General features: G+C 38.5%; 12 protein-coding genes across 22 annotated transcripts; 6 read left to right on the forward strand and 6 right to left on the reverse strand.

Moving 5' to 3' along the window:
* Positions 1–8,343: 8,343 nt before the first annotated feature.
* LOC148875402 (1-acyl-sn-glycerol-3-phosphate acyltransferase-like) lies at positions 8,344–15,798 on the forward strand. Its single transcript, XM_088964647.1, has 5 exons — positions 8,344–9,123; positions 12,915–13,064; positions 13,629–13,727; positions 13,814–13,906; positions 15,245–15,798. Exons 1-5 carry the CDS (start codon positions 8,803–8,805, stop codon positions 15,482–15,484), a joined length of 903 nt encoding a protein of 300 aa, XP_088820773.1. The 5' UTR covers positions 8,344–8,802; the 3' UTR covers positions 15,485–15,798.
* Positions 15,799–17,101: 1,303 nt separating this feature from the next.
* On the reverse strand, positions 17,102–35,708 carry ABCI8 (ATP binding cassette protein 1). The gene is made up of 2 exons (XM_088964644.1): positions 33,992–35,708; positions 17,102–17,624 (listed from the first exon to the last, which is right to left on the reverse strand). Exons 1-2 carry the CDS (start codon positions 35,435–35,437, stop codon positions 17,406–17,408), a joined length of 1,665 nt encoding a protein of 554 aa, XP_088820770.1. The 5' UTR covers positions 35,438–35,708; the 3' UTR covers positions 17,102–17,405.
* A 4,526-nt stretch (positions 35,709–40,234) lies between these two features.
* LOC148875404 (polyadenylate-binding protein RBP45-like) lies at positions 40,235–48,654 on the reverse strand. Of its 2 annotated transcripts, none has more exons than XM_088964646.1 (7): positions 47,881–48,654; positions 46,259–46,733; positions 42,850–42,905; positions 42,641–42,771; positions 42,010–42,106; positions 41,779–41,922; positions 40,235–40,523 (listed from the first exon to the last, which is right to left on the reverse strand). In XM_088964646.1, the coding sequence occupies exons 1-7, from the start codon at positions 48,244–48,246 to the stop codon at positions 40,521–40,523; spliced, it is 1,272 nt and encodes a 423-aa protein (XP_088820772.1). In that variant the 5' UTR covers positions 48,247–48,654; the 3' UTR covers positions 40,235–40,520. The 2 variants fall into 2 exon arrangements, with proteins under 2 accessions (XP_088820772.1, XP_088820771.1); XM_088964645.1 differs by having other exon boundaries at positions 41,779–41,943; positions 47,881–48,638.
* A 9,400-nt stretch (positions 48,655–58,054) lies between these two features.
* On the reverse strand, positions 58,055–66,479 carry LOC148875405 (polyadenylate-binding protein RBP45-like). Of its 2 annotated transcripts, none has more exons than XM_088964650.1 (7): positions 65,698–66,479; positions 64,067–64,541; positions 60,666–60,721; positions 60,457–60,587; positions 59,832–59,928; positions 59,601–59,765; positions 58,055–58,347 (listed from the first exon to the last, which is right to left on the reverse strand). In XM_088964650.1, exons 1-7 carry the CDS (start codon positions 66,064–66,066, stop codon positions 58,345–58,347), a joined length of 1,296 nt encoding a protein of 431 aa, XP_088820776.1. In that variant the 5' UTR covers positions 66,067–66,479; the 3' UTR covers positions 58,055–58,344. The 2 variants fall into 2 exon arrangements, with proteins under 2 accessions (XP_088820776.1, XP_088820777.1); XM_088964651.1 differs by having other exon boundaries at positions 59,601–59,744; positions 65,698–66,469.
* Positions 66,480–86,286: 19,807 nt separating this feature from the next.
* Positions 86,287–87,575, reverse strand: LOC148875406 (15.4 kDa class V heat shock protein-like). Its single transcript, XM_088964794.1, has 2 exons — positions 86,869–87,575; positions 86,287–86,754 (listed from the first exon to the last, which is right to left on the reverse strand). The coding sequence occupies exons 1-2, from the start codon at positions 87,008–87,010 to the stop codon at positions 86,495–86,497; spliced, it is 402 nt and encodes a 133-aa protein (XP_088820920.1). The 5' UTR covers positions 87,011–87,575; the 3' UTR covers positions 86,287–86,494.
* Positions 87,576–88,825: 1,250 nt separating this feature from the next.
* On the reverse strand, positions 88,826–165,819 carry EMB2788 (ribosome 60S biogenesis amino-terminal protein). Of its 3 annotated transcripts, XM_088964792.1 has the most exons (15): positions 165,489–165,819; positions 164,099–165,218; positions 163,266–164,007; positions 161,568–162,063; positions 160,438–160,589; positions 156,911–160,354; positions 156,568–156,783; positions 144,198–144,401; positions 143,788–143,991; positions 140,723–140,881; positions 118,486–118,839; positions 97,966–98,398; positions 91,159–91,252; positions 89,636–89,821; positions 88,826–89,132 (listed from the first exon to the last, which is right to left on the reverse strand). In XM_088964792.1, exons 1-14 carry the CDS (start codon positions 165,628–165,630, stop codon positions 89,644–89,646), a joined length of 7,938 nt encoding a protein of 2,645 aa, XP_088820918.1. In that variant the 5' UTR covers positions 165,631–165,819; the 3' UTR covers positions 88,826–89,132; positions 89,636–89,643. The 3 variants fall into 3 exon arrangements, with proteins under 3 accessions (XP_088820918.1, XP_088820919.1, XP_088820917.1); XM_088964793.1 differs by lacking the exon at positions 88,826–89,132 and having other exon boundaries at positions 89,349–89,821; positions 164,099–165,212; XM_088964791.1 differs by lacking the exon at positions 88,826–89,132 and having other exon boundaries at positions 89,349–89,821.
* Positions 165,820–185,778: 19,959 nt separating this feature from the next.
* On the forward strand, positions 185,779–190,172 carry LOC148875408 (purple acid phosphatase 18-like). Its single transcript, XM_088964653.1, has 5 exons — positions 185,779–186,218; positions 187,044–187,712; positions 188,213–188,401; positions 188,486–188,574; positions 189,772–190,172. The coding sequence occupies exons 1-5, from the start codon at positions 186,039–186,041 to the stop codon at positions 189,989–189,991; spliced, it is 1,347 nt and encodes a 448-aa protein (XP_088820779.1). The 5' UTR covers positions 185,779–186,038; the 3' UTR covers positions 189,992–190,172.
* Positions 190,173–192,960: 2,788 nt separating this feature from the next.
* LOC148875409 (rRNA biogenesis protein RRP5-like) lies at positions 192,961–215,978 on the forward strand. Of its 7 annotated transcripts, none has more exons than XM_088964656.1 (5): positions 193,111–193,538; positions 206,199–206,283; positions 206,369–206,453; positions 215,297–215,371; positions 215,813–215,978. In XM_088964656.1, exons 1-5 carry the CDS (start codon positions 193,525–193,527, stop codon positions 215,872–215,874), a joined length of 321 nt encoding a protein of 106 aa, XP_088820782.1. In that variant the 5' UTR covers positions 193,111–193,524; the 3' UTR covers positions 215,875–215,978. The 7 variants fall into 7 exon arrangements, 4 of the variants coding, with proteins under 4 accessions (XP_088820782.1, XP_088820780.1, XP_088820781.1 ...); XM_088964654.1 differs by having other exon boundaries at positions 193,119–193,639; XM_088964655.1 differs by having other exon boundaries at positions 193,119–193,639; positions 206,372–206,453.
* A 2,131-nt stretch (positions 215,979–218,109) lies between these two features.
* LOC148875410 (protein FATTY ACID EXPORT 5-like) lies at positions 218,110–231,153 on the forward strand. Its single transcript, XM_088964664.1, has 3 exons — positions 218,110–218,594; positions 221,294–221,381; positions 230,852–231,153. The coding sequence occupies exons 1-3, from the start codon at positions 218,396–218,398 to the stop codon at positions 230,922–230,924; spliced, it is 360 nt and encodes a 119-aa protein (XP_088820790.1). The 5' UTR covers positions 218,110–218,395; the 3' UTR covers positions 230,925–231,153.
* A 1,984-nt stretch (positions 231,154–233,137) lies between these two features.
* On the reverse strand, positions 233,138–242,518 carry LOC148875411 (uncharacterized). Its single transcript, XM_088964665.1, has 7 exons — positions 241,762–242,518; positions 240,413–240,553; positions 239,944–240,309; positions 238,565–238,810; positions 237,270–237,362; positions 233,918–234,118; positions 233,138–233,499 (listed from the first exon to the last, which is right to left on the reverse strand). Exons 1-7 carry the CDS (start codon positions 242,185–242,187, stop codon positions 233,284–233,286), a joined length of 1,689 nt encoding a protein of 562 aa, XP_088820791.1. The 5' UTR covers positions 242,188–242,518; the 3' UTR covers positions 233,138–233,283.
* Positions 242,519–271,961: 29,443 nt separating this feature from the next.
* LOC148875412 (caffeic acid 3-O-methyltransferase 1-like) lies at positions 271,962–275,506 on the forward strand. Its single transcript, XM_088964666.1, has 4 exons — positions 271,962–272,397; positions 273,288–273,598; positions 274,893–274,957; positions 275,070–275,506. Exons 1-4 carry the CDS (start codon positions 271,982–271,984, stop codon positions 275,370–275,372), a joined length of 1,095 nt encoding a protein of 364 aa, XP_088820792.1. The 5' UTR covers positions 271,962–271,981; the 3' UTR covers positions 275,373–275,506.
* A 1,665-nt stretch (positions 275,507–277,171) lies between these two features.
* On the forward strand, positions 277,172–278,867 carry LOC148875413 (high mobility group B protein 3-like). The gene is made up of 7 exons (XM_088964667.1): positions 277,172–277,295; positions 277,399–277,515; positions 277,623–277,680; positions 277,797–277,841; positions 278,057–278,137; positions 278,228–278,305; positions 278,645–278,867. The coding sequence occupies exons 1-6, from the start codon at positions 277,246–277,248 to the stop codon at positions 278,291–278,293; spliced, it is 417 nt and encodes a 138-aa protein (XP_088820793.1). The 5' UTR covers positions 277,172–277,245; the 3' UTR covers positions 278,294–278,305; positions 278,645–278,867.
* The last annotated feature ends 9,491 nt before the right edge of the window (positions 278,868–288,358 follow it).

The following is a 288,358-nucleotide window of genomic DNA, read 5'->3' on the forward strand; positions in this document are numbered from 1 at the left end:
CTCTATATAAAGCTTCTACAAGTAAAAATAATAGCTCCAAATATATTTTCTAATAAAAATGTATCTAAGCAGTTAGATGTCAATGGGTCGGGTTAAATGATAAGTTCGGATTGACCCAACTCTATAGGATCGGGTTAGGGTCAATACATTTGGTTTTAGGGTTGGTTAGGGTTTTGATTCTTTAACCCGAGTCAGGTTTGATACGGGTTCGGGTTATGATTGACCCGCCCCGCCAGGTCATGATACTTTGCATATATACAAAGTATTCTTGTAACTTTTGACTTTTAAATCTATAGCTTTGAAGTTTAATATTTATTTACATGTTGGTTTTGATTTTTTATCTTTATTTTTAAATGGAAAATGACATCTTAGATTCTATAAAAACAATTTTCTAACTTAAATTAATGGATTTTAGGCCTTTAAAACGTGTTAAAAAATACAATTTAAATGCTACAGGTCAGGTTGGGTCAGTTTTGGGTTAGACCTATAGGGTTGGGTAGGGTTTGAAAATTACACATTTTTAAGGTGGGTCGGGTCGGATCAGGTTGAGACACTACAGGGTTGTATTAGGATTAATGCAAACCCATGCCAAACCCGACCCATTGACATCACTATAAGTGGTCACACACACTGACACAAGGTTTTCATTCTAGATAAGCTCTCAAGAATTTCTATTTTAAATAGATTCTATGGTTTCAAATTGTAGTACGGAAAAATGGTGTTACAAGGATTTTTTGACGTAAATTAGTGGGTTCATTAGATTGGTCGGTGTTGACAATTTATAAAACGAGTTAGAGTTAGGGTTTGTGTATTGTTCTCCACTTCTGCTTTTTGCATTTTGGGGTTTCCAAGATTAGAAATGAAATTGGAAAATGGCAGGTTTGTTTATACTATTTGCCAGAATTAAAAGGAAAGTAAAAAGAGATTTTTTGATTGGCATTAAAGAAGGAAGAACGAAAAAATCCAAAGTTGTTCTGATGTTTGAAACATGTCGTCATTGAAATCCAAAGTTGTTCTATGCAGTTCGAACACCATCGATGAAGGTTTGTTGCCGCTAATGGTTGGGGGAACAAGTTTAAGTCTGAGGGTCTATTTGTTTCCTATTAATTGTTATCTCTTAAGAGGAATCTTATAATTTTTAGAGAAAAATGGATGTTCATTTCTTCTTATCTCTTAAGAAAGAATTTTACAACTTTTTGTTTTTCAATGATACTCCCAAAATACAAACAAAAAATTCTCATATATGAAGTTAAAATGGATATTTGACAATTTTCAGAATTTAGAATTCATAACAATATATTCTCTACGGTCAGAGTTTAAAGGAAAGAAAAGTTATCAATACCAATATACCTTTTAATGTAAATATTGCACTTTCGAACTTCAGACATCAGAGCAAATGAGCAGGCCCTGAGAATATAAGAGTTTAGAATTTTTTGTCAGTATTTAATTGATTTTTGTTTACAAAGGGTTGATATCCTATCAATTTTTTATTTAAAAACATTTTTTCGCATCATAACTAGCACTAAAGCTTCAACTGATTGTAGGTGATGGCCGACCGAGTACCAAATGAAGTGTCAAAATTTTAGTGGACTCAAAGAGAAAATCCCTTCAAGTCCAAACACACTTGATTTGGAGTGGCAAATACTGACATGAAAAGACTTTTATATTGATTGATGAGGTATATTAACACCTTACCAAATGCCTACAAAATCGAACCGCGGTATAAAGTTTGGCTTATTTCTCATTTACACCTAAAACAAATGCAGCCTAACGAAAAAAATAAAAAATAAATAAATAAATAAATAAAAACCCTCACTATTGGGGTGGATACCCACCAAATAGGGTAAAAATTGCCATCCCTACTCTTATTATTATTCTGTTAGTTGGGCTCAGTGATAAAATACTGGGGCCCGAGATGATGATTAATTGTGGGGCCCATATATTTTATAACTGTTGTGGAATGTTATTATTGGTTCCATACCATAGTGAACAGATAAAGCCTTCAGCTAATAATCCTTTATCTTCCTGCCACCCCCTCCCCCAAATTGAGAAAACATTTCCTGTGATCATGTGGCATGTAATCCCAAATGACATTTGAACACGCTATCAAGTGATTGAAAAAAAAAAAAAAATCCATTGATGTTATGCCTTCAATTTATTGCAAATGCCAACTAGAAGTTGAGCTCAAACTAGAAGAATTTATTGCAAAAATGTCCCTCTCATTAAAATGTTAAGGTCCCACCCACTTAATGTCCCATTCTATAGCACCCCTCCACTTTACAAAAATTAAAATGTTTGTTTGCTTTTATTTGAAAGAAAAAAAAATACCTTTTGTTCAAACCCTCTTCTCCTCTCTCTCCAAACCATAGCTTCTACTCCCTAGCTTATCTCCTTATTGTTGTAAAAAAAACATCTCGTGGAAAAACGAAAACACCCTCGTAAAACAGTCAGTGAACGCTTTCCCATCTTCTCTCTCTCTTTGATTTTGTTATTACAACTTTTTCATTACCATAAAAGGAGGAATGGAAGAGTGATATTAAAACTTATATGAGAGAGAGAATACTGGATATTTACTTGTACATGTGCACTGAAGCATTTTTTTTTTACTGTACTGAAGTATTTATAAATAACCTAAATTTCAGTTGTTGCATTTCTGTTCTGTATATACAAATACAAATACATACAATGCAAATATAAAGGTTTAAAAATACCGTGCGTATATACAAGGATTTGCATTGAGCATACTTGTATTTGCACTGAGCATATTTGATAAGAGTTGAAAAGCTTATTGCTTTGTCTTTTAAAGAATAAGATTTTAAGGAGGATGAAACCAAAGTTGGGTAAACTAGAAAACTTCATAATTGAATTACTTTAACAACTAAAAAGACAAAGCAATAAGTCTTTCAATTCACCAAGTTCAGCTGTTGTCAAATGGCCGGCGTTTTGTAAATAACCAAATTTTCAGTTTTTGAAAACCTTTGACAATATGTTAGAGTAATTAAAGGCATGGTTTTCAAAACCGGACTGGACTGGAAGGTCAAACCAGGAAAATTGGAAATCGGTCAGGTCAGGTGACCAGTTCCAGTTTTCCCCCAAACTGGATTTTTACCAAAAAAACGGTGATTTGGTCAACAAACCACTGACACAGACGGTTGAATCGTTCAAATCGTTCAATGGTTTTGACCATTTTTTATTTTTTTGTCAGAATGGGACATCCATTCAGTTCGAGCAGTCGGACCGTTCGACCTGAGAACCAGACCCCTGACTAGTTCGTTGTCCGAATTGGTTTTAAAAACCTTGATTAAAAGTGTAAGTAATTTCCTTTACATTGTGTTCAGTTTGAAGGAAAAAGTAGGAAAAGGAAGAGAGAGGTAGGGAAAACCTTGTATGGGTTTTCCTACGCCTCCCTTCTTTTCCCTACCTTTTCCTTCAAACCAAACATAGCCTTAGTAGACAATTTGGAAAAAAGAAGCTCAATATTGCCAACGTCTCGTTATCAATTATCATTATATTTGAACAATGAACAAGTGGGCAGCCAAAGGTTAGCGAAGCTCTTTGATCAAAAGAGAGATTTGAGTTCCAATAGGGTACATAGGCGCCTATAGTTAATCATATTTAGGGTTCAATAGGACAGCATTCCAATTCCAATTCTACGCACCTATTCCTACTATTTTTCAATTACTTAAACTCATTAACAACACCACCTCTTCTACTCCAGAATTCATGAGATCAGACAATTCTAATGTTTTTGGTTGAATTGAATCAGCCAAATAAGAAGTGATTAATGAAAATATATATATATATATATATATATATATATATATATATATATATTAAAATTGGTCTGTTCATGTCATCATGTCTTTCCTTTGAGAGAAGCTATTTATATATTTTCTCCATTTTTTATATTTTTTCTTATTTTCTTTTGTTTTAAAAATACAAAACAATAATCATTGCGCTTGTCTTGATTAGATTAATAAAGTTGCACACTATTAGAGAGAGATCTTTGGGTTTTCCAAGGCCTCTTATTTGAATGCATGTTATTATTAAAGACATTTAAGGGAAAGAGACATTTGGTTTTTCCAAGCCTCTTATTTTAGTGCATGTTATTATTACATTTAAGAGAGAATAGTAACTAAACAATCAAAAAATTATTAATTTAAAAATCAACTAAACTTTCATTAAAACTAAATATTAACAAAACTTAGTAAATATTAAAAATGTGTTTCAATTCCAATTAAAATTTAAACTTCATAAATGCTAATAAAATAATAAATTTAAATATAAAAATATTAATTGATAGTTTTAATAATATTATTAAACCCATTTTATTAACAATATTTTATTACAAAAATTACTAAATAATAACGAAAAATACCAACAATTAATTAAAAATAAGAAGTTTAAATGTAAAAATATTAATTGATAATTTTAAAAATATTATTAAATAACTTTGTATTAATGCATTTTTATGAGTTGAGACCTTTATTGTGCATAATGAACTCATTAAAAATGATAAAAGTTAATGAAATTTTAAAATGCAGAACCTATTTTATTAATAGTGTTTTATTGCAAAAACATTATAAAAATTACTAAATAATAATGAAATATATATATATATATACATATATTAAAATTGGTCTGTCCATGTCAGCATGTCTCTCTTTTAAAAGAAGCTATATATTTATATTCTCCATTTTTTACATTTTTCTTATTTTCTATTGTTTTAAAAATATAACACAATAATCATTGCTTATCTTGATTAGATTAATAAAATTGCACACTATAAGAGAGAGACCTTTGGGTTTTCCAAGGCCTCTTATTTTAATGCATGTTATTATTAAAGACATTTAAGAGAGAGTGACCTTTGGGTTTTCCAAACCCCTTATTTTAGTGCATGTTAATATTACATTTAAGAGAGAGAGAGAGAGAGAGAGAGAGAGAATAGTAATTAAACGATCAAAAAATTATTAATTTAAAAATCAATTAAACTTTCACTAAAAATAAATATTAACAAAACTTAGTAAATATTAAAAATGTGTCAATTCACCTTAAAAATCAAACTTAATAAACACTAATAAAGATAAGAAATTTAAATATAAAAATATTAATTGATAATTTTAATAATATTATTAGATAATTTATGAGTTAAGACCTTTATTGTGCATAAGGATCTCATAAAATTTATAAAAATTAATGAAAATTTAAACTGCAAAACCCATTTTATTAACAATATGTTATTACAAAAATTACTAAATAATAATGAAAAATACCAATAATTAATTAAAAATAAGAAGTTTAAATATAAAAAAACTAATTGATAATTTTAAAAATATTATTAGATAACTTTGTATTAATGCTTTTTTAATTAATTAATAATTTTTATGAGTTGAGACCTTTATTGTTCATAATGAACTCATTAAAAATGATAAAAATTAATGAAAAATTAAAATGTAGAACCTATTTTATTAATAGTATTTTATTGCAAAAATATTGAAAAAATACTAAATAATAATGAAAATTACCAAAAATAAATTAAAAATAATTAAAAAATATTGAAATTTAACAATAATTTATATTAATAAGGTTATTAACTGAAAATAATTAGTTGTATTTTTTATTAACTATGATATTTATTTAGTTATTTAATTTATTTTTATTGAAAGAAAATGCAAATTAATTTTGTAGTGACTAATATGCAAAAATAAATGCTGAAAATACTGAAAATTATTAAAAAAAATATTCATAAGCAAAATTTACTGAATAATAATAAAATCACCAAAAATTAGTTAAAAATCCAAAAATTCTGAAAAACTTAAAGCTTAATTAAAATACAAAATAATTAAAAATTAAATTAATTGTATTTTATTGAAAAAATACTGAATAATAATGAAAAAATGTATTTTAATTATTAATAGTAATATAATTAGCAATAATTATTTTTAAATTGTAATTAATAGTAATTATAATTTAAAAATTACATTTAATTACCAAAAGTTATATTTAATTACCAAAAATTTACATTTAATTAGTTTGAGCCAAGAATTTTGCAATATTTTTGAAAATATGATAATTTCCAAAAATTACTATATTTTAAATAAATACAGTAATTTAATAATTACAATATTTTAATAGCTAACAATATTTTAATAATTAATAATAAAAAGGAACAAATCATTTATAACTTAACCTAACCTGATTATATCTATAAATTTGCAGGCTCAAGCAATTATTATTATTTTTTTTGAATTAGGTCTAGGTGAGGTATGCACTATGCCTATACATTATCGGGGATAATCAAATTCAAAGTCTAATTGGGTATCAAACTTTAGGAGTCCAATGATGGCTTTAGCGAATAGGGCCCAAGTTAAACAACCCCTAATAGGCTCAACTTGGAAGTTATATGCATATATGGTAAATATTATTATATAATATTTAAATAACAATTTTTATATTAATATATTTATAAATGTTATATATTTTTTATATTAGACTAGAATTAGTTTATAAAAAATCATAGTTTTATAGAAATGTGCAAGCCCGACCATCGGCACGGGCCCGCATGGGTTCGGGTCGTGGGCTATGTCGAACCAACCCCCAAATTATCCTAGGGGAGGGAGGCACGACCCGAGACACCCCATGGGCCAACATGGCATAGCCTGCACTTTGTGCGGGCCATATGCGAGTTGTGTCGTGCCACCCCAACACAATCCGATTTACACCTCTACTTGAACCCACCCAATACTGGGGATGGAGTAGGGAAATTCGAAGATTCCCCATTGATGAGGAATGGGGTGCCTTGCCCCTGAACTCACCCAACATTGAGGAGTGGTTGCCTTGCCCTGAACCCACCTGACACTAGGGACGGGGCAGGGATAGGGTAGAGTGTATTGACTATGGAATAGGGACAAGGAAGGGGTGCCCCGCCCTGAACCCACCCCATTGTCATTCCTATATAATTGTTCTTTATTAGTGGAATTAATAAAAATATTAGTTTTTATAATTAGTTTTATTTATTGAAAGTTAATCAAAATTTCATTTAAAAATAATAACAATTATTAAAATTATTACAGATTATTAATAAAATAAATTTATTAAAAAATATATATTTATATTAAATTAACAATTATTATTTTCTATAAATCCACATTAAATAAAAATATAATTATTAAAATTTTAGATATTAATAATAATAACATTAAATAATTTTAGTTAACTAACAAAAAATTGATTACTAATTTAATATTAATTAATAATAAATAAAATTATTAAATCTTTAGATTTTTTTCGTGCATCGTACGGACCCCCTGATAATAATAATAATAATAAAAGTTGAGCAGTGAGAAATTGGTCTAACATCATGTATGGCCTCCATTTTCTGTTTGGAATTTTTGGTAGCTTTTATACTTTTCCAAGTGTAATGTGTTAAATTATGATCCATGTTTTAATGCCTAACAAACACGTGTCTTACCAAAAAAAATTAAAAAAGAAAAAACAACAATTAAAAGAAACAATAAGTCAATAACTACTTCTCACTAAAATAATAAGATATCAGGTGGAGGTGGAACTAACTAACAGATGAGACCGGATCTCACCCCTGGCGCCTCACGCACATCCGGAGCATCTTCCGTATTTATTTATTATGGTTCACGGAAGATATTCCCAATGCACGGCGGATGTGCATGTGAGGCGGCCATTCGTGAGGAGCAGATCCCGTCACCTAACAGATGGGCTTCGTTCATCCACCAAATTCCTCCTACGTAATAAATGCACTTCCTCCTCTTTCTCTCAGCAGATTTCCCTTGTACAGTCGGATCTGCTTGACAATTACAATTGGGGGTTGGGTTAAAATCTTCTGCTATCCTTCTCGATAGGATTGGATAAGGCCTTACTACATCCGGTCCACAAGACGAGAAAATATTCCAGTTTCATGGTGCTTCTGGACTCTAAAACTCCACCCCCTTATGAACACGGTGACGGTGGCTGTGCTGTCTCTTCTCATTGTCGTCGGTCTTTCTTCCACAAATGCTTTCTTGTTCGTTTCTGCATTCGTATCCAACACGCGACGACTCCACTGCCCCCACCACGGTCCACGGACCACCGTTTTTGTTCGACAATTAAACTCTTCAAAACTAAACTTAACAAAAAATCATCACTCAATATTCACCATGGCCAGGGTCTGTGGTAGGTTGGTGGTGCCGGCTACGCACCGTTCGATATTCGTGCCGTGGACAAAACAAGCAGACAAAAGTGGCAACATCGATGTTCGTGCTATAAACGAAGGGTAAAACGGACAACTAACCTATTACTGGTAGAGATATGCTAGTCGTAGCGGTTGAAAACGGAAATTAAACGTACATTATGTTCCAACTCCCAAATTGTCTGATTGTCTCTCTACTCCCTTCCCTGCTGCATCTACTTCCTCTACAAACTTATTTATATTTTTCTCCTTCTTTCGAGGAGATTGTTTCTGCTTTAACTATTTAATTTACCTTCTTCGTCAATACTACCTCTTTTCTTATCTTCTAATGGAGATTTCTCTTGGTTTCCACGATTTCTACCTTTAAAAGGAGGTTTCAGTCAATTCTAGTTTCTCACCTGTTCTACTAAGCATTTATTGCAAGTGAATTTTGTCCTTCTTATTCATATCGTCGGTTACTGACACTCTCCTACGAGTTTCTTTGTTTGCTTTAATCTCTGATTCGAGCTGCACGGGTTCTGATAGCTTCGTTGAACCAAGAATCGGCAGAAAACCTTTGGATTTAACGATCCTTGAAGCTGAGGAGTTACCAAGTTCTTCCAATGGAGAATTCTGGAGTTACTCAATTTCTGCGGAATCGAAGGTTGGAGAGCTGCTTTAGTGCGGCCTCCCTTTCTTCTATTGGAGAATCCTCAAATATTGGGTTGAAACCAGCAGTGGAACAGAGGTCCTACCCCGATGCTTTTGCTGATGACAACAGCTGGAGTGCTGTATTGATATCGTGCCTAAGGATTGTAACCTGTTTCGTGACGATGATGTTCACTACTTTCTTGTGGGCTTTAATCATGCTTGTGCTGCTACCGTGGCCTTATGCCAGGATTAAGCAGGGAAACGTGTATGGTCATGTCACTGGAAGGTTACTGGTAAGCCACCTTCCTCGCCGCAATCTCACTCATTTATCGTGTGATTGAAGTTTCTTCAGGTTTTTTAAACATCAGTCGTACTAACTTTATCTGTCTTCCAACAAAAATTTTCGCTTTCCTTCCAATACCATCGTTGACTTTCTCTGTCGAGGAGGGAAATTACTGAATTCTATGGTTCTTCCTTTCCTTTGTAGGATTTGTTCTACACGCTCTTGTTTTCTTCCCACCCCCACCCCCCTTCCCGACCCAACTCATTAATACTAATCATATCATACTCTAATTAGAGTTAGAACAATGTTTCTAGTTTCTTTTTCATCATCATCTTTTGTAATTTTGGAGGAGAAGCTAGGCGTGTCTTTAGAATGCTATTTACCCCCATTCAGTTTTGCTAAGTTTGCTGTTGGGTTACAGACAAATAGCGAGAATCTGCAACCAGCAAAGTTAAAGAATCTCTGAATAAACTTTTTAGGAGACTGTAAGATCGGATTGAAAAGAGAGAGAGAGAGTAGATTTCGAAAATGTGTGTTTTTGAAGTCTTATTCGTGCTCTTTATTTCCTTAAATAGTTTATGAAGAAGTATGAAGGTAGGTGCCAGTTAAGAGAAGGCACCTTCAATTGTGTCTCTTGATCACACCCGATCGAATCGTACTCATCAACAGTGATCAACGGTCAGCATCGTGCCTCTAAAGCGCCTCCTTGCGCCACACACACACGCAAACACGTATGCGTGCATTGCGCGGTATCAAACCCCCATACTCTCCCCTACTGTTTCTAAAAGTCTAAATAAGTTCCTATTAAAATACTGAAAACAAAGTTTATAATTTTCCAATGTCAAACAAGTTCAAAACTGAGTTTTGTAAGAGAAAAACTAATTTTTCAATCAAATATGCAAGTGCAATTTCTCATGTAATTGACAAATTAAATCCATTAGATTTAATCTCTTATGAGATTAAAATACAACACCTTTTAGAAGAGATGTATTGATAATATGCCTTCATGAATGTAAATATCTTGAATATAGAACCTATTGTCTCCATTCGAAATTTACTCCTTAAGGGAAATCTTGACATGAATAATTGTTAGCTATCACCGCTCTTCCTTGCATGATCTGCCGTGCAATACTTTGCATTAACAGTAACATTGATCAATTGATGGATTAGATTCTGAGCCCACAATGAGCATTGATTGGAGGGAAAGCTCCCAGACACAAATATAGTTAACGCTTGCCTTACATTCAAAGATCACTTATATTGGAAGACCTGGTCAACATCAGCCCCCTACATAACCAACCTGGATTATTCCTCTGTTCCGTAGATATCTTGTATTCTAAGGGATGTACTGTACACTTAGGTGCTGCAAGCAACATGCAGACCCTCCCCCATAGGAGGGTTACAGGTGGGCAAGCAGCCAATCACTCCCCCAGGGGTTGAACTAGAAGAGAAATGTGTCTATACAAGGGTATTGGGGTCGATTTAGTATTATATGATGAGTCATTGTATTCTTCAAGAACTAGCGGGAAAATAAGGGCTGTAATGCAGTTGAGAATATAATGAAATTTCACATGGTTTCATCCATGTACATAGGCACACATCGTCAAACCACATAAAATCTTGTCTTCTGTTCTTCTGTGTTTATTTATTTGCCTATTTTGCTTTTGTAGTTCTGGCTTTTTTTTTTTCTTTTTTTCTTTCACATCCTCAACCAAATAAGATCCATTAAATTTTTATGGACCTTAATTTCTTAGTCCTCAACATTTTATCTACCACGAGGTTTACTTTTTTCTGCAGTCTCTTTGAATTAATTTTGGAGAGTGCAATCGATTTTGAATTGAGTTCACCCACTAAACTAAGGTAAGATGATGCTTAAATTTTCACAAGCTAAAAAGCAATCTCATTTCACTTCTTAGACAATTGAAATAAGTTTAGCTAATGTGATTCAATGGAGCAAAGAATTACCTAGGGTCTGTAGAGATTCCTTCACTACTTCATTGAATAAAGGGAAATTTGAGCATCTGTGTTGGTTAAAATCCTGTGGATGTGCAAAAAATAAACTCAGTAGAAGATGTTTTAGTTAGACTTGGTGTAGGAAGTTCCTTTCTATTTAGCAGCATCATTATGCCTATTTACGCACTTTGGAGTGGTAAAACCACAGGATGACAAGCATGAGGAGCATGGGGTTCCATATCCAGTCTAGACCTCCCAAGACCCAGGATAGTAGGGACAATCTGGATAATGGCCCTCTGTACACCTTAGAATCCAGTATTCTCCCTGTCCTACAAATAACAACAACAAAATAGAAAAACCAACCTGGAGATGCAAGTGAACAGCTAGGAAAGAAGTATGATTTTCTTGATATTTAAACACAATAAGGCATCAAATATTTGTCTAGCTCCAAATTTAAAAATTAGTCTTAACATAGGGAAAATATACAAGCCAATTTAGTTAATGAAGAGTAGCAAATCAATTATAAAAATAAGTATAATTGCTGTTTTTGATATATGAAAGTATTGTTTCTGCTCTAAATATGCTTTGAGTGTTCTTTAACTGTAGAACTATATATATTTAGAGATTAATAAAGATTCAGACCAGATGGTGGTAATTAAGTGAACCTTTGTGTTAAACGAACTTAGGAATTCACAGATGATGTGCAATGAAGATTTTACAAGTTATTGGTTGTATAGAAAATATGCTTAGAGGTGCTGGAGTAAGCAACAAGGCTTGAGATAATAAAGTAAGCAATGAAGATTTTACCCTGAATTTCTGCAGCTTACTCTTAATTAGACTAGCAAGATCAATCTCATATGATCCAAAAGGTATAAGCTCATCTAATTTGATATCATATAAATTCAATTCCTTCATTTGTTACTCATGTAATATTGTAATTTCTTTATCTCACTCTAAAACATATATAGTTTGTCTTAAATACAACCTACAGGAGCAGAATGTTGGAATTTCCAATTTACTACAGATAGCATGATAGCTTGTGCATTGCTTCTAGAATGACTAGATCTGGTGAGGAGGCTTGTTCAAGTTAAAGAAGCAAAAACTGCAGATCTATAATAGGTGTGGCATCAAGAAGGAATTCAGTTATGACAGAAAGAAGAAGTATAGATGAGATTGAAGATCAATACAATGATACACTGATACAGTGAAGAGGAAAGGGGTTTCTAGAGATATGATCATGCTTATAGTGAACATGCAGGGGAATTCCAGAAAGTTGGAGAAGTGGAAAAGAATTTTCGAAGGTTTATGACAAAAGAGGTGAACAGCCTTCATGCTTACAGAAAGAGTGACATTAAATGCCAAGAAATGTAAATAGGGTGAGCAAAATAGATGATAACAGGAGAAAATATTGTAATTTCACAGAACTACAAATATTGTAATTTCACAAGTTATCTTTAACTCATCTATAATGACTTGTTCTGTGCATTTTCAGATGAACCTGCATGGTACAAAAAATGATGAAGCTGTATAATTTCATAATAGAGAAAGATTTTATATCTATAATTTAAACTATAGGAGGGACTATAAATGAGGTCTGCACTATCAACCCCCCCCCCCTACACACACGCACACAATAATATATCCTGGTACAGTATGCAGTTTATCTGGCCTTTTATAAAATTAAACATGGTATGCCTATCATCTGATAGCTTAAGTGCTGGCTTTATATACTGTTATTCTTCATTCCATTATCTCTGTTCCATATCATCATTGTCCTGTATTACACTAGAAACCTTCCTTTGTGCATTTATAGGTATGAAAATTTTACCAGAATGGTGGTGATTGCAGATGTGGATTTTGGGAAATCCTATAAAGATAGAAGGTGCTGAATTCTCCAAAACAAAAGCAATTTACATCAGTAATCACGCCTCTCCTATAGACATTTTTCTAATAATGTGGTTGACTCCCACTGGAACTGTTGGCATTGCAAAGAAGGAGGTAGGAGTGCACACCTTTAGTTAATCCATGCAAGGATTTTATATCATATCATATTATTTTTTTTGCTAAAGATATTATATTATTTGAGATGATTCTATGAATAATCAAGGTTGGTAAACTATCAAAAAAAGAATCCAGGTCGGTTCTGCCTTTATCCTTGTATACAGCAATGCAGAATGTTCAATTGATGGGGGAACCTCAAGGGTGGTAGAAATTAGAAACTTTCACCCCGTCAGATATTTTACCAAGTTTTATTTCTTGGTGTTCTTGAACTATGATGTTTGGTCTGTCATATTAAGTAGCCCACTGATTGAATGACTCCAACCAATGCAAATGTAGGCTATACCTATAATTGTAAAGGCACTATCAATCTCTAAGTTCTTGTTACCAATAAGTATCCTCTCTTTGTGCACGAATCAATTTTGCTTCTAATTTAAATAGGCAACTGAAAGGTCTAAACCCTGGAACTATCATCCATTTTTAAGACATAGGGGAATTTAGTAAATACTCAAATATATATACTGAAATGCTCAAGCTCTATTGAGACATATCTTCTTTTCCCAGATCATCTGGTACCCACTATTTGGGCAGCTTTATGTATTGGCAAGCCATCTCCGCATTGACCGTTCAAACCCAACTTCAGCAATTGAATCAATAAAAGAGGTGATTTTTCTCTTTTCGTGAGAACATTTTGTGTGACTTTTGTTTTGGCTATATTTCTAAATCTTTGTGATATTTGACAAGCTTAGGCTGCCCGTGCAATTGTCAAGAACAAACTTTCATTAATCATTTTTCCCGAGGGAACCCGTTCCAGAACTGGAAGATTGCTCCCATTTAAGAAGGTAATTAAGTTATGGGGCATTTGCTTTTCCATATGTTTACTTAATAATGTTTATCAATCAGATAGAATAAATAAAATATGTGGATAATTCAGATACAGTGAATTGTATATTGGGATTTGTGCAGGTGCCAAATAGTTGGGAATTGGAATCAATGTTTCAAAATAACCAAATTTTGGCATTCCAATAGTTACTTAAAATTTGCCCAAACGAATATATAACTAAGCACGTACATGCATGATATGCATATAATTAAAATATATGATGTCTTGAAATTTGAAACTTGTTGAAATCCCTGATATCTTCTTGAAGTTTCTCACTAGAACATAGCTGTTTCAATTTTACTCACTAAACTGAAATCTCTAAACTTGGCCAGGATTTCTTCAAACTGAAATGCAGATATTTTAGTTTAATTGACCACAAATGAATCCAAAATTTGGGTGAAACTAAAGCTTTGCTTGTAACCTAACCTGCAAGGAATACTTTTTCATTCAATTGGAAAGCCCAATCTAGGTGATCTCCCAGGCAGAAGCTGATTATCATAACCATCTAAGAAATTGACCTTTTCAACAGGGTTGTGTTATCAGATACTTCCAAATATGTCTACTTATTGGATGATTATGGTCAAGGATGGATTTAGTTCTGGGCCTCTGGTGCTTCCAGCAAAGTGTGCTGTTGAAGTGCTGTTAATGGGCCCAAGCAGCATCTGCATGAAATTTTGATCGTTGCATTTGTTATGATGCTTCAGCAGAAAAAATAGTGTTGAAGTACTGTAATTAGTCCACGCAGCATCTATGTGGCATTTTGGCCATTGCAGAAGTAAGCAAACATCTGTAAGGGGGCTCCAGCAGTATTTTACTGCTGAAGCTTCAGCAGAAGATCCTCTCTTATTGTGGCCATGCAATTATGACCAGATTATGGTCTACCCAAGAGGGGGAGCACCACTTCAATCATCTCAAAACCTGCACATAGGACATAGGAGAAATAAAGAAGGGATTTCTGCATGCTACGAAATTACTGCAGGTTTCCCACTAATATCTGATCATCATGTATGTTGTGTACGGACCATAAATATCTTGATCATTTGGGCATGGGATGTTCATAACCATTTAATCTGATTTATCCTGAAAGGCAGATGTTTGTGTCACAACTTGATGGTTTCTATAGAGCTGATAATTGGAGTTGCAACATTCTTTTTTTTTTTTTTTTCGGAATATGGATCTCCTAGCATAGACCCATGGAGTAGTGGTTTCCAAATCACTAGCAGCCTACCACCATCTTTATTCCCTTGATATTGCCCATCTCCTTCCTCAACTTTAATCACAAGTTCATGTTTTGCAGGGTTTTGTTCACATAGCATTGCAATCACGGCTTCCAATAGTTCCAATTGTTATGACTGGTACACATTTAGCATGGAGGAAGGACAGTTTACGTGTCCGACCAGCACCGATAAATGTGAAGTTTCTTCCTCCAATAAGGACCGAAAATTGGACACCAGACAAGATTGAAGACTATGTAAAAATGGTACATGACACATATGTCAAACACCTCCCAGATTCCCAAAGACCATTGGAGTCTTAACGGAAGTTCCAGAAGGAGTTTGGAACTCATAGTAGAGGTACCTTCTCTGTGTATACCATTTTTGGTTCAAGAAGCCATACTCCTGTATTCCCCCTCATCAACGGCTGAGAATAAACATCAGGGAAAGACACTACTTGTTCATTACTCAACCAGAGCTCTTACTGCTTTCTAGTTTAAGTTATCGTACTACTAGTTTTCTCTTGCTGGCTCCATCACCATATTTTCTGTATCACTTGATTCTGGACATGCAAACCAAAAGGTTTCTGGCACTGGTCTATAATTTATAACTAAAAATTGTACCTTTGGCCATCAAAGGGTTTCCAGCATTGGCATAAAAGGGGACAGGAAACAAAATTTTGGCTATAAAAAGAGGTGAAGGAATGGTGTTTCTCGGATTGACATTTTTTTCACCTATTTTATAAGAGTTTTATTGCAAAGAGCGTTTGTGCAAAAACTCTTCACTGAATCACTTTGGACTACGAAGTGGAAAGGAACGATCTCAAAGCCAAAGGAGACAATTATACAGCAACCAGCATCCATACGAAGAATCCTGATTAACTCCACAACCCTCATTATTTTCAATTCCATTAACATCGGATCCACCTCGGGTGTTGTCAATTGAGCCCACCTAAAATCTAGCCCGAGTGGGTTAAGAGCTCTTGCACTAATGACGCTTTGGACAGCTGCAATTATATTACAGAGCTATCTCCATGATTTTTTTTTTTTCAATAACGCACAGGAGTTTAAGCATGTATTTCGAGTCCGGATCTCCTGTCCACAAGAACTTTGCCCACGTTAATCGCAACCACATATGGAGAACATGATGTTCCCAATTCATAGGGGGTAGTGTATTGTGGGTAGGCGTGGGCAGAGTTCTCATGGGCAGGAGATCCCGGAGTCATGTATTTCTTCTCTTTTTCTTCATATTTTTGTTTCTTTTTTCCTTTTATTCTAGTACTGCAATCCATCCCTCGCCTTGTTTCGCTCTCTCTTCCACCCAAACTATTTTTTCTTTAAGGCTGTGTTTGCTTTGAAGGAAAAGGTAGGGAACCTCTACAAGCTGTGTTTGGTTTGTACAGATTTCCCTACCTTTTCCTTCAAACCAAACATAGCCTAAAATTCACTCTCATCTTTCCTCCCACTTCCTCTCTTCTTGAAACCCCTCTCTTATATGGGTTTTTTTTTCTTTTTTATTTGTGTTTTTCTGCTACTCTGCTCTGCATCTAAGCAAGCATGGACTTTCCTGCTAGAGTTCTGTTATGGCACAGGAATTATATTGGTCTATCTTCATTGGGAAAATATGTGCTCCCTCTTGATTAACATCTTAGTAATCTTGTATAGTCGAATCCTGTAAACTCTACATTTTACATTGTTTGAAATTTGAATGGCTTTGTCACAACTCAACTCACAACAAACCAATTCAAGAAACCCACTTGAACTCACAATACAAGAAGGCTCTGCTACAACCAGCCAGACTTTAAAAAAAAAAAGCCAGCTGGCATCGGCCACACATACCATCATGACCTCCCTTTGACCAACATCGGCCACACAAAGCAGCTACCAACATGCGCCAGATATTGTACCAGCTTTCATAGTCCATACCGTGGTCCAGTTACATGAATAAAGAACCGTTTCTATAAAAGAGTATCCGAGGCAAATTGTTTTTGTTATCATAAAAATACAGAAAAATCATAACAACAACAATTAAAAAAAACAGCTTATTTTAGCTTATTTTAGCCGCTCAATCTACAGAATGCTACATATAGAAACAACTCATATCCCATACTTACAGATGACCACAACAAGAGATCTTTTTATCAGTAACTAGTACAATAATGAAGTATAATTTTCTGTGAAAGGTAAAGTGAGATCTGATTTGAGTATAACAAGTGTTAACTGTGAATGATACATAACTGATGGCTCAACCAACAGATCCCTCAAGCTTCAAGCTCATAAGCTGATTCACTTCAGCACCAAACTCATCAGGGAGCTTGTCAAACACATCCTTGCAGAAACCAGAAATCATTGCTCTCATCGCTCTTTCGTGATCAATGCCCCTCTGTTGAAAGTAGAATAGTTGATCTTCACCAATTTTAGAGGTGCTAGCCTCATGTTCAATGCGAGCAGTGGGATTCTTTGCCTGCTCAATATAATAAATTCAATCAGTAAGGAAAACTATAGATGATCATTTCCCACAAATACTTGAGCATAAAATTAAGTTACCTAAGCGTAGACATAAGGACTATAAAGAAGCACATGCATAAGATGTCTAATTTCCACCAAAACCTATTTCCTGTGTTTTAAGTTTCCTTCCAATAGACAAATGGACTCACTTCGGAAGAACACTCTTCTGGGCAGTAAAATAAAAGATAAACCAGATAATCCAGAAAGAAATATAAAACGTTGACTATTAAAATCAAATGACCAATAAAAAGATGATATGATCAATTTCATTTTTCTACCAAGTGCATCTCTTAGATGAGCCCCAACACAACACGAGAATCGTAAGTGCAACATAAATATCCCCACATGGTTGGAACGGGTTTTCTTTTTGAGGCAAAAAATGGTAACAGGTGCATCCCATGGATGTGCAACATAAATTTCTCCATAATTAGAAGACGTAATTTTTGTCCTACTTTATAGCATCAATGCCTGCAAGCAAACCTCCCTCTCTAGTCGAGGCCAAAAGGGTGTAAACCAATTTGCAACAGGTCAACATTGACTAATGGGCTTGTCAATGCAAAAGGCCAAGGCAATAATTAACAGGAGCTTGTCAGCCAAACCCAGTCCACTTGACTTCTGAGAAAGTAGCTTTAAAGGTTTTTTTCTAGTGTATTTCTCTCATAGAATTCAAGACAAATGAACGTCCACTCTTCAGAAAATTAGAAGATCCTGATATTTTTCCAATGTGGTTGCTAGGTGCAGAATGGAACTCCCTTGATATAATAGCACAAGCAACAAAATAAATTTAAGAAAAAAAGGCAATTACCCAAAGCTAGTTGAAGGTTTAAGAAAAAAGGCACCCCTATAATCATAGTTTTCAAGGCACTAAGGCGAGGCTAGGCGACAGGGGGGCACCTTGTCACCTAGTTGCCTAGGCGTCGCCTAGGTGGTGGATTTTTTTAAGTGAAAAAACATATATCCTAAGGTAGTTCCCTAGGTTCCATAACCATATTTCCTTAATAATTATCCATAATTTTCGTAAGTATAAACTTCATATTAAAGTATAGAAAATCAACATACTAATGAGAAGAAAAAGAAGAAAGAAAAGAAATTTCAGAAAAATATAGGGGCTGAACTCCTATTTTTGTTATAGGAAAAGAAAAGAAAAGGTGGAATGTCTGTGTTGATTAAACCCTAGCAAATAAGAAAACAATAAAAAGAAATTAGTATATAAATACACAAAATGAATGTTTTAGTTTAATAATGTCTATTTTGTAATTATAATCTCAAAAAATTAAGAATATAAAAGTATTTTATAACACCAAGGGCACCTTGTCACCTCGACAACTCTCCTATTTTTGTTATAGGAGAAGAAAAGAAAAGGTGGAATGTCTGTGTTGATTAAACCCTAGCAAATAAGAAAACAATAAAAAGAAATTAGTATATAAATACACAAAATGAATGTTTTAGTTTAATAATGTCTATTTTGTAATTATAATCTCAAAAAATTAAGAATATAAAAGTATTTTATAACACCAAGGGCACCTTGTCACCTCGACAACTATGCCTATAATTCGCAACACCTTTTTTTTTTTTTGAGAAAAGGTAAAGTATTTCATTAAAAGGAATTAATTTGCAACATCTCCACCATGTAGTCAAAGACATATACAAGTAATTAATTGGTACAGAGAGCAAACAATCCAATAAAACTCTCTTCTTCTCTCTCTTCAGTAAATTCATTACTCATGCCTCAAAGAAGGGAAGATGCAAATATCCAGATCCTAGGCACAAACAAAATGAACACAAAAACAAGGTAGACAGGTCAAGAATGTCATACACTACAAACCACCTTCAATAGAAACTTTTCTTTTATTTATTTATTTATTTTTGTAAAAGGTTAAGTATAACTACTCACAAATCAAAAACTTTCACCACCCCATCTCAGGATTTACAAATTTCTTTTGACAAAATAAAAGTATAATGAGATTACATTTAAAACACCCTATGCAAACCCACCTAAAAATAATTCTGGTCTCCAATTTAGCTAATATTCCATTTTGAGACTCGTACTTGTTTTCAAAAATCCTTGAATTCCTCACGATCAAGATGGTCCAAAAATACTGCAAGCATAACAATACAGTCTTGCTTTCTTTGCTGAGACCCCAGAGTGTCCAGCACTTGATAAAGTCTTCCACTGGTTCTAGGTTACAACCAACACCCCAAAGATATCTTCCACTCCTCACCAGAGGGTTTCAGAAATCTTACAGTGGATGAATAGATGGTTTGTAATCTGATATTGCTGTATTACATATGGGAAGAATCTCCCCACTCAACCTCATTCCCCTGCTACTCAAATTTTCTTTGGTTAAGCAGGAATTAAGGGCAGCTGTCCACACCAGAGAGGAAACTTCTGATGAAACAGGAGAGTGCCAAATCAAATCCGCTGGAAAGGATCCAGCTTCCCACCTTTCAATCTGAGAGTAGAAAGACTTGACTGTAAACATCCTTGACTTTTCCCATCTCCGAATTCCCTTGTCTCCTTGAGATGTATCAATATCAATCCTTAACTTTTGAAGGAGATCCACCATTAATGGAAGCTCCCAGTCATTCAGACACCTTCTAAAAAGATACCTCCTGATGAAGGGTGATTTCACCCGACCCCCTAACTAGGTGACACGTGGACATTTCCTTAAAGACTGGTAACAACTCACCAAGTATCAGCTCGCCAAAAAGCGAGCTCGAGTGCGTCGGCGTTCCGAGCTGCACTCCGAGCTAAGCTCACCTCAGTCCGCGAACTAGTTCACTCCAGGCCCAAGCAAGTGGGTCGTCCCGAAGACAACTTGCCTCAAGCAGAATCACTTCGGCACGTCACCGGTAGCTCGCTACGGGGTAGCTCGCTGCAGGGTAACACGGCGCCCAGCGAGAAGCTTCCTATCTGACAGGACCGTACCCGCCGCATTGCTCCCGCGTCTGGCGGCGCAGCACCTGCAGATTCAAAGAACTGCGCCCACGTCTCTCGACAGGCGACACAGCGCTTGCCGATTCAGAAGGCCGTACCCACGTCTCTCAACAGCTGGAGTCGCGACCTGCGGGTTGTCTCCTAATTGGCGGGGCCGTACCAAGCAACAGTCACTGTAGCCCGCCTGCCTTCAGTCCTAACAATAACGGTCAGCCACCTCGAGACGCTGCCTGACAAGCATATCCCACCACAGCAGGGATACGTGGCCGACTCAGCCAAACTTGTCAGAGCATCGGTATATAGACACTTCAACTCCCCTGGGACCAAGGTATCGCATATTCACCACTCTAGCTTTCTCATATTCTTGCAAACTTATTCTCTCTCAACCCGCTACTGAGTTCTAACTTAAGCATCGGAGAGTCCCCGTCGGGTATTCAACCCCGGATCCCTTCGTCCTTCTTGCAGGCATCTCTTGCCCGTCGCCAACTAAAAGCCTCGTCACTTCCAGCTAGGAGTGGCCGGATTGCACATCATCAATTGGTGTCGTCTGTGGGAAACGTTTCAAAAGGCTTCTCTACCAAACTTTCACTAGTATCAATGGCGTCTTCTAGCAATGTCGGGCTTAACAACGGAACAAACACCTCTGGGGAGCACCTCCAAGCTCCCACTGTACGTATTGGACAGTTTATTGTACCCCTCAACACCTCCGGAGTTCCCACGCTAGACCTACCCAGGTCACCGAAGCTGTGAACTCCCCACTCCCTTCTGCGGTGAACACCACCTTCGCTGAACCCGCCGTGGTCCCCCCCGCGGTGGGGCAGAGCCAGCTTGGTGACTTAGTGCAGTGCGTACGAGTCATGCAGGCCCAAATGCAGCAAGTCCAGCAACTTCAGCATTACCAACAACAAGTTTGGTGTCACTTCTACCAACAACAGTTCCCAGCGTTGCAACAGAACCAGCAGTCAACCCAACCGCAGTGCCCTGTAACACCGCTGAACCAACAGTCGTTCGATCGCCACCGAAGTAGTCAACCTCCCCGCAGGGAGGAGACCTCCCAGGCCTCGTCCCAATAGAAGAGGACCAACAGCCCCCGCCACCTCGCAGCAACAAGGCAGGTCAGGGAGCGCTCACCCCGCCAAGGCCGATCCGTCCCAGCATGTGCAGCCGGAAGCCTCGCTGGCGGGCAATCGGTTCGAAGTCCTGGCAACAAACTCTGGGCAAAGTCCTTCAGCTCGCGAAAGCCAATTCCAGTCAGACTCACCAGACCAAGGCCTGACCTAGCAGCACCGAAACAACCAGCACTAGCGCGAACTCAGCCAAGAGGCAGCGAAGGCGGCGTCCCAAAGCCCGCCGTGCACTGATCCCTGGACAGCTCGCGGAGCTCGACCAGCCCGAAGGCAAGGCAGGAGCGGGCCCAGGAGTCACAAAGGCCGCGCCCCTCCTTTCGGTGCCATCTCCCCTCTCTCCTGACCTCCTAGCAGATCCCGTGCCAAAAGGCTTTAAAATTCCCCCTCTGGACAAGTACGATGGGTCGTTCGATTCGAATGACCATGTGGACTCCTTTCAGTCCCAGATGCACCTCGCCGAAGCTAGCGAAGCCTACATGTGCGTCGCCTTCTCCACGACCTTCAAAGGAGTGGTGAGCACATGGTATAGAAATCTCCCATTCGGGACAGTCCGGAATTGAGCGCAGTTCGTGCAAGAGTTCACCTCACACTTCATCACTAGCAAGAAGTGTCCGAGGTCGTAAGAAAGCCTTCTCAGCACCACCCAAAAAGAGGGAGAGTCCATCCGGAACTACATCAAGCGCTTCAACAACACATGCCTCTCAATCCCGAACTTGGACCCTGCAGTGAGACTCGTCACAACCAAGAGAGGGATCAGTCACCGAAAGTTCAAGTGGCATGTGGTAGCGAACAAGCCTAAGGACATCACTGCTTTCCTCAGGCTCGCCGACCAGTTCATCGAGACTGAAGAGGAAATGAACCAAAAGGCCGGAGCCCCAGCGGAGAAGAGGAGAGACGACGACAAGGCACACCACGGAAACAGTAAGAGGAAGAAGAACAAGTTCCCGGCCAGGGGAGACAAGTGAGGTTGGCACCCCCGAGCTCCTCCAGTTGACAGAACAAGCTACACCCCTCTCAACGCGAGGCGAGGGGAAATCTTAATGACAATTAAAGATGCACCATTTGTAAGGTGACCACCCCGGATGAAGGGGGACCTCGCCACCAGGAGTAAGAATGTATCTTGCCATTTCCATAAAGACCACGGTCATTGTACCGAAAATTGCAAAAGTCTCCATGACTAGATTGAGGAACTCATCCGTCTCGAGTACTTAAAGAATTTTGTACAGAAAAATAATAAAACCCAGGTAGATCGGCAGGGGGAACAGAGGAGAGACGCCCCCAAGCCCAGTAACAGGCGACCCGCGCAACAAGAACCACCCGAAGAAAGACCAGTCCGCGGGGTGATAAACACAATCACAGGTGGATCCATCATCGCGGGCTGCACCTCGGCAGCAAAAAGGACCTCGATCTACGAACTGGAACATGAAGAGCGGAACCCGTTGAAGCGCCCGCGGCCTACAGACCCCATCTCTTCCACCGAGGACGATGCGCGAGGAGTCAGTGACTTCGAGGTCAGAGGTGTCTTGGTGGATTCAGGAAGCTCAGCCGACATCCTGTTCAAAAGCACCTTTGACAAGTTACAGCTCCAGGAGGATGACCTCTTGCCCGCGAGCACCCCTCTAGTGGGTTTCGGTGGACAAGAAGTTAGGCCCCTCGGTCAAATTTCATTGCCTGTGGAGATCGGGACGTGGCCCTGCATCGTAAGATTCAAGCACACCTTCCTAGTGGTAGCCACGCCCTCCCCGTACAACGCCCTTATAGGAAGGCCCATCACCCACGCGCTTCGTGCCGTGGTGTCCACCTACTACCTGACGATGAAGTTCCCCACGGACTTCGGCATAGGAGTAGCCAGAGGTGATCAGCTCGAGTCTCGAAGATGTTACGTAGCGGCCCTAAAGGGGAAAGTCAAGCTGACGGAAGGTGTTGAGCTCGAGCGGCCCATGGAATACCCTGAAGAACGAGCCACACTGATCGAGGAAACGGTCTCCATCCCAACTTCAAAGGAAGACCCGACCAGGATCCTCCAGATCGGAGCAACAATAGAAGAACCCCTCCGAACCCAGCTGGTAAGTTTCCTACTCCAAAATTTAGACATATTTGCATGGTCCATGACAGAAATGCCCGGTATAGACTTGAAAATAATTACTCACAAGCTAAATACCGATCCCCTAGTCAGGCCCATTAGACAAAAGAAACGCAACCTCGCCCCAAAACGCTGGAGGATAGTCGACGAGGAGGTCGGGAAACTTCTTGCGGTCGACTTCATCAGGGAGGTCCATTACCCGAGCTGGGTGGCTAACCCCGTCCTGGTAAAGAAGGCCAACGGTAAATGGCGCATGTGCGTCGACTATACCGACCTGAATCAGGCCTGCCCGAAGGACTGTTTTCCACTCCCCTAGATTGATCGTCGAGTGGACTAAGGAATGTCAATCGGCCTTTGACGAACTAAAAAGTTACCTGACTAGCATCCCGGTTTTGACCCGGCCCAAGGAGGGCAACGTTTTAAAGTTGTACCTCTCCGCAAGCGACAAGGTAATCAGCTCGGTACTGATAAAAGAAGTAGACAGCAAAGTTTTGCAGGATGCTGAAACTAGGTATCCAAAGATCGAGAAACTGGCATATGCACTAATAACAGCAACTCGGAAATTTCGACCGTACTTCCAAGCTCACACAATCGTCATCTTTACCAATCAGCCTCTAAGGCAGGTACTACTCAAGCCCAAAGTGTCTGGGAGGCTGACGAAGTGGGCTATAGAGCTCAGCGAGTACGACATTCGGTACGAACCTCGAACGGCAATCAAGGCCCAAGCCCTAGCCGACTTCATGGCGAAATGTACTTTCAGCACCACCACGCCCGAACTGATGGAGATCAAGTACGCGGAAGAAGCCTCCACCAATGCGGAACCAGCCCCAATTAGAACGAAGTCAACCTGGAATGAGGAGCCTTAGATCCTCCACGTAGACGGTTCGTCGAACCAACAAGGAAGCGGAGCCGGAGTCATCTTATACGGTCCAGGCGGAGTGAAGGTGAAGTATAAACTCCGCTTCGAGTTCGTGGCATCCGACATAGAAGCAGAATACGAAGCACTGATAGCCTGACTCATGCTTGCAAACGAAGTACAAGCGAAGCACCTCGTCATTTGCAGCAACTCACAACTCGTGGTTAACCAGGTAACCGACGATTACGAAGCTCGCGATCCCACGATGGCCGCCTACCTTGCCAAGGCCAGGGAAGTTCTACACGACTTCCAATCGTACTACATCAAGCAAATTCCATGATCTGAAAACGCCGAGACCGATGCCTTATCCCAACTAGCCAACACAAGCAACAACTCCATGAGGATCATGTTTATAGAGAACCTGCCTCGGCCCATCATTCACGGGGGGCAGAGGAGGTAGCTCCTGTTACGCAAGCAGAGCCGAGCTGGATTGACCCACTTGCGAGCTACCTGCTGCACGGGACCCTCCCTGCAGATCGTAATACAGCCAGAAGGGTAGAGCGACAGGCAACCAAATACGTCATTATAGACGGGTGGCTGTATAGAAGATCTTACACGCTCCCCTACTTGCGCTACTTACGACCCTCAGAGGCCGAGCTCGTTCTCTACGACACTCATGAAGGGTTGTGCGACGAACACTTGGGGGGCAGGGCCCTCGCTCAGAAAGCATTGCGACAAGGATACTACTAGCCAACGATGAAAGCGGATGCACTCGAGCTTGTCAAGAAATGTGATAAATGCCAAACGGACGCCAATATCCATCATCAACCCGCTGTCGACCTGAAGTACCTCACCAGCCCATGGCCCTTCGCATAGTGGGGAATCGACATTCTTGGACCATTCCCGCCAGCGACAGGACAAGAAATACCTGGTGGTAGCAGTGGATTACTTCACAAAATGGGTAGAGGCGGAACCCCTAGCAACAATCACAGCTCGAACGATACAAAACTTTTTCTGGAAAATCGTGGTATGCCACTTCGGTCTACCTCGAGTGCTCATCTCAGATAATGGCAAGCAGTTCGAGGATATCAACTTTCAAGATTGGTGCGCCGAGATGGAGATACAACAGAACTTTACCTCAATAGCGCACCCCCAAGCGAACGGGCAAGCAGAAGTCACAAACAGGGCTATACTCCGTGGACTGAAGGCCCGCCTGGCCCAAGCCAAAGGGTTATGGGTGGACGAACTGCCCAGTGTACTATGGGCCTATCGAACCACCGTCAAGACCGCCACAAGCGAAACCCCCTTCAACCTTACCTACGGCACAAAAGCAGTAATCCCGACTGAAATCGAGGTGTCTACGCTACGATTAGAAGCATACGACAAAGAGGCCAACGATGACGAGCTTCGCACCAACCTCGACCTGATAGAAGAGGTACGGGACCTCGCATATATTCGGACCGCAGCGTACCGACAAAAGGTGGCTCGGTACTATAACAACCGGGTTAGGAAGCGGCACTTTCGTGTAGGCAACCTGGTCCTCCAGAAAGTAATGGTACCTGAACCCGGAGCGGGTAAGCTGGGGCCGAACTGGGAAGGTCCCTACCGGGTAAAGCGAATACTCGGGGAAGGTACGTACGAGCTCGAAACGTTGGAAGGAAAACAGGTACCCCGAGCCTGGAACAGTAGCAACCTAAGGCTATGACATGGGCGAACTAAGTCCCAGTCGCCTCTATGGCATGGGCGAACTAAGCCCCAAACGCCTCTATGGCATGGGCGAGCTAAGTCCCAGCGCCTCTATGGCATGGGCGAGCTAAGTCCCAGTCGCCTCTATGGCATGGGTGAACTAAGTCCCAGTCACCTCTATGGCATGGGCGAACTAAGTCCCAGTCACCTCTATGGCATGGGCGAACTAAGTCCCAATCGCCTCTATGGCATGGGCGAGCTAAGTCCCAGTCACCTCTATGGCATGGGCGAACTAATTCCCAGTCGCCTCCACGGCATGGGCAAAGATTAGGAGTGGACTCCGAGTCGCTCCCCGAGCCTAAGGGCTACGAAACCAAACTAACGGTGGCTTCAAGCAAAGTGTAAGACCTCACCGCCTTGCCCGCTAAAGTAAAAAATGAAAACAACTCGCGGCAAGAAACTTAGGAAAATCTTACTAAGGTTACTCTTACTACCAAGACCGGCAGAACTGATAGTTCGGGGTAACTCACGTAATTCGAAATGACTCCCACTTTGGTTACCCTTGTTTGTTGCCAGCTCGGCAGCTCGACAGCTCGGGTAACCTATATACGTATGACTTGGATCAGAAAGGAACCATTCTAAGCAAAAAACAATATTTTGTCAAATACTGAGGTTCTTCATAAAAAAACAGGCCTAACGGCCTAGGAAAGTACATCAAAAAGAGAAAGAAAAAAAAAGGAGAAAATCGGGTTCAACTACCCGGGACCATTCATCCAGAGATCAGAAAAGAAAGAGAGAAGAATCAAGAAACACCCCAACATCAAGGATCAAGCACCTCCACGTTCTCATCGGTCTCCTCCAGGGAATCGGGCTCTTCCTCCTCCGCCACATCTGTCGTCTCAGGGGCTAGACCCTTCATGGTAATGTCGTCAAGACTAATGTCAAAAAACTTCTTCCGGACCAGATACTGACAGAGCTTGAACCTCGAGCAGTAGGAGTTCGTACTATACTCGACCTGGAGGTCGCGAAACTCCAGGGACTCTTTGAAGCGGTCCACGGCCTTGACTCGTTCTCCTCCATGGCAGCGTCAAAGGTTCGAGCTCATTCATGGAGGGTGGCCTCTAGACTTCGAACCTCCTGACAAAGGCGCTCCCTGTCCTCAACCGTCCTTGAGCTCTCCTCTCTGTAACAGGCATTCTCCTCCATCAACCCGAGCCCGTTTCAGCTCGTGGTTGAGCCTCCGCACTTCCGTCCTCTGAACGGTGGCATCCCTGGAGTGAACGGCCGTCTAACAGGCCATGGCATGGAGGGCAGAGTTCAATTGCCAATAGAGAGCCGAGGTAAGCAAAAAAAAAAAAAAGAAGGGGGGAGAAGGGAAGGTAATTACCACCATACAGTGAGTCGAGGCCAGCCCCAGAAGCCGCCTAGGGTGTATCCTCGACCACTCCGCTATCTCCTCGTGGAAGATCGAGTCTCGGCTTCTCCGCATGGCCAGGACGGGGTTGGTGATGCTCTCATCACGCCCCTCGGTGGGGAACGCTGGCATGGCAGAGGGGTAGGTCGATGCAGGGGCCTCTCCTTCACAGCCTTCCGTGGCTACCTCCTCGGGAAACGTGGGTGGGACCTCCGATGGTGGAACGAAAGATGGGTCCACGGCCTCGAACTCAATGGCCCTGGAAGAAGACGCTTCATCCTAGCGAAACCTCTTCGCCCTACGATGGCCCCTCTAGGAGTTCGACAAGAGGCGGCGCGCGTCCACGTCTGACAATGCAGTTGCAAAAGCAAAGAGGTGTTAGCCCAATTCGTGAAAAAAAAAATAGAGGTAACCTACCGGGGCTCAGGCCGACTTACACGAGCTTGTCCTCGGCCAAGTAGTCCGTGCAGAGGAAGCCGATCTCGGCCCAGGACTGTAGCGTTTCCCGCACCCTTGGATCCAAGCTAGCACCCGGATCCTGGATGGCAACCCTCCAATGGGTCGAGAAGGGCCACCCCTCGGAATTACAAACTACAAAGTAGCCCCGCTTCCAGGCCAGGATCTTGTTGGGCAACCCATGGATGAGTTTGAAGCTAGGACGAGGGGAAAAATAGTATGAGCGCCTATTTGCGGGGACTCCGGGGGAAGCGTTCTTGATCGACAAGATAGAGGCAAAAATATCGAGAGAGAGAGAGAGAGAGAGAGAAAAAAAAGAAAGAAAGGAAGACAGTACTCGAAGAACAAAGAAATGGTTCCAACTAAGTTCCGAACAGAATTCGGGTGCAACTGGTCTATGGTGACATTGAAGTGAGTGAGAACTTCTACTATCAAAGGGTGCAGGGGAAGGCGAAGACCAGCCACGAGCTGTTCCTCGAATATCACAATTTCGTCGTGACCGTGCTCCCAAGGATAATTACCGGTTGGAAGGCTTTAGATAAGCTCCCTAGGGAGGTCGTATTGAAAGACCAGGGCATGAAGTCTCTCCATAGACATAGAAGGACCGAAACTGTCCGGCTCCCGATTTCGGGAAGTGGAAGCCAAGTTACCAGAAGCTTCCCGAGCCTCCGAAGACTGCCCCTCGGGAAGTTTCCGAGCTCCCCTTGAGCTCGAGGGGGCTTCGCCCCGACTGCCAACCAGAGAACAGACACCATCATACGAATACCCAAACATAATTGAGTAAGGCAGGAGGGACTCACCGAAGAAGACGGGCTGAAAAGAGCGACACAGACGGAAGGAACTCGAGCAAGCAAGGCGAAGACACGACCTTAGAGCCGAAAGCAAGGATGGTTGGTACGAAAAAATGAGATCGGGGGCCCTCCTATTTATAGCCACTGTGCCCAAAAAGCAACGGCCCCGATTAAAATGATCCAACGGCCCACAACAAAACCGACAGCACGTTCTCCAAGATCGAAAACAGTTTAGCGCGCTTTTTGGCGCCCACAGGATCTATAATCACGTGTCGTCCGCACGTACACCTCACGCGGTCTGACAAGACAGTTTTGAACTACAGGTCAAATCCGCCTGTCACTTCATGAACTCTCCGTGCCAGAGCAAAACCCCTCGCTCAAGGAGTGGGGGGCAATTGATGAAGGGTGATTTGACCCGACCCCCTAATTAGGTGACACATGGACATTTCCTTAATGACTGGTAACAACTCACCAAGTATCAGCTCGCCACAAAGCGAGCTCGAGTGCGCCGGCGTCCCGAGCTGCACTCCAAGCTAAGCTCACCTCAGTCCGCGAACTAGTTCACTCCAAGACCAAGCAAGTGGGTCGTCCCGAAGACAACTTGCCTCAAGCAGAATCACTTCGACATGTCACCAGTAGCTCACTACGAAGTAACCCTCTATAGAGTAGCTCGCTGCAGGGTAACGCGGCGCCCAGTGAGAAGCTTCCTATCTAACAAGACCGTACCCACCGCACTGCTCCCGTGTCCTTTGTCTAGCAATGCAACACATGCAGATTCAGAGAACTGCACCCACGTCTCTCAACAGGCGGCGCAGCGCCTGCCGATTCAGAAGGTTGTACCCTTGTCTCTCAACAGCTGGCGTCGCGACTTGCGGGTTGTCTCCTGATTGGCGGGACCGTACCAAGCAACGGTCACTGTAGCCCGCCTGCCTTCAGTCCTGACAATAACGGTCAGCCACCTCGAGACGCTGCCTGACAAGCATATCCCGCCACAGCAGGGATACGTGGCCGACTCAACCAAACTCGTCAGAGCATCGATATATAGACCCCTCAACTCCCCAGGGACCAAGGTATCGCATATTCACCACTCTCTAGCTTTCTCATATTCTTGCAAACTTATTCTCTCTTAGCCCGCTACCGAGTTCTAACTTAAGCATCGGAGAGTCCCCGTCGGGTATTCAACCCCGGATCCCTTCGTCCTTCTTGCAAGTATCTCTTGCCCGTCGCCAGCTAGAAGCCTCATCACTTCCAGCTAGGAGTGGCCAGATTACGCATCATCACCTCCAAAGTGAACTTTTTTTATTATTCCATAATTATCTTTGATAAGCCCATTTACCTTCAAAAGAAGCATTCTTCAAACATTTATCTTCATAAAACTCAGCTCTGCAAGGCATGGTCAGAACCCATGTAATAACGTAGAGGTTGACCAGTAGTCAAATTAAATAATTCTGAGGATCCCCTAGTTCTCAACAAATTCAACCTTAGCCAACCTATCAAAACAGAGGCATGGCTCAGTCGAAAGTTTAACAAATTTCTTCAACCACATTCTAACCATGGGGACATATGAAGAACAAAACTTTTAATATTCCAACTCCAATGACCATTCCAAGCTTCCCTTTGCAAATACCCTAGTCAAATTTAATTAATTTCCTACCAGCAACAGAAGTATACCAGTTGGAAAGAGTATCAATAACAGTATGTCATTCATTTAGAAGGAAATTACAGAATAGAGGATAGGTATTTCTTACCTTTCCTAACCAAAAATAAAAGTACATTACAGATTACAACTGTGCCCAAAACATTTGATTTCTTCCCACCCCTTGCTTTTCTAGTACATCAGCAAAAGCTTAGCAGATCTTTTAACCCAATTGAATCTCACCTCCATATTTTGTGTCAACCACTAGAATTTCTTCCTCTCACTATTGAATATCCAGAAGATACTTCCTCCCTTTTTCAGCCAATCCATACCAGCTTGGAATCACCTTCTACAATCAGTTTGCTCACATTCATATCTTTTGCCTTTTGCACACCTTCTAGAACAGCCAGAACCTCAGCTCTTAATGAATCTCCCACACCAATTGGACCTGAGAATAGCCTGATAACCCTGCCATCCTTATTCCTAAATACACCACCAATACCAGTAAGACCTTGATTACCAGCACTGCTCCCATCAACATTTAGCTTGATATAATCAATATCTGGTGGGGTCCAAAAAGGTCTTACCTCAACCTGGTGAACATCAGAACTAGCCACTTCTTTCCATTTATTCATAATATCAACTAAAAGAGATATCAGCAAAAAGCTCCAAAGTCTTCACCCAATGAACCACTCTAATCAGGATGGTCTCAATAATTCCCTCTTTGCCTCTTTCCTTAATCCTTATCTAAGAAAATTCTGGTATTCTGTTCTTTCCAAATGGTCCAGCTCACTGCAGCCCTTGCACATCTCCACAACACTCTTCCTCTTTTCTTAGGCCACCTAAAAAGAGAATAGGTAAACATGCTCTACACATTAGGTGGGGTAGTCCACCTACACCCAAACAAAGAGAAAAACCATTCCAAACAAATTTAACATTGTGGCAGGAGATTAATAAGTGAAAGCAAGTTTCTCCATTAGCCTTACAGAGAACACACCAATGTGGGGATAAGCACCACTTAGGTCTCTTTGTTTGGATTAGATCACAATAATTTACTCCTTACAGGAAGGCATCCAAACAAAAGCCTCCAATTCTTGGAGGAATAGGTTTACATCAAACCTCCTTAACAAGAAAGGGACAGGCCGGACAGCCCAAACTATTAAGGTTAAGTTAGAGCCTTAAAGAAGGAAGCACAAGAGAAAACACCAGAGGAGGACAGGGTCCAGACACGACTATTAGGGCTAAAGGGATTAAAAAAAAACTCTATAAGAACTTGGAGCAAATCCAAAACATCATTTAGCTATGAATCCCTTACACCCCTTCTCAAACCCAAATCCCAGTGAAAAACGTTTCTTGAAATTGAGGGAACCAAGAAAGTAGAAATAGGCACATCTTTATACCTCGAGAGGGCAAACAAAGACGGAAATCTATCTTTCAAAGAAAGGTTTCACACCCAAACTTGTTTCCAGAATTTTAACTCAATTCCAAAGCAAAGATCAAAAAGGCATGAACACTGGCCGAAAAGCGTGGATAGCCTTCCAAGGAGAGGCACAAGTAGCCCTAATATGTAAACCAGCATCCCAACCATTAGTTGAAAGCCCTTTAATGCTTACCACCACTTTGGCCCAAAGTTTATCTTTATCCACAAGTAATCTCCACAACCATTTACCCAAATAGAGCCATATTCCTTTGCAATAAGTTACCCATCCCTAGACCACCAAATTCCTTACTCCTACAAGCCACTTCCCAGCTAACTCTATGATCTCTTTTCTCCTTCCTTGGTTCCCATAAGAAGTCCCTCATCAACTTTTCCAATTTTCTCCCAGCACTCACTGGCACCTTGAACATTAACATGTAGTAAACAAGCAAGTGATCCTTCCTCCCAAAGAAAAATAGCTCTTCTTCCAAGAAGCAAGGTTTTTTCAAATCTTTCAACAATAGGGTCCCAAAAATTGCTCTTTCTTAGATTTTCCATCAGCAGCAAGCCCAAATAATTCAATGGCCATTGACATATCTCACAACCTACTCTCTTTCACATTAATACCCAAAATACAACTTTTCTTAAAATTCACTTTGAGATTTGAGATTTGTTCAAAAAGTTGTAAAGCCAGCTTGAGATTCCTAATCCACCTTGACTTTATATTCCCCACCTTCACAAAACAATATTGTATCATCAACAAATTGCAAATGAGTGATTGTACCTCATGCTAGCCTATTTTCCAATCCCTTACTAATCCTTGTGAATCCTCCTTAAAAAGTAGTTTCCCCAAGACCTCAACTATAAGAGTAAAGAAAAAGGAAGAGATAGAATCTCTTTGCCTAATTCCTCTTACAACTAGAAAAAAAAAATCCACCACTGTTCCGTTCACCAACAAAGAGTAATGACAGGATATAATACAACCCATTATCCACTTGCACCATCTTTCCTCAAACCCAAAATTTCTAAAAACTTCCAACAAGAAAGACCAATCCACCATATCATAAACTTTTTCCAAGTTCAGCTTGCAGACTAATCCTTTCTTACCTACTCTCTTCATTTCCTCCACACTTACATTAACAATTAATATTTGATCAGTGATTTTCCTATTGAGGCTCCTTTTTTGGGTGAAATGATTGATGGGAGGACTATTCTAATCATTAGAGATAGAACCTTGGCAATTATTTTGTACAAGCTAGTAACCAAGTTGATTGGCCTGAAATCACGAGGATGGGCTGCATTACCCTTCTTGGGCACCAGAGCAATGAAAGTTGAATTCAAACTTGGGTTTATAATATCTCTCCCAAAAAAATCATGAAACACTTCCTGCAAGCCATCTTTCAAGATGTCCTAGCAATCCATTGTAAACCCATCCAGCCCCGGAGATCTAAACCTAAGCATGAATATCATCTCAACCACTCTTCTCATATGCTAATAAAATTAACCAAACTCCTTGTAGCAACTTTCTCATAATAAACTACATATTATATTATCCCACTACAATTTATTGCAACTTTGATATACCCAATTAAGTGGTTAATTCAAACACCAGGCATCACCAACTCTATTAAAAATCTCATCCTACCACATGAGCACCCTTCCCAACAAACTCTCTTGTACTTATCCAGCCTTCCCCCATTTGCTTCCCTTTTACAAGGAAATTTGTTATTACTAATCTATGTTTGCATCTTTTCAGGTATAAGCAGCTTCAATTATGACCTAGTCTTAATTATCCAATAAAAAATGCAACACAAGTAGAGAAATTGTTAGTGACAAAAACTAAGACCAAGAGTAGTCAATTAGCATATATAAGGCAAAAGGAAGAAAACAAAATGTGCCACACAATCAAAGGGAAATACCTGGATGTAAGGATAAGTGTTAGCGGCGGCATTATCTCCAATAAGCATGGAATCGCACTGTGAAGAGTTTCGAGCATTCTCTGCCTTCGACATCACCTGAACAAGCCCCCTATAACAATTCTGTGAATTACCTGCTGATATACCCTTTGAGACGATCCTACTTCTTGTGTTCTTCCCCTTGTGTATCATCTTGGTCCCGGTGTCTGCTTGCTGATAATTATTTGTCAACGCTACGGAGTAGAACTCCCCCACTGTATCATCTCCCTCCAAAACAACACTTGGGTACTTCCAAGTAATGGCAGACCCCGTCTCCACCTGGGTCCATGATATCTTCGAGCGAGCTCCAGCACAGAGGCCCCGTTTCGTAACAAAATTATAAATCCCACCAATCCCTTCCTCGTCACCTGCATACCAGTTTTGGACTGTGGAGTACTTTATCTCTGCATCGTTCATGCAGTATAGCTCGACAACAGCAGCATGAAGTTGATTTCTATCATAAGAAGGCGCAGTACAGCCCTCCAAATACTCTACGAAGCTCCCCTCATCGGCAACTATAAGCGTCCTCTCAAACTGCCCAGTCTCCAATGCGTTTATCCGGAAGTAGGTCGAGACCGGCATGGGGCACCTAGTGTTCTTGGGGATATAACAGAATGACCCATCACTAAATACCGCAGAATTCAAGGCAGCGTAGTAGTTGTCACCAGAAGGGACAACATTGCCTAAATACTTTCTAACCAAATCCGGGTACTCCCTAATTGCCTCCGATATAGAACAGAAGATCACACCAGCGGCCGCTAACGTCTCCCGGTGGGTCGTGGCAATGGAGACACTGTCGAGGACTGCATCAACGGCGACGTTAGCCAGTCGATTCCGTTCATTCAGTGGGATACCCAATTTATCGAAATACCTGAGAAGCTCCGGATCAGCCTCCTCGAGGCTGTTCAGCGATGGCTTCTTCTTCGGCTCCGAGTAGTAACAGATGTCCTGGAAATCGATAGGAGGGTATCGATTGTCCGACCACTTGGGCTCATCCATTTTAAGGAACTTCTCGAATGCACTCAACCTATATTCAAGCATCCACTCCGGTTCATTTTTCCTCGCAGAAATCAACCGAATTGTCTCTTCAGAGAGACCTTTTGGGATGGCAGACGATTCGATATTGGAAACGAAACCCCATTTGTAATCCCTTTTAAGGAATTTCTGTATTGGATCATCGGAAACGGGACGGGAGGGCTTACCCGGTGATGGATTTTGATCGGGGGCGATGGTTTTAGATTCGTAACCGACATCCGCCCTGACCTTCAAGAACTTGGAACCAGTGCTTCTCCTGGGCTTTAAGGTTTTCAAAGCATCGAATTTAGGAGAAAATCCTTTCAGGGCTTTCGTTGTTTCAGGAGGAGACTGAGGGGAGAAGTGTGAAACACCGTTGGCTAGAACAGACGCCATGGATGTGGCTACCGTTCATCCGTAGAGAGAGAATCTGCGTTGTGTAGAAGTTGGAAATTGGAAATTTGGAATGAAATCAATAAATAGAAATCGAAAAACTTCAGGGATTATTTATATTTATTTTACTTTTATTTTTATCGATATTTATCTAGGGCTTTTGTTGTCCAGAGAAATGGTATGCGGTATGCCTTGTGTGTGTGGCACGTTCCTCCCATGTTGTCTTCTAGCGACTTTCCAGACTACTCTCGCGCCACGTCTCGTTCAAGCATTCAAGCTCAATGAGATAAATACTTCGATTAATTAAATCAAATGGCAAAAAGTTATCCCAGACTGACAGACTCCCAGTCGTTGATTAAAGATGGGACGATGATTGATGAGGGAAGAAACATTTGAGAATTGGGACTAAGATCAAAGACTATACAACTTAAAACTCCATAAGAAGACTGAGTTGAAGGTCATTCGAGTTTCAGGTATATGTATTTTCTCTCTCTTCTTTTTCCTTCATTCATTTTTTCATGTTCTTTGTCCGTCCTTCGAGCTTCCATCGTTTGAAGGTATACCTTGGACATGACTGAGATGTTAATGAAAAACTAAAAATTCTGATAGTGGTATAACATGATTACAAGGTTCGTCTGAACATTCTCGGGGAGCTCATGAGAGGTAGAATGCAAGGTTAATGGCAACTAGCTTCAAGTGGTTTACTGGTTGGGAGAAGCTTGCGGCGAATGTTAGTGATAGATTCGACAAAAAATAGTACAAATGGAGGAGGTCATTATTGAAGAGAGGGCCTTCCCTTTGAGAGGGGAAGGATATGTTTTGCTTCCTTGTTTCCAAAATCTGGTTTTTATACATGTTCATGGGCCGGGCCAAGTCAGGCTCGAGTTCAAGCCCGGCCCGACCATTGGGCTATTCCCTCAAATAGGGGAATACCATTTGATAAGAGCGGATTTGACTCTCTAATGAAATTGTGATACCTGGCATCTCATGCAAACCAAGTGCAGCCTCTTGACAATTGGGCAATTCGAGCAGCTCTGCATAGCTCGCCACAGGCAACTCAGCAGAGCTCGCCACAGGCAACTCAGCAGAGCTCGCCACAAGCAGCTCGGCATAGCTCCCTCCCAGGCAACTTACCATTGGCACCTCGCCACTTCCAGGGTAGCTCGGTATAGAAGAACAGTTCGGCATATCACAGGAAGATCTCTTGCTTGACAACTGTACCTGACAGATTTGGTGGCAACGCCCACATCTCTTGCCAGGCGGCGTCATGCCTTCCGTCTCTAGAAAGCATGGCACGCCTGATGAGTCTGTACCCTGCAACAGCAGCCTGCACCTGCCACCTCAGTCCTAGTAGTAATGGTTAGGGCAGTGGCGGTTACACCTGATGTGATTGGGCACCGCTATATAAGGACTCCGACCCCCAAATCCAAGGGGGAGAAGAAAAATAGAGGTAATCCCTGCTCCCAAGCTCTCTCATTTCCCTAATATCATCTTCAAGCTCTTTACAATCAGAGTGCTAACTTAAGCGTCGAAGAGTCCCCGTCGGGTAAATACCCCCAGGTCCCCTGTTTTAGTTCTCGCAGGTCCCTCAGCTCCCACCGCCTACAAAGAGGAGGAAAAAATGGAGTTCTCGTATGTCTCTCAGCTCCCGTCGCCTACAAAGAGAAGAAAAAGATGGAGTTCTCGCTGGTCCCTCAACTCCCACCACCTACAAAGGAGAGAAGATCACCTCATGCAGAGGGCAGTCGGGTTGCGCTACACCAGGGAGCTCCACCATCCTCTGAGTTACAAGCCACCTAGGAGCAGGTCAAATGACGAATCCACCAAGGTAGCTCACCACCAGGGAGCTCAGGCAGCTCAGCATATCTCTCCCCCAAGCAGTTCGCCACCAGGAAGCTCCACCATCCTCTCCTGAGAGCAGGTCAAATGATGAGGTACTTAGTCAAAAAAAATTGATACATCACAAAAAATTGGTATGTGACCAGAAACGGTTACATCAATTGGCGTCGTTTGTGGGAACACGCTACAAAATACTAAGTTCTCATCCTACAAAAGCTAAGTTCTCATCCTCTTCTCCCAGAAAACTAAGTCCTCACTTTTTAGAAATTGAAGCTCTCGCCCTATAGTTTACATTTTTTATAAACTCAAAGACTATGCAGGGAACTAACAGACTAAGTAACTTTACTTTCAATTCGGATAAAGCATCATCAATCATCTTCGTAAGGTCCCTCCAACAAAGATGAGCCATTCATGGCTTCCGCGGGAGTTGGCGACCAAATGACTACTAGGCGCCCTTACTGGTCAAACCTTCCAAGGCTCCCGTGTGAGCTGGCGACCTAAAGTTAATAGTGCTGCCCTCGAAGGTCGAGCTCCTAATAGCTTCTTGTAGGAGTGGGTGACTGGCATTACGAAGCTGATGCAACACAATCATAGCTCGAGGCACCCACTTGGTAAGCTCGGCACCTCACAGGTAGCTCGGCACCCGGTCAGCCCGACACCTCATTGGTAGCTCGGCACCTCACTGGTAGCTCGACAACTGACCAACTCGGTACCTCGCAGGCAACTCAGCACCTGGTCAGTCCGGCACCTCACAAGCAAAGTCATAAAGACCTAGTCGCCACTTCGGCACAGGCAAAGTCAAAAAAGAGTGGACTACGAGTCACTCCCAAAGCCTATGGGCCACATTACTGCTTAAACACCCAATCTCCTCTTCGGCACAGGCAAAGTCAAAGAAGAGTGGACTACGAATCGCTCTCAAAGCCTACGGGCCACATTACTGCTTAAGACCCAGTCGCCTCTCTAGCATGGGCAAAGTTAATAAAAATGGACTGAGTCGCTACGGGCCACATTATTGCTAAAAACCCAGTCGCTTCCTCAGCATGGGCAAAATCGACAAAAGTGAACTATAAGTTGCCCTTAGAGCCTAAGGGCTATACTACTGAACTGACGGAGACCTCCTCACCTTATAGGCAGCTCGCCTCATATAGGCAGCTCCCAAAGCTTAAGGAATTGGATCAACACTTACTAGTTCGTCGACTTACAGGCCAAAAGAAGAAATCTACTCCCTTCGCTGAATTACTCTCAGCTCGGGAATCGGGGGCAAATGATGACGGCGGATTAGGCCCTCTAGTGAAATTGTGGCACCTAGCACCTCATGGAAACCAAGTGCAGCCTCTTAACAACTGGGCAGCTCGGGTAGCTCGGCATAGCTCGCCACAAGCAGTTCGACAGAGCCTGCCATAGCTCGCCACAGGCAGCTCGACATAGATCACCACAAGCAGTTCGACATAGCCTGCCATAGCTCGACAAAACTCCCCCCCAAGCAGCTCGCCACTTGCAGGGTAACTCGGTATAGAACAGCAGTTCGACATATCACAGGAAGATCTCCTACCTAACAACCGTACTTGACAGATCTGGTGGCAGCGCCCACATCTCTTGCTAGGCGACGTTGTGCCTACCGTCTCTGAAAAGCATGGCACGCCTGACGAGTCTGTTCCCTACAGTAGCAGCCTACACCTGCCATCTCAATCCTGGCAATAATAGATAGGACAGTGGCAGTTACGCCAGATGTGACTGGGCACCGCTATATAAGGACTCCGACCTCCAAAGCCAATGGGGAGAAGAAAAATGGAGGTAATCCCTACTCCCAAGCTCTCTCATTTCTCTAATATCATCTTCAAGCTATCTACAATCAGAGTGCTAACTTAAGCGTCGGAGAATCCCCGCCAGATAAATACCCCTGGGTCCCATATTTCAGTTCTCGCAGGTCCCTCATATCCCACCACTTACAAAAAAGAAAAAAATATGAAATTCTCACAGGTCCCTCAACTCTTGCCACCTACAAAGAAAATAATATCACCTCATGGAAAGGGCAATCGGTTTGCGCTACAGGCCTACAACAAAGAACTCCAACATCCTCTAAATTACATGCCACCTAGGAGCCAATCAATTGATGAATACACCAAGATAGCTCACCACTAAGGAGCTTAACAGAACTTGGGCAGCTCAGCATAACTCTCCCCCTAGCAGTTCGCCACCAAAGAGCACCACCATCCTCTCCTGAGAGCAGGCCAAATAACGAGGTACATAACCAAAAAAAAATTAATACATCACAAAAAATTGATACATGACCAACAATTACATCACAATTCCAACAGAAATGGGAATGGAGTGAACTCCAATTCTACCCAATCAAATAGCTGGAATTCTATTCTGAATTCCATACCACAATTAATGGCCATTAACAAAGTCCGTGCTAGCTATCAGGGGTTGAAATTGGACTGAATAATGACATGTTAATTCTCAAACTAGAACCTTGCATTCTCAAATTCGCCAAACCAATTAATCATAGCCCAGCCCCTTTGAACCTTAACATTTAATCATATTTGGATTGCCTTGATCAAAATTCAAATACAAATGTATTACTACAAAATGCAAGCAAAATGACGTTTAAAGTCAACTGGATTCAATTCAAGACACCCACCCATATACTCTTCCAACAATTATCAACCATGAGAAAATGATGGTATAAATTGGAGCATTTTTTTTTGTTAGGAGATTCAGTCTCCTAAAGAACCATTGCTGGATGTTAAATCAAAATTTCAATCACAAAATATTCAAAATGCAAGGCACTTGATTTCTAAATTAGCTCCACCGAGTAGAACCAACTCGTTCGTACAACCTTTCCTGACTCACGAATCACGGAGCATAAGCAGAGTCATGACCAACTTTTTAATTATCATGTAAACCAAAAAAAAACGTTAAGACGATTAAACAATACACGAAAATCACAAAACAAGCGCAGTGTAATCGTTTCTAAGCATATATAAGAACTAGTTAAAAATAAGTTAATTCTCAATCATCCATGCTCATATTTGGGTCTTAAGAGTCGGGGAAAGAAGAAAGAAAAAAAGAGAACAAGCATGACATGTCCGCAGCTTTCTAATTGTCGAACAGCTTCCAACAATAACACAACATCAAGAGACAGAGAAGCAGAACAGCATATTAGAGTTACAAATAATTATCTCCAAATACGCCAAATTATACGTCTCCGCATTCCGAATACTAGTTCACAATAACCAGCAAATCACTGCACAAAAGAAAAGTTTTCAAAAACTCTGATAAATGATAAATATGGATAATTGTCAGAAACAGAATCTGTACCAAGCAGATTATCTTGAGACTAGATCTTCACAATGTAAAACAAAACATTTCGGATCTGTTGAGTTCCAGTAAGATACAAGAACTTGGTTTTACTCGCGCTTCGCAACTTATGAGCTACAAAGGTTTGTCAATAACCAGATAGCAGCTGGCCAAAAAAACCAATAATTCATGGGCAAACTCACTTTGGGGGTGATTGTGAATCAAAACAAGTCCACAATTTGACTTGCAAAATACAGGTCAGACTCAGCTAGTCAGCAGAAGTGCGGGTGTATAATTTACCAAAAGGTCTGCTGCTGCATCAGCTCTAGAATTTATATTTCCCAATTTACATATCTCATAATCAGTTGTTTACTGAATCTTTTCCAATTAACAATGAAACTAGGAAACAATTAAAAACTAGCATCCATGTGACAAATAAGCAAAGGCTGTGAGTTTCACCTGTCAGTTGTAAAGTGTAATTTAAGTTGCTATATGGTTACATAAATTTTAAGAATAACATAAAAAATCATGATAATTATTATTTATTTAAATATCATTTATGTGATATTATAAAGAAATATTATTTAAGTGAGGCATGTCAGATTCCAACTCTACCACCTCATCCAAACAAAGAAATGATGGGTGAATCTATAATGTAATACAATTTTGTACAATTATCAATTTGGACATGTTTTACATTAAATAAAGTGTATATTAAACTTATTCCTGTTGTGTGTTCCTCCCTTCTGTGATGTAGTTTTTTAGGCAGCATTTGTTTTCAGTTTAAATATTTGTCAATATAAAAGTACATAGATGGACTTCCAACACCGATCAGTTTAAATGAGTGAACAGTTATAAAATGAAAGGCATGGTTACCGATGTAAATACTAACAACGATTTTATCGATGCTGTCTTTACATCAATTATCGGTGTAAAACTCTACCATGAGTGGAGTTTACATCGATTTTCGATGTAAAACTACATTAAAAACAAATACAGACCGGGAGTGGAGTTTTACACCCGTCCGTATTTACACCGAAAACAAACGCTACCTTAATATCTTTATTGTTTATCAGAAGTCTAACAAAACTAGTAGTTGAGAGAAACCCATTCTAGATTTTTCAACAAGGAAAAACACAGGCCTTGTACTGGCATCATTATTGTCATAAAGTAGCTTATTCTAAAACGAACACAAGATTCACCTGTTGTTGGTAATTCCCATATCCAGGATAAGCTCCATAGGCATACATATTTGGATCTTGAGGAGGTGGAGCATATCCATAGGCCTCATATCCTTGTCCATAGCCATAATATCCTCCATTCCACTGATTTGGATCTGGTTGTGGCTGTTCCCATCCAACAGAGTCCTGTAAATTTGTCAGAATCATAGAACTATGTAAATATGAATTCAACAACGCAAGTGATATTCAAACCTGTTTACTGGAAGGACTGCGTCCCCATGAAAGCCGAATATTTTGCCCCCCCAACTGGGTTCCATTCAACATCAGCAATGCCTCCTCTGCACAAGCTCTGGTCACAATGAACAAACAATAAAGGAATTGGTCAGATGTACTGAAATTTTAACTCTGCCAGTATGAGCTTGCCTAACACTAATGGTCCAACTCCCAAGCCCAGATAAAGAAGGGTTGTCTCGGGCTGGCAGACAGTATTTAAAACTCTTATGGTCATGGATGACAATCAGATGTGCTGTTATTTCGACACAGTAATGAATATAATAATCAGACTTACCAATCTGTTTGTTTTTATCATGTTATTCAGGACCAGTTGGGTACTCGATTGCGGCAATTCTCTAAAAGCTAATGTTTCAATACATGGCATGAGGTATATGTGGTTAGAGAGGTGGAAACAACATACAAGTGGAAGAAGACAGACAGGTTTATCATTAAATGGCTGGTTTCAACAAAAGAGGTGCTATCCTTGTTCGGATTTATGGTTAGAGAAACCAAGGCTCTAGCATCCAACCTGAACTGTTTATTAGGGTAAAGAGCTTTTCACATATACAAAATAAAAAGTCACTCGTTAAAAAAAAAAAAAAGTAGCAACCTGTTGACAAATTGAACAAAACCACATCGTTTGCCTACAGGTATCTTCACATGAACCAACTCCCCAAATTGGCTGAAGACTTGTCTCAAATGATCATCAGTAACATTAGAATCCAACCCACCAACGAATATCTGCAGTCACAATTTTGGTAAGCCAGACATGCAGCATAAAAGATCATGTCTACATCTGAAACAGAACAAAGTACCCACAGTTGTATTATTTGGATCATTCTCGTTCTGTGTTCCTTGAGTGTTCTGGTAAGGAGCTGCAAATAACAAATACAGGTGAAAAGAAGGGAAAGAGAGTAACTAAGCAGCATATGGTGCCTAATCAGGATAAATATAATTGGGGATAGAACACCAGACCACAATAACCTATTGCGACTGTAAGTTTTCCTGATAATGGCATTTATGAACAATTCTATAGAAAAGGAAAGGAAATGTCCATAAAAATGGCCTACAAGTAGTAGAATTTCCCTACTGCTGGGGAATTTTGTAATGCCACTATACTATTGATTATGTGAATGAAAAAATAAGCGCATAAACAAACCAAGCATAGCGATGTCCATGCTCAGAATCTTGAATTTTACCGTCACCTTGGTAGAAAACAAAATAATACAGAACCAAAAAAGAATGGTACATCACCTAAATGCTTTAGTCTCCACCTTCTACTGCAAAACATTGTCACCTTCGCTATAATTTTTTTATTGCTGGTGTGCATATGTAGAATCCTTCTCACAGGTCATGCATGCTTAACTACATCTGGGGATGCCTCTCCAGAATTATGTATCAATTTCCAGGCTATGTAAATCACCATAACATTTTTAATCCGTGAAAGCATAAACTTGAGTGTAACAGTCAATGTAGAAGTGCTCCATCCTCCCAGGTTGTGGTCATCAGAGAACAGGAAAAAGCTTGCATGAAGTGCCCTTCATGCCAATAGTAAAACATCATATCTCAATTGGCTAACAAAGCCACTACATCTATTTTTTCCCATAAACAGATCCATATGTTTTATAATCTTATCCACATATTTATAGTAAGTAATAAAACCATTCTATATAAAAGCTTCAGTACTCTTCACTTTTAACCACCCTGATTCTTAACAGTGAGAAGCAATTCCCAGTGACAGAGGTAGAAGACTACTCTATCCTACTACTCTAAAGTGTTAAAAAATTCCTAGAGATGCAGCTCTAAACTTAACCTACCTAGGTGCTCACAGACCTACAGATTAGAGACAGAAAAATAAGGTTAAAAGACCTTACATCAGAATCACAGGTTCATGGCATCATGGAGATGCAGTACTGTGTTGGCAGACACTTGCAAGTCATATTAATAATAGAAACCCAGCACCTGTAGCCTCTTCAAAGGCTTGTACATGAAGATAGAAGGTTAAAGGTAATGAAGCATTTCAGCTGGAAAATAATCAAAACTAAAATATTAGTTCCAGTTCGCCTACCCTCCAATATATTAGTTACAGTCCGCCTACCCTAAGTAACTCTACTCCAGTGTGTTGGCAGACACTTGTAAGTCATAATAATAATAATAGAAACCCAACACCTGTGACTTCAAAGGCTTGTAGATGAAGATAGAAGGTTAAGGGCAATGATGCATTGCCAGCTGGAAAATAATCAAAACTAAAAAAGACCAAACTAACTTGCACTACATAATACATAAACAAAACTTAATCCTTCCTTTTTCCCATATTATAAATGGTATCATTTCCATAAGAAGAAAATGGACCAAAGTGCTACCAGTTCCGACCCAACTGTCTATGACCTCCAAAGTCTAAGGGGAAGAACAAACATCCAGAAAATGTAAAAAAGAGAATAAATGTAAATGGTAAAATAACTGAGATAACAGAAACATAATCTAAAAGTATGGTTACAGATACTTGTACAAGATGGCATGGCTATAACAAATGCAGCTTAAGATTTAGACTGCATATGGTTTCTGAGAAAATTGAAAAAAAAAAAGGGAAAAGAAAGCTGTGGGGAAATATTTATTTTACAAAATCCCTTCTTAAGAAATTCCAAACAACATTCTTTTTCTAATCACAGCCTTAACGGATCACCATCCAGAATATGAACCAATGATGGTTATCATACCAACCTTGCAGCCCACCGGCTTCCAATGTCCTATGTACTCGAATGTTCCAGGCATTAAAAAAAACTCCAACAACCAAGCATGTATAAATGGTGCATAAATTCCAATAGACAATTTTTATACGACGCATAGCTGACCAACTTATATTAGCATATACTGCCTCATTTTTACCCATTTAGTTCCAGATTCAAAAAAAAATGGGCATTCTGGCAAACAGGGTACTAGATTGCAAGCAGGGAAAGAGAGAGACTTAGAGATCATGTGTTTATAATTTGACGACAGAAACTGCAGATTGGAGTAGGGATTCAAACAGATCTGCAGCTACATTGACATCCACGTTCATATTGGATAGTTATCTACTTAAACTAACCTAATCCCAAAGTGCCCAAATGCAGTTGGATATCACCATAACACTTGACAGTCCAGCAAGGTAAACAAGCTAGAACTAATAATCATATGTCACGTTTCCATCCTAACTGGAAATGTCTTTGTAAAATTAACAATTGAAAAAGAAATGGGGAAGGCAACCTAATGTAAAAAGGATAACAATGAGTTGCAAATGACACAAGATGTCCTAGGCATGGGAAGAGCTAAAGAAATACCATGGCAACATTAAAACAACTTAAAGAGTGGCAGACCGCTAAATACAGCTCCATACATCAGGAGTTGAAAGCACCAATAGTTGCTATTTCAAATTAAAGAAATGTACAGTTTTGTCCTCCTATGGAATGAAAATTTGGAAATGTGAATCAGAACTGAGCATGGGGTAACAAAGAAAAGAAACCAACTTCAACAATTATACCATAATGGTGTAAAAGGATCTGATTCACAAGGAACTAAAGTATTGATTCTACTGAGTGAATGCAACAAAAAAGCAAAAAAAAAGGAACTACCAAAACAATAAAACTTTGGAACAGCGGACGAAATGTAAACTGGCTGACAGGCCTTTAAATATAAGGTAACTGGTAAAAGTAAATTGAGAATGTAGCAAAGTGCCACATAAATGTGAAATTAAGGACAAAATTGATGACATAAACAGAAAAAAACTGACCTAGACGAGGCCACGCACTAAAGGGGAATCATTTCGGCTGAAATCAGTTCCAGGCCCCTACATGAGAGAGCCTCTCGGCATCCTGCTTTGAGACAACATGAGTTTTATAAGTGTTTGCAAGTTTCAATTGCATTAAATGTGCCCAATTGTACAAAGGAAAGAACTGGAAGGAAATGACTTGTAAGCTTCTGTTTATCTTCAAGTTCATAACTGAAGGAGAAACAAACTTAAGAACAGCATGTCATAATAATGCCTCAAGAAAGGTTAAAGCATACATTCCATGCTTGAGAGAAATGCTAACACAAAACAAAAGGATACAAAATAAACAACATTTGTTTTTACAACAATAGTTTTCATAAGAAATAAGCATCTACCCTATAATAATTTTACATTTTAGTACTAAATAGAAGACAATGAAAAAAAAGGATAACAAGAGTAACAGTATAAAAGTCAAGTGCATACCTTTCGAATATTGCTGACCACCTACATTCTTCTTTGTAGTAGCAGGACCAATGCGCATGGGCCGTGTTGAACAGAAAATTCCATTCATTTCAGTCATAGCACGTATCTGTTCACTTTCATCCCCAAATCTAACAAACCCGTATCCCTTTGAACGTCCAGTAGTTCTATCAGTTACAACCTTCGCACCCTTCACAGAAGGATAGTGACTCCTGAATGTCTCTTGTAACATATAGTCTGTGACATCAGAAGCTAGATCACCAACAAAAATTGTAAAGTCAGCGCTGTCATCCGGACGTCTCTCACCCAAACCAAAAGAAGCCCAGTTCAGCCTAAAGTTCTGCTCAGCATTGGGCATTAGTGTGCCATTGTAAGTTTGTAAGATCCTTTCAGCTGCAGCACGAGTTACAAACTCAATGAAACCATAACCCTCTGATTGACCGGTTTGTTTATTGCGGATCACTTTGACAGAAGCAACCTATAAACAGAAACAAATACAACCATCAAACTGAGAGTAGCTGAGAAACAAATAACAACTTAATAAATCAGAAAAGCAAACAATTATAATTTAATACACAAGGAATGCACATAAAAAATAATAATACAGACTAGCATAACTGCTCGATCCTTCCTGAGTTCTGATAAAGGCAGCAGAGCACCAAAAAATACAAAGTGCATAAATATCTTATTGGAACCAAAGGCACTTTCAAGAATTATTCACAGTCACAATGCATTTATGACTATGAATAAAGGGTAAATCTATGATGCCAGAAAGATATGATTGGTTAGAACTTTTATCAGACTGATCAATTGGTTATAAGCATTTTAAATATCATGCCTTTCTAGCATTGTAGTTGGACACTTGAACCCATTGGTACAAAATAATGTGTTTATAACCCAGTTCCATTAAGAAAACATTCAGAACCCAGTTCCAATAAAACAGCAGTGCAGAGGAGAAGCAAATAAGTGTAACGAATATTAACAACAAAAAAACAGTGCACAATGAAGGCCAGAAAAAATCTCAATGTCCCACAATATCGGCCAAATACCTCAAGTAGTTGACCATGGCCGGGATAATGTAGCCAATATTTCATTCATAAAACACTTTCCCCTTCCCAATGAACCCCTGAACCTTTACGGCCTTGCTGTCCACTCATCCTGAAGAAATAGAAGTTACTCTATGAGCAATGAAGTATACCGTGCCCTTGGGGTGTTTTGGTATTCCATACAAGTAAAGACATGATAACTCTACCACACACACACACACAGGAGAGAGTGGGGGGATTGTGGTATTTTTTATTGTTGATGGGCGAATAACTGATAAGACAATTAATACAACTATATCATCGTTTTCTGCCACGAAATCATCAACTATACAAGACGAGGTTGCTCAAAATCCTGTTCGTAGCAAACCCAAGTGAATTTTTTATGTTGTTGTGCCTATGTATTAAAGGAAAGAAAACACTGCTTAAGATCAAACGAATAGCTCGTGACATATGAAGCACCTGAATGATCCCAATTCCCGAACTAAATGCAACTTTTAGAACTTAATCGTGCAAGAAAATATATCAACAAATAAAGAAAACAACGTATAACGGGAAGAGCATTGAAAAACAGCTTGTTACCTCGCCCGTGTGAGCGAAACAGCTGTGGATATAGCTCTCCTCCATCCAGTACTGCAAGTCTCCGATCCAAAGCGTGCGGACCTCGTCTGCGCATGTGGGCTGTGTAGGTGGATACTGATGCTGTGGCTGCGGCTGCGGCTGCTGCGCTTGGGGCTGAGGTTGCTGGGGTGGCACTTGCGGCTGTTGCACTTGAGGGGGCTGCTGGTTCCACACTGGAGGGGGTTGAGGCTGATGAGGCTGCTGTGGTGGCATCATCATCCACTGCTGTTGCGGCGGTGGTTGTTGCTGCGGATGTTGCTGGTGCTGTTGATCCATTTGTTGAGGAACCATCGGTGGTGGAACAACGCCTGTTGCAGGTTGCATCATCTTCGGAAAAACCCTAAGCGATGATAGATATCGAAAAGAACCCTAACCCTAACCCACTGCCAGATATAGAAATCCGAGCACTAGATAGAGCCCTACCAGTCCAAAAACCTCTACAGACTGTAGTGATAACTGGATTGAAATGTAATCTTGATAAAAAGAAGTGGAAAGAAAAACGACGGAGTATAAGAACCAACCCTGTAAAGAAAAACAACGACGATAAACAATAGGTAAGGTTGTACCCCTTACCCTACAACAGGAGACTAATGAGAGACGATGGATTGGGATTAGAGAAACCCTAACCCTAGAAAGGTTTTCTGAGAGAAGGTCCTTTGAGAAGTGATACTGGTTTTAAATGTACAGGCAGACCGACAGGGGGGAATGGAGATTACGATAGAGTTGGACTATGATGCCGAAAAAACTTGTAACCAATCAGTCGGTATCATACAAGTGGTAACCAATCATATTATCGTTTATCAAATTTGTAAGGGTTTTGATTGGTCAAACTGTCAAAGCCTTTACACGGTATCATATCTTTCCGGCAGCATTCAAAAGAAATAGTTGTACTCATGACCCTGTGAGGCTGTGACCCGTGACTCGTTAGGTATACGATCGGATCCGGGTCGAATCCGGGTCAGGTCAATATTTCGGTTCGAATCGTCCTTTTTGAGTTGGGTTGGCAAAGCTTTGCTCTAACTTTTAACCCTATATTTCTTTTTTGTTTTAAGAAACTTCTAACCCTAAATTTAGGTTAGGGTTGATTGACCGGACAGATGCAAATGCTTCAATCGCTTAGGTCAATGGCCTTTGACCAAAACAACATTTTTTAATCAATAAGACGGGTTGGTTCAAATGGTTTGAATGATTTAACCACCTACATCAACACCAATTTAAAAATAAAAAAATAAAATAAAAAATCTGAAAAATGGGTGACCCCAACTTGACCCAACCCAATTTCTTTTCGGGTTCGATCAGGTTGTGTCATACGCCTTAGACCCTTGTCCACTTTTTTCAAGTTGGGTCAACCTCCGCTAAAATTTCTAACAACTGCTTTAACGCCCCTCCATATTTCCAATAAAATTATACAAGTTGACCCTTAACAAAAAAAATTGTATTTGTAAATATAATAAAATTTTGATTTTGTTAAGGATAATATTGAAATATTCATTGAATGAGAAATAATAACAATTAGAGAACATCTCTTCAAAATAAAACCTCTTTTTTCTCCTCTCCACCCTTCCTCTCGCCAATGCGTTGCTGTTGTATATGAAGATGTGATGTCTAAATAGAGATATAAGAATTAGGGGTGCTCAACAAAAATTGAGAAATCCAATCGAAAAAAAATATGATTAATTAAGGCAGTGTTTGGAAGTGTGGTAAAACCATGATATATTGGGTTTCAAATCACGCCACACCTTATTCAATCGTTCGGTTGTGGTGTGGCATTGTTTAAACCCCATCATATCGTGGTGTGGTGTTTATCGTGCCTAAAATATTGGCCACAGGTTTTTCTCATGGCCTCAGCCACGCCATGGGTATTATAACCCCAACACTGGCTACGGTGCTTCACAAGCTCATTTTTAATATTTTAAATTAAATTTATTTTATTATTAGTTATTATTTTATTAGTTCTTTTATATATGTATTTTATATTTTTATATTACTTATAATTTTTTATCAATAGTAGTTTTTCAATTTATTATTAGTATTATTGGTTTTTTAATTACTATTTTATTATTTTTTTATTATTAATGTTTTAAATTTTTAATCAAAACCAATTTGTAGTGTTTTTGATCCACCATTAGCCCGGCCAGTTGAACCACTCGACCCATCACCCAATCACGAATATGTATCCGATTTTAGTAAAACTCAGTGGATGGTTATAACTATTGACTTGGTCAAAACTGTCCAACCTAGACAGATGGACCATTGACCCATTTGACCTAGTGACCAATTGGATCATGGGTTGCACACTAACTATGTCTACAAACTTTGAGAGGCCATAACTTTAAATTCCGATGCATGATTGAGATGATTTTTTTATTTTTGGAAACTTTTTGAGATCTATGTGTCCCAAGAGGCCATAAGCGCATAGCCCTGTTATTTTTGCCAAAAAAAACTTTTAGGCCTCAATTTACAATTTTTAATATTTTTTACAAATAAAAAAATTAAAAACAAAAATCAAATATAAAGTAATGCATATATTGCACATAGAACATAATTATACATTGTTTATTAATAAAATACATGTTTATACATATCCATACACACACATACATACATATATATATATATATATATGGATTAATGTATTGTTGGTGTGGCATGGTTTAGCTCGTTTGACCCAAACGGTTGAACCAATGACTTGTGACCCAAAGGCAAACACAGTTTGGCCTTTGGGTTGGTTTTTAAAACATTGTTATTTTTTTTTATTTTTTATCACATGTTAAATTAATTCATACTATTCATTTGCATTTAACTTAAAAACACAAAAAAAGTAGGGAAATTTATAGTTTGAATGGCTCAACATTTAAAATTAGGTTATAGGTTGGTTTAGAAACCAACAAAACTCTAGCAGCCGGCTCTATATTTCAAATTATAAAAACTCCCCCCCCCCCCCACCACCATGTCATCGGAGACTTATGTGGCTATTGCCATCATGGGATTCTTAAACCATGTTGGACACAACAAAAGGCCTATATTGAAATTGCCATGAATATTGTGTTGTTTAAAAATAAAAAGGGTTTTTAGTTTCTCTCCACTCCCTCTATCTTTCAATCTCCCTCCCACTCTCCCACTCTCATAGTCGTCTCTCTCTGCTCAACGATTGTATGATTTAAAAATAAACAAAAATGGTTTTTGGTTTCTGATGAGGGCGAATTTGGCCCTCCAACGACATTGTGACACGTGGCATCTCGAAACAAATAGGTGACATCCAAAACCACTTAGGCAAAAACTTGCCAAGATGATGGTGTCCCAGTTGTCAACCTGGCACAGGCGCCAAACTGGTAGCCTGGCATAGGCGCCGACCTGTCAACCTAACACAGGCGTCAGGTTAGACAGTGTATGCCCTTAGCTCCAATCAAAATGATGTACACTATGACATTTAATAAAGTACATATTTGATTCATGTTATTATGGTATGTTTCTGTGTAAATACCCTTAAACTGGACACATATGAGACTCGTGTTAGTTTAAAATCTTCACAGTCGTTGGATAGATCTGGGAAGATTTATTCTGCCAAGACAGACACTGATGTGCTGCCAAGTTGGTTGGGGTGGCTTGTCTCAACTACCAGGGTGAGGCTCTGAACCAGACCAGATTTCCAGTATTGCCCTGGACCTTGGAGATTGATGGGCAAAACTGGAATGTTACACCTGACCCCTAGACTCGATTATGATACTGCACGAGGTGTTAGACTGGGCAGTCTTTGATATGCCAATTAGTGAGATCCTTAGAGGGGTCAAAACCTGGGTATGTTGGGACAGTCCGAGAATTCATCTAAGTGGGTGATCATAGTGACAGGATCAGTCCCTTTATCGGACAAAGGTAATGATCGGGGATGCACTCTCTCTGATGGAAACCAAAGCTGCCGGCAGTCGATTTCAATCGTTGAAATTTATTTTTTGCAAATATATATATATATATATATATATATATATATATACGGTTTCAAAATGTTTACAAAAGGTTTTAATTCCTGAGAGCCATGTGAGTAGAGAGTGCAGCACTGTTCCTTGCAGCCGAGGGAGAGATCCTCTCTTGTCAGGCAATGTTTGAACATTACGGGCTGAGAGGTTAAGTATAAGACCATTGAGGGTAATACATGATGGGCAATCTTGCATCTGCCCACAGTCCTTGGGTTTTTATAAGGTGGCTTGACCCAGAGACCACTCAATGTAAGTGTTGGGCCCATTAAGAGCCCATGGTGATGGGCTCATGAGTTCACTGTCCATAACAGTGAATTTGGCTAGGCCATGTAACAAAGGCTAGGCTGAACCCATGTGCCTGATGTGTAGATCAATGTTTTGGTCACACACCATACAAGAAAATCCAACTGGGTAGTAGTTTAGAAGGTTAGTGAGCACATGGACTTAATGGGCCTAAAGCCCAATTCGAACTGGTTTAATTAGATTAATTAAAGAGGGGCAGATCTGGGATTTGGATAAGCAGATAGGATAAGGGATTATCCTGATCCACTCAGAGAGTCCTAATCCAAATACAAAATTGGATTTGGAAACTCCTAATAAGTTTAGGAGGGTTGATCTAATTTGCAGATAAGATAAGGGCTTATCCTTATCTCTTAAAGAATGTTCAGATTCAAATAAGGATTTGAATTAAGAAACTCCTAATGAGATTAGGAGTTTATCTCTTTAAGGCCATAAAAAGAGGAGGGGGGGAATCGTTCAAAAACAACATTAAGATCTCAGATCCAAGAGAGAAGACAGCAACAGTAAGGCTGTACCATCTTTTGCTCTTGCGCCCTCCTCCTGCTGCCGCCATTGCCAGTTTGTTCTCCACTATAGGAGTAATCAAGAAGGGTTCTTGATATCAGTTTTTGGAGAAAAATTGATCTGAAGTCGTGCTCACAAACCCTCCATTGAATTCTTGCTGAAGGATTTGGTTCTTGTGAAGAACCATCTACTAATTCTGCTCCACTCTACGCTGTGTCATCTTCAATGGGAGCAGTCTTTGGAGTTTTCCTTGGGTGTGAACACATTCGTTGGGAATTAATGTTACTCCGTATCAGGTATATCCCTCTCCTACCTTTTGGTTTCAGATTTGGTTCGGTTTAGGTTCAAGATTGATCATTGATAATGCAAATTTTCTAAAACATGGAATGTGATTCCCACATGGGAGAGAGAGAAATTTTTTAAATTTCTCCCTACCTTCCTGTAGGGTTCGACTATCCATATGATGGATCTCTCATCCCTTCACACCAAACTGGTAGCCTGGCACAGGCATCGACCTGGCGACCTGGCACAGGTGCTGAACTGGCAACCTGGCACAGGCGCCGACCTAGCGACCTGACATAGGTGCCGACCTGGTGACCTGCGAGACGTGCTCGCCGACAAATTCGGCATGCATATCCCAACACTTTCACGATCCTTGGAAGTTGCCCATGTATCGAATGATCCAGAGGGTGGTCAACGTGCATGGCGGTTGCCTCCGAGAATCTCGGACCACTTAGGCGACCTCTCGAAAAACTTGGATACGGTGCATGAAGCTTACACCAGACAATGCCTATATAATGCACCAACCCCAATGGAATGGAGGGGGGCAAGTAAGCATATTCTAGCTCTCATACTTTATGAATTTTTGCTTGCAGTTTACTATAAGAGTACTGACTTAATCATCAGAGCGACTTCACCGGGTTACCCACCCCGGGTCCTCTGACATTGATTCTTTGTAGGTCTTTAAAGAACTACGAAGCTCACACAATCAATCCAGCTCGCTACCAGTCAGCTTGACACCTAATAGGCAGCTCAACACTCTGCTTAGGTTGGCACCTAATAGGCAGCTCGACCCTCTGGCCAACTCGACACCTAATAGGCAGCTCGACACTCTGGTCAGCTCGGCACCTAATAGGCAGCTCGGTACTCTGGTCAGCTCAACACTTGATAGGTAGCTCGACACTCTGGTCAGTTCAGCACCTAACCTGCCCAGCTTAGCCCAGTCAGTTCGACACCTAACATGCCCAACTCAGCCCAGTCATTTTGGCACCTAGCCTGCCCAGCTCGGCCTAGTCAGTTCGACACCTAACCTGCCCAGCTTGGCCCAATCAGTTCAACACCTAACCTACCCAGCTCGGCCCAATTAGTTCGGCACATAACTTGTCCAGCTCAGCTCAGTCAGTTCGGCACCTAATCTGCCCCCAGCTTAGCCTGGTCAACCCGACATCCAGGTCCTCATCTAGCAAAAGTTCTCCACTTCAGCCTCTAAATCACCAGCCACCTGGAAGCAAACCAAATGGAGAGGTACTTAGCCAAAAATTGATTCATCAGTTTCTATACTTAGTATTCTTTGTCAATCTCTCTCTCTCTCTCTCTCTCTCTCTCTCTCTCTCTCTTTCCTTCTCCCTCAATCTTTATCGTTCTCTCTTAGTCTCTCTCCTTGCTCCTTCTCTCATTTTTTTTAAATTTTCTTACACACTTATACAGTTTTAATCAAACCCTATAAAAGAACATAAGACCAATCACTTGTACAATCAAGTTATAAACTTCTATCAAGTTGGTTTGAACTTTATAGACAAGAGTTTCTTGTGAGTTTTTATCAAGTTAAGCTAAGGAAGTTAGAACCATACCAAGTTGGTCTTATGTTTAATGCAGTATGGTTAATACCATATAAGTGTGTAAGAAAAATTAAAAAAAAAAGAATGAGAAAGGGAACATGAGAGAAACTGAGGGAGAACGATAGAGATTGAGGGAGAATGACAGATAAACCAGATGAGAAAACGAAGGAGAAGAAGAGAATAATTGAGAAACATAATGAGATAGATCGAGGGAGAACAATAGATTGACAAAGAGGGAGAGATTGATAGAGAGATTGTAAAACCTTTTTTTCAAATCACAATCATTGAGTAGAGAGATGACTATGAGAATGAGAGAGTGGGAGGGAGATTGAAAGACAAAGGAAGAAACTGAAAACCCTTTTTTATTTTCAAATAACACAGCATTAAGGGCAATTTAATATAGGCATTTTGTTGTGTCCAACATGGATTAAGAGTTCCATGTTGGCAACAACCACAAATTTTCAATGACATGGTAGAGGCTTTTATAATTTGAAACATATAGCCACATAAACCAGCTTGCAGCATCATTTTAAATGTTAATTTGGCTCAAACTATAATTCTACCAAAAAATATTACTCTTGATCGACGGTGTAGATCACCTCATGTTGTGTTTATGAGATACACATAATCAAAATACAAGGTGTGGCTTGAACCACACAACACCTTGTAGAACACCTATACAAGTGTGGTGTGGTTCAAACTACCAAATTTTAACCATAGTATAGAATGCTTATTTTGCTATAGCATGGTATGGTTGAGAATACACCTCCTAATTTCTCGACCACACTACAAAACACCTTGTAAATCGAATGGCTCAGTATCAGTTCAGTATTTTTCAAAAAGCTGATGGTATCAATTCAGCTTTAGTTGTCCTAAAAGAAAAACCAATAGTTAACCAAACCAATTAGTATAATTTATGTGTTATATATACTAACGGAGATCCGTGTGATGCATGAGATGTTTTTTAAAAACAAAATATATTATTAAGAGAAAAATGAAGTAACATTGATTCACCAAAGTTTTTATATATTTATAGTTCTTTACATATAGAAAAATACTATTCTTTTCCTTTTTAGTTATTGAGCTTCAAACTCATTCCTTTTTACATAGCCAAAGAATGTGTTTAACATGAGATCAATAATCAATTTAAAAAGCAATTTCAAGTTTGAACTGACGAAGATAACCAAAGGCTCATGTTAAGTGATTTTTATTATTGAACAAGAGAAATCCATGAAACAAATATACATCAAATTAAAAAAAGAATAGCGAAAAACCTAATAACCCATGGAAAGGAAAATGGTTTATTTAGACTTTTATATAAGAAGAAAGTTGGTTCACCTCATGTATTGGTGGGCAAATTTGGGCCAAAAATAGGGTTCATATTTAGGTTGACCCCTAAGTTAACCTAATCCATCTAGTTAACACCCCTGCATTATTACATAGAGCCAAGAGGGATTAAAGAGATTTAGGAGGAAGAGGGATTTAATGGGAAGGGTAAATGTTACAAACATTGACTATTAAAGCGAGAGAGAGAGGAGGGGGGGGGGGGAGAGAGAGTAATGGTGTTATTGTAGAGTAAATATGGAATTTATGATAGGTGATGAAGACCCATTAGGGTTTTAATTTTTCCTTATTATATTTTTAATGATTTCATTTAAAAATAAATATGTACATGTGCAAGAAATGAGAGTAGAAGGAGGCACATATGAGCTCTAGGGGTGATTCGTGCAATGTATAGGGTGCTGTATTTCTACTTATTTATCTGTAGAATAATAGAAATGATTGTTGCCAAAGCAAAATTTCAGCAAGACTTGATCATGTTGTTGCCAAATTAAATGAATTGACAACAAGGGTTACTTAACTGTTGCTCATTGAATATCAAACTTTTACCAAAGCAATGAACTGGAAACAAAGGGTATCACTCATTGCTACTTGTATCTCCATCTGTTACTAAATCAATGTATTGATAACAAAGGTTAATCAATTATTGGTAATTACATCTTTGATTGTTGTTAATTTCATTGAACCTTTGGCAACAATCATAGAAAATCATAGTTATAGACACATTTAACACATTAATAAATAGATTAAAGAACAAGAGTTTACTTTAATGGATAAGATTTAACACTCAAGTCCATGATAGCCCAAAAAAAGTGCCTCAAAAAAACATATTTTATATTATGGGTGAAGTTTGGTAAATTTTGGCTTAATCCAAACTTGACAAGGTCGACTATATCAAATTTGATTTGACTAGCTAACTCTGTTTTTGCTACTACCAGAACAGGAATTGAAACAAGTCCAGGAGTTATTTAACCAAGCAGCGGACAACTGTCTGAACTTGAAGAAACCTGATTGAAGATTAAGGAAGGCAGTTTGGATCCCATGAGTTTAATTCTGGCAATTTAATCGGTTCCCCAAATTCTGGATTTCACTGCAGAATAAAATGAGTAAATGACAAATTATAATTCAAGCATTTCGTAGATGTAATGTATGTCTCTTTTCTTGCTGATTTTGAGAGTAATTCAACTATTTTTCTTGCTGAGGTTACACCATCATTGTGGCAAAAGAATTGTTTTTCACGATCTCAACTCAACCTAGGGACTAGGGGATCCTTCTTGCAAAATTCATGCATAGAAGGCTAGAACTAGTGAAGATAGACGTGAATTTGGCCAAACACGGGAAGATTGGAACCAAAAGATTTGATTCCGCCAAACAACCCAACCTGGTCGGTTGGCTTCTTGTGGCCCCGGTGGCAATAATAAGGACAATGTCTCAGAGAGAACGACAGAGATGGTCAAAGAAATTTTTTTTTGCCGACGCATACTTTTTTATTATAAAAATGGGTCCTGATCTGATTGAGCACAATCTATGAATAGACAAAAAAGACGGTTGTTAACAATGACAGTGTGCATACACACAAAAAGGACCATTGTGGTAGTCACAAGGGATGCATCATTGATATAATGCTGCAAATGAATGGGATTGAATTGGGCTGGGAATCAGATAGCAATAGAAATGGAGGAGATTTAGAATAAGCAAGAATGAGATTTCATTCTCAAAGAGAGGGGCAGGGAATCGCCATTCCCTCTAATAGGGGAATACCATTCCAACAAAAATGGGAATGGGCTGGATTCCAATTCTACCCAATCAAACAGCTGGAATTCCATTCCGAATTCCAGACCACTATTCATGTGAACCAATTCTACCGATGCATATATTATTTTATTAACGGGCAATTAACAAGGTATGACCTAGCTATCTGGGGTTGAAATTGGACTGAATAATACATGTTAATTCTCAAACTAGAACCTTGCATTCTCAGATTCGCCAAACCAATTAATCATAGCCAAGCCCCTTTGAACCTTAACAATTAATAACATTTGGATTGCCTTGATCAAAATTCAAATACAAATGTATTACTACGAAAGGCAGAGTCATGACCAACATTTTAATTATCGTGTAAACCAAAAAAAAAATCGCTAAGACGATTAAACAATACAGGAAAATCACAAAAGAAGCGCAGTGTAATCGTTTCTAAGCATATATAAGAACTAGTTAAAAAATAAGTTAATTTTCAATCATCCATGCTCATATTTGGGTCTTAAGTAAGAGTCGGGGAAAGAAGAAAGCAAACAAGAGAACACGCATGACATGTCTGCAGCTTTCTAATTGTCGAACAGCTTCCAACAATAACACAACATCAAGAGCCAGACAAGCAGAACAGCATATTAGAGTTACAAAGATTCTCTCCAGATACGCAAAATGATACGTCTCCGCATTCCGAATACTAGTTCACAATAACCAGCAAATCACTGCACAAAAGAAAAGTTTTCAAAAACTCTGATAAGTGATAAATATGGACAATTGCGCTTCGCAACTTATGAGTTACAAAGGTATGTCTATAACCAGATAGCACCTGGCCGAAAAAAACAATATTTCATGAGCAAACCCACTTTGGGGGTGATTGTGAATCAAAGCATGTCCACAAATTGACTTGCAAAATACAGGTCAGACTCAGCTAGTCAGCAAAAGTGCGGGTGTATAATTTACCAAAAGGTCTGCTGCTGCATCTGCTCCAAAATTATGAACCCTCACTCTATGTAATAGAGGTCCAATTATTTAAACTGTCCAATAGGGGACCCGTAGAATTTATATTTCCCAATTTACATATCTCATAATCAGTTGTTTACTGAATCTTTTCCAATTAACAATGAAACTAGGAAACAATTAAAAACTAGCATCCATGTGGCAAATAAGCAAAGGCTGTGAGTTTCACCTGTCAGTTGTAAAGTGTAATTTATGTTGCTATATGGTTACATGAATTTTAAGAATAATATAAAAATCATGATAATTAATATCTATTTAAATATTATTTATGTGATATTATAAAGAAATATTAATTATGTGAGGCATGCCAGATTCCAACTCTACCACCTCATCCAAACAAAGAAATGATGGGTGAATCTATAATGTAATACAATTTTGTACAATTATCAATTGGGACATGTTTTACATTCAATAAAGTGTATATTAAACTTATTCCTGTTGCGTGTTCCTCCATTTTGTGATAGGTTACCTGTTCTTCTGTTCTAACTCTTGCAAAGAAAGACCTTAGGATGTATTATTTTAGGCAGCATTTGTTTTCAGTTCAAGTATTTGTCAATATAAAACTACATAGATAGACTTCCAACACTGATCAGTTTAAATGAGTGAATGGTTATAAAATGAAAGGCATGGTTACCGATGTAAATACCTACAATGATTTTATCGATGCTGTCTTTACATCAATTATCGGTGTAAAGCTCTACCATGAGTGGAGTTTACATCGATTTTCGATGTAAAACTACATTAAAAACAAATACGGACCGGGAGTGGAGTTTTACACCCATCTGTATTAAACCGAAAACAAACGCTGCCTTAATATCTTTATTGTTTATCAGAAGTCTAACAAAACTAGTAGTTGAGAGAAACCCATTCTAGATTTTTGAAAAGGAAAAACACAGGCCTTGTACTGGCATCATTATTGCCATGAAGTAGTTTATTCTAGAAAGAACACAAGATTCACCTGTTGTTGGTAATTCCCATATCCAGGATAAGCTCCATAGGCATACATATTTGGATCTTGAGGAGGTGGAGCATATCCATAGGCCTCATATCCTTGTCCATAGCCATAATATCCTCCATTCCACTGATTTGGATCTGGTTGTGGCTGTTCCCATCCAACAGAGTCCTGTAAATTTGTCAGATTCAGGGGATTATGTAAATATGAATTCAACAACGCAAGTGATATTCAAACCTGTTTACTGGAAGGACTGCGTCCCCATGAAAGCCGAATATTTTGCCCCCCCAACTGGGTTCCATTCAACATCAGCAATGCCTCCTCTGCACAAGCTCTGGTCACAATGAACAAACAATAAAGGAATTGGTCAGATGTACTGAAATTTTAACTCTGCCAGTATGAGCTTGCCTAACACTAATGGTCCAACTCCCAAGCCCAGATAAAGAAGGGTTGTCTCGGGCTGGCAGACAGTATTTAAAACTCTTATGGTCATGGATGGCAATCAGATGTGCTGTTATTTCGACACAGTAATGAATATAATAATCAGGCTTACCAATCTGTTTGTTTTTATCATGTTATTCAGGACCAGTTGGTTACTCGATTGCGGCAATTCTCTAAAAGCTAATGTTTCAATGCGTGGCCTGAGGTATGTGTGGTTAGAGAGGTGGGAACAACATACAAGTGGAAGAAGACAGACAGGTTTATCATTAAATGGCTGGTTTCAACAAAAGAGGTGCTATCCTTGTTTGGATTTATGGTTAGAGAAACCAAGGCTCTAGCATCAAACCTGAACTGTTTATTAGGGTAAAGATCTTTTCACATATACAAAATAAAAAATTACTCGTTAAAAAAAAATAGCAACCTGTTGACAAATTGAACAAAACCACAACGTTTGCCTACAGGTATCTTCACATGAACCAACTCCCCAAATTGGCTGAAGACTTGTCTCAAATGTTCATCAGTAACATTAGAATCCAACCCACCAACGAATATCTGCAGTCACAATTTTGGTAAGCCAGGCATGCAGCATAAAAGATCATGTCGACATCTAAAACAGAACAAAGTACCCACAGTTGTATTATTTGGATCATTCTCGTTCTGTGTTCCTTGAGTGTTCTGGTAGGGAGCTGCAAATAACAAATACAGGTGAAAAGAAGGTAGAGTAACTAAGCAGCATATGGTGCCTAATCAGGATAAATATAATTGGGGATAGAACACCAGACCACAATAACCTATTGTGACTGTAAGTTTTCCTGATGATGTCATTTATGAACAATTCTATAGAAAAGGAAAGAAAATGTCCATGAAGATGGCCTACAAGTAGTAGAATTTCCCTACTGCTGTAGAGTTTTCTAATGCCACTATACAATTGATTATGTGAATGAAAAAATAAGCGCATAAACAAACCAAGCATTGCGACGTGCATGCTCAGAATCTTGAATTTTACCGTCACCTCAGTAGAAAACAAAATAATACAGAACCAATAAAGAATGGTACATCACCTAAATGCTTTAGTCTCCGCCTACTGCAAAACATTGTCACCTTCGCTATAATTTTTTTATTGCTGGTGTGCATATGTAGAATCCTTCTCACGGGTCACGCATGCTTAACTACATCTGGGGATGCCTCTCCAGAATTATGTATCAATTTCCACGCTATGTAAATTACCATAACATTTTTAATCCGTGAAAGCATAAACTTGAGTGTAACATTCAATGTAGAAGTGCTCCATCCTCCCAGGTTGTGGTCATCAGAGAACAGGAAAAAGCTTGCATGAAGTGCCCTTCATGCCAATAGTAAAACATCATATCTTCACTTGGCTAACAAAGCCACTAAATCTATTTTTTTCCCATAAACAGATCCATATGTTTTATAATCTTATCCACATTTATAGTAAGTAATAAAACCATTCTATATAAAAGCTTCAGTACACTTCACTTTTAACCACCCTGATTCTTAACAGTGAGAAGCAATTCCCAGTGACAGAGGTAGAAGACTACTCTATCCTACTACTCTAAAGTGTTAAACAATTCCTAGAGATGCAGCTCTAAACTTAACCTACCCAGGTGCTCACAGGCCTACAGATTATAGACTGAAAAATAAGGTTAAAAGACCTTACTTCAGAATCACAGGTTCATGGCATCATGGAGATGCAGTACTGTGTTGGCAGACACTTGCAAGTCATATTAATAATAGAAACCCAGCACCAGCAGCCTCTTCAAAGGCTTGTACATGAAGATAGAAGGTTAAGGGTAATGAAGCATTTCAGCTGGAAAATAATCAAAACTTAAAATATTAGTTCCAGTTCGCCTACCCTCTAATATATTAGTTACAGTCTGCCTACCCTAAGGTAACTCTACTCCAGTGTGTTGGCAGACACTTGTAAGTCATAATAATAATAATAGAAACCCAACACCTGTGACTTCAAAGGCATGTAGATGAAGATAGAAGGTTAAGGGTAATGAAGCATTGCCAGCTGGAAAATAACCAAAACTAAAAATAGATCAAACTAACTAGCATTACATAATACATATAACAAAACTTAATCTTTCCTTTTTCCCATATTATAAATGGTATCATTTCCATAGGAAAAAATGAACCAAAGTGCAACCAGTTCCTACCCAACTGTCTATGAAATCCAAAATCTAAAGAGAAGAACAAACAACCAGAAAATGTAAAAAGAGAATAAAAGTGAAGTGATAAAATAACTGAGATAACAGGAACATATTCTCAAAGTATGGTTACAGATACTTGTACTAGATGGCATGGCTATAACAAATGCAGCTTAAGATTTAGACTGCATATGGTTTCTGAGAAAATTGAAAAAAAAGGGAAACCAAAGCTGTGGGGAAATATTTATTTTACAAAATCCCTTCTTAAGAAATTCCAAACAACATTCTTTTTCTAACCACAGCCTTAATGGATCACCATCCAGAATATGAACCAATGATGGTTATCATACCAATCTTGCAGCCCACTGGCTTCCAATGTCCTATGCACTCGAATGTTCCAGGCATTAAAAAAACTCCAACAACCAAGCATGTATAATTGGTGCATAAATTCCAATAGACAATTTTTATATGAGGCATAGCTGACCAACTTATATTAGCATATACTGCCTCATTTTTACCCATTTAATTCCAAATTCAAGAAAAAATGGACATTCTGGCAAACAGGGTACTAGATTGCAAGCAGGGAAAGAGAGAGACTTAGAGATCATGTGTTTATAATTTGATGACAGAAACTGCAGATTGGAGTAGGGATCCAAACAGATCTGCAGCTACATTGACATCCCCGTTCATATTGGATAGTTATCTACTTAAACTAACCTAATCCCAAAGTGCCCAAATGCAGTTGGATATCACCATAACACTTGACAGTCCAGCAAGGTAAACAAGCTAGAACTAATAATCATATGTCACGTTTCCATCCTAACTTGAAATGTCTTTGTAAAATTAACAACTGAAAAAGAAATAGGGAAGGCAACCTAATGTAAAAAGGAAAACAATGAGTTGCAAATGACACAAGATGTCCTAGGCATGGGAGGAGCTAAAGAATACCAATGGCAACATTAAAACAACTTAAAGAGTGGCAGACTGCTAAACACAGCTCTATACATCAGGAGTTGAAAGCACCAATAATTGCTATTTCAAATTAAAGAAATGTACAGTTTTGTCCTCCTATGGAATGAAAATTTGGAAATATGAATCAGAACTGAGCATGGGGTAACAAAGAAAAGAAACCAACTTCAACAATTATACCATAATGGCGTAAAAGGATCTGATTCAAGGAACTAAAGTACTGATTCTACTGAGTGAATGTACCAAAAAAGCAAAAAAAAGGAAGTACCAAAACGATAAAATTTTGGAACAGTGGACGAAATGTAAACTGGCTGACAGGCCTTTAAATATAAGGTAACTGGTAAAAGTAAATTGAGAATGTAGCAAAGTGCCACATAAATGTGAAATTAAGGACAAAATTGATGACATAAACAGAAAAAAAAAACTGACCTAGACGAGGCCACGCACTAAAGGGGAATCATTTCGGCTGAAATCAGTTCCAGGCCCCTACATGAGAGAGCCTCTCGGCATCCTGCTTTGAGACAACATGAGTTTTATAAGTGTTTGCAAGTTTCAATTGCATTAAATGTGCCCAATTGTACAAAGGAAAGAACTGGAAGGAAATGACTTGTAAGCTTCTGTTTATCTTCAAGTTCATAACTGAAGGAGAAACAAACTTAAGAACAGCATGTCATAACAATGCCTCAAGAAAGGTTAAAGCATACATCCCATGCTTGAGAGAAATGCTAACACAAAACAAAAGGATACAAAATAAACAACAGTTGTTTTTAGAACATTAGTTTTCATAAGAAATTAGCATCTACCCTATAATGATTTTACATTTTAGTACCAAAAAGCAGACCATGAAAAATAAGGATAACAAGAGTAACAGTATAAAAGTCAAGTGCATACCTTTCGAATATTGCTGACCACCTACATTCTTCTTTGTAGTAGCAGGACCAATGCGCATGGGCCGTGTTGAACAGAAAATTCCATTCATTTCAGTCATAGCACGTATCTGTTCACTTTCATCCCCAAATCTAACAAACCCGTATCCCTTTGAACGTCCAGTAGTTCTATCAGTTACAACCTTCGCACCCTTCACAGAAGGATAGTGACTCCTGAATGTCTCTTGTAACATGTAGTCTGTGACATCAGAAGCTAGATCTCCAACAAAAATTGTAAAGTCAGCGCTGTCATCCGGACGTCTCTCACCCAATCCAAAAGAAGCCCAGTTCAGCCTAAAGTTCTGCTCAGCATTGGGCATTAGTGTGCCATTGTAAGTTTGTAAGATCCTTTCAGCTGCAGCACGAGTTACAAACTCAATGAAACCATAACCCTCTGATTGACCGGTTTGTTTATTGCGGATCACTTTCACAGAAGCAACCTATAAACGGAAACAAATATAACCATCAAACTGAGAGTGTCTGAGAAACAAATAACAACTTAATAAATCAGAAAAGCAAACAATTATAATTTAATACACAAGGAATGCACATAAAAAATAATATTACAGACTAGCATAACTGCTCGATCCTTCCTGAGTTCTGATAAAGGCAGCAGAGCACCAAAAAATACAAAGTGCATAAATATCTTATTAGAACCAAAGGCACTTTCAAGAATTATTCACAGTCACAATGCATGTATGACTATCAATAAAGGGTAAATCTATGACGCCAGAAAGATATGATTGGTTAGAACTTTTATCAGACTGATCAATTGGTTATAAACATTTTAAATATCATGCCTTTCTGTCATTGTAGTTGGACACTTGGACCCATTGGTACAAAATAATGTGTTTATAACCCAGTTCCATTAAGAAAACATTCAGAATAGACATTAAATGAGAACCCCATTCCTCTTCAGTTATTCCAATAAAACAACAGTGCAGAGGAGAAGCAAATAAATGTAACAAATATCAACAACAAAATAACAGTGCACAATGAAGGCCAGAAAAAATCTCAATGTCCCACAATATCGGCCAAATACCTCAAGTAGTTGACCATGGCCGGGATAATGTAGCCAATATTTCATTCATAAAACACTTTCCCCTTCCCAATGAACCCCTGAACCTTTACGGCCTTGCTGTCCACTCATCCTGAAGAAATGGAAGTTACTCTATGAGCAATGAAGCTTACCTTGCCCTTGTGGTGTTTTGGTATTCCATACAAGTAAAGACATAATAACTCCACCACACAGACACACACAGGAGAGAGTGGGGGGATTGTGGTATTTGTTATTGTTGATGGGCGAATAACTGTAAGACAATTAATACAACAATATCATCGTTTTCTGCCACGAAATCATCAACTATACCTGTTCGTAGCAAACCCAAGTGAATGTTTTATGTTTTTGTGCCTATGTATTAAAGGAAAGAAAACACTGCTTAAGATCAAACGAATAGCTCGTGACATATGAAGCACCTGAATGATCCCAATTCCCAAACTAAATGCAACTTTTAGAACTTAATCGTGCAAGAAAATATATCAACAAATAAAGAAAACAACGTATAACGGGAAGAGCATTGAAAAACAGCTTGTTACCTCGCCCGTGTGAGCGAGACAGCTGTGGATATAGCTCTCCTCCATCCAGTACTGCAAGTCTCCGATCCAAAGCGTGCGGACCTCGTCTGCGCTTGTAGGTTGTGTAGGTGGATATTGATGCTGTGGCTGCGGCTGCGGCTGCGGCTGCTGCGGCTGCGGCTGAGGTTGCTGGGGTGGCACTTGCGGCTGTTGCACTTGAGGGGGCTGCTGGTTCCACAATGGAGGGGGTTGAGGCTGAAGAGGCTGCTGTGGTGGCATCATCCACTGCTGTTGCGGCGGTGGTTGTTGCTGCGGATGCTGCTGGTGCTGTTGATCCATTTGTGGAGGAACCATCGGTGGTGGAACAACGCCTGTTGCAGGTTGCATCATCTTCGGAAAAACCCTAAGCGATGATAGATATCGAAAAGAACCCTAACCCTAACCCACTGCCAGATATAGAAATCCGAGCACTAGATAGAGCCCTATCAGTCCAAAAACCTCTACAGAAGTTGAAAGATGTAATGATAACTGGATTGAAATATGTAATCTTGATAAAAAGAAGTTGAAAGAAAAACGACGGAGTATAAGAACCAACCCTGTAAAGAAAAACAACGACGATAAACAATAGGTAAGGTTGTACCCCTTACCCTACAACAGGAGACTAATGAGAGACGATGGATTGGGATCAGAGAAACCCTAACCATAGAAAGGTTTTCTGAGAGAAGGTCCTTTGAGAAGTGATACTGGTTTTAAATGTACAGCCAGGCCGACAGGGGGGAATGGAGATTACGATAGAGTTGGACTATGATGCCGAAAAAACTTGTAACCAATCTGCCGGTATCGTACATGTGGTAACCAATCATATGATCGTTTATCAAATTGATAAGGGTTTTGATTGGTCAAACTGTCAAAGCCTTTACACGGTATCATATCTTTCCGGCAGCATTCAAAAGAAATAGTTGTACTTGTGACTCTGTGAGGCTGTGACCCGTGACTCGTTAGGAATACGATCGGAACCGGGTCGGATTCGAATCGGGCCAATATTTCGGTTCGAATCGTCCTTTTTGGGTTGGGTTGGCAAAGCTTTGCTCTAACTTTTAACCCTATATTTCCTTTTTGTTTTAAGAAACTTCTAACCCTAAAGTTAGGTTAGGGTTGATTGACCGGACAGATGCAAATGCTTCAATCGCTTAGGTCAATGGCCTTTGACCAAAACAACATTTTTTAATCAATAAGACGGATTTAATTGTCTGATTCAAATGGTTTGAATGGTTTAACCACCTACATCAACACCAATTTAAAAAAAAAAAAAAATCTGAAAAATTGGTGACCCCAACTTGACCCAACCCAATTTCTTTTCGGGTTCGATCAGGTTGTGTCATACCGCCTTAGACCCATGTCCACTTTTTTTCAAGTTGGGTCAACCTCCGCTAAAATTTCTAACAACTGCTTTAACGCCCCTCCATATTTCCAATAAAATTATACAAGTTGACCCCTTAACAAAAAAAATTGTATTTGTAAATATAATAAAATTTTGATTTTGTTAAGGATAATATTGAAATATTCATTGAATGAGAAATAAAAACAATTAGAGAACATCTCTTCAAAATAAAACCGCTTTTTTCTCCTCTCCACCCTTCCTCACGCCGATGCGTTGTTGTTAAGGCAGTGTTCTAAAGCGTGGTAAAATCATGATATATTGGGTTTCAAATCACATGACACCGTATTCAATCGTTTCGGCTGTGTTGTGGCATTTTTTGAACCGCGTTAATTAAGGCGGTCTCTCTTCTTGCTCCTCTCATTCTTTTTTTTATTTTTCTTATACACTTATACAATAATACAATATTAATCAGACTGTATAAAAGAACATAAGACAATTCAATTGTATAATCAAGTTGGTGTGAATTATATAGACAAGAGTTTTTTGTAAGTTTTTATCAAATTGAGCTAAGGATGTTAGAACTATACCAAGTTGGTTTTATGTTTAATATGGTCTGGTTAATACCATATAAGTGCATAAGAAAAAAAAAACAACGAGAAAGGGAACAGGAGAGAAACTAAGGGAGAACGATAGAGATTGAGGGAGAATGATAGATCAACCGAATGAGAAAATGAAGGAGAAAAAGATATTAATTGAAAAACAAAATGAAATAGATTGAGGGAGGATAGTAGATTGACAAAGAGGGAGAGATTGATAGAGAGATTGTAAAACATTTTTTCAAATCACATAGTCAATGAGTAGAGAGACGACTATGAAAGTGAGAGAGTGGGAGGGAGATTGAAAGACAGAGGAAGAAACTGAAAAACCTTTTTTATTTTCAAATAACCCAGCATTAAGGGCAATTTCAATATAGGCATTTTGTTGTTTCCAACATGAATTAAGAGTTCCATGTTGGCAACAACCACATAAACCTCCAATGACATGGCGGAGGTTTTTATAATTTGAAACGTATAGCCACATAAACCAGCTTGCAACATCATTTTAAGTGTTGATTTGGCTCAAACTATAATTTCCCAAAAAATATTACTCTTGATCGACGACGTAGATCACCTCACATTGTGTATATGAGATAAACAAAATCAAAATACAGGGTTTGATTTGAACCATACAATACCTTGTAGAACACCCATATAAGTGTGGTGTGGTTGAGACTACCAAATTTTAACCATAGTATAGAATGCTTATTTTGCTATAGCATGGTGTAGTTGAGAATACACCTCCTAATTTCACGACCACACTACAAAACACCTTGTAAATCAAATGGCTCAGTATCACTTCATTATTTTTTCAAAAAACTAATGGTATCAATTCAACTTTAGTTATCCTAAAAGAAAAACCAATAGTTAACCAAACCAGTCAGTATACGTACATACATACATATATGCATACATAAATTTATACGTGTTATATATACTAACGGAGAGCCGTGTGATGCACGAGATGTTTTTTAAAAATAAAATATATTATTAAGAAAAAAATGAAGTAACATTGATTCACCAAAGTTTTTATATATTTATAGTTTTTTATATATAGAAAAATAATATTCTTTTCCTTTTTAGTTATTGAGCTTCAAACTTATTCCTTTTTACATAGCCAAAGAATGCGCTTAACATGAGACCAATAACCAATTTAAAAAACAATTTCAAGTTTGAATTGACGAAGATAACCAAAGGTTCATATTAAGTGATTTGTATTGTTGAACAAGAAAAATCCATGAAACAGATATACATCAAATTAATAAAAGAATAGTGAAAAACCTAATAACCCATGGAAAGGAAAAATGGTTTCTTTAGACTTTTATATAAGAAGAAGGTTGGTTCACCTCATGTATTTTGGGCCAAAAATAGGGTTTTTATTTAGGTTGGCCCTCAACTTAACATAATCCATATAGTTAACACCCCTACATTATTAGATAGAGTCAAGAGGGATTAAAGAGATTTAGGAGTAAAAGAGGGATTTAGGAGTAAAAGAGGGGGGGGGGTGAGAAAGAGTAGTGGTGTTATTATAGAGTAAATATGGAATTTATGGTAGATGATGAAGAACCATTAGGGTTTTAGTTTTGCCTTATTATATTTTTAATGATTTCATTTAAATATATATATATATATATATATAATATATACATGTGCGAGAAAGGAGAGTAGGAGGAGGCACATATGAGCTCTAGCAGTGATTCGTGCAATGTATAGGGTGTTGTATTTCTACTTTTTTAACTGTAGATTAGTAGAAAAAAAATTCTTTTGTTTTTAGTTACTGAGCTTTAAACTTTCATTTTCACATACCTTATATATTATGAGGAGCACATAAACCAACTAACCATGGCATATTAACTACAAAAAATCCTGCCTTTAGCAACAGTAACTTGTTACAGTTACAAATGGTTATTGCCAAAGCAAAATTTTAGCAAGACTTGATCAATATTGTTGCCAAATTAAATGAATCTACAACAAGGGTTACTCAACTGTTGCTCATTGAATACCCAACTGTTACTAAAGCAATGAATTGAAAACACAAGGTATCACTCGTTGCTACTTCTATCTCCAACTGTTATTAAATCAATGTATTGATAACAAAGGTTAATCAATTGTTGGTAATTACATTTCAATTGTTGTTAATTTCGTTGAACCTTTGGCAACAATCATAGAAAATCATAATTATAGACACATTTAACACATTAATAAATAGATTAAATAACAGAAGTTTACTTTAATGGATAAGGTTTAACACCCAAGTCCATGATAGCCCCAAAAAAATGCCTCAAAAAAACATATTTTATATTATGGGTCAAGTTTGTTAAATTTTGGCTTAATCCAAACTTGACAAGGTCGACTATATCAAATATGATTTGACTATGGAGTAATTAATCAAAATAGGGCCATCCTATAACATCATAATTAAGAACAGAATACGAAAACTAAAGAAAACTATGTAAAAGTTATTATTAAATATTTAAAGTGATAGAGATGTTTGAAAATATATAAAAATACTAATGAAAAGAATAAAACATGGTGTTTTCAGTTTTAGCTTTTTATGACATAAATGTAATTTCTTCTTTTTAGTGGTTGATTATGATACCAGAAAAAATTGCAACAATTAACCAGTATAAATTCTTTCCGCATTACAAAAGAATTGACTTTTGTCAACAATAATGTTTTAAAATCATCTTGGAGCTGAATCATTTTTGCCTCCAAGTTACGGGTCACTAGTTTGATCATCCGAGTCGAACGGGTCAATTTGTTACACATCATCATATGTATATATGTATGTATGTATGTATAAACATGTACTATGTCAATAAAATAATGTAATCATCTTCTATGTATGTCTAATTTACATTTTTATTTCAGTTATTAATTTTTTTATTTTTAAAAAGGTTAAAATTTGGGATTTGATTGCAAAAAATGGGTTTTTTTTAATGAAAAAATAGTGGGGCAAGGTGCCTTTAGCCCTTTGAACACATAGATCTCAAAAAGTTACCCAAAATTAATATAAAGATCAACTTAATTAGACGTTCGAGTACAAAGTTATGGCCTCTAAAAATTTGTATATATATTTAAAAGAAATGGACTTAGATCATGGATGTGTGATGGTTTGAATGGTTCAACCATTCAAGTCGGTGGTTGGTTGAAAACATGGATAATTGTTGCTTGACCACAACTATAAGCAGTTATTGCCAAAAAAATAATAATTGTCAAAAATTGAACAAAACTATTACTAAACCAATGAATTGGGCTAAACCTAGCAAAATGTTGACCTAAATTGAAAAAAGCAAGTTAGAGTCTCCCTAACAAATGTGGGTTAGGCTCCCTTATGCAATGTCCCGAACAAGAAGTCAATGTGACTAGACCTAACCTTAAAAGAATTTGGGTTAGTTTGGGCCAAACCATGGGCCACCTATTTTTCGTACCAACATTTTCAAATTGATATTAACTTGGATGGTTGAACCATTCAAATCATTTAAATTAAATGATTAAACCTGTATTTTTTGTAAAAGTAATAATTTGGTCAAACACTAGCTGAATCGAGTGGTTGAACCATTGACCTATTTGACCCATGGGTCAACCCTAAACTAAATATTAGGGTGATGGTCCAACATTTATTGACTTAACCCCAACAACCAACCCGGCCCAAAAATGCACTAACCCGATTCAAACCGGCCTGACCTGGTTTTAGGTCATAAGAAAAACCGATGCTATATCTTTAGTTTTTTTGTTGTCATATTAGGGCTGTACTAAGATCGGATGCAGCAAAATCCGCATCTGATTTGATTATTGATAGCATACATTCGAATCTTATCGGATTTAATGACTCAGATTCGAATTTGAATCCTAATGGACTTGGATCTGATTCGGATTTAATCTGACTCTTCTACAAATTTTCTAAAATATCGGAAATGTTGAACTTTATTTATTTTTTAACCTTTATATATAATAAATTAATATAAATCTAACACATTAAATTTATTATATACATAAATTCACATATGATATAATATATAGAATATATTTTTTATAATTTTAAATATAATTATATAAAACTTATATATTAAAATTAATAAATATTATATTATAATCGAATTCAGGTTTTAATCAAATAAGATGGGTCAAATCCGAATCCGGTCCAATTATATATATACATAGTCCGATCCGAATGTCAGATTAGATCTCGGGTTTTCGAGTAGTACCATTGATAGCCCTATGTCAGATGCTATATCTTAGTTTGATATTTTAGGAATTAGGTATTACTTTTAAAAAGAAAATTCAAAATTCTATTTAGATGGTTCAAATTAATTTAATTTAATCTCAACTTAAAAACAACATTGAGAGGGAAGGAACCCGCGCGCGCAAAATGAGTTTCCGCCCGGACCCTCCCCCCAAATTCATTTTTCTTGGATTTCCCTTATTCAAATTAAACAATTTTGTTTTCTTCTCAATATTGATTGTCTACTTCGAGCAACCAGGTAGGGCTTCCAATCTTTTCTCAATTATTTCTATTTTCTCTGCTCTTTTGATTTGGGTTTAACATATACAATTGTGGGATTCTTGTTCTTCTTGTTCTTCTCTCTCTCTCTTTTTTTTTTTTCACTCAAGCAACACTTAGCTCAGATACTCTCCCAAACTCAATTGCCAATATCACATCATTGTTTTTGCTCAACTTAATGGAAAAGGCTCCTCAATCTTGATTAGTACTCACTTTTCTTGATTTTGTCATACCATTCAATGTTGGTGCTTAGAGGAAGTAAGTAGACAAGCTTTTCAATATTTCATTATTTTTTTTTCATCTCTTTAATTTTGATGCTGCGGGATCTGGCTGCTCCTAGCTAGAGATGCCTCGACTTTCAGTAGACGACGGACTAAACAGATCTGTACAGAGAGAATCAGAGAACCCGGGGGTGCTTACTCGATGAGGTCGCTCTGATGCTTAAGTCAGTAACTTTCGAGCTGGAGGTAATTTAGAAAGCTAGAGAGCTAGTGAGCAGTGATTATGCATACCTTTGCCCCCAAAGGGTTGGGGTCTTTATATACTGGAGTCCTCGCGGGTTTTTCGGAGTGGTTCCGGGATTCTTGCCGTGATGAGGTCCGTTATCGAATTAATAGGAGATAACGTTGCCAACCGATAAGGCATATCACTGTCGTCCGAAACAGTCGGAGGAGATAAGGCCAACTATTACGAGGCATGATCCCGTAAAATGTGGAATCCGGTGATGAGATCTTCGGGGTTATCATGTTGGAGGTCAGTCAATATTACCCGAACTAATGCCACCTAGGTCCGACCTGCTACGGATGCTGATGTGCCTGGTAACCGAAGTGATCTTAATGCAATCGTGCCCCGAAGTGAACTTGTTCCGAGGTGGGCCTGCCCTGAGGTGGTTCGGTTATTCGAGCTTGGTCTACCGTAGACGGGTATGTTGGAATGAGTTATCGTTCTGCCAGCTAGGTTGTGTCCACGTGTCCCTCTATTATTAGGTTGGACCAAATCACCCTACATCAATTGCCCCCCATTCCCCAGGCCAGGGGTCCTGACTTGGTGCGAGGATTTCATGACGAGCCAAGTGGATTTGGTCTGAGGACCGGGCAGCTAGTTAGATGACTCATGGGTTAAACTTGTTCGGCCACCCGACTCAACCAAGAAAATGCAGGTCGCGTCTGGTTTATGCGTGGACGTCACACGAATTATAAACTCCGTGGACGTCAAAAAATGCACTAAACCGAATTTACTCTTGGGGGTTGCACAACCGGTTTTCCTAGGATCCGTAGGATTGCTTCAATCTCGACCGTTAGTTCTCGAACATAGCGGCTATAAATAGGAGGGTTCATGACTCATTCCTCGCCACAAATTCTGCGATTGAGCTTTCCCGAGGTCGCGTCAGAGTCTTCCAGCTCGGTTTTCTTTCCACTTCCCACTTTGTTCTTTGTTTTCAGTGAGTCTCCCTTCTTTAGCTTTTTCCCTGTTTTCCAATTATGTCGAGCTCTAGCATAGACAGACTTGTAGATAGTGTTAGCGAGGAGGGCGTCGTTGTTCTTGTTGGGGAAATCAACCCATGGCAGGGTGCCTCCCCTCACCGGTCTGCAGAGGGAACCTCTAACCCCGAAGTTGGGCCATCTCGGCTCGGGGAGACCGAAGCCCAAGAAGAGGGTTTGTCCTCTAGGTCAGGGGCCCCGACTTCTTCTCGAGGTCGAAAGCCTGATGACTTCGGGCCTTCCAAACTGTCTTCAGATAGGTTGCTATACTTAGCGTCTCGCTATCGTTTTCCTGATAACCTGGTCTTCAGTCTTCCATTAGGTCAGTACCCTTGGGATCACGACCATAGCGAGCTCACTATTTTTGAGGAGCAGCTCACAGCAGGGTTGCACTTCCCTCTTCACCCTTTCCTGATAGAAGTAGTTAGGTTTTACAACATCACCATTGACCAGCCTCATCCAATCCCTATTTGAAACCTAGTTGGTACTATTTCTTTGTTCCACGCCTATAACTGACCTTTATCCCTTGATGTCTTTAGCTCGATCTATGCAATCAAGCGAAACTCAACTTGTCTGTGTGGGGACATACGACAGAGCTATTACATCTCCCCCATGCTTGGATTCAAAATCCTGTCTGGCTGCCCAAACAAGGTTCCGGCCTGGAAAAGACGATACCTCATCGTTTGTAACCCAGAAGGGTGGTCTTTTCCAACCCACTGGAGGGTGGCTACTCAGGACCCTAGGGTGATCTTGGATGCAGAGACCAGGGCAGTGATTAACTCTTGGAGGGACCTCGACCTCGAGATGAAGAGCTTCTTGGCCGAGGAGGCGCTGGTGCGAGCTGGTTTGAGCCCTCCTGGTAGGTTTCCTTTCAGATACTTGCTCAAAGCACCCTTTAAGCTTTTTGACTAACTGTTTGTTTTTTGCAGCTACGATGCTAAAGGTTGATGCAGGAAACCTTCTGATGAGCTCTCGGAAGGGGAAGAAGCGAAAGGCTGCGAAGAGACTTCATCGGGAAGAAGAGCCTTCGACTTCAGGAGCAATCAGGGCCCAGGCCGTGAAGCCGATCTCCACCGAACTCCCAAGGGAGGAGGCCCGATCTGTAGACCCTGAAGTTGTTGCGATGGAGGGCCGCGAGGAGGAAATTCATCCTCAGGAGGCATCAGCTTCTGAGGAGCCTGCTACCGAGCTAGAGCTCGCCCCTGCTAGCGAGGAAGAGACTATTACGAACCACGTGCTCGCAATGCGCAAGAGCCGGGATGCTGTCTTTTTGAGCGAGGTAGCGCGATGGCCTGACATGCTCCCAAAACGGCTCTTGGGACTAGCTTCTAGTCACTGCATGGTGGTAAGCATTCTACCTTTGACTTCTCCCTCTCTTCCTCTCTTTTTTTTACCTCGATTTTCTTTTGACAGGTCAATTCTGCCCTTCATGCACTGGCTTGTCAGTCTACAATCCACTCAAAGCAGGCTCGGGATGCCAAGGTGGAGACACAAAAGCTCCATCGCGAGTTGGACTTAGCCCGGGGTGAGGTACTTCGAGCAAAAAAGGGAGCTGAGTGCCAGAAGCAGTTGATTTTGGACCAGGAGGGGCGGATCTCCTCACTGACCGAGGAGAATGCCAAGCACAAGGAGCAGATTTCTGTGATGGCTGCAAAGGAAGAGGAGCTGATCACGAAAATGACCGAGGAGAGGACGCGACTTCAATGAGAGATCGAAAATCTCAAAGCAATGGTCCAAGAGCGAACTCAAATCTTCGAGACCGCTATCGAGGAGGCACGGTTAGAAGAGAGGACTAAGGCCATTGAACGCTTCAAGAAGTCCTCGGAATTCCATGCTCTTCAGGTCGAATACGGTTCAACCTCCTACCATTTCGGGTTCAAGCTGTGCAGATATCTAGTCCGACAAAAGTTCCCTAATCTTGACCTCAGCGCCATCACAACGGCGGGCTTAGCTTCGGAAGTGGCTATGGTAGCGAACGAGGAGCCTGATTAGTCAGAGGAGGAGAGTGGTGACGAGGTCAAAGTAGTGGACCCCTCAGACGTAGCTAGCAGTCCTCTTGCTTGAGTGTTTTCTCTTCTTTTTGTTTCATTTTGAATGTACACCCCGAAGCCATTAAGCTCGGGTCACAATGAAGTCTTCTGTACTTACAATTACTTTGTCAATGAAATACATCTTTTTGAATAATATCTGCGTAAAAATATTCTAAGTGTGAGTGACTTCCGATCTGGGCAGCAAATGTATAGGCTACCCGAATTGTCGAGCTACCGAGTTGGACAATAAGTAAAGATAACCAACCATGAAAATTTTCTAAGTGGAGATTACTCCGAACTGTTTGCCCAGACTACTAGTAGGAGTAACTTCATGTAATGTACCCCAAGGTGAGCGGCGTTATAGGGTATATACCCGACTTGTCCATGCATGGACTACACATTTAAATGTCGGTTGTCCCTAACGGGTCCAACCTATTGTTATATGCCGAAGTGGGCTAGACATCGTAGGGTGTACACCCGAGCTGTCTATGACTTAGGGATTTAGAGGTATTTTTCCTCTGTCGAAGAGGCTACTAGGACTTATATGCCCATGCCTAAGAGGTGACTGGGTCTTAGTTGCCCATGCCGAGGAGGCGACTGGGACTTATATTGTGATGAGACCGTCTATTCGGTACCTTAGCCCTTAGGCCTTAGGGGCGACTTATTGTCCACCCTTCTTGATTCTGCCCATGCCAAATAGGCGACTGGGGCTTATACAATGTTGATGTCTTTTACCAACTTGACACTTTTAGTCCTTAGACTTTTGGGAGTGACTTACAGTCCGCTCTCCAGTTAGACGATTACAGATAGTACCGCCTTAGGTTGCTGACATTCCATGCCCGAGTCACCTGTTTCCCTTCTAAGGTTTTGTGCTCGTACGTACCTTCCCCGGGCACCCGCTTTACTCTATAGGGTCCTTCCCAATTCGGTCCGAGCTTACCAACACCGGGCTCAGGTACCATGATTTAACGAAGCACCAGGTCTCTAACACAGAAGTTCTACTTCTTGACTCTGGCGTTATAGTACCGAGCCACTCTCTGCTGGTAGGCCATAGTCCGGATGTACGCGAGGTCTCGTACCTCTTCAACTAGGTCGAGGTTGGTACACAACTTGTCATCATTTGCCTCTTCGTCGTATGCCTCCAGGCGTAGCGTAGGCACCTCGATCTCGGCTGGGATCATTGCCTTTGTGCCGTAGGTGAGGTTGAAGGGGGTTTCACCCGTGGTGGTCTTCACGATGGTTCGATAAGCCCATAGTACACTGGGAAGCTTGTCTACCCATAGTCCTTTAACTCGGGTTAGACGTGCTTTCAGTCCACGGAGGATGGCCCTATTCGTGACTTCAACTTGACCATTTTCCTGGGGGTGTGCCACCAAGGTGAAATTCTGCTATATCTCCATTTGGCTGCACCATTTCTGAAACTTGATGTCTTTGAATTGTTTGTCGTTTTCAGAGATAAGCATTCGGGGTAATCTGAAGCGGCACACTATGCTCCTCCAGAAGAAGTTTTGCACTCGTCGTGTTGTGATCGTCGCAAGAGGTTCGACCTCCACCCACTCTGTGAAATAGTCCACTGCTACCACTAAGAATCTCCTCTGTCCTGTCGCTGGCGAGAATGGTCCAAGGATGTCGATTTCCCACTGTGCGAAGGGCCATGGTCTAGTGAGATACTTTAGATCGACAACAGGCTGGTGGTGGACGTTGGCATGCCTCTGACACCTGTCACATCTTTTGACGAGTTCAAGCGCATCTGCCTTCATCATTGGCAAGTAGTAACCCTGCCGTAGTGCTTTCTGGGCAAGAGCCTTGCCCCCCAAGTGTCTGCCACACAGACCTTCATGAGTGTCATGGAGAACGAGCTCGACTTTTGAGGGTCACAAGCAGTGCAGGTAGAGGAGCGTGTAGGATCTTTGGTACAACCGTCCGTCTATTATGACTACTTGGCCACCTGTCTCTCTACCCTTCTAGCTGCGTTACAATATGCAGGGAGGTTCCCATGAAGTAGGTAGCTCGTGAGTGGATCGATCCAGCCCGACTCTACTTGGGCAACAGGAGCAACCTCTTCTGCCCCCCCGAGAATGCTAGGCCAAGGCAGGTTCTCTATGTACACAATCGTCATAGTGTTGTCGCTTATGCTGGCTAACTGGGACAAGGCATCGACCTCAACGTTCTTGAATCTCGGGATCTGACTGATGAAGTACGACTAGAAATTGTGCAGACCCTCTCTGACTTTGGCTAAGTAGGCGACCATGGTTGGCTCGCGAGCTTCGTACTTGCCAGTGACCTGGTTGACCATGAGTTGGGAGTCGTTGCAGATAATGATATGCTTGGCTCTTACTTTGTTTGCTAAGGCAAGCCCGACTATCAATGCCTCGTACTCCACTTCATTATTAGACACGATGAACTCGAAGCGAAGCACATACTCCAGTTTTACCCCACTTGGCCCGTACAGAATGATACCAACTCCTCTACCTTGTTGATTTGATGAGCCATCCACATGGAGGATCCAGGGCTCCTCCTCCCAGGTTGGCGCTGCTCTGACCGGGGGAGGTGCTACACTGGTTGAAGCTTCTCATCTATGTGTGTATGTGCGTGTGTGTGTAACTAAGCCACCATCAAGGAGAGTTTTAAAGAAAAAAAGGAAAAAGAACTATGACAGGATAACCTTGTTAAGGTGTGTCATGAGATGGACACTGAAGAGATGGAAGGTCACTTACCTAGTACACTGAATTCCAATACCGAATATAAATAGATAAAAAAATAAAAAGTTATTACAACAAACCCATAATTGTAGATGCTATGTGCATGATGCATATGCCTCTAGCGTATTGTTTAAATCCCGCTAAATCTAAAATGGTTCATCACTTGGGATTCTAAATTGCTCTCACTATTTTTAAAACTGGAGTAGACCAAATGATCAAACCATTTGACTTGGGAACCAGTCATGCTTTTGAATCCGGTTTTGGACTAGACTGCATATTTGAAAAAAATGTTGAATTGGCCAAAGAACTATTGACCTAGACAGTCAAACCACTAAACCGTTAGACTCGAGTAGCAGTTTATAGTTTAATAAAAAATATTTTATTTTTTGACATTATTAATAATGAAAAAAAGGAGATTGAGAGATGGGGGAGGAACTGAGACAAGATATCAAATATGAGATCGTTAAGATCTAAAGAGAGAGAGAGAGAGAGAGAGAGAGAGAGAGAGAGAAGCAACATATTAGAAGTTAGATCTGAGATCAGAGAAAGAAAGAGCCATCACCATCATCATCACCGTTTAACGTCGCCGCCTCCTCTTCCCCTCCTTTATTTCCTTTTCTCATAAAAGAATATATATATATATATATATATATATATATACCCTAATATTCCAATCTAAGGGCCAAATGTTTGAACTGTTCAACCCAGATGGTTGAATCACTGACCCAAACACCGGTGATCAAAGTAATTCCGTTTCTGGGTCAGTTTTTAAAACATTATTTTCTCTAATTTATAAATTTCAGCTAATAAGCTCTTGAGACCAATTTCCAACATTTATAACTCATTTTCTAAGGACAAAACTTATGAATTTATCCTTCAAATATAGACTCCCCACGACTTGCTATGAGATAAAAACAAATTTGACCAAAAAATATTACAAAATAGCTGCTTTCTGGCCACCCAAATTTGATTGACGAACTAGATTCATCATGATCAAAGCCTGACTTTGCAACTTCCAGTTTGGTTATTCATTTGAGATTAACAAAAATCTCGTGACATACTATCAATTAGGCACAAATTTTAATCATTTCTATCACCCTATGGGCCATTTTTGGTGATCCAAAGTCGGCTAATCATCATTATTTTTTGGATTTCTTGTTTGGATTGCAAACTTCCCAAGACCATAACCTTTCACCCAGAAGTCCAAATTAGGAGTTCTACCTACCGTTTTGAAGAGCTCATGAAAAACTAGGGTTTGAAATCAAAATATAGCCAAAAACATCGTTAGAGGGCCAATTTCCGATGGCCTAAATTTGGTTGATGTCGAGTATGTTATAATCTAAAATTTAACATTATTCATAATCTATAAATTTAAATTCTACAAGATTGGATTTGTTGGAATCCAAATGGAATGGGGTTCTAATTAGAATCATTTTCCTTGCCGGAAAGTGGTTGAAAAATGGACATCTCGCGAAAAACCTAATTCTTGATTTAAAACTATTTTTAAAATGCAAGAGGAAGAAAAAACTTGGTGATTTAAAGAAGAAAATAACTTACCTAGATTGATTGGATCTCAATTTGAATCAGCCTCTTTGAGTCTCCAATACTTGACTTCCTCCTTTCTTAAGTTTGAAGGAAGAAAGAAAGGAAAAAGGTTTCCTATGTTCAAGACTTTACTAAAAAGTCCCTCCAAGGTGGGAAAATTGTAGGGTAGCCCCCCAGGCCCAGACCCTAATTAATTAATTAAATCTTTTGGCATTTTAATTATTACCTAAAATTTTGCCTCCTTCCGCTAATTGTGCCCTTTCTACAACTGATCATTGGTCAAACTTGTCCACCATTGGAGCATGTTGGCATTCGTTCTAATAGTCAATGCCTGCTGGTTTGCAACCTGAGTGGTTGTAGTTCAAGATGAAAGGACTCTGTTACCTCTCGTAGGCCCATCACTCGTTGTCATCCATATACCGAAGGAGTAACATTTTTCCAAGTTTCATCTTAACATCTTCGTCTTCTTTCTTGCTCTTTGATTGTTTCTTCTGTGCCCGCCTTGTCCTATTTGTGGTGTTGAGGTTGAATCTCTTGACAATTGTTCACAGAAATGACAATTAATGTAAGAACATATATATTTGAAGGAAAAGAGACCTTTCCATGGAATACCATTGCAATGTTTAAATTGTTGAACTAATTGCACATATCTAAACAACAATCTCCCACTCCAATGCCTTTCCTATCCTCACCATTGCAATAAAATAATTACTCAATGGAGCCTTCATACTGGTGACATCCTAAAAGTAAATATTGATGATGCAACTTCTTTTAGTAAAGTAAATATTGCTAAGCTTGAACTTGGGAGTGACAGGAAATCTCTTAACAGAACCCATCATCACTTTGTCTTTTAGAAATTTTAATGACATAGTCTCTATGTATTGAGGGTGAAGACATGTGAAGCTCTACTCCTCCAATATATTGAAAAAGACATGGCATAGGATGCAATGTGAAGGCTAAAAGCTAAGTATGCCATAAACTAAGAAATGCAATCTCGATGGAACTGGTTGACATAATTGCTTAAATATTTTTTTCCCTCAAAATCTATGGGACTTCTCTACTAGGCAAAGGATTGTATTTATCAAACTTCTCTTTCTCTTTGATTTTCTAGAAGACTAAGGTGGCATTTGATAAATGTGAAAATTCAGATCTGAAAAGTTAAAAAGATATTAAAAGTGTCTGAAAATCTGAAAAGAGAAATAGATGTTTTTTTTTTTATACTTTTTAGAGAATCTAAATCCATAAGTTTGTTTGTGTTGGATCAACCCTTTACCATCTGAAATTTACTGATTTTACTATTTTACCATAAAACATACTATTTGGAAATATTGAGTTCAATTTGCATTATCTCATAAAAAATAAATTTCAATCTCAAAATAATATTGAAACAATACAAATAAAAAATAATAATTTAATAACTACTCATCAATAAATGAAGTGATTAAAATTAAAAAAATTAATGACTATAAAAATATTAAAATAATTAATAACTTATACAAATAAAAATTAAAATCATTCTTAAAAATTAGTAAAATAATTAAAAATTACTAGTTAATAAAAATAATTAATAATTAATAAATAACATAAATAAATTTAATAAAAAATAATTAACATTTCATAAAAATATTAAAATAATTAATAATTAATAAAAATATTATTATTATTCATTGAACCACCATTGTTGCATGTTGTAGCGATGGTGGGAAGATAGGGGAGGGAGAGAGCGAGAGCGAGCGAGCAAGAGAGAGAGAGATGCTACAAGTTGTAAAAGCGATGGCGAGAAGACATGGCAGAGAGACAAAGCGAGAGCGAGAGAGAACTGGGAAGACAGGGTGGAGAGAGAGAGCAAAGAGAGAGAGAGAGAGAGAGAGAGAGAGAGAGAGAAACGATCTGAGTGTCTGAGAAGACAGGGGTAGCGCGCATCATTTTCAAAATATTTTAAGGGCAGTTTCAACCTTGCACCGGCTTTGAAACACGTTTGAGCGTGTTAAGAGCCGACCCAAGGTCTATTATTTTTAGATCTGAAAATAAGATTCATATCAAGTTTAAGGGGTAAAACCAAACAAGTGTGAGGATCTGAAAAACAACATTTTCAAATTCAGACCTCTAAAAAGTGCAATCAAACGACCCCTAAGAAGAAAATATTTGTGAAAGAAGATAAAATGAAGGATAAAACATTTTTGAGAACAAAAAGAAAAAAGAAAAGAAAAGAGGAATATGATCACCAAAGGACAAAAGTTTTGAGAACTCAAAAATAGAAGCAACACACTTGAGACTGCCCCATGGTTTCTAGTGATTTGAAACGAAAGAAGCATTATGTATGAGAAAAAAAAGGTAAAATAAAACACAACCTACCTTACAATATAGGTTTTGCAAAAAGAAAAAAAAAAGAAAAAAAATACATACTCATCCATCCTATTCATCACATAAAATCAAATTCTCTCTTGCTCTAATATGTGCTTTCCTTTGGTTGTGCACTTTTCTATATTGCACTTAAACAGAGGTAACACATTTGGAGAGGTGTTAAAAAATATCACATAGCCAAGAAAAAACGAAAAAAAGGAAAGCAAGGAAACAAAATTATAAGAGAATCTAACTATTTGATAGGAGAGAAACTTCCAGAAACAAAAATATAGGAGAAGCCAAGGGATGACTCTATATCCAATGGGAAGGGAGTGGAATGGAGAGAGAGATTGATGACTTGGCAGATTTGGAGTGGTGGAAAGGGGGAACGAGGAAGGAGAGAGCAAGAAGGGGGGTTTGGAGAAATGAGATGCCATGTGATGCGGACTGCTTTGCTTTATATATAGTAAGTAGACCTGTTCATGGGCCAGGCCGGGCCGGGCCGAGTTCGGGCCAGGCTTTGACTCTTTATTAACAGAAAAATGTTAGGCCCGAGCTCGAGCCTGGCCTGACCAATGGGCCTACAACTTGGGCCCGAGCCCGACCCTGATAAAAAGCCCGAAGCCTGACCTAATAAAAGAAATTCGAAATTTTCCCTATTCAAATAAACATTATCTATTTTAATTTAGATGTTTTTCCCCTATTTAAATGAATAATGGGCCTACAAGTGAATCAACAACCTTCTCAAATCAAAAAATTTATTCAAATGGACATCACATAGGGTTTTTACTTAGGTTTAACTATAGGTCGGGTTGGGCCGGGCTCGAGCCGGGCTATTTTGGCAAAGCTCGAGCCCGGCTCGAATTTTATGCGGGTTGGGATTTTTGGCCCGAGGTTAAGCCCACGGGCCAAAAAGCCTGTTCAAGTCCATCCGGGGGTCAGGCCGGGCCAGGCCGGCCCATCGGGGCACCCGACCCATGAACAGGTCTAATAGTAAGTATAAATATATACAAATGATAGGGAGTTTAATATGGTAAAAAGTATAGTTCAAATGCTCTGAGAATTAAATGAGATTCAATTCAAAGATAGGGATATTTTAGTTTATGACGATTTTCACATTATTCATAATTTTAATAGTAGTAGTATGGTAATAGAAGATATGAGAATTAATAATGGATTTATATGTATAATTTCCCTAGAATGAAAGCAAGAAATCTGGATAAGTTAGTATAATAAAGGTTAAAGCATCTCTTGGAAGATAAATTAGATGTTTAAGTAATTTACCCTAAGGAGGTGTTCTTTTTCTAGATTTTGAGAGGGGGGAAAATCCCATTGACCAAGAATCCCATGCTCTTTTTTCAGATTTATGTAGGGACCAAGCAAAGTTTATTTTCCTGGGTATCACTTACCGACTCTTAAGTAGGTAAATAACTTTCCCACTTTGGGGAGAAGTTGCTAACACTTGAATGAGATAAAAATGCCCTTTTTAATAACAGATATTTATGATTAAAATGGTCATTGCCTTATTTACATGGAAAATAGAAAAACATGAATAAATACATTTATTCGGATAAGTCTTTCTTAGAAAACATTTACACGGGTAAATAACTTACTGAAATGTGAACAGGGCCTATAAAAAAGCTACAAACTTGGATCGTCAATTAATAAGTGGCAGGCATCACTAATCTAAGAAACTCCTATCAATAATAGCTATTATTGATAGGCATCACTAATCTAAGAAACCTAGTCATTATTGACTCCTCTTATATACATGATGATGCTTGATGAATGAAATCAGTTTTGTTTTTTCTCAGAAAAAAACAGACAAAATACAACAATTTGGCCTTATAAATGCAATAAAATAATAGCTTAATATAAAATATATTTGGTAAGTAAACGATTCTTTAAGCAAAAGCAGAACTCGAAAATAGATCAGCCTGCAGGACCTCAAAACACAACTTACAAATCCAATGGAGGCAGCAAAAACAAAGCCAAACACCCCCCAAATCACTCAGCCCTCTCTTTTGTTTTTGCCAGTAAACGAGAAACCTTATTAAAACCATACACGAAGGAAACCAAATTCATTGGACCGACAAGGCGATCAAGTCTTCTGTTTGTGTACGCTACACCCTACAAACAAGTTGTGATTAATTTATTAGTAAGAATCAATGTATCTAACCAACCATTCGGCAGACCCAACTTGCCTTTCCGTTTCTCGCTTTAATCCTTCCTTTCTGTCAGCCTTAGCGCGGTTCAATAAAGTGCCCCTCCTCTTCTCCTCAGTAATGTCCCTGCTGGATTCACATAGGAGGTGTTTGGGGTAGATTTCTCCTATACATAATTGATTGTTTGGTATCATTGCTTTCATATAATTTGATTTCTTAGAAATCAGCTATGAATTTGATTGCTATTGATTATTGGCATTGATTTCTTTTATGGAAATTATCTACCTATTCATGTTAGATGCCGAGCCATTCAAAAGAAAATCAATTTAATTTTAATAATAGATTTCTGATTGATTTACTGATTTCTTAGAAATCAGCCAACCAAACAACAAAATAATCAACAATTTTTTTTTTGGAAATGGTCAAAAACTCACCATAAGTTTTCATCATTTCTCTTAAACTCACCACAAATTTTCAAAACGTCTAAAACTCACCATGTCATTAACTTGATGTTAAAGAGACTAACGGCTGTTAATATATTACCATTTTGACCTTCGTAGAAAAATATAAAATATATACATATGTTTTAATATTTAGACATGAAAAAAGAAAAAAATTCAAAAAATATTTTCAAATATAAAATATATAAAAATACAGAAATTACAAAAAGTATAAAAAATAATAGAAATTGCACACAAAATAAAAAAATATTTTCAAATTATAGAAAATATAGAAATTGAAAAACAAAATCAGAAAATAAAATTTGTAAAAAAAACACCAATAATTATAGAAAAACACAGAAATTGCAAATAAATACAAAAAAAGGAAATTTTATAGATGGTAGAAAATAGAAAAATGTAAAAAAAACAGAAATTATAAAAAACATTAGAAATTATAACAAAACACTAAAAATGTAAAAAAAAAAATTGAAAAATGAAAAAGACCCTTTTCGTCTAACTTGCCATTCAAGGGTGATTTGGTTATAAAATCGTTATTTATGCTGATGTGGACACCTCTGTTAAGAAACATTAACTGTGCACTAATAGAAGGTGAGTTTTGGAAAATAAAAACTTATTGACATGGTGAGTTTTAGACATTTTGAAAAGTTGTGATGAGTTTAGAGAAATGCTGAAAACTCATGGTGAGTTTTTGACAATTTCCCTTTTTTTTTTTAAATCACTCATGTAGCTATGATATGGGGCTAGTTTCTGAAAAATTGGCATTGCTCCACAAATTTTGAATCACTGAAAAATCAGTGTTGGTCCAAACACCACCATAGCCACATGGAATTCCATGTCAGCATAATGGTGCTGACTAGATGCTAATCTAACGACAGAAAAAAGGTTACCCTCACATGGGAAGGGGGGCCCTCATTGATGCGGCTGTGCGGCACCACTCCACCATTGAAGTCGACATTTGAAATTGTAATAATTACATTAAGAAATATATTGGTATTGGTGAATTTTTGAACTCTGAATGCAAAGAATGTTGTTGTGAACTATCAATTTTAAAAATTATCAAATATCTATTTTAACCTAATAAATTTGTCTTTATGGGAGTATCATTAAAAAAAATTATATAAAACTAAGAGATAAGAAAAAACCAACAATCATTTTTCTAAGTTAAAAAATTCTTCGAGATAAGAGTTAAGGGCCCTTTAGATTCAGATTCCTCATTCTCTTTCTCCCAACTCCCCAAACGGGAAAAAACAAAAAAAGAATGAACGACCAATCAATCTTCAACTCTGGAACTGGGGGTTAGTTGATCACAGCGTCCGATCTCTTCTGTTCTGGGTAGAGGGTCTGTTGATTCCGCGATTTCGAGTAATCCTACGATCATGACCATGACAAATATGGCTTCAAATTGAAAGCTAACAATTACAATGCTTCATTGAATTCGTTCATTCATTCTTATACGTACAAATTTCCTAACAAATAGGCTTTAATTTTAGCACCCACTACGTCTAATCAGTATTCCAAATCTTCCTTGGATTAAAAAAAAAAACAGTGGAACTATTGATGAAGAAATAATAACTTAGTTGAAGGCCGGAAGCTAAAATCATAAAGAGGAGTCAAGCCGCCGGAGCAAGAATTTCGCGCCGCTCCGGCAAGTCAGCAGGATCGATCCTGAAGCGGCTTCTTCGTGGAACCGTAACCCTCAGGACCCCATCTTCATATCCAGCAGAAATCCTATCCACATTGACCAGAGCTGGGAGCCGGAATTTCCTCGTGAAACTCCTGCTGGGTTCTGTTACCTCAACGATCCCCTGTGTTCGGATTATGAGGTACCGCGAATCCTCGACTTCCACTCTAATTTCCTCCTTTCTGACGCCTGTCAAAACAGAAGCAAAACATTAGCAGGAAGGAGACGAGACGATAGATACTTGAACTTGAACTTTAGGGGCCGACACCGAGCGTGAAGAATCTGTGATGAGAGGAAGATTACCTGGCAAGTCGGCTGTATAAATATGAGACTCCGGAGTTTCAGTCCAGTGGACATAGTTTTCAGGGATGATGTAAGATGGGAAGAGAAATGGAGAGGTGAAGAAGAAAGGCCATGGAGAAGGTTGGAACGCTTGGAATTCCATTTCTGATTTCTCCAACTTTTTGGTGATGGGTTTGGTTTTCTTGAGAGTGGGAAGGAGACTGGGGAAACAGATTTGCTTTCTCACTCTTTATAAACGAGGTTTCAGGCTAGCCTTAGAATAGAATTGGAAAACATTTGGCCCCTTGCTTTGCTGGGTGAGCAGAGGAGAAGATGATTGGCCCAAAGAACACTCAAGTTTTTTTTTTGGTAGATTGAAGTCATGAACCCTCAAGTTAGGAGCCCCAGTTCTTCTTGTTTGCTGTTTCTTCAAATGATGTAAACTAAATGGTTTGTTTTTTAATACCACTGGAATTGGGTAGCCGACAATGGAGCCCGATACGCATTTTGCAATTTGCAGAAGGGGATGGCTGACAGTCAAAAGAAAAGAAAGATGCGTCTGGGCAACTGACGGTCAGAGGCCCACTACCAACTTTTCAGGCTATTGCTGCCGATCTGAGACTATATAAGTAATAACCAACATCCAAAGAATATATTATATAGCTTCTTTTCTATCTTCTCTGTCTCTGGAATTACATGACAAGCTCCCACATATCAGAGTTCATTCCAGAGTTTTACCCGCCATTCATTTATATAAATCCGCAATAGAAGCGGGTTTTCACTACAAGTTCCTTTCGGTGATCGATAGATTAACTTGACTGGCAGAATTACAAAACAATAAAAAGACTATCGTAATAGTATCATCAATCATTCGGCAGAAGTAGAAACGTTGTTGATTAAAAAAGCAAAAGCACAAATCCATCTCTAAGGGCTCTTGATTCTTTTAATCGGGATTTTTTCTGCAAGCAAAAGCTAAAGGTGGTCACGAGCGAACTTCTTATGAGTCATTCAATTTGGTTTAAACCGAGTTTTGAGTCAAACTTGAGTTCAATGACTCGGCTTGTGAGCCTAATCGAGCCTAAAATGATAAATAAATAAATTTTTATTATATACATATACATATACATATATAAAAATATTTAGAATAAACAAAAATTATTATATATATAATATTTTTATTTTTTATGTATAATAGTAAATCATTTTTATAATTCTTATTTTTTATATGTAAAATAAAAACAATTTTTATATGTATATTTTTTATTTTATAGTATAATAATAAATAATTTTTATAATTCTTAATTTTTTGTACATAAAATAAAAAAAATATTTTTATATTTATAATTTTTATTTAAAAAAAAACTTAACTTGTAGTCAAGCTTGAGTGGAACCGAGTTCGAACTTGTGAGCTTTGAACCAAGCCGAGCTCGAGCTCAAATCTCTAGCTCAAATTGAACTCGAGCCTAACACAATTTCAACAAGCCAAGCTTGAATGTCCAAATATTCAGCTCGACTCAAATCCACCCCTAGCAAAAACTCTACACACACCATAGAAACATGAAAACCCAACCACATTGAAAATAAAAATATATTCCCACAAATTTAATGCACATGTACGGAAGCCCAAAAGTCAGTTTTCTTGATCAATGCAATTTATCCCATTCTATTTGATTATTTCCGAGTAATTCTAACTACAACAAGGTTTGCCTGCGAAATGTTTTCAAGTTTATGACAAGAAAAAGCATATTATACTGCACTTATTTTCAGTTTATGAAACGAGGAAGCTTAAAACTCATTACATACTTGGTATAAGAAAGAGCTAGACAGTTTAGTTCACAAGGGGAGATAACTGGCAGACACAGACATTCATTTTGAGAAATCCCACTTGAATGTCTTCTATAGGCCCAGTCAAGCAGGCTGGACGAACGATCATGGCTCCTTTTTAATTTATTTTTTGGTTGCAAAAAACAGAACTTCATTTGAAATAACAAATAAAGATAAAGATCACAACGAAAGTACATACCCGTGTAGTTTGGCAAAACAAGCATAAGTTGCTAGCCTGTGAGCCATCTGGTTTGAGTTCTAACCTTCTAGGCATATACATAAAAAGATCAAAACCTTTAAGCATTTCTATCTGCATCCATTGTGATCGACTTACATCCTTCGTATGCTGACAATACCTAGATGAAACAATCTTTGATTTCCGGCATGAGTTCGTACCTGTTCACAACTGACAATACATTTGTAGCCATCTGATGTGGTCAGCAGATCCGAACTCTTCTCATCTGGCATCCCATATAGGTATCAAAGTTTCAGATGGAAATTATGGCATTGGGGTATTTTTAGGAGAATGACAATTATTAAGAGATATGAGGGGAAACAATGAGGCTTATGTGAAAAATGGATTGAATCGTTTAATGAGCAATTTTTCACGAGCCCATTTGCAAGAGCCATGTGGATGCAGGCCGCAGGCCCAGTTGTACCATCGCGGTCACTTCATCTCACAAGCACAAATAAAATAAGTATTCATGGAGGATGAATCATGACTACAATATTGTACAAAGACGCACCATTCCACACCCATAGAAATGCGGTGGGTAAATGTGTGAAAACTTACAGACATGGAAAAGGAAAACAAAATAATGCATCAACATAATGTACAGATACAATCAATACATTTACAAATGCATTGAAAAGATCAAGGACCTCGAGATTAAGAATGATAATACAAAATAAAGAAAAAAAGGAAAAAACTGAGCTACCAAATGTTTAGAACCATCTATTTCACCTGGAAAATCATCCTCCCCATGTAAATAAACCAGAATTCTCTATATTTTGATCTGGTAACGCTAGTCGCTTCCCTTCCAGGGCATTTGCAAATATGACTAGTAGTTTTTGACAAGCAACCCGTTCATCCATCTTCTGTAAATCGGTCAAATCTAATGAAAGGTCTCTCCATGGCTGATAAAATGACCTGTCCAATATGGGAAACTTAACCATAAATAACATGATAAAAATGCTGTTATTTTATGACAAGCCATTTTTTGTACCCTACAAGTGAAAGGCCGCAGCTTAAGTGCCCAGGTAGAACATGAGTTCAGATCTGCTGACCACAACACATTGCTCGTCATGTTCATCCAGCCGTACATTGGGAACATCGGTTGTACTTTACATCACTGATATTTCTGATGTGTGGCTGGATGAATATGGCCAGCAATGTGTGGCTGGATGAGACTTTCTGATGGTTCCCACCTTAAGATTTCCAAAATGAATAACCGTGACCATTACGTCTGTACCTGAGGTATTACCTGCATTTTGTTGAACCATTAAAAAATGGTAGATCCAGTGTTCTGGACCCCTAAGGGTGCAACTTGGAGGGCCCAACCCACCCTCCTATTTTACAAGGGCTGGACTTGGGCCCAAAAGTTCAGGCTTTTTACTTTTGAAGTTGGACCTAGGCCTAGCCCTTACGTAGCCTGAACCCAGCCTCACTATATATATGTATGTATATATAGACACATTTGCATGCATAAATACATATATACATACTTTGTTTTTGATAAGCCATACATTATCCATACATATACACATACATTTATATCAAATTTAGTGTGAGATGATTTACTGACCTGAGCCCAAGCCCAACCTGAGTGCATCAAATGCCAGTGTGGGCTGGGTCCAGATTGAACAGATCGGGCTTAACATCAGGCTTGGTCCATGCTCAGGCCTTAGGTCCAATTCTTTGGATTGGGCCTGGGTTGAGCTTAGACCCAGCCCAATCCACTCGACTTGCTCCCAATGGAACCCTGACTGTAGACCTGCTGAGGCTGGGAGGTCACAGGTCAATGGATGTCACTATCTAGGCTGACCACTTTGATCCACTCAGGAAAAAAAAAAAACAAACAAAATCATGAGAAGAAAGCTAAAAGGTGTAACTCAAATTTGACAGTTTAAAACCTATTTTATGTCAATACAAGCCTAAAACAATTATCGTATAAACTATGAAATCCTGAACCAGTCAGTGGTCCAGAGAACTGATCATTTCAAAACCTATGAGACTGGGTCACCGGTCAAATGCTACAACATCCTGATTGGGCTAGGTCTCAGAACACTTTATGGAACAGATTGTTAGGTTTGCTACACTAGATATGGATAAGCCTGCTGCTGGAGTTTTACCAACAATTTACCAAGCCTTATTTTCTTTCCTTGTTATACTTTTCCATTTTCCTTTCTCCCTTTGGGTTAACAAGAAACAAGGAATGGAATGGGAGGATGATTAGATGAAACAACGAATACAAAAGACATGCTTACCATCTCCAGGCAGGATTAGCTTCAGCAGGGCAGCGTATCTTTGAACATAATGATGCCACAAGACTGCCATGATTGCAAAGCAATAGTTCAGATCCTGAACAAAAGAAAACGAATAATGTTAATTATGATACAGTACACAACTGCTATTTTAATTTTTTTTTGATGAATCAAGTGCTATTTTCATTTTCATTCATAAAATAACAAAACTTTAGTAGATAAAAAGAGAATTGAACAGGAAAAAGAGAGAAACACAATTAAGGTTGTAATTACAAGCGTACAGAAGGAATCAACAGGGCCACTTTATCAATTCCATCCTTGGCTAATACCCCCATATGGTCAATCTGGGGACTAGGGAGAATATAACTTAGCAGCAGTTGGCTCTTGAACTTGAAAATGAGGGGTTGATGGTAGACTTCAAGACACTTTCCTATGTCAAGGGGCAAAGGCAGTCAGCTCCTGAACCCCCTGATGCACTATATGTTTTATATCATAATTTTATTGCAGATTTGCAGTTTTGGTTAACTTGCATGCAAAATTGCATCATTTTCTTAAATTTAAACATTTCTTTTTTTGTGGTTAATGTTAAAAGACTGTCCTAAGTTCAGCTTTAGTGTCATAGGGGCAATATTGTACTTTTACTTTATTTTTTGGTTGCCCTAATATAAATACTAATGCTGGTGCAACCAGCATGACTTTTTGGCTCTCACCTCTCCTCTCTTCTCCTCTTTTACAACTTTCTTCATTGTTCTTTGTTTAATATGGTATCAGAGCAGGTCTATTAGCTCTGAAAGCAAGATCGATCAAATATTTCTTATTCTCTTTGCTGGGTTTCTTTTTGAAGAAGTCAGAGAAAAGCATCGGACTGATCTGAGAGGTGTTTTTTTTCAGAATTTTTTTTTTCTTTTTATCTTGGCCGTGTACCAAGATAAAAACCTGTAACAGGTTCATGTGACTGATGTGAGGTGATTAGAACCTGTTTTTAGTTTTTTTTTTCCTGTGGATCCTATGATCCCTGTGGTGTGTTAGTAGGTCGGTGATGACTTGTATTTGATGTAAAGTAAAGTGAAACCCTGGTGATTGCAGGGCCTTGTTAGGTCTGAGTGTTGATTGTTCCACAGTTCTTTAATGCAGTATATGTTTTTCCCAGTAGCAGTATGTTGTGTGAAAGGGAGAAAAGTAACCTTCTTTTGTGTGGGACTGTATGTGGACTTAAAAAATCAACCTTTGTCGGTGCTAGACCTGGACTGTAATGCACCATTGTTTCTGTGGCTGATTAGTTGTGACCTGAAGCAGTTACCATGAGTTTTGAAGAGACTGCTACCTTTGGTATCTCCTCAATGCAAAATGGGATGAGTCAGGGGATAGATTTGACCTTCCCTATGGCTGTCATTCCACTAGATGCGCTCAATTACCTAGAGTGGCCGAAGGGGATCAAACTGTACACCACCGCAAGGGGGAAGATAGGATATATCAATGGAAAAATTAAAGAACCTAAGTCTGGGAGTGCAGAGTATGGCAGGTGGAATCAGGGAAACAACATGGTGATGTCATGGCTTCTAGTATCTATGCAGCCTCTGTGAAGATATATCTTGATGTACATTATTAGTATAGCCCTTGTTGTACAGTAATCTTATTATTTTATTTGTTCTTTTTATCTTTCAGCCCTATAAGGGCATTCTTGTAACTGTACATATCTTTTAATATAAAAGGAGCTCTTTGGGGTGGGGGTCAACTATTCTTGACACCCCTGAATCTGCTCTCTCTCTTGTTCTCAGTTTGGTTCACATGGTATCAGAGCAGGCTGCTCCCTGATCCATTTCTCTTTTTTCTTGATCAGTTTGAGAACTACCAATATTGCCGATTGGTTCTGGACTGTTTTGATCTTTCCAGGAACCATTTCTCTCTGTATTCTATGCATCTAGTAAGAGAGATTTCATTAGATCTCTCTCGTTTGACATCAATTTGCAGTAAGATTTGAAAGGAAGTGTCGCCTAGCCCTCATCATATTCTGAATTTTTCATTGAGATCCATGAAGTTTTGAGAGAGATCTATACATCTCTTCTGGACAGCTGCGTCCAGACTTTCCTTTCTTGGACTGTGTCTGGTTTTCTTCTATTGCTGGATCTTGGACAATCTCTGGTGACAGTAAGAGGTTTCTTTTCTCAGTTTTTGACTCTCTTGGATTTGATTACTGCTCATCTTGCTTGCTTCGATCAGTTTTTACTTTGTATTCTTGGGCAAAGTAGATTGTTGTTCAGACTAGTTTTTTGGACTATTGTCGAACCCTCTTTTTTGCTGTTTTATGCTGTAATGGCTTCAGATAGAGGGGATATTATTCTTGTGAAGATGAATGGACAAACTTATGGGATGTGGAAATTCCACTTTGATTTTTATGTTGAAGAGAAAAGTTTGGAAGGACACCTGAATTGGACTGTCACTAAACCAACTGAGACTGAGATCAAAGCCTTACAACAATGAAAACTAGATAACAACAAGCTTGTTTCTTGGATTCTTAGTTGTATTGATTATCATATTTTTGTACCTATGAGAAAAATGAAAACAACCTACGAAATGTATTCATATCTGAAGAAAGTTTATCAACAGTACAATATACCTAAACAATATCAAATAGAATAAGAGATATTTGCCTATAGTCAAGGAGATAGAAGGATACAAAAATATTATTCAGGTTTTATTAATTTGTGGGCTGAATACGAAATTGTCCATATTGATCCCTCAGACTCAACAGAATGTGTGAAATATCTCCAGAAACATTTTGAGAAGAGGAAGTTAACTCAGTTTTTTATGAGGCTTAGACCTGAATATGAGATAATCGGGTCCAATATTTTGAGTAGGGGAACACTTCCAGATCTGGAATCTGTTTTAGGGGAGCTACTGGGGGAAGAGACTAGGCTTCTCACTGCAGCCGGTTTTGATGGAAAGATGACTGAAATAGGGGCTGAAACAACTTTTGTTGCTCATGGAGGTAAAGAAGTCAACCTCCAAGGACTTCTCCAAAACCCAGTGTTATGAGTGCAAGGGTTTTGGACATATTACCTATCACTGTAAGAAGAAGAATATGTGCACCCATTACAAGCAACATGGTCACATCATTCCAGATTGTCCAATCCAACCAATTAAGGGCTCTCAGAAAAAGACTCAACCTTGGGCCTATCAAGTAATAGATGGACATGCAATTGACACTGTGTCCACTAAGGGTGATTCTTTAGTGAAAAGTGATTCCACTGGATCTATGGATTAAGAAAAGGTTTGACAATTGGTATCCTTTGCTATTTCCTCTACTTTCTCTACTATTGGCTTGCCTGGTAAGTTCTCTGCATATTGTTCTTCCCCCTCACATGCTTGGATTATAGATTTAGGTGCCACCAATCATATGACAGGAACCTACCTCAATCAACCAAATCCGTTTACCGAGACTCACCATAAACACATTGTTACTGCCAATGGTGAAAAGTTAGACATTATTGGTAGTAATGACTTATCCCTTAAACTGCCACCCACTATGTCCTTCCCTCTCTCAAAAACCCTCTTAGTACCTAACCTTACTACTAATCTGATTTTTGTTGGTCAACTTGTTGATGAAGCAAAATGTTCTCACCTTTTCTCATGATGGTTGCTTGATACAGGACCGGTACACTGGGAAGGTGAAAGGGAAGGGGCATAGGTTGGGCTGTCTGTTTGTGCTGGAGTTTGAGAAGTCTCAATTAGGAGCATCATCGGCTTATCTTAGTTCTTCTATGTCTAATTCTCTGTTGAGTTATAGAAATGGTGTTTGGGATTTATGGCATAAACGATTGGGTCATCCATATTCTCAAAAATTGAAGTTTTTGTTTGATTCTGATTTAATTAAGAAAAAAATCCTCCTGTTCATACTTTTGATGTTTCTTGCATTGCTTGTTGTTTGAGTAAAAGTCATGTTTTACCTTTTCTACACACTTCTGACAATGTCACTAAACCTTTTGAGATAATACATAGTGATGTTTGGACTGCTTCTATTACTTCACGATTGGGATACAAATACTTTGTATTGTTTATAGATGATTGTACCAGATACACTTGGATTTATTTTTTATGGCACAAATCAGAGGTCTTTGCAACATTTAAATTATTCCATACTATGGTGCAAACTCGCTTCAAGTGCAATGTGAGTATCCTTCGTTCAGATTCAGGGGGAGAATATAGAGATGGAGACTTTTAGGCCTACTTGAGGAGTTATGGAATTCAATCTCAACACAGCTGTCCAGACTCTCCTCAACAAAATGGTGTAGCTGAATGGAAAAATGGACATATCTTTGGTGTTGTGCGGACATTACTACAAGAATCCCACGTTCCGACTTCATTTTGGGTAGAAGCAGCTAGCACAACTGCGTATTTGATCAACTATCGTCCTTCCTCTGTTCTTGGCAACACTTCACCCTTCCAAAAACTTTTTGGTCATCCCCAGATTTCTCCAGTCTTCATGTTTTTTGTTGTCTTTGTTCTGTACATCTTCCTGTTCGTGAACGTTCTAAATTAACTGCTCAATCTGCTATGTGTGCCTTTGTGGGATATAGTCCTAACCACAAAGGATTCTTGTGTTATGACCTTGCTATTCGTCGTATTTGGATTTCACAGAATTTGTGTTTCTTGAACATATTTCCTTCTTTGCTGGAATTGCTAGATTATCTGCTCCTTCTATCTTTGTTTTGCAGGACTGACTCAGATAACACTCCTACTTCCTCTACTAAGAGAGATCTTCTCATCTTCACCCGCAAGCAGCCACGTGTCGCAGATCCTGTGCCTACAAACCTCCTTCCACCCGGTCCAGAGCATCCTCCTTCTGCACCTCCTGTAAGTGACATTTCGCCCCAAGATCCTCCTATTTTAGATGGTAGTTCTTCTATTCTACTTCGTCGTTCTACTCGTATTTCTCGACCTTAGCTCCTTTTTTGTTGTACTTTCTTCCATAGATATTCCTAGTTCTTATAAGCAAGCCATTAGAAGTCCTCATTGGAAAGAAGCCATGGATGCTAAAATTCAAGCCCTCCATGAGAATGATACTTGGGATCTTGTGCCTACTCCTCCAAATGCTTCTATTGTTGTCGTTGGATCTATAAGATCAAACTGAAATCAGATGGTTCATTTGATTGATATAAGGCTCAGTTAGTTGCCCAAGGATACACTCAGGAATATGGGATTGGTTATGGAGAAACTTTTGCCCCAGTTGCTAAGATCACCACAGTTCAGGCTCTTCTAGCCGTTTCTGTTGTTCATTCCTGGACTATCTACCAATTAGACGTGAAGAATGCTTTTCTTCATGGTCAACTAAAGGAGACAATCTACAAGAAGCCTCCACCTGGATATTGCAGTGATTCTTCACATGTTTGTCGCCTAAAGAAATCCCTATATGGTCTGAAGTAGGCACCTAGGGCTTGGTTTGAGTGCTTTCGAGATGTTATTGCAGCCGAGTATAGCCAGAGTTCCTCTGATTACTCTCTTTTTGTTAAGAGAAGGCCACAGGGTAGCAGTCGAAGGTATTTCATTTGTCAGCAAAAAAATGCCTCTGATCTCGTCAAGCTAGCTGGAATTACTGATGAGAAACACATTGATACCCCTCTGGAGCTGAATGTCAAGTTGTCTAAATATGAAGGCCTAGTTCTTCCCGATGCTACTTTGTACCATCAGCTTGTTGGCTCTCTAATCTATCTCACTATGACTCGGCCTGATATTTCACATGTTGTTCAGGCCGTTAGTCAATTTGTTTCTGCCCCTCGTCAACCTCATATGATTGTTGTTCGCAGCATCATCCGTTATGTTAGAGACACAACTTCTCAGGGACTGTTTTTCTCTTCCTCATCATCCATATAGTTGAGAGTTTATGTTGATGCAGATTGGGCTGGTTGTCCTGACACTCGCCGATCCACTACTGGGTGGTGCATCTTCATGGGTGACTCTCTCATCTCTTGGAAGTGAAAGAAACAACAAACTGTCTCTAAGTCTTCTATTGAAGCCAAGCATAGAGCCATGTCTTCTGCTTGTAGTGAGATTGTTTGGTTGAAGTCTCTTTTCATGGATCTTGGTACTCAACTTCCTACTCCTATACCTCTATATGCCGACAGCACAAGTGCTATAAAGATTGCATCTAATCCTGTCTTCCATGAAAGGACTAAGCATATCTAGGTGGACTGTCACTTTATTAGAGACCTTTTCATTGTTGGCTCTATATCTCTTCCTCATGTAGCCTCTCACATGCAGATTGCCGACATCTTCACCAAGGCCATGACTAAGAGTCGACACCTTGTTCTTATGGGCAAACTGATGCTGATGTCTACGCATCAGTTTGTGGGGGAGTGTGAAGATATATCTTGATGTACATTATTAGTATAGCCCTTGTTGTACAATTTTCTTATTATTTTATTTGTTCTTTTTATCTTTCAACCCTAGAAGGTCATTCTTATAACTGCAAATATCTTTTAATATGAAAGGGGCTCTTTGGGGTGGGGGTCGACTATTTTTGTACAATAATATATGTATTTCCACATATATTAGTAGATGTAGTGATATAGATTATACTATAATAAGGTTCTCACCTTTTATTTTTGTCACCTAGGTAGGTGCCCAGTTTCCTAGACTAGCACATTGTTGCTACATGTCAAGGTATTCAGGTGAGGAACCCAACCAGGGGTGCCTAGTCACATAGGCAATGCCTTGACAACTACGTGAAAATATCATTGATAGAATTCAAGTTAGAATAGCCAACAAAGTTTTGAATTGTTGTGTTATTAAATAGGCATTAAATATATGTACCTGTAGAATTAGAGGCATTAGAAAGGAGTAAGAGGCAAATTGCAGAAACAACTGATGGGAGCACTTCACCATTCAGTCCAAGAAGCTGTTGAAGGTATAAAATTGTAGCAACTAATGCCTTCTTATTGCCAAAATTGTTTTCCCTTCTCTCACCATATCCATTCTTAATGCATTCCAATAGGGATTGTAAGGTTTTTATTCCTGGAGAAGTAGAGGTGTTTATTTTATAAACTTTCAGTGAAATCTTTCCAACAATCACCGAAGCTGTTATCCATCGTAAAATCTTTGAAACAAGAGATTCTTCATATTGTTCCTCCTCTGACAAAACTGTGAAATGAAAATCAGTTTTTTTCAGAAGAGAGGGCTGCATAGAGTATGACTGCAAAGCAGTAGAGACCATCCACATAATCAGCTTCGATACCTTTTCTCTGTCCTGTCAAATCAACAAGGAAAGCATGTTAAGAAATTACAAATTTGTCCCAAGTCAAATTTGGTAAAATAGAAACATACATGAAGAGAAAGAAACTGCAACCAAGAAAAAACATACAAACTCAATCATGCCCAACAAGGATAATATGACAAATTAATATTAATAAGCTAGTACAGTGGCAAAATAACCACTGAACCACTGATTATTTTTGTTCTGTGTGTTGTATCAATTGCTGGGACATCAGGAAAGCATTCGGTACATCAAATTGGAGTTACTAATGTTTTCTTGAATGAACAAACCCTGGTCCTCGACCTAATTAGGTCATGTATCATTGGTGTCACATGAGTCCTTATACTCAGAACTTACAAAGGCAATGGCCCATGAGTTATGAATCCCAATCAAATCTGTGTTCTCTATCTCTATTATCCACACCATTTATCAAGCAGGTTTTTGTAAGTAAGAGATATCTGCATATGGTAAATAATTGACCTAGTAAATGTTCACAAAAAAGGCATAGAAGAATTAAGGCAGAATTTGCCCCTATCCATGATGTCCTTAATTATTTTGCATAAAAATTCATGAGGCAACTTTTCATACCTATGAAGGCTTTGTTTCCATAACCAAGCAAATAGTTGTACTTGTCCAGAAAAAAGCCATGCTTATATGTTGCATGCATTAACAGTAAGAACGATACAGTATACACATGCATAATTAACCTCACCATAGATCCAAATAATAATTTTTACTTGAGGGTTGTGCTTTACTAGTTTGTTTTGCATACCTTGTACATCCTCTCAGATACCTTCTTGGGATAATTTTTTTTTTTATAAGGGATAAATTTTATGACTATTATAATCATTGAAAACAAGAACAGTAATTTTAGCCAAAAATTTAGAATGAGGTTTTTTAATTAGTAAAACATTTAAACTGATTGGGTTTTCTACTCAATCATGTCTTTAGAAGTTCTGTTACTTCCATAACATTAAGAGGATTTTTTTCAAGGGATGGCAATGGATAGCAGGTTCCTCATTGACTAGGGTAGGCTACTTCTCAACAATGGTGACAACCTTGTTTAAATCAGATCAAATTAAACTTCGACGACAGTGGTCTGGACAATCAAGGTACATGTGGAATATGCTGAATCTTAGGGATTGTGCTGCTTCAATAATTTCCTTATTCTCATGAACTTGTATTTTCAGCAACAGAAAACAGGTAAAATCAAAAGAAACAAGAAAGAATTCAGTTGTTAAGTAGAAGAGAATAGAAGAAGGAAAGAACAGCAAGGGGGAGAGAATTGGAGAAACAAATGGTGGATCTCAATTAGAGTGGCACTAGTATTTATGTTAAGCATAAATAAAGTTACATATATGACCTCCATAGGGACAGCTAGACACACTAATGAAAAGAAATAGAAAAACAGGTCCATAACAAAAACGAAAACAAGAAATAGAACAAAACAACTCAAAACCCAATATAGCCAAACACTTATCTCTTTGTTTTTATTTATTTATTTATTTTTGGATCAGCCAAACACTTATCTCTTCAACACATCACCTATAAGGTATGGGGATTCAACCAGGGCTGAACTGACAAAAGCATTTCAAGGCCTAAGACTAGCAAGAACTCTGAATCTTAGAAACCTGATTGTTGAAGGCGAATATAGAGTGGTAGTGTACTGGTTAAGGGAAGAAACAATGCAGGAAGGTGATGACTCTTCTGAAGATGAGAGGTTAAATGATTCAACTGAGGAAGTTTATTTGGATGAAACACATTACATCAACAAGACCATTGACTTAAATATGGTGGTTGATAAGGCAGTGGAAGTAGGTAAAACCCCGGGTTTGCTTGAGTTGGGAGGCAAACCTTTCACGATGAAGATGTTTAAAGAGCTAGAGGAACGGTATGAGATGCCTGTAAGGGAGAATGATGGAGATCTTCAAGCACATCCACCACTGACTGAAGAGAGTAATAATGACTTGAGTACAATTAGACCAGAAGAAGCTGATAATGAAAGAACTACAGCATAGGTTGATGCTCAATTTTTTGAGAAGAACATGGTCCTGGAGCTGGAAAGGATTAATGAGAAATCTTCTTGCTCGTTGGAGTCCTTGAAGATTGTTGCAGCAAATAGAAGACTTGAAAAACAAAGAAAAGGGAATCTCTTTGTGAGTTGGTTTTGGCTTCGGTTTATCTCGAGTTTAGATGTGGGTTTGTGGGGTTTTTGAATGGTTCTTGTCCTTGTTGGCTTTGAGTTTTGAGTTCGTCTTTGGGCTGTTTTTGGGATCCTTTTATGTTGAGGAGCTTTTGTCTTCTGGTGATTATGTGAGTTCTTCTTTCCTTTTAATGAATTTTTATTTTATTACCAAAAAAAAAAAGAGTAGAGTCTCTGACTCTTAGGCAGTACCCGAATATTTTGAAGTAAATAAAGGAGCTGGGTAAGGAAAGAATTGTCTATATCCAATGTGTGCATAGGTCAGTTAACTGGGTGGCTGATGCCTTATCAAAACAAGGTGTGAATAGAACTCGGTTGTTTTGGGACAGCTAAGGGACCTTGTAATGTAACCAAAATGCTAAACTTGTGGACCTGGGGTAGGTGAGTTGACCAGTCTTTAGTTTGGATGCTTGGCATCTTGTTTGTAATTCATTCTTTTATTCTTTGATTAATTAAGGAGCCATTGCTTGGTTTGATTGTAAAAACTTGGTCTGACAAGTCTGAGAATGCAGGTTTGAGTCTGAGAGCAGCTACATTGAGCATAAAATTCCAGGCTAGTGACATATCCAATCTACCCCTCCCAAGAACCCAGATAGATGGGACCTATATTGGGTAATGTCCTTTTTAATCTTTGATCAAACATTAAGAGTGCAAAAAAGAAAGGAAAAGAAGAACAAGGCAATCTAAGAGGTGAAGGCATGAGGTGTGGTGTTAGTGTTACAATACCTTAATGTGTGAAGAGCTAAGAGCTAGCCCCATGGCAGCATGGACTATTGTTTTTCTTACATGAAAAATGAATGAAGTTGGGAAAAATTGGTAGAAACACCATAAGTTAAAACCAATATCATGGTTGTCTAGGCAGGTGCCTAGGCAACAAGGCACCTATGGAGGGCTGCATTGTCCAAGTGTGTCTATGCATGTATATTATTTTGTCAGATTTACAAAATATATTACTAAAATAAATTATTTATTTTGTAGGCTTATAAAATTATCACAATAGATATACTAATATCTTATACTTTTATTAATTTCTTAGTTGTTAGGGTTCAACCAACACATATCGATGGCCACGATCTTGAACCTTTTCAGACTTCAAAACCTGAACTGATGAGGAAAACTCTTAAGATTTTATCTGATCAACTGATGGGTTACTGCCCACCGCTGGGGATCTTCGAGGGTTTCTACCTCCTGAACAAGAAAGAAAAGGGAAAAAGTGAAAGAATGGTAGGATCCATCGTATGGACGCCAAAAAGGTTGCGGAATGGGTGGGCAAATTTCAAAAATTTTCTACCTTCTTCCAACTGGGAATCATATTCCCTAAATTTAGAATACAATATTCAAGGATCCTACTTGAACCATAATCAAACCAGATCTGAACCAAAAGAGAAGGGAGGAAATATACCTGATCTAGAAAAGCAGTATCTCCCAAAGTTGGTGTTCACGCCCAAAGAGGACACCAAGATCCACTCCTACTGAAGATGACACAGCAATATGTGGAACGGAACCAGCAGAGTGCGTCCTACACACTGAATCCTTCGCAAGAATCCTTTGGAAACTCTGAGCTCCAAATCTTTTCAGTTCTTTATGAAAAACTGATATCAAGAACTAATTTCTTGATTTCTTTCCTTCGAAGACCCAATCTTTCCAGAGAATGGCGGTGGCTGGAGGAGAATTCTTGAGATGAAGATGGCGAATATTACTTCTCTTCTCTCTGGAGAGTTATGAGATCCTATCTCAATTCGCTACAAGTTTTCTTGCACCAAAAACCCTAGGTTCGAATTCTGTTGTATCTCTCTTAGGGTTTCTCCTCTTTTCTTCTTGATTAAGAAACCTCCTAATGAGGAGTTATCCCAATCCAAACCAGTATCTAGATAGGGGAAGATCTTAATCCTATCTGCAGATTAGGTTAGCTTACTCCTGATCTTATCAGGAGGTTACCAAATCCCTAGAGTGGATTAGGTTAAAGGCCCAATCATTTTGCTAACTTTAATCCCAGATCCGTCCCATAAGTGGGTGGTCATATCTGCCCAATTCGAAATGGGCTTTTGGCCCATTAATTGTTCAGTGCTTAACTAGTTTCCAATCTGCTGCCCAGTTGGGCTTCTTTGTATGGCGTGGGACCCAAGCATTGATCTTCACACCAGCCACATGGGTTCGGCCTAGCCTTCATTACAAGGCCTAGCCGAATTCACTGAGAAGCCCAGTGAACCCCTGAGCCCATCACATGGACCCTATGGGCCCAACACTTACATTAAGTGGTTCCTAGGCCAAGCCATCTTATAAAAACCCAGGGACTGTGGGTAGGTGCAAGATTAGCCCATCAGGTATTATCCTAAATGGCCTTACACTTAACCTCTCAGCCCATAATGATCAAGCACTGCCCGACAAGAGAATACCTCTCCCTCGGCTGCAAGGAACAATGCTGCACTCTCCACTCACATGGATCCCGGGAATTAAAACCATTTGCAAACGTTTTGAAACCATACAAAAATAAAATAAAATTAATATATATATATAATATAATATATATATATATATATATATTATAAATTTTGCAAAACAAAATTCCAATGATTGAAATCAACTGTCGGCAGTTTGGTTTCCATTAGAGAGTGCATTCGCGATCATTACCTTTGTCCGACAAAGGGGCTGATCCTGTCACTATGATCATCCACTCAGATGAATTCTCAGACTGCCCCAACATGCCTAGGTTTTGACCCTCACTAAGGATCTCACTGATTGGCATATCAAAGACAACCCGATCCGACACCTAGTGAAGTGCCATAATCGAGTCTAAGGGTCAGGTGTACCTTTCCGGTTTTGCCCATCTGTCTCCAAGGTCCAGGGCAATACTGGAAATCTGGTCCGATTCAAGGATTCGAATAATCCCATACTGCATGTGCCTTGGTTCTTACCCTGGTGGCCGAGACAGGTCATCCCAACACTTGGCGGCACACCAGTATCAGCCTTGGCAGGATAAATCTCCCCAAACTTATCCAATGGCTGTGAACATTTAAAACTAACATGAGTCTCAATAAGTGTCCAGTTTTAGGGTCTTACACAGAATTATACCAAACAACATGAATCAAACATGCACTTTATTTATTTACACTAAATATCAAAAGTGCATCAAATCATATTGAAGCTAAGGGCATACAAAATTGTCCAACAAAAAGATCTTAACAGAAATGGTGATATATGTCCTTCAGGTGCTATTCTCTCCATATACAGTAGCTTTACAAATTTTATTCACGTATGGTGCATGATCTCAAGGCTGGTAGGCCACGTGCCTTCCTCCCGTATACATATTTGATTGGAGGGCCTGGACTTATCAATGTAGGGTGAGACCCGTCCGTCTCCTTGAGTCCTCTGTTGTCTTTCCTGGATTGGTGGGCTTGGGATCCTATCAGCTCACCCCTCCTTGGAATCAACCTTGTCCTCAGTCCTTAAGGTTGAGGTTAGGAAATTGCTACTTCAGAGTGTAGTTATCCTCCCAGGTTGCTTCTTCCTTTGGCATGTTGGTTCAGGTCACCTTTGCCTGCTTAATGAAGTGATTTTGCACCTTGACCCAATGCCAGTCAGTTACTTCCCAAGGTTCAGCCCTTAGTTCTCCTTCCTCATTGAACTCAGGTAAGAGTGGTCTAGTAGGAGCAGCTAGGTTCAGATTCTGCTTCAACAAATTGACATGAAAGACGGGGTACAACTAGGTAGTGGCTGGTTGGTCCAATCCGTAAGCAACAACTCCAATGTGCTCAAGGATATATAAGGCTTGCAGAACCAAGGGGCCAACTTCTGCCAAGCCCTTTGGGCAACTCAGATTTGTCTATATGGCTGAAGTTTGAGGTGTTTCTTGTCATGCCTGGCCTTCATCAATTGCTCCTTGAGAGACTGAATGATCTTGTCCTCATTAATTAACTGCTCTTCAACCTCAGCTACAGGGGTAGACCCCTCTCATAAGGCAGCAATAAAAGTAGATCTCTCCCATACAACACCTTGAAGAGGCTTATGCCCATAGAGATTATACCAGTATTCGGCCCAGGGTAACCACCTGACCCATTGTTGAGGCCTTACTCCAACAAAACACCGTAAATAAGTCTCCAAACAGCGGTTAACCACCTCAGATTGCCCGTTGATCTGAGGGTGGTAAATGATTGTGTAGAGAAGATGGGCCGAATAGCGCATAGGCTGTTTGTCCTTTTTATCCTTTTATGTTCTTTGCTGTAATGGGCCTTAATCTGGGCCCTTATTTTTCTTATGTTACGTTTTTAATTTTCTGCCCAACCAGGGGCCTCTCTGTAAATTACCAAAGTTTAAGTTAATGAAATAGGATTAGGGGTGTAAGAGGAGATTATGTTCGAAAATCTCTCTCTGAACCCTAGTTGTCGCCACCTTCTTCTTCCTCCTCTCTCTTCTTGAAAAGTGATTTATGTTACTTTCTATCGATTCTCTGCAATATTTTAAACAGTCATTTCATTTCAAAATGCTGTTTTTCTTCTTGGTATCAGAGCTGAATCGGATGAATAGTTAAAGAAACATGTTTCAGTCAAGTTAATGGTTTTTGGAGAGAAGGGGACTGGTTTTGTCATCCTCTTGACAGTTTCAAGTGTGTTGCCCAGAACCCTAATTTTCTGAAGAAATCTGATTGCGGGCCCCACAGGGAGTTTGACATGGGGCGCTTAGTGACTGAAAGTTTTCTTATCCTTCATCTTGAAGACCAATTCATGTGGCTTGGTGTTCTGTGAAGTCTACAAGGTGCGGCTGAGATTTCTCTGTTTCTCCCGGGTTCCAAGTGAGACGTAGGTAGCAGGTACGGCTGCATAGAGGTTGACTCACAACACTGTTTTTCTTCTGTCTTAATTGATTGTTATTCGAAGTTGTTGGAAGTTATTTTTGAAGTATATTAAGAAGATGATCCCTTCAGAAGTTGAAAACAAGCATATTGCTGAATCCGAACAGGTTCCAGGAGCCTCTGTTGACTCTCTACCGGTTGTGACCACAGTCAAGCTAGATGGAACTAATTATCTGGCTTGGTCACAATCAGTTAAAATTCACATCTGCAATAGAGGCAAATGGGGTTTTATCTCTGGAAGCAAAAGGGCTCCCTAGGAAGATGACCCATCATATGAAAAATAGATGCAAGAAAATTATACTGTTGTTGGATGGCTTGTGAACTCAATGCAACATCAGATTAGTCAACACTATTTGTGGATGAATTCAGCAAAGGAAATTTGGGATAGTGTTGTTGAAACTTATTCTCAGAAATTAAATGTAGTCAGGGCTTACAAGCTGAAGAGTGATGTGAAGAATTTGAGACAGGGGGAGAAACCTTTAGCTATTTATTTCTCAATATTGAAGTCCCTATGCCAAGAAATTGATTTGATAGAAGTTGTAGCTTGGGAAACCACTAATGATACTGAGACGTATAGGAAACTTGTTGAGAGAAACAGGGTGTTTGAGTTTTTGATAGGGCTGAATCCAGAATATGACATCACAAAGCAGAATATCTTATCCAAGGGTAGTGTTTCACTGTCTCAAGCCTATGCCTTGGTAAGTAGTGAAGAAAGCAGGAGACTAGTCGAGTTCAAGGGGCTGGTCTAAATGATCATTTTGCTAATATGGGAGTGAAACCTAAGGGAGTTAAAGGAACAGTTGGCTCAGGGAAGAAAGAAATTATTTGTGAGTATTGTAAGAAACCAAAACACACTAAAGACAAGTGTTGGAAATTGCATCCTGAGCTTCTTCCTCTTTAGTTTCAAAAGAAGTCTAATAATATGAAGGCAAGGAGTGCCAATATTGTTGCTGGTCCAGATAGTGACAGATGTCTAACTGAAGAGAAGACTGCTAGTGAGCAATTAGCAGCTATGAAGGCAGAGTATGAGAAGTTTGGAAGGATGATCAGTCACCTAGAGGGTGTGGTCGCTTCTTCCAACCCTCCAGGAAATTCAACATCTTCTGCATTTGCTCATTTAGGTATACGAGCTTCTGCCAATCATGCAACTATTTCAGGTAATTGTAGGATCCCTTGGATTATTGATTCTGGTGCTTTTGATCATATGACCAACCTTTCCACTTTGTTTGTTTCTTACGATTTACTCCCTGGCCGTGACAAAATCACCCTAGCCGATGGCTCTCTTGCCCCTATCTCCGGTAAGGGAACCATCAAGGCTACACATTCCTTTGTACCTCCTTCTACTCTTCATGTACCCAAGCTAAATACAAATGTGTTATCTGTAAGCAGCCTAACTAAGTCTTTGAACTGTTGTGTAACATTTTTTCCTCCCTACTGTGTTTTTCAGGACCTGGAGTCTCAGAAAGTGATTGGGAGTGGCCATGAGGCGAATGGAATATATCTACTAGACACTCCTAGGCAGAGCCATGGACAACCTGGAAAAGTTGCTTTTGGATCTGCATTTTCAGAGTCTATCAGCCGAGTCACGTTATGTCATTTTCGTTTGGGTCATCTTTCTTTTTCAGCGTTAAGTCATTTATTCCCAGAACTATTTAAGGGAATTAGTCTGTCCAGTCTTAATTGTGAGTCTTGTGAGTTGTCAAAAACATTGTAGAAGCAGTTATCCTTTGAGTAATAAAAGATCTTCTCCATTTCATATTGTGCGCTCTGATGTGTGAGGGCCTTACCACTTACCTTCTATGGGTGGCTACAAATATTTATCTTGTTCATTGATGATTTTTCATGGTTCACTTGGATAATTTTTATGAAGTCCCATGATGAAGTTCCTAGACTTGTGAGGCAATTCCATGAATTTGTTCTAACTCAGTTTGATACCAGAATTACAATTTTCAGATCCGACAATGCAAAAGAATATTTTGAGAAAAAACTAACTTGCTATCTCACTAATTTTGGGGTTATTCACCAAAGCTCCTATGTTAGGACCCCAGAACAAAATGGAATTGCTAAAAGAAAAAAATCGACATATTGTTGAAGTTGCAAGAAGTATCCTATTTGCCTCACATGTCCCTACAAAATTTGGGGGTGATGTTCTTCTCATTGCAACCTACCTAATCAACCGTATGCCATCTAGGGTTTTGGGGTTTAAGTCTCCCTTTAGTCTTCTTCATCTGGGCAAGGACCTTTTTCCTATTCCACTCCGTGTCTTTGGCTGCACTTGTTATGTACATATCCCAAGTGTCTAAAGACATAAATCCGAACCAAAAGCCCACAAGTGTATTTTCCTTGGTTATTTCCCCACACAAAAGGGTTATTGTTGTTTTGGTCCGAAGACTAGAACTCAGTATGCCTCAATGGATGTCACCTTTGATGAGCTCTCTTCCTTTTATGATTCCTCTCAGGAAAGGCATTGTCCAAAGGGGGAGAATTTGTCGCAGTTGTTTGCTCTCCCCTTCCTGTCCCAGTTGAGTCTTCTTTTGAGACTCTTCCTCCTTCAAATGAGTCAAGGGAGGATCAGTCATCTCATTCTCATTCCAGTGTTCCTAGCCCTCCTCCTTTGCCTCCTCATCCTCTTTTTATTCCCAGGTTGTACCAACGGCAGAGAACTAGAAGTGAGTAGATTGTTTCCCTTACACCACAAGAGCTTCCTGCACTTCCAGTCACAGAAGAGACAGCAGGAACTGATACAACCCCTTTGGAGTCATCCTTTCCAGACCTTGATATCCCTATTGCTATTAGGAAAGGAAAAAGGAAGTGTACTACACATTGCATTTCCAAACACCTTTCTTATAGTTTGCTCTCTCCTTCATATTTTGGCTATCTTTCCTCTGTTGCTTCTAACCCAATTCCCAAGTCTGTATTAGAAGCTCTTACTATTCCAGAATGGAGGGATGCTATGAGAACAGAAATTGATGCCCTGCACAAGAATGACACTTGGGAACTGGTTAATTTACCTGAAGAGAAGGATCCAGTAGGCTATAAGTGGGAATTTACCATCAAATATCATGTTGATGGCACCAATGAAAGGTACAAGGCTAGGCTGGTTGCAAAAGGTTATACACAGACATATGGGATTGACTATTTGGAGACCTTTGCTCCTGTTGCCAAGATGACTTCTGTGAGAGTTCTGTTGGCTCTGGTTGCATACTCATACTAGCCACTTTACCAGCTGAATGTAAAGAATGCATTTCTGAATGGAGAGTTACATGAAGAGGTCTATATGTCTCTTCCTCCAAGGATGTATGAAACAAATATGAAAGGGAAAGTCTGCAAGCTGAAAAAATCTCTTTATGGACTTAAACAGTTCCCTAGGGCATGGTTTGAAAGGTTTAGGGCTGCCCTTGTTAACTTTGGCTATGTACAGACTCAGTCTGATCATACCCTCTTTGTGAAGAGGAGAGGATCCTTAGTAGTTTATTTGATTGTGTATGTTGATGACATTGTTGTGATTGGTAATGATGTATCGGGGATTAATGATCTCAAATCTTTCCTTCATACAGAGTTTGAGATCAAAGATCTGCAGGAATTGAGATGCTTTCTTGGCATAGAAGTTGCTCCATCTAAGGATGGGATCCTTATCTCTCAGCGAAAGTATGTACTTGACTTGCTCTCTGAAACAGGGAAGATGGGTGCTAGACCAGTTGCTACTCCTATTGATATGAGTCATAAACTCTCTACCTCAGATGGAGTATTGTTGAAAGATAAGGGAGTCTTCTAGAGGCTACTTGGGAAACTTCTCTTTCTATGCATGACTCGGCCAGACATTAGATATGCTGTCAGTTGCATTAGTCAGTTCATGCATGCTCCTAGGGACACTCACATGGTAGCAATAAGCGAATTCTATGTTATTTGAAGGGTTCTCCTAGAAAGGGAATTCTATTTGCTAAGCATGGTCATATGAAACTCGAAGCCTACAGAGATGCTGATTGGGCCAGAAATATTGATGACAGAAGATCTACCTCTGGATACTGTAGCTTGGTGGCAGGTAATATTGTCTCTTGGAGAAGCAAGAAACAATCAATTGTTGTCAGATCTTCAGTTGAAGCTGAATATAGAGCCATGGCTCATGGAAATTCTAAACTATTGTGGCCTAGATCCTTGATGGAGGAACTGGGTATTGAGCATGATAAGCCATTGATGTTATACTATGATAATCAGGTTGCCATCAACATTGCTCACAATCCAATGCAACATGACAAAACCAAACATATTGAAGTTGACAGACACTTCATTCGAGAAGGATTGGCTTCTGGAAAAGTGTGTCTACCTTTCATCACTTCTGAAGGATGGTTAGTTGATTTCCTCACCAAGGGCATTCCCAAGGCTAAACTTTAGCATGATATTGGCAAGCTTGGCATGATTGACATCTATACTCAGCTTGAGGGGGGGTGTAGAGAAGATGGACCAAATGGCCCATAGGCTATTTGTCTTTTTTATCTTTTTATGCTCTTTGTTGTAATGGGCCTTAATCTAGGCCCTTATTTTTCTTATGTTATGTTTTTAATTTTCTGCCCAACCAGGGGCCTCTGTAAATTACCAAAGTTTAAGTTAATGAAAAGGGATTAGGGGTGTAAAAGGAGATTATGTTCGATAATCTCTCTTTGAACCCTAGTTGCCGCCACCTTCTTTTTCCCCCTCTCTCTTCTTGAAACCTGATTTCTGCTACTTTCTGTCGATTCCCCCTTTCATTTCAAAAGGTTGTTTTTCTTCTGATTGAAAGCCTAAGAGACTTACCTGGGACGCAGAAGAACTTAACCCAGAATTTACTCATGAAAGTTGCATCTTGGTCTAAAACTATAGACCTTGGGGTCCCATGGAGTCAAGCCACCTCCTAAATAAAAACCCAGGCCACCTAAGCCACTATATATGGGTGTGACAATGCAATGGAGTGGCTGTACTTAAGATAGTCTGTTCACAACCACTAAGATGATACCCTTCCCTATTGAGACTAGAAGCCCGGTAATAAACTCCATTGTTTAAAATGTCCCTAAGTTTCCTAATATTTCCAAAACATATTTCCATTTCCAAGGGTAGTGAGCCTAGTGACATAAAATTTTACAAAAATCAACATATTCCCAATGTGGACTACAAGAGATACTTTCACAACATATTTCCATTTCCACTTCCATGGAGAGATATGAAATTTTACTGGAATCGACATATTCCCAGTGAACACTAACAACACAATACAGAGTAGAAGAGATAGTATTACAACATAAGTTGGTGACAATATTGTAGATATGTGAAGTAACGATATCATTGCTCACTTAACTTACATGATTACCGCTTTGAACTAGCTCAATATTCATTTCAAACATTAAGTTAAATATTAGATTTTCTTTGTGTAATAGATTATTTGGTTGATCTATTACAACCATTTACATTTCCTATGAGTTTAATTTTGCTTTAACCCATTCTATCATGAAATGCTGAATTTAAGGTTTATAGGACAACTTTAGAACGTATTCTCTTGTCAATAACCTTAGTTTCTTAGCTTTGTTTAATGATATGCTTCGTTTATATTTTCATAAAATATCATTCTACATTTTTGCATATTTTACAATGCTTTCACCATATCTATAAATTTTACAATATTTCTGACATTTCTGACATGCTTCCTATATTTGGATGACCGACATTTTAAACCTTGACAAATCTAGGTTGATATCATCGCACTGAAAGAATGGTAGGATCCATCTTATGGACGCCAAAAAGATTGCGGAATGGGTGGGCGAATTTCAAAAATTTTCCTACCTTCTCCCAACTGGGAATCGTATTCCCTAAATTTAAAATACAATATTCAATGATCCTACTTGAACCATAATCAAACCAGATCTGAACCAAAAGGAAAAGGGAGGATTATACCTGATCTAGAGAAGCAGTATCTCCCAAAGTTGGTGTTCACACCCAAAGAGGACACCAAGATCCACTCCTGTTGAAGATGACACGGCTGTAGGTGGAACGAAACCAGCAGAGTGCGTCCTACACACTGGATCCTTCTCAAGAACCCTTTGAAAACTCTGAGCACCAAATCTTTTACAGTCTTTTCTGCAAGACCGATGTCAAGAATTGATTTCTTGATTTCTTTCTTCTGCAAAGATCAAATCTTGCAAGAAGGAATGGCGGCGGCTGGAGGAGAACTCCTGGGACGAAGATGATTGAATTGCTTTTCTTCTCTCTGGAGTGTGTATGAGATCTAATCTCAGTTCGCAGGATGCTTTCTTGCTTGAACCCTTGGTTCGAAAATCTCTTTTTTCTCTTAGGGTTTCTCCTCTTTTCTTCTTGATAAGAAAACCTCCTAAAGTAGGAGTTATCCCAATCCAAATCAGTATTTGGATAGGGGATTATCTTAATCCTATCTCCAGATTAAGTTAGCTTACTCCTGATCTTATCAGGAGGTTACCAGATTCAAATCTGATTTGAATTTGGTCTCCTAGAGTGGATTAGGTTAAAGGCCCAATCCTTTCGCTAAATTAATCTCAAATCCGCTCCATAGATGGGTGATCATATCAGCCCAGCTCGAAATGGGTTTTTGGCCCATTAAGTGTTCAGTGCTTAACTAGTTTACAATCTGTTGCCTAGTTGGGCTTCTTTGTATGGTGTGGGACCCAAGCATTGATCTACACACCAACCAAATGGGTTCGACCCAGCCTTTATTACAAGGCTCAACCGAATTTACTGAAAAACTCAGTGAACCCCTAAGCCCATCACATTGACCCTATGGGCCCAACACTTACATTAAGTGGTCCCTGGGCCAAGCCATCTTATAAAAACCCAGGGACTGTGGGCAGGTGCAAGATTAGCCCATCAAGTACTATCCTAAATGGTCTTACACTTAACCTCTCAGCCCTTAATGATCAAGCACTGCTCGACAAGAGAATACCTCTCCCTCGGCTGCAAGAAACAGTGTCGCACTCTCCACACATGGATCCCGGGAATTAAAACCATTTGCAAATATTTTGAAACCGTACAATATATATATATATATATATATATATATATATATATGTATATATTAATTTTGCAAAACAAAATTCCAACGATTGAAATCAACTACCAGCAGCTTGGTTTCCATCAGAGAGAGTGCATTCGCGATCATTACCTTTGTCCGACAAAGGGGTTGATCCTGTCACTATGATCACCCACTCAGATGAATTCTTAAACTGTCCCAACATACCCAGGTTTTAATCCCCGCTAAGGATCTCACTGATTGGCATATCAAAGACAGTCCGATCCGACACCTAGTGAAGTGCCATAATCGAGTCTAGGGGTCAGGTGTAACTTTCCAGTTTTGCCCATCTGTCTCCAAGGTCTAGGGCAATACTGGAAATCTGGTCCGATTCAAGGATTCGAATAATCCCATATTGCATGTGCCTTGGGTCTTTACCCTGGTGGCCGAGATAGGCCGTCCCAACACTTGGTGGCACACCAGTATCATCCTTGGCAGGATAAATCTCCCCAAACTTATCCAACGGCTGTGAACATTTAAAACTAACACAAGTCTCTATAAGTGTCCAGTTTTAGGGTCTTACACAGAATTATACCAAACAACATGAATCAAACATGCACTTTATTTATTTACACTAAATAACAAAAGTACATCAAATCAGATTGAAGCTAAGGGCATACAAAACTGTCTAACACGCACACCTAGGCCAGAATGGGCATAGGTTGCAAAAGTCCATCCGGTGTTTGGGTGTCATATTTGTAGCTTTGATAGATCGAACACTGGTATCCACAAACTCCTGGACTGTGTCGCATCCCGACCCAATAGAAATGCAGGTACAGTCTCCTGTAGGTCCATATGACCCTGAATGTCCTCCTCCTGGTGAATCATGAAAAGGCTGTAATAGAGTCTCGATATGAGTTGAAGTAGATGACACCACTAACCTTCCTTGCTAGAACAGATCGGACCCAATGACCTTGTATCCGGGCATAGATAAAGGATCAGCCTGTCACTTAATCTCTTTTATGGTCAATCACCAGATCCAGCTGGGTTTCTTGTCCGAGTTCATCCATGAATGGATATGTTAGGCTAGAGATTGCTAACTGATCCAGCTCATGGACCCGTGACAGTGCATCTGCAACTTGGTTGGAAGCTTTGGGCTTGTATTCTATTTTGTAATCAAATCCCAGTAATTTATGCAGCCACTTTTGTTGTACTGGGCTTTGCACATGTTGCTCCATCAAATGCTTCAAGTTGCAATGGTCAGTCCAAATTATAGAAGGCCTACCATGCAAGTAAATCCTACATTTCTGAATAGCCAAGACCACAGCCACTAACTCCGTAGGTGGATTTGAAGCTGGGCTTGGGCTGATAAGGCCTTGCTAAAATATGCAATCAGTGTTCCTTGTTGCATCAAGACAGATCCTATGCCAGTAGCTGAAGCATCATACTAGACTATAAATTCTTGGGTGAAGTCTGGAAGAGTCAAAGTGGGAGGGGAGGCAACCGGACTTTTGAGGGTCTGCAAAGCCTCCTCAGATTCTAGGCCCCACTGAAACCCATTCTAATTTAACTGCCAGGTTAAAAGGGTAGCTATCAGACCACAATTCCTTATAAACCGCTTGTAATACCCAGTAAAGCCCAGAAAGCCCCTAAGACAGCGGGCTGTGATGGGCTTGGGCCAATTGATCATACTCTCTTTGCCCTGACTGTATCTGCCTCCATAATATGCCCAAGGTAGTGCACCCTATTCTGCCCAAACATGCATTTGAATTCCTTGGCAAATAGCTAGTGCTGGCTAAGAGTTTGGGGGGTCACCCAAAGATGGTCAATATCAGACGCCCAATCTCGGCTATAAACTTAGGATGTCATCAAAGAATACTAGGATGAACCAGCACAAGAAGGGCCTAAAAATCTCATTCATGAGGCTCTGAAAGGGCAACAGAGCATTGGTCAAACCAAATAGCATGACCACAAACTCATAATGTCCATAATGTATAGGGAAGGCCGTTTTGTGTATGTCTTCAAGATGCACCCTTATTTTATAGTAACCAGACCCAAGGTCCAATTTATAGAAAACCATAGCTCCCTTGATTTCATCAAGTAACTCGTCAACCATCCAAATTCGATACTTAATCGTGATAAGATTGAACGTGTGGTAATCCAAACAAAATCTCCAACTCCCATCTTTCTTCTTGACAAGGACTGGAGTTGGGTTGCATAAGCCCTTTCTGAAGGAGGTGCATGATTATATTCTCTATCTCAGCCTTTTGGTACTGTGGGTATTTGTAAGGCCGTACGTTGGGCAGGGCTGCTCCAGGTAGGATAGGAATATGGTGGTCTTTGGGTTCGCGTGGGAGGGAAGTCTACAGGTTCCCCAAAAATGTCCTCCAATTTTGTCAACAGTTCTTGAAGAGCCTTCATCTCATTACTAGTGGGTTGAAACCTAAGATGGGAAGTGAGAGTGGGCTCTACTTGTTCTAGCCCAAGATAAATGAGTAGGGATGAGTCCATACAGTGAAAACACTTGAGCACTTCTTGACTATCTTCCAGCTTGGGAGTTGTTGGGCCAAAGCCCTGTAAGCGGTGGGATTTGCCATTGATAGTGAAATCCATGGTTAATTTTTTCCCTAGTCACATGTTATAGGTCTTAGCTAGTTCATCCACTTGACACCAAGCACCATGTCAGCACTCCTAAACTTTAGAAGATGTAAATCTACAGTTAGTCAGACCCCTTACACAACCAATTCAACCCCCAAGTAGATCCCTTCACATATGATTTCGTGTCCATTAGCAACATGAATAGGGAAGGCCTTAATGGGATACACCGCTAGGCCCAACTATTGGGCTCTAAGTCTGCCACTATCCACCAATATGGATACGAGTCGGCCCATAATCTGGCCTTTTACCCGCATAGTTTTAAAAGAAACCCTGATTAGTGCATGGAGTGAGATTTTAGGTGTATCTTCTTGAGACGGTTCCATGGAGTCTTCGAGCGGTTGCCTGTCATCTTCTTCCTCTAGTTGTGAGAGGTATAGCTGAGGGTTCTTACAACAATGCACTAGGCTAAACTTTTCACCATAATTGTAATAGAACTTACACTCACAACAGGATTGCATTTCCAACCAGGATAACTTCTTCGAGGGAATGCTTGGTCCAGTTCCAAAGGTCTTTCTAGCAGTAGTATCAAATTGAGTTGGGGATGTTTTGAGGATAGGGCCTTGGGAAAAAATGAATTTCCTTTGTCTGTTCAATCGTTCCTCATGGAGCCTGGTCAAGCTAGTGGTGGCCATCATTGTTGTTGGTTGTAGAGTCTTGAGTCTTGACTTCGATCCTTATGTCTTCCCTTAACCCTTCACAAAATATCCAACTAGAGCTTTCTTTGGACACCCAAAACCCTAGAAATTAGCTTTTCAAAATCATTTTGATATTTTCTTACATTCCCAGTATGGCAGATCTCGGAAAGGGTCTTGTCAAAATCGTCAAAACCAAAGGGACCAAATCAGGCACAAAGGTCTTCTATAAATTCCAACCAAGGAATTTGAGGGTGGGTTTTTCTATACCACTAAAACCAAAGAACAACCTCACCTTCTAGATAAACAAAGGCTATGGACCTCTTTGAAGATCAGGGATCTCAATAATTTCAAAATACCTCTTGGCTCTAAAGATCTAGGATACAGGGTCATCACTTGAAAATGTGGAAAAATCCAAATTCAACGTCCAAGTGGTGTGGCCTTCAAATAAACAGTTGTTTCCATGGCTAGACCCCTTAGATTTGTTATCTTGATTACCAGTTGAAGTCATCCTCTCATAGTGGGAAGCGACTACAAACAATGTTTCTTTCTCCTCTAGATCAGCTAAGATGTGCAGTATCTCCACTTCCAGCCTCTCGACGCATTTTCCAATAGCTAGGTGAAACCAAGCGAAGAGGCTCTGTGGGTTACTACCCACCACAAGGGATCTTCAAGGGTCCCTACCTCTTGAACAAGAAAGAAAATAGGAAATGTCTTAACCAAAACTGGGCAGCAGTGGCTTCTATGGTCTCCACAAAGAACAAATTACAAGCTGAGTGGAAATGCCCAACGGACGGAGTGGTAAATTGAATTTTGATGGTAGCTGCCTAGGTAACCTAGGGCCATCCGGAATAGGAGGGATTCTGAGAGACAAAGACAGCAACATGTTGTCTTTATTTTCAGGACCAGTGGGTGTTGGTGATTCTGTAAGGACAGAGATATTAGCAGCGGTACAAGGCACACAGATGGCCAGTCAACTTGAGGTGAACAATTTGATAGCAGAAGGAGATTCCAAGTTAGTAGTGGGCTGGCTCACAAGTCCAGAAACAGCTTGTTGGGGCTACAGTGATCTGTTAAAGAAAGTTAAATGGCTGACAAGAAATATGACTGTCAGGTTTCAGTGGGTCAGCAGATCAGCAAATGCAATGGCTGATTCTCTGGCCAAGCAAGGGGTGTCAAGGGGAGATCTGTTTTGGGCTACTTTGTAACTGTGTTTCAGGCTTGTGTATGTTTAGTGTTTATGGTTCAGTCTTCGGGGGAGGTAACACCTCGTGCCTCCTCCTAGGCTGACTGTACTTACGTTATTTGATTTAATAAAACTACTCTCATTTATCAAAAAAAAAAAAAAACGGAGATACACCTCTTAGTTGGCATTCTCTCTATTTAGAGTGGCTTTACAACTTTTATTCTTAACAAGAAAGGTGCATGAGCTCAAGGTTGGCACAGGTCACATGTCTTCCTCATGTATAAAAATTTGATAGGTGGGCCTGGGCTTCTCAGTGTAGGATGAGACCCTTCGCCTTGAGTCCTCAACTGTGTTTCCTGGATTGGTGAACTTGGGATCCTATACGCACCTTTCTTTTCTTCTTTTGGACAAAACACCCCTTCTTTTTCTTTATTCCCTAAGTTTGTTTTTTTTTTTCAGCTAAGACAATCTCTTCTTTACTTCTTTTATCCTTCTTTTCCTAGGAAAAAAACTAGTGGTGCAGCCTCTATTTTTCTAAGTTTTCTTTTCTTGTTTTTTCTTCTCATAAATATGTTAATTTTCTATGTTTTGATATGAAGCTTATTCTTATTTTATGAAGATTATTGGTAATTATTAGTGTAAAAGATGGGGAATTTCCCTGGGATTTATATTTTTTTATTAAAAAAAATTACCATCTAGGTGTAAGGTGCCCCCCTATTGCACAATTTCACCTTGGTGTCTTGACAACTATGACCAATATATTTGTATAAAAAACATTTAATTGTTCAAAAACAACTAATATGCAAAAGGTTTCTCAAATTAAGATCTAGCTTATTTACACATTGAAAACACATGATGTTTAGCCAACCACTTTACATCATGTAATAAAAATAACCCATTTTGATTCCGACTGTTGCAAAGAAAACTATGGAGGGGGGATTGCCTCTCAGGTACAATTTAAATAAAACCACTAAAAGGTCTTAAAAACATGATCTGTTCAGATACATTAAATGAGGTGTGACAAATTTTAAATATTATATTAAAGGAACCTCAGTACAAGGCAAACACCATTTTCATGGAGATTTTTTTGAACAACGTGCATATCATTGGAGGTCTGAGAAATGTGTCTTACATTTCTTGAGGGATGAACTACCAAGGTTGAGAACTGAGGCATTTCCATTTAGGCTATGTTTGGTTTGAAGGAAAAGGAAGGGAAACCTATACAAGGTTTGTAAAGGTTTTCCTACATTTCCCTTCCTTTCCTTACTTTTTCCTTCAAACCAAACACAGCCTTAAGGATAAGCCTCTCATAAACCTTTTAAAACATTGACAGGAACAAAGACATTCTATATATACTTTTTATAAGTAAAAATAAGTATTTATTAAAGGTCAAAGAGAATAGGCATGGCAAGCATCATAGAGGCACAAGATGCTACCTCTTACACAAACATCAAAAAATAGTATCAAGAATCAATTACAACTGAGCCCAATACTATATATATATGTGTGTGTGTGTGTGTGTGTGTATATGAGAGAGAGATACCGACCATGTGAAGAATGGCAGTTGGGGGCGTGCTCATAAGTATGGCTTTCAGTAACAGCTCAGTGTTAGGACCAGATCTCATATTACTGAATCCATCATCAATGGCCTGGTATAGTTGAAACAGGCCTTCAACTGATAAGGTAAAATGTGGTTGGTAAATCCTTCTCTTCTGAGAAATCCTCAATGTAGAAAAAACTATATGTAGAATTGAATTAACCAATGGAACATTTTGCTTTATCAACTCTAAACCAATTATTAAGAGTTTGTTTAGATGAGATGAAAGCTCTGATAGCTGCTCAAAGGCATACTTTTGCAGCCACTCAATGATAATTCTGAATGAGATAACATCCTTAACTACCTACACACAAACAAGCAGGTTTTAGTAGAGAGATCTCATAATGATCAACAATTTTTCCATACAACAGGCAGAAAACAAAAATGATATAGAAAGATAATAGCTGCATAAACAAATCAACAAAAACCATAGCAAACCTTAGGAATTTGAATGGGAATATAAGCAAACTATGAAACTACATGCAAACAATAGAAGTGAAAATTACACTTGAGTATTAAGTATTTGGTTGGGAGAAAACCCCGATATTTCTTGCCACAACAAAAGATCCAAAATATGTGCCAAATTTTAGGTAAAAACTACCAATGGAATTTCTTAAAAAAGAGCAAGAATCAAAAAACACTATATAGAAAATTGTAAGTATTGACAAAGTATTAGGAAAAAGGACAAGGGTTGAAGTAGTGAGAAATAACTTGAGGGTCTATTATTTAACAATGAATATGGCACCAAACAGAATGGAATGGTGGAACTAGATTCATGTAGCTAACCCCATATAATTGGGACAAGGCTTGTTTAAATTAAGAGTTCACAAAATATTACCAAGAAGTATTCAAAGGCCAAATGATAAAAGGAATTCACCTCAAGTTGTCATATATATGATACAATCAGTTGATTTGTACAACATTTGTATTAAATACTGTTAACTGCTAAACCTCTATATGCTATAAATACCAGATAATTCAAATATTTAAGACTAAGGCCAAGAATATAAGCTTAAAACAATTCTTGGAACCAGTTACAGCCAAAGCCAAATTCCAACTGATTTTTTTGGTCAATAGTCCAACTGAAAATTTTAGGCAGGCATTAATAGTTGCTGTGACTTTTAAGTAGGTATTAAAAGTCAATAATCCATAACAAGGGAGAGATTGAGGAGAATTTTACCCATAGAACTAAACCAAGACGGGCAAAATAGATGGGTACATCCATAATCCTGTATGATAGGGGAATACCACTTAGGATAAACAGCTGCAGGGTTAACAATGTTGTATGGAGCAAAGTGTTAGGGAATAGGAGGTGGGGCCGGAGTCTTGGTACCATCCTCAAAGGTATGGAGCAAAGGTGAGACAGAACTTCTCTTACAGAAATGCAGTCTCTGCAGGGGCTTGGCAGGGTTTCAGTGAAACAATCTTGAGAAAAGTGGGAGAGCGATGGCTTCTGGAAATTGAGAAAGGGGTTAATGGAAGGAGGGAGTGCCAGATAGATTGTTTAGTTGGGACTTTTGATAAAGGGGTTAGGGTTGAGGAAGTTGAGAGTTGGACGATGAGAATATGGGGGGAGGTGGGAGGAGTAAGGGTAAAAAGCTGATTGAAGAGTTGTTCTTGTTCATCTTCAACTCAAGAGAAGAGGCAATCTGGGTGCTGAGAAATGGCACCTGGAACCGATCTTGATGTAGTTTTTGTGTTTTCTGTATGAAGAGGCAGCACCTCGTGCCTCTCTAAGGGGATTTTCATGTAACCGATCTTTGAATTAATGGAATATGACTCTTTACTTATCAAAAAAATGGGACAAAACTGGATGGTTATTGACTGGTGGGCAGCGAGTGCAGGATGCTTCTTCCCAGAAAGGAAGGGCGAGGTTATCTTACAGGATGAGGTTTGCATCAAGGTCTTCAGTTCATACCAAACTTCTTTATCACTTCACCAGATCTGCCAAACCATGCATGGGGGGACTGTTTAAGTCCATAAATGGCCTTCTTTAGTCTACACACCTTACCATCCTCCCCTTGAGCAACAAACCCCGATGACTGCTCCATATAGACGTCCTCAAGGAGATCACCATGTAAAAAGGCATTCTTGATGTCAAGTTGAAAGAGAGGCCAATTATACATAGCAGCTAGAGAGATCAAAACACGAACGGAACCAATTTAAAAACAAAAGAGGTCTCTGTGAGTCAATACCATATGTTTGGAAATAGACTTTGGCAACCAGTCAAGCTTTCAATCGCTAAACACTACCATCAGGTAAATTCTTAACAGTGTATACCAACTTACAATCCACAGCATGCTTACCAAGAGGGAGCGTGGTCAAATCCCACATATGATTATGAGCCAAAGTTGAGAGTTTTTCTTCCATTGCATGGTGCCACCCTAGAGAGGCAAGGGCTTCCTGAACATCAAAAGGAACCGAAATAGAAGAAACGGAGAAACAAACTGATGATGGAAAGCAGAAAGGTGAGATACAAAAACATAATTAGAAATTGGATGAAGTGTATAATTGTGTTTACCTTTCCGCAAGGCAATAGGAAGATCAAGGTTAGAAACAGAAGGTGGAGCTGGTGGGGGGACAACTGTCGGATCTATCGACGGTGAAGAAGCTAGAGGAGGAGATGGTACATGTCGTCAATGCGTATTCACTTGGCGGATGGGTGGCCGTTCAACAGGAAGTTGCACTAGAGGCGAAGACTTAGTCACAACCGGAACAAGTGGGATGGGGTCCTCAACAGGAACTAGAAGAGGAGGCGAGGAAGAAGAAGAGACATCACCGGACCTAGAAAAAAAAACGGAACATATTCAAAGAAAGTAACATCAAGGCACATGAAGGAACATCGAGAACTGGGGTTATAACACTTATATCCTTTCTGGGTCTGGGAATAGCCAAGGAAGATACACTTGGTGGATTGTGCATCTAATTTGTCCACTCCAGGTCCAAGATTATGAACAAAACATACATACCCAAAAACCATGGGAGTAAGGGGAAAATGAGACAAGGTAGGAAACAAAGTGGTGAAAGGAGAATGACCTTTAAGGATGGGTGTGGGCATCCGGTTAATGAGGAAACAAGATGTAAACACAACATCACTCCAAAAATGTTTGGGTACATTCATATGATGCAAAAGGGATAGAGCAGTTTCCAAAAGATGGCAGTTCTTTCTCTCAGCCACCCATTTTGCTGAGGTATATAGGTACATGAAGTTTGATGGATAATGTCATGTTCCAAATAACGAGAGTGTGAAAGAGATAAGCAGATCGGGCAGGAAAGGATTTGTTTGCAAGCTGGACTTGGAGAAAGCTTATGACTTAGTGGATTTGAATTTCCTGCTGGAGATGTCGAGAAGACGTGGATTTGGGGATAAATGGTGTAATTGGATAAAAGGATGCTTAAACTCTTGTCGTTATTCAGTGTTGGTGAATGGGGTGGTTAAGGACTTTTTTCCAGCCAATAGAGGCTTAAGACAAGGGGATCCACTCTCCCCTTTCCTCTTTACACTTGTTGATGTCTTTAGTAGGATGATCTCCAAAGCATATGAGGCGGGCCAAATAAAGGGATGGAGAATAGGGAGCAGAGGCATTCCAGTAACTCACCTTCAGTTTGCTGATGATATTGTTATTTTTTGTGAAGGGAGTGAGTTGAGCAAAGTGGAGAACCTTAAGATTTTAATAAGTACTTTTGAGAGGGTCTCCAACTTGAAGGTAAATTTTGATAAAAGTTGTGTGGCTGGAGTAAACTTGGAGAATAGGGAGATTGAATCCATTGCAAAATGCTTAGGTTGCAATATTTCTTCTTGTCCTTTGACATACTTAGGGCTACCCTTAGGAGCCAACCCTAAAGAAAGTAGTTTCTAGGCCCCTATTGTGGAGAAATTTGACAAGTGCTTGGCGGCTTGGAAAAAGAATTATATTTCAATAGGGGGTAGGCTGACTTTAATTAAGGCTACACTTGCCAACCTTCCAACCTACTTCCTTTCAATGTACAGGATTCCTCCAAGGGAGGCTAAGAAACTGGAGAAGAGAATGAGGGACTTTCTATGGGAACCAGGAGATGTGAAAAATTATCACTTGATCAGATAGGGGATAGTTAACAAACCAAAGGAAGAAGGGGGTTCAGGGATAGAGAACATAGTGCTAAAGAATGTAGCCCTTCTAGGGAAGTGGCTATGGAGATGGCCCCGAGAAAGAGAGAGATTATGGCATGTGGTGGTGGCAAGTATTCATGGTTGTGCAGGAAGTGGTTGGGATTCTGGGATATCTCGCTGAGCTACCCTTGCTACACCTTGGAAGGCTATACATGGTATTCTCCCTCGCTTCCTCAGATTCATCAGGTATGATGCCTGTTCTGGTAATGCTATTCTGTTCTGGAAGGATATTTGGGTGGGTACTCAACCCCTCAAAGATTGTTTCCCCTCGCTCTATTCCATTTCCCTTCAAAAACTTGAGCCAATTGCAACTTTTCTCCCAAACCCGTTAAACCCCTTATCTTTAAACTGGGACTTTGGGTTTCGTAGAGGGTTAAGGGATGGTGAGTCGAATTGTGTTGTTGAGCTAATTCATTTACTAGAATTCGTTTGCTTGGATCCCACTTCTTCTGATCAAAGGGTTTGGACTCCTCTTCCAAAAGGTACTTTTACTTGCTCTTCTTTTCTAAAATCCCTCAGTTCTAACCCCTTTTCCCAAGGATTCCTTGTCAAAGAAGTTTGGGCAAGACCTATTCCCCCAAAATTTGATGTATTCTGCTGGGAAATCTTCTATGGGAAAATCAATACTTTGGAAAACTTACAGAAAAAGAGACCCTTGCTTTGTCTTTCCCCAAATTGGAGTTCCTTGTGTAAGGCCGAGAATGAGGATTGTGTCCATTTGCTGATCTCCTGTTCCTTTGCTACAGCTTTCTGGAGGTGGAGCCTTTGTTTATTTGGAGGTAGGTGGTTTATGCCTTTTGATTTAAGTTTGTTATTCAACCCATCTATCTTTGTTTGGCACACTAGAAGAGGTAAGGTCATGTGGAAATGTGTCAGGGCAGCCACTCTGTGGACTCTTTGGGAGGAAAGGAATGCAAGAATTTTCTTAGAGAAGGAAAGAGGGTTAGATGAAATGAAGGATTGTATCCTAACAAGAGCAATCCATTGGCTGAAAACTGTGGACATCTTTGATGAGTTGTGGAGGATATGACTAGTAATAGCTAACACTTCAACAAAGAATGATAGAATTATGTCAAAATGGATTCCGCCTTTGGAAGGTGTCATCAAACTGAACTTTGATGGAAGCAGCCAAGGCAACCCCGGGCCTTCAGGTATAGGGGGTATCCTGAGAAATAAGGAAAACAACATAATTTCCCTATTCTTAGGACCGGTAGGAGTGGGGGATTCCATAAGGGCAGAAATCCTTGCTGCAATACAAGGAATTCAGATTACCAACCAGCTTGGGGTGGAGAATCTCCTAGTTGAAGGGGACTCTCAGGTGGTAACAAGGTGGCTCCTAAACTTGGATACCACCATTTGGGGCTACAAAGATCTCATCAAAAAAGTAAAGTGGTTAACCAACAATATGAGAGCTGAGGTAAAATGGGTTAGTAGGTCTGCTAATTCTTTGGCTGATGCTTTAGCCAAATAGGGGGTTTATAGGGAAGATCTTTTTTGTGCTTCTATGTAAGTTGTTATTAATTTGGAAATTTGTACTTAACTAGCCCGGAGAGGTTGCAACTTGTGCCTTTCCTTGGGGACTTTGTACCATTGTCTATTGCTGATTAATAAAATTATTTCAATTATCAAAAAAAAAAAACTCCTGAAACGGTGTATAAAAGTATTTGCGGCCATTATTTGAATGAAGAATCTTAATGTGTACACCAAATTGGTTGCGAATTTCAACATAATTTTTTTAGAAAATGGATAACAATTCACTCATTTCTTTCATTAGGTAAAGCCACGTCATCCTTGAATAATCATCAACAAAAATAACAAAGCATTTGAAACCATTGTATGACACTATTTTATTTGGACCCCAAATATCTGAATAAACTAAAGAAAAAGGACTCGACATATGACTATCAACCCTGGGACTAAAGGGGACACGATAATGTTTCCCCAACTGACACGACTCAAATCCAAAACAGAAAGACGACTCAACGACGGAATAAGTGACTTCAGTGCTTTAAGCAATGGATGACTAAATCTACAGTGCCATTGGAGAGGAGAAACAGATGTCTAAAGAGCTGTTGACGAACCACCACCACCATCAAGATAATACAATCCACCAGCTTCACACCCTCCACCAATCTTCATCCCCGTCTTGAGATCCTAAAAAACACAAGAAGAAGGGTAAAGGGTGACAGAGCAATTAAGAGACTTGGTTAGCTTACTAACAAACATAAGATTAAAAGGGAATTTGGGAACATACAAAACTAAGGATAGGGATAAAGGGTATATGTCAACATTACCAACACCACGAATGGAGGATGTGAAACCATAAGCAAGAGCAACAGAATATGATGTGAAACACTGTGAAAGGGAGGAAAAACATACCTGGAGTCCCAATCATATGATCAGAAACTCCAGAGACAATAATCCAGGAGGTGGGTTTGGATGCCAGACAAGTCATACCTGAATGTGCGTGAATAGTTGTATTCTGTCGAGAGGTGGCATGGATAAACCGCTCATACTCATCACGTGGGACACTCATCATCTCCTTCCCAGAGACATCCGTAGATGTAGAGGGCATCTGATCATCTTGTTGGATATCCTATCTTGAACTACCATCATTGGTCACTGAATAATTTTCCCAAGTTGAAGGTGGGTCATGCAAATCATAAAAAAGGTTAATGGTGTGCCCTTCCTTACTAGAATGTGTACACCACCTTGGACCATTACCACGTCCTCTACTATGAGCTCCCCCTGAATCTTGACCTCCAACATGTCCACCACCACAACTATACATGGGTCCACCACCACCACTACGACCATACATGGATCCAATGCTACCACTATGACTGGGTTGAACTCCCCAAGCTCCACCTATAACACCACGGCCTCCCCCTCTCATCACTACAAAGGCAAACTTGTCAGAGATGTTAGAATTCTCTATGGGCCCAACAAAAATCCTCCGAAGGCGAGCAAACACCTCTTCTAGAGACGGAAGAGCTGACCCTCCTAGTATTTATGATCTCATTGGTTCATATTCAAATTTCAATCCTACTAAAATTCTGGTCACATCTAGTTGTTCTCTCTGTTGTTGCTAAATCTTAACAACAAAAGTGAGGGGATGGTACACATTCAACTCATTATGAAGGTTCCTCATGCTAGCATAGTACTCCTCAACACTCTAATTACCCTGTTGCAGATTAAAGTACTCTTGATAAAGCTGATACACTCTAGTAGTATTGTCATGTCCCGATTGGCATGGTCTCAAATCTCCTTGGTTGTATCTACAAACATAAAATTCACACTGATCTTGGGTTCCATACTATTCCATAACGAGGTCATAATTTGTGCATCTTCTTGTTCCCAGTCACCAAACTCCTGAGAGTCAACGGGAGGTTTTTCTTCTCTTACATGCTTCACTTTCTTCTTAGCTCTAAGGAAGACCTCTACAAATTTCGCCCAAGGCACATAATTCTCCTCATTCAACTTGATAGAAGTCATCTGAACATTCAGGTAGTCGGTAGGAACCATAACACTAGATTTGTGTTCACTACAATCTCCCATTTCTGAATTCCTTTTTTTTCTCGTATATCAAACTTCTAAATCACTTTTCACCACACTGCACACTAGTGAAACCACCTACAGTCACAATTTTCAGCAATACCCATCGCTGATTTCTTCACTTTCAGCACCACATAACCACCACACAACTACCTGAATAAACACCATAGCACTAGAAACTCACCAACCACTCGATTCACACTGAAACACACATATAGCTCACCTATTTGATCACCAAAAACCAACTTGACACTCGACTGTCCACTGCACCACCTGAAACAACACCCTTTGTACCATCGATTAGAGGGCTTCCTACAAACCACCAGAAACACCCTCTAAACCACTGACAGGAGGCATGAAAACCTCCAAAGGGAAAGGGTGATCACTCCTTTTCAGCCCTTTTTCCCTATCTCCAACAGATGATGAAGAAAACTGTAAAACCCTAGGTTGAAGGCTGAATGGCAATAGAATAGAATTCTTGGCAGATCTGATTTTGTCACAGTGGCTTTGATAGCATGATAAAGTTCAGACCTGCACTAGAATTTTGTTAGAAATAGTATTTGAGGAACGTTAGTGTTAGACAGTTTTGTATGCCCTTAGCTTCAATCAGAATGATGTACTTTATGAGTTTACTGTAAATGAATAAAACTACATATTTGATTCATATTCCCTTGGTATGTTTTTGTGTAATACCCTTAAACTGGACACTTAAATGAGACTTGTGTTAGTTTAGAATGTTCACAGCCAGTGGGTCGGTCTGGGAGACCTATCCTGACAAGGCTGACACTGTGGTGCCAGGGTGACACCCTAGGCACATACAGTGTAGGATTAGATGAATCTTTGAATTGGACCAGATTTCCAATATTGCCCTGGACCTTGGAGATTGATGGGCAAAACTGAAAAGTTACACCCGACCCCTAGACTCGATTATGATACTGCACTAGGTGTCGAATTGGGTTGTCTTTGATATACCAATCAGTGAGATCCTTAGCGGGGGTCAAAACCTGGGTATATTGGGACAGTCTGAGAATTCATCTGAGTGGGTGATCATAGTGACAGGATCAGCCCCTTTGTCGGGCAAAGGTAATGATCGGGGATGCACTCTCTCTGATGGAAACCAAGATTGCCGACAGCCGATTTCAATTGTTGAGATTTTGTTTTGCAATATACATATATATATGCTATTGTTTCGAAATGATTTGCAAAAGGTTTTAATTCCCGGGATCCATGTAAGCGGAGAGTGCAACATTGTTCCTTGCAGCCGAGGGAGAGGTCCTCTCTTGTCGGGCAGTGTATGATCATTATGGGCTGAAAGGTTAAGTGTAAGACCATTGAGGATAATACCTGAAGGGCTAATCTTGCATCCGCCCACAGTCCCTGGGTGTTACAAGGTGGCTTGGCCCAAGACCACTTAGGGCAAGTGTTGGGCCCATAGAACCCATAAGATGGGTTTCAAGGGGTGCACTGTCCATAACAGTGTATTCGGCCAGGCCTTGTAACAAAGGCTGGGCTGAACCCATGTGGCTGATGTGTAGATCAATGTTTGAGTCCCACGCCATATAAGGAAGCCCAACTGGGCAACAGTTTGAAAGACTAAGTGAGTACATAACCTTAATTGGGCCTTAAGTCCATTTCGAACTGGGCTGATTTGATCAGTCAATTAAAAGGGGCGAATTATGAGGTGGATCAACTCATAGGATTGGGCCTAGACCCTATCCACTTAGAGAGTCCAAGATCTAAATAAGATTTAGATCTGGAAGCCTCCTAATTAGATTAGGAGATGGTTGATCTAATCTGCAGATAAGACAAGGGTTCTTCCTTATCACTTAAAGGGACTTCTAATCCAAATATAATTTGGATCAGCAGCTCCTAATAGGATTAGGAGCTGATCCCTTTAAATCTATAAAAGGAGGAGGGGGCGACAACCTTTAAATATGCAACCCAAAAAAAAAAACTCGCCTTCAGAGCTGAAATCACAAAAGAGAGAATCCTGCACCCTGCGAAATCTTTCGCTGCCTGCTTCCTGCCGCCGCGATTATCTCCAATTCGATCTCCAGTTCTTGGGAGAAATCAAGATCTGATCTTGATATCAATCTTTTGGAAAAAGATTGATTGGAGTTGTACTCACAAGCCATCCAGTTGATTCTTGCGAAGGGTTAAGTTCTTTTGAAGAACGTTGCTGATTCTGCTCCATCCTGCACTGCGCCATCTTCAGTGGGAGCAGTCTTTGGATCCTTCCTTGGGCGTGAACACCTCCATTGGGAGATATTATTTCCCCGTATCAGGTATATCCTCCCTCCTACTCCTTTTGGTTCAGATCTGGTTTCGTTAATGGTTCAAGATTGATCATTGAAAAATATGTTTTTCTAAAATAGGGAATTCGATTCCCTGCAAAGATGGGAGAAATTTTTGAAATTCGCCCAGTCCATTCCACAAGATTTGGGCGTCCATGTGATGGATATCCTATCCCCTCAGTTAGAAGAGATAGAAGAGAGAAGAAGAGAAGAAGAGGAAAAGAAAGGAGGAGAAAACTGGTTGGAACAAGAGAGTAAAGTCATTGTCTCTAGTCGGCCAGGTTTTATTTGAAGGGAAGGGAGATCCATCATATGGATGGTCGAACCTTGCAGGAAGGTTGGGCGAAATTTCAAAAAATTTCTCTCTCCCTTCCGGGAATCCTATTCCCTAATTTAGAAAACTGCATTTTCAATGTTCGTTCTTGAAGCAAACTAGACCAAATTTGAAACCAAAACAGGGAGAGGAATACCTGATACAGAATCCACACAAAAGCTCCTTCCATTGCAGGTGTTCACACCCAAAGAGATCACCAAAACCTGCCTCCACTGAAGACGACACAGCTTATATTGAGGCAAGATCAGCAAAGGGGTTCTTCACCAAGAATTGAGTAGGGAGTATGTGAGCACGACTTTAGATTGTTTCTTCTACCAAGAAACAATATCAAGAATTGTTTTTGATCACTCTAGAAGGTGGAGATCGAACTGGGTAGGGCGGCAAGTGTAGAGGGAGAAAAAGATTGCAAAAAGGAATTGCTTCTTCAAGAAGAATTCACCCTCCTATTTATAACCTTCTTTTGGATCAACTTCCTAATCCGATTAGGAAAAGAGTTCTTTGATCCAAATCTTTATTTGAATCTGAACTCTTAAATGGATAAGGCTTATCTTATCTTTCAACTAATCCTAATCAGATTATAAACCAGAATAATCCTAATCAAATAATAAACCAGAATTCGCCCATTTAATTAAATCACTTAAGCCTTGTTCGAAATGGGCTTTAGGCCTATTTAGTCACATAGCTCACTTTCCCTTTAAATGCTGGTTAGTTTGGTTCTCTTTATATGGCGTGGGACCCTAGCATTGAACTCCACAAAATCCATATGGGTTCAGCCCAGCTTCTATTACAAGGCTTGGCCGAATTCATTGCTAAAGACAATGAACCCCTGAGTCCATCAACATGGGCTCTTAGCAGGCCCGACGTTTACACTAAATGGCCCCTGGGTCCAACCACCTTATGAAGGCCCAAGGACTATGGACTTATGTGAGATTAGCCCATCATGTTTATTATCCCTAAATGGTCTTACACTTAACCTCTCAGCCCATAATGATCAAACACTGCCCGACAAGAGAGGACATCTCCTCATTTGCAAGGTGTAGTGTTGCACTCTCTACTCACATGAATCCCGGGAATTAAAACATTTTGCAAACAATTTGTGAAACCATAATATATATATATATATATATATATATATATATATGTATGTATATCTCTATATAAATATATTTTGCAAAACAAATTTCAACAAGTTTGAAATCAACTACCAGCAGTTTAGGTTTCCATCAGAGAGAGTGCATTCCCCGATCATTCACTTTGTCCGGCAAGGGGCCGATCCTATCACTATGATCACCCACTCAAGTGAATTCTCGAACTGTCCCAACATACCAGGTTTTGATCCCCTCTAAGGATCTTACTGATTGGCATATCAAAGACAACCCAATCCAACACCTAGTACAGTACCATAGTCTAGGGGTCAAGTGTAACATTCCAGTTTTGCCCATATATCTCAAAGGTCTAGGGCAATATTGGAATTTGGTCTGGCTTTAGAGTTTCAAGCAAACCCACACTGCAAGTGCTTCAAGTCTCACCCTGACAGGTGAAACAAGCCACCCCAACCCACTTGGCAGCACATCAGTGTCAGCCTTGGCAGGATAAATTTCCCCAGATCTATCCAACGGCTGTGAAGATTCTAAACTAACATGAGTCTCATAAGTGTCCAGTTTAAGGGGATTACACAGAAACAAACCAATATAACATGAATCAAATATGTAATTTATTCATTTACAATAAATGTTATAATGTACATCAAGCTTATTGGAACTAAGGGCATTCGCTGTCTAACAATATTTATATGTTTCTATTAAATAAAGCAAAAGACTATTATGTCCCTACTTAAGTATGGGACACATCACTTAACATAAACATTACACATCAGCTTAAACATATATAAAAAGACTAAACTACCCCGATACAGTCAACACTAACAACATGCATTTCTCCCTCACACTGTTCATCTTCTCTACTTGATGCAACAGCGAACCAGTAGCGGCAAGTGACTCCTCCAGCCTCCTCTCGCTCCCACTCTCTTCCTCTTTGGTCCCACGGCTTCCGCCTTCCTCTGTTTTTCATTTTTGATCGCTAATGCAACTCTCGGCAGTAGCAATCTATTTTCTCCTCTCCATTTCTATCTCCCCCCCCCCTCTTTCTCTTCTTCCCCATTTTCTCCCTCGTTCTCTCTCTTTCTCCCTCCCCTATTACAGTGATGGTTATCGGTGCTTCTTCAAGCCTTAGTCGCAATTTCTACTTGGATCTTGCCAAGGCTAGTTGCAAGGTCTTGGCCGCTGTGCGACGAAAAGACCGAATGAAGGCCTATCTCAGAGTTGTTGCCAGAAAGATCGATGGAAAGATCCTTATTGGAGAATGATTCAAATCCTCCCAGTCTCAGAACTATTGTCGTGAACTTAAATTTGAACGCTAAAGGGCTTGTTATTGAGGATCATTTTGCCAGATTTATGTCTGGAAGTGGAGACTGATTTCCTAGAATATAATATTTGTATTTATTATTAAATATTTTAATTGTTATTAATTATTGCATATTTTATTTTATTATTAACTACTTTATTACTTTTTCATTGGAACTCACACTTTTCAATATTATTTTGATTTTAATAAATTATTTTTAATTTTTTATAATGTTTACCAAATAGTCTGTTTTAGGGGTAAAATAGTAAAAGTTAGGGAATTTCAGATGCTGAAGGTTTGATCCAACACAAATGAAATTATCTATTCAAAGACTCTAAAAAGTAGAAAACCATCTATGCTTCTTTTCAGATTTCAAACACAATATATATTTTTTAACTTTTCAGATTTCAGATTTATCAAATGCCACCTAAGGATACATTGAAAGGCACCTACTTCTCATAGAATTAAGATGAACTTGGATGGATGCAGCATTTGGCGCTTTTTTCAGGACCTATAGATTTGGTGATTCAACGAGGGCAGAAATATTGACAGGTTTACATGGACTGAAACAAGGGAAAGAATTAAACTACAGAGGGATCATTGTGGAAGGAGGTTCAGAGGTAGTAGTGGGATGGTTAAAGATAATGCACAAGCAACATGGAAGCACAGATATATCTTAAGGGAAATCAAATCATTAGCAGAGGAACTGAATGCTACATTTCAGTGGGTTCGTGATCTGATAACAGTCTGACTGATGGCTTATCTAGGCAAGGGGTAAATTGAACTGTAATGTTTTAGCATGAGGTTCCAAGGGGAACCTGATGTAAGAAATTTGGGATAGACTGTATGTACCGGTTTACATTCCTGTAAATTTGTATGTTCTGTTTATATATTAATAAATTTTGATTATTGCTGATAAAAAAGTTAGTGATCCTGTTATTCTTAGCCCCTGTAACACAACTGTCAACTCTGCTGTAGTAGAATCCCCCTGAAAACATCAGTTATTGTTTCTATAGCTTTCTAGCTTTTTTATCAATAACTGAATTACATAACTATATCTTTCTAGTTATGGACTGATTAGTTAATTTTTCTTTTTTTCTGCATCGCTGTTTTTTATTGATCGTAATCACTTTATTGATGAAGTAAACATAAAGTCAATGTAAGTAGCAAGCTTGCACAATAACTGAAACTCAATACCATTCATCAAAAAAAAAAAACTGGAACTCAATAATAGCTGAGAGACTGACAATGTTAATGGAATGCTGGTCAAATTGTAAATAGAAATGCTGTTTTTAATAACAATACAATTTTTAAAGTTACCAGTCAGGAAAAAAAGATTGCCTAAAACTTCACTTGTAGCCAATTTAGCAATGGTATTAGGTTAGTTATGGTCTGCAAAAAGGACTGTGGAGACTGTCCCCACTACAAGAAATCTTTGCTTTAGTCTATCAGCTACTTCTCATGATTGGGATTGGGACTGTAAAGAATCCAAACTTGAGCATCATTTAGGACATAAAAATTAAAATCTGAACCTCAACCTAGAGTTCAGCTCATTTAATTATGTAGAGAACACTGATGTGGGCCCCATGGCTGTGGTCTCCACTGTATTTGTATGACAGCACATGTAATCTTTGTTAGTTATATCAGTGTTAGTTGGTAGTTATTTCAGCTTATTATTGTTTTATTTGCCATGTAAGCATTAAGGGCAATTCTGCCTTTTTCTACAATTAGTGAACATAACATATAAATATTAAGAGGGGCGGCATATTCAATCCATCTGTCCCTCTCCTTTCTAAACCCTTGTGTACTTCTGCTTCTCCTCCTTTTCTCCTTTTCTTCTTCTTTTCTCCATCCGAAACCTTTTTGGATTCAAGACTGACTGTAGTCTTGATCGACTACTAATTTAAAAACAAAGTCTAAGCCAAAGTAGGGTGGTCTTTTTTTCTTTGATAATTTTTAAACAAAGAAGATAAGCTGTTACATGCATCCCTTGGGGAGATGCAAGGTGAAAACTCTCCTAAACATAACAGAAAAACAAGAAAATTTAAAAATTGCCCAAAATAACACTTCCATAGATACCCCTTGTTTAGCAAGAGAGCCAGTGAAAGCATTTGCCGACCTATCCACCATTGGACTGTAATTGGCATATGTCTTGTTAACCATTTGACTTTTTTTATGAGATCCCTATAGTTCCAAATAACTGAATCTGGTTCAACAAACAGTCCACAATCACCTTAGAGTCCCCTTGAATTAGTAATTTCTCCACTCCAAGTTGGTTAGCAATTTGAATTCCCTGTAACTTCTCCTCATTTCTCAAGATCCCTCCAACACCTAACAATCACAGATTGCCTTGACTGCTCCCATCAAAATTTGGTTTAATAAAACCCTCTGAAGGAGGTGCCCAAACTACTACAGGTTTATTTTTCTTAGATGACATATTAGCTATTACAGCCCAGCTCCTCCAAAAGTCAACAAAGGAAAAGGAAATAAAGGAATCTAGGGTTCTCAACCAGTGTATAGCTCTAGTTAAAATACACTCATTCTCTGCCAAAAGAGCTCTCTCCTTGTCATGAAAGACCCTAGCATTCCTTTTTTCCCAAATAGTCCACAGCGTGGCTGCTCTGAAGCGTCTCCACATGTTTCTCCCTCTTTTTGTTGGCCAAACAAAGGTAGATGGGCTAAACAACAATTTTACTTCTAATGGCAGATTCCACCTACAACCAAACAAATCAGGCATCCAATCCCACAGAGCTGCAGCAAAGGGGCAAGAAATCAGTAAGTGATAGCAGTCGTCACTATGGGTTTTGCACAAAATACGCCAGTTTGGGGATAAACACAAGGCCTCTTCTTTTGCAAGTTCTCCAAAGTTTTAATCTTACCATGGTACACCTACCAGCAAAAGACAGCAATTTTGGGGGGAATAGGCTTAGTCCAAACTTCTTGCACGGGGAAAGCCCAAGGGAGATCGCTAGAACACAGAATTTTCTTTTTCTTTTTTTGAAACTGTAAGGTAAAGTATTTCATTAATCAAAAAGCCTTATGAAGCAGAGATTTGAAAAATGAAGTGTTGGACAGTTTTGTATACACTTAGCTTCAATCAGAATGATGTACCTTATGAGTTTATTGTAAATGAATAAAACTACATATTTGATTCATGTTCCCTTGGTATGTTTCTGTCTAATACCCTTAAATTGGACACTTAATGAGACTCGTGTTAGTTTAGAATGTTCACAGCCAGTGGGTCGGTCTGGGGAGACCTATCCTGATAAGGCTGACACTTATGTGTCACCAAGTCGGTCGGGGTGGCCTGTCTCAGCTGCCAGGGTGAGACCCTAGGCACATGCAGTGTAGGATCAATTGAATCTTTGAACTGGACCAGATTTCCAGTATTGCCCTGGACCTTGGAGATTAATGGGCAAAACTGGAAAGTCACACCCAACCCCTAGACTCGATTATGATACTGCACTAGGTGTCAGATTGGGCTGTCTTTGATGTACCAATCAGTGAGGTCCTTAGCAGGGGTCAAAACCTAGGTATGTTGAGACAGTATGAGAATTCATCTGAGTGGGTGATCATAGTGACAGGATCAGCCCCTTTGTCGGACAACCGATTTCAATCGTTGAGATTTGTTTTGCAAAATATATTTTATGAGATATAAAAGTATATATATATATATATATATATATATATATATATATATATATATATATATATATATTATGGTTTCTAAAATGTTCGCAAAAGGCTTTAATTCCCGGGATCCATATAAGCAGACGGTGCAACACTGTTCCTTGCATCCAAGGGAGAGCTCTCTTGTCAGGCAATGTTTGATCATTATGGACTGAGAGGTTGAGTGTAAGACCATTAAGGATAATACCTGATGGGCTAATCTTGCATCTACCCACAGTCCCTGGGGTGTTACAAGGTGGCTTGGCCCAGGGACCACTTAGGGTAAGTGTTGGGCCCATAGAGCCCATTTGATGGGTTTCAGGGGGTGCACTGTCCATAACAGTGTATTCGGCCAGGCCTTGTAACAAAGGCTGGGTTGAACCCATGTGGTGATGTGTAGATCAATGCTTGGGTCCCACGCCATACAAGGAAGCCCAACTGGGCAACAGTTAGGAAGGCTAAGTGAGCACTGGACCTTAATGGGCCTAAAGCCCATTTCAAACTGGGCTATTTAATTAGTTAAATATGGGGCGAAGTCTGACATGGATTAGTAGATTGGATAGGGTCTTAACCCTATCCACTCACAGAGTCCAAATCTAAATGTGATTTGGATCTGGAAACCTCCTAATAAGATTAGGAGAAGATTGATCTAATCTGCAGATAAGATAAGGGCTTATCCTTATCACCTAAAGGGATGTCTGATCCAAATATGATTTGGATCAGTAACTCTTAATTGGATTAGGAACTGATCCTTTAGGGTTACAAAAGAAGGAAGGGGCGGCAGCCTTTAGAAAAAACAAATTCACATCCTCTTTAGAGCTGAAATCACAGAAAAAAGAATTAAGCAACCCTGCAGAATTCTTTATTGCCGCCTCCTTCTTGCTGCCTACCTTGCCAATTCGATCTTCAGTTCGGAGGGAGAAGTCAAGATTTGATCTTGACATCAGCTCTTTGTGAAAGGACTGATAGAAAGTTGTGCTCACGTGCCATCCTGCTATTTCTTGCGAAGGAACAGGTTCTTGGAGAACACTGTTGATTCTGCGCCATCTTCAGTGGGAGCAGTCTTTGGATCCTTCCTTGGGCGTGAACACCTCCATTGGGAGATATTACTTCTCCGTATCAGGTATAAACCTCTCCTACTGCTTTTGTTCAGATCTGGTTCAGTTTATGGTTCAAGACTGATCCTTGAAAATATGATTTTCTAAATAGGGAATGCGATTCCCAGTTGAAAGGGAGAGAATTTTTTTTTTGAAATCCACCCACCTTATTCCGCAAGTTTGGGGTGTCCATACGATGGATCTCTCATCCCTTTAGGAAGCGCAAGTGAAAGAGCCTTGTGAAGCAGGGGTCCACACTCTCTTATCAGAAGATGATAGGTCGAAACAAACATTACCAAGAGAAGAAAGTAACTCAGTGAGAAAGAAGTCCAGCCTCCCACAAGCCTCTACAAAAACCAAAATCATTCAAAGAAAGAGGGAAGACTTGAGGGGGGGAGAAAAGAGGAAATAGTCTCTTTTCTGTAACAGGAAATAGATTTTTAAGAGGCAAGTTACCCACCCAAGTATCTTCCCAAAAAACTAAATTACTAAAACAAACATCATACCTTACAAATTGGAGAAATTTGGGAAGAATGCCATGTATTGCCTTCCAAGAGGTTGATAGGATAGCCTAACAAGATATTCCAGCATCCCAACCTAAATCAGAACAGCCATGAATACTAACCACCATCCGATGCCACAAACTCTTTGTCTCCACCGGCCATCTCCACAGCCACTTCCCAAACAAGGTTTCACTTTTAAGAACCAAACACTGTAAACCCAGCCCCCTCCCTCTATACTACGACTAACTATCTTCTAATTAATTGAATGGTCCTTTTTTCTTCCCCTGGTTCCCACAGAAAATCCCTCATCAATTTTTTCTAATTTTCTAGCCTCCCTAGAGGGGATCCTAAAAACAGAAAGGAAATACACCGGAAGATTGGTAACGCACCCTAATCAAAGTCACCCTTCCCCTCAAAGATAAATAATTCTTTTTCCATGTTCCCAATCTTTTTCCAAATTTCACCACAACTGAATTCCAAAAGCTAGGATTCCCACTCAAAGGTAAACCCAAATAAGTCAAGGGCCAAGAGGCAATAGAGTAGTCCAAGCAAGCAACAATGGACTCAACCTCACTATATTCCAAATTGACACCTACCACAGCTCTTTTAAAAGTTGATTTTAAGGTTGGAGCACTCTCAAGACCGATTATTAGATCCTTAAGGTTTCTCACTATCCTCATGTCTCACAAAAAATGATAATATCATCCACAAACTAAAGATGAGTCACCGAAACACTATTTCTACCAATCTTCCAACCACTTATTACCTCCTCCCTATCTGCTTTGGAAATCCATCTACTAAGCACATCTGCCACTAGTGTAAATAGGAAAGGGGAGAGTGGATCACCTTGTCTTAAACCCCTACAAGCTGGAAGGAATTCTTTTACCACTTCATTGACTAGCACAAAGTAATGAACCGAAGTGAGACATCCAAAGATCCAATTACACCATCTTTTCCCAAAACTATAAATCCTAAGTACCTCTAAGAAAAAGCTCCAAACCACAAAATCATATGCCTACTCAAGGTCCAACTTACAAGCAAAACCTCGACTCACAAATTTACTCATATCCTCCACACACTCATTTGCTATTAGTATTTGAATAGAATTTGACTACCTTATACAAAAGCTCATTGTGCTTAGCTTATGAGAGAAGGTAAAACCACCTGATCCCACCTTTGCCAAAATTTTGTAAATGTTAGTCACCAAATAACAGGCCTATAGTCTTTAGGTTGCTTGGTATCAATCTTTTTTAGGAATAAGGAATAGGAAGGTGGCATTAATTACAGTGCCGATTATATCGCTTCAAATTCATTGAACATTCCAAGCAAGTCCCTCTTAACCATTTCCCAACAATCCTGATAGAAAGTCATGGTGAAGCCATCTGGTCCTAGGGCTTCTTATCTATCCATAGAAAAAATTGCTTGTCTTATTTCCTCTTCTCAAAAAGGTTAAATGGCTAACAAGGAATATGATAATCATAGTTCAACAGGTAGGCAGATCAGCAAACTCAATGACTGATTCACTTGCAAAACAGGGGGTTTCTCGGGCTACTTTATTTTGGGCTTCTATGTAATTTCTTTTGAACTTATAATTTTGTAACTAGTTTTACAGGAAAGGTCGCACCTCGTGCCTTTCCATGGGTTGCCTATAACTCTTATTTGCTGGTTTAATAAGATCTTACTCATATATCCAAAAAAAAAAATCCTTCCCAGCCAGCTTAAGCAACTCTCCTCCAACCTAGACCAATCTAAACCTTCCAATCTCTCTCTAGACAATAGGGGTCTTCTCAAAATTGACTTGAAATGGTCCACAAAAGGCCTTTCTATCTCTTCTTGAGACTGAATCACTTCTCCATCTACCTCTAGTTTAGCCACAAAATTTTTCCTCCTTCACCCATTAGCTACTGCATGAAAGTATTTGGTATTTCCATCACTTCCTTAATCCATTTGTGCCTAGACTTTTGCCTCTAGGAAATTCCTTTCTATAGAGGATATCTTCCAACTCCTTCAACTTCCACCTCAACTCTCTCTACTACTCATTCAGGATTCTTTGAGATTCCTTCTCATCCAATTCCTCAATATGGGAAATTAAAGCGGGCATCTACTCCTCTAGTATCCCAAAATGATCTATGCTCCAGTTTTAATTTTGGACCTCAACATTTTCAGTTTCTTGTGGAACCAGACTCCTTTATACTTCATGCCCCTCAACTCCTTCTACCACCATTCTCCAACCTTCCGTACAAGGTCCATGTGTGTCAACCACATATTCTCAAATCTAAGAGACCTTGGTCGATCACAGCATCACCTAAAGGTTGTTGGCCTAACATTATAGGACATTGATCAGAGGTAACTCTAGGTAGGGCTTTTTCCACCAAACCCCTCCAAAGAATCTTCCACCATTAATTGAAGAGAAATTTCCTAAAAGTTAGACCACGTAAATAAGGTTTGCAACAAGGGGTCCTTTAAATGGCAATTATTCATAAAATTATTGAACTTCCCCATACTAGTAGTAATGGTTTGTTGAGGATTATTTGATTCTCTAATGAATCTAATTACATTTAAGTCCCCACCTAAACACCAAGGTCCCTCCCACAAACCATGAATTGCACAAAGCTCATCCCATAACTCATTCCCGTCTTTGTAACTATTGAACCCATATACATTGGTTAACACCCAAACTGCTCCATCCTCCAAGTTTCTAAATTTCAGAGAAACTAAAAATTTGCCTATTAGTTTCCTCCAAAACTTCCACCACATCTTCTTTCCAAAAGGTTACTATTCCCCCCGAAGCACCCCAAGAGGGAGTTGAAATCCAGCCCACACCTCTTGATTTCCACACTTCTTGCCCATCTTCGATCTAGCTATGGTAATTTAGTTCCTGCAGCATCACAACATCAGGCTTTTTTCTTCTTAGTAGATCCTTTATACTCCTTTTCCTAGCACTCCCAAGCCCCCTTACATTCCAACTTATAGCTTTCATTATTGAGAGGTAAGGATAGGCCCACCATAGTCACTCCTAACTCACTACTTGGGAGCTTTCCTCCTCTCCCCTCTCCCACTGAATTCAATATCCCCTTTTTGCCTTTTCTTTCCCCTTTTTGTTCTAGAATGTGCTTCAACAATTGTTACTGTCTCAACATCCCGCAACTTACAAGAAGAAACACGTTTTTCTAGAGTTGCATCTAAATACTCTTCCTTTTGCTTTTAATCCAACAAAAGAGCACAAATCTGGTTCCAAATCCTTTCTAGTTCATCTTCCTTTCTTCTCCTAAGGTTTAACGATCTCTCACCTTCTTTACCCTCAAAGAATGGCAGTCTTACGGTATGTCTCCCTACCAGAGGACCGACATTCAAACATAGCTTTTGTTTTAACCATTGCTTTGTCTTGCCATCTCAGGTACCCATTTGTCTCTTTCACTTCTTAATCAGAACCTTCATTCTTTTTTTATCAATACAACAGAACCTTCATACAATTGACAAATCAAACAAACTAATTAAACAACAGCTCTATTACCAATGCTACTGAAAGTAATGGATGAGATGGATTAATTTCCAAAGCACATACATTGTAGTTCAGAACTTTTCTATTTACAGGAGTGGCCATCTAGAAACATTACAATGGGCTCTTATACTGAGAGGGCTAGTTTTTTATAACAAAGCCTCTATGAAAGGCAACATAATAAACACAATAAGATCTATTATACATACTTCAAGAGTCCATAAACACCTAAAAAAGCTATCCTTAAAAGATAGAAGACTGAAAGCTTGCACATAATCAATTCTTCCCAACACAACATATCAATTATAACTAAGGTTGCGGAAGAAACCAATCCATTGTTCATGAAAAGTGAAACTCTTCAGTGAATTTTGTTGATCCTCCAGTCTCCTTAAATTTTGGAAACAATACAATGTGGAGATAATGAAATAGAAACATGGATTCACAAACATCTAGATGTCCTTATCCCAATGATTTCTTCAAGACTCTCCCCATTATATAACTGGAAAAGATAGTGTAAACATCCAAAAGTTAAAATTTTATTGTAATTATCAATCAAAAAATAAGTTTCTTTTTGTAATTAACCTCATAGAGAGTCATGCTCAGAAGACCTCATCCTCATGAATTGGAAAACTGCCTTCAAGAATTAAAAGGAAAGAAAAAAGGACAAGATAATGTGAAATTACCTCTACAACTATTGTTATCTGTCTTAGAAATATATTTTTCTCATCTCCATGTAGCCTCTCACTACTGACCGAGAGAGCTGATGATAACCATGAAATTAGACCACAATGCTCAACCAGATAACGAGCCAGGATATGTAACTTAACAGACTTCTTCAATATCTGCAATGAAAATCATGTAATTCTTGATTGAAAACTGGCAGCAAAGAAACAATATTGCAAAGAGATTTTTTTTTTGAGTAAAGGAAAACTTTATTAAAAAGAAAAGGAGATACAATCTGAGAGGTGACAATGTGGCACCCACCAATGCAACACAACTGAGGACTAGAAAACAGAAACCGATCTACGAGTCTGGATTTCAAGAACATTTCAAAAATTCTCCCCGAAATTTGAACTACTAATATGAACAAATTCAGGAAGTACCACAACCCAAACCAACACAAGTTTCCCCACCAGGGCCATAAGCAATTCAATATTTTCAAAGTGAATTTTGCCAAATATTTAAAAACTAAACCATAAGATAGAGTTACAATGTAACTCCTAGTTCCCAAATATATGCATATGAACATAAAAACCTTTGACTAAAATCAAGTAACCACAGTTGATGTACACCATGCAATTCAAAGCAACAAATATCAACCTTTCATATAACTCCTCCCAATCCCCTGTTGAAAGCAAGGTATGCAGCTAAATCTAATCTTCTACTTACAGAATAAATAATATGGGATGAAAATGTAAAAACAATACCAGAATGGGCAATTTCCAAGTGACCACCTTCAGGCAGTGCTGAGTTTCAAAGGCAAATGACATATGTGCAGATATGCCTTAATGGGGCCCTACCAGTGATGCCAAAACCAACATGTTAAGGTCCTTTAGGATAAAAGACAAACCTGGGCAGACCATAGAGCTATTCAAAAATTTCTCCACGAATGAGATTCTAAGAAGTTGGGCTAAGTAGCACAAACAGATGCACCCAAAGTAATTGTGAGAGTGGAACGGAAGCCACCGGCAATGAACAAACTAAAGCTAAATTTTGATGGAAGTTCCTTTGGTAACCCAGGAAGAGCAGGTGTAGGGGGTGTGATTAGAAATCATCTGGGTGTGGTGGTGGCACTCTTCTCAGGAATCTTCAGAGAATTTGACATACTTGCAAGGAGGATCAACTCTCAGTTTTGTTGGGTCAAACGGAATGCAAATGGGATGGCGGATAACCTAGCAAAACAGGGGGCAAATAGATCTACCTTGTACAGGGAAGAACTGTAGCTGATTGTATGTGGTTGCAGATTAGATTAATGCTTTTCTGCAACCTATAACTATTGTAACAGATTGTAACTTTTTCTCTGTTATTAATTAAAAACAAAATTTTTGCTGATCCAAAAAAGAAACCAACCTGGGCTCTCAAGTGTAGGTAGAGTGTTCAGAAATGAAGTTGGGATCATCCTTGCAGTATACTCAGGTCCAATTAAAATGGGAGACTCAATGATCCAATTAAAATGGGAGACTCAATGACAGCAGAGGTGAATTATCGATCGAAAAAAATGACAGCAGAGGTGAAGGCAATCTTAACTAGGTTAAGATTCATTGAAAAAAATCCTAACTAGGTTAAATTGGCTAAAACATCAGGAATATATTAAGAATCGACTCCAAGGTGATCATAAACTGGGTGAATGGAAATAAGAAGTATGGAGACTCAGACATATCTTCATGGAGATTCAGCTCTTAATGTCCTATTTAAATTGCTCTTCAGTGTGGACACCTAGATCTGTAAATGCTCTGGCTGATCGCCGAGCCAAAATGGGGCTCAATAGAACTGTTCTGTTCTGGGGGCTGATCAATATGGTATAAGTTGCATAGTTATGTAATGATGGGTAGGCTAGCCCATCAGGGGCCATATTCTGCCTTGTAATGTTTTCTCTTTAGTTAATGAATTCACTCTTTCTTTTTACTGATAAAAAAAATGGAACAAAAACAGTGCTCGGTATGGACACATCCAAGTACCCACCTTCAGGCAGTGCTGAGTGTTCCAGAGGCAGATAATATATGTGCCTATGCCTAAGTTGTGGCAAGATTATATCAATTATCACTAATGCCAATGTGTTATATACATATAACACCCATTACATACTGAAGATACAAAAATGAAAGCTAAGCAATGATAAAAACCTGAAGAAGATCAAGAGACAGAAACAGAAAAGATTCCTCCAACAAAATACCTATTTGCTTCTTCATAGCTTTTGAGCACATCCCCCCACCCCACCCCAAAGTGCTCAACAACTTTCCTACATATGGTTAGGGTAAACAATATAGATGCCCAGATATATGGAATACCTTAAATTCTCTTTGGATCAGTAACTGAGATTTTCTATAAAAAATGAAAATAATAATCAAACACTGAAAGGGAGACAAGGCTTTTAAAAAAATGGCTAGGCTAGAGGCTAGTATGCCCAAATAGAAAACCCCATTAAATTATAACATCAGAGATACATACTCTGTTCTGTAGATAAGAAATTGGTTGATTAATTCAAGCATTTTCAAAGTGCAGAGGTCAAAATAGAAGATTCAAAATCATCCTGAAAATCAAGCATGCTGCAAATCGGTGTGTGATTATTTTTAAGATAAATAAGGAAAAAAATCTATTAACTAAGAAGAACGAGAAGAATACAACCGGTGATAAGGCATCACCCAAAATGGAACAAAACAACTGAGACCCAAAAAACATCTATCATGCAGAACTCAAAGCACCCCACACCGAACACAATCCCAAACGAAACTCGAAACACCCCACACCACTCCCAAACAACCAAAAAGAAAATAATAAAACCCCAAGGAAGACCCTCCAGCTCGCCTTCCAAAGATCAAACCCAGAGAAACCTTACTATCTGAACCACCTGCCCAAAGGAACAAAAGACACTCTTCCCTAACCTCCATCAGGATTGTTAGCAACCTCTTTCATTTTTATCCCCCCTGAACGTTCAATTATGAGATCCAAGAACTGTAAACCATTTTTTCCAATGAAATCATAAGATCCTCAAAAAAAATCACAAGGAAAACCAAGGTGAACTAATTACCTCAAGAATCAGTATTTGTGAGTCATAATCTGAGAAAGAAGAAAAATAAAAGCCAAGTAAAATCTCAAGGAGGAGCTTCCTGATAAATATTTGAGCATCAAGATCTAAATTCAGCCCTGCATATGAAAGCCGAAGTATCCATAACCTGTCTGTTTTGAAACTAACAGAAGTACTCCCAAAGAAAGTGTTGAATAAAGGTACGCACTGCATACAAAAGTAAAACAGATGTATAAGAATTGAAGCAATATTTGTACAGTAGCAATGCATAAATATAGTGAACACCATCTATTAATTATATCAAGTTTAGCCTCATAATTAAACAAATAAATAAGTAATGAATAAGTAAATGACTTGACCATCCAACAAGGATATGAAATTAGAAATTCATTTCAATCAAGCTATACATATACCTTCAAATTAACTCTAGGAGATCGCATCAAAAGTTTAGTTATGGTTGGGTAATGATCATGTGAAGGATCTAACAATATCAAAGATGCCTCAGCAGAAAAAATAGCTGTAATGGAAGGAATTCTCTGCCATGGCTCATCTATTCCATTTTGCAAATATGTCAAAAGAAGCCGAAAGCGTAATCCCTCCTTCCGGTTTCGACAAACCTGTAATACGGAGTTCAGGTTAATTGATATATGCAGGAAATAAGAACTAACATCCTATGATACCCGGATACATGCACAAGGGTGCAGTATCATGTTGGATACTTCCACTTTTAAGTGTGAATTCTATATCCAACACATTGTCTAGCAATATCCTTGCCATATCTGGGTAATATAGCTTACATCTCAAATATCTAGCCACTAAAATAAACAAAAATGGTATGACCACAATGACATTTTATTCATAACATATCCAAAGAAAACCGCTAACAATTCATTCTTACAATTACCAAATAGAAACACATTATATGAATTGCCAATTGGTGAATGACTACAAGTCTCATCCATTTAATTATAGGCACTGTGTTACAATGCTACAAGTTTCAGTCAAAATGAGTATAGAGCATCAGATTCTGTGAAAAACACAAAAAAGTATGTGTGCATATTCAGCCGAAGTATATCTAAATTAAGCATATGCAAAAGGATTGTATCATTCCAAAATGGAACATCTGACTGGGTGTATATTTCATAAAATGATCCCAAAATGGAATCAAGATTTTTTTTATCAGTGAATATTCAGATTTATTAAATCAAAGTCAAAGATAGTACAACTTAGGGAGAGGCACGAGATGCCACCTCCCCTTTAAAGAGGGGAGATGGAAGAAGCCATCAACCCTTTAGTTAAAGAACATAACAAAGGAAGATGAAAATTACAATGAAGCCCAATACAATGAAACCCGAGTAGCCCCTTGTTTAGCAAGATAATTAGCCAAGGCATTAGCTGATCTACAAAGCCACTGAACTCTAACTGTCATGCCCCTCAATAGCCATTTGACCTTTTTTTTAAATATCCTTAAAGTTCCAAGTGACAGTGCCCGGGTCAGCCAATCATCCTACTACCACCTTGGAGTCTCCTTCAATTATTAAGTTTTGCACTCCGAGTTGATAGGCAATCTGTACCCCCTGTGCCACAACTAGGAGTTCAGCCCTCACAGAGTCTCCTATTCCCATCGGTCCCAAAAAAAAGGCAATGATATTGCTGCAACAACTTCCGTCAAAGTTCAGCTTAACAAAACCCTCCATCGACGGAGTCCAAGTTACTTGGACTCTAGGCTTCCTAGAGGAAGTGAGGGCAACTGCAGATCAATTCCTCATTAAATCCTCAAAGGAATAATCTTCCAAGAGTTTTAAGGATTTCAGCCACAAAATAGTCCTTGTAAAAATACACTCTTTGATGGAGGATTTCAGCCACAGAATAATCTACAAAGCATTTGGCTATCTCTTCTTGAGAGGAGATTTCCTCTCCAATCTCAAGTTGTGCTACAAAATTTTTCCTCCTTCTCCCATTGGCCATCGCATGAAAAAATTTTGTGTTCCCATCTCCTTCCTTGATCCATTTAAACCTTGATTTTTGCCTCCATGAGATCTCTTATCGCAGCAGGACCTCTTCTAATTCCTTCTTTAAATTCCATCTCAACTCTCATTCCTGTGCATTCATAGTCCTTTGGGATTCCTTTTGTCAAATTCTTCAATCTGAGTCAACAAGGAAGATTTTAAATCATCTAACCTCCTAAAATGGTCCCTGTTCCAGGCTTTCAGTTTTGTCCTCAAGTTTATTAGTTTTTATGAAAACTAACTCCTTTCCACTTCACCCCCCTTAGCTCTTCACTCCACCAGCTCTCAATATTTTTTACAAAGTCAGGGTGAATCAACCACATATTCTCAAATCTAAAGGGTCTAGGTCCAGAGTCTAAGGGTTCCTCTCCTAACTGAATAGGGCAGTGATCCGAAGTAACTCTAGGTAACCCTTTAGCCATCAACCCCCTCCATTGATTCTCCCAGGCTTCATTGAACAAGAATCTATCTAGCTTTGAACATGTTGGGTTTTCCTGAAAGTTGAACTAGGTAAAATTGGCTTGCAAAAGAGGAATCTCCTTCAGCTCACAAGAGTTAATAAAATCATTGAATTTCCTCATGCTAGTAGTGATGGATTGATGAGGGTTATTTGACTCCGTTGTGAACCGAATAACATTGAAATCTCCACCAAAGCACCAAGAACCCTCCCATAATCCTTGAATGCCATACAACTCCTCCTACAATTCATTCCTCTCTATGTAATTATTGGGCCCATACACATTGGTTAGCAGCCAAGTAAAATCACCCTCCGCCATTTTGGATTTCAGAGACAGAGAAGTTACCTACTAATTCCTCAACTGCTTCTACCACATCTTCTTTCCACAAGGTAATTATCCCCCCTGAAGCTCCCCAAGTGGGAGTTGAAGCCCAACTAATCCCTCTTGATTTCCACACACTTCTAGCCCACCTTCTATCCATCCCTTCTAATTTTGTCTCTTGTAGCATAACCACATCAGGCCTTTCCCTTCTAAGCATCTCCTTTATTAGTCTTCTCTTCCTTGCACTTCCAAAGCCCCTCGCATTCCAGCTTATGATTTTCATTAGGAAATAGTAGAACTCCCTCCCAAACACCCTTACCCCCCTTACTTGAGACCCTTTCTTCTCTCCCCTTGGCCATTAAATTCAATATCACCCTCAATATCTGAGATTAGCCTTTCCACCTCTGATCTTTTCTTTTTTTTCCTACCTTTATCTACTCCAGCACTTCTCAAGCTCTCTCTATTCTCCTCCTTTTGTTCCAATTTTGTAGGGGTAACCTCCATTTGCTCTTCTTTCTCTTTATAATCCTCCAAGAGAGCACAAATCCGCTCCCATAATCTCTCTAATTCTTCTTCATACTTCCTTTTTAATAAAGACTCCCCCTCCTCTTCTCCACAACCCTTAACCACATTCCTACTCTCCCCTCCATTGGCCATTCCTTCTGGCTGAGAGGCCGAAGTACCTATTGCAGGCATAGGACCCTTGTTAGTACCAGAAAACAAATCCACAAGCGTACCTGACTCAAAGGGAACTGGCAGAGTGGAAACAGGAGCAGATTGTGCTATCGGAGGCATCGAATCTAGGTCTGGTTCCCCTGATTGATTGATCTTTGGAAGTTGTTTAGGTTCAATCAAATTTGTATTAACCAATGCAGTCGAAGCTACCTTTGAGGATTGCCCCCTAGCTGGTGATTCTGCATGGAATGATAGTAATGAGTTCTGATCCCCTAAATAGATAACCTGAGCATGTTGCAATCCACAAGTGGGTTTGTTTGTTGAAGTAGATGTCCCCTATGCAACTTCCGTAACAGCCATTGAACCCAAACAAACCTTATGTAAAGTACATCCTGGCAGGAGGGGAGGGAGCTGCCACTTGAAATCCTAACAAAGAGCCACAACCGTCTTCCTCTAGGAACAGCACTTCAGTGTTTAGATTGTCATCTTCAAAGGGGTCCTTTGTTTGAGAGAGGTCGATGTTGCCAAGGCTTAAAGTATCCTTAGTTTCAGAATCCGAAACATAGCAATCCTCCTCATCGGACGAGAGATTCAAGTTACATTTCTCTGGATTACTGCTTTTGGTAGAGTGCGGATTACGACGATCAGGAGAAAACCGCTGAGCTCTTTTCATTGGACGCCATTGTAGAGAGCCAGCCGACTAAGAAGGCATCTTCGAAACAGCGGCCTAGGAAGAACTCTTCTCAGAAGTCGAAGAGCTTGAGGAAGACAACAATAGACAGTTTCCGTCGTCTACCTTAGGATTAACCACAGTCATGTGACTCTTTAAAGGCTCACGTGCCTTTTTAAATGATTAGGTCGGGCCCGCTGACCCGTTTGGGCCTTTATTAACAACAATATCATTCCACATGGGCTTTGGCTTTGGCCCATTCTTAATAATCCGCGACTCCGTGTGACTTTTAAAAGGGTCACACACGTTCAACCCAAGGCTCGGTTTGGTTTTATGAGGTCTAGGTTCGGTTCTTCCCTGGACCAACCCCTTTTCCTTGTTTAAGAAAGCCAGATTGGCGTCAATTATAACCTGTGCAAAAGACCCGACACCCTACAGATTGTTCACTACTTCCACATGCATAATACCCACCCCCTAAATGCTACCTTTTTGTTTCTCTAACATTTGTTTTTCCATTTTAGTGTGAGTGCTTTTCTTGTTTGAATCATCCAATCCTTTCTTGCCACACAGTTCTTCTTCATCAACCTTCTCATCTCCCTCCCTACGAGCCACTTTCCAAAGCACAGATTCAATGGATGAATCCAGCCACACTAAGTAACATTGTCCTTCAACTAGCACCTCTATCTTCCAAGGAATCTCCTTATGTTTTATTCCATTCAATAAAATGGTGTATCAAGCCAGCCACAATGGTGTATCAAGGCAAGCTAACCTAGCAGCACCTTGGAAGGCCATTCACAACACCCTTCCTCAATTCCTCAATTTTATCAGGTATGAAGTTTGTCCTGGCAACACTGTTCATTTTTGGGAGGATATTTGGATAGGAGACACACCTTTAAAGGATTTGTTCCCTTTGCTATTTTCTGTTTCTTTGTACAAAAAAGAGGTGGTCTCAAAATTTGTCTCACCTTTGGAAACACCCTTAGATCCTACTTGGGATTTTGGGTTTCGTAGAGGAGTTAGAGATGAAATTGAATCTCTTTCTGTCTTGCTTGGTTGTCTTAATCAGGTTTGTTTGGATCCCCCCAAGCCAGATAAAAGGGTATGGACTCCTAGACCCAATGGAACCTTGTGCTTCTTTCTTCAAGTCCATCTCTCAACTTTCTACTCACCAACCCTTTCCGTCAAAAGAAATTTGCTGCTGGCCAGTTCCCCAAAAAGATATGGCGTTTTGTTGGGAAGTATGCCATGGGAAAGTAAGCACTCTAGATAACCTACAAAAGAGAAGGCCTTTCCACTGTATTTCTCCTAATTGGTGTATCCTCTATAGAGCTCACGATGAGGATTGTTACCACCTATTAATATCTTGTCCCTTTTCTGCAGACCTTTGGGCTTGGCTACTTTCGTTGTTTGGGAGCAGTTGGAATCCACCAACAGAAGTTCACATGCTCTTCAACCATTCTACCTTTTATTGGCCTACAAAAATAGGGAGAATTATGTGGAGATGTGCTCATGCTGCCTTGATTTGGACTCTTTGGGAAGAAAGGAATGTTAGAATTTTTCAATAAAAGGAAATGAGCAGTTAGGAATTGAAAGACTGTGTGTTAAATAGGGCAATACCTTGGCTGAAAACCTTCGAAATCTTTCATCAATTCTCCTTTAATGACCTTTGGAGAAATTGGTCAGCAATAGCAAGGTGTTCATCCCTAAAGGACAAATCAATTACAAGCTGGTCTCCTCCATCTGAAGGCTCACTGAAGTTGAATTTTGATGGAAGTAGCATGAGTAGTCGAGGATTATCCGGAATGGGGGGTGCTTTGAAAAATGAGAAGGGAGAGAATCGGGGACTCCATCAGGGCAGAACTTTTAGCTGTTGTACAAGGGGTGCATTTGCAAACCAGCTGGGGGTACAACACCTAACAATCGAGGGGGATTCCAAAGTGGCGGTGGGTTGGTTGAAAAATCCTGAAGAGGCTATGTGGCATTACAAGAATGAAATGAAGAAATTTAGTTGGTTGACAAGGAATATGTTGGTCACTGTACAGTGGGTGGGAAGATCAGCAAATACTTTGTCAGATGTGTTCGCTAAGCAATGGATAAATAGGGAAGAATTGTTTTGGGCTCAGTTGTGATTCTTGCTTTTCTTTCCTAGTTTACTTGTAAGATTCAAGGAGGAGCTGCAGCTCGCGCCTCTCCTTGGGATGTTGTATTAACTCACTCTAAATCTGCTTCTGAATTAATAAATTTATTATCATTCATCAAAAAAAATGGAAGCTGAAAAAAGGTCTCCCCAAAAGACACCTCCTAGTGATCCTCCACACATCAAAGCAATGGCTTCAGTAGTTTCTTGCTTCCACAAGTGAAAGGGAAGGCCTAAGAGACCCACCAGCACTCCATCTTCAACAAAGAAATCTTTGGAGTTTGATCCCGAACACCATCTTGATAATGTGACATTTCCAAGTTCAGCTTGGATATTTAATGACTCAACTTCTACTCTATTCTCAAGCAAGTCCAGCAAAGCCTTGTCTTTCTCAAAAGGAGTTAAAATAAACGTACTCTTCAACTTCAAGCTTGTTGTTAACAGATCTGCAACGTTCCACCAGTCTAGAATGTAAGCTTAACTATCAGTTTACTTTTCCAATCTCCTCTCTGTATGTTTACTCCCATCCTGTATTTACCTGCCCCAACTGTCACTATAAGAGTCTCTTGCTTATTATTGCTCACCAAACTAGTAGAACTGCTTATCTTCCTTTTTTCTGTTACTTCTCTTTTAGCACCCAAGCGTTGCAGGAGTTCACATAAGACCCCATGAACTACCTTCCAGCACTGACTTTTCCTTCCCTCTGGGAAACAGACCATCTGCTTCCTACCCTTTCCAAAAAAATTCTGTCAAAGAAATAAAAGAACCTTGAAAGTTTCTCTTACACTCTACAACAAACCTTCTTCCAGTTTCTGAGAGAAACTCTTTCCAGCTATTTTGTTTGCCTTTGTTACTTGCACCTTCCACAAACTCCTTGAACCCTTCAATCACCCCCAAACCTTCTAACAGCACCATCCCTTTATTTGCTTCCCTGGTTCTCAAGCTTAGCTGACCATTTAATCTCAATTCCTCAAATAGAAGCTCATTAACTTCAATCTTCAAAGATTTTTTCCAACGGCCTACCTCAACAAACTCCCCCATATTTTCAAAAGGTGCTATGCATCTTTATTCTTCTTAATATAAAAAAATCAAGAAACTTTTTTACGACTGCAACTAGTTTCAAGGGTGTCCTCCCAGGATAGTTGTTCCATAAAGCAAATCTTTTTTCTGATCCAAAAGTGAAAGAGGTTCTCACATATACTAAAAGATATGTACAATTACAAGAATGCCCATACAGAGCTGAAAGAGAAAAGAAGAATAAGATGTAAAAGTAATATACAACAGGGACTATACTAATAAGGTACATCAAGTTATAGAGTCTCCACAACCCCCCTCAAACTGATGCCTCGACATAAGCATCAGATCATCTATAAGAAAGAAATGTCGAACTCTAGTCATAGCTTTGGTGAAGATACCAGCAATCTGCATGTCCAAGGCTACATGAGAAAGCGGTATAGACCCAATAGTGAAGAGATCTCGGATGTGGCAGTCCACTTCAATGTGCTTGGTCCTTTCATGGAAGACAGGGTTAGATGCAATCTTGATAGCACTCGTATTGTCTACATAGAGAGGAATAGGAGTAGGAGCCTAAATGCCAAGATCCATAAAGAAATAATGTAACCAAACAATCTCACTGCAAACCAAAGACATGGCCCTACACTCTGCTTCAGTGAAAGACTTGGAGACTATATGTTGTTTCTTACACTTCCAAGAGATGAGTGAATCACCCATAAAAACACACCACCCAGAAGTGGACCTACGAGTGTCTGGACAATTAGTCCAATCCGCATCAGCATATGCTTTCAACTGAATAGGAGAGGAGAATAGTCACTGGGAAGTTGTGCTTCTAACATATTGAATGATGCGATGAACAGCAGTCATATGAGGCTGACGAGGAGCAAAAACAAATTCACTAATAACTTGGACAGCATGAGAAATATCAGGTCGAGTCATAATGAGATAAATGAGGGACCCCACAAGCTGACGATATAAGGCAACATCAAGAAGTAATGGACCTTCAGATTTATATAGCATAAGATTTAGCTCCATAGGTGTGTCAACATGCTTTTCATCATTAAAACCAGCAAGTTTAACAAGGTCAGAGGCATACTTCCGCTGACAAACAAAATACCCTTGATCACTACAATGTACTTCCAGTCCCAAGAAATATGTGAGAGGGACCAAGTCCTTCATGTGAAAGGAATTATGAAGTAATAGTTTCAATTCACGAATGCCTTCAACATCATTCTCAATCAACAAATAAAGAGTGATCAGAAGAAATCTGGCTATATCTAGCAGCAACTACAACACCGCAAAAGCGTTCAAACCATGCCCAGGGAGCTTGTTTTAGACCATAGAGATTTTTTGATGCGACATACTAAAGAAAGATCACTACAGTATCCAGGGGGAGGCTTCATGTAGACCGTCTCCTTCAACTGACCATGAAGAAAGGCATTCTTCACATCAAGTTGGCGTATGGTCCAAAACTGAACAGTAGACATTGCTAAAAGAACACGGACTGTAGTGATCTTTGCAACAGAAGCAAAGGTTTCTTCATAGTCAACACCATACTCCTGACTATATCCTTGGACAACTAAACGTGCCTTGTATCGATCAAGAGATCCATCAGACTTCAGCTTAACGTTGTAAACCCAACGACTCCCAACAATGGATGCATTTAGATGAGAAGGCACAAGATCCCAAGTGTCATTCTCATGTAAAGCATGAAACTCTGCATCCATGGCTTCCTTCCAGTGAGGGTTACTATTAGTTTCCTGGTAGGAGCGAGGAACATCTGTGGAGGATAGGACAGCAAACAAAGAACTATGGTTTGAAGGAAAACCATAGCAGTCAGGAGGTCTAGATATACGAGTAGAAAGACGAAAAGGAACAAGAGTATAAAGAGTATCTGAAGTAGAAGTATCACTTACAGGAGCAGTGGTAGGGTGATGATTTGAACCAAGAAGAAAGAGTCGCAGGCGCAGGGGCTGGAGCATATAACCGCTTGTGAAAGAAGACGAGAAAGTCCTTCTCAGCAGAAGGAGGTGGAGCATCCTGTGAATCAAACTTTGGCAAAATAGAAACAAACTATGCAGATAGCCTAGCAATTCCAACAAAAAATGAAATGTGCTCAAGGAAAACAACATTACGTGATATACAAATGCGACGAATATAGGGATCATAGCAAGGAAATCCTTTGTGATCAGTGTTGTAGCCCACAAAGGCACACATGACAGACTATTGCAGACAATTTAGAATGTTCACGAGAGGGAAGATGAACAAAGCACACACATCTAAAGACATGAAGCATAGATAAATCTGAAGAACGGCCAAATAACTTCTGAAAGGGAGACATATTACCAAGAATTGAGGAAGAAATCATGTTGATCAAAAACATAGTTGTACTGGCTGCCTCTACCCAAAAGCAAGGTGGAGTATGGGACTCCTGCAATAATGTCCTCACAACACTGAGGATATGTCCATTCTTGCACTTGGCCACACCATTTTGCTGAGGAGTATCTGGACAACTTCGTTGCACTTGTATTCTATGATCCTTCAAATAGGATAAAAATCTCCATCAGTGTATTTTCCCCCTGAATCTGAATGGAGAATACGCACTTGTGATTGAAACCGAACCCGCACCATAGCATGAAACAACTTAAATGTTGGGAACACCTCAGACATGTGGCGAAGAAAGTATATCCATGTGTACCTGGTACAATCATCAATGAACGCAAAATATTTGTATCCAAGCCGAGAAGAGACAGAAGTAGTCCCGACATCACTATGTATAAACTCGAAAGAAGAGGTAACATGCTCATATATGTGAGGAAAAGGTAAGGTATGACTCTTACTTAAGCAACAAGAAACACAAGATGTATCAAAGGTGTGCAAGGAAGGAACTTTATTCTTAATAAAGCCTGAATCAAACAAAAATTTTAATTTTTCAGAACATAAATGACCTAGACGTTTATGCCATAAGTCCCAAACATTATTTCTATGATTCAAAAAGGAATTAGAAGTGGAGAAATTGAAATAAACTGATGATGTTGTTGTTTAAGGCTTCTAGAACTCCAATGTAAACAGACGGTCCAACCTACGCCCCTTCCCAGTGTTCCAGTCCTGAATCAAACATCCATCTTGAGAGAAAATGAGAATGTTACCTTCATCAATTAATTGGTCAACAGAAATCAAGTTTGTAGCGAGATTAGGAACAAGAAAAGTCTTGGTAAGAGGGAAAGATGCAGTAGGTGAAAGCTTAAGAGACGGATCACTACTACCAATGATGTTTAACTTTTCACCATTGGCAGTAACAATATGTTTGTGATGGGTTTTAGTAAGATTACTTGTTGGTTAAGGTAAGCTCCTGTCATGTAGTTGGTAGCTCCAAAGTCAATGATCCAAATATGAGAAGGAGAAGCATAATAACCGGAAAACTCACTAGGTAAGCCAATAGCAGAAAGAGCAGAAGGAATAACAGATGTTACCAGTTGTCGAATGTTTTGCTCAACCATAGATGCCGGAGAATCACCTTTAACAAAAGAATCGCCACTATCGGAAGCCATTTCAGCAAGAAAATAGTAGTCCAGGCACAAAGATATCAGAGACAACCAAATTCAGCAATCAAGAACTCTAGAAGACAGTCCAAAAAAGGCAAGTTTTTAAGACTATCAAGTCTAAGGCCTTTCAAATATGAATCTGAAGTCTAAATCAAATAAATGGGAGGCAAGAAAACCCTAGGACAACATCAGATCTAGGGTTATAGGTCGATCGAGTCATCCGATTGAGAGAGATCTATGATTTACCAACATGTCAGACATCTTCTTCACAAACAGGGAGGTATCTTATGCTGATTGAGGCAATCCTTAAAAACTCCAAACTAGAAACTGAGTGTAGGGTTAAGGAGAGCTTGAGAGAACCCTTCAATCTGGAGATAAAAACTTAAATCGCAGGCTGATGTTGAAGGCCTAAAGTCCAAAAAAGGTTGCAGTCCAAAAATGGAAATTGTACAGTGCTGCCGCCCCAAGAAGAAGATCAAAACTCCTTCGAAAACTTCACCAAATCAGATGTTGTTTGCAGGTGGAATAAATCAGGTCTAGGCAACACCAGATTTGAAGTCCAAAGTTGTTGCAGTCCAAAAAAGAAAACTGTACAGTGTTGCCGCCCCAAGAAGAATATCAAAACTCATTCGAAAACTTCACCAAATCAGATGTTTGTATGGAGAATAGATCAGGTTTAGGCGACACCAGATCTGAAGTTAGGCCTCAAACCAATGTCTCCCAAGAGATCTAAAGAAATCTCTCCTTCTGGTTACGCAAAGAAGAAAGAACAGAAATGGGTAGATCAAGATAGCCCTAATACGACAGGTTTACTTCTTCTAGTAAGGTTCGAGAGAGCGAGAAAATAAATTAGAGAGCAACCTGCTCTGATACCATATCAACACTCTTGGCTGAATAGAAAAAAGAACAAGAATAATCTCAGATGTGTCAAGAATGAATGACCCCCACCTCAAAGAGTCACATATATTAAAAGATATGTACAATTACAAGAATGCCCATATAGGGCTGAAAGAGAAAAGAATAATAAGATGTAAAAGTAACATACAACAGGGACTATACTAATAAGGTACATCAAGTTATAGAGTCTCCACACTTGGAGGAGTAAAAAACAAAATGTTATTGCTCATTCCAGTGCTAAAGCTGAACATAGGTCAATGGAAAATGGTGTGGCTGAAGTATTATGGTTGAAATCCCTGTTTGAGGAGTTGGACATCACTTATGAGAAGCCCCTAATGTTTTTTGATGAATATGAGAAGCCCCTAATGTTGTGCTGTAATAATCAGACTACCATTAACATAGTCCATAATTCGGTATAGCATGACAAAACTAAGCATATTGAAATGGACAGACACTTTATCAGAGAGAGAGTTGCTTCACAAGAAGTGTGCCTTCCATATATCACCTCCAACATGCAACTTACAGATCTTTTCACTAAAGCAATTCCAAAGACAAAGTTAGAGGCAAACCTATACAAGTTGGGAATGACAAACATCTATTCCCAACTTGAGGAGAGTGTAGAGAACATTAATGTGGTCCCCACCTTATTTATGTGGTCCCCACCTTGTTTATGTTTGTTTATTTATGTTTATTTCAGTCAGTAATTATTTTTCAGTTAGTAGTTATTGGTAGTTATTCTCTTTTCATTGTCTATGTAAACTGTAGGGGTAATTCAGGCTTTTCCCCTATTTTTTAATTGTTAATATAAATTGCTGTGGGGCGACAATCATAGATATAACCCACAATTCTGTTGACTTCTCCTCTTTGTCTTCTTCTTCTTTTCTCTTCTCCTTCTTCTCTTATTCTCGAACTCCTCTTCTTATTTTGTACATTATATCTAGGACTGACTGCAGTCCTACTTTACAACTAAAAACAACAAAAGAAATATATCGAGGTAAACCAACTTATATTCCTGAGATTTACTAACAGCCGTGATTACAATGAAAGATAGTATTACCTCCAAAGCACTTTTAAACCTTGCAAGAACCTCATAACCCAATTTCCTTATCCCTTCATCTGGTGAAGATATACTAAGGAATGCTATTGCAAGCAATCCCAGACCAGCAAATTCTGAGGGTTCAATGTAACCCATTGACAGACCATGAATTGAGAAGCGCAAGATAAATGCAGGATCATATCGTTGTATTCTTTCCAAACTTGTTGATTGTGTCTTCTGAAAAATCATCAAGATAGTAACTTATGAGTTGTGAACAAGTTATAAGTACATAAATCAGCCAAGGAGGAATGATGCTTCAAAAGGGAATGAGCAATGTACTTAAGTAAATTGAAAACAATAATACCTCAATCATATGGACATTAATATCCTTCTGAGACTTCTCCACAGGTGTAGAGGCATTATATACCACCCTATCATAGGGAAAATGTAGTACTGTTGTTACACACAATTTGGGGTTAATGGGAATGTTCTCTCTGAATTGCCTTCTTCGACGTTCTTCAACTGTTTCACAATCAACAATATTGTTGGAGGACAGAACTTTCTCCAATACTTGTTCTCTTCTTAATTTTAAAGCAGAACACCCCCATAGGTAATCCATTTCTGCAATGCTTCCACACTCAGATCCTTCAGTTGATTCAATCTCAAGCATGAGATTGAAGATCTCCAAGTCAACTTCACTAAGAGTTGCACCATAACAAGATAAAAGCAAAGAAAGCAGTTCTTTGGAATTCATGCCAACATCTTTTCCAGAATGACTATTATGGTTATGAGCCTTGAGATGATACAATACTCTGAGTAGCTTAATTACTTCCAACTTTTTCTTGTATAAATCACATGCACCAGAAGAGCTCTTGCCATCAATTGCACTTTCAGAGGTATGACTAACAAGTGTTCTCAGAATGCTGGATATAGGCCTCAACAGTATCCCAGCATGAGAAAGTCCAGAAGATTCAGAGATTGAATCACTCCAAAGAATAGTAGAGACAAACTGAGAATGTGCAAGCAATAGATTAAAAGCCATACCAAAAGAAAATTTGCCTTCAGATAGCAAGGAAAGAACAATACGGAGCGCCTCCATAGTTGTTGGATCCTGAAACCTATGAAGAAGAGTTGATCTGATAAAATGTTCTAAGAAAGGAATAGAGTGCAATTTTGTAAGACTGTTCTGCATCTGTTTAGACAATTCAACAATGCTTCCCAAAACAAAAGCTTCCAAGTGTCTGAATAGTTTTGTGCAGTTTGTATTCTCTGATTTCTCAGAATCATCAGCAACTATAGGGAATTGATTTACAATTTTATGCCAACTATTCACCAAGATGTTCATAAACCTCAGTCTCTCAAAATCCTCTCTGTTGGATCCTACTCCCAGAGGTATCTCCTTGGGATCCCCGTCAGTTTCTGTTGCTACAGCCTGATGCTGATACTCCCATGGAAATAAAAGCAACTTAGAAAATGATACCTTTCCAACAACTTTGTTTATGAAGTTCAATACTTGCTCAAGTGATGACATATTTATCTCAGTAAAATCAAAATCCAGAAAATCACCACATGCACCAGAGCGTGGGCAAATCGCATCAAATAGCTTAAGTCGCTTCTTCAACCGCATTGAATCTTTAGAAATGGAAAAGTAGTACTTTAACATTTGAACTGCTTTTCCAAGTAGACTACTATTGACAAGTTTAAGAAATTTCTCAGTAGACGTAGGCAACTCCCCATATTCTTCTTGAAATATGTCTCCGGACACATAACTCTTCCAGTTTGAGAAGCGAACCAAGAGAATCTTTGAATATAATGATAATATACAATCAAAATGATCTTGGTACTGATTTCTGAACCGTATAGAATTCAAGTATGAAAAAACAACAGGCAAAAGCATCACAAATTCCTCATCTGAAAGAGTATAATTACAACTCACCCTCATGTCACCATTAACTGGCAAATCTTTGTTCAGAAGATGCAAAAACATCTCCCCAAAGAGGGACAAATGCAGAGGACTAACTTCAGTAAGTACAAACAACAATTTTGCTTTCGTTGAGCTCATCTTGTAAATGCAATGAGAAAGCATCTTCATAGGACTGCCAAGTATCATCCTTGAAATTGCCATACTTATTGGGAGAAGAGCAGCTTGAGGTTTGATATAATTCTGTTTATATACAATATTCAAAGCTTTTAACAAACATAAATATGCACAATCTAGTTCAGAACAGGTGGCTAACTCAACTACCTTACTATAAATTTTCTCAAGAAGACGAATTTTAGAAGCCCCCTCATCTATTTCTGAAAACAAGTGGAATGTCAACATATTTGTGTTTAGACGGTCAGCGGAACTGGATAGCATAACAAAAGCACCATCAGCAATATAAAGCCCAAGAGCGAGAGCAGCAACCTTGGAATCTTTACCGTCAGTGAAGTCATTTTGGTCAACTTCACAGAAAATCCACTCAACAAGTTCCAACAACTCAAAAGGGCACATAAAATGACTTAGGGCGTGAAACACATAAAAAGTTGGAACAAGGGGCATAAAATCTTTAATCCCAATGCACAAATCAAACTTCTCTTTGAATACCAACACCAATTGCTGAGCCAGGGCATTGAAAGATTTTATAAGCTGTTCTTTGGCGGTATAATTAACTTCAGGCATGGAGTTATAGCTGCTGCATGAATTCAACAAGTATTCAGACACTATTGTCAAGATATCCAGGATATGATGGTCTAGTGGATGAACTCTATGTTTTGATGAACTCATAAAAGCCTCCAAACTGTCCCCAAAACTTCCATCTCTAAGTTCTTCATTACAGCACAAAGGAAGTGACAAGAATGCAGTCACTGCAGGATGCTTGAAGATAGTTTCCACTATTTCTGGAATATATGTCATAGTTTCTGAACCATCAATATCAGGATTTACAAGCAAAAGTCGTGTCAACAAGTGCTTTATGAGAACAAAGCAAGTTCCAAACAACTTTTCCAGTTCACCTAATGGTCTAATTCTGTAGGATAACTGTATCTGATGGACCCAGAACAGTAAAAGGCGCAGTGATGCAAAGGAACCATCAGATGACTCCTCAGATAACTTAGACAGAAGCAAGTCTTGCATTCTTGTCATAACCAGAAAGCATGAATTGCCAATGGTCAGAATTGCAGGAAACAACATGTAGAAAGGCACATCTTTCAGAAAGGAACTAAATGCAGCAGAAGCAGATTCTATTGAATCAAAATCCACACAACTAAGTAATCCTTCTCCAGAAGACACATTTGCTATGTCACTGGTCAAATAGGTATTATCATCTTTGTAGTTACTGCCCATCATTGTCCTAACCATTTCCAGACCAGAAAGTAAAATATGAGGCCATACATCAGCAACATTGGCAAGAAGGTCCCGTTCAAGGAAAAACATAGATGATAAAAATGACTGAGGCACTCCAAAATGTTGCAGAATAACAATAACAGAAGGAAAGTTTTCTACTATATTATCAGGTGCTGTGCATATTAGTGATGAGGAAAAAGCTCTGGCAACTCCTAATCCCCCATGGGATTCACTTCTTAAAATCCTTTTCACTTCACCAAGTGCCTTGATGAATGAACTACCATCTGCATTAATAAATTTTTGACTGCTGGAAAACCCATTACAAGCTTGTTGATGTGAGATACTATGTGCAAAAAATAACAGATTTTTTAGTGGTCGCCACTCACAAAGAAACTTTCCTGAATCATCATCCATTGGGCAACGGTTGTCAAATCTTTCAGTTAAAACCAAATCAATAAGAGCAGAAAATAGCCCTTCTCTTACCTGCCAGTTTCAGTTTGCAAACCATGTCATGTTGTCATATAAAAAGAGAAGGCACACAATTGAAGTAAAACAGAAGTTCTTACCTGAGTCTGCAAGAGAAAACTTAAGGTATTGCACACATACATTGAAATCATTGATTTCTCAGATACTTTAAAAGTTCCAGAACCAGAATCCAGCAACCTTATGCATTTTTCGAGAGCACAGAAAACAAGAGGACTGAAATCAAGAGAAACATCTGCAAAATAAGTGGTCAAGGTTAAATATTTTTTCTTTTCTGCTAAATCAGGGAATAGGTTAAACATAGATCCTATTTTTCATTACCATATGAAAGAGTAGGAGACAAAAGAAGAATCAAGTTCATTAAAAAAGTTGTAAACCTCTGGACTTGAAGATTGCCAAAAATAAAAACTGAGAAATTCAAAGATACACAATTATTAAATAATATGCAAATACGGCATGATCTGAAAACTAAATTTCAAAACTTCCACAAACTCAACCTAACAACGCACCATAAAAGGATACCTTAATTACTTAAACTTACTAGGCATAACACTAAAGTAAAAGTGTAGAAATCAAAACATAATAACATTGTCAAAAATAATTATCATCACAGCTAATCTTTCATGGCACACATACATCTGTACAAGGAAAATGAAAATAAAGGCAAACAGTGCAGATGACATGCATTTTTTGATTGTTCATTCCTATTTCTTCTTCTCACAGGGTCATTTTACAAGGATTATAAACTCAGCATGCGAACTACAGAAAGAAAATTCTTTCATTTTGATAGATGAAATAATGTGTTTGGAAAACACAGAAGCAGTGGGACTATCAACAACCAAAATTTTGACAAATTCATCCACCAATAACTGATGCACTGACTTGTTTACTCTAACCAGTCAATGAATGCTGTCTCGGATGGGGACGTAGCTAAAGATTGGCTCAAAGGATTTATCTAAATCCCTAATTTATGGACCTTCCTTATGGATTAACCTAGTCCCTGGTAGGTTTTATTTTTGGCCATGCCTCCAAGTTTTGGTATGCACAAATAATTCTTTCGGCCAAATATAAGATGAAGCATAGGCCCCTTCCCTTTGGAAGCAATACAAACCTTCAGGGGAAAAACAAATGAATAAACTGAGACCAAATTCAAAGCAGCTAAAACTGCACAAGTAGATTTGTAATGTAGAAACACTTCAGAATCACCGTTTACCTTCAACACCCTTTAGTTTGGAGATAATGCAACGTGCACGGTCCAAATATTTGTATAAGTTATTTCCTATTGTAGAAACAGCATCACATAAGAATGAAATAACAACTGCAGACAAGTGCTGAAGTGCTTCAATCCCTTGACTTTTCGCAGAAGGCTTATCTCTATCATAGCCAGGTAAAAATAAGAACCATGCATCTATCTCATTTATGTTCCTGTCAAAGGCACCCGTACTTAACATGGCTGCTCGTGACAGCACATATGCTTGATCCTTTATCTCTTTGCGTGGTGAAAATATCAATAGATTAATAAACTGCTGCAAATGCTTGTACATCAGATGAGGAGCTCTGATGGAAACCCTGTTCCCAGGGGTCCATTTAATATGTTCTACCAAAAGAGATAATAGAGATCGTTGTAGAATACTGGATAAAGTTAAGGGATCACTGGGGAGAAGCTTAAAGAAATCAAATGCTCCTTCCGCCCCTATAGGCATTGTTCGCTGCAAGAGTACAAATAATTGTTTATTGTTTAGAGCAAAACCAGAGGTGGAATTTTTCTGATAACTTGTACAGTCCACATGAACAATCAAATGCAATGTTTCACCAGAAAAGGTCTGTATTGGCATTGCATGGGATAATAAAAGGGCTGTCATTAGGCTCACAAGTAAAATGCAGTCAGAGATGAAGGGAAAATGACAAGTTGCATGCATCAAGATTCAAAATGCAACAGTTACATTTTGAAGAAATATGTAATTATCCTCTTTCCTAACCATGACCCATTAAGTATTCTTTTATTGGCAACATTAAACTTTTATTGATTATGAAAATGAGAACGAATTACATATGATGCAATAGACACCAGACATTCCATGAATGTAGTATAGCAACTACTATCCAACCTCCTTCTCTAGTTAATGCTTAATTTATTCATGCATTAAGCAAATGCATGTAAAACAATCGATCCTTGTTTACCCCTTGTTTGGCCATTGAATCGGCCAAACCATTTGGGAGTTTGTTTGCAGGTATGGGAAGCTGTCCTGGTTCAGTAGTGGATTTTGTCAAGAGCTGGTGGTGAGATGGCCTGACAAAAAGGGGAAATCTCACCTGGAATGTGGTCCCTGCTGTGGTTTTTTGGTGTCTATGGTAGGAGAGGAATGCAAGGATTTTTAAAGGCAAAAGCAGTTCTGTCAGTTCTACATTTCAGAAGCCTTTGGGAAAGATGTTTCCATGGCTAGCTATACACAAGTTGTTTAAAAATACAAATCTTGATTCCTTTTTAGTATATAGAAATCTTTTTTGTAAATCAGGGGTTGGGGTTATAGTGCTGCAGGGGCAGCTTTTGTAAGCCATGGGTACAGCAACTCGTTGTACATGACTTTTCGCTTTATAATTCAACACAATACTTTACCTTCTTTCAAAATAAATTATAAATTACTTCAATATTGTTGATTTTGAAAGAACAAAGTACTTATCAAGATTTGATAGTGTTAAGAAACTTAGGGTCATTATTCCACTTTTAAAATTATATTTTCTTTCTTGCCAGTCAGAAGATCACAGTGGAGAAAAAGGTTATCATTTTATGAGACCATTCCTTTAAGTATGGAAAGCAACATTAAAAAAAAAAAGAACAATATGACAAAAGCTTATCTTGATTATGACTATCATTATGCTAAATGAGAATTATTAAGGGAGTGAAGCTCACAAGATATAATGTGAGAGCATCAAGCAACTTTGAGTGAAAATAAACATGTGGGTCTTTTAGCTCATTTCCTGGCAGGGAGCACTTGTTTAAACCCCAAATTCCGGCTATAACCTTCACAAGTTCCATTTCACTGTCCAACTCCTCTGTGATAAATGCACCTGTAACTTTCTTAATCTCCCCCTGCAAAGTAGTATCAGGCTCAGCATTAATCCCACTTATAAGAATATCTGCATCTTCATTCACTGTCCCATATTTCAATTTCTTTGCAGCACCCCTGTCATGAACTTCAGGAGAATTGACAGATTTTCTATCTCTTTTCAATCTTGACTTTGAAGTACTGGAATGGCTGTAACTCAGGGAAGAAAGTAACATCAACAGAACTTGAGGATCCGGCAGCAAAGCTCTAGCTTCATCCTGAATTTCTTGCTTGAGAGATACCCACTTCTGCATCACTGGATTAGAACTACAGAAACGGTTGATGACACCAAGTAAGTTGTCCAATGACTTCAGTGCCTCCAGAAGTAGCCTCAAGGAACCATGTTTCACAGCAACATTAGTGCGACGTAAACCCCTATCAATTACCATCCGACTGAATGAACGAGGAACAAAACACTTCAGCAGACACTGCACCTCAGGACTCTTTAGAGAAGGTGGATCTTGTGGCTGAGAGGAAGTGGAACCAAAAGGAATATTCATGCTTGCTGAGGATACCAAATCTGCTGCCAGGGAAATGGCAGCAAACCTGCAAGTGTTTTGGCAAGGATGCAAATTTACAATGATGAAGAATAGACAAAAGATTATAGGAAAGATAACATTCTAAATAGGAAACTAACCATGTATCTGATTCACGAGGTTCGAGAATATAAGGGAACTCGTCCATGTAAGCTGAACCCAAAGATGGCCTCCCATTAACAATAGCCAACAGCAGGTCTCTGTGGTAGCCAATTTCTGTTGCCTTTAGTTTCTTCATTAAATCCAGCAGTCGCTTCGGATTACCTCTTAATGGGTTTGGATGAGCCTTCAAATCAGGCATCAACCCATTACGAGGATCAGTACAGACCATAACTAGAATTTGGTGTGCTATCTCAGCAGCAGGCCCACCAAGTGGGTTTCCTGAAATGCTAACTAACTGATCCAAAGTAACAGTGCCAAATAGGACACTCCTAAGACCTGGGGGCACCAATGACTCTGGCACAAGGACCCTATCACGCAATGTGGATAGAACATAAATAACAGTCTCACTATCATCACTCCCAAGCCCACGAAGCACCCCTGAGTACATATCCTTCTGCTGTAAGACCCATCTCAGTAATCTTGGATTCCCAATATCTAAAAATGACATTGCATACTTGATGAATGATTTCCTTGTTGAGTGTCTGCCCTTCTTCCCAACCTTTTTCTGCTGATACTCCGCAAGCTTAGGGAACACTGAGAGTTTGAAATCGAAATTCTTAGCAACCTCAGAAGCCAACCCCACACCACGCCCAACAACTGCTGCCAATAGCAATAATGCCGCATTCTGACGTCTTGCTTCTTTGCTGTTCAGTTCCGCATAAACATCTTCTAACTTGCTTTCAATAATGGAACGAGCTAACTTATCGAGCCTCCGGCTTATGGTAATCCTTCCGATGTCATTTGGTTTATATTTCCCATCGGAGTGGTCCAAAATCGTGGAGATTAAAGATAGAACGTGCGACATTCCAGGTTTCCCTTGTCGGAGCTTCCAAACCTCCACCAACTCCGAGCACATGGGGGAAGCCTGGACGTATTGACCGAGCAGTTCACCTCCAGAATCACCTCTCAGCAGCATGATAAATTCGTTTGAAGCTTCTGAATAAATATCAATTTCAACCGAATGTATGTTCCTCAATAACTCTCTCAGTTTTATTTCATACGATGTCTTAACTGCCACTTTCAAACTTTCTTCTCTCTCTGTTTCACTGTCATCTGCATCTATTGTTAGTGTAATTAAAACAAAAAGAAAAAAATTATCATTACCAGGGAAAAACTATACTAATGAAAAGTTTGAAGTAAAAAGGTTTTCAGCTCCAAAAACCAAACTACAAATTAAAAAGAAAATAAGTGAAAAGTAATACAATTCATAAAGTATCAAAATCGTAATAAGAATACGTTAAACTACAACACCATTGATCAAGGGAGATAGTTCACATTAGGAATGATGCTCTTTCACCTGATCTTGATTAAATGAAGAAGCCAACTTACCTTCAATGTTATCTCCAGTTTCCAATGGAAAAACACCACCCTCTTCCGTCAGAAGATCTTCTTTATGGATTTCCGCATTGTCTTCGATTTCTGTCGCTCCTTCTAAAAACTCTCCTTCGGAGCTTGAACTCGTTTCCTCCATTAAAACGTTCAGCAGACTAAATGTTAATGCTTCAATGAATATACTTGTTTTGGATGGTTAGGGTTTTCGCAGTCTTCTGGAGTTAGTTTCGAAACTGCGACGAATTCCGTTACGATAAGCTTTCAGGTAAATGAGCCATGTTTTCAGCAAGCAAAGAACCGGAAGTGGGGAAGCGGAATGAGGGAGCCCGCCTGAACTCAGACAATACGATTATTTATACCCCCAAATGCTTTAAAAAAATATTCTGTTTAACTACCTGTAAGATTGGAAATTGATTAACTGTACCCCCACTGTTTATATATCGCCTTCGAGTACCCCTGTGTTTTTTATCAATTGACTAATTAAACCCTTACCGTAAGTGTTTCATCAAAATCTCAATCCGCTCACATATTACATCACATGACTTATATTTTTATAAAATGACCCTAATACTCTTTTGCGGTTGAAAATGCCCCTTCGGTTTCATGAAACATTGGACTAAGACCCGATGATAATTAAGGCCATGTTTGGTGTGTCTTTTCGTGCGGTCTTTCGGCTGCCTACAAGTCGGGAAGATCAAAAATCGGTCTATTCCCGTTTAGCATGAGGAAGATCATGCCGCCAAAAGATGAGGCGTCGAAAAGATGCGAAAAGCCCATTTTGGGATGATTTCGAGAAGCTTCAAATGAAACTTTCCATGTCTTCTGCATTTTAATCTCATGCGGAAAGACCCAAAACAACGTATAAATAAATGTGCATATGCCAAACGGTCTTTGGGCTGCCCAAATCTTATGTCAAAGGTTCAATGCATCTATTGATTATGAGAACTACAAGAAAATCTTCTAAAAAAGACTTGCGAAACAAATCCTAAATAGGATTTTATTTGTTCCCAGGCCAACAACGACCAGAGGTAAGTGTTCTTGATCCAGAGTGAACCAGTGAACCAAGGTAGATCTCGGTGAACTAAAGATACATATGGCTACTGACATCAAGTCAAAGGTGAATCAAATAGCAACGACTACCCCCCAAGTGACCCACTGGCGGCCATCGATGGATAGGTAAAACAATTATATGCTGGTGTTGATCCGCACTGATTCGATGAAAGGGCTAAGCACACAACCCCTACAGCCACCCTTGCTTGCACAGTCCGTAAGACTGGAATTCCTCGAAACTCACCTTCAAATTCAGAAGATCAAAACGACACAGTGATGATATATTATCCTACTCTTCCCTCAACTTGCTTGTTCCTTGAATCGGTCCACCTTGGGATGAACAAAGTAATCTTTCTAATCCTCCTCTGAAATAAAGAAAAAAATAGAAATTCGATGAGGATGAATGAGGATAGTGAAAAAAGTAGAAGCTTGGCAGCAGCAATGATGAGCAAAAGAGAAAAAAGAAACTCTGGGCTGCATTTGGATGTGATGTCAAGAACCGATATAAATTTTACATCGGTTTGGTTTTGTATGCATTTGAAAAAGGGTATAATTATTATTGACATAAACTACATTATGGATCAGTTTTGCGTGCATTTGAATAGATTGTAGTTTTACATTGATAAAAAATATAAAACCTCATCACCTATAATTGATGTAAAAACTACATCAATTTTATCAATGTAAAGCTTTACACTCTTCCACCCATTACTACTTTCAAAAAAGCAACGGTCACTTTTCGGTTTAGTGTAAAATATTTATAACTTTGTGGTGGCAATCACAAGCTTCTCTCTGACGAAACTTCAAAATACAAGAGTGAACATGGTTTTTGTTCAAAATTCAAATCCGTGACCCTCTCCAATGTGAACTCCTAGTCATTTCCTCCCCCCCATTTTTTTTCCTTAGGTCCCATGAATAAGCTTGGGAAAGTTGGTTAATGGGTACCTTTTTTTATTGACGAACTTTAGAACGTTTTTTTTTTTTCATTTACTAATGGGCTCCATAGTAAAATAAGCTTCACTTCTCTATGTAAAACTTACCTATCTCCTAAGTGGATAAATAACTTTTCCACATGGGGAAAAATTTTATAAAGCATAATAGGACAATTTTGCTCATTTTTATATTAGTTTTTATGGGTAAAAATGTCACTCTATTATTTACTTGAGAATCCTGAAAATCGAAAGAACATTAGTAAATGTACTTACCCAGGTAAATGTTACCCATAAAACATTTACATAGGTAAGTTACAAAATTGCAAACAAACGAGGCCTTAATAAAAAACATCTTTCCATTTGTACAATTCAGGATCCCATTTTATGTTGCGTTTGGAATCAATGTAAAATGTCATAAGTGTAAAAGTACACTAAACCTTAAAAGTAACCGTTGCTTTTTGAAAAACGCGATGGGTGAAGAGTGAAGCTTTACATCAATAAAATCAATGTAGTATTTACATCGATAATCGATGTAAAACTTTACGTTTGATAGGTTTTACATCGATTAATTACGTAAAACTCCACTCCATTCAAATGTATAAAACTAAATCAGAGTGGAGTTTTACATCGATTATAATTGCACTACCTTTCCAAATGCGGACAAAATCGAACCAATGTAAAACCTTACACCGATGAAAATGGCGTAAAAGACTATCTCCAACGTCATCCCCTACTCTATCTCTTATCGTTTTTTTCTTAATCATAAACTTAAGGTTACAATTCGAAGATCAATATAGAAAGAATCAACAAAATTACACTTTAAACTATAGTGGATCTACCCTTTCATCTCCTATCGCTACGTCTCCAACTCTATAGATTGGCTCATAAGTAACAAAGCATTGAAATTTTGTCTACTTGACGAAGAATCACCAACTTGGCGTTGCAACGACAAAATCCATCTTAACTTGTCTAATCCTTTTGGATGACTTAAACCAAAAGGGTAAGATGGTTATTTTCATATTTGTATGTTTTATCATTTTTCTCCTTATATGTTCGCTAATTAAGCCCAAAGGTAAGTGTGAAAATTCATCTTTTTCATCACGATTTAACGGAACTATCAACTGTCATACAACTTAGGTGTACTCGAAAGGAATATGTAAATAATAGGGATATAATTAGTCAATTTTCTATACCTTAGGAGTATAGTTTAAGAGAATTCTCAAAAAATCATATCAGACAAGTAGAGACTGAAAGTGGGCTACTACACTTATTGTAGTAGGTGGACCGTGCAAACAGGGCCCAAACCCTATGTTATGCCAAATCTATGCCTAATTTACCTACTAGCAGTTCATCAAAAAAACTCCTTGTTGCAACCTACTAAAGAAGTAAAGAGACCTCTCAAGTATTAAAGCTAAGACTCAATCCACCTCGTTCTCCACCCCAAATCTACTATATCACCAACTCTTTCTCCAAATGAGCATAAAAAACTCTCTTTGCCTACATTTTTCCAAATAATGCTTCCATTATAAGAATCCGATCCTCAATACCCATTGTGACCGACACTTGTAAACACAGTGCCGAATGGCCTATTATTAAATGGATGAGGCTTATAATGTATCTCTATTCTGAAATTGCAAGAATGAACTCTTAGTGGTTCTCTTTGGATATGCTATGAAGTGTCATTGTGGCAATAGCATTTTTTAAACCTTTTAATCCTTCACCATGCTCATGGTCAAATTTCAATGCAATTTACTTCATTTGTACTACAATCAAACCAGATAAGCTAACATTTGTACTTGAACCTCATCTTTAAACACAATATTTATGCTAGACATTTCATTCAAAACTTTTTGAAAGTTATTTAATATCTTCTTTAACATTATACCTGTCATTATATTTTATATTTATAAGTTTCATATTCACAAATGCTTTGTTTTGTGAGGTTTTATGCTATGTAGACTCTCCAACGTTTGCCAATAAAGTCACCAAAACCTAAAAGTTTAAGTCATTAGGATATGGGTCAATCCTTGTAAATAAGTTTCTTTGCATATCTTTTCTTTTGATTTTTTAATGTAAAACTCTCTTTGCTGTGAATCCTAATGGATGCCTTGGTTCGCATAATCATTTCCTTTGAGGAACAGTTATTTTTTTCACACAAGCTTCTTGTTTTATTAATAATTAACAAAGGGGAAGAAAGGTTTTTTCCATATTTAATAAAGGATTGAAGTTACATTTTCAATAAGAAAAATTTTGCAATCATGCACAAAGCCATCACACACTTTCTCCCACCAATTCAAAACATTTGGTTGTGTTTGGTTGCAATGCAAATGCATGGGAGTACAAATGTAGAAAATGAAAATTATTGTTTAATATTGTTTTGGATTTTACTTTATTTTGCTTCATGTCTTGTACTGCAATCAAACAAAATAAGTCAAATTTTGAAACAAAAATAAGTGAGAATTTCCACTGCCATGGTTTTGCATCAGTGAAAATTTATTTGCAGTGCAACCAAACAACCTTTAGATCACCAACAATTGGGTTTATCATATCATTGCAAAAAAATAAACCATGCTTGTTTGGCCACCTCACATTTAAGGAAAATATGATTTGAGTCCTCAGTTTCACCACAAAAATAGCAATCCCCATCAACATCCATGCTCCAATACCAAAGAACTGTATTTGTAGGATTAGGGAGTTTATTCTTTAATAACATGCTTAAAAATCTTCATTTTAGGGGGGAGAAACAAGACTCCATGCTTTCCTATACAATTTAGGAGCAATCTCTTGATCAAAAGGATGTCAATTGCCAACAAATAAGTTGATTTTAAGTTTGTGTTTGGTTGCAATGCAAATAAATTTGCCCTGCTGCAAAACTATGGCAGTGTAAATGATTTGAGTGTAAATTTTGACATTTTTTTGTTTCGAATTTTAGTTTATTTTGTTTGATTACAGTAAAAATTATGTAAATTAAGACATGGAGCAGAATAAAGTAAAACCCAAAACAAAATTAAATGAGAATTTGCATTTTTTCATTTAAACTCCCATGCATTTATATTAGTGCAAATAAATTTGAACTACAACCAAACACAACCTAATGGGTAAAATCATTCTCCTTGTCCCTCAAAGGAAGAACAATGGCTTTTATTTATCCAAACATCTAGAGGGACAAGATTATTAGGATATTAATATTCCAATTATTTTATGATTGACTAATCACATTGAGACTATGAACCAAACATGCCGTAATAGTCCTTCATTAGAAATCTATTATTCTACATCAACCATTTTATTAATGAGTTTGTCACCGACTCAAACATCATTAATAAAAAAAAAAACTACTACTTTCTGTATTTTTTATCCTCGTAGCAAACCCTTTCTTTTTAGGGAGAATGATTGTTCAGCACACCCTAAGAATTCTTAGCCCCTTCGTACAATTGGGGTAGGTGCCAACTCGGAATTGATGCTAATTCACGGGCGGATATTGATGTTTTAAGGTGAGGTATTTGTCATTTTGAATTATTTGAGGTTGCATTAGAATTCAGAATTCTGTAGTTTGAAGCAATGTACTTTTCTGTTCTTTTTAATAGAATCTTTCTACCTTAACACCCCCTCCAAGCTCAACACAATTACCCTCTTTTTGGCTTCACGTTCTAAAAGGAGTCCTTAGAAATACTTTATTGACTACAATTCTCACCCACAAATTGTTAGGCTCCTTTGAAATCTTCTAATCCAACATTGCAATCGAGGCTTATTAATCCACTCAATTCTTCATCACCCGAGCCCGAACCAACCCAACTTGATATTTTACATAGGTTAGGCTTGGAATTTTTGTTCTTAGGTTGGGCTTAGGTCCAAGGCTTTGGGTTTTTTGGGGTTGAGCTTGTGCCTATACCTTAGGTAGATTGAACCCAACTCCAATCTTATCCCAACCTAAGTCCAACCTAATTATACACATTCATACATACACACATGCATACATATTTGAATAAATGTCTATACACATTTAATTTTAGAGTGGGTTCATTAACCAACCCAAGTGCATCAAATTACAGTGTAGGCTGGCTTGGGTTGGAAAGATCAGGTTTGACATTTAGCTTGTGCGGTCCAAGCTTAAGCCTCAGGCCTAACCCTAGGTTAAGCCTAGGTTGACCATAAACTTGGCCCAACCCACCCAGCTCCCAACAAACACTTCCAACATTTGTCCCAACAAGTCAACACAGTTGCACATTGAAACATCTCTATATGAATGACAAGGGAGATGTTCTAATGTGCAACTGTAGTTACCGACCAACGGTATCCAAAACTCTATGGCCAGATCTGATATCCAATTTGAATATCTCATAGTCGAATAAATCATATACAACTTTATATTGGGCTAGAGTAAATTCATCAGAGTCGGATAAAATCTGAAACCAAAAAGCTTGATTAGAGTCAAACTTGGATGCATTGTTAATTCGTCATATCAGATTTTGGATGCCATTAATTCAACTTGGATTTAGTGAATCCAATGGGACAACATTGAGAGTTTTTTTGTTGGTAGGAGATCCCTACCCCTCCCAACTTGCTTAAAACACATAATTCTCGCCATTTTTAATCATTGGATTTTTTTTCCCAATTTTTTCAAAGATATGATTTATTCATATTATCTACATTTTTTTTTGACACACTAAGGAAGGGCACAATCACTGCTAGTGAGGAAGAAATTTGCCCACAAAATCAAGAAGAGCCAAAAATATAAAACCCCACGAACAATCTTGTGTTATATCTCCTTCACAAACATGTCCTTTACGCACTAACTAGTCAACAACAATGTTGCCTTCTCTGAGAGTCTGATTGTAGAAAATTCTAATAGGGCTTCTTTGCTTAAGCCACGCGCACTCCTCAGAGATGAATGACATTTTAACCGAGGGTTACTTTGCCTTGAACTCACAACCCACCTTGACCTTGACCCGCCATATGACCCACTAACTCAATGCAAATATTAATAAAACAAAAATATTATACCAAATAAAGCAATAAATATCAAGAAAGTTATAGAAAAATACAAAAAATACAAAGAAATAATAAAAAACACAAAATTTGACACAAATTTGCAAAGAAAAAACAAAATTTAGCAGAAAACAAGGAAATTGATAAAATTTGAAAATATATATTTCAAAAAAGTAAAAATTGCATGAGATGCACAAATCGATAAAAATTCAAAATAAATATATTTTTCGATTAAAAAATTGTAAAAAAAACAAAAAAAAGATAAAAACCAAGAATTGCATAAAATAAATAAAATGATAAAAAAATTCAAAAGCTATATATTTCAACCAAAAATAATAAATTATAGAAAATACTTAGAATATACACAATCAAGATGATCATATATTTCAACTAATACCAAAAAATTATAGAAAATGCTAAAATTTTAATATATATATGGTCAAAAATGTAAAAATTGCAAAAAAATACATCACTTCCGCTTTGGTTCCTATAACCAGTGGCTACGGCATCGTAGATATGGCCTAATGCCAGAATAAGAAGAGGGGAAGAGGAGGAAGAGTAGAAGACCAAATCGGTGGTATCGACAACAACGGTAAAAAGAGTATGAAGAAGAGGGGAGGAGGAAGAGGAGATGATTAGATTTGAAATCCATATCAGTGGTACTAGTCGACGATGACGATAAGAAGAAGAAGAATAAAGGTGGAGGAGGAAAGGGTAGAATAACATATTTGAAATCAAGATCTGGTACCGACGCGGCAATGAGAAGAAGGTCGGAGGAGGAATAACAGAGGGAAATCGAGATCGATGTATCAACGATGGCGAGATTATTGGTATCGATAGTAGCAAGATCGGTGGTATCAATCGTTGCATTAGCCACCAGAAGTTCCTCATATCTCTCTGAGCTTCTTTTTAACACTTGCCTCAAACCCTAAAATGTTAGTTAGCAAAAATGACGAGAATGAACTTCAACCCATTGGGTACCCTCAACCCAACCCCACCCAGACCTTTTTTTCTTGGCTCAAATGGGTCATTTGACCCATAATGACCTTTTACTAAAGTGTGTGGGTATGGGAGAGTTTCAAGTAGTGGGTCAGATGAATTAGGGTCAAAATTGCCACCCCTACTTCTCCCATGTGGTTCCAAATAATACATGCATAGCTCCCCTCAACACTTGTTAAAGAATCAAAATTTATTTTAATGGATCTCGAGCTGGGAGGATCCATTTAACCCATAAAGGACTCTTTTGAGGGCAAATAGTTTTTGATACCACTAGATTTGCTTGGAAGTATCCTTTACGTAATTCCAAGCTTTATTCACTATTTATCGAGGAGTATTAGTTCTATTAATATGAATTTTGTTTCTTGCTTTCCAAGTGTACCCGAATGATGTTTGTAACCCTTTTTCCAAAACCAAGGTATCTTTTCTTTAATTTTAAGCTCTATCATTATATTCTACCATTCTATGAATTCCCAATTTGGGTCTGCTAAACCTAGCCATATTTGATGGTTAACTAGCTCCTAGACTTGTTGGGCAACCTTACATTTCACCAATAGGTGATTCCTATTTTATACTTCACCATAATCAGGCACCCTATGGTTATATTTAATTATCTATCACAAAGGTTTTTCCTTGTTGGGAGCTTATTTAAAAGTAATACCCACATAATTATTTTCAAAGTTTCCAAGCAATGGAGTTTCCTAAATTTTTTAATGATCATTTTATACTAGGGTCTAGGTTCTCATTTGTTCTTAATAAATTGTTGGCCAATTTAGTCGTTAAGTTTCCATCTGGGTTCAGCTCCATAGGGATGTTCATAAGAAGACCCAACCCGATCAAATCGACCAATCCAGACCGATCCAATTTGAGTCGGCTGGTTTTTCTTTAGCATCGATCAATTTCGAATTGTAAAAAATCATAAATCGATGGTTCGAGTCGGTTTCAGTTTTCACACATGAAAACTGAAACGGCCCGACCCAAACCGACTTAGTAGTTAGCTCCTAGTTAGTAGTTACAACCTACTTAGTTCCTACTTAACTAAATTGTCTCTATCCTAACTTAGTTCCTACTTAACTAAATTGTCTCTATCCTAGTTACAACCTAACTTAATTTCTAGTCTTCTAGTTAGGAATGACATTAATGGCAAGTATTGTAAGACAACTAGACAAGGAATTTTTTTGGAAAAGTTTAAAGAAAAGAATCAAAGGATCCTAATTTCTATGGTCTTTTACACCAAATAGGCAACCAATTACAATTAGAATTAGGTGTCATTTTTTACTTAGATTAGAAGGTTTCTTGAAATATACAAATTCCGGTCTTTTTTCTCTAATACAATTTGACTTTCTATTTTCTTGATAACTTCTATTCTAACTTGGTCCGCCCCCCTTAGCCCCTCAACTCAAGCACAATCTCTAATACAATTTGACTCTCAAGAATAAAAAATTTAAAATTTCAATTTATTACGATGATTGAACTTAGAGCCGAACTGACCCAAACCGATCCAACCCAACTCAAACCGACCAGGTTAGTTTTGCTTAACACAGGGTCGGTTTTGGTTTCAATTTCAGGTAACCCGACTAGGTTGTGTCAGTTGGAAAAATCTCAGTAAATTGACCTAACCCAACCCGTGAACAGCCCTACAGCCCCATATTCTCTTGTCATCTTTCTCCTTTGTAGGTAAGTGAATTGCCTTTATCTTGTTTACTATGGGGTGGTAACAAGGATAGATAGCTTGTTTTATCTCAGCTCTTGGTATTTTGGTCAATAACATCCTTAACTTTGAGATCGAGGTTCTCATGTTCCCATTCCTTATCATGCATTGAGTCATTTAGTGGTTTGTCAAGGACCCGGTTATCAGTTCAAAATTGCATTGGGTTCCATTGCCAATTGTCCATGTTAGCCCTGTTCAAATATTTTCTTTCTCTCTTATTATCCTTTTTCGTACCCAAGAACTAGCTTTTTCGGGTGGTGTGATCTAGCAAGTCCCTTTGCTTTAGATATTTCTTTCTTATTACTTGAACCCAAATATTCTTGTGGTCATTCGTAATTTTCCACCTTAATTTCATTAAGTTTGCTTTGTTGGTTATGGTTAGATTTTTTATGTTGAGGCCTCTTGAATTTTTAACTGTACACACATTTTCCCATTTGGCTAGAGCAAAGGTTTTGTTGTTTTGTTTTGAACCCCCAAAAAATTGTCTTTGCATTTTATCCATTTCTTTGTTATCTCTCTTGGGATATCCACCATGCTCATTTGATATTGAGCAAGGTTCCCTACCACAATCTTTAGCATAGTAACTTTCCTCATAAAGATAGAATTTTGCTTTTCTAGACCTCTAATTTATTTGTTATTCTTTCCGACAAATCATTGACTGTGGATTTTGTAATTCGTTGTTTGATTAGAGGGGCTCCTAGATATTTTTCTTCTTTGTTGTTTCTTGGAGTACATGCAACTTGTCCAACAATACTTGGAACCTATTTGGAACATTATTTGAGAATAATATTGAGGATTTTGAAAGTTGGGTTTTTGACCTGAGGCCCTCACATAATTACAATGAACTTGTTTTACATATAGTACACCTCTAGATTTGCTTTTGTATAGATCATACAATCATCTACAAATTGAAGAATTTGGATTTTTGGGCCACTTTTTGAAGTTTCAAATCCTTTGTATTAGCTCTTGTGGATAGTTTTTTTCCACATTTCTTGCCAAAGACTTGCTACATAGCACAAAAAGGTCAGGGGAGAGAGGGTCTCCTTATTTATACCCTAACTTAGTTTGAATACTAACAATGAGGAACCATTTACTAAGAATTGATATCTTATCGTTGTCAAACATTCCATTACCCATCCTATCCATTTTCTATGAAATCTCATACTTGTTAAGGTAATTTTAAGAAAATTGTAAGCTTTTTCCATGTCAATTTTGAAGGTAGCATTTTCCATTTTTTCTCTTTTATTTCTTATCGAGTGATTAATTTCATGAGCAATTAACACATTATATGAAATCTGCCTACCTGGTAAAAAGGCTAATTTAAAGGGAGAGATTATCGTTGCAATGATTGATTTTACATGGATCACCAATATTTTTGCTACAATTTTATAATGACATTACATAGGCTAATTGGTCTACATTGGTTTGGGTGATTTGGGTTTTTGCTTTTGGGCCCAATAAATTTAGTGTTCTTTTCTCCACATTTGAGCCATAGATTTCTAGATTTTTTAGCCCAATATTTAACTATTTTTTATATGCCTCTTTATGAGTTATATCTAACATGTTTGCTTCTCTCTTTTTGGACCTTTGCTATTTCCTTCAGGATTTTCTTCTTGTAGTGAAAAATATTTCTAAAATTGTTCTTGTTCCAAGATTTTATGGAATTGGTGGTCTTTAGAGCCTCTAATAGAGGTATTCAATGATTTTTCTATAATTACCTTTAAGTCATGCTCTATGTTCCGCATTTGTTCAAACTTAAGCGATTTAGGGCCCCTGTTGATTTTCAATAGATAATAGCAATGGAGGTGTAATCCAAACTAAGGAATGGAAGGTTTGATAAGTTCGCTGGTGGGAATTGTAGTCTCCACAGATAATTTGTAAAAGCCTAGTCAATTTTCTCAAGCAAGTTACCCCTTCTCCATGTGAGCTTGTTACCTTTTGCTTCGAATTCTATTAATCCATAGCGAGCAAGGAATTAAAGATTTATTATGGAACCGGTGGCTTCTAGTACCTCTAACAAAACCTTGGAAGACAATAATGGTGGCTTCCCATCTAGTGTTTGAACTATTATAAATAGATAATCACATGAATAAGGTGATAATTAGAGATAATTATATCTAAGTTAATACTGTCATTCCAAAATAACCATAGGCTGCTAGAAAATCCTATTGGATTTATAATAAATGATTTAAAATTTTTAAATTTTTTAATAATTTTTCTCCCATAATGAGGTTCACCCCGGCTTCCATAAAAAAGATAATATCTGAGTGATGAAATTTTAACAAATTAAAAATGTGTCATTAATGCTTTTGACTTTCAATCCCTCTAACATTCCAAACTAAGATTCAAACTTACTCTTATCCAACAGTGGAATGGTCTCCAATTTTGCCAAACTTGGATCATCTTAATCCTCCCTAAATCTCCCATTCATGATCCATGGGTTCTTACTCATCATTCAATAAGTCCTTATCTTCTCCATCCTCCCCTTCTACTATTTTAAAGTATTGGTTAATCCCTTGATTTCCAGCTACCATCAAGGTTCCCTAGATTTTTTCACTACTATCATAATCATTAGAGGGCTCCATTTAATTTTTAGTTTGGTCTTCCTAGGGGGGACCGGGTATGGTTCTAGCTTGTTTAACCCAATTTTTGTTGACCCACTATTTAGTTTGAGGTTGTGGCTATATGGTGATGGTCGTATGATTCATAGTTTTGGGTGATTCATGACTCTTGTTTGTATTAACTTGTTTATGAAATGGGAGACATCCTACCAAGATAGTTCTTAGGTTGGACCACCTATTTTTTTCCAATGTTTTTCTTACCTGTCCCTCTCCTTCCTGGGTTCCACACCATCTTTCTTTGCTTTAGTAGCTTACTTAAATGCTTTAGTTCCATAATATTCTAGCTTAAACTCTCATTTTCTTTCCCTTTGTAGTTGGTGGTGGATAGCTTTGTGACCAATCACACCATAGTCCATGCATAGGTTATGGACATTTTTCATATATGATATTGTAATCCATTGTCTAGCCACCATCTTTTACAGGACCTATAGTTTAAGATTTTTTGAGATGTTAACTTTAACATATACTTATGAGAATCTAGCTTTTTCCAATGAAAGGGCATTTTTCTCGAGTTTGTCAAAGGTAGCCACCTTAGCCAAAATGATCTCCAAATAGTCATTTTACAGGATCTATAGTTTAAGATTTTTGGAAATTTTCATATATGATATTGTAATTCGTTTTCTAGCCACTAGCTTTTACAGGATATGTAGTTTAAGGTTTTTGGATATGTCAACTTGAACATATACTTTTGAGAATCTAGCTTTTTCCAATGAAAGGGTGTTTTTCTCGAGTTTGTCAAAGGTAGCCACCTTAGCCAAAATGTAATTGTGACCAATCACACCATAATCCATGCATCGATTATGGACATTGTCATATATGATATTGTAATCCATTGTCTAGCCACCAACTTTTATAGGATTTGTAGTTTAAGATTTTTGGAAATCTCAACTGTAACATATACTTATGAGAATCTAGTTTTTTCTAATGAAAGGGTGTTTTCTCAATTTTGTCAAAGGTAGCCACCTTAGCCAAAATGATCTCCAAATAGTCTTTTTTTCCAATAGTCCAGGGGTAGGCATGGTATGTGGATCCACAAATCTGCTAAATTTAGTTGAGAGTTGTATGTTTGAGCCCTACTCTCCACTTTGCTAAAATAAGGTATTTACCATTTACGAACCATGGGCCATTGTTTAAAACATAACCATAATCTTCTAAAGTCGGAAAGGTTAATAAGAAGAAACCATTATTGAACAACTTAATGGATAGCCTACTAATAATGCTCCATGACACTTTGGCTCTATGCATGATGGCGCTTAAAGGCACTCTCTTTCCAAGCACCGTTGTATGAAGACATAGAGCCTAGTGGTTGAGATCATTTGCCATCAATTATGCATCCAGGTCTACCTAAGTTGTTTTCCTCCAGTTAGTAGCGGTGTAATCAATAAAGTTGGTTTGGACATTCTCTTCTTCTCTACATCAAACATGTGTAGATTTCTTCACCTTGCTCAACTTTTTTCCATATCTATTTCACTACCTTTATGTATCTCTGGTTTGGATTGTAACGAGTGCATGCATGTTGCATTTTTATTATTCTTCTTATAGTCACTTAAGTCTTTGTTGTAGTTTTGAGGTGAATTCAAAACAATTTGATTACTCTAAATGACCTACATTTTCCTAAAAGGTATCCTTTGAAAGACATCATTTTGTCTCCCATTCCACTCAACATTTATAAATTTAGTCCTTATATCACTAATTAAAATAATAGGAGCATTTAGCTTTGCACCATCTTATCGCTTAATCCAATATTTCTTAAACACACTACCCTTAGTTTCTTCATTGTCTTTGACATGATCAATCCATTGTTGTGGGTGGTTTATGTTGTTCCCAACTTTAATGTACTTGGGAATCAGCAAGGAAGTCCAAATTTAATTCTTCTTCCCCTATTATTTCTTTGTAGGATGCTACTTTTATCATTTCTCCCTTGTCCCATCGGGGGTGTTTCAACGCATTGGATTTGATTTTAACATTTTGATCATTCTTCCATTTAAATTTGGTATCTAAGGTTGCTTTGTTTTCATTTCCAAGTTTGTTTGCCCTGCTAGGTTCTTAGGTTTTATTTTCAATAGCAAATAGTGGTATATTCCTTGGGTTGTCACATGCAATGTCCTCTCCTAGCTTGAGTTTTTTATGTTGCAAAGCCTTAGACCTTACGTGAATCTTCCTAGTAAGGTTTTGAATCTTTTTCCCTTTGTTGCATCCCATGGTCCTAGTGTAGTAATTTCTTATGTGCCTATAGTAATCATTATTCATTCTCTCTCTAGTCCCAGGTACTGTAGTATTGGGGCTGATTTTTTACACTTTACTTTGGTCACACTTTCCCTTTAATGTTGAGAAACCTAGCATATCTTTGGTCTTTACCAGTGTTATGACCGTCTTGTCAAGCACCATCTCTATCTTTGTTGAGGTTGTTTGCCATGGAGTTGTTACTCCTAAGTTACCGTTCTGATAGGGTTTGTGCTCTAGGTTCCTTCTTGGACGATTAATTGGACCTCTATGCGAACTAGCTGGGCTTGGATTCTGTTGTCTGGTTCATGTGGTGGCTCTCCTTTTCCTTTGTTCTGTTTTGGGGAGAAATGGAGAGATCCTCTAAACTCTCACCATCTCCAACTATGCTGACGATCAAACCTAATAAAGGCCCAACCCAAGATACATCGACCCACACTAATGATGTGGCCAATGACCTAGTAGTGGACCATTAAGGCATGATCAAGGCAATGGTTAGAATCACGACAACCAATCATTGGTGGTGTTATATCTGTTACTATCCACCTTTTTTAGTTATGATTACATTTGTCATTTTCATTTTTTTCCCTTTTTAAGATGTTGTCGTAATGCCATCGACCATTATAAAAACTTTAGGACATTCATCAATGAAGATTATTCAATCTTTCATTTGCATTTAGGTTTCCTCCTTTGAGTGGATTACCATCCCCTTGTGAGTAGTGCTTCCACACCATAGCTCGGGGGAACGCCAACCTCTCAGGTGGTGATGGTGGACATTGACAAGTGGTTAAGCAATGTAGAGATACATCATGATGAGATGAATAACCGACTGATTGAAATATTAGAGTGGATCAACTAGTTGTCCTCTTCGATGGGAGTTCATGATGAAGGTAGTCGTCGAGCTTACCAAGCTGACACCAGCTCTCAATGAACAAAGGGAATGCAAGCCTCTCATGGGAGCCTTATAGGGCTACAGATGATGGTGAAACTTGACCTCCCCAAGTTCAATGGAAATAACTTGAACGGTATGGCTTTTCTTGATTGGATAGTACATTGATTTGAATGAAATCCCAACCTAGGGTTTGAGGGTTCAATAGTAAAATGGTAAAGGTGGTATAAAGATTACCACCGTAACCTTATTAGAAGGAACTAGTTGCATCTCTGGATGAAAGGTTCAATGAGCCATTGGACTTCAACCACACAGATAAACTAGCAAAACTCACTCAAATATTCAATCATTGAGTACCAATAGCAGTTCCGACAACCTTGCAACCAAGTTATAGGATTAATCGAAGATTTTCTAGCGGGGTTTTATATGATTGGACTAAAACCTGAGATTAGAGTAAGCATTGAGAAACTCCAACCTACCACCTTGGGTTGGGCATTTTAGATTGGCCCAACTTGAAGAAGAAGATTTCAATTTTTGAAGGAGAGCTTTGTGCCAAGAGTTTTAGTGGCCACTGCCCCAACCCCATCCTGTGAGATCCGTCATTTTCCTCCATCTCAAGTTGGAGAAAGACGATAAAAGGGGTTATGCTATTACTATGATGAAAAGCATGTCCCTGGGCACCGTTGTAAGGCCACAAAGCTATACTTGGTAAACACAACTATGGAGGAGGGAGGCAATATGGATGAGCTCACTAAGGATAATGAAGAGACTCTAGAGATCTTAGTCCAAGTAGTTGTTGGGTTCAATTTGCCTCAACCGATGAGAGTGAGCCAGATTGTTAATTTCAACAGAAGCCCAGTTTAGTGTGATGGTGGCAAATGGGGAGTATCTACAAGGTAAGAGAAAGTGTAAATAGGCACCTATTCGAACCCAGGGTTTTACCTTAGTAGTTGATTTCTACTTATTAGCTTTGCATGGGTATGACGTCATTTTGGGTACCCATTGGTTGAGAGCAGTCGACCTGATGAAATGAGACTTTGTATCCATGACACTTTGCTGCATAGACAAGGATATAACTATGAATGGAAATAGGGGTAGGGTACCCGTGCAAATTTCCCTACCCATTCTCAAACCCGCCTTGGTACCCTTGATCCCAAACCTGTTTAACTTTTCCTCTAAATTTCCCAAACCCGTTAAACCCATTATGACCCGTCCCACCTGATTATCATATGATCAAGTTAAACTTTTCTTCAAGTTGAATATTAAGTATATAAAAAAGTTCTTCAAAGTTCATTATCAACTAATAACATTCAACAATAACCAAATTTACATAGAATGCTTCCATATAAAAGAACCAAACAAAATAATATAAATAAAAAATAAAAAAAAACTAAGTGACATAAGAGAATTGTTATTACAATAACTCTTGCATTCTTCTAATCATCCACTCGAACATCATCCTCAACTAAAGAGATACACATTGAGTCAGTTGTTGAATAAGAGAATTGTTATTACAATAACTCTTGCATTCTTCTAATCATCCATTGGAACATCATCCTCAACTAAAGAGATACACATTGAGTCAGTTGTTGAAGAAGAGCCTACATATATAGATATTTTATAATAAGATTATCATTTCAAAATGAGTTTGAATTTGAATTTTGACAAATAGATACCATTTGCAATCTTAGTTACAACAATAAAATTTTATAAATAAATATAAATTTTTAAAAATAATTAGCAAGTATGTCACCTAAAAATAATGCTCGGATTGGACTTGAATTTACCTAGACCAATTAAGTCTCAATTTAAATTCAAACAAATAGATAGAATTTGCAATCCTAAATCCTAATAACATTAATTTAAAGTCCATTTGAATTTATAAATAGTTACATCAATAAATTTTTTAAATTAATTAATAAAAATTAAAATTCATAGGCAGATATTTCACATAGAAATATTGCTTGGGTTGGACTTAATCTTACTCAAACCAATTGATTCTTAATTTGAATTTAGACAAACAGATACCATTTGTATTTTGCAATATTGAATCCTAATTATATTAATTTAAAATCAATTTAAATTTAATAATAATCATGCCAATAAAATTTAAAAATTAACTAATAAAAAATTATACTTCATAAACAAGCAACTCACCCAAAAGTATTGTTGGATTGGACTTGAACCTAACCAAATGTCCCAAACTTGTAAATTGACCAATTAGGAATGTCATAGGCAATGCGGCTCCTTTGTCCTAGCTTCTACTTACTAAATTTATCTTAATGTATTATATATATATAACTAGGATTTATAATCGGGTATCGGGAACGGGTACTTGCGTTAGATAAAACTAGGTATTAGGTATTGGGTACCCTAAAGTCAAAACCCAAACCCGTCCCAATCCTTATAGGGTTTTAATAAATGGGTCCTATTAGGGTTGGTATGGGTTGAATACCCAAAAATTCTTGTAAAATTGCCATCCGTAGAAAGAACTCATATGTTGGTAGGGAAACAACCTATGTTTCCTCGTACCACCAGATGGGAAGAGATGGCTAAGGCATTACTGATTACTAAATGTAGCCTACATCTCTCTACATAGAGAAGAGATAGTTAAGAGTCAAGATGTCCAGAGTGTGTTGGATGAATTCCAAGAGTTTTTCAATGAATCCACGGGGCTTCCTCCAATCAAAGCATTTGACCACAACATTCATCTTCTTCCCAAAGCCAAACCAGTCAGCCTAAGGCCTTATAGATGCCCTTACGTCCAAAATAATGGGACCAAGAGGATTATAGCAGAGATAATGGAGTCAGGGATCATTAGACCGAGCACCATCCCCTTTTCATCACAAGCCTTGCCAGTGAAGAAAAAAGACAAAAGCTAGAGGTTGTGTGTGGATTACCAATCACTGAATGAAGTTGCAATGAAAGATATATTTCCTATCCAGTCATCGATGAATTGCTAGACGAACTCCATGGGGTGAGTGCCTTCTCTTAGCTGAATTTGCGTTCGAGGTATCATTAGGTACACATCAAAAGCAAAAGACATACCCAAGACATCATTTAGGACACACGAGGGGCACTATGAATTCCTCATGATGCCCTTTGGGCTCTCAAATGCTCTATCAATGTTCCAGGCCCTTATGAACTCAGTATTCAAATCTAGTTTGTAGAGGTACGTATTGGTTTTTTTATGATATATTGATATATAGTAAATCGATGATTGAGATCACTTGCAACACCTTTAGAGAGACCCTGAGCACCTTTAAAATGCACTCACTGTTTTCCAAGGCCAGTAAGTACAAATTTTCCATCCCACGATTCGACTATCAGGGCCATATAGTTTCATCTAAAGGAGGAGTTCACATCTCTGCCCCACAACGCCCCACAATACATCCCTGCCATGTATTGGGAATATCTCCCGATGATGACATCATCAGGATTGGTACTATCATCGGGAGATGTTTCCAATACACGACAGGGATGTGATGTGGGGCGTTGTGGGGTGGAGATGTGATCTCCTGAAGGAGTGGAGGTTGATTTAGAGAAAATATCTAGTATAACCCAATGGATGACACCTAAAAACTTCAAAGGGCTTCAGGGGTTCTTGGGATTAACAAGGCACTACAAGAAGTTTGTTCGGGACTATGGTGCTATTGCTCGACCTCTTACTCTACCTGTGATATCGATGTAGCTTAGGCTTACCTAGACAACATCTTTAAACTACATGGAATCTCGACCGCCATTGTTAGCGACAAAGACCTTGTTTTTACTAGTTTTTTTTTGGCAATAGCCATTTCAACTATAAGCAACCACCCTAAGCTTGAGCTCCTCTTACCATTCCCAATTGGATGGACAAATAGAAGTGTTGAACAAGACCTTGGAGACCTACCTGCAATGCTTCACCAGCATCCACCCTAGCCCACGGTTCAAATGACTACCATTACTTGAATGATGGTATAACATCACTCACCATTAATTGGTCATCAATACCACTCCTTATGAACCTGCCTATGGTGTTTCCCCACCAACATTGCTCAGCTTAACACCTTGAAACAAGAACTTTGAGAAACAAGACCAAGTAAAGGAATGGATTAAGTAGCACTTGCACTCAACCTAACACTGGATGAAGAGGTGTGCAGACTCCAAGAGGACAAAACGGGTCTTTGAAGTTGGAGATTGGATCCTTCTTTGCCTTAAGGAACTAAGCTCTACAACAACAAATGGTCAATAAGGAGGAACGACAAAACTAAAGTGTAAAAGGAAAGAGTGAAATCACAAATACAATCTCCAAATTTTATCACAAAATGGCAAAGTAAGAGGCCAAGACAGTATTGCAAGAGAAAAAAAAATTAAATAATGATGCCAGGACAAACTTCTTTTATGATGGGAATCCATTTAGGGGGCATTCTTTTTCTAAATTTTGAGAGGGGAGAAAGTTGGTCAATGGAATTTTGATTCCCATTAATAAAAAATCCCATGTTCTTTTTTCAGAATTAAGTGGGGACCGGGGAAAGTTTATTTACCTAGGTATTACTTACTCCTACATGGGTAAATAACTTTCCCATCTTAGGGGAAAGTTGTCAATACTTAAATGGGACAAAAATACCCCTTATAATAATATATTTTTATGGCTGAAATGGTCATTGTCTTATTTGCATGGAAAATAAAAGAACATGGGTAAATGTACATTTAACTCATATAAATAACTTATCAAAAAAGCGAGGCATTAATATTAGGCCGTATTTGGTTCGAAGGAAAAAAAGTAGAGAAAGTAAGGAAACCTTTTCCAGTTTTCCTTCAAACTAAATATACTTAGAGAAATAGGAAAAACCCAATGAGTTGCACAAGAGGATGTCCTCAAAGATGGAAAGAAAATGCGAACTCACTCTTTTACCCCACTCCTCGACACGGAAGCCACGAAACCATATCCTTGTTTTTTTGCAAGTGGCTAGGCCCCGGCCAATTATGGCATGTCCGTGGCTCTACTATGATTTTTTTACCAATATTTCCCTAGTCTAATGTCCATTTCATGGATGCAATGACGAAAAGGCCCCTCGATGTGGCAGTATTCGAGTTTCTGGCCTTCTGTAGCATTTTTTGTTTGTCTGCAGAGGATTGGGGAGCTGCTCTGGTCGAATGTTAAACAGAGGTTTCGGTTGGTTTGAGGGATTCAAGGTATCGGGTATGGAAGTAAAATTAATCCTAGCGGTGGTTTTGCTGGTCGCTGCAACTGCAACTGCCGATTATGTTCGACCGGCGCCTCGAGAAAACTTACAATTCTTATGGAAGCCGAGGGCTGCTTCTTATCCCCAACAGGTTCGAAATGAAGATGGGCATCTCTTCTTTTTCTTTCTATGTTTTTTTTTTTTAATAATTATCAACCTTGTTCAAATCTACTCCAAGATTTTGTCAACTGGTTATCTCTTCTTCCTCCCGCTGCTTTGTTGCTGTCGGATCTAAACCTATAGCGTTGAAACGCCTTCTTGTTTGTTTAGTTTACTTTCTTTTGAGGAAAGTACAATCATTTCTTTTTTGATAATCAGACTTCTTCCCTGAAATATTGATAATCATGTGTAGATTATGTGCTACTATCTGATTATTAATAGTTGTGGTCAGGCTAGCTGATTTCTTTCGAGACAATTACGTATCTACGGTTGTTTTTGGATAGTTATTTAGTTTAGTTCGAACAACATAAAAATGGAGGGTTTTATTATGTATGGATGTATAATTTCCGGGTTGGTGGTTATTGCTTGTGAGACAAATGACGGTCGATACCTGCTCATGACCTAATAATGACTTATGTTCAAGAGATCCATTTGGTTTTTTAGTGTCTTACACGCCCATCTATATGCCAGAGCAACCAAAGTGATGAGAAGCTCTCAGTCCATATCTGAGTGCCTTAGCCATCATCATATCTATAACAAAGTCCCAATTTCATAAGATATCAAAGCACTCAAAACCGTGAAATTGTGGAAAGTGGAAACAGTGTCTTTGAGGGAGTTTATTTAGTTGCCTTTTTTACCTGTAAGGGTTATGCCTATGTTGATAGTCTACTTCTGTTGGTTCTTAGTTTCATCTGCTTCAGTTGACAGTCTTCATGGTTTGCTTCATTTGACAAACGGAAACATATGGGTATTGCAGGTTCACATATCTTTGGCTGGAGATAAGAACATGCGGATTACATGGATTACTGATGATGCATCTTCTCCTTCAATTGTTGAATATGGAACATCATCTGGAGAATACATATATGTAGCTCAAGGAGAAAGCACATCCTATAGTTATTTGTTCTATAGCTCAGGAAAGATACACCACACTGTTATTGGACCACTAGAAGATAGTACTGTTTACTTTTACCGCTGTGGAGGACAAGGTCCTGAGTTCAAGCTCAAGACCCCTCCATCTCAATTCCCTATTTCCTTTTCTGTGGCAGGAGATCTTGGTCAGACAGGGTGGACTACTTCAACCCTAGACCATATAAACCAGTGCATATATGACATTCATTTGCTTCCTGGAGACCTCTCTTATGCTGATTATCGACAGCATTTGTGGGACACATTTGGTGAGCTGGTACAGCCACTATCCAGTGCTAGGCCATGGATGGTAACTGAAGGAAATCATGAAAAGGAGAGTATACCATTATTCATAGAGGGGTTCACATCCTATAATGCCAGATGGAAGATGCCCTTCAAGGAAAGTGGATCAAGTTCAAATCTATATTATTCTTTTGAAGTAGCAGGAGTTCATGTTATCATGCTTGGATCTTATGCAGATTATGATGAGTACTCAGATCAATATATCTGGCTGAAGGTTAGTTTATCTGAATTCCAAATTTTGATGTACTTCCAATCCATTCTCTCTATAGCAGAGATCGTTTATTTTTATTTTTATGGGTAAGTAAAAATTTTATTTGTAAACATCATTCATAAAAAAATTTATTTGTAAACATGGACAAATATAAGGTTAAATAGATCAGAACACAGAAGCCTTTTTAAAGAAATATATAGAAGTTCTGCAAAGTAGAAAGAATAGAGAAAATAATGCTCCATAAAAATGAAATCTAACTCTTGAGTGATTTTCCTTAATTCCAGAGAATATAAGGGGAAGTTCAGCTTGAATGAACTGAACTGATGCTTGATGGATATAATTTTTTTTTTCTTTTCTTATTTTAATATTCCTAGTGTTTTTTTGGAGTAATTAAGGACTGCATTTTTGAAGATAAGGGGGGGTTCAGCTTCTTGTTATAAAATTAGTTTACAATTTTGCAAACCATTTTTTATTAAGAGTATTTCCTGTTTTGCTTTGGCTAGACTGATCTTTTAAAAGTAGACCGACAAAGGACACCTTGGCTTCTAGTGTCATTTCATGTGCCATGGTATAACAGTAACAAGGCTCATCAAGGTGAAGGGGATGACATGAAGGCTTCAATGGAGAAGTTGCTATATGCTGCTGGTGTGGATATTGTGCTTGCTGGACATGTCCATGCTTATGAACGCTCAGTAAGCCATACCCATTTACCCTCTGTAGTTTTTGCTTTAACTTGAACCCCTGGGCTTAGTCTAATTTGGTGGTTTGAATGGCAGAAACGTGTCTATGGTGGGAAGCCAGATTCTTGTGGAGCTGTCCACATAACTATTGGTGATGGAGGCAACAGAGAAGGTCTAGCTCAAAGGTTATTTCTTTTACCTGTCCTATTTGTTTAGATTCACCTTTCCTTGTTCAGATTTCAATATTGTATATTAGCAGCCCCTGTTCTCCCACTGATTATGTGGTACTAGACAAACATACATAATTGCTTTCCAAGATATAGCAAGGGCACACTTAGTATTGGAGACCAAGAGATAACGATGTAACATTTTCCATTACCTTGGTTCAATAACTCATAACAAAGGAGAGGTTGAGGAGGATGTCAACCATATAATTAGAGCAGGATAGGCAAAATGGAGGGGTGTTTCCAGTGTCTTATATGGTATGCAAATACCACTTAATCTATAAGGAAAATTCTATGAAACAGTTGTAAGGCTAGCTGTGTTGTATGAAACAGAGTGTTGGGCAATTAAGAAATAGAGAAACGGTATGCCCAAAAATTTAGTGCGAAGAAATACAAACCTAGATTAATGATTGCTAAAACTAGAAAAGATAGGGTTAGAAGTGACGTCATATGAAGGAACCTAGGAGTAGCTCCAATATGTGATAAAATGAGAGAAAGTAGATTGAGATGGTTTGGTTACGTGCATAAAAGACCATCTCCAGTACCTGTTAGAAAAAGTGATCTGTTACAAGTTGAAGGCGCCAGAAGAGTTAAAGGCAGACTGAAAAGGAGCTGGGTGGAAGTAATAAGAAATGATTTAAGTGCCCATAATTTAATGATGGATATGGCACTGAATAGAACAGAATGGCAAAACAGGATTTCTGTGGCCGACCCCATATTGTTGGGACAAATCTCAGGTGATAATGATGATGATAAGCAAGGAATATACAGGCTGTCATGCATATTGTTTTTCTGGACAATACTTCATTCATCTGCTGGTTACATTCCTCAGATATGTTGACCCATCCTTCTAGTGTGCTCTTAAAAAGCCGGTAATCTAAAAAGAATATCAGTATTTCAATATATGTCCCCTTTGCAGCATTTACTTGGATTAAGAAAATATATTGGGGGTGCTTTTGTTTGGTTATTGGAAAATACCATGTATTTCTTTCAAACTTTCACTTGCTAAATCTTTATGCAATTCTATCATCAATCTCTGGGAGTTTTTAACCCAATTATCAAACTTGTTAGTAAAAGACATTTCTGAGCATGTTTTCATCTCCACTTCCAGCTTGTTTTTTTTTTTTTTTTCTCAATTGTTTGGAAATGGGTTGACAGATATTATAAGCCAGCACCGGAATGGTCTGTGTTCCGGGAAGCAAGCTTTGGTCATGGTGAGCTGAGGATTGTAAATTCAACCCATGCATTTTGGAGTTGGCACAGGAATGATGATGATGAAGCAGTAAGATCAGATCATGTCTGGATAACATCACTGGTCAGTTCAGGCTGTCTCAATGAGAAGATCCATGGATTCAGGAAGATCCTCATGGAGCCATAGATTTGAGAAATGCCTACATTTTCCTTTTTGATATAAATATCCTGGAATGTAATCCCAACTGTAAATATAATCATACCCGTTTACCAGTCTAGTGCAGAAGTATTCTGGTTGAACCATACTGTAAACAAGCAGTTTTAAATGCTGATCAACCTAGTTCCTATCAAGTATTACTTCATTCTAAGGCATGGATTCCTTGAACAAAGCTCCTTTTTTTAATGAGTTTGAACAAAGTTGTTTATAGCCTTCTTTGCTTTTCAGAATTTGCTATCAATGGATGATTGAGGGGCCCTTTGACAACTGCTGGAGTTGCCCCAATTGACTGACTTTTCTGCTTTGCCTCTTAGTGAATAAAATAACTAAACAATAAAATATTCAGGGATGTAATAATCTATTGAACTTCAGCTTCAGCTATTAGCCTATTAGGGGGCGCCCACAACCTCCTCAAAAACTTTTCTGGGTAGTTATGGTTTTACGATCATCAAATAGAGGTTAAAAAGGATCCGTTCATCAGCGTTCAGTCAATATCAAGCTTCACAAGGCCTTCAATCTCTTCCTCCGGTTGATCATCTCAAATAACTTTACGAATGCAAACTCATGAAGTAAGATGACTGAAGATTTGAAGTTCGTTTTTAAAATAAAGGGTAAAAGACTTTGTACCTCCCTTAATGTTTATCATAAATACTAAAACCTCCCCTCATTTTTTGCCAAGACTAATACCTCCCTTATTAGGTGAGTTTATCAGAAAAAAGACCTCTCCTCTCGTGGCATTCCGCGCAGATCCGTTTGACAAAGCCACGCCAGAGACCGAAGGACACAAAGGAAGCCTGACTAGGAATACTAATATGTACATATATATATATATATATATATATATATATACATATTGTATATATATATATATATAGTACTCTGGCTATTGGTAATAGCCAGAGTACTACTACAGTATCATGATTATCATTACCAGAAAACAAGACAAAATACATGTATACAACTAGGAGGGCTTCCTCCTTACAGCAATTACATCACATAGATCATAACTATTAGCTGCAGTATTCGTAGTATTCCCTATTCAGAAAAGCTTCCTCCAGAAACCAAACGGACTACAGTTGAAGGATCAAGCTTCCTTGCATAAAAAACGACCTGATCATCATCCTCATATTTCTTCCCCTTGCTTCTGTTCTCACTGTGTTCAAGCCCAAATCGTTCAACTTTTTGAGAAATCTGTTATATCCCTTGACTAGATTGAAGGATTCAGATGATTTACAGATCAGTTATTCAGTGTTTGAAGGGTGAAGACAATTTCTCGTGTTTTCATTTTAATTTGATTAAAAATCATTAACCTAACATTTTGCCTGTAAGGATATAATTGTCCTTTTAATTCATCCATCACTCATAATGACTAAGAAGGGAGGTCTAGAGGGGGTGTTTTAGTATTTGTGAAAAATATCAAGGGAAGTTTTAAGTTTTTTTACCCTTGATCGGCACAGTCCTAACCTCACTTTGCATTTACACATGACCAAATACTTGCCTCCATTAAAAACGCTATCCTTAGATATCGAACTTCCCAAATATGGAATTAGCGTTATGTTGTATTATATACGTTTCTTTACGGTACATGAATGGGCCAAATCTATACTATCTATAGAAGTAGGAATAGATGTGGTTGGCTTCTGGAATTTTCACTATACTAAAATGCTCCATCTATAAGGTTTGAATTAGAAAGGGAGCAATGGTAAATATATACTTTTATTCTCATTTAATGGTTATGAGGAAATGACTATTCTTTCCCATTTAACATTTATTACAAAAAAGACACAAAAGTCCAATCTTTTTTGTCAAACAAGTTAATGGCAAAATTGTTATTTAACATTCACATTTAATGCTTGTTATGGAAAATACACAAAAATCCCTCTTTTTGTTCAATAATTGAAGAACAAACCATGTTAATTGCTCAAACATCCCTTGAAGTTTTTGACTGTTGCCCAAACATCCCCTAAACTTCTTGACACAGTTGCAAATAGATCCCCTTTGTAAAATCCTCTAACAAGAGGCATGAAAATGTCCAAAATACCCATGTAATTATTATTGAGGCTGGTTTATACATAAAAAACAACCTTTATGAACAACAAAAAAAGATAGTTCAAAGTTGTAATTTTACCTTTTAGCAATTGATATGAAGGGCAAATTTGGAAAAAATACATCAATTTTGAAAAAGAGATTATAAGGGATTGGGGTAGTGATTGATACGAGGAAAAATTTTAGAAAATAAACATTTTGGTCAAAAGTAATTACATGGGTATTTTGGGCATTTTGTGCTTTTTGTTAGAAGATTCTAATAGATGGTCTACTTACAATTGTCTCAAAAAGTTCATGGGAGGTGATTGCATTTACCAAAATTTAGGGGGTCAATAATGATTAAAAATTTTGTAGGAGGTTTTAGCAATTTACCCTTTCATTTATTTAAATAAAAAAATTGAAAGTACATTTTATGTTCTCAATAGCCAATTTTGGACCCATTAACCACCATAAAGAGATTTCCAACTTGCAAATAGATAAACAATTTATTCTTTAAACTATTTTATTGTTTTTTAAAAATATTTTTAACCTATTTTCATTGGTTTAGCTCTTGATCATTAAGGTAGCAATGATTTTCTTTTTTTTTTCTTTTTTTATTTTCACCATATGAGGGGTTATTTTTTCATTTCTGTCACTGAATCACAAGGTATATGCAAAAGTAAGTGATATTTTTTATAGCAATTCATTGTAAGGATTTAATCGATTAAAGGAGCCGAAGTTGGATTTATCATATATAAGTTAATTATTGTAAAAATAACGAGAATTCAAATAAAATTCTGACAAAAGTAACCGATAAAATTTATTAATTTTATTAATAAATCATAATAAAACAGTCTAACGCGGCGGTTTAGAGTTAACGCTCTTTAAGACCGCTGCCTTAGAGAGAACTAAGTGGCGTTCCCAAAAAGACCGCCGCTTGTAAGATTAAATTAAAGAAAAATAAATACTGGGTGGCGGTCTTTGGCACCTGGCCCGACACTTTAATGTTTGAACCGGTCTAAAACTCTTTATTCTACCCAAGAAAATACAAACCCAAAATGCCAAAACCTTTGCATTCCCGCGTCTGTGTTCGAGAATAGTGCGATGGAGAACCTGTTGAAGAGGATGGGGAGTGTGATGTAGTTCCGGGCTGCACAATTCGATATGGTGAAGACAGGTTGAAGGCTGAGGGCGATGTCATTTCTACAAACATGGTCTTCTTGAAACCTGGCACGCCTACTCCAAGAACAACTGGAAATTCTAGACCAGGAGCTCATGTTGAAGTCCAAAAACTCACCTGCACAAATGGGATGATTTTCAGATTTTTATTTCTACGTTTCTTTACTACCATTCTCATAAGCATTTCACAGGGGAGGATCTGGGAGAACTACGACATTTGCTGCATTTCCAATGAAATTCCTGGGAAATAATTTGGTTGTTATTTTCGCCAGTAGAACCAATTGATCCCGTCTTCAGGCATGGAGGCATTCGGGTACATCTTTGATGTCTCTAAAGTTCAGTTAGTGTGATGAGGAATGCTTGTTCTTTAGCATGTGAAGTCCTTTTGCAGATTTTGGTATACAAAGGAAAAAGGTTTATTCTTTCTCTTGTATTATAGGCGCTTCTGAAACTGGTTCTACTTTTCTTCTCTTTGGTTCTTTGCATGTTTTTCTTTTGCAGGTTATCGGTGTTGTTTTCTGGTGTGTGGATCAATAGCTGATTTAGGTTTGAGTGTCATGCATAGTCTAGGATGCACCAACTGTGATATCTGATTTGTTCTGTATATCCACCGTATTTGTTTCTTAATCTGATTCTATATTACCAACTTTTTTATGGATTATGCTGCTTTGGAAGCATTCTTTACTTGGCTTGAAATTGGCATCAAATTTCGTCTTTCTCACCACAAGATAGACAACTTTCCACCATGATTTTGCTTTGTCTTGAAATTGGCATCAACAATAGCTTCTATCACTGAAAAATCCCCTAACAAATCAAGTGAAGCAGCATTCCCATCACAATTCCATTTCTTTTCTGAGGTGACTAGGTATTTATGGCTAGGGAAGCTTTGTTCTTGCTTTCTAAGTCCCAATTTTTTCTTTATTTTCTCAAATCGCTCAGATTTCTGGTTCTTATAGTATAATTTAATGCAATCTGTCGTTTTCTTATGATTAAGGAAAGAGGAAATATTTTTTGAAGTCCTTCCCAAATGTTGCAAGCATTTCCATGAAAATTTCCTTTCCTTTAGAGATGTCCACGGGTTGATCATTGCCCACTCCTTCTCAACAGCACATGGATCTTCAATTAATCCATTACTTGTAACAAACCTAAAGAGCCTTTTCTCCTTCTCATCCAAAAGTAAAGCTGGCATTCTCAAACTATTAGTGCAAACCTTAAATTGGGAATCTGATAGCAGCTTGCCAGAAAAATCAATTATCTCTGTGGTAGGATTAGGAACCAGGGTCAAGTTACCTGCTTTAGCAGAGGAACATATAAAATAACCACAGCCCATTGAATCAACCCACCTTTAATTGTAGCATAAACTTCATTAGAAGCTCCTCTATTTTTTTGTCTCATTAACTTCCTAATATATTATGATTTCCAGATTTTGGAGAGTGGAGAACAGATAGGATTAAAATATTTGAGGCCAATAGACCCTTGGGATTTGGTGACATTGGCAGGTTTGTGTTTTTATTTTCCTCAATTATTTGATTTAGTTTTGAACCTTCCAAGAAACCTTTGTGTTGCTTTTATTAAATCTTGTTGGGATATGGAGGAGAGTACAATTGTTAGGACTTGGGATGTGAGAGAGAGTAGACTAGGTACGATAGGATGGTAGCAAATGATAAAGGCTCAAGTTGTTGGGAAAATGGGAACTTGTATTGGGTTATTCTCAAATGTACAAGCTTATCCCTATTTATAGTAGAGCTAAGTAGGTGGAGCAAAGCCAACCAACATTCTAGACATCTCTCTCTAGAATTTTACCTTTTCTAGAAATCATCATCTTCTAGACCCAAATACATTGTAGAAGTTAGAACTTTTAGAAAGTGTATTACTTTTTCTAGAGGCTTAGAGATTTAATTTCTAGAGTGCTAATTAATTCTAGAAGTTTGAACTTCTAGAGAACTTCTGGAAAGTGGATTATTTTTTAACACTCCTCCTTAATGCACTTTCTTGTAACTCCTAGTTGCTCCCGTAACAACTCAAACTTTGAATGCGGTAATGCCTTTGTGAAAATGTCTACTAATTGTTCTTTGGACTTGCAGTGCTTGAGCTCAATTTCTCTTTTGCAAGTTGTTTCTCATAAAATGTGATACTTGATTGCAACGTGTTTCGTCCTACTATGGTATACTGGCTTTTTTTCCATTGCTATAGCAGACTTGTTGTCGCAATAGATCGTTGTCGGTTCCTTTTTCCGCTCACCCATGTCTTCAAGTATTCTTCTTAGCCATTGTAGTTATTCAAGACTGCTATCAGTCTTGAACACTAAGAAATTTCAGGTTCGAAAAGAAGAGAAAGTGTAGAGGAAAGAGGAGAAAAAGTAGAGAGAGAGCAGTAGAACACAAACTTTGAAAGGAAGGACAGAATCTAAATCATTATGCCGCCGCCACTTCTATTTAATATTTATAGGTTATGCTAGTCACATGAAAGGACACATCTGCCCTTGGTATTTACATAACACATAATAATATAAAACTGAAAAATAAATAACAACTAGAATAATAACAGCTAACCCTAGGATGAATAGGAACATTCTGCCCTACGGACAGAGTGGGATTACAGCTGTGGGACCCACATCAGTGTTCTCTACACTCCCCCTCAAGTTGGGAGTAAATGTTTATCATTCCCAACTTGGATAGATCCGCCTCTAGCTTCTTTCTTGACACAACTTTAGTGAGGATATCTGCTAGTTGCATACCGGATGTGATGTAAGGGAGGCATACTTCTTGAGATGAGACCCTCTCTCGTACAAAATAAGATTTCAGCCACTCCGTTAGCCATAGACCTATATTTTGCTTCAACACTAGACCGGGAGACAACACTTTGTTTCTTACTTCTCCAGGAGACAAGGTTACCTCCCACAAGGGCACAATATCCTGACGTAGACCTTTTGTCATCAACACTCCCACCCCAATCGGCATCTGTATAAACCTCCACCTTCATGTGGTTATTGTTCTTGAACAGTATACCCCTACCCGGGCATCTCTTCAAGTAGGCTAAAATTCTTTCTGCCGCAAGAAGATGTGTGGTTCTAGGAGAATGCATGTACTGGTTGACAACACTAACAACATAAGTAATACCTGGCCAAGTGAGGTAGAGATATAGGAGCTTTCCTACCAATCGCTAGAACATAACCTTGTCTTCAAGAAGCTCCCCACTCTCTGCACTAATCCTGTGGTTCTGTTCAATGGGTGTATCTGCTGGCTTGACACCTAACCTTCCAGTTTCTGCCAACAAGTCTAGGACATATTTCCTCTGAGAGATAAAGATCCCTTGTTTGGATCTAGCAATCTCAATACCCAAAAAATACCAGAGTACACCAAGGTCTTTCACCTCAAATTCTTGATGAAGGAGCTGTTTAAGGGACTCAATCTCATGGCTATCATTCCCTGTCACCACAATATCTTCAACATATACTGCCAGTAGTGTCAAGGAGGACTCTACCCTCTTGATGAATAGAGTATGATCTGACTGAGCCTGTATGTAACCAAACTTCACAAGGGCTGGTCTGAATCTATTGAACCAAGCCCTAGGTGACTGCTTCAAACCATACAAAGCCTTGTTGAGCCGGTAGACCTTCTTACCTATTTTTGCATCATAGAATCCAGGAGGCAAACACATGTACCTTCAGGTCTCCATTCAGAAAAGCATTTTTCACGTCCATTTGGTATAAAGGCCAAGTGTGACTCGCTGCAAGGGATAATAGGACCCGAATGGTAGTCATCTTGGCTACTGGGGCAAAGGTCTCCAAGTAGTCTATGCCATAAGTTTGTGTGAACCCTTTTGCAACTAACCCAACCTTATACCTTTCAATGGAGCCATCTGCATTATGCTTCGCCGTAAATACCCATCTGCATCCAACTGGTTTCTTTCCTTTGGGCAGATCAACTACCTCCCAGGTGTTATTTTTCAACAGGGCATCCATCTCAACCTTCATTGCATCTTTCCATTCCGGGACGGATAGGGCTTCTTGCAATGTTCTTGGAGTAGGGACATTGGAAATGGAACTAAGGTAGGACCTATAGGTAGGAGATAGTCGATCATAGGATAAGAACTGGGAAATACAGTGGGCTATAGATGTGGTACAATGTTGTTTCCCTTTACGAACGACAATCAGAAGGTCAATGTCATTTGTAGGAGGTGAAATGGTAACAATAGAGGAAGTCTCTGTGGGCCCTGGGACTGTAATACCTGGACTGTTGATGATCGGGATCAACCTGCCTGCACCGCATGTGATAGACCCTCAACTCCTGATCCCTCTGACCACCCTCACCATTGCAGCTTTCCCTCAACTCCCGATCCCTCTGACCGCCCTCACCATTGCAGCTTTCATCACCCAATGGAATAGGTAAAGGAACTGCCCCACTCTCACTGCTCTCCCCCTGAAGACAAGGACTCAATCCCCCACTCTCACTGCTCTCTCCCTGAGGAGAAACCCAAGGATAATAAGGTGTCTCCTCAAAGAAAGTGCCATCCATGGAGACGAACTTCCTCCCTGAGACAGGATCATAGCAGCAATAACCCTTTTGAGTTTGTGCATAACCAAGGAAAATGCATTTGGAGGCCTTGGGTTCGAACTTGGAGTGACGGAGTCCGAGAAGCTGAATAAAGCAGGTACAACCGAATGTTTTAAGGGGAATAGAAAACAACTTATCACTTGGGTATAGAAGGGAAAAAGGGGATCTCATATCAAGGACCCGGGAAGGGACTCGATTAATAAGATATACCGCCGTGAGGATAGCATCACCCCAAAAGCGAATAGGAACATTGGAAGTAAACATGAGACTTCTAGCCACTTCCAAGATGTGCCTATTCTTCCTTTTTGCAACTCCATTCTACTGAGGTGTATAAGGACAAGAGCTCTGGTGGATAACCCCATGATTGAGAAGGTAAGATGTCAATGGTTTAGCAAAGTATTCATTTGCTTTATCAGATCTGATAACTTTAATCTTGGCATCAAATTGGGTTAGGATCGTTTGGTGAAAGTTTTGGGTCAGGGCAGGTACCTCATCTCGTGAACGCATGAGATAAACCCAAGAAAAACGGGTATGGTCATCAACAAATAACAAGAAATATCTGTGCCCACCCATGGAAGGGATGTGATAAGCCCCCCAAACATCAGTATGCACAATATCAAAAAAATTATTACTCCTTTTATTGCTCAATAAATAAGGCTTTCTACAATGCTTAGCAAACTCACAACTTTCACACTGCAACTGAGACAACTCAACAGACTCAAATAAAGTTGGAAACAGACTCTTTAGAGATCGAAAGGACAAATGACCTAACCGGACTCACACTCTGAGAAACAAAAGACACCTTCTCTACTGACTCTTCCTAACGGAACATCTCCCCGAGCAGATAGATCCCATTCGTCTCACGGCCAATCCCAATCACCTTCTTCGTCTCCAAGTCCTGAAAAACACATCAGTCAGGGAAGAAGGTTACTGAGCAGTTCATATGCTTGGTAATACTACTGACTAAAAGAAGGTTAGTGTCAAGCTTAGGAACATGCAAAACAGATGACAAAGAGATAGTATCTGATAACTTGATGTCACCCTTCCCAGAAATAGGAACCAGGGAGCCATCAACAATAAACACTTTATCCCTACCAGAAGACAAATGGTAAGTGGTGAACAGTGAAGGCAAGCTAGTCATGTGGTCGGATGCACCTGAATCTATTACCCAACAAGGTTTAGTAGTACCTGGAGCTAAGGCATAGTAGGTTGAAGCTCGAGTACCTGAATGTGCGAAGGCAGATGTGGTAGGAGCTGATGGTGACTGCGATGGCTGAGCTGAATTTCCAACTTCCTTTTCTAATTGTATTAGGGCAGCCCGAACTGCAGCTAAGGTCTCTAAAGGTGTTCCTTTTGTGCCAGAGGAGAATGCTGAATCAGTGTTCACGGCCACATGAGCAGTGCCCTTCTTGCTTCTCAACTTCGTAGGAACCAAGTGAGGATGCAGTTTCCAACATGTTTCTTTTGTATGTTTGGGTTTCTTACAATGTTCACATTACCACATCCTTCTTGTCTTCCTTCCTCCTGTCCTTCTCTGAATCACCTCCTGATTTGGGTGTGACCGCTACAAAGGCTGGTGTGAGGGGCTGAGGCTGCATCATAACTTTCCTTTTGGTCTCTTCACTGTGTACGAATGAGTATGCCTGAGAGAGAGTCACACTGTCTCTAGTCAAAATCTGTTGCTGCACAATATCATATTTTGAATTTAGGCCCGCCAGAAACTCAAACACCCGGTTTGTCTTGACCTGCTTTCTATATATATGTGCATCTTTGGGACTCTCCCACTCAAGAGTCTCTAAGTGATCAATTTCATGCCACAGGGACTACAAGGTAGAGAAATATACTGAAACCAGTTTCTCTCATTGTTTAAGATTTTTCACTTCACATTTCAATTCATATGCTCTGGCAACATTAAGGGGTTGGGAATAAGTTTCTTTCATCACATCCCATATCTCCTTAGCTGTCTTTGCCCACAAGTAATTGTGGCTAATATGAGGCTGCATAGAATTACACAGCCATGTCATAACCAAGTAGTTTTCTTGGATCCACTTGGTATACGTGGGGTCTCCCTTAGGGGGTTCAGTCACATCTCCCAAGAGGTACCCTAATTTACCTCTTCCCCCAATAGTCATCATGGCTGATTGGGCCCATTCCAAATAGTTTGATCCATCAAACTTTACGGTAGTAATCTGACCACTCATCTCAAAAATACTACCATAAATGATGTTCCCAAAGCTGCCTTCTCCCTGATTTTTAAACTCCATCTCGGTCAAGTCTCAAAAACAACACTTGGACTACCAATCACAATCAACAACAGTGTAGAGAACATTGATGTGGGCCCCACAGCTGTGGTCCCACTCAGTCCGTAGGACAGAATATTCCTAGTCATCCTAGGGTTAGTTGCTGTTATTCTAGTTGTTATTTATTTTTCAGTTTTATATTATTATGTGTTATGTAAATACCAAGGGCAGATGTGTCCTTTCATGTGACTAGCATAACCTATAAATATTAAATAGAAGTGGCGGCGGAAGAATGATTTAGATTCTGTCATTCCTTTCAAAATTTGTGTATGTGCACAAAACTGAGATAACTCTGATCTGAAACCAACTAGCAAACACAACAGTAGCTGTCCGTAGGGTTCTCACCCCTTAAGAGAGTTCGAAAACCCCAAAAGACTCTGAAAACAGCTTAGAAGTAAGTCTGATTTGCTTGGCAGAATTAGGGTTTTAATCAGTCCTTAAAGTGAACAGTTCAGTTGCACAATCCAATCAGTACCGTATAGATAGACTTGCAGTTGGGTTAATATGAAACCCTAGAATCTGATCAATGCTAACAATAAACTTGAGGACAGATCTAGGTAGATCGCAAGGTTCAGTCTAACACTAGGGCTTGCCGCAAGATCACTTTCAAACCCTAGAGCAGAGAGAAACAAAGCTGAGACAGTTCGGCCCAACAGTAGGGTTTGCTGTAAAACCCTAGAGAATCGAAGGGAGAAAACTCTAGAATGGTTCGGCCTCCCTCTCCAGATAGGTCCAACCTATCTTCTCTGATAGAACTTCTCTTAGATAATAAATAACTTACAAGGAAAAATTGTTCGCTGCCTTCTAAGGTTACCCGAACCCTAGTCTTCTCTGATCCTTCCTGACCACCAACACTTTGCAACCATAACAAGCTTCTAACAACTGCTAGCACTTCTGGTGATCTCCAAGAATCAGCCTGCGAACTCCACCTTTTCAGCTTCCAATCCTAGGAGATTCTCATGTGGTCGGCTGGTATTAGACTCACATGAGAAACCCTAACTTGGCTATGATACCATGTAGTTATTCAAGACTGCTATCAGTCTTGAACACTAGGAAATTTCAGGTTCAAAAAGAAGAGAAAGTGTAGAGGAAAGAGGAGAAAGAGTAGAGAGAGAGCAGTAGAACACAAACTTTGAAAGGAAGGACAAAATCTAAATCATTCTGCCGCCGCCACTTCTATTTAATATTTATAGGTTATGCTAGTCACATGAAAGGACACATATGCCCTTGGTATTTACATAACACATAATAATATAAAACTGAAAAATAAATAACAACTAGAATAACAACAGCTAACCCTAGGATGACTAGGAACATTTTGCCCTACGGACAGAGTGGGACCACAGCTGTGGGGCCCACATCAGTGTTCTCTACAGCCATATAGCTTGAATTGTTGTTGTTGCTGCTGCTATGTACTCAGCTTCTGTTGATGATTGTGCTACTGTGGCTTTCTTCTTTGATGCCCAAGAGAATATTCCAGATCTTTGTGAGAAGGCATAGCCTGAGGTACTCTTCATGTCATCCACTGGTCCTGTCCAATCACTGTTAGTAGCTGATCAATCTTGAGTCAGTAGTGGATTTGTACCAAATGCCTTATTCTCTTGTGCCCTGCAAGTATCTTAGTATCCTTTTTGCTGCTCCATAGTGAACTTGACTTGGGCTTTGCATGAACCTCAAGAGTAAACTTGTTGCATACATAATGTTTGGCCACGTAGCTGTGAGATGGAGCAAACTACCAATAAGGCTTTTGTAGATTGAGGCATCAGCCTTCTTTGAACCATCTTCTTTCTTGAACCTCTCGTTTGTAATGAGTGGTGTAGCAACCGTCTTGCATCCTTCCATCTTAAACTTCTTCAGTAGATTCTCTATATACTTCTTTTGTGATGTAAAGATACCTTCTTCTTGATTGATCTCGATGCCAAGAAAGTAGTGCATTAATCCGATATCACTCATCTCAAACATCTTCATCATATCTTCTTTGAACTCCTTGATCATTGTCTCATTGTTTCCTGTACAAATGAGATCATCTACGTATAGAGAAATAATGAGAGTGTTAGAGTTACCTTGGGTCTTGATGTATAGAGTAGGCTCACTTTGACTCCTCTTAAATCCTTGATTGATGAAGTAACCATCAATCCGACTCTACCATGCTCTTGGTGCTTGCTTTAGGCCATAGAGAGCTTTCTTCAATCTTAGTACATTGTCTTCTCGTCCTTTTACTGTGAACCCTTGAGGTTGCTTTACATATATTTCTTCCTCGAGCACTCCGTTCAAAAACGCCAACTTGACATCAAGTTGATAGATCTTCCACTTCTTTTGTGCTACTAACGCTATGAGTGCTCTTATAGTGTCTAAACGTGCCACTGGAGCAAAGGTTTCATTGTAGTCTATCCCAGGCAATTGTGCATAGCCTTTAACGACTAGCCTTGCCTTGTGCTTTTGTATTGAGCCATTAGAGTTGAGCTTTGTCTTGTAGACCCACTTGACTCCAATCACTTTTTTGTCTTGAGGACGATCCACTAATTCCTATGTCTTGTTTTTCTCAATCATTGCGATTTCTTCTTTCATCGCCTTTACCCATACTTCTTGTTTTGTTGTTGCTTCAAAGCTTTCAGGTTCCATAGTTACAAAGTTGCATGTCTCATATATCTCACTGAGTGGCCTCGTCCTTCTTAGTGGCGATTTTGGAGATGACTCTTCTTGTTCTTCTTCTTCTTCTATTGTGGCTGATGATGGAGTTGATGGTGATGCTGTAGATTGAGGACTTTTTGGTCCTTCTTCTCCTTCATTATTGAGTGGCCTTAATCATTGTACTTTTGGTACCATGATGCTATGTTTCTCCACTTTTTCTTCTTTCCAGTTCCATGTAGCATTCTCATCAAACTCCACATCTCGACTAATAATTAGCTTCTTGCTCTTTAGGCTATAAATTCTATAGCCTTTTGATTGCGTACTGTATCCCAAGAATATTCCCTTCTCTGTCTTCTCTTCTAGCTTGTGCTTTTTTTCTATTGGAATGTGGACATAGAAAATGCATAAAAAAACTTTCAAGTGTTGTGTTGACGGCTTTCTTCTGCTCCAAGCTTTTATAGGAGTCTTGTTTTCTATTTCTCTTGTTGGACTTCTGCTAAGTAGATAGACTGCAGTATATATTGCTTCTGCTCAAAACATCTTAAGCATGCCTTGTTCCAATAGCATTGATCTTGACATCTCCATCACTGTTCTGTTCTTCCTTTCTAAAACTCCATTCTGCTTTGGGGCATAGCCGATGGTCAACTGATGCTCCAAGCCTTCATCTTTGCAAAACTTGTCGAACTCATTTGAAGTATATTCTTTTCCTCTATCACTTCTGATCACTTTTATGCTTTGGCCGCTTTGTTTTTCAACGAGATTCTTAAATCTTTTAAAAATCTTAAAGACTTCTGATCTTTCACACATAAAATAAACCCAAGTCATTCTTGTAAAATCATCAATGAAGAGAATGAAGTACCTGCTTTGTTCGAAGGATGTCATTCTCATTGGTCCACAAACATCTGTATGTACGAGCTCTAGGATTGCCTTGGCTCTCCATGCACCACTTGATGGGAACGATTTCCGATGTTGCTTACCAAGCAAGCATCCTTCGCATATGTCGTTCATCACTTGAATGGATGGCAGATCCTTCATCATGTCTTTTTGATGGAGTACTTTTAGCCCGTGCAAATTGAAGTGGCCAAATCTTCGTTGCCAAAGCCATGATTCATCTTCCTAAGCCTTCATCGCTGTCTCAGTGTATTGCTATATGATTGGAAAATTCCTTTGGTGCTGCATCTTTACCTTAATAATCTCCAAGCTTTTATTTTTGTTGTCGTATATCGTGCATGAGTCTTCTTTGAAGAGTAGAGAATATCCTTTTTCCACTATTTGCCCAATACTTAATAGATTTGTCTTCAGTCTTGGGACTAACAACACATCTTGTATGAGTTGTGTCCCATTCCTTGTCTTAATAGTGATAGTTCCTTTACATTTGACCTCCACTAATTCTCCATTGCCAAGCCTGACTTGTGACTTGATTGACTTGTCTATATCTTTAAAGATCTTCTCATTACCTGTCATGTGATTACTACAGTCGCTATCTAAATACCAAGTATCGCCCTTTACTTCTGAAGTAGCATTACATGCATAGAATAGATAATTATTTTTATCCTTCTCTTCAGAGTAATTAGCTTGATGTCTTTCCTTAAGACGACAATCCTTCTCTACATGCCCAAGTTTTTTACAATTTTGACATTGTGGTTTTCCCCGAAACCAACAATCTTTCTCAAGATATTGGTTTTCTTGCAAATACGGCATGGCATATATTTTCCTTTTTCTATCTCTCCTAATATTTCCTCCATTCTCATCGTTTCTACAACTTTCTTCTTTTTTGGAATTTTCTCTAAATTTTCTTTCATCTCTTTTGGATTTCTAAGACCTTATATTGAGCTTAGGTTGAAAGGTGTTCTCCATAGAGCTTTCATCACGCCTACTCAGTCTTTTTTCGTAAGCTTCTAGAGAGCCCACCAACTCTGTTACTGATAGAGTGGTGATATTTTTTGTCTCCTCAATGGTGGTTACTATTGGATCATATTTTTCTACCACACTAATTAATATTTTTTCAACCACCATTTTTTCAGTAATATCTTCTCTATAGGCTCTTAATCGATTGGCAATTTCTCTTAATCTAGAATAATAATCTTTAATGGTCTCAGAATCCTTCATCTTCATATTCTCCAAATCCCTTCTAAGAGTTTGAAGTTCAATAGTACGTACCTTGTCATTGCCTTGAAACTCCTCCTTCAAGGTATCCTATGCACCTTTGGCACTTGTAGTACCACTAATTCTTGGAAAAATTGATTTTGCCATTGCCATCTGTATGTGATAGAGAGCAAGATTATCCTTTTCCATACTCTTTTATAATTTCTTTTACTCTGCTGCAGATAGAGTAGAACTACTTTTAGGGATTGTAAATCCCTTATCCACAATTTCCCAAGACCTTGGGACATGAAGAAAGTCATCATTTTAATGGTCCAATAGTCATAATTTTCTCCAGAAAAAATGGGGATTGGAATTTGGCTATTAGCTAGAATTGTGGCCATGAAAAGTTTTGGGATAATAGGGAATTTCGGCTAAAAGGAAATAACGCCCAAAAATAATCGAACGGGCTCTGATACCACTGTTGGGATATGGAGGAGAGTAGAGTTGTTAGGACTTGGGATGTGAGAGAGAGTAGACTAGGTAAGATATGATGGTAGCAAATGATAAAGGCTCAAGTTGTTGGGAAAATGGGAACTTGTATTGGGTTATTTTCAAATGTACAAGCTTAGCCCTATTTATAGTAGAGCCAAGTAGGTGGAGCAAAGCCAACCAACATTCTAGACATCTCTCTCTAGAATTTTACCTTTTCTAGAAATCATCATCTTCTAGACCCAAATACATTGTAGAAGTTAGAACTTTTAGAAAGTGTATTACTTTTTCTAGAGGCTTAGAGATTTAATTTCTAGAGTGCTAATTAATTCTAGAAGTTTGAACTTCTAGAAAACTTTTGGAATGTGGATTATTTTTTAGCAAATCTAAAGCATTTAATCATTTGAAAATGTTAGGTTATTGTTGTTGAAATTTCTGTCCCTAGTTACATATAAGACTTTACACCAAGAAAAATAGTTCATATATAGTCCACTTAATTTCTTCAATTAGAGCTTGCTGCATCCATGGACTACAGCCATATTTAAGATAATGTATGCATATGACGAGTGAAAAATTGCAAGATTAAAGTACTAAATGAATTGGAAACACCATATGGCACCTAGTTTGAGGTAGTAATGGTAGATTCATTAACTTCATTAGTAGAACATATTATTTTAATTGGAATGGAATGAATGGGTAGGATTTCTACTTCTGACTCCACCTAAGTTGTTGTGACAGCTGATGGTGATGTGGAAACAACCAAGGTGGGGGAGGGGTTCTTTTTCTTTGAAAATTGTTTTAATGAATGATGACTACCTGACAATGTATATTCATATTGGATGTTTTATAACAAGTTCAATTTATCCTTCTCTCCCTCCCTCCGTCCCTATTTTCCCACTCAACTGCGCACAGGCGTTCTATGGATGATTCAGTGGAGTTGCGTAGCTTGGTTTCTGGTGTTGTGGAGAGGTTGGCTCCTACTATAGTTATTATGCATGTAAGTGGAAAAGGTTCTTGAAGGGAACTGCATACATTTGGCTGATTGATCTTTCTAGTGATTTGGCTTGGCTTTTCTATACTAGAAGTTGGGATGCAATGCAGGGCAAGCTGCTTTAATGAACTCAATCCTCAAGCCTGGCTACGAATTTGATGAATTGTTGGTTCTAGGTGTAGTAAAGTTCCTTTGTTAACATGATCAAGACTTATTGCTTTTGTACTTATTTTGTTTATTTTACTAATCTTGTTAGGTCTCTAATGTCTGTTAATTATATATTTTTTGATGCTCAGCAGATTCTATTATGCATTCCTATGGGTTTATCTTTTCTCTAGGTTCATTTTTGTAGAGAACACTGATGTGGGCCCCACTGCAGTGGTTCCCACTGTGTTCGTAGGACAGCATGTGTAGTTATTTGTTTCAGTTATAGTAGTGTCAGTTTGTTAATTCAGTTGTTATTTATTTCAGCTTTTATTTACTTTATTTATTATGTAAGTACTAAGGGCAGATGTGTCCTTTCCATTATGTACTAAATATAACCTATAAATAATAAGAAAGTGGCGGTGGCAGATCTGTTAGAATCTGTCCCTCCTTTCAACCACTTGTGTTCTCCTGTTTCTCTTCTATTCTCTCTCATTTCTCTCACTTTTCTTCTGTTTTATAAACCTAAAACTTATTAGGATTCAAGACTGATTACAGTCTTGATCTTCTACTTGGTATCAGGGCCTATCTAGGGCTTCTCATGTGTGTCTAGTCCAGCCGACCACATGAGGACTAGCTAGGGCTGGAAGCTTTGAAGAAGTATTTGGTGGCTGAATCTTGGAGATTACCAGGAGAGGTTCGCAGCAGTTGAAGACTTGCCGCAGCTTGCAGAGAGTTGGTAATCAGGAAGAAGCAGCGAAGGTTAGGGTTCAGGTAACCCTAGAAGACAATAGACCAAAGTACATAAGTAAGTTTTTTTTTTTTAATTGAGTTTTAGAGACTACAATCAATCGAGATAGGTTGGACCTTTCTAGAAAGAGGGGCCAAACTGTGTTCAAGTTTGTTTCTAGGGTTTGACTTGCCGAACTGTGTTTAAGTTTGTTTCTAGGGTTTGACTGTTAGGCCGAACCCCCCTCTCAGAGGTGATTAGTTTTTAGGGTTTCATATTGCCCTACGACAAGCCCACTTGTGCGAATTGCTTGGAGAGTGCAGCTGAGCACTTATTTCAGACCTATAGTTGAAACCCTAATTTTGCTCTCGCAGCAGTGGCCCCACAGTAGTGATTTCAAAAAATAGCATTTCAGATTGACAGACTGCCTGGTATTGTGCATGCCGATTGATTTCAGATCAGATTTGAGTTGATACCTTGCATATATTGTGATAGGCGATTGGTTTCAGATCAGATTTGGGTTTGTTTCAGATCAAATTTCGGATTGGATCAGATTTGTGTTGGTTTCGGATCAGATTTCAGACCTGCTTGTTTGACTCTGTTTTTTGATATAGTGGCTCTAACAGTTTGTAGCCACTGAATCTTGATCAAAGATGGAGTTTAAGGGTCAGGGAGAAAGTAGTTTTGGAAACCACAGTTATGGTAGTGTATCTGAAACCGGGTTTCAGATTACAACTATGAGATTTGATGGGTCAAATTATTTGGAGTGGGCTCAATCAGCCATGATGGCTATTGGAGGAAGGGAAAAACTGTGTTACCTCTTGGGAGATGTGAAAGAACCTTCCAAGGAGGACCCAACATACACCAAGTGGGTTCAAGAGAACTAGTTGGTTATGGCATGGCTGTGTAATTCTGTGCAGCCACATATCAGCCGAAATTACTTGTGGGCAAAGACAACCAAAGAGATATGGGATGTTGTGAAAGAAACCTATTCCCAACCCCTTAATGTTGCCAGAGCCTATGAACTGAAGTGTGAGGTGAACAACCTTAAACAAGGAGAGAAGCAAATTTCTGTTTACTTCCTTACCTTGAAATCCTTGTGGCATGAGATTGACCATCTAGAGACCCTTGAGTGGGAGAGTCCCAAAGATGCATAGACTCACAGAAAGCAAGTCGAGACGAATAGGGTATTTGAGTTTTTGGTTGGTTTGAATTCAGAACATGACATTGTGCGACAACAGATATTGACAAGAGATAGTGTGACCCTTTCTCAAGCATACTCCCTGGTGCATAGTGAAGAGACCAGGAGGAAAGTCATGATGCAGCTTCAGCCCTCTTTCCCAACCTTGACAACTATTAAACCTAAGCCAGGGGGTGACTCAGAAAGGGACCGGAAGAAGAAGATAAACGGGATCTGGTATGTGAACATTGCAAGAAACCCAAGCACACAAAAGATACTTGTTGGAAGCTACATCCTCACTTTGTCCTAGCAAAACTAAGAAATAGAAGGGTAATGCTCATGTGGCCATGAACACTGATTCAACACCCTCATTAGGCACATCCTAGAGACTTTAGCTGCTGTTTGGGCTGCCCTCATATAGTTGGAAAAGGAAGTTGGGAGTTCAGCTCAGCCATCTCAGTCACCATCAGCTCCTGTCACATCTGCATTTGCACATTCAGGTACTCGAGCCTCAGCTTACCATGTTTCAGCTCCAGGTAATACTGACCACTGTTAGGTAATAGATTCAGGTGCATCTGACCATATGACTAGCTTGCCATCTTTGTTCACTTCTTATCACTTGTCCTCTGGCCGAGATAGAGTATCCATTGCTGAAGGCTCTCTTGTTCCCATTTCGGGCAAGGGGGACATCAAACTATCGGATACTATCTCCTTATCTTTTGTCTTGCATGTTCCTAAGCTTGATACTAATCTGCTTTCAGTTAGTAGTATTACCAAACACATGAACTGTTCAGTAACCTTTTTCCCTGACCGATGTGTTTTTCAATATTTAGAGACGAGGAAGGTGATTGGGACTGGCCGTGAGACAAACGAGATCTATCTGCTTGGAGAGAGTTCTCGTCGGGAGGAGTCAGTGGATAAGAAGTCTTTTGTTTCCTAGTCTGTGAGTTCGGTTATGCCAAAGCATAACCGATTAGGTCATTTGTCTTTTAAGTCTTTGAAAAGTTTGCTTCCTGCTTTATTTGAGTCTGTTGAGTTATCAAAGTTGAGGTGTGAGAGTTGTGAGTTTGCCAAACATTGTAGAACCTCTTATTCTTTAAGTAATAGAAGGAGTAATTCCTCTTTTGATATTGTGCATATTGATATTTGGGGGCCATATCATATCTCTTTTATGGGTGGGTACAGATATTTTCTACTGTTTGTTGATGACCATACCCGTTTTTCTTCGGTCTATCTTATGCGTTCTCGGGATGAGGTTCCTGCTCTGACCCAAAACTTCCATCAGATGGTTCTCACTCAGTTTGGGACCAAAATCAAAGTCCTTAGATCTGATAATGCAAAGGAATACTTTGCTCAGCAATTGACCTCCTACCTTCTTAGCCATGAAGTTATTCACCAGAGCACTTGCCCTTATACACCACAGCAGAACGGCGTTGCCGAAAGGAAGAATATGCATATCTTGGAGGTGGCTAGAAGCATTATGTTTATCTCCAATGTACCTATTCGCTTCTGGGGTGATGCTATCCTCACGGCAGTTTATCTCATTAATCGAGTTCCTTCCCGGGTCCTTGATATGAGAACCCCCTTTTCCATTCTATAACCAAATGAGGAGTTGTTCATTGTTTCCCTTAAAACCTTTGGTAGTACCTGTTTCATTCAGCTTCTCGGGCCTCATCATTCCAAGTTTGAACCTAAGGCCTCCAAATGCATTTTCCTTGGTTATGCACAAACTCAAAAGGGTTATTGTTGCTGTGATCCAGTTTCAGGGAAACGGTTTGTCTCCATGGATGTCACCTTTTTTGAGGAGACACCCTATTATCCTAGGGTTTCTCCTCAGGGGAAGAGCAGTGAAAGTGGAAGTGGGGCTGGTAGAAGTGGGGCTGTTCCTTTACCTATTCCACTGGATAATGAAGGCTGTAGTGGTGAGGGTGGTCAGAGGGAGCCGGAGTTGAGAGTTTATCACAGGCGATGCAGGCAGGTTGATCCTAGTCATCGGCAGTCCCGACTAGCTCCAGTTCCTTCTGCGGCTCTAGATCCAGAGCCTACTGAGATACCTCTCACTGTTGCCATTTCCCCTCTTGTGGATGATCTTGATCTCCCTATTGCCATTCGCAAAGGGAAACGACATTGCACCACTTCTACAGCTCACAACATCTCACAGTTCTTATCCTATGATTGTCTGTCTCCATCTTACCAGTTCTATCTCACTTCCATTGCCAATGTCCCTATTCCAAGAACATTGCAAGAAGCCTTGTCAGTTCCAGAATGGAAAGATGCAATGCAAGTCGAAATGGATGCCCTGTTGAAGAATAATACTTGGGCACTGGTTGACCCACCAAAAGGAAAGAAACCGGTGGGATGCAGATGGGTGTTCACCGTAAAGCATAATGTTGATGGCTCTATTGAAAGGTATAAAGCCCGACTGGTTGCAAAGGGGTTCACTCAGACTTATGGTATGGACTACTTGGAGACCTTTGCCCCAGTAGCCAAGATGACCACCATCTGAGTTCTGTTATCCCTTGCAGCAAATCATTCTTGGCCCCTGTTTCAGATGGATGTTAAAAATGCCTTTCTAAATGGAGACTTACAGGAAGAGGTTTACATGCAGTTGCCTCCTGGATTCTATGATACAAATACATGTAAGAAGGTTTGCCGACTGAACAAGGCATTGTATGGTTTGAAGCAGTCACCTAGAGCCTGGTTTGATAGGTTCAAATTAGCCCTTGGAAAGTTTGGTTATGTATAGGCCCAGTCAGATCATACACTATTCGTCAAGAGGGTGGAGTCCTCTCTGACACTATTTGCAGTATATGTTGATGATATTGTGGTGACAGGAAATGACAATCATGAGATTGAGTCCCTCAAACAGTTCCTTCATCAAGAGTTTGAGGTGAAAGATCTTGGTGCACTACGGTACTTTTTGGGTATTGAGGTTGCTGGAAAGTTGGGTGTTAAGCCGACTGATACACCCATCGAACAAAATCACAAGATTAGTGCAGAGGTCGGGGAGCCTCTTGAAGACAAAGTTATGTTCCAACGGTTGGTTGGAAAGCTCCTATATCTCTGCCTCACTCGGCCGGATATCAGCTATGCAGTTAGTGTTGTTAGCCAGTACATGCACTCCCCTAGAACTTCTCATCTTCTTGCGGCAGAGAGAATATTAACATACTTGAAGAGATGCCCGAGTAGAGGTATACTGCTCAAGAACAATAATCCCATGAGGGTGGAAGTCTATACAGATGCCGATTGGGCTGGGAGTGTTGATGACAGAAAGTCTACCTCTGGATATTGTGCCCTTGTGGGAGGTAACCTTGTCTCTTGGAGGAGTAAGAAGTAGAGTGTTGTTTCCCGCTCCAGTGCTGAAGCGGAATACATGTCAATGGCTAATGGAGTGGCTGAAATCTTATGGCTGAGGTCACTACTTGAAGAGTTGGGTATTGACTATGAAAAGCCCTTAATGCTGTATTGTGATAATCAGACAGCTATTAATATAGCCCACAACCCATTGCAGCATGACAGAACTAAACATATCGAAGTTGATTGGCATTTTGTGCGAGAAAGGATCACATCACAAGAAGTGTGTCTTCCGTACATCACATCTAATATGCAGCTCGTGGATATCCTCACCAAGGTTGTACCAAGGAAGAAGTTAGAGACAGACTTATCCAAGTTGGGAATGATAGATATCTACTCCCAACTTGAGGGGGAGTGTAGAGAACACTGATGTGGGCCCCACTGTAGTGGTCCCCACTGTGTTCGTAGGACAGCATGTGTAGTTATTTGTTTCAGTTATAGTAGTGTCACTTTGTTAATTCAGTTGTTATTTATTTCAGCTTTTATTTACTTTATTTATTATGTAAGTACTAAGGTCAGATGTGTCATTTCCATTATGTACCAAACATAGCCTATAAATAATAAGAAAGTGGCGGTGGCAGATCTGTTAGAATCTGTCCCTCCTTTCAACCACTTGTGTTCTCCTGTTTCTCTTCTATTCTCTCTCCTTTCTCTCACTTTTCTTCTGTTTTGTAAACCTAAAACCTATTAGGATTCAAGACTGATTACAGTCTTGATCTTCTACTATTTTTTTTTTTTTTTGCATTTATTTAAGCATCCGTAATGGGAGATCCAATTGAGCTAGTACTCTATAAAGACTTGCCTTTTTTGCATATATGTGTAAATATGTTGAAGCCTTGCACGCAACCCAATTCATTTGTCCAAATCCCAAAGCACACAATCTGAAAAAAAAAAGCATTTATCCAAGTGGACAAAAGCCCCAATATGCATATCAACATAGGTAACATTCGTTTTAAGAAAATGAAAAATCATTTCAGATATAACCTTGGCTCAGTCACATAAATCCATATACGCTCTTACATATGGTGAAGTATAATTATAGAAAAATAATAACCAACAAAGGCAGACTATAACTATGAAATGAAAACATAATTCATGAAAAGAAATGCTTGGGATATTGATGCAAAATAGCTTATATTATACTTGTCTGTCCAAGAAAGGGAAAGTCTTGTAGGAAGTAATTTTGGGAGCAGTGGTTTGGTTTTTATGGACAAAGAGATGGGAGAATTTTTAAAAGTAAACACAATACTGCAGATACAAATTTAAAAGGCTTATGGGGCAGAATCTACTCATGGGCTGCATTTTATAGAGAGCTAAAGGATTTTCCTTGCACCTCTTTTTTTGATTTTAGGATCCTTTTTGTATGTAGATCTGCAGTGTATAATAAGCTTCTCAGTGTTTTCCCCTGTACAAATTCTTTTTGAACAGGGCCTTGTATATTTTGAGTTTCTCTTAATACAGTACTTTCTTTTTCTCAGAAAAAAAAACCTATACTCACTCAACCTAAATTGTGCATGGGTTGAAGTATTAGAACTATGGTCTTAAATAGGGTAAGTTTATTATGAACTTTGTTATCTATTCGCTCTGATTTATTCTTGTCTAGAAGCGCAAAAGAGTTGCATCTGCTGACCTGGAGGTCCATTAGACTGAATGCAAATATAGAGATTGTTAAAGAGAATTATTTGGCAAGTATTTGATTATTTTCACTGCAAATTGTAATTTTCCTTTCATCTATTGTTTCTAGAAGTAAAATAGTGTAGCCATACTTGTAAGTGGAATTGTCTTCATGAAGGTCCTCTCAATCCCAGAGTATAGTTATGCTATTGTCTATGCATCAACTGTTGACTATAATACACAAAAGCTTCCCCAGAGAAGCTTCATGAATGGACAAAGGTCTGGAAATTGCTTGTTTAATACATTATGGATTTCCCCATATGCTCTAGGGCAACTTATGAAGGATATATAGCTTCTTTGATTTGTTTATTTTCTTATGATAATAGACTGCAATCTAATGCCTCAAAATTTTGGACTTGGCATCAAATCTAAATAATCAATTTAGGGGGCTATCTAGTTAGATATTGGATTCACTGTAACTTATTAACTTTAGTCTCAACTTGGTCAAGCTGCGGGGACAATTATGGTAAGTTAACTCAGGTCACTTTTACCTGGAATTTTCAACGATAATGGTGCAAATACTTTGATTTTCAGGTTTTTCTTTAAAATCTTACTATATTTTAAATTACATGTCACTTAATGGTTATTAATGTCCATCTCTTTGCACAATGGTCCTTGTCTACTATTTGTCTGGTAATTTACTTGATTTCTCTAAGGCCTTTTCTTTGCCCTCAACCATTATGTGTGTTTTTCCAGATATTGTGGTTCTCCATCACCCATCTTATCTTACCACTACATTTTATACTATACGTTACCCAAATTGAACTGATCCTCTGCACCCAAAGAATTAAATTCCTACTTTTATTTTGTCTTGGATAAAGTCCTATCCAAACTTTAACCCATTCTTAGTGATAAGCTAAGTAGGATCCACCACAACAAAGCAAGAGATCAGAAAGCCAAATGCCTGAGTCCTGAGTCCTGACTCCTTCAAGAAATGGAAAATCCCTGTTTTAAAGGAGAGAGAACAAATTCTTGTTGAATTTAGAAAAATCAAAGGGGTGATAATTTTGTTATCCTATTTTGTCAAACATCTTAAATGCTCTAAAAATTTTGCAATTGTGGATAATTTATTAGGCATGGTATTCAGTTGACTAGTAAGAAGTACTAAAACAAATTAAGGAAATACCTACTATAGCTTTTACAGAACTTTATTTAGCAATTCTGTAAAATTTTCATTGACCGTCTATTTTGTTTTTTTCTCCTTATTTCTTATTAAAGATGATGGTGTAAGTTGTTTGTTCATCTAACTGTAGCTTGCTTTGCTTCTAGAAGTTGCTGAAATTTCCATTAAGGACATGCAGGTTTTATATTCTGTCCTTCACCTACCTTAAACTGTTATTTCAAATTATTGCATTATGGAGTATCTTAACAATTCCATTTGAGCTTTGGGGAATTCATTTCACTTTCTTTCTGAAAATGTAGATTCCCCTAACTGGGTAGCACTCAATACTGGGAAGGGAAGTTGTTGTAATGTTGATCCTGATGATCTTGGAAGAGGTGGTTTCCTTGTAATGTTGAAGAAACAATAAAATATATACAAGTGGTTTCCTTGTACATATGAACGATACCAATGTTCCATTATAGATATATGACAAGAATAACTGAATTGTTTGGATAATATATGGACTAATGTGCAGAATAAAGTGTCACTTTTTATATAGGTTTGGGTGTGGTTTGAAAGCTATCCTAGTAATATACCAAGTCATATGTTATGTTTCTTGCATTTAGGAAATATTTGTTTTGCTTATATGTAGAATGCAAACTTGATGCTAGAATTCTCTTGAATAAATGTTCACATGGAAATGGAACACTTTCTCAAAGATGATTAATGGATGCAAATTGATATAGTCAAATCTGTAATTGTGTTCTATTAGGGATGCCAGTTTTAGAACTCTTCTCCAACTGTGTTTGAAAATCTAACTTACCTGATTGTGCAGATACCACCAACACCGAAATCGCCAAAGCTTGGTGCATAAGAGTTTACTCGTGGAAGGTTCTAAAGGAAATAACAGGTTTGTAGGCACCAGGGCTTACTTGTGGAAGGTTTTGAAGGAAGTAGCAGTCATAGCAGTAGAATAGGCATGCTAAGTCGAGATTTGAAAAGCTCCCAATGGCATTGTGAAGGGAACATCTCTTGTACAAACCAAGAATTTATCAATTTGAAACCAAAATGTATTTGACTCAAAAGTTTTGAATGGATAATATATTTTTAAATTTTATTTGTAATTGATGTTTTGATTTTTTTTGTGTTTCATTTTAATTTAGATGAATGTAGAGAAAATAGATTATTTTAAGAAAATTAGAAATAAATTAAAAAACAGGTTATATAAAAAAAATATAGATTTAGCGGTTTCCCGTAGTGTTTGTGCAGATGAATATCTATTTTTATACATTTTCTAATAATATCTCATTTATTTTACATTTTCTAACAATTTATATGTTATTATTTGCAGGTTTGATCATTATGTTAAGTGGATTTGCATTGGAAGATGTGCTATATTATTTGACAAATTGAATTTTTTTAAAGTCCTTGTACTTTTTATGTCAATTGGATATTATATTTGAATAATTTGTTTTGGATATAATATTTTTTCTTAAATTAAAACATTTTGTTTTAAATTACACTTTTTTATTTAAGTTGTTTTTATAAATCAATTGGCAGGAGATTTGTAATAAATAGGTATTAAAGTGTGAATTAATGAAAGTGCAAGTGCAAAAAAAATGTTGGTATTAACTTGGTATAAATAAAAATAAAAAAGATCTAAGCTTAAGTCGGCGGTCATGTAACCACCGATTTAACCATAAATGACATCTAAGGCGGCGGTCATATATTATCAAATCCGGTGGTTCAGACCGTCACCTAAAGATACCAGAAGGCGGCGGCCCAAACTGCTGCCATATTAACTCTAAGCCGGCGATTCTAAGTGACCACCACTGTAGAGTAATTCGAACCATCTTTGATGTAAGGCAGCAGCCGATGTGGAGGCGGACGCCTGACTGTCGCTTTAGATCCGCCTTTGACTGTTTTTCTTTAGTGAATTAATTCTAGTTATCTTTACAAGAATTTTATTTGGATATATCTTTATATTAATGAATCATAATAGATGTAATAAATAAGAATAATTTTATAGATATAAAAATGTAAAAAATTGTAAAAAAATTTTGAAACTATATTAGTGGCCAGAGTGACATCACTAAGCTGGGGGAGGGGGAGGCCTCAAGAGTTATAGCCTCTCTCTACTTTGTTTAGTGCTGTCCTCTGCAACCAGAGGACGGGAATTCACACATGAAAACAGGGCAGCTAGAATATGCCATCAGAGTTAATCATACTCCAGTTTATATTCTAGAGATTGTTAATTTGTATCAACCGAATTCACATCTCCGCCCCACCAGGAGCCGCCCCACAATGCCCCACAGCACATCCCCATCATGTATTGGGAACAACTCTTGATGATGACATCATGGTGTTCCCCAATACACTGTGGGGATGTGCTGTGGGGCGGCTTATTATGAGGCAGAGATGTGATCTTGTATCAACCAACAAATGGATTTCGGGTGGAAGGGTTCTCAAGTGATTCAAACTCATCACGCTCTGAATTCCACGCTTCCATCTGATTTCTTCTTTGCAACTTTTTTCATAGCGAATTCATTTGGAATCGGTCTAAAATTTACATTGAACCGTGATTCATGTAAATATTATATTGATAAAATGAATATAAAATTTTACATTTGATAAGATTTTACATCGATTTATGACATAAAACTCCATTCTACCAAATGAATATAAAACTGAAATGAAGTGGAGTTTTACGCTAATTATGATTACACACTCTTTCAAACATTGACAAAACCGAACCGGTGTAAATAGTTAGATCATAGTGATTTTGAGAGGCTTGGAGATGGATGAGAGAGCAAGTGTAATCACATTTAGCAACAATGACATTGTTGATCTTAAGAGTAGGGATGCTCACAGTTCAGTTAATCGAACCGTGGAGCATTTTTTAAAACTGAACCGATACTATTGATTTTTAGAAAACCAATAACCAGAATTGAATCGAAACCAATCGGTTAATCAGTTGACCAATTTGGTTAATCGCCGATTCGGTTCATCGGTTTTTTGGTTTTTTAATTTTTACAATATATTATAAAAATATATAAATATATAATAAAAAATTATATTTTAAATAATATATAATATATTATAAATATATATATATATATATATATATATATATATATAATATGTAATATACATAAATATATATATACCGATCGATTTGATTAACCGCCAGTTTTGTATATTGATTAATTGAAACCGTTTTTTAAAAACATCGAATCGAAATCGAACCGATCGATTTGGTTAACCGATTTTTCGATTTTTTTCTCACCCCTACGGAATAGCGATTCTGGTAGAAGGGTATTCCTCACTCGAGTCTCGACTTTGTTGAAGAATCGGCATCCAGTTACGGTTCTCGAGTTCTCCTCTCTGGTTATTGGGCTTGAGATTGAGACATATCCAATTTTTTAACTTCGGACTTCAGAGGCTTAATCGCCAACAGGAAACGACAGTAGAGAGTAGACGGTAAATGGGATTCTAGGCGGCAAACCGGCCAGTATTGACGACCGTAACGCCATTATACGAAACCCTAACCCGGAGAGGACAAACCAAACCGGCCAGTCTTCAGAAATCAGAACTCAGAGTCTCCTAAACCGTAAGAAAAAGCGGTTAGCCGGTAATAAGAGGTGGTTAGACCAGAGTCAGCAGACAAGGGACATGCCCGTCATTGCAAGCAATCGGAAGTGGCAATTTATCTGACATTAACAATTATCTCAGAACAGAAAGGAGAGAGAAGGTTCTGAGGGAGCTCTAGAGTTTGACCAACTGAATTCCACGTTCCCACCACAAGTCAGTAGCCCATCACCCACCCACTTCTTTGTCTTTGGTTCGCGATCTGGCGTAGAAGTTCAGTATAGGCTCTTTCTTCCTGAGGGTTGATCTCGGAAAAGCCTTGTTATTTCTTCCCGGAGACATCAACATGCACGATTTTTGCTTTACGATCCCATATGGGTTGATTTTGATGGCCGGAGGTGTCGTTGCTTACGCTCGGAAGGGAAGTGTAGCTTCTTTAGGTGGCGGACTAGGTGCAGGAGTGCTGCTCCTTCTTGCTGGGTTTTTAAGTCTGAAAGCTTTCGAGAAGCGAAAGAATTCTTATTTCGCCTTGATTCTTGAGACGGGTATGGTTCTCCATTGTTCATAGTTTGTTTGGTCATTCACCTAGCTTCTTTCCTTGTTTTTTGAGGTTACATTTTTACATCCTAGTACAAGTTTGCTGGGTTTAGATTCTTTTTTTTTTTGGGTACGAAGATTCCAATTGCAAATGAATTTACAAAAGTTGTACTGGGTTTGTGTAGATAGAGATTCTAATCGGATTTATTCTCCTTTAGTCGAGTTCTTTTTTCTTGAAAAGCATGGTCCTAAGAGTACGATGTTCTCAACTGTCAACTGGAAAATACTCCATACTTTTGGAATCCAACTGAAAAATACTGCACATTTTTCTTTTGTATCCATTTGATTGATTTTCATTTATACCATTTAAGATGCTGTTGCTAATTTGGGTGGTTTAATCCCTGGAAGTTGTATCTTTTTTTTTTTTTGTGTCCACACTGCTGATTAACATGGTGGTGACTATTCGATTACAGATCTGATTTGACAGGTTGTAACAGGAACATTTTCCTTCCAATCTGTCCTTGCTTTAACTTTTAAGGAATTTCTGATAAATGATTCAAGGAAATTAAGTGTTTGGATTTGGTTACTGGCAGCTTGGTACTTGATAATCTTGAATCGGTGTTGTTCTATGTTGAGGGTCCTGGTCTTCCCTTTCAACAATAGAAGGGGATTAAATTAAATTGACTATAAAAAATAGAAAAAAAAAGAAGTGAATTAAGTTATTTTCTGGCGTGTTAATTTCCAATAAAAATGACGTTTTTGTCTGTTCTACCACTCTCTGAGCATATACCTGTGCTGACTTTTCTAGATCAATCTCAATACTTTTTGACAATGCAAATTCCCTGAGCATTTTGATTCTTTTTAACCGTTTGTTAAGATGTTAAAATGGGTTCATAGTTTTCAAGGCATCTAGGCAATTCTGGGCGACACTGGGGCACCTAGTTGCCTAGTCGCCTAGTCACCTAGGCGGGCACCTAGGCGATAAAAATTTTATAATATAAAAATCTGATTTTTGGCTAGTTTCCTAGTTTTATATACCATTCAGCATATTTGTTAATTGAAAAACTAGCGATTCTCTTTATTAATAACATTAAATTTTGTCTAAATATGTGGCAAATCATCACATCTAAAAGAAAAAAATCTTTTACATATATTAATTTCATTATTTTCAAAAATAATACTACTATAATAAGTATTTAATAGAGAAGATTCATATTAATTTGCAGCTAAAGATGGTTATCAACTTTATATGATAAATATTCAAGATGGAAAGTAAAATAGAAAAAAAAACAAGGATGGAGTTTCTGTTTTATTTAATTAGAGAGAGAAAGAGAATAGAAAAATAACTTTATTATTCTATTCTTTCTTTCCTCTTTATTTTCTTTCTTTCTTTTTTTTCTCTTCTCAAAACCCTTTGATCTTTTAAATTTCGATAGTAAAACATTAAAACAAAGTATAATTGATATATATATATATATATAGCATATAATAAAATGTATTAACACATACATTAATAAGATACCACAATATAAATGATATTATAAAAGGCGCCCACCTTGTCAGTTTTGTCGCCTAGGCGGGCGCCTAGTCACCTAGAAGGGCACCTGGTTGCTAAAAGTGAAGGCATTTGGGCGAGGCGCCTAGGCGATGCCTTGATAACTATGAATGGGTTACAAAGTAGGTGTTTGGCATCGGTGCTAGGAACATCACACCATTTTCTCATAAAAATGGTGCTGGGTATGTGGAGTTGTAAGCACCTATTTTTTGTTTGGAACAGGTGCTGCGGCGTTTTTTGAGAAAACAACACTGGTTTTATTTGGTACTAGTGCTAGCAGCAACGTTTTCAACATTGATCTATATTATCCAATGTCTAAGATGATGCCAATGCCACATCATTGCACCACTGGAAACAACGTGCCGTTTTCTCAGAAAACATTGAATTTGGCGTTGCTCCAGATCACACTTTCCTGATTTCCAAGGCGTGGTTTGGAGCAACGTTTTTTCTGGAAAAATGGTACCAAATAAGGGGGCGTTGTTTGAAGCACTGCTTTCTCTGATGTGGCGCCTACGTGGTTTTCATCAATGCCAAACATCACCAAAGTTGTTTATAGTCATTTTGGAGCATCAATCTCTGGTGCCTTTTGTTGGTTAAGCTTGTGTTGTTGAATGATTAGCCAGTTTAGCACAACAGAGATACATCTGACAGAAAATAGCTTCAGGCTTTTAATACTTCATTCCTATCCATTTTATGGAGATAAGAAGGTCTGATCATCCCCTCTGGGTTTTTCAGGCTGGATGTGGTCTGCTAAATTGAAAGGGACGTCTTGCTGTGGGCATGCGTAGAAATAAATAATCACAAATGAGCGTCAGCCACAGAAAGTGAACTATGGCTCCCATATTCAGTGCTATAATGATCTAAGAGAACACTATTTTTCTATTTTTAGTTATATTTCTATGTAACCTATGGGCATTCATTTAGCTGCAATTGAGATACTACAGAAGGTATCATTTGAAGCCATTTGACACCCAGCATTTGCAATTTAATTCCCTCTTGACACTACATATGGTGTATTAGTTGCAGCTAAAAGCTGCCTTTTGGGCATATGCTGACATGACCTCTATTTTATCATTGCCAACATGTTCTTTTTGCATCTCCTTCTGTTTTACACTCACTGGCTCTTAACTTGATGCATTATCTATGAAACAGCTTGTGCATTTGCGCTAACATTCGTTATGGGACAGCGGTATGTGCAAACCTCCAAAATAATGCCGGCTGGAATTGTAGCAGCAATTAGGTAATTTTACCTTTACCTGTTCAGAAACTTCATCTTTTGGATGTTTTTTTTTTTCTTTTTTACATCCCTAATGAAACTATTTTTTTTTATCTAGTTTAAGTTTAACTTGCTACATTATTTATGATGTGTTTCATTTAACTCAAAGTTTACACACATTATGGGGGCATTCTACACGTGAATTGTTTTTCTTGTTGCCAGTTCCAAAAATAACTCAAAACCATCTGATTTGAAAACAGATTGTTTCTTAAAACAAAAACACAAAAACATGTTCTTGGTTGTGTGTGTTTTTTGTTTTCAAAACTGAAATAAAAAACATGTTATTGAATCCGGTTTTAAAAACATGTTCTTGAATCCGGTTTTAAAAACATGTTTTCATCTGATTATTTAACATCATATTCCATAATTCATATTGTTAAGATGTGCCAAATAGGGGTAGTTTAGTCTTCTTCTGTTTATTAAGTAACTTGCTTATGTGGTAGTGTTATTAGAGTTACTCTGCCCCACACTTAAGTAAGGGCATTCCTGTCTTTGTAAACATTATTAGAATCTAATATAGATTAGGGGGGTCAATTGAATGGGTTAACCATCAGATTTTCGACAGACCCTTCTTCTTCTTCTTCTTCCTATTCGGACTACTGTAGCAGCAGTCGAAACATGGTATCAGAGCCATGCTCCTGACCTACATCAATTGGTAAAGCACCTTAGCATTGTTCGTGACTCTTCACCTTCGTTTCTGGTCAGTCAATGGAGAGAACTAGTTTGCCCTAGGTTAGAAACATTACAATTTGTCTCTCTATTGTGCATAACCTTCTTCAACAAGGAAGGTGACTTCAGCAGTGAATGGTTGATTGATATTCTCAAAGGAAGGTCGGTTCTCTCTTCTTCTAGTGCTACTTATATTTCTGGGTAGAAACCCTACAAGAAGCTGTTAGTATTGATTAGAACCTAGGGAACTAGGTTCATTGTTGCCCTAGGAAGGGTTGTGTGTGCAGTAGCCGAATGGTGAAGGGCTGCTGTAAGCTGTGTGTGCAGTAGCCGAATGGTGAGAACTAGGTTCATTGTTAAGATGGGCCGAATGGTGTAGGGCTGCTGTAAGCTGTTGAATGGTGTAGGGCTGCTGTAAGTTGTTAAGTGGTGTTAGGGCTGTTGTAAGTGACCGAGTGGTGTAAGGTGGAATGCAGTGACCTTGCCGAACTCCTTGTGGTTGTGTAATGCCCTCTTAACTGTGTTAAACAAGTCTGAACTGGGTGCAGCAGGTTTGACTGTGTTGTGGTGCTTGTGATGCACATTTTGTTTTGAGATTTGACTGTGTTGTGGTGCTTGTGATGCACAATTTGTTTTGAGTGGTTGTAAGAGGGCCTACTTGTGATTAGTGAATGGTGAACTGATGCTTATGTGTGACGTAAGTGTGTGAAGTCAGCAGTAGTGTGAATAAGAACAAGTGTGTGCTTCCACTGTTGTGTTTAGAGGCTGCAATAGGTGCTGAAATATCAAACTGTGAACAACATCAATAAGCTTGTAGTTGAGAAGTAAAGTTAGAGGCAATTGTGAAAGAGTACGATGGTAGCAATAGGAGATGGCTACAATGATCAGAAACCTAGTGTAGTAATTTCCTCCGACTACCTAGGGGTACAAATGACCTCAATTAAGCTAAATGGGGAGAACTATGTTCCATGGGCTAAATCAGTGGAAGTTTTTCTCAAGGCAAAGAAGAAAGTAAAGCATGTAAGAGATGAGAAGCTACCAGTTGACTCTCCAGGGTTTGATGATTGGGAACAAGAAGATGCTCAAATCATGACTTGGTTGTGGAATAGTATGGAACCCAAAATCAGTGCCAACTTCATGTTCCTTGATACGACTAAGGATATATGGGAGCATGCTAAGAAGCTATATTCTGGACAAGATAACACAACAAGAGTATATCAGCTGTATCAGGAGTACTTTGATTTACAACAAGGAACCAAAACACGAGAAGAGTATTATGCTTGCATGAAGAATATAAGGAATGAACTCAATGTCTATCATCCCCTTACTCCAGATATTCAAGTTCAGCAACAACAAAGGGAGCAGCTAGATGTTACAAGATTTTTAGTGGAGCTAAAGTCGGAATATGAACCAATTAGAGCTCAAATATTGGGGAGCTCTACTCTTCCTACACTTGAGGAAGTATTCTCAAGACTTCGTAGAATTTCTTTGGGACAGACAGAGTACCCCACACAGTCTGATAGATCAACACTTGTGACAGCTAGAAGTGGACATAGTACAAGAGGGGGAGGTCATGCTCCCAGAGGGGGCCCTAGCAATTCCATGATTGGTCGGGGTGGCCGTGACTCAGGGGGAGGCCGTGGCAGAGGAAAAAATAACTCTACAAGGAAGTGTACTCATTGTGGTAGGGAAGGACACACAGTGAATTTCTGTTATGACCTACATGGCCCTCCTTCTAAATGGGCTAATCATGCTGTAGCAGGCGAGGTTATTATTAGTGACAGTAAACTGGCAGACCGAACAACTCCCACATCTACATCTACTTCTGGGAGGGAGATGGTGAGTGTTCCGCGTGATGAGTATGAACGGTTTCTTCAAACTACTTCACATCATACCACTGCCACATATGCCCAATCAGGTATTGCTTGCATGTCATCTAAAACTCCTTCTTGGATTATTGACTCTGGAGCCTCAGATCATATGACCGGGACTCCAGGTGTGTTCTCTTCTCTTTCTGAAACCTCCACATCACAAACTGTTACACTTGCCAATGGGTCCTCATCTCCCATCTGTGGTGTTGGTAAAGTTGACATTGACTTCTGTCCCCTTATCATTTATTTTATATGTACCTAAGTTTCCATTCAATCTTATGTCTGTTAGTAAAATAACCAAAGCTCTTAACTGTTCTGTTACCTTCTTTCCTTCCACTTGTGTTTTTCAGGATCTCAAGACGGGGAAGAAGATTGGTGGAGGGCATGAAGCTGGTGGATTGTATTACCTTGACGGTGGTGGATCTTCAATTGCACTTCAGACTTCTCTTACTCCTCTACAATGGCATTGCCTACTGGGACATCCATCTCTCAAGGTTCTCAAGATGTTGGTTCCATCGTTGAGTCAGTTGTTAGTTTTACAATGTGAGTCATGTCAGTTTGGTAAACACCGTCGTGTGCCCTTCAGTCCAAGAGTTGAGAGTCGTATGTTGAGTCATTTTTCTTTGGTTCATTCAGATGTTTGGGGTCCAATCAAAATAGTCTTATAATGGATACAAGTATTTTGTCTCCTTTATTGATGATTGTTCAAGAATGACATGGATTTACTTAATGAAAGAAAGAAGTGAATTATTTTCCATTTTTCAAAAATTCCATGCTGAAATACGTACACAATTTGGTGTTCCAATCAAAGTTCTCCGTTCAGATAATGGTCATGAATACTTTCTTACTTCATTTCAACAGTATTTAGAACAGCATGGCATTATTCATCAGACCTCGTGTGCTTTCACCCCTCAACAAAATGGGGTGGTTGAACGGAAGAATCGTCATCTTCTTGAAATTGCTCGGTCTATGCTTCACCACATGAATGTTCCTAAACGGTTTTGGAGTGATGTTGTACTCACTGCATGTTTTCTCATTAATCAGATGCCCTCCTTTATTATTCATGGTCGGTTCCCCTTCTCCATCTTGTTTCCCACTTTATCTCCGTTTCCATTAACTCCTCGTGTCTTTGGTTGTGTGTGCTTTGTTCATGATTTGAGTCCTGGAATAGACAAGCTAAATGCACGCTCAATTAAATGTGTCTTCCTTGGCTACTCTTGGACTAAAAAATGGTACAAGTGTTATAATCCCATTGCCCGAAAGTGCTATGTCTGCCTTGATATCACCTTTTTTGAGTCTGTCCCCTTCTTCCCCAGTCATGAAGCACCCTTGTCCTCACCCTTACCTCCTCTTCCTCTTCTTGTCAGTGATTCAGTTCCAGAGGCTGTTGTTGGAGTAGACTCATCATCTCATCCAGTGCAGGTCACCACTGAACGACCACCGATCCGACAAGTGTATACACGTCGAACGACACCGGCCCCTTCTCTTGCTTCTACCTCATCTGCGGATCCTCTCATGGCTCCTATTGCTGAACCTTCAGACCTTGACCTACCCATTGCCTTACGGAAAGGTAAACGTAGTTCTACACTCCATCCCATTTCCAATTTTGTTTCATTATCTCGTCTTTCTACCTCAAATCGCCAGTTTGTTTCACTTTTGTCTTCTATTTTCATGCCTAACAATGTTCAAGAAGCTCTTAGTTCACCTGGATGGCGGCGGGCAATGGAGGAGGAACTTTCTGCTCTTCAACATACTCAATCGTGGGAACTTACTACTCTCCCACCTGGTAAGCATGTTGTGGGCTGTAAATGGGTGTATACTGTGAAATACTTGCCAGATGGTAGTGTGGAGCATTTGAAGGCCAGACTTGTTGCTAAAGGTTACTCACAGTTGTATGGTGTGGACTACATGGAGACATTCTCTTCGGTGGCTAAAATTGGTTCCGTTCGTGTCCTAATTTCCTTGGCAGTTATGTACGATTGGCCTCTCCTTCAACTTGACATAAAGAATGCCTTCCTCCATGGTGATCTAGTGGAGGAGGTATATATGGAGCAACCACCTGGGTTTGTTGCTCAGGGGGAGGGTGGTAAGGTGTGCAAGCTGAAGAAAGCAATTTATGGGTTGAAGCAATCTCCACGTGCTTGGTTTGGGAAGTTCAGCAAAGTGGTGAAGAGTTTTGGAATGAAACAATGCCAGGTTGATCACTCAGTGTTCAACTATGACTTAGAAGCTGGGAAGATTTTATTAGTGGTAAATGTGGATGATATTGTCATCACTAGTAGTTATAAATTGGGGATAGGCAAACTAAAGGTATTTCTACAAAATCATTTTCAAACAAAGGACCTTGGAACATTAAAATATTTCTTGGGAATAGAGGTGCCAGGTCAAACAAGGTGTGAATTTGTGCCAAAGGAAATATGTCCTTGATCTATTGGAAGAAACATAACTGTTAGGTGCAAAACCGGCTGAGACCCCTATGGAACCAAATGTTAAGTTGAGTAGTGATACAGGAGAAGTATTTGAAGATCCTGGAAGGTATAGACAACTAGTGGGAAAACTGAACTATCTGACTATCACGAGACCCGACATCTCCTTTGTAGTCAGTGTGGTGAGCCAATTCATGTAGAACCCCCGTATACCTCACTGGGATGCAGTCCTTAGAATTGTGAGGTATTTGAAAGGAGCTCTAGGCCGTGGGCTATTGTATAAACCAGGAGGAAAACTTGAAGTAGTTGGATATACAGATGCAGACTGGGCAGGCTCAGTGAGTGACAGAAGATCTACTACAGGCTATTGCACATTTCTGGGAGAAAATCTTGTGACATAGAAGAGTAAAAAGCAGACGGTTGTGGCCAGAAGCAGTGCTGAAGTCGAATATAGGGCCATGGCTCACACTACCTGTGAATTAGTGTGGCTGAGGAATCTCCTACAAGAAATTGGGTTTCACATGGATAAACCTATGAGATTGTACTATGACAACCAAGCTGCACTCCATATCTCATCCAATCCTGTCTTTCATGAGAGAATAAAGCACATAGAGGTTGATTGCCACTATGTGAGAGAGAAGGTTCTTACTGGAGAGATAAATACAGAACATGTGGGCTCCAATGACCAGTGGGCAGATTTATTTATAAAAGCTCTAAGCTCAGGGAAAGTGAACTATCTATGTAACAAGCTGGGATTATATGACATATATTCTCCAGCTTGAGGGGGAGTGTTAAGATGTGCCGAATAGGGGTAGTTTAGTCTTCTTCTGTTTATTAAGTAACTTGCTTATGTGGCAGTGCTATTAGAGTTACTGCCCCACACTTAAGTAAGGGCATTTCTGTCTTTGTAAACATTATTAGAATCTAATATAGATTAAGGGGGTCGATTGAATGGGTTAACCATCAGATTTTCGACAGACCCTTCTTCTTCTTCTTCTTCTTCTTCCTGTTCGGACTACTGTAGCAGCAGTCGAAACACATATAATTTCCATTCTAGGAAATTTGTTTTTGTTTTAAAAACCATTATTTTGCTACTTCCAAAAACATGCATTGATTTTTGAAACAAAACCAACTTGTTTTTCCCTTTGAAAACAGAAACAGAGTTCAAGAACATGTTTTTGTTTTTATGCTGATGTGGTGTTTCCAAAAACAAATGAAAACAAAAACATTCATGTTGTAGAATGCCCCCTATATGTTTTGTTTCATTAAACTCAGCTGATTCCCTATGTGTTATTTATTTTATTCTATGTACATCAATTATTCCTTTATCTAATTGATGGTTCTTTGCCATGTAATCATCCCAATATTTACATTTTTTCTGCATTAGGCATATTTTGTATGGGTGTCAGCATGTAGAAGCAAATGTCTCTGTGTTCACGAGTGAGCTTCACTTCACTGCTTCAGTGTCCATTCTAGCATGTTTTCCATGCAAATGGAGGCATGCATGCATGCATTTGACGTGCAGATGTGTGGTTCCTTGTACGTTCATTTTTATGTGTGTTGGACAGCAGTTACCTCAACTTTTTGTTCATATTTTTTGTTCTTTTAAATCCTTCAAAGTTTAAATTTCATATAATTGTACTTGACTATTTTCTTTAGCAAAGATGTATATAAACAGAGGTTCATTTTATGTATGAAATGTTCTCATTTTACCAATTATAGCTAGGTCACCTAAGAAAATCAGCCTTTCGCTGCATCTGTGGAACCAATAAGAACCAGCTTGCAACTGGTTTACTTAAAAAACCAATTTGCGGTTGGCCTCCTAAAAAACGAGCTTGCACCATTTACTTTTTCCTTCTGGCTGTCATTCATTTTCTAAGATCATCTGAACTAATGCAATATATTGGATGGTTGCAAGAATCCAACTGCATTGGTGTTTGACTAATGGGTCTGGATTCCATGCATGTGCATTGTGCACTACATTACAATGTATGCCATAGACTGCTCTTCTGGTCAAAAACATGCAATTAGATTTCAGCAAGACAATTTGATCAGTTCCAACATTCGGCCTATCAGACTCCCCCTACCGCCCCAAAAAAAAAATGCATCACACATCTGTAGTTTTTTTAATGGGGATATTTTCAAGGTTGACATTGCTTAAACAAAGCTGCTGATAATGCTATATAATTGTTTTTGAGTACTTAGCATTTTCCCTAGTTTCCAACCTAAAGCTTATGTTGGTGTTCCAAAGATACTTCTCTTTAGATCAAGTGCTGCACTTGAAAAGTATACTAATTCTAAAAATTAACTTATTAATATATTATTGGATATGCGTGTTAGGATCATGAGATTGGTATATGAATTTTGGCAGGAAGACATTATGTGTGAATATCATCTTACACAGGCATTATAGTTCAATGTGAAGATCTATGTGTGGAGAAAGAGTTGTGGTCATGCTTTATCAGGCTGCATGTCAACTTTTTTGCAGCTCATATTCTGTTGAAAACTTTTCAAGGTTTTCAATCTTCTGATGGTGTGGAATAAAAGGAAACTTGGCTTTCTTACATAATCATATTGTAGTGAAGTGGAATGAATATTGGTACATATCTGACTACATACTGATGATGAAAATCCAGTTTCTCAAGAAACATAGAAAAAGAATAAAAATGTACATCCATATTTTTGTGCCTATCCAACAAGCAAAATCTTTATTTCACATAACATGGTAAACTAAGAAAACTGAATTCGGATTAGTTTAAACACAAGCACATGCATGTGCACAGACAAATAAACTAGACTAGTAAATTAAGGCTTTTTTTTAAAAATTTTTTTTTTATAACGACAAGAAAAATTTATTAAAAGAAACAAGGTATTACAAGAAATTGGGTGATAAGGTATCACCCTACAAAGAAACCCCAAAAATTTCACCCATGTTGCACCCTCATACATAAGATAAAATTGATCACCCTCTCTAACAACTCTACAAGCTTCAGATAACCTTACAGAACCAAGAAACCTTAACATGCCTAACAATAACACCAGAACTTGCCTACAATAATACTATCACCTACCAACCTGACACCTACCTTCACTGATTAATCTCCTACTTCAATATTTCATCTCCAACACCATCCTTATCATCAACTTCTCCAATTCCAGAAAAGTTCTTCTTGCAAACTCCTCACCACCTTAAAAGAAAAGCCCTAAAGTTTTGCTTATTTGGACTTAATTATCAGTTTTTTTCCACTTACAACATTTCTCTATTGGCCTCTCTTGATCATGATTTTCAATGCCATCCTCCACTAACTGCCTTGATTATTCTGCATTCCACCTCGTTCTCCACCCCAAATCTGCTATATCATCACTCTTTCTCCAGATGAGCAACAGAAAACCTCTCCTTATCTGCCTTTCCCAAAGAATGCTTCCGTTACTTTTTGAGTCTTAGATTTAATTTCCATTCCGTTTTTCTTGTGCACCTTTTTAAATTTGTTGCAAGGACCAGCCCTAACCAAGCCTTTGTTTAACGTGAGATCACCTTGGTAACATGAACAATATGACAATTGTTTGTGCCCTTAGATTTCTTCGAAGTAGCTAAACCTTCCCCAAACTCAACGTTAATATTCTGTTCCCTCCACCGGCCCATATCTATGCCCAAGTCACCTACTAGAAGTTCATCAAAAAACTTCCCGTTGCAACCTACCAAAGAGCCCATCTGAAGTATTAACATCTATTATTTCCCTGGAATCTTCAAAATCCTTCCCTTGAGGGCCACAATTGACTTCCACCTCTAAGACACCCTTCCCCTTTACAGATTCAAATTTTGAAGAGGAATCAACTTTATCTCTCTTAGCCGATCCCATATAGTTGGGATAAAGCATGGATGATGATGATGATGAATCAACTTTACCTCTCTCAATACTACCTTCTCACTGCTGTCAATACCTGAGCTTTGTGAATTTTCTCCAGTTGGCATAAATGGAACCACCTCCAGAACCTTATATACTCCCTCATGTACATTGCCATCCTCTTCTTCACAACCTATCTTCTCTTTGGTTTCTTGAACAAATCTCATAATGACCCACTCCCAAGTCCCGAGCCTCTTGGTCTGCTTCTTTCCATCTTTTCTCCATCAAATTCTCTAAACCCCATGTTGTTTTGATGATTATTCTAATGTACACAGGAGTATTCCTCATAGAGCCTGGTTTTCGTAAGAGTAAATAATTTTACCTCATTTTCTGAGCTAGAATCACCACCTGCATTCTTCTGATACAATTGTTCTCTAATAAATGAAAAGGGATATACTGCTCCACTATAAACAATTTTGTCTTCAAGTTGACTGCTTTGAAATTGTTGTTTATTTATTGGTTGGCCCTCTTGCAGAATTGTATTATCCTTCCCATTTCATGAGGTAGTTGAATTATTCATGAACTTTTCTGCACACTTATTGCTTGTTCTTTTTCCTCTGTAGTGCTCTCATGACTGGGTTCTATCTATACAAGATAGCAACTGGTGGCAACCACATCCCATCCAAGGCCGAGTGAGGTTGAACAATTTCTTGTAATTTGAATTCCGGTGTTGTATTGGGTCACCTGTATCATGTCTGCTCTGGGTAATCATTTGAGTCAAATGTGGTTCTGAGTTCTTACTTCAGCCTCGTGTGTTACTAAAGATGTACTTTGGGAATATAAATATGGACTTCTTCAGTAGCAACAATGAACCGGAAATGCTGACATAATTGTTCAATGGAGCAAAACTGTGGTTTCTTCTTAATTGTTTTGTTAAAATCTTGGCGGAATGAATAGATCAAACCTACGAAGAGTTGGTGATGTGATAGACGTAGATTTTTAAAAAGGAACAATAATCAGAACTTTGAAAGATGGCGAAACGGTCCGATGCCTGAAGCTACTCGGGGATTTCTAATCCTCCTTGAGCCTAAGATATTTGCTCAGTCTTAAGAATGTTGGCCTCTGGTTGGATAGACGATTTCAAGAATCATGCAACTTTGCAGCATCTTTAATGGAAAGTTGGAAACCTATGCCAATTACAATCTAACCACATTCTTGTGCTTTAGTTGAAATGAAGTGTGGTCCAAGGTTCAAAATATGATAAACCTACTATGCTGGTAGAGGCGTATTGGGCTGTGTCGGTAGGTTTTACTTATTTTTTTTTCAGAACCGGTTCAGAGGGGTTGGTTTAAGGCCCAGTTACCCTCTGAACCAGTGGCTGACTCGATATAACCCCTGGAGGGGCGTATCAGAAAGCCATCAGCACGATATGTATCAGCCAATACGAGCTGATACGCATCAATACTTTGAACCTTGGTGTGGTCATCACTTTATTTGCTTTATTTCTTCTTCAAGCAGCAAGGTGCATGCTATTTACAATCTATATGAGCAACATCCAAATTGATAGAAACATAAGAACATCTTTTAGATGTTAAAATTTCAAAATGTTTTGGTTGTCTTTTTTAAATTCGACAAATCTTCTCAAACCCCACGAAATCTCTTCTCTCTCTACATGAAGACTGCAATCCTTTTAATTTTACTATTTTACATTATTTCCATATCAACTTGACAGGGGAACAACTCAGAAATTATCAGGGTGTTGGGATTTGGGTGAAAGTGGAATCTCAGATCCTCTATTTTCTTGATTCTGATTTCTACAAATTGGTGACAAAAGAACAACCGGGCAGAATCCAGAAAGTGGTGGATTTTAGGTGTTTTTGGTGGGGATGGGAGTTGAAGCTGCAGCTTATTTGGAGAGGGCTACCCCCCATTGTGAATCCCATGAAACCGAAAAACAAAATGAAAGATTTACAAGATTTACAAACTTCTGGACTCGGGCCCCTTTCAAATCTTAGTACTGTCTTCTCCCAAATTTTCTACTTCACATGAATCATTCTGCCGAGAGGTTTTCAGGTTTCAATTTTCCATGAATTCTCCTCGTGATGTGGAGAGAAGTGGGGAATGAAGACATAGAATCTTAAGCTATTGTATAACAATTTTGGTTTGTTATTTCTGTATGTATATCATTCTCAATGATATCCTTGTTCTTCACTTCTTTTGAACATCTTGTCAGGCAGTAAACTGGTTCATATGCTGCTGCTACTAGATTAAAAAAAGTTCCCTATTTGGATCATGTAAGGAAGCTTAATATATGATTCCAAATTTTGCCATTTGGAGGAATCCTGTGACCAACCGGAACCATCCATCGGGTGGTGGACCTTTTGAATTGGCCAAATTGTTCACTACTTTGGTTTATATAACTATATTAGCCCTATTCTCCACCTTGCATTAGAGTATGGCCATAGGTAATCTAAATTCTCAATACTCCGATGGGATCCGGTATATTAATGCTGGTGTGAATGCATAAAAAATATTCTAATTTAAAATGTGACCCTAAGAAAGAGCTTATTTTAGGCTTTTTTAGCCATGTTACAGAAGGATGTTAAACTAAAAATGTACACCATGGATGGAGTAAGCCAAAAGCAACATGTGAGGTTCAACAGTCAGACTGACAGACTGACACCTGAAAGTTCCTAGGTTGTTTAGACTCCTTCAAGACTTCTCAATGTATGCAGTTATTACAGGATGGTAGTAATGGCAGTAGACTATGAGCCCATCAACCCTTGGGCAGTGGATCACAGAAGAGTGGCCCCCCAGGTCAAGGAGCTTAGTTTGAATAGGGAAGACAATCCATCACCTCACCCCAACATGGCCAACCCAAGTTTCCTTCAGATATTATACAAGGAGTATAGTACTCATAGCTTCTTTTGCTCATTGCTATAGTCAATAATCAAATTTACAACGCCTATGTTACAAATGACAACTAAATATACAAGAACCTGGTACAGACAGCAATTATTATGTAGAATATTAAAATAGAATGGAATAAAGAATTTCAGCATCCCTTTGGCCTGTAGTACTCTGGGGGAAGTGATGGACATCTCTCATTCATGTGGGGGTACAGATCCATGGTATTGTATCCTGGTAGCTCCATCTGATATTCCCCTTTGATTTGGCAGAAAGGAAGCTTCACGTTATCACCTTCATTGCACCATTTGGGAAGGCGGCTTGAATTATTCTCAAAAAATTTGAGGGTATATGCATCTTTTATCTGCAATTGGATAAACAAGCAGATGAAATAATTAGCGGGTGTTACTTGCTGAAATTTTACTTTCCAATAGTTCATAATTACTCTACCATAAACATCATTAGTCTCTAAAAACTCAACACTATAGAAAACAGTGAAATAAGGTACTTCATTACCCTTTTTCTCAACCTTCCCCTCTATGTATTATACAATTGGACTAATCTACTGGTAATGAAGTAGCTTATATTTATTAGTTATTCTATCCTTTACCCATGAATGCAGAATGGACGTCTTGCAAGAGGGGGGGGGGGGGGGCTGAGTGCATGCATTCTAAACCATTGTTTCAATGTCTGATATAATCCTGACAGTGCAAGATGGTGGATTGTCTAGTACAAGTTCCATAAAAGATTAGGGGTCACCGAGTTATATTGGGTGAACATACTGTGAATTCTGTAACTTGAATGGAGCTGGCAATTGGATCAAACAACCCTGCATGCTTATACATTTCAAGAATGAAGGCAACACATGAAGTTGATTTTCCATCGCTATAAATCCAATCGTCCTGTTCAGGAATCATCAGCAGTTTATCGAAAGATAATCCACGCCTTTCAGTTTCAACTAATATTTCTGGAAGATCAAGACCCTATACAGAACACAAAATCATTTGGTTCAGTTCTCCAGATAAAAAATCATTATATAATGTGCCATAAACTCATAAACAAGCTTGAAATTGAACCCTAGCAACATGATATCCAGCCTGCATTTGGTTTTCCCAGAAATGTCTTGGAGAGTTTCTGCCCATCTTGTATCTCACAATTTGACTGATCAGGAATGAAGTCAAAAGCGAAATGACTTGCCAAAATCAGGGGGCATGGTCGCATGGATCACATTTTTGATCCACAAATCCAATAGTTGTCCCCTATACAAGGGTACAATACCATAATGCTTACTACCATGGTTGTGCTATGAAAACAAGGATGATCAATGTGGAATAAGCTATCTATTGAAATTGGAAGCAGAGGGCTACCTACTTAAGCAGAGAAAGAGAAGCACGATGAAACTCTTCTTTCCCTGCATTGTTGATAAGCATAACTAATAATAGACAAGTATTAAAAAACATTCCTCCAAATTGATTATTCAAATACAAATAATTGCCAAACCAGAATAGAAAAATATTGGAAGTTCTTAGCAGAAAAGTTATCTGAGTTATTCCTTCATGAATACATAGTTCATAGAAATTGCAGGAAAATTGCACATACATATAAGTATTCTCTTCGAAGTATGAGAGGATAAGGTGGGGTGTGTAGACAACCACTATTTAATGAAGCTCACCTAAAGATATCAAGAACAACCAATGGGTGATTTCAAGTAGGGATTGTACTAGGAGGGTTCTAAAGGAGGCAATGAATGTGGCCCATGCCTGGTTGAAGCTGTCATGTTTGGTCCAATCCAGGTCAGTGATAGTCAAGCCAGTTAGTTAACATTTGGCCTTGTATTTCATAAACATGACCTGGGTTGAAGTCATTCCCAATGCATATTTATCTAAAACTTTCTTAAAGTGAAACTATATAAAGGATATACAAAATGAGTAAGTAAATAAATAAATAAAAATATAGCATAGTTACAAAAATGAGTACATACTCATAGCCATCCTAGCGCCAGGATAGGCCTATATGTCATGCCAGTCCAATCCTTGTAGACCCCATATTACGCAGAGCTTGGTATTCAGGTTCATTTTGTCATGGTATTTTTTAGAAACTCAGCCTGGTGTTTTTTAAAAGTTAAAACTGACTTCTCTTAAAAGTAAAACCCCCAAAAAAAAACTTCTCTATAGATGGTTTAGATTCTATTTTTTGGGAAGTAAAATGAAACAAGTTTACAAGCACTGGTTTCTCTTTTCAGAAAAGTAATTAAGGTGTATATTGTAAGAACTAGCTATGTCAACAAGATGTGTTTGAAAAGATTTTTTTTTTTAATTTTTTTTCTTCTGGAAGCAACTTTTATTGTTTCCAAAAACAAAGCTATTTTCTTGAAAGTTGTCACGCACACTTGCTTGCACAGAACTACAAACACCTTTCCATGAACATCAAAAGGGGATCGTTTTCAAAACCATGAAAGACAGAATGAACCACATATTAGACACACCCTTAGTTGGATAAAAATGCCAACCGACACAGCCCAATATATCAATGTTTTCTCAAGTTTTTAGTCTATAATTGATTGCAGAAAATATACAAGATCATAGATGATAGAAATCATGGAATCACAATGACTTTTCATTGTAGAAGATCTTGTTTGGTGATAATGTTGTCAAAATCTTATGATTTACAATACAATTCATGATTTGAATCATGAATCCCAAGGGTTTCAATTCAAATTATATGTATGAATATTTTTCTAGATTTTTGTTTGAATTTATTCATAAATCCTATGATCCATACATCACCATCACCATCATCATCATCCATGCCTTATCCCAACTATATGGGGTTGGCTACATGAATCCTGTTTCACCAACATGCTCTACTTAAAACCATATCCACTGTTAAATTATTAGTGCCTAAATCATTTCTTACTACTACTACCCCAGTCCTTTTTGGTCTACCCCCTAGCTCTTCTAGCCCCTTCAACTTGTAACAAATCACTTCTTCTAAATGGAACAATTAGTGGTCTTCTATTCATGTGACTAAACCATCTTAGTCTACTCTCTCATTTTATCACCTATTGGAGCTATTCCTAGGTTCCTACAAATGACTTCATTTCTAATCCTATCGGTTCTAGTTTTTCCACTCATCCATCTTAGCATTCGCATTTCTGTCACACTCATTTTCTGGACATATTGCTTATTGACTGCCCAACACCTCCATACAACATAGCTGGCCTTACAACTGTTTTATAGAATTTTCCTTTTAATTTAAGTGGTATCCACCTATCACATAAAAGTCCAGATGCACCCCTCCATTTTGCCTATCCTGTTCTAATTCTTTGGATGACACCCTCCTCAATCTCTCCCTTGCTATGAATTATTGAACCAAGGCACCGGAAATGGTTACATTGAATTATGTCTTGGTCTCAAACCCTAATCGTATAAATCTACTCCCATTCACTACAATTCATTTTTTTTTATAAGTAATTCACTACGACTCAAATCAATTCAATTAAGAATTAGTTCTCTACTTCATCATTTTGTCTTCCCTTTAGTTTCGTCAAATATGACTTGTTTTAAACACCTTACTACAAGTTGATTTATTTGCATTAAGACCATATATTGAGTTTATTTTCCATCATATGTTGGATAAAGAGCCATTTTATGTGGACTATTTGACTTTCAAGTCAAACTTGATTATATAATCTTAGATTTCTATTGTGTAAGTATTCTATTACTTTAGGTACAATATGGTAAACATGGATTAAAAAATAGGGTAGAATCACTGTATATATTTAATTTTTGGGTATGTATCTATATTTATTTTAGGTACATATCTATGTTTAATTTTTTGACAAGTTTGTAAAGAGTAGAAATAATCTTACGATTTACAATACGATTCATGATTCAATTTGATTCGATTCCACTTTCTGAATGGTTTACAATATGACTACAATTTTCAGAACATTATGGTGGGTTGAAAACCCTGCATGTGCTATGCCATTAAGGAATTAATTAAATGCTCGATCTACCATTTTTTACAGCATATAATTCTGCACACGTGCCAGTTCAATAATCACTAGAGTAATAACAAAGATTTATTAGTAAAGATCTGGACAACAAAATAGAAAATATATTCTTAAGATACCTTGGTCCCAAGCCGCTTGTTCAAGGCTTCATTCCACATGTTAGCAGCATACTCCGGTTTCATTTGATTCCATATGGTCATAACTGAAGCAACCTGAATGAACAACGCAAATTGCACTCAGAACAAATGAATTGAATGATTTACCTCTTATAATGCCCAAATTCCTGGTTCATAATATGTTATATCATGAACTTATATAATATAGTTCATTTAATTTATCTGAGAAACAAAGAAACCATATCAATATGTCCGTTCTATTTTGCTTAGGCTCAGTTTGGAAGGAGTACAAATACATATGGAGAGTGCAAAGCCTTGTATTTTGTATTTTTTTATGTATTTGTACTTGCATATATTTGTATTTGTACTCCTTCCAAACTGAGCCTAAATTGCAAAACATGAGAAGTAACTGGAAATCTTCATAATAATAATAAGACAATTCCTGTCCCAGGTTTTGAATTCCATGAATTAATTCACGACTTGACTTTTCGCTAAGTCAAGGGTCACATGGTTTTCTTTCCCAATTTAATCAAATTGTAGTTCATCACTGTTCTGCATGATATGCATAGGTTTCTTAATAGGACATTGGTTGAAGTAGTAAGAAATGCCTTAAGCACTCATAATTTAACATGGATAGCACTGAACAGAACGAAATGGCAAAACAGGCTTCATGTAGCCAACCTCATATAGTTGGGAAATGGCGAAATTCCATCCTAACGTTTTTTTAATCTCAATAACTTTATCAGAAAATCCTTTTTATTTCTCTTTTCCTGCCTTAAATTTCTATTTTTTTAATGATATAAATCTCCTATACAATCCATAACACAATTATGTCAGTACTGTAGAGGAAGAACACAGAAGAATCTTTGATGATGCACAAGATTTGTTTAACAAATGTTTCAGAGGTAACTGCAACTTAATTATGTCTTCTAAGGTTGAACTCCCACCTGGTGTTCACTAATTATCAGATTTTATTAAGCACCTCCTGGAAAAATTTGGGCTTGGATGCAATCCCTCATAAGGTCAACAACCAGGTCACTTGCTTTAAGTTTTGAAACAGAATAATCCTACATACTTGAACCGTGTTTTGAGGATAAAAATTGTAAACCATAAATTAAATCTAATAATAATAGAGAAATTAAAATCACAGGGAAAAACATCAATTTTATATTCCAACAAACTTAGGGGCTGTTTGATAACAGCTGAACTGGTTGAAATGGAGACTTATCCAATGGCCCTTTAATCTGAAAAACAAATATCACAAAAAAAAGGAAAAAAATAACCAAGAAAAGAAATACCAAATGAGCATCAATGGGTGGAGGGTAGTTCCCGTCTGTTGTGTCTATCCAGCTAAATATCATGTTATGGAAACCATATGGTTTCCCTGCCATGCGTCTTGCATATTCCCAAGCAGCTGATTCATTAAACTTGGCTCGGAGGTCAGGGTGTAAAGGAAGCAATGCGATATGAGGATTGGTATCATCTTTTGTCAGTTCATATTCCCACCATTCATCCCATGGCAACACAGCAATGATATCTTCCCCCTGCGATAAAAATGAAAGAACCTCTTCAGCATTGTCTCCCAATTGATATTTCACAGAGTTGTCCCTTTAACTAAATAATTGAACAGTTTGCATAAAGACAGATATATAACAGAAATTCAGCTTTCCCTCAACATTAAAAAAGGAGCTTATCCAACTTGGTACTGGATTGCAAGTATTTATGTTACCCTTAAATCATATACAATCATATTTTTCATACATTATAAGCAAACCATTACGTTGTGAATAGATGCTTTCTTCCTAGGTTGCACATATGCCAGTAAAGTAAACAGGAGTCGACCATGTAATAGTTCAAACTGCATAATAATCTCTAATTAATTCCAACAAAATACAGATAAAAGATGATGGATGACAAAGCCATGTTTGTCCCCACTTGAATATTGACCATAGGTAAAGTGGCCAAAGAATACCATTCCAATCTGGTGATGCTATGTTGCATCAGTATGGGTGTGAGTAACAAAATGCAGTATGTTCATGGACTGTTGGACACATAAACTTGATATGTGCATGTAGCATCTTTCACATTAATACAATATAACTAATGGAGTAATTGGATCTTATCATATAAAGTATAGAACTATAGGTAGATTGTAGTTCCATCAAAATACCAGTCACCTGATCATCATTTGTGAAACATGCCAATAAAAATATGACCTTGTTTTTAGCCTAGATACGTTTCACCTCTGTACAAGAAGATGATAATGTTCCATTGTGATTATAAGATAGAAACAATATATGAGTTTATTAATTCTCTTTAAAGATGCACATCTAAAGAGAACTTCCAAGACTGTAGTAGAAGTAGAGCACAGCCAAACAACATTGTTTCTAGCTCTCATCTATCAACTCTTTCAACATCAGAACTGATGTTTGAAATGTTCTTAGAACAGGAATGAATACAAAAAGAAAAATAAAAGCAGCAATAGTAACAGAAACTGAATTGTGAGATCAATACTACTCAAACATGAAGGATGTCCAAATAGGAACTAGCACTTTGATCCTTAAAAGTGAAGTGTTTGACATGGGTGTGGCAGAGAATAACAACTATGAAGCTTCTAAGAAATTTGAGTTAAAAAGCTGAGATGTCATCTGACACTGAGTAATTTATATGATCTTACCTTTTCATTTTCATGTCCAGATTCTCCAACCCAAAGTTTACCTTCAGAATCCTTCAAACAAACAGCAGTATGACCAGCGTAAGATCCAGTAACCCACTTCTCTAATGTTTCAAAACCACCCCATAGCCCTCGAATTTTTGATATTGCTAAGAAATCTCCTGAGTGAATGTCATCAACACTTATGTTTGTAACCCAAGGCTGAGGACGCTGTGCAAAGAAGGCCTTCATATGCTTCTTGAGAAATGCAAGGTTTGCATTTTCACCCCATCCAGTACTTGAAAACAATGGGAAGACATCCCAGAGAGCTTGAAGGGTTCCTAGCATCCCTGATTCCATAAGGAATATAGAAACCCCAGTATGTTTCACCTGATTTCAGGAAAAATAAAAAGATAACTCTAGACATAAGAACATGTTTCACAAATAAATTGGAACAGGTAATTTCTTAGCAAATGGAAAAGTGACAACTCACATATTCGAGCTCAGCTTTTCCCTTCCACATCTTGAACTCAAATGTATGCTCCCGAGCAAGGAAGTAGTAGTCCCATGTTACACGGTATGGAGTAGCAAAAATGTAGATATCCATACACGTCCAACTATGAGCTTTGCTAGTCTGGATGAAAAAGCAGAAATAATATTGAAGTTGTCAGATATATATTTGTATCTGTGATCATCAAACATATATCAATTACACGACTTTACTAGAAACACAAAAACACTGCCATACATGTAAATAACAAAGGAAAATAAAAGAGAAAGCGCTCATCAAATATGTATATGTGAGATTGTTAACCCATGGCCAATACCTAACATGAAAATGAATAGAAAAAAAAAAAAAAAAAAAACAAAACTAAGACTGCTAGATGATAATAACACAAGAATATGTATGTGTGATTTGACCATCAGTTTTGATTCTCCTGTTGTTTGGAACACTATGCAAGAAATACACCAAATGCATCTTTTTTGTTTTTTTGCTGGACAAGCACCAAATGCGTCTAGGGAACTAGATTTTTTTGTACAATTATGCCACTAGAGATAGTAGAGAATACACAAGTATCTGAAATTAACCATGCAATTAAAACTCACATAGTCAAAACTATAATAAAATTAGAATATTCCCAAGATTTATAAGTACAATAGAACTAACATAACAAACATCTCGATAGTATCAAATTAGAGAAGAAAAGATGCGTTCCTTCAGATTGCAGTAAACATAGGAAGAATCAGAAGCTAACTAAACGCTGATAAGCAGCAGTCTGAATCCTCTTAAATTAGTTAGAATTGTCCAACACTATAAAAAAAAAGAGACCACGACAGTTAATTTTCCACTAGAATTGCAAGAGATTAAAAGCAGAGCAGGGAGTAGGGGCTGCGTGGCATAACTGTTAAAAAAGAAGCCTAAGGCATATTGATACTTAACCAATCATGGATGAAAGATCCCGGATAGAAATATAAAACCAGTTCCACCAAAATTATCTGGAAACTTCCAACCATTTAAAACACACACAAGCACAACCCTCCAAATCCTCCAAACTAGAACTCCGAACAATTCCAAATAATAAGCTTTCTAAACAATAGAAAACAACACAAGTGAGAAGTGACCAATAAAAGACGAAGAGCAGAAAATATAACAATTAAATTATTGATAAAATCAAGAGAAGAAGAAAACAGTTCTGTGGGATTAAATTAGGTAGAATTGTTTGGGAGCGAGATTACTCAGATATCAAGTTCTCCAAAACTTGTCCAGAATCTTCCAATGTTGAACAAATTTGAATAAGTACTCTTAAGAGAAGAAAACCCAGAATACTGATTCTTGTTTACCTTGATATGAAGTGTCCCTCCACCGAATTCACTGCCGCTCTTGTTGTGGAATTCCATCCAAGCACTGTTCTTATAAAAGCAAGCGCCCTTCCACTCCACAGTACTGTTAGATGATGAGGCAGCACCAACAAAAGTGGGGAGAAGATCAACAGCATTTCGGAGAGAGTTGAGAATTGGCCAAGAAACCTGTCTGGGTAATAAGGGAAGAATGTCATATGGGCAAAACGGTGCTTTCCAAGCATACCCATGTGAGAAAGCCAAAGAGAACAGAAGAGAAAAGATGAGATAACGCTCCTTGAAAGCAGGCCAAAGCAAAGAGCCCATGAATTGAGAACAGAAGACTTTCAGAGAAGGAGAGAAGAGAGAAGGCTGGAGTCTGGAGTCTGGAGTCTGGAGTAGAGCTGATATCTTCAATTGAATCTCCATCTCTAATATTTAATTTACTTCTTAAAGGAAAGGACGAAAATATCCTCCAGCGCCAAGGATTGTATTTTTGTAAATCGTTTTTCCTTTTTTTTTTTTTTCCTGTGCTGTTTAGATCGAAGTTTGACATTAATAAAAGAAAAAACCGTCCTTTACTCAATTCTTGCCGGATCTGATAAAACTTGATTGATCTTCAGCGTATAATTAGCAGATTTCGGGCAGTATGTTTTCTCAGCTCGTCTGGTTTAACAATCTATGGCTTCATTCACAAGTCACAACAGAGCGCCAAGTGCTTCACTTGGAACATGGAATCTGAAGCCAAAGCCAAAGAATATACCCAGATCCCAATTCTGATGAGCGGGCGTTTAACACGTAGTAGAAGAACAGCCCGAGCCCACATCCAGAGTTTAACTGTGTTTTTGCCTGTTAATCCATTATTCACATTGAACTGAACCTACGAAAACGAGGGACAATAGAAGACTTTCGTGGTGTATACGTATCTCTAATTACGGTCAGGAATTATAATCTTGTCGTTTCTTCTTAAAATCTTGGCTGCAATCTGTCTCGAGTCTTGACTGATCTACGACTTACGACTTACGAGTTACGAGTTACGAATACGACCGAAACCATGGCGTCAATTGCCTATTTCGGACTGTTAGCTGAACGTGATGGATGTGTAGCGGGCCGTGGAACGAATTATAATGCCCCCACACCTGGGCCCAGCCCACAGTCATATGTTAAATGGTTGTGGGTCCTATGACTGGTGTGGCAGGTGTGGAGTGTTATCGTTGATTTCATTGCATCCTGATAATTTACGTGGTGTTTGACAAGTGTTTTTGGAGTTTTTAAAAGCTTGGAAGACCCAGTTTTCCGTGTATCTTTTCATGGGGGCAATCGGTTGTTTAAGAGCCCAGTTTCATCTTTTCCCATTTAGTTAAAAAAAAAAAAAAAGAATTGAGCTGTCTAAAGACTGTAGTTTAAAAAGATGTATGAAAAGATGCACCTCTAATCAAATATTTTATAAACTGTTAAGACTTGCCAAACAATACCTAAAACTTGATGAACCCCATTGGAATACCACATGCCCATAAAATATCTTTTTCTTGCAAATCAAACATTAGTCAGACCGTTTAAGAGGGATTTGAGAAGTGACGCTGCTGAGCTGAGAAGGACGAGAACGGCGTTAATTGTTCATGGGAGTGCAAGTTTCGACTGCTCAATTTACATAATTAGAGGGGCCCTTTCGAATTGCGATGCATGGGAAAATCCGCCTATGCAATATTCTGAATTTATGATTCGTACACCATTCATTCCTGTTGGCAATGGCATTAGGGCTGTCGATGGATCATTATTATTTTACCGTACGAACTGAATCAATTTTCTCAGTTTTCGTATAACTTTGTCCCATGGGTCAATTTGGTTTTTGCCTATTTTTATGGATTCAAACCAGAACCAATATTTATATATATGTACTAGCATGGGCTTTGTTAAAATAATTTAAGCAATAGAGTTAGGGGTATAAATTGGTTGTATCGATTAATAGTTTAATCTCAAATAATTATTAATAAATTTTTATTAAATAATAAAATTAAAATAATTACAATTATTTTATTATTAGTACATTAATAATTGCAATTATTACTACACTTTTTATATTTTTAATATCTATTAAAAATATTTTAAAAAATACTACTATATTTTTCATTATTTCAATAATATTAAAAAATTTAAATTATTTATATTTCATATTATTATTACCAAATATTATTAAATATATTATAATTATTTTCTTATATAATATTTATCTATTTTTGTTATTTTGTTATCGAAAATTTTAAATAATATATATTTTATTAATTTTTAATTTTTATTATTTGAATCATCTTTAAATTGAATAATTTGTAAAATTATAATTTATATTGTTAGTATATAATTTTGTTTTGAATTTCATAAAAGTAAAAATATTAATATTTTGAATATTATTAAATCTACGATAATCTTTTTTGTTTTTAATAAATATTTTAAAGTTATTATATAATTTAATTATAATATTTAAATAATTCTTAAATTTTTTAATTCATATTTTCTTTTGATAGATATAGAAGGGATAGGATAAATAGGAATTATGGATAACTTATGAGAAAGTGGGTGATAGTAGTTGCACTTGGCTATATTAGATTAGATTTTGGTAGAGAGATATTTTAGGAATGAATATCAAAAGGGATAAACATAGAGGAAAGAGGGATGGGCCTGGGATGTCAAAATGAGAGAGGGAGAAGGGAGTGATGAGGTGGCTCCATGAGCGAGCAAGGATGGCAAAAATGCATAGGGGATGAGAGTTTTGGTAGGGATAAAGGAGAAAGCTCAGGCCATGATGTGGCATGTTTCTACTTTAGTATATATATAAATATGTAATTTGCACATCACAATTTTTTATCATAATGATGATGATAGTAAATAATATATTTTCAAAATTTTCTATAATTTTATTCTTATTTATCGCACTTGTTTTTGTTTAATATGATAAATATACAATATTAGAGATATGCCCAAATGTCTTCTACATTTTTTTTATTTGTAGTTTTGTTTACTTTTGTTTGTTTTCATCATTTTTAATTTTTATTATTATATAATTATGACAACAAGGTTTACACATTTACCTAAAAGGTTGAATTGTTGACTTGCTACCAAATAGGAAAACAATTCTGTTTTGGGTTGATTTTAAATTTATATTGTATTTCTATTATCAATAAAACAATTCTTCTTTGGCACACTTATTTTTTTTAATATGGTTAATTAATATAAGAGTTAACTAGCGGGGACCCGTGTGATGCACGCGATTTATTAAGCGAAAGATAAAGAATAGAAATGGTCATTTACTAACATACCCTTATAGTTTCATGGATTTACTAAAATCTACCAAATAGTTAGCATTTTACTAAAACACCACTTATAATTTGCAACGGATTTAATCAATCTTCCATTAGATGATAGTGGAAAATGATAGTGTTGATCCTAATGTTCATTTAAATAAATTTAATCAAAAGAAAATATAAATAAAAATACCATTTTTTCCCTTAATATGACATGGGCAACCATTCTATTGGCTATATTTGGCCAATTTTGTTTTATGTATAAAAAAGTGTTAAGGGTATTTTTGGAATAAAAAATTATGGGCCTAATGGCCAAACAAACACTCTTTAATGAAAAGTTGATTAAATAAATAAGTTGTTAAATATATGAGATGCTAGATGAGATCAACATGCTGAATCTAGAAGATAAAACACGTCAAAGAGCCCAAGGGGATGACCTAATAGGCAAGGGGGTCCGAAGATTAAGTCAGCATCGAGCTAACATGCAAGAAATCGAGTAGAGAGTTGGTATGCAAAAGAGTAAGTGTACCTTTTGAGGGTAAGGGATCACCCTTATATTGACTTTGTGGCTCGGTTGAAGCATGATTGACATGTTCGGAGGTGATGGGCTTATCCCTCCATTGCTTACGGAGTATGCCCGCACGGCGTTGTGGTTGCACTAATTCGGTTTCTTGCAAAATGGAAGGAACTAGGTTTATCGTTGCCCACCCACTATGTCCATGCACGTTTTAGGGGTGCTAAGTGGCTTATCCGTCCATGCACATTTCAGGGGTGCTGAGGTCAGCGTGGTTCCTCAAGTCGTAGGTTACCTAGGTTGGAGAGGTAGATCGGTGTCTGGGCAGTCAGAGGACGTGCATCCTAGTCCTATAAGCTGATCTACTGGTTTTTTCTTAAGTAAGATTGGAGTTAGTCTAGGCGTCATAAGCCAATTTATCAATGTGCATTCAAGTGAGGCCTCTCCACATGTGATGCCGAGATGTTATAAGATGGTTTTGGCTGCCACATGGCAATTCGTAATTGGAAGTCATTTTACCCTCATCATTAATGAAAAATGGGAGTTAATACCCTAAAATAAGACTTAATGATAGGGAATTGAAAGAGGAGAAATGTAGTAGTTTAAATTACATTTAATGCCCTCATAATTGGAGAGACTAAATTTAAAAATAGGGGTATTTTAGTCAAGAATAGGATTCAATGAATATTATTGGGAATTACTACGTTCCTTAAATATAAGACTTAATGAGAATGATTTGAATGAGAAAAAATGGTTGTTCAAATTACATTTCTATCCTTGCAATGAGAGGGACCAAATTAAAAAATTAAGGTATTTTAGTCAAACACAAAATTTCACACTCTCATTCACACTTTTAATAGTAGTATAGACGGGGTCTTGAATTTTCTATTCATAAATTTTGTTTATTTGATTTATTGTCTCAATTAAATACAATTTTCCCCCATGATAGCTCAAGATTAAGGGGTAAATTTTGTCCAATGAAAATTCCAGAACATAAGACCCATTTACACTTTTATATATGGTATAAATATATACACTAGTGGGGACCCGTGCGATGCATAGACTTTATTTAGCAAAAGGCAAACATTAGAAACACATAAGATGATAAGAGTAGACAATTGTTTTATATTTTAATTTTTAAATTAATAATTATTTATATTTTATATACTATTTTTAATGAATTTATTATAATACAAAAATAACAATAATTAATTTTAGCTAGACTATTCATCAAACCAATGACACCAAACAACCCGATCCAATTTGACCTGAGTTTAAATTACATTTAATGCCCTCATAATTGGAGAGACTAAATTTAAAAATAGGGGTATTTTAGTCAAGAATAGGATTCAATGAATGTTATTGGGAATTACTACGTTCCTTAAATATAAGACTTAATGAGAATGATTTGAATGAGAAAAAATGGTTGTTCAAATTACATTTCTATCCTTGCAATGAGAGGGACCAAATTAAAAAATTAAGGTATTTTAGTCAAACACAAAATTTCACACTCTCATTCACACTTTTAATAGTAGTATAGACGGGGTCTTGAATTTTCTATTCATAAATTTTGTTTATTTGATTTATTGTCTCAATTAAATACAATTTTCCCCCATGATAGCTCAAGATTAAGGGGTAAATTTTGTCCAATGAAAATTCCAGAACATAAGACCCATTTACACTTTTATATGTGGTATAAATATATACACTAGTGGGGACCCGTGCGATGCACAGACTTTATTTAGCAAAAGGCAAACATTAGAAACACATAAGATGATAAGAGTAGACAATTGTTTTATATTTTAATTTTTAAATAATTAATAATTATTTATATTTTATATACTATTTTTAATGAATTTATTATAATACAAAAATAACAATAATTAATTTTAGCTAGGTTATTCATCAAACCAATGACACCAAACAACCCGATCCAATTTGACCTGAGTTGGTTGGTTTTCTAGTATTTTTGGTTGACTTCAGTCCAAAAATTTTCTAATCCGGCAATGTTGGGTTGGTTTTGGTTTGGCCATTTGTAAATTGATGACCAAAATCGAACCTACCCGACCATGTAAATATATATTTAATACAAAAAAATAGAAAATTTCTATATTTCTTATATTTTTTTGTAATGTCATTGTAATTTTTTAAAATTTAAATTTAATTTTTTAAGTTTAAATCTTTTGAGCAAACCGATCTAAACCCATACCAATATCTTTAAGGGCAAATTTTTTAAACTATCCTTATGTTTTATTTAATTGACTAACTGTACTCTTACTGTTTATTTATGTAAGTGCCCTTAATTTTTATACAATTGATTGTTATATTTTGAAAAAATGGCAATAATACCCTTGTCTTCGTCCCTGACCCCGGTGCTTACTGTCTGAAACGTGGGGGTGCCGGTACTTGCCGTTTGAACCTCAGGAGGAGCAGGTGGTTGCTTGTACAGTGGAGCTGTTTGATTACCAAAGACGACACACTAGCTATTTGGTTCCTTCACAACTCTTATCTACCAGTCGCAAGCGATGCTTTATCCACCCAACAGTTCCAACGCATGTCCAGCAACTAATCGGAAATAAACAGTAGTTACAAAGACTTCAAATCGCACTTCAACTGGAAAGGCAAATCAGCAACTAAATCAAACTTGAATCCCAAACAACCAACACCCGGAACTAAAGAACCACTTATCTCCAACAATACTCTCTGATCCAGCAAAACTGTCGGAATCCTGATTCAGCCGCAGAAAGAGCATTGCCAGCTGAAAAGAAGAAACATATAAACGTAAAAAGAAATAGCTATCAAAGCTTCTCAAGCTTCCAACATTTCACAAGGCAGAAATCTAGCCATTCTGCCGTACGTCGACTACAGCCTTGTACTATATATTATCAGATTAGCGGAGGATTTGGTTATGCAGAAAGTTACAAATATCCAAAGAAGAAATTACAGTGGCGTTAGGAATTCTTTTAGATAAGATGGATGCAAACACATGGTAATTTTAGACAAATAAATGAAAAAAAAAATGTAGAGTTGTAAGTATAGAGAGTGGGTTTACTGGTATATGAAGCAAGTCTTTGTTGAAGGAATGAATCCTGGTGAAATGAGGAAGAGAGGAAATTATTGGGCGGGAGAAAAGAAAGAAGAAGATGAAGATGGAGTGGAGGCTAAGGAAGGCGGTTCATTGTGTATGACGATGCAGCTCAGTAACCGCAGGAACACAGGTCTCACTACAGAGCTAACATAACCAGAGGCAAAACTGCAATTCTCCCCTGTTCCGCCCTTCGGAAGAAATACAGTGAAATCCTCAAAATGGTTGAGAATACAGGCTTGCTTCAGATTAGTTGAGGCAAAGAATCTGAAAAATTTCTCCCTTTATTAGGTTTAAGCTTGAAACAATGAGGATGAGGACAAAAATAATGGAGGTTGGAGAATGAGTTGCAACGGAAGAGTTGCAGAGAGGCTTGCAATGTGTTTCTCGCAATCGCAGTTTTTATGCTGTATGAATACCTTTTTTTTTTTTTTTTTTCTTTATTTGTATCTCTGGTTCAAGCGGTGGAGGAAGGCAGCTAATTTAGGAGACTACCTCAATTGCTCAAAGCGCCCGCTGCGACCCAACACTGTGTCAATCTAATTCAAAATCGGGGAGAGATATAGCGGTTGCACCGAGTTGAAAATTTTCATAAGACGATTTTTATTTTGAAAATTTGAGGCACGGTACATGGAAAACTCCTTATTAGTATCCTTTACTTTGGGCTTAGTGTCATTTTGGTTCCCGAATTTTAAAATGCAACAATTCAGTATGCAAACATTTAAAACATGACAATCTAGTACCTGCCGTTAACTAATTGTTAACCAGTAGTTAAGTGGTATTTGAAAAAGACATAAATGTCTTTCAATTGTTATTTAATTTTCTTTATCAACCATCTAAACATTGACTCCAACTTTCTTGAATAGAAGATGCAAGAATTTGAAACTGTTAATTTTTTGTCAATGTTTGGATGGTTGATAAAGAAAATTAGATGACACTCAAAGGGCATTTGTGTCATTTTCAAATGCCACTTAACGGATGGTCAACAACTGGTTAGCATCAGGTACTAGATTGTCATGTTTTGAAAGTTCGGGTATTGAATTGCCACATTTTAAAGTTTGGGGACCAAAGTGGCACTAGGTCAGCCCAAAGTATAAGGTACTAATCATGAATTTTCCATAAGAAATTTGTCCTATTTTTAACCCATTGTTGACTTGATTGATTGAACTATTTAAACCATCACTTGAATTTGATTATGGTTTTGGTTTTGTTGAAACATGTCCTTTGGTAAAAAACCATTGACTTAGTAAAAAACTATTCAACCTCGATGGTTCAATTATTGACCCATTCAACCCGGTTACTTGGTCTTGCCTGATCACAGGTTGCACACTTAATGTATGTGCAAATTTTTAGAAGCCATAACTTTGCACTTTGATGTCTGATTGAACTGATCTTTTTTTTTTTTTTTTTTTTTTTTTTTAATTTTGGGTAACCTTTTGAGATCTATGCATCCCAAAGTGTTGCGGGTGCCTTGCCTCACTATTTTTGCATAAACCCCTTTTGGCCTCAAATCGTAATTTTTAATATTTTTATAAATAAAAAATAAAAATTGAATTTAAAAACATAAATTAAATATAAAATACTACATATATTATATGTAAAACAATGTTTCCAACCCACTATTAACTTGACTGGTTGAATTGGTTGAAACGTCACCCGTTAAAGATTTTGGGTCTAGTTTGAGTAAAACCCGAAGGGAGGTCATAAAAAATTGACTTGGTAAAAAATCGTTTGACCTGGAAGATTGAATGTTGACCCATTCGACTCGGTGACCGGGTCATGGGTTGCACACTAAATGTGTTTGCAAACTTCAGCACTCTGGTTTTCGCTTGAGGTGATTTTATTTTTATTTTGGGTAACTTTTCAAAATATGTGCATCCCAAGGGGCCATAGGCACCTTGCCCTGCTATTTTCACAAAAGAACCCTTTTTTTCCTTAAATTTTTATTATTAGTATTTTTATAAAAAAAATTAAAACTGAATTTAAAACATAAATTAAATATAAAATAATAATTATACATTATTTATTGATAAAATACATGTTTATACATATCTATACACACATGTGTATGTAAATATATGTTTATTTAAATATAGAGTGCTAACATGGAACAATCAGACTCGTTCGACCCAGCTAGTCGAATCGGTGACCCGCTACCTAGGGAGTGTTCTTTTGTCGGATTTTGGGAGGGGGGGGGGGGAAGTTGGTCAATGGGATTTTGGTTCCCATTAACCAAGAATCCCATGTTCTTTTTTTAGATTTATGTGGGGACTAGGGAAAGTTTTATTTCCTGGGTATCATTTACCCGAGTAAGTGATACCCATCTCCTAGGTGGGTGGGTAAATAACTTTCCCACCCAGGGGAAAGTTGCCAACACTTGAATGGGACAAAAATGTCATTTTTAATAATGGATTTGTATGACTAAAATGGTTATTGCCTTATTTACATGACAAATAATAAAACATGGGTAAATGCACTTACTTGGGTAAGTGTTTCCTAGGAAAAACTTACCCAAATAACTGCATTTACCCGAGTAAGTAACTTACTGAAAAGCGAACAGGGCCTTAGAGGCAAAAACAAGTTGGCCATATATGATATGTGTCTTGGAAGTAGGGAAGTGGGGATTAGTTAAGAGTCTAACAAAAAAACTTAGTTATTAGCAATATTTCAGGAATTAAGAGATATGTTTATTAAGTAATTTTGAGTGGGGAAATGAGAGTTTAAGAGTCATAAATTAGGAATTTTGAGAGGTTGTGGGAAAGGAGATGAACACAACCATGAGAACGTGATTGACAAAATATCTAATGAATGTTTCTTTAACAATTTAAATAGAGGAGAGAAAAAAGAAGCAACAAATAGGGGAGGGATTGTACGGATGTGGAAGGCAAGGGCGAGAGAGATATCTAATAAAGAGCCATCCTTAATTAGAATTTCTTTGTTAGAAACATTGGTCCAATAAGGAGCCTAATTACATAGCTTTAAAAATAGAAAATTCTAAAAACTGAGAAAATTAGAATGGGAAATTTTGAGCAAGTTTTGAAGGAGGTCAAGGGTGACACGTGGACTGAGTCGCTTTATATATATAGTTTTCCTAATATTTTATATTTTTATCAAATTTAATGATTGAAATGGTAAATTTCATAAATAATATATAAGATAATATTAGTTAAAATGTTTAATTATTAACATATAAATAATTTAATATTTTACTATAGCATTTTATTAAGGTTATATTATCAAAATTTAATTTTTAATTTATTATTTAAATAAATAAATATAGTTTTTATTGTACTTGGGTCTAGACCCGATAGACATGATTATTAATTGGAACAGTTCTTTGTCTATGATTTTCTCCTTATGAATAATTGGTCTGGGACTAGGACCACCCTACCTAACCTGAACTGGACTTGTTAATTGCCTTTCTAGAGACAAAATCATACACACCGGGCTGGGCTACGGGCTACCTATCTCAAGTGCACACATCAGTGTTCTATAAACATAAAGTGGGGTCCTACATGGGCCACTGGGACCCATCTGTTTGGAACATGGTGTGTTCACTTGTGATAGGTAACCCACGCCGATGTGCACATTTTTGTTTTCGGCCCATCCGGTTCTCATTCATTATGGGGAGACAATAACCGAAAAAAAATCCTAAATATTAGTAACTTATTATTAACTAAAATAAACTTCTGAATAACCTACTTAAGTTAAATAGGTCAAAGTATATAACAAGGAAGTCTATTGTTTTTCTCCCTTTTTTTTATACTTTATTTTATTTTATACCATATCATTTTTACAAATAATAAATAGATAATGAAAGATAGAGTTGCTTTTCTGATGTCTAGCCACATGGCAGCACTATTCCCTTGACTAGAGTCCCACTTCAATTCTTCTCTATTTTCCTATGAAAAAAGGAGATCATTCTAAGAAACTATATCTTTAAAAAAGCACTCCATTATTCTCTCATAAATTATCTTTAATTCTTATTTATCCTCTCCCCTACTTTCTTTATCTATTGAAAAAATGTTTGAACTAAAAAAATTAAGAATTATTTAAATATTATAATGAAATTATGTAATAAGATTAAAATATTTATTAAGAACACAAAAATATAATAGATTTAATAATGTTCAGATTATTAATAATTTTAGATTTTTAAAAACTCATAACGAGATCATGTGATAACAATATAACGTATAGTTTTATAGATTATTCAAATTAATAGCTAAATAATATTTTAAAAATTTAGATGATTTTTTTTAAATGTTATTTAAATAATAAAAATTAAAAACAAAAATATTTTTTAAATATTTCAATAACTAGATATTTTAAATAATAAAGTATAAAAAATCTAAATAATTATATAACAAAGTATTTAATATTATGTAATAATTTTAAAATCAATGAAACTTAAATAACAAAAAAGTTAAATATTATTTAAATACTTAAGTAACTAAATATTTTAAATAACAAAACATTTCCCGTAACTAAGTTTTAAATATTATTTAAATAACAAAATTATTTAATAACTTTAAAAATATTATTTAAAACACAAAAATAATTATAATATATTTAATAATATTTGATAATAATGAAAATTGATTAAATAATTTAAAGATATTAAAGATTCCAAATAACAAAAAAATGTAATAAATTTCAAAATATATATTTTTAGTAGATATTAAAATTATAATAATAATTACAACTATTATTGTACTAATAATACAAATATTTTTTACTTATATCAATTTATAATTCTAGAAAGGAATTTTCAGAAAATTTAATATTTTTTAATAATAGTTTTGAGACCTTTATCTATATCTTTTATATATTTATGTATACTAAACTTAGTATTTATTGTATTCTTTGTGAAATATATTTTCAATAATTATGTATAAATCTATTTTTGTTTTGTTATTTAATGATAAATTTTCAATAATTATTAAAGATTCAACTATTATTATTTATTAGAAATTAGACTATTAATTTAGTTGAAATTAATTGTTGTCATTTTGTTATTGTAAAACAATATTAAAAGTAGTATAAAACGTAAATAATTATTAATTATTTAAAAATTAAAATATAAAAAATGATATACTCTTATGTGTTTCTATTGTTTAACTTTTGCTTAACAAAGTCGTGCATCACATGGGTCCCTGCAAGTTTTGAATATATAACACGATTTTATAGAAATTCTAAAATAAGGGTGATGTTTACAAATATTGGTTTGACTCAAATATTCGAGAACATGGAACAGATCATATTTGAATTAGGCATTACAAAATCCAATATATTCCTATTGAATATAATTCAAATTGGTTTGGATTTTCATTGAAACAAATTATATATATCTTTTTATTAAATTCAATTTGATCTATTTGCAACCCTACTCCCTATTAGATAGGGATATGAATGGCAATGGGGTAGGGCAGGGCCCAATTTTGCATCACCCTATTCTTGACCCCAAGCTCAAATACTTCACCCCATCCCTAGCTCATACTCCAATGGTTCCTTCACCCCATCCCTACACATATTTAAATGGTTCCCCCAAACTCAAATACTCCACCCCATCCCTCCCTTATACTCTAATGGTTCTAGAAATCCCAATTCAATTTGTCTCCACGAGGAAAAGGGATCCCTGAATTTGGCCCATAACGCCTTAGTCAATCCTACTTGCAATCTTTTATTTATTTATTATTATTATTATTTTTTTTTTGGGGGGGGGTGGGTGATGTTAGACTGCACTCCACCTCAGAATTCTGAATTCCATTGCAAACTTACAAGAGTTCAAACTTTCAAACACCTCCACCTAAACACTAATACCCGCCCATGTATTGGCATCAACTCCGAGCCAGCACCTACCCCAACTGTATGGTGGAGCTAAAATTTGTGGGGGTGGATTGAACAGTAAAAACCCCTTTTTTGGGGTAAAATTGTCCATTGTTTGATTTCAAACTATAACTACCACCACCACTTCCCACTAAGGGTGTGAATGGACCGGTTTTTGATTGGACTCTTTTCAGTCCAAAATCAATTTGGACGGATTGGACAGACCAACAAGACATTTTGGAATGGACCAATCTGGTCCAAAATATTTATTAGATTAGATTGGATTTGGTCCATCCTTAATAAATTTATATTGGATTAGATTAGATTAAGTCAATATCCAGTCCATTGATATAAGATAAGAATATATGTGTCAATGGACCAGGTTTGGGTTGAAACTAATATAAATCCAAATGAATTTAAACAGATTGAACGATCTAGACATTGAATTGGACCGGTCCAAATTGATCCAATACATTCATTGGATTGGATTAGGACCTGGTCCATTTATAATGGACTCGCATTGGACTAGATTGGATTGGACCAAATCCAGTACAATTGACACTCCTAACCCCCACCCTAGTCTCCACCACCACCTCCATATCCTCAACCCTTCCCGTCACTCCCTTCCCTCTCTTTCAGTTTTGGGTTTCCCAAAACCTGCCACAACAGGGATAGGGCCGGTCAAGTCAAATTGCCATCTCTATAGGGAGCCCTCGTAGCAAAAAGTGGAGTAACAATAATGAATGCATGTTGCTCTACTGAAATGCATTCAGAGGATTTTGGATTTCTTCCCCACAAAAGCTCTACTCACGTCTACCCACAACGCACTATTTCCGTGCCTAATACTATATAAGAATATGAGATGTTCTCTATGTGTGACTGTCATGCTACATGGATACGTAGGTGTGGGCAGGGTTCTTTTGGACAGGAGGACTCTGCAATTCTGCATTTAGAGGAATCAGACGGTTTGATGGACCAAGTTAGGAGTAGATATATCCAATCAACAGGACAGAGAATAACTCGAAGGAGGATAATCTCGCAGCGAGGAGATGAACCATGAATTCATGGGAGAATTTGACCGAGGATCTCCGGTTGATGATCCTCAGAAAGCTAGACAAGAAGGAATTGTTCTTGATCGTATCGTCTGTTTGCCGTCTTTGGCGATCCCACTGCTGGGAGATCTTGTTTTTGAATGGAAAGACTTTGGATCTTAGCATATTGCAAGAATTCATAGGCCCGGTAGCTTGTGATGAATACAAGATAGTGACCAAAGTGGTGAAGACCATTTTGGTAGACAGACGTAGAGTTATTACCACCATTGTCCTTCCTCCCTCTCATCTTCCTATTCAATACCGATTTTCCGGAGACCTACTTCTCACCATTGCTGAATGTTATGTTTTTTCTCTCTGAAAACTGCAAATTTGTGTAGATTGAAATTAATTGCTGAAACCTTTCTTTCATTCACTCTACAGCTCGCCCAGGCTGAAAAGGCTTTGCTTGTCAAACAAAGAAGAGATCCCATCAATCCAAGGGGTGTTCAGCAATGGACAGAGTTAGAAGATATAAGATTGAAACAATCAATGAGTTATCTTTGATTCCCCGTGTTGAAAGAGATTGGAATTAAGGGTTCATTTGGTTCATGAGAATAGGAATGGAATTGAAATGATTTATCTTGATTTCAACTATTTGGTTGAGCAGAATCGAAATCACATACATTCCTGGTAGAATATCATTCTCCCATTTGAGGGAGTGGCCATTTCCTTTTCTCTCTTTTGGAAATTAAAGTCATTCTAACTGATTCCAATTCTTATTCCAATTTCAATTCCCATCTAAAATAAATGGATGAGAGGATAGACCATTCCAATTCGATTCTGATGGATTTTGATTTCGATTCCAACCGTAAACCAAACAAACCTAACCCAATTGTAGTAACTTGAAAACATTGTTGTTTACTCAGAGATGATACCCACCACAAATGTCAATAGACATAGAAAAACACGTTCCTGGATTGAATGTATTATGTCTCGCAGATTTTTTTTTCTTGTTTTTTATTCAGGGTGGACACCCCAAATTAATCCAATCCAATAAACATTTTAGACCAAATTGGTCCAGTTCAATATGTCTTATTGGTCTGTCCAATCTGTTCAACTGATTTTAGACTGGATGGGGTCCAATCCAAAACCGATCCATTGACAATCTTATACGCAAGTAGCTAGGGGGTTCATGACGTTGATGAATAACTTGTGGGAATAAATAAGGGTGCATAACTTGGAATAAGTGGAAAAGTGTAAATCCATCTCATGTATAGGATATAGATAAGATCAATTTTAATTGTTTTAATTTGTTATTAACATGGTCAAGGCTTTGAAGAGAGAAATTATCATTGTCCTTTCCTTTTTGTTAATCTTGCGTGAATAGCTAGCACATTAATCAGTCAGTCATTTGCATACCTTTTTCTTTTCCTTACAAACAACTCATCTCATTAAAAATTCAATGGAGAAAACATACTCAATGAATGCCCTTAGCCTTTTTTTTAACATTTTCTCTAGTCCCCATCGTCATGATGGTCGTCGTTATAATCATCATCGTTCATACCTTAATTCCTTAATTCAATATGGGCTAATTCATCATCCATATTTAATTCAATATGGGCTAATTATGTATTCGGTATAATTTTTGTTTATTAAATAAATGTTTGTATTTGATTTGTCATCAAAACTGAGAAAAGTATTTGATAAATTGTTTATGGACAACTAGACACTGTTAGACCTTAGCTCCAATCAGATTGATGTATATATACATTTATTGTAAATGAATAAAAGTACATAATTGATTCATGTTATATTTGGTGTGTTTCTATGTAATTACTCATAAACTAGACATTTATGAGACTCGTGTTAATTTAGAATGTTCTCAGCCGTTGGATAGACTTTGAGAAGTTTATCCTACAAAGGTTGACACTAATGCATTGTCAAGTAGGTTGGGGTATATTGTCTCAACTGCTAGGGTTAGACCCAAAGCACATGTAACGTGTGTTTGTTTGAAACACTAAACCCGGACCATTTTTTAGATATGCCCTGAACCTTGGAGACTGGTGGGCAAAATAAAAAAGTTACACCTAACCCCTAGACTCGATTATGGTATTGCACTAGGTGTCAGATTCGGCCGTCTTTGATATGCCAATCAGTGAGATCCTTTGGGGGTCAAAACCTGGATATGTTGGGGTAGTCCAAGAATTCACTCAAGTGGTTGACCATAGTGACATGATTAGCCCCTTTGTCGGACAAAGTGAATGATCAGGACTGCACTCTCTCTGATGGAAACCAAAACTGTCGACAATCAATTTCAAACTTGCTTGAGATTTATTTTTGTAAAATATATTTATATGAATATATATATATATATATATATATTATGTTTTAAGAAAAATGTTTTTCAAAAGGTTTTAATTCTCAGTATCCATCTGAGAAGAGTGTGCAGCACTGCACCTTGCAGGTGAGGGAGAGGTCCTCCCTTATCAGACAGTGTTTGATCATTAAGGGTTCAGAGGTTAAGTGTAAGATCATTTATGGCTGTTATACCTGATGGGCTAATCTCACTTAAGACCATTGTCCTTGGGCCTTCAGAGGATGGTTGGACTCAAGGACCATTTAGTGTAAATGTTGAGCCCATTAAAAGACCATACTGATGGACTTAGGGGTTCACTATGTTTGATAGTGAATTTGGCCAGGCATTTTCACAAAAGTTGGGCAAAACCCATATGGGCTTATGTAAGGTCATTATTGGGCGAATATGAGTATGCATATGGGCTTAGATCAACAATGAGATAAAAGGATAACTTTTATCCACTTAAAGAGTCTAGATCCAAATAAAGATTTGGATTAGGAATCTCTTAATTGGATTAGGAGAGCTGATATTTAAGGCTTATAAATAGAGGAGGGCTTATAAAGATTTGGATTAGGAATCACACTGCTGTTAGTTCTTTCTCTCCTTCTACTCTTGCCACCATACAAACCCAGTTCGTTTTCCAATTCTTGGACTAATAGAGATCAATTCTCACTTCTGATTTTGCAAGAGAAATCAGATTAATTTCATGCTCATCTCCCTTGCTTGATCCATGCTGTTGGATTGTAGTTCTTGCTGAAGGACTGCGTTGTTGAACTAGCTTCACCCTAAGATGTGCCATCTTCAGTGGAAGCTAGTTTTGGTATCCTCATTGGGCGTGAACACCCACTTTGGGAACTACATGTGTGGAATCTGTATCATGTATTCTTCTCCCTTTCTTTTGGTTTCAGATCTAGTCCGGTTCGGTGCAAGAACGACCCTTGAAAAATGCAAATTTTCTAAAATTGGGAATACAATTCTTAGAAGGTAAAAAGAAATTTAAAATTTCGCCCTACCATCCAGCATGGTTCGGTCATCTATATGATGGATTTCCCCTTCCTTTAGTGGTATTAGAGTCAGGTTCAATCTTGAACCAAAGTTAAATCATATATGAAATTAAACTGAAATTGGTAGAACTACTCTACTCGATATGCGTAGTTTCCAGTATACTAAGAAATCGATTCTCAATTTTTGGGCGATTTTATTTGAAATTAATTTTATTTTATTCTGCAATAATTTTAAAATTGTTCTATTAATATTTCTGGAATTTTTGTGTTGTTGGTGTGATGGAGATCAGATTCTTTATTGGCGTCAAGATTTGCACACCCTGCTATTTATTTATTTGATCATTGGTTTATAAATAATTATTTTATTTTTATACAAAATGTATTAGGATTTATTCTGATGTAATTAATAGAAAATTAGGATTTCTATTTTTTTTTTACATTGGAAGACTTGCTGGACCACGCATAGGAGAAGAAGAGATTTTGTAGAAAAATTCTGCAATCTGTGATTAACAGTTTCTTGCAGGCTTGCAGTTTGTCTGAATTAGAATCGAACCATCACACTTGTAGCCCTAGATTATGTGTTTTTTGCTATGATTGATTGTCAATTTTTCAGCTGTTAATAATTTCATATCAAAATTTTGAGAATTGTAGCATGTTTTGGACACCAAACCTAGGCCGACTTGATCTTGTTTGGTTCAAATTGGTTGGACCGAACCCATAGTTCAATGGGGTTTGATCTCAGCCCCATGGGTCACATTTTAGGTGGCTCAAATTTAGTTATGGGCCAAGGGTTAGATGGCCCTCTCTTGAAAAACCTAATATTTAAGTTAAAGCATCATCAACCCATTTTCAGCATAATTGCTATATGGAACGCACTGCTTTTTGCAGTTTAGCCCATATACCTAGATGATATTATTTGATAATTCATGGGCCTTAATGGGTTGACTGTGTGTTAACTTAAATTAATTAGGGTTTTACAAGCTTCTGATTGATTGGATCAATTTGTATTTATATGAATGCTTGTGATGTGTTGAATGTGATTCGTACATGGGCCATAAGTGCTTGGCCCATGTTTAATTGTATGTGGCTCTCTACGAACAACATGGTTGAATGCACATCATTGCCATGGTTCCCTCAAATCATTGGATGATCTCCCCTTTTCAATGGACCCCCTTCATTAGTTTCCTCCCCAAGAGGAACCTCGCGGAACCCTAGCCTATTTTGGGCCCATTTGAATCTGGCTTTATGAAAGTAAGTGGAAACCACTTTGGTATGACCTAAACCAGACCTAGGGATTATTTTAACTTGTTCCCTCTAAATTTATATAAGTGCAAGTAATAGGGAATATCATATGATGAATTGTCTAAAGGCCTTCTGTCATTAGCATGAAGGCAGGCTGAATTAGTGGGTCCAGATGCACCATAAAATTGGGTTATTCATTTGTTAGCCCAGTCAGTTGAATTGCTTCTTAAGATGATAGGGGCATCATAGACTGATGTGGGAGAGGCCTATCCTAAAATGGAACTCTTTTACGGTGCCTTGGGGTCCATGATATGATGGGTCAACACTTACTAGATAGAAATGTTTAACATAAAATGACAATGAACCTTATCTGATAGAAGTCAAAGGGAAGGCTCATTGGATGGATGGATATGATCCTTCACAGAAAGTGGTGGGGTTTTGCAGCTGAAACAGTTGGCTCCACGCACCTATGTGATTTTTCACATTTTCAGAGACATGCACTGTGTCTTTATCACTGAGATAGGAGGAAAATCTCAGAGATGAATAAATGGAGATGAAACATAGATAGAAGACCTTTCTATATAGATAACATGAATCAATTTTTTAGGTTATGGACTAATATATGTTGCATTTTATTAAAAATGACAAATGAACAATTTGCCAAATTGTTGGATGATAACCAACTTAAGGGACCCAAATATGCTGACTGGTATTATAACCTTAATATGGTTCTGACGTCCGAGAAATTAGACAATGTTGCTAAGAACCTTGCTCCGGTACATCCGGGTGACAGGGCTTCTGAGGCTCATAGGAAAGAGTATCAACAATAGGAGGAGAAGAACTCTTTTGCCCGGTGTTACATTGTAGCATCTTTGGACAATCAGATTCAAAGACAATTCAATAAGATCAAAGTCTCAAAAGACATTCTAGATAGTCTGAAGACTATGTATGAGGAGCAGAATTGTTCTACCCGTCAAAAGGTCCTTAAGCTATTAATGACCACGTAGATGACCGAGAGTCAACAGATCCATGACCACACCATAAAAATGATGGGGTATATTAACGAACTGGAGGCTTTTGGTTCTCAGCTCGATGAAGACACAAAAATTGATGTCATCCTAAACTCTCTACTTCCCTCCTTCAATTAGTTTGTCATGAACTACAACATGAATAACCTAAAGGTTAGCTTTCAGGAATTCAGTAATATGTTGCAGAGGGCCGAAGAACTGATTAAGAAAGACAAGCCGATAACCATGCTTGTTGAATGTGGCAAATTAGGCAAGAGAAAGAGGAAGGGAAAGAGGAGGCCTTAGAAGAAAGCAGGCAAGCTGAAAAAGCAGAAGAAAAACAAAGCATCAGATGCATGCCACTTTTGCAAACAGATCGGACACTAGAAGAAGAATTGTTCCCAATATCTGGAAACTAGGAACAAAGAAGGTAATTTCGAATCTCTTGTCATAGAGACCAATATGTTGGTCACTTCTGCATCTTGGTGTATTGACTCCGGAACTTCTACTCGTGCATGTCACACATTGCAAGGGTTTAAAGAAAGCAGAAGCTTGAGTGATGACGAGGTGATCCTTTACTTGGGGACTTCTACAACTGTTGCAGCTACAACCATAGGAACTGTAGATTTAGTTTTCAGAGAAAGCATTGTGAGACTTAAAAATTGTCTTTGTGTACTCTCACTAAGAAGAAATTTGATTTCTGTTTCAAAACTCATGGAGAACTTGAGAATAGTCTCTATGTCTTCCGTCCTTCTCTAGAAACAAATATAACTAGATGATGGTCCTTTGAATTTTCTAACTATAGATGATCTTCCAACTTATGAACATTGTCTTCAAGGCAAGATGATGAAACAACCAGCACTGTTATTTTATAACTTTCACCGATAATTACTCTTGGTATGGTTATGTGTACCTAATGAGACATAAGTTCGAATCCTTTAAAAAGTTCAAAGAGTTCAAACAAGAAGTCGATAAATAGTTGGAGAGACATATCAAGGCCATTCGATCAAATTGAGGGGGCGAATAACTCTCCAACGAATTTAGGGGCTACCTAAAAGACAATGAGATTGTATCACAATTACCTCCTCTTACTACACCACAATTAAACGGTGTCAGAGAAGAGAAACCAGACTCTATTAGATATGGTTCGATCATTTCTCGTCCACTCAAAACTACTTATATCCTTTTGGAGATATGCATTGGAGATTGTTGTATACGTGTTGAATCGGGGTTGTCCAGCAAATGTTAATAGAAAAAAGTGTTGACAAATTAGAATCCAAGACCAACCATTGCCTATTTATAGGCTACAAGCTTTATAGGATACCTCTTCTATGACCCGAAAGAGCAAAAAGTGTTTTGTAGTCGAAATGCTTATTTCTTGGAAGAGGATTATATCTTGGATAATCATCGTCAGGAAATTGTTCTTGATAGGGAGAACTCAGGAGTAGTGGGAGATGTCCCATAGGTTCTAGATAATACCCAACTTAGAAGATCTACCAGGGTTTTTAGACATCTAGTTCATTATGGCTATGATCGAGAAAGTTACTTGATGGAAGCCACAATCAATGAGGAAGATCCCCCGACTTATAGGGAAGCTATGTTAGACATAGATTCTTTGAAGTGGGTAGATGCCATGAGAACCGAGATGGACTCAATGGAAACCAACGGAACCTAGACTCTCGTAGACCCACCCCCTGAGATGAAAGCAATTTGTTGCAAATGGATCTACAAGAGGAAGAAGGGCCCGGATGGGAAGGTTGAAACCTACAAAGCTCATCTTATAGCAAAATGGTACATTCAGAAAGAATGAATCGATTATGTAGAAACCTTTTCGGTAATGGCCATGCTTAAATCCATACAGATCCTACTAATTGTAGCAACACACTATGACTATGAGATTTGGCATATGGATGTCAAAACCGCATTCTTGAATGGAGATATTACTAAAGATATCTATATGTAGCAACCACAAGGCATTATTGCTGTTGGTTAGGAACGCATTGTGTGTAAACTTAACCAATCCATTTATGGACTTAAGCAAGCTTTAAGAAGTTGGAACATCCGATTTGACTCTACCGTTAAATAGTTTGACTTCGAGCAGAATCTGGATGATGCCTGTGTTTATAGAAAATCAATGGGAGATAAGGTTACGTTCTTGGTTCTGTATGTAGATAACATTCTACTCATTACTTGGCCAGACATTGCTTAGGCTGTGAGTGTAGCAAGTAGATACCAGTCAAACCCAAAACAGGAGCATTTGACTGTTGTAAAGAACATACTCAAATATCATCGGAGGACAAAAGAGTTTTGTCTAATCTTCGGTGGTAATTCACTACAGATCCTTGGGTATATTGATGCTAACTTCCAATTAGACCTAGGTGATAGAAAGTCTACATCTAGATACATCTTCCTGATGGGGTCCTGTGTAGTAAGAAAAATGGTCTCCAAGGTCTAGGGCATATCTGGAAAGTAGAGAAGAGGAAAAAGGAGAACAACACACATGCTCAGAACAAAAGAAAGCACATTTCCATTAAGTTACTAAAGTTCATACATAGCTTTAATCTCGGCATACTGAGCCTTTACAAAAAGAGGTCAACAACGAAAATAGAAATAGAAGGAATTCCATGGCAGCTCATTCCTCGGTAGGAGGGTCTGTAGCCTCTTCCCCTTCCTTATCGTCTCCGCCCCCATCGCACACGTCAACAACAAGATTTTCCTCAGCGGGCAGTGTCTCATCATCGTACGGACCCCAAGTCTGTGCAATGTTAGCGAGCTCGGGACAGTGGCACAACGCTCTCCTCCGGAAGATGTTGAACCTCGCCTCATAAGAGCTCGAGGCGAAGTCATCCATCTTGTGTCGGTATTCTACCGAGGCCTTGAACTATGTCTCTGCTGCTTCGATGGCCTCCTGCTTCAGTCACTCCCTCTCTACCTTCAGTTCAGTGATCTACTGCTGCAAGCTGCGGACGACGTTCGCCTGCTCGGCTATCTAGCCCTTCAGCTCGGCCACCTCCGCTTCTAGCATAGTTGTCCGCTTGCCGGCCGCCTAAAGCTCAACCAACTGTGCCCTTAAGTTCAAAAGCTCGGTGTGTTCTTGCTCATACATACTCTGTAGATGCCGAAGACGATCAATCACCACCATCATTGTATCGGTGTTTTGCGAACAGATAACACGCATCAACACGGACAACCTCAACCAAGTGAAAACGAGAAGCTGGCCTGAACTTACCTGAGTCGCGGCACGAATCAGCGAACATTCCAAAGTGTCGTTGGTAGTTTGTCTGGCCTCCTGAGTAATGGATGTCATCATGGTTCTGTGGAGAAGCTGCTTGGGAATCTCGTTCATCTCAAGTCCGTCTTTAGGATGGACAGTCCACTGCGGCATGTGAAAGGCTGAGCTACTACCCCTGACATCCATCCGCAGAGAAGGGGGAACAACAACCTGATAAGCCTCCTTCGGGTCCTCCACCACTGTCGAGCCCTCTTCTGCTACTGGGATGCCCTCTCCAAAGACCTCGACGACGGAACTACCTCCTTGCATGGTTGGGGTTGTACACCAGTCTGGTTCCACCTCAGCTAACTCTCCTTCATTCTACGGATGATCTCCTCTTCACCTGCCATCTCCACACTTGCATCAAGAAATCAAGTCAGAACAAGCGCAAGCTCAAAAATGGGATTGGACAAGCAAACCCAAACAACAAGACAGACCGGCCATCTTGCGCATCAGTCGGGCAAGCATCAACATCTTAGAACACGTGTACGCCATCACATCAATCTCACCGATCATGCTCAGGACCGACCTCTCCTCCCATGTAAACCTGTGCCACTTGGGCTACGACACCATCGTCCTTGGCTTCTATAGCGTGGTTGGGAAAGGTAGGCCCCCAAGATAACGCACAAAGAAGAACCCTTCCTTCCGGTGCTTCATTGACGATGGGGCCCTGACCAATATCTTGATGCTCTTCCTGACCGAGAAATAGTAGTAGCCCTATTGGTGAAGCTTCAGTTAGAGGAGATAGCTCACCATACCCAGGGTCAACTCGATGTCACGGACGAAGCAATATGACATGAGGTCGAGCAAAGATCTAAAAGACTTCGGCATCAACTGCACGGGCAATACCCGATACCATTCAAATACCCCGGCTACCCCCTTGTGCAAAGGGAACCTTCGCCTGACTTCCAAGCTTCTATCATACACGCATACTTCACCCGGCCCAACATCCATTGGCCTCTTGCTGCCTGCAGACACTACATCTCAAACTCCTCAAGAATGTCATACAGGGCTCGGATCCAATCCATATCCCTAAGAAGCTCAACCTCCACTTTCGAAGGACTGACCTCGGCCTCCTCGACCTCGACGGATCCCCCCGACTCTACCCCCTCAAATTCCCCACCCTCAGACTCATAATTGGAGCCACTAGAACTGGAAGAAGAACGAGAAGATGAGGAAGACTTCTTATATATATATAAGAAAAATGTTTGTAAAAAGGTTTTTATTCTCGAGATCCATTTGAGCAGAGAGTGCAACACTACACCTTGTAGCCGAGGGAGAGGTCCTCCCTTGTCGGACAGTGTTTGACCATTAAGGGCTGAGAGGTTAAGTGTAAGACCATTTAGGGTTGTTATAACTGATGGTCTAATCTCACTTAAGACCATTGTCCTTGGGCCTTCATAAGATGGTTGAATTCAAAGACCATTTAGTGTAAATGTTGGGCCCATTAAGAGCCCATACTGATGGACTCATGGGTTCACTGTGTTTGACAGAGAATTTGGCCAGGCATCTTCACAGAATTTGGGCTGAACCCATATGGGCTTATGTGAGGTCTTTGTTGGGGTCCCATGCTATACAAAGAGAGCCAAATTGGCCAGCAACTAAAAGGGCACGGGAGCCACTTGTTAAATGGGCCTAAGGCCCATGATTAATTAGATTAATCAGGGTATCACATGATAGCTTAAAGTAGTCATGTGACTTGGGCGAATATGGGTGTGGATATGGGCTTAGATCAGTAATGGGATAAGAGGATAGCTTTTATCCACTTAAAGAGTCCAGATCCAAATAAAAATTTGGATTAGGAGGGCTGATCTTTAAGGCTTATAAATAGAGGAGGGCGAACTGCTCTAGATCACACTGCTCTCAGTTCTTTCTCTCCTGCTCTTGCCGCCATACAAACCTAGTTCGTTCTCCAGTTCTTGGACTGATAAAGATCAGTTGCCACTTCTGATTTTGCAAGAAAAATCAGATTAATTTCATGCTCATCTCCCTTGCTCCACCCAAGCTGTTGGATTGTAGTTCTTGTTGAAGGATTGCGTTGCTGAACCGGCTTCACCTTAAACTTCACCATCTTCAGTGGAAGTTGGTTTTGGTGTCCTCTTTGGGCGTGAACACCCACCCACATTGGGAACTACATGTGTGGAATTCATTAGGTATTCTTCTCCCTTTCTTTTGGTTTTAGATCTAGTCCGGTTCGATGCAAGAACGATCCTTGAAAAATGTAGTTTTCCTAAAGCTGGGAATACGATTCTCGAAAGGGTAAATTTTTTTTTTTGAAATTTCGCCCTACCATCCAACATGGTTAAACCATCCATATGATGGATTTTCCCTTCCTTCAAGAGCCACTAAGCACCATTAGGTGCCACATCAACGAAATATTAAATAAATGTTCAACTGTTCGGGGGGAGCATTAAAATGAAGCTTCCCTAACCGTTAGTGCGCACATAAATCAAAATCCACTTTTGTGAAAATCAATGCGTATGGATGAATATGATGAAAAAAAATACTAATTTGGTAATGACATGGCGACGTTTTAATAAACATCTATCACGAAATGCCCATGGTATAAAACACATGCTAATGCTAAAAACCGAAATCTAAATTGGGTCGAATCTAATTATTAAATGAACTAGATATTTGAACTAATGCAATTTAAAATAATCGGATCTGATTATTAAGTTAATCTATTTTAAAAGCAAATCCAATCTGTTTATATAAATGCATAATCTGATGGGAGGGAATAACCTTGCTTCTGGGTAGGATCCATAAGCTGTTTATCTCTCTTAGATTAGAATAATCAGAGCTCTTCATTTAATGGGCCTCACCATGAGGATTAATTGAGCCAAATGTGACATTTTCAAGAAAATATTTGGATGGTGGTCAAAAGTTGTATTTGAAAAAATTGTGATCAGTGAGGTGGTCTAAGAAGATATGATCACAATAATTTTTGAGGTGCGTCCTCTCTTATAAGGGATCAATCAGCCCACTTGATGGGTCTATATGCCACGGAATAAGTGAAAGGATACCTAGAACTATATAAAGGACTTAACAGGGGTGGTAATGTTATTCGAAAATCCGATTTTAAATTTAGAGATTTGAAATAATCGAATCAAATTCGAATAATTTAAATATCTAATTGATCGAATTCAGATATCCTATTTATATCGAATAGGTAATCGGATTCGAATTTGGATATAACCTGATTTGATTCAATAAATATCCAAATTTCATCGATTATTTAATTCTAATATATAATATATAAAATATTTAAATATTTTATATAATTTATATATAAAATAATTAAATCATATAAATAATCTATATATATTTATATAGCTTATATAAATAAAATGTTTATTTTACATATTTATTAATTACCAAAAATAATTAATTGGTCGAATTCGATTCAAATTGAATATTCGAATATTTAATCAAATTTGAATTCGAATATTAATATTCAATATTTGTCGATATTGAGTCAAATTCTAATATTGCCTGATTTGATTCAAATTTGATCCATTTACACCCCTAGGCTTAAGTGGGCCCCGAAGGTTATTTTAAAATTTAAATTGGCGGTCTTCTGTTACCATACTAGAGGTTATCAATCCTAATCTTTTGGCCCAACTCACTAGTTTTTGGGCTTCATCTTAAGTTTTACATTTAGACCTAGCCCAATTTCGCTCTAGCTATCCAATGATTCAACTATTCAACACAATGCCAATCTGACCTAACATCATTTGTTATATTTAGGTTAGGCCGAAGCCAAAACAATTCTTTTCCAACAAAAAAAATTGGACTAAGTTAGAGAGAGAATTGGAATAAACTAGAATGATATTTCATTCCCAAAGGAAAGAGTGGCAATGGCCATTTCATCAAGAATGGGCCATTCTGCCCAACCAAACAGTTGAAATCGAAATGGGCCATTCTAACTATGATTCTAGACCCCTATTCCCGTGAACTAAATGGAGCCAAAATGGGATAGCACGGCATGTGCAAGAAGCTTCTTTTTGCCTTTTCCAAATATTCCAGATCAAGGTTCAAAGTATCGATACTAGTTGATACACCGGTGTATTGGCCCTTTTTTTTAAGTTCCACTTTTTTTTTTTCGATCTTGGTTCAGAGGGGCTGGTTTAAGTCTTGGCTACCCTCTAAAACAGGCCCTGACTTGATACAACCACTGTAGAGGCATATCGAGAAGGGCCCAAAATGATACATATCGGCCAATACGAGCCGATAAGTAACGATTTTTTGAACCATATTCCAAACAAGAAAATATTTGTTCCCCACTAACAAAACAAAGTCAAACTGAAACCAGAATATACACCCTACAAGAAAATATTTGGATAAGAGTTTTATTAATTGTTAAGGCTGTGTTTGGAATAACTGTAAACAAAAAATGATGTAAATATTTACATTGGTTCGGTTTTGTCCACCTTTGAAAATAATGTGTAATAATAATCGACGTAAAGCTCCATTCCGGTTCAGTTTCGCATGCATATAGATGGAGTGGAGTTTTACGTCATGAATCAATGTAAAACCTCATCATATCTTAAATTTTATATCAATTATCAATGTAAATACTACATCAATAAAATCGATATAAAACTTTACACTGATTGTATCACATTTAAAAAAAAATACAACAATCACCTTAATAGGAGTTCAATGTAAAATAACATCGATAATGTTTTACACCGATTCCAAACGCAGCCTAAGTGGTCAATTGATCAGGGGGCATTCTTTTGTTTGTTCGTTCAATGTCAAAGAATATACTCAGAACTCAGAAGATCAAATCAAATCGTCAACATTAGCAAGCTAATCATGTTGATCTCATATTCCCATTGGAACCCATTAATGAAGCGTAAAGGCACTGAGTTCCTGTGAAGCAAACAGTAATTGGAGCCGTATCATTGACGAGAACTCCTAGTGACGAGCGGTGAGTTTAACGTATTGCTCTAAGAAAACGTCTTTTAGACGGTTTCATAGGCCGAGTTGAAGCATATGTATCGAACCAACAGAAAGGAAGGAGATTAAGTCAAGGAAGAAAATCGTCAGAATTGTGTCACAATGAGGAATGAATCATGAATCCATGGAAGAGGTTGCCCGAGGAGCTTCGGTTGATTATCTTCAGAGGTCTAGACAAAAAGGAATTGTTCTTTCAACTGGGAGATCTTGTGTAGATTGAAATTAATTGCTGAACCTTTTTATCATACACTACAAGCTCGCCCAAGCTAGGGATGGCCGCAATTTTTCCCATCTATGGGGACTCGACTTATCCGACCCCATCAAGTTGGTGATGGGGATTGTTTTGGTGGGGTGGAATTGGGGACAAGGATTAATAGAAACTCCCGATCGCAGTTGGGGCTGGGGATGGCAATAAAAAATACTATTATTTAAAAAAAAATTCTGGGGTTTGGGTCCTCACAGGAAATCCATCTTCGTCAGGAATTGGGGATGGAGGACAAACTTTATCTCGAACGGAAATCGATGACAGGAATGGAAGTTAATTTCAGAATCAGGGGCAGAGACGGAGAATATAATCCCCGCCCCACTGCAATTCCTAGCCCAAGCTAACAAAAAGCTTTGCCTGTAAAACACAAAAGAGATCTCACTATTTGCAAGGGTGTTCAGCAAGTGGAGAGAATTTTTATTTTGGGTATTTGGTGCCATGCACCACTAATAATCCCCCTTTTTCCCAAATCGGTGGTTGCGAAAATCGATTCTACATCAATGTTGGAGTGAACCAATTAATACACAAATGATAGAAACGGCGGATTATCTCCAATTCTCTGATGTGTTAATTGCAGTAACTTGAAAATATTGTGTCTATATAGAGATGCGACTTGCTATTAGGGATGGTAATGGGACTAGAGGATTTTGTGAATTTTAAATCTTATTTATCTCCTTAGACCTATCAACTTATATATTCTTTAACCAAAATCTATAGTAGATTGAATTTTCAAAATCCAAACCCTTTTCACACATAAAAATACAAAATCTATCCTCCACGCATTTCGGGATGAACATCTAATTCTATATTTTTTATAATAAACAAATGAAATAGAATGGACAACTGCTACAAATGTCAACCTCCATGCTGCCACATAATCATGTTGGAAGCATGTACTGCAAGTAATAGCCAAACAGCTTCCTGCATTGAATGTATTATGCCTCAAGGATTACATTTTTTTTTATACGACCATGGTTTGAAGGTGATTTTGTTTAATTCATTGCAGTCAACTTTTTACACTGAATCAGAGCTGTTGCCTGTTGGTCCCCCAACAAGCCTAGACAGAGAGATGAAGAAGATTATTCAAAGCAAATAAGTAAATAAGTGGTCCATTTGCTTAGACTTTTCAAAGCAAAGTAGTTGAATTAATCCAATCTTTGCTTAGATTTCTTAATCAACCCATGCCGAATTGCTGATTACGCTGAAAACTGTGCTACGTTTGGCACATGCCGAATGACTATTGGGTCGAACCTTGACATATTAAGAGATTGACCATTCTTCTTTTACCATCAACCATTTATAAAAACTGATTTGAATGTTGTGCTTTTAGTATTAAATCAAAGTTTGATACAAGTACTTTTCAGTCCATTTATCAAGTCAGAATTCAATGTTTCAAATAGATACAAAACCATGGATACTATTCCATACGAATCCAAACATTAACCAGTCAAATTTGGATATCGGCCACATAAGCTCATCTGGACGTTTCTATCAATCTGTAATTCTGCATGTAGAAAATTCAATTCAAATTCAAGTTTTAAGTAGAGGACAAGAGGAAAAAGCCGTGGGTACCATCAGCTCAAATATTATAAAAAAAGAGAAATTGTCTAAAATTCATCACCAATATTTAGCATTTCTTTTGAAATTCATTATAACTTTTTGAAACATTCATGGAACCCCACACCATTTGTTAGTGTTCATTGACAGAAATTATCCACATCAGCATAAATATAATTTTTATGATCAAACTGCCCCTGAATGGCATGCCAGCCATATTAAACATATTTTTATGTCAACTTAAAACATTCATGGAACCCCACACCATTTGTTAGTGTTCTAACTGACATAACGTTGAGTCCTATAGAGCCACATGTCCTCTCTTTGACTATAGATATTCTCTTGATGGTCTCGGTTTTTGTTGCATTTGAAATTAAAAGGGATAAAGTGACAGTTGTGCTGTACAAGTAGATATGAAACATCAGATGAGTTTGATTGGAATCAAAGTCGTGCTTTTTTTAATTTAAAACTCCCTTTTTACTTAAATGTGTTAAATGGGCAGAAAATTTTTTAAACAGAAATGTTTTAAGTATATTTTTATTATTTTTTTATCAAAATTTTGCTTTATTTTTCATTTACAACAGTATAAAGGGTAAAATAGTAAGCTGACATGATTCTGTGACGTTTTGAAAAGTTAATAAATTTAAGAAAAATGCTGAAAATTCATGGTAAATTTTAAACAATTACCCTAAAAAAAAGTCAAAGTCAAAGAAAAATTGAAACTTGAAACACATGAAAAGGCTTACAGCATATGCATTACTTACGAGCCTCCAATACTCACACCTCCAAATCGAGAAGATGGCTCCGATAGAGAATCAGCTGCCCAAATCCTCGAGCGAGGAGGAAGAGTACTGCTTGTTTGCCATGCAACTGGCGAGCGCCTCAGTCATGCCCATGGTCCTCAGAGCTGCGGTGGAGCTTGATGTGCTGGATATCATGTCCAGAGCGGCACCAGGCGCCCAGCTCTCCCCCTCAGAGATCGCATCTCACATGCCCACCAAGAATCCAGATGCGCCCGTTATGCTTGATCGCATGCTGAGGCTTCTGGCGAGCTACTCGATTCTGACTTGCTCTGTCGTTGAGCAGGAAGACGGTCGAGTTCAAAGGCTGTATGGGTTGGGCCCCGTCTGCAAATATTTTGTTCCAAACGAAGATGGAGCATCCTTGGCATCTATGACTCTTTTAAGTCAGGACAAGGTCTTCATGGAAACCTGGTCAGTTGGTAACTCCTTCTTCTTAGATTAGCTATGAGCTTTTCTTTCACCCCTCCAATTGGATTGAATTGGATATACCCAGATTTGAATTTGAATCATTAATATTTGGATTTCAATAATTAGATTTATATCGATTTAAATAGAATTCAGATTGCAATCAAAGATTGTATAGCATTAATAAATTATGTGGTAACCAGTCAACCGGTATCATAATAAAAGTGGTAGCTAATCAGCTGGTATTTCGTTAAAATTCAGGTAGGTGACTTATATTTTGTTTGGTCAAAGTTCTTCCGGTATCTATACCTTTATGACATCATATAAAAATTCAAAATATTATATTATTAAATGATATTATTTAAAACTCATCACGATTTATTGATGTTTCTATATTTCTCTTAAATTTATTATAAAAAATATTTAATGAGCTTGATTGGTAATAATGGAATAGTTTGATTATGTAAAATACTCAAATATTTATATGAACAATGACTGTTAATAGTCACCGAAGGTGAATTAATGGAAATCTAACAGAAGGTAAGTTTTAGACGATAAAAATCACAGACAGAAAGCTCTCTTGAGGTTTTGAAAGGTTATAATGAATGATGCATGTATGCAAGATCTCTTGAGGTTTTGAAAGGTCATGATGAGTCATACATGTAAGCATGCCCTCAAATTTTAGAGCGGGCTCATTGATTAATTTGAACCTGACCTGGTCCAATACCAATCCAAGTGGATCAAATTTCAATCCTGGGCTTGGGTTGGAAAAATTGGATTTGACCTCTGGTTAGGCTCAATCTCGGGCCTTAAGCCCAAATCTTAAGACGATGAACTCCTCTTATCTATCTATTCATTGTAGCTTTGCCTCGTTTAATGTTGTATACACTGTATAGGTACCATTTGAAGGACGCTGTTATTGAAGGAGGAATTCCATTTAACAAGGCCTATCGAGTCCGCTCGTTTGAGTACCATGGCATGGACCCAAGATTCAACCAGCTTTTCAATAGAGCAATGTTTGACCATACTCGCATAACCATGAAGAGTATTCTCCAGGCATACAAGGGGTTTGAAGATGCCAAAGTGGTAGTTGATGTGGGTGGCGGGCTCGGAGTCACCATTAACATGATCACCACCAAATACCCTAACATTAAGGGTATTAACTTTGATTTGCCTAAAGTCATTGAAGATGCACCATCCTATCCTGGTATGCTTTTCTTAAATGAAACTTAGGTTTATTTAATTATTTACATTGAGAATTACATAAGTCAAGGGGTTTAAACTGCCATTGATTTGGACGGTCGGACCGTTCGGCCCGAGGATCGTTCAGGTAATCAATTCCGTTTTACCCCAAACCTGGTTCTTGGCCAAAAGCAATTGAATTAGTCAACGATTCATTGGTTCGGGTGGTTGAATTATTCAATGGTTTTTGATCATTTTTCTATTTTTAATTATTATTATTTATTTTTAATTTTTGTTGTTAGAACGGGTCGTTCGTTCGAACCGTCAACCTAAAAACGATGGCCATAATGGTTCTGTTTCCGGGTCTTTTTTTTTTTAAATCATGGTTCCGTTTCCTACAAATAGGTTGGTAGGGCTGCAAACAGATTGAATTAAATTCACTAAGGCTGCACTTCTAAATGATGCAAATACAGTGTGAATGTAAATATGCACAGCGTAAAACGGTTCATGCAAATATAAAGTTGGGTTATTTTTGTATTGACAAACTTACCTTCTTACCATATAGGTTTTTTAGCTGCAATGGATGCAAACATGAATTCTAATAAATTATATGCCTTTTTTTTATCAAAAGCCCAATTGAATGCAAATTTACTTCTTTTTTATTAAAGTACTTTTACATTTCATTAATGATGTAAACATGCATTGAAAAATGCATTTTCTGTCATAAATACATAAATGCTTAATTGCAAAATACAGGTAAAACTGAACCAACCAAAGTCTAAATTTACCCTGAACCGGAATTTACATTCATTTACGTCATTTCCAAATGTAGCCTAAATGGTATATATGATTCAATTCAATAAGAATCAGTCAAACCTTTATGATTATAATTTGAATTCGAATTTGATTATATTTTCAAATATCAGATTTAATTTATTTGGATTGTAATAAAAAACTTGATTTTATAATATAAATATTACATAATATTTCATAACTAATGGATCAGATTGGATCTTATCAAATCAAGTTGGGGGTATATCTAAAATTGACTTGATAGCATAACTTATCCGATTTCTTGATTTGATTCGTTAAGATCAAAGGCGATGTTCAAATCCAGATTGAATTTGGATTCAAATCGGGTATTTGCAGCCCTAAATTGAGGTGAAAGTGATGTAAAATTTGTATCAGATAGATGCAAAACTGAAGCAGATACAAAAATTTATATCTGATCCGGATTAGCACAGCAAACAAACAGAGCCTTGGAGTTCAATTTTTAATGGTTTAATGATAATGACTTTAATCTATTTTATATTGATCAGGAGTGGAGCATGTAGGGGGTGATATGTTTGCCTGTGTTCCAAAAGCAGATCTGATCGTCATGAAGGTGAATAATTAATTTGGATTTAACTTATCTTTTATACATGGATCAAGAGCTTATCTGTTGAGGTTTTGAGTGAGTGACCGTGGTTACCTTTTCTCCTGAAAAATACCTGTAGTGGATACTTCATGACTGGAGCGATGATCACTGCCTCAAGTTATTAAAGAACTGCTACGAAGCATTACCGGAGAACGGAAAAGCGGTCGTAGTAGAGGGGATTCTTCCGGTGGCCGCAGAGGCCAGCTTGGCCGCCCAGAGCCTCTATCAAATAGATGTAATCATGATGAACCAACACGTGGGTGGAAAGGAAAGGACAGACAAGGAGTACGAGACCTTGGCAAAGCGAGCTGGATTCACTGGTATCAGACTGGTCTGCTGTGTTTACAGTAATTGGGTGATTGAATTCCACAAAGGCGATTGACCATTTTGATGATTATGGTTTTAAATTTTAGGCTTATGATAAAATTGATGAATATATATACATATACCTTCAATTTATTTACCTGGGGACACCTTTGTTATGACTTATGATTAAATAAAGCGGATTATTTTCAGCAATATTATCACTTGGGAGCTGGGGACACCTTTTGCTTTTCTTGCTATTTGAGCTTCATCGACTGTCGTATGAGCATTTAATTTATGAATGAATTTCACATTTTAAGACTTAGAAAAATGTTGGAAAGTGTTAATATGATATCTAAATTTTTTAAACATCTATTTTACCCCCTTATGCACCTCAATATAGGATAAATTACTGAAATCTCCCCTAAAGTTTGCTGATTGTAATCACCTCTTTTAAACTTTTTGACATAGTTGCAAGTAGATCCTCTTTGTTAGAATCCTCTAACAAGAAGGACAAAATGTCCCAAATACCCATGCAATTATAATTGAGGTTGGTTTTATAAAAAAAAAAAAAACAATACAAACTTAATGAACAACAAAAAGAGAGAGAGAGAGAGAGAGAGAGAGTTTAAAATTGTAGCTTTACCTTTGAGTGATTGATATGAAGGACAAAAAAAAAAACTAATTTCAAAAAGGAGATTGGAAGGGTTTAGGGTAGTGATTCATGTGAAGAGAAAATTTGAAAAATAAACATTTTGATCAAAAGTAACTACACATTTTCATGCTTCTTTTTAGAAGATTCTAAGAGAGGGGTCTACTTGATAGGGGTGAGCATAATTCAGTTAAAACCAAATTTTCGGTTTCGGTTTAATTGATTTGGTCTAATCGGTTTTTCGATCGATTTTGGTTATTTTGTGTTCCGATTATCATAGTTGATAAATCAATTAACCAAAAAAAAAATGATTTAATTTTATAACTATGCATTTTTAATATTATTTATATTATAATTTATAATTTTATATTAATATTTAATATATTATGCAATATACATCATTACTTCATTTAATGCCAAATTTTCAAAAAAAGTAAAACTCAAAAGAGTGAAAAGATAAACAAACTATTGGGCATTAGTTTTCACTCTTTTCACTCAAAAGAGTGAAAAGATAAACAAACTATTGGAGTCTAAGCATCTTCCTTCCTCAATCGTCTCTCTCTCTCTGACTATGTCTCTCAGACTCTCTTAGTTTCTCTAATTTCTCTCTAAAGACTATAATCTCTCTGTATTTAGAAAGAATAGGATGGCCACTGGCCTGTTGAGTGACTTCCGACCACCGCTGTTGCTGAGGGCATCTTCTTCTTTTAATCGAAATATCCGAAATAACAAAAAATAAAAATAAAAAATTGGTTCAATTTAATCGGTTTTTACATATCTAGATTTCGGTTGGATTTGCCATCTTGTTAAATCGGTTTTTAACCGAAAAAACCGGTTGTATTTGAAATTTCAAAGGAGGGCAAGAATGGATTATTTATATTTTCGAAGGGTTAAAGTTTTCCTTTCATATTATTAAGGTGGGAAAGAAATATTGAAATAGGTTAAAAATAAAATAAAATAAAATAAAAATTTGAGATAAAAAGATATAGATAAAGTTACTTTTGTTAATTTCAAAAATATTTACTTCACGGGTAAAACTGATATTTTAATATTGATAACATTTTGGTAAAATACTTGTTCCATTTTTGTAAAACATCTCCGAGTCCTAACAAGATGCAGCAGGCGGTTATCACCTGTACGCCACGTGTCGTGTTTCCTTTTAATTGGTTGAAGATCATGAAATACACTCTCCCGCCAAAACTGAATATTCACTTCATCTTACCCTGTATATATACACCATCATCTCCACACAACCCTCTAAGTTTCTTTTTTTCTCTGGTACTGCAACTACGAAGTCACCATGAGAGGACCGATGACGACCTCAATTGCTAAGAAGAAGCCGGATGCAGAGTAAGATCTCTGTATTCATCGTTTGTCAATTTGTCTATTTTTCTTCTTTATTTTGTTAACCTGATTTGCGTTGTTTATCGTTTGTCACGTTTGTCTTTCGCAGAATGCTGAACCTAAAGAATCGGAAAACTAGCGGGAATGCTACTGTGAAGAAAGAAAAGTCCAGCAAGAAAGACACCGGTGCTCCGAAGAGACCGGCCGGAGCGTTCTTCATATTCATGTTACTTCTTTTCAATTCCTAATTTTCTTTTAACAACGGTAGATCTATCAGAACTGGTCGCATTTGCAATGTTTACGCTGATTTTCCCTCTGGCGTGTTAATGACAGGGAAGAATTCAGGAAGGCATATAAAGAGAACTTTCCTGATAACAAATCAATTTCCGCTGTAAAGATCGAACTCTGATCACTGATCCATATACTTATGTATATGATTACTTTCTTTCTGCTTTTTCTCCCCGTTTTGTTTTATGAAATTATTTTTCTTACATCTTCGATTTTCAGGTTGGAAAAGCCGGTGGTGAAAAGTGGAAATCGATGTCTGATTCTGTAAGACCTCTCATGAGCAACAATGTTTCAGAAAAAATAATACGACATTAATAGTCAAAATCTTGGAGTTATAAGCATTTTGTATTAAGTCTTTCATCATATTCGTGTTTTTTTACCGATTATTTGAATTTATTAGAATAACAAGCTGGCAACCTTGTGCCATTACGTGTTTCACCTTTCCGACGCCTCTGATACATGCTATTTCTCATTTTCAGGAGAAGGCTCCTTACGTTGAGAAAGCTGCTAAGAGAAAGGCCGATTACGGGAAAGCGATGGAAGAATTTAAAAATAAACTCGTAAATTTTTTTTTTTCCTTTTCCCTTTCTCCTTTGGTGTTTATGCTCTTTTTGTCCCTTATATTTTCTCTGATTTTTCCAACATGTTAGAAAGGAATTGATGTGAAGGATGACGAATCGGATAAATCTACTTCTGAGGTTCACGACGATGACTAACCGCCTAACCGGGTAGGTTATGTAGGCAATAGTCATGTCCTGTTCTTGATATGGTGGATAAACCGTTCATCAGATTACATTGTGATAGATTAATCAAAGCCGTTCACTCGTTATACTTATTGCTGCAACGTGCATATTACTTTCGATCAGAGGTTTTCGAGCCTGATCATTTATTACACTGATATTCCAAAAAAGAGAAGATAATTTATTACAGTAAAACACTGAAATTAGAAGCTCTTAATGTATTAACGTCTTGAAACAGAGGAAGCTTTAAGATTGTAATGGCCATGATCAAACGGTATAAATATTAGTCTCTCATGCACTAATATCATTGTTTGTTTAACTTTACAGGTTTGCTACTTTGCAGGTAGCTGTGGATAAACGTGGTAGTGGAACGAACTAAACGAAGATATACGGCGTAGAACTAAAGGAAGATAAGACGGTGGGCATAGTCTAGTTGCAGTTTTCCTAATATTTTTTGTGTACTGACACAGTCATAATGGATGTTCTTTCCCGGAGGATTGTTTTGTAAACTTTTTCACACGAAAACAAGCTAAGACACTACATGTTAGTATGTTGCTTTGCTCAAATATTCTGCGACCCCGGACAGTAGGACACGCCAGCTGATCTGTGTTTTACCCCTATCAGTGGCCTGTCCATATTTAACCGGTGTCGCAAGGGAGTCTGGATCTGCAGGTAGTTGCGAGAAGAGGGCAAGAAAAAAATTGCAGCAGATTCGTACTCGATCATGACTAGGACCTGCTAGTAACAAATAATACCAGTTACTTACCAGGCACATCACACTTTTGCACTGCTTATCCTCAACAGTCAACACTAATCAATTCATACCAAGAAATCAAAATGGGTATACAGCATCATAGTCCGCTCGGAAGAAACCCAGATAAGGGTGATTACAACCGGTAGTTGAGAAAACTAGATCTGCGAAACTAGGAGCCGCTTTGGCACTTCGTGAGCAACTTGATTGGTTGACCTCCTAGTAAACGATGTCCTGATCTGAGAGAAGATGGAATACAGACGGTCCACCTTTGACAATGCAAGATGGCTAGCTTTCATCTCTTCGGAGACATCCGATAAAATAGATGGCTAGCTTTCATGGCGCCCAGTCGTCTCATAGCTAGAGCTTTGGCCATTTTCACAGCGTTAGCATCTGCTAGCCACACCCACCCACATGGCATTGCAGCCGCACATGGACTATTTATATGTTGTAACTAGCCGATGTTAGTAGAGTTTTGGAATGTATTTTGTTGACAGGTGATCGGACGCATGTTGGCAACAGAACCGGAGTTGGTTTGACGGTATTGCAGTTTACTCTTTGGCATCTAGTTGAGATCAGGTCCCATCCGTGTGCATATATGTTGCCCAGGTGTTGGCATAAACCTATAACGCACCTAAAAGCTGTTCATTTCTAGCGCGAAATCTGCTGCAAACATTGGTTATATATGTATCCAACCGCAGTGAAGAGTACTGAAGACGCCCAAGTGTTTCATATTCATGAGCCCGCAGAACACTCACGCGTTCATTTGTGATTCCACTTTGTCTGCTGATTGCTGGGCGAAGAACGTCAACCTGTTTAATTACCTATGTTCCTCGTTTTACAATTGTTACCACGGGTTCTCTTTGTGAAAGTTTTTTTCTGTACGTGTAAAATAGTTAATAGAAAGTTCGTACTTTGTCCATGATGTGAGTACGCTTTAGGGGCGTTCTTTCTTTGGATGGGAAAGTTGGACAATGTAATTTTGGTTTTTATTGATTAAAAATGGATTAGAAAAAGTTTATTATACCTATCTCCTAAGTGGGTAAATAACTTTTTTATTTGGAGGGAACTTTCCAACATTTGAATGGGACAAAAATATCTCTTTTAATAATAAATTTTTATAGTTAAAATAGTCATTTTCTTTTTTTACTTGAAAAATAAAAGAACTTGGGCAAACCAAAAAATACTTATCTAAATAATTACATTTACGGGAATAAATAACTTACCGAAAATTGAATGGGCCTTAGAAATAATTTGCAGATTAAAGTCAGCAGTCAGCACAATTTACATTAATGATAATTCATATATAAAAACCTCCCGAGGTTTCATCTTCACAAAAACCTCTCTGTAGCCTGCAGTTACCTCCTTTTATTATCTTAGACGTAAAACATTGGTCAAATGCATTAGTTTTTCAAAAGTACCCATGTTACCCTTAAATCTATCAATTCAGATGATGGAAATTTATTAATATATTCTTAAATGAATTTTTCACTTTTAACTAAAATAAATTCCCCAAATTAAGTTGTAAAGAATAAAGTAATTTCACTATATAAAAATGTTAGATCTCGTAAAGTCTAGAAGTGCAAATCTTTCATTTTGAACTATATTGAAATATGCTTAATAATAATAATAATAATAATAATAATAATAATAATTGATGGAGGAAGATTTGACCCGACCCCTTGGTCGTATGACACGTGGAAGCAATCAAGAGTGACCTGGCAGAAGCGCCAGCTTGGCACGACAATGGGCCCATAGCCCGAGCTCCCCCAAAGGGGGAACCTACAACCCGAGCTCTGAGTCAAATATTCCCGAGCTCCCCAAGGAGGAACCCGAGCTCTCCCTTCGAGGTCCTAAGCCTTACAAGGAGCACAAAAGGCAAAAAACCCCGAACTCAAGATTTCACCTCGCACACCACTTTGGATCCAAGTCGCCTGATTGAACAACCGTACCTGATGCCCAGGAGACCGTACATGGAGGCAGCGCACCTGACCGATTAGGGGACTGACACATGATAGCTGCCATCCAACGGCCACCTGCCACCGCCATCTCAGACGGACAGAGGCGGCCCTAGCAACTGGCAGTGGAGGTTACGACACCCAAACTGGTAATTGGCAGAAGAAATGACACCTGACCGAGCGGAGGAAGAGACCCGATCTGGTAGAGGTAATGATGCCCGAACTGGCAGAGGCATGGAAGTAAGTGTACAGGGTGATTATAAAAGGCCATCATCTCACAAAGAAGAGGGTATGTGATATTTTGTGCTTTCTAGTCTTGGAATCCATTGTTTTCCTCCCCAGAAGTTTCCAGTTCCTTTCTTATTTCAGGCAACTTCAGCTCTATTAAAGGCGAGATAACCAGCGACTAGGACTTGACCAGATCGCGCATCATCATTTGGTGCCGTCTGTGGGAAGACTTCAAAAAGCCTTCCCTAACCTTTAACTCTCTCTCTCTCTCTCTCTCTCTCTCTCTCTCTCTCTCTCTCAAAAACCTTAGCTTCCATGGCTTCTCCCAATAGCAGCAGGCACAACGCTGACTTGAATGTTGTAGGGGAACACCCCCAGCCCGCCACTATGTGCATAGGACAGTTCACTGCCCCCTATCAACGGACGGAATCCCTAGCCTCAATGCACCAAGCATGGTGGCACCTGTGAACGTTCCCCTTCCCCTCCCTATCGAGACAACCTTTGCCGAACCAACTGTTGTCCCCCTGGCAACTAGCCAAAACCAGTTTGATGACTTGATGCAGTGCATGCAGGCAATGCAAGCCCAAATGCAGCAGTTCCAGCAATATCAACTTCATAAGCATCAAGTACTGCACCACATCTCTCAGTATTACTATCAACAGCAATTCCCCCAACTGCATGACTTGATGCAGTGCATGCGGGCAATGCAAGCCCAAATGCAGCAGTTCCAGCAACATCAGCTTCATCAGCATCAAGTACTGCACCACATCTCTCAGTATTACTATCAACAGCAATTCCCCCAACTGCCTTTGAACCAACCACAGCTTCCACCTCGGCACCCCGCTCCGAAGTCGGCCAAGCCCTCCCCTCAGGGCGGACTCCTTCACCGAGGAGAAGCCTCCCAACTTTAGAACCCCTCTAAGAGCCAGGCCTCATCCCTGGATAGGAGGGAAAGACTAATCACCCCTACCTCACAACTCGCTGGCAACACCGAGGCTAGCAGCGCCAATACCAGGCCCTCTAAGCAGCAACGAAGACGCCGACAAAGTCACCGAACCACCACCAGCATCCTACCTGAGCTTTGAGGTAAAGAAGTGACAAGCTCGGACGAGGTAAAAGTTGCCCCTATTCTCTCAGTCCCTTCCCCCTGTCATCAGAACTCCTAGTAGTCCCCATGCCTAGAGATTTCAAACTCCCCTCTCTAAACAAGTATGATGGGTCCCTCGACCCCAACGACCACGTCGATGCTTTCTAGTTCCAAATGCACCTGGCAAGGGCCAGTAAATCCTACATGTGTGTGGCCTTCACTACCACCTTCAGGGGGGTGGCCTGCACCTGGTATAGAAACCTGGCCCCTGGGTCAATAAGAAGCTAGACCCAGTTCGTGCAGGTCTTCAACACGCATTTTGTTACCAGCAAGCGGTGCCCCCGAACCGAGGAGAGCATCTTCGGAGTAGTCTAGAGAGAAGGGGAGTCAATCCAGAGCTACATCAAGCGGTTCAATGACGCATGCTTGCATATACCGCGCCTGGACCCTACGGTGCAGCTCGCGGCAGCCAAGAGAGGAGTGACACACAAGGAGTTCAAGTGGCACATGGTAGTTAACCAGCTTGCGACCGTGGCTGAATTCCTTAAAATTGCAGTCAAATTCATGAGAACAGAGGAGGAGATCAACCAAATGACTGAAAGCGGGATCGAGAAAAGAAAGAGGGAAGGCGAACCCTCCAACCCAAATGACAGAAGAAGGAAAGACCCAACTCGGGAGACGAATCCAAGCCAGTCGTTCCAAGCTCCCTTAGCAGCTCAAATGGACTACACACCCTTAAACGCGAAGCGGGCCGAGATCTTAATGATGATCAAAGACGCCCCGTATGTGAAGTGGCCACCTTGTCTGAAGGGAAACCCGAATGAGAGGAATAAAAACATGTACTGCAGTTTCCATAGGGATCATGGTCATAGCACCGAGCATTGTAAAAATCTCCACGACGAGATAGAGAAACTTATTCGTCACGGATATCTGCGAAATTTTGTACAGCACAAAATAATAATAACAATAATAATAATAATAATAATAATAATAATAATAATAATAGTAATAGTAATAAGCCAGGTCGGTAGGGAGAACACAACAAAGACGCTCCCGAGTCCAACAGCTAACCAATAGAACCACAGAAGCAGCACCTAGAGGAAAGACCAGTTCGGGGAACAATCCACGTGATCATTGGAGGATTGATTGTGACAGAGTGTACCTTGGCAGTAGCTCGCGCATCAACCCGGGAAGCCACCAGAGAAGAACAAGATCTCCCAAAGCGGCCTAGGACGGAAGACCCCATATTCTTCACCGAGGACGATGCGCACAGGGTCCACTACCCCACGACGACGCACTTGTCATAAAGATGAAGATCAACGACTTTGAAGTCCAATGGGTACTCATTGACTCCGGCAGTTCGGCAGACATCCTCTTTGAAGCGGCCTTCGACAAGCTCTAGTTCCGAGAGAGTGACTTGAAGCCCGTGAACACCCCGCTGGTCGGCTTCAGCGGAGAAGAGGTCAGACCCCTGGGAAAAGTCACAGTACCTCTCCCTACAATGCCATAGTAGGTCGGCCGATCACCCACGCTTTAAAAGTTGTGGTGTCCACTTACTATTTGGCCATGAAGTTCCGAATGGACTTCGGCATCAAGGTAGTGCGGGGCGACCAACTCGAGTTCCGCAAGTGCTACGTTGCCGCCCCCAAGGGAAAGACCAAGGTAACTAGCGACCTCGAACTGGAGCGACCTACAGAACAGAACGAGGAGCGAGCTGCACCAACAGAGAAAATTGTTCCCATCTCTGTCTCGGCAGAGGACCCCGCCAGATTACTTCAGGTCGGAGCATCCCTTGAAGAACCCTTGTGATCCGAACTGGTACGCTTCTTACTAAGTAACTTAGATGTTTTCGCTTGGTCCACGGCATAAATGCCTGGCATAGACCCTATGCTTATAACTCACAAGCTCAATACTGGCCCTGTAGTCAGACCCATTAGATAGAAGAAATGCAACTTAGCCCCAGAACGCTGGAGGGTGGTCGATGAGGAGGTCGAGAAGCTCCTCGCAGCAGACTTCATAAGGGAAGTTCATTACCCGAGCGGGTAGTCAACCCAGTTATGGTAAAAAAGGAAAACGGCAAGTGGCGCAAGTGCGTCGACTACACCGACCTGAACCGAGCTTGCCCAAAAGATTGCTTCCCCCTTCCCAGGATCGACCGCCTAGTGGACGCGACCTCAGGACATGAGTTGCTAAGCTTCCTGGATGCCTACTCAGGCTACAACCAAATCAGGATGGACCTATCCGACGAGGAAAAAATCACCTTCATAACCGAGTTCGGCCTGTACTGCTACAAGGTTATGCCTTCGGATTGAAAAATTGCTGAGGCGACCTTCCAAAGGCTTGTGAATAAGTTGTTTCAGCCCTTAATTGGCACGGAGATAGAATGTTATGTAAACGACATGGTCGTCAAGACATAATTTTTGCATGAATTAATACAAGACTTGCATTCCATCTTTCAAATTCTATGTCAATTTAGCATGAAACTAAACCCAAACAATTGTGTCTTCAGTGTCACCTCGGGTAAGTTCCTAGGGTACATCGTCAACCGACGCGGTATTGAGGCCAACCCGGATAAAATAAAGGCCATCCTAGACATGAGACCACCCCGAAAAGTTAAAGAGGTTCATAGGCTAAATGGTAGGATAGTCGCTCTGAGTCGTTTCATGTCTAAGTCAGCAGATTGTTGCCTACCCTTCTTCAAGGCAATAAAAGACAAAGGGTTTGAGTGGAACCCGAACTGCCAACTCGCATTTGACGAGCTCAAAAAATACCTCGCCAACATACCAATGTTGACCCGACCCGAAGAAGGCGATGTTTTAGAACTATACCTCTCGGCAAGCGACGAAGTGGTCAGTTCGGTATTGATAAAGGAAGCAGATCGGGTCCAACGATCCATCTACTATGTTAGTAAGATATTGCAGGGAGCAGAAACAAGATATCCAGAGATAGAAAAACTAGCCTCTACGTTGGTCATTGCGGACCGCAAACTTCGCCCATATTTCCAAGCTCATACCATCATCGTCCTCACCGACAAACCCTTGAGGCAAATATTACTCAGGCCTGAGGTCTTTGGACGATTGACGAAGTGGGCCATCGAACTCAATGAGTACGATCTCTAGTACAAGCCCCAAACCACCATCAAAGCTCAAGCCTTGGCAAATTTTGTTGCAGAATGCACGTTCAGCTCCGAGGTCCTCTGCCCGGTTGAGCACGAGGCTCACAATTTGGGTGAGCTCGGTGCTCCCAAGCCAGTTGAGTCCGAGCCTCGTGAGATCGCACCCAGTTCAGTATCTCTCCTGGTTAGGCCAAGCACGAACTGGGATGAAGAGCCCTGGATCCTCCACATAGATGGCTCCTCAAATTAGCAGGACAGCGGAGCTGGTGTAGTTCTTCACGGTCTGAGTAGCACAAAACTGGAGTATACGCTACGCTTCGAGTTTGCGGCATCCAACAATGAGGCGGAATATGAGGCGTTGATAGCAAGGCAAGCTCTAGTGCAAGTGGTAAAGGCAAAACACATAGTTATCTGCAGCGATAACAGGGGAATACGAAGCCCGCGAGCCAGCTATGATCGCCTACTTGGCAAAGGCAAAAGAGGCACTGCTTAGCTTCCAGTCACACTTCATCAAGCAAATCCCGAGGTTAGAAAACACTGAGGTCGACGTCCTGCCCTGGCTAGCCAGCACCAGTGACAACACCATGAGAACTGTGTACATAGAAGAGTTACCTCGGCCTAGCATTCTCCAGGGGGTAGATGAGGTCGCTCTTGTTGCCCAAGCAGAACCGAGCTAGACTGATCCACTCGCGAGCCTCCTTTCACATGGAACCCTCCCCGCATAACGCAACGTCGCCAGGAGGGTAGAGCGTTAGGCAGCCAAGTACGTCATGATAGATGGACAACTGTACCGAAGATCCTACACGATCACCTACCTGTGTTACTTGCGACCTCCCGAAGCCGAGCTCGTACTCCGCGACATTCATGAAGGCCTATGTGGTGGACACTTGGGGGGCAGGGTCGTCGCTTAGAAGGCACCACAGCAAGGGTACTATTGGCCAACAATGAAAGCAGACGCCGCCGGGCTAATCAGGAAGTGCGAGAAGTGTCAAAAGCACGCCAATATTCACCATCAGCCCGTCGCCGACCTCAAGTACCTCACCAACCCATGGTCCTTCGCACAATGGGGTATCGACCTACTCGGGACATTCCCGCCAGCAACAAGAGGAAGGAAGTTCCTAGTAGTTGTAGTAGACTACTTCACCAAGTGGGTTGAAGTTGAAACTCTCATAACCATCACAACTCGAAACGTCCAGAACTTCTTCTGGAAGAACATAGTGTGCCGCTTTGGGCTACCTTGAGTGCTGATCTCTGACAACAGCAAGCAGTTCAAAGACATCAAATTCCGAGAGTGGTGCCAAGGCATGGTGATTCGGCAAAACTTCACATCGGTTTGCTCACCCACAAGCAAACGGTCAAGCAGAAGTCACGAACAGAGCTATCCTCCGCAGACTAAAAGCCAGGCTAGATCAAACTAAAGGGTTATGGGTAGATGAGCTGCCCAACGTCCTATGGGCATACCGAACTACAAAGAAGACCGCCACTGGAGAAACTCCCTTCAACTTCACCTACGGCATGGAGGCAGTCGTCCTAGCCGAAATCGAAATCCCCTCACTTCGGTTGGAAGCATACAGCGACAATACTAATAACTATGAGCTACGTACCAACCTCGACCTACTTGACGAGGTGAGGGACCTCGCATACATCAGAACCACAGCATACCAGCAAAGGGTAGCTCGGTACTACAACACCAAAGTCAAGAAATGAAACTTTCGCGTCAATGACCTGGTCCTCCACAAGATCATGGTACCTGAGCCTAGCGTTGGCAAACTCGGACTGAACTGGGAAGGACCCTATCTAGTGAAGAGAGTACTCGGGGGAGCATACGAGCTCGAGACCCTGGAAGGTAAACAGATACCCCGGGCATGGAACATCGTCAACTTAAGACGATTCTACCTGTAAATTACCAAACTAAGCAGGCCACGAGCCACTACCAGAGCCTAAGGGCCAGAATGCTGAGTTAGCAAAGACCTTGGCACCCTAATGCCCGAAATGCCGAGCTAACAAGGACCTCGACACCGAAAGGGGCAGAATACCGAGCTAAAGATGACCTCAACGCCTCATCAACGAAAGTTATCTACACAAGTATGGAGCCCAAGGTGCATAGCCCAAGGCCCAATTCAGCCTATGTTATCTAACCCGGGCGGAGAACAGATTGGGCACATAGCCTTACTGTTAACTCGCCTTGGGGCTTAAGTCTAGTAGCTCGGGTATATAGTCACTTCAGGAAAAGGAGAATATTTGCACCACTTTTGAACAGAAAAAGTACCTCATTGCTAAATGTTTGCTTTACAGTGTTTAGAAAGAAAAAGCAAAAACAAACAAAAAAACACAAACGAGCTCACAAGCCCAGAGGTCAATCTTCCTCACCTTCAGAAGGGACTTCGACAACACCCGAATGACCCGCTTCATCTTCGGAATTCGCATCGTCATCAGTTGCGGCAACCATCTCCTGAGTGATGCGCGAAGTGGTTATGGCACTAATATCGAGCTCGGGGTACATGTTCCTTATCATCCATCGGCTCAACTTGAAACCCCATCTATACGAGCCCACCATCATATCGTCAAAATGCGGCGAAGTGATGTAATCCTCGACGGCTTTCACCTTCGCCTCCTCAACGACCTGAGAAAAGATCTGAGTCTTCTCCCTAATATCTTCTTGAAGGTACTCGACCTGATGCTCTAGGTCCAGCTTCAGGTCGGCCATATGTCTCACCACCATTCCTAAGGCCTCTGTGTCCCTCCGAGACCTCGATAGCTCAGCCCACGCAGCACAAGAAGCCGCTTCGTCAACTTCTACTCACTTCAAGCCCCTTTCCGCCTGAATTGCCAAAGCATAGATAGAGGAGTTCACCTGCCAGAACAAGGACAAATCAGCTCGGTAAAAAAATAAAATAAAATA

The sequence above is a fragment of the Nelumbo lutea genome, chromosome 1 (genome assembly GCF_056320005.1).
Source record: "Nelumbo lutea isolate HS-2025 chromosome 1, American lotus-T2T, whole genome shotgun sequence".
NCBI classification, from domain to species: domain Eukaryota; kingdom Viridiplantae; phylum Streptophyta; class Magnoliopsida; order Proteales; family Nelumbonaceae; genus Nelumbo; species Nelumbo lutea.

Bases quoted from the DNA above. Each gene is read 5' to 3' on its own strand.
- LOC148875402 (XM_088964647.1), top strand. From the start codon at position 8,803: ATGGAGAATTCTGGAGTTACTCAATTTCTGCGGAATCGAAGGTTGGAG. The intron at 13,728-13,813 runs GTGATTTTTCTC...TGACAAGCTTAG, and splicing joins CAATTGAATCAATAAAAGAG to GCTGCCCGTGCAATTGTCAA. The intron at 13,907-15,244 runs GTAATTAAGTTA...CATGTTTTGCAG, and splicing joins GATTGCTCCCATTTAAGAAG to GGTTTTGTTCACATAGCATT.
- ABCI8 (XM_088964644.1), bottom strand. From the start codon at position 35,437: ATGGCGTCTGTTCTAGCCAACGGTGTTTCACACTTCTCCCCTCAGTCT. The intron at 17,625-33,991 runs GTATTTCCCTTT...TATATTGAGCAG, and splicing joins ACACTTATCCTTACATCCAG to GCAAAGAATCCCACTGCTCG.
- LOC148875404 (XM_088964645.1), bottom strand. From the start codon at position 48,246: ATGATGCAACCTGCAACAGGCGTTGTTCCACCACCGATGGTTCCTCAA. The intron at 42,906-46,258 runs GTATGCACTTGA...TGTTATTTGCAG, and splicing joins TGGTCAGCAATATTCGAAAG to CTCCTTACCAGAACACTCAA. The intron at 41,944-42,009 runs GTTTGAATATCA...ACAAATTTACAG, and splicing joins GCAGTCCTTCCAGTAAACAG to GACTCTGTTGGATGGGAACA.
- LOC148875405 (XM_088964650.1), bottom strand. From the start codon at position 66,066: ATGATGCAACCTGCAACAGGCGTTGTTCCACCACCGATGGTTCCTCCA. The intron at 60,722-64,066 runs GTATGCACTTGA...TGTTATTTGCAG, and splicing joins TGGTCAGCAATATTCGAAAG to CTCCCTACCAGAACACTCAA. The intron at 59,929-60,456 runs GTTGCTATTTTT...CATTGTGACCAG, and splicing joins TTTGTTCAATTTGTCAACAG to AGCTTGTGCAGAGGAGGCAT.
- LOC148875406 (XM_088964794.1), bottom strand. From the start codon at position 87,010: ATGGAATTCCAAGCGTTCCAACCTTCTCCATGGCCTTTCTTCTTCACC. The intron at 86,755-86,868 runs GTAATCTTCCTC...CTGTTTTGACAG, and splicing joins TTATACAGCCGACTTGCCAG to GCGTCAGAAAGGAGGAAATT.
- EMB2788 (XM_088964792.1), bottom strand. From the start codon at position 165,630: ATGGAGGAAACGAGTTCAAGCTCCGAAGGAGAGTTTTTAGAAGGAGCG. The intron at 143,992-144,197 runs GTATATGTATAG...TTTTGTATGCAG, and splicing joins CTCCTAGAGTTAATTTGAAG to TGCGTACCTTTATTCAACAC. The intron at 98,399-118,485 runs GTCGGTATCTCT...TTGATTTGACAG, and splicing joins CAACTGCCATTCTTCACATG to GACAGAGAAAAGGTATCGAA.
- LOC148875408 (XM_088964653.1), top strand. From the start codon at position 186,039: ATGTTAAACAGAGGTTTCGGTTGGTTTGAGGGATTCAAGGTATCGGGT. The intron at 186,219-187,043 runs GTTCGAAATGAA...TGGGTATTGCAG, and splicing joins CTGCTTCTTATCCCCAACAG to GTTCACATATCTTTGGCTGG. The intron at 188,575-189,771 runs GTTATTTCTTTT...ATGGGTTGACAG, and splicing joins AGAGAAGGTCTAGCTCAAAG to ATATTATAAGCCAGCACCGG.
- LOC148875409 (XM_088964654.1), top strand. From the start codon at position 193,575: ATGAGGAATGCTTGTTCTTTAGCATGTGAAGTCCTTTTGCAGATTTTG. The intron at 193,640-206,198 runs GTTTATTCTTTC...AACTGCGCACAG, and splicing joins TTGGTATACAAAGGAAAAAG to GCGTTCTATGGATGATTCAG. The intron at 206,454-215,296 runs GTGTAGTAAAGT...CTGATTGTGCAG, and splicing joins TGATGAATTGTTGGTTCTAG to ATACCACCAACACCGAAATC.
- LOC148875410 (XM_088964664.1), top strand. From the start codon at position 218,396: ATGCACGATTTTTGCTTTACGATCCCATATGGGTTGATTTTGATGGCC. The intron at 218,595-221,293 runs GTATGGTTCTCC...TCTATGAAACAG, and splicing joins CGCCTTGATTCTTGAGACGG to CTTGTGCATTTGCGCTAACA. The intron at 221,382-230,851 runs GTAATTTTACCT...TTTCCTCTGTAG, and splicing joins GGAATTGTAGCAGCAATTAG to TGCTCTCATGACTGGGTTCT.
- LOC148875411 (XM_088964665.1), bottom strand. From the start codon at position 242,187: ATGGAGATTCAATTGAAGATATCAGCTCTACTCCAGACTCCAGACTCC. The intron at 238,811-239,943 runs GTAAGATCATAT...TTTTTATCGCAG, and splicing joins CTGGACATGAAAATGAAAAG to GGGGAAGATATCATTGCTGT. The intron at 233,500-233,917 runs GTATGTTCACCC...ATCCAATTGCAG, and splicing joins TTCAAGTTACAGAATTCACA to ATAAAAGATGCATATACCCT.
- LOC148875412 (XM_088964666.1), top strand. From the start codon at position 271,982: ATGGCTCCGATAGAGAATCAGCTGCCCAAATCCTCGAGCGAGGAGGAA. The intron at 272,398-273,287 runs GTCAGTTGGTAA...TACACTGTATAG, and splicing joins AAGGTCTTCATGGAAACCTG to GTACCATTTGAAGGACGCTG. The intron at 274,958-275,069 runs GTGAATAATTAA...AAATACCTGTAG, and splicing joins CAGATCTGATCGTCATGAAG to TGGATACTTCATGACTGGAG.
- LOC148875413 (XM_088964667.1), top strand. From the start codon at position 277,246: ATGAGAGGACCGATGACGACCTCAATTGCTAAGAAGAAGCCGGATGCA. The intron at 277,516-277,622 runs GTTACTTCTTTT...TGTTAATGACAG, and splicing joins GGAGCGTTCTTCATATTCAT to GGAAGAATTCAGGAAGGCAT. The intron at 277,842-278,056 runs GTAAGACCTCTC...TCTCATTTTCAG, and splicing joins GGAAATCGATGTCTGATTCT to GAGAAGGCTCCTTACGTTGA.